General features: G+C 51.3%; 11 protein-coding genes across 15 annotated transcripts; 8 read left to right on the top strand and 3 right to left on the bottom strand.

The window, feature by feature from the left end:
- The first annotated feature begins 3,767 nt into the window (after positions 1 to 3,767).
- POLR1B (RNA polymerase I subunit B) lies at positions 3,768 to 39,425 on the top strand. Of its 2 annotated transcripts, XM_065400802.1 has the most exons (16): positions 3,768 to 3,785; positions 5,815 to 5,973; positions 9,091 to 9,258; positions 12,385 to 12,531; positions 14,266 to 14,398; positions 15,866 to 16,002; positions 19,322 to 19,545; positions 21,627 to 21,798; positions 27,019 to 27,190; positions 28,111 to 28,392; positions 28,972 to 29,105; positions 29,527 to 29,697; positions 30,102 to 30,258; positions 34,263 to 34,459; positions 35,380 to 35,633; positions 37,446 to 39,425. In XM_065400802.1, exons 1-16 carry the CDS (start codon positions 3,768 to 3,770, stop codon positions 38,326 to 38,328), a joined length of 3,408 nt encoding a protein of 1,135 aa, XP_065256874.1. In that variant the 3' UTR covers positions 38,329 to 39,425. The 2 variants fall into 2 exon arrangements, with proteins under 2 accessions (XP_065256874.1, XP_065256876.1); XM_065400804.1 differs by lacking the exon at positions 9,091 to 9,258.
- A 5,363-nt stretch (positions 39,426 to 44,788) lies between these two features.
- Positions 44,789 to 52,938, top strand: PTCRA (pre T cell antigen receptor alpha). The gene is made up of 5 exons (XM_065402140.1): positions 44,789 to 44,870; positions 45,379 to 45,696; positions 47,623 to 47,664; positions 51,253 to 51,358; positions 52,681 to 52,938. The coding sequence occupies exons 1-5, from the start codon at positions 44,789 to 44,791 to the stop codon at positions 52,886 to 52,888; spliced, it is 756 nt and encodes a 251-aa protein (XP_065258212.1). The 3' UTR covers positions 52,889 to 52,938.
- A 4,929-nt stretch (positions 52,939 to 57,867) lies between these two features.
- On the top strand, positions 57,868 to 65,865 carry CNPY3 (canopy FGF signaling regulator 3). The gene is made up of 6 exons (XM_065401067.1): positions 57,868 to 57,982; positions 59,665 to 59,788; positions 63,001 to 63,097; positions 64,885 to 65,007; positions 65,306 to 65,423; positions 65,627 to 65,865. Exons 1-6 carry the CDS (start codon positions 57,868 to 57,870, stop codon positions 65,863 to 65,865), a joined length of 816 nt encoding a protein of 271 aa, XP_065257139.1.
- Positions 65,866 to 74,213: 8,348 nt separating this feature from the next.
- Positions 74,214 to 78,787, top strand: GNMT (glycine N-methyltransferase). Of its 2 annotated transcripts, none has more exons than XM_065401066.1 (6): positions 74,214 to 74,419; positions 75,345 to 75,472; positions 76,322 to 76,433; positions 77,164 to 77,251; positions 77,847 to 77,968; positions 78,255 to 78,787. In XM_065401066.1, exons 1-6 carry the CDS (start codon positions 74,214 to 74,216, stop codon positions 78,424 to 78,426), a joined length of 828 nt encoding a protein of 275 aa, XP_065257138.1. In that variant the 3' UTR covers positions 78,427 to 78,787. The 2 variants fall into 2 exon arrangements, with proteins under 2 accessions (XP_065257138.1, XP_065257137.1); XM_065401065.1 differs by having other exon boundaries at positions 76,322 to 76,435; positions 77,109 to 77,251.
- Positions 78,788 to 80,655: 1,868 nt separating this feature from the next.
- Positions 80,656 to 115,806, bottom strand: PEX6 (peroxisomal biogenesis factor 6). Its single transcript, XM_065401507.1, has 17 exons — positions 114,931 to 115,806; positions 114,167 to 114,330; positions 105,375 to 105,458; positions 103,876 to 103,978; positions 103,209 to 103,345; positions 102,779 to 102,890; positions 99,543 to 99,751; positions 98,633 to 98,828; positions 97,868 to 97,944; positions 96,953 to 97,085; positions 94,304 to 94,509; positions 94,133 to 94,194; positions 90,039 to 90,147; positions 86,764 to 86,880; positions 85,027 to 85,104; positions 83,784 to 83,923; positions 80,656 to 81,791 (listed from the first exon to the last, which is right to left on the bottom strand). Exons 1-17 carry the CDS (start codon positions 115,804 to 115,806, stop codon positions 81,655 to 81,657), a joined length of 2,940 nt encoding a protein of 979 aa, XP_065257579.1. The 3' UTR covers positions 80,656 to 81,654.
- A 5,313-nt stretch (positions 115,807 to 121,119) lies between these two features.
- Positions 121,120 to 163,317, top strand: PPP2R5D (protein phosphatase 2 regulatory subunit B'delta). Of its 3 annotated transcripts, XM_065402066.1 has the most exons (16): positions 121,120 to 121,178; positions 123,789 to 123,875; positions 134,083 to 134,272; positions 136,041 to 136,240; positions 136,699 to 136,809; positions 138,047 to 138,139; positions 139,259 to 139,389; positions 139,792 to 139,851; positions 140,816 to 140,924; positions 142,119 to 142,172; positions 145,818 to 145,988; positions 149,804 to 149,931; positions 152,286 to 152,387; positions 159,928 to 160,000; positions 160,613 to 160,729; positions 162,176 to 163,317. In XM_065402066.1, exons 1-16 carry the CDS (start codon positions 121,152 to 121,154, stop codon positions 162,311 to 162,313), a joined length of 1,791 nt encoding a protein of 596 aa, XP_065258138.1. In that variant the 5' UTR covers positions 121,120 to 121,151; the 3' UTR covers positions 162,314 to 163,317. The 3 variants fall into 3 exon arrangements, with proteins under 3 accessions (XP_065258138.1, XP_065258140.1, XP_065258139.1); XM_065402067.1 differs by lacking the exons at positions 121,120 to 121,178; positions 123,789 to 123,875 and adding an exon at positions 125,932 to 125,996; XM_065402068.1 differs by lacking the exons at positions 159,928 to 160,000; positions 160,613 to 160,729; positions 162,176 to 163,317 and adding an exon at positions 156,203 to 156,334.
- Positions 163,318 to 163,325: 8 nt separating this feature from the next.
- On the bottom strand, positions 163,326 to 169,652 carry MEA1 (male-enhanced antigen 1). Its single transcript, XM_065402070.1, has 4 exons — positions 169,633 to 169,652; positions 168,216 to 168,519; positions 166,342 to 166,447; positions 163,326 to 166,122 (listed from the first exon to the last, which is right to left on the bottom strand). The coding sequence occupies exons 2-4, from the start codon at positions 168,501 to 168,503 to the stop codon at positions 165,959 to 165,961; spliced, it is 558 nt and encodes a 185-aa protein (XP_065258142.1). The 5' UTR covers positions 168,504 to 168,519; positions 169,633 to 169,652; the 3' UTR covers positions 163,326 to 165,958.
- A 2,456-nt stretch (positions 169,653 to 172,108) lies between these two features.
- On the top strand, positions 172,109 to 209,832 carry KLHDC3 (kelch domain containing 3). The gene is made up of 12 exons (XM_065400477.1): positions 172,109 to 172,176; positions 174,078 to 174,201; positions 186,843 to 187,090; positions 189,984 to 190,160; positions 192,693 to 192,808; positions 195,361 to 195,432; positions 195,673 to 195,886; positions 196,232 to 196,318; positions 198,118 to 198,226; positions 207,709 to 207,782; positions 208,317 to 208,395; positions 208,887 to 209,832. The coding sequence occupies exons 3-12, from the start codon at positions 186,937 to 186,939 to the stop codon at positions 208,951 to 208,953; spliced, it is 1,149 nt and encodes a 382-aa protein (XP_065256549.1). The 5' UTR covers positions 172,109 to 172,176; positions 174,078 to 174,201; positions 186,843 to 186,936; the 3' UTR covers positions 208,954 to 209,832.
- Positions 209,833 to 215,759: 5,927 nt separating this feature from the next.
- LOC135875491 (neuronal PAS domain-containing protein 4-like) lies at positions 215,760 to 225,113 on the top strand. Its single transcript, XM_065400342.1, has 8 exons — positions 215,760 to 215,872; positions 218,430 to 218,596; positions 219,538 to 219,677; positions 220,800 to 220,905; positions 221,874 to 222,120; positions 222,606 to 222,715; positions 223,310 to 223,451; positions 224,126 to 225,113. The coding sequence occupies exons 1-8, from the start codon at positions 215,760 to 215,762 to the stop codon at positions 225,111 to 225,113; spliced, it is 2,013 nt and encodes a 670-aa protein (XP_065256414.1).
- A 940-nt stretch (positions 225,114 to 226,053) lies between these two features.
- Positions 226,054 to 247,962, top strand: RRP36 (ribosomal RNA processing 36). The gene is made up of 8 exons (XM_065400478.1): positions 226,054 to 226,152; positions 228,309 to 228,808; positions 235,065 to 235,203; positions 239,678 to 239,744; positions 242,579 to 242,683; positions 242,823 to 242,897; positions 243,060 to 243,177; positions 247,576 to 247,962. Exons 2-8 carry the CDS (start codon positions 228,340 to 228,342, stop codon positions 247,713 to 247,715), a joined length of 1,113 nt encoding a protein of 370 aa, XP_065256550.1. The 5' UTR covers positions 226,054 to 226,152; positions 228,309 to 228,339; the 3' UTR covers positions 247,716 to 247,962.
- Positions 247,963 to 260,899: 12,937 nt separating this feature from the next.
- Positions 260,900 to 261,844, bottom strand: LOC135876844 (transmembrane protein 121-like). Its single transcript, XM_065402206.1, has one exon. The coding sequence runs from the start codon at positions 261,842 to 261,844 to the stop codon at positions 260,900 to 260,902; it is 945 nt and encodes a 314-aa protein (XP_065258278.1).
- Positions 261,845 to 274,063: the final 12,219 nt, after the last annotated feature.

Here is a 274,063-nt window from a genome sequence, read left to right as displayed (position 1 = left end):
ATAGCAGGAATGTCAGTTTGGTGTTGGAGGATGTGTACTGTGAGCTCTCATTCATCGAAGAGGGAAGGTGGTGTGGACAAAGGCTATGGCTACAGTAGAAAAAAGGTGGGGAGGTGGTAAGCCCATGTTAGATAACCTGTGTTAAAATCCTGGTGCAGACAAAGCAAGTTGGAGCTTTACCACATGTTAGCTGGTCAAAGTAACCCCCAGGTTACCCCCTAGAATTTGCCTTACCAGAATGTATTAAAACCACACATGCTTTGCCTGCACTCAGATTTTAATGTGTTAGCTAACCTGTTTCAACACTCTCATTTTTCCCAGTGAAGACAAGGGCTAACAGATGTCCTTTATCAAGAATGTTTATCAGACATGGAAGTAAAATAGGTATGAACTAAAAAAGAGTTTAAACGAAAACACTCCCCCCTCTCAGCTTTCACTCTTGGCTCTTGTGATACCATCATTTGACTAGCTGGTTAGCCAGTTAAGACTGGGCTGGAATGTATAAAATAACTTGGGGAAGGGGGATCTTAAAGGTCTTAGGCCTTTTGTACATCATAAAGAAGTGAAGAAAAGGCACAAGCCCTGAGGCAGTTGACATTTTCTTCCTTTTCAGGTCACCATTAAGAATTAGTAAAGTTCAGTAGCTGTGTTCCTATCGGGAACTTGTTTGTATAGGATGTATACATAGAGGAGAACAGCTGCTTAGGGTGAGTCCAGCTCGCTGGGGCAGTAGAACCCTTCTCCAAACATGCTCTTGTAAGCAAGATGTGTGCTGTGCTCCTAGGGGAGACTGCCAGAGCAAAGCCGCTGGCATAGTGTGAGCGATCCATCATGCTGCAGTGACTCCAGGCAGCCTCCTCCCACCCTGGTTTGATGGTCCCTGGATGAGCCGTGCAATCGGGTAACAGTAATCATGGGACTATTGTCGTTCAGGTGTGGGAAAGGCAGAGAGAGAGAGAGAGAGAGCTGACTTGCTGTCAGGATGTGCAGCTTCACTGGGGTTACCTGCTGAGCAGCTAGGGACTGTCCTCTGTGCCCATTATTTTACAGTGGGAGGAAAGCAGCACAGACTCCCCCGCTGTCTAGCTACCTGACAGAGCCATCCCAGTGCAGTTAGCTGGGATGAGATTGGGATAATCTTAATCCTTGACAGCCCCAGTGTTTATGGGAGAGATCAACTGAACGAACATAGCTCCCCCCTCCCCACAAATGAAGAACCACTCCCCCTCGTTATACAGTAATGGCCCAGTACTGCATTTACAGTGGCACTGTATGGCAGTGTTCTGGACCATTTCTGTATCAGTCTGTAGTCCTGTCATTTATAGGTACTGGGTGATGACTAGCTCCATAGTTTACATTCTCACTGCACAGATTCCCTGTCTTGGAAAGATGACCTGTTGATATTATTTGATGGTATTGTCAAACTTCAGTCTATCAGCCCATCTCACCGTGAACATTACTGTTGACTTTGTCCTGTTTTCAAGTTTAGGCTCCTTAGATTTCTTGAGTCTAGGAGGAAATAAAAGTTGGAACATACATTGCAGTGTATGTAATGCCCTGCCACCCTAGAGCACCTGCTTGCTGCCTTTGGGACAAATTCTGCCACTGTGGAGCCACAGTTAACTCTGGACATCAGAATGGGGAGCCCCGCGTTTACAGTAAAATCTGCACCAACCAGCTTCCTTTTGTTTTAAGCAACCAATTTAATGTATTCACGTGTAGTTTCAGGTACATATTTGTTTGACCTTGAGGTTGGTTATAATAGACTTCCAGTTGATGATCTCTTGCATCAATCAAAAGTCTTAAACTAAGGCTATGGCTACACTGGCGCTTTACAGCACTGCAACTTTCTCGCTCAGGGGTGTGAAAAAACACCCCCCTGAGCACAGCAAGTTACAGCGCTGTAAAGCGCCAGTGTAAACAGTGCCCCAGCGCTGTAGACTAATCCCCTCGGGGAGGTGGAGTACCTGCAGCGCTGGGAGAGCTCTCTCCCAGCGCTGGCATGTGACCACACTCGCACTTCAAAGCGCTGCCGCGGGAGCGCTCCCACGGCACCGCTTTGGAGTTTCGAGCTTCGCCACGGCCTAAGGGGTTTCACTGTACTCCAAACTAACTGAATTCTGTTTAGTGATGATCTGATTATTCACACCATACCTGTTTAACTTTTCTCACCCTTTTTAAAGATGATTATCAGGTTGTCAAATTGCTGGCTTGTTTGCCATATTCTTCAAAAGGCCTTTTCTCAGAATTCTGCAAGGTTCATTAACTGACAGTAATACTGGGGGGAGGGGAGGAGGCATTTGTTACAGCAGAAGAGCAGTGTGTAACCAATTTCCCCATCCTTTATACCCTACTTATATTTGAAATATAAAATATTTTTCTATCTTCCATGGTGGTAGTCATTGCCGAGAGAAAACAGCAGAAAGGTAACTGTGGTTTCTAAAATACTGGGTGCTCGCACTAAGGAAATGTATTTTGTCCAACTACCAAAATGTCTTTCTGTAAGGGACTTGTTTTTGATTGAAGAGTTAGAACATTGTATACTTGTGTGTAATTTTAAGTTAAGATCATGAACTTTTTAAAAGAAATTGCAAAAATTACATTTTCTAACTTAAGTCCTATAAAAGTTTATTTGAAAAGGCCGTACTTGTTAATGAGCTCTTGAAAGGAATGGGTGCTGCTTTTCAAGAAGACGCATACCATCCTACAGAATGTGATGGGTGTCTAGTCTGATGCATTGTATCCTTTTGTGTCAGTCATGAGAAGGATTTCAGCCATGGGCTCTCTGAATAAGGGCCTCATGGAACTGGAATCCTGGAAGTTTTCAGTTTGTCTGTGGCTTGTCTCATACAGGATAGGGGGAAATCCCGTTTTAAAATTCATTGTGATTGTGCTACAACTGTAATGTGCTCTCAATCCATTTCAGAGGCTGACCACAACAGCCAAACAATGATGAAAATGCTGATGCTGTCTAAGAAACCAGCTTCGTTAAGGAGGTCAAACTTCTGTATCGCATTGTAATCAAGCCCCTTCAGGACTGCATGCGTGTGTATGGTCACTGCATTTCTTGTTCTCTAAGCATTGTTCTCTGCTAAGAGGAAAACACTGTGCAATAAGTCAGAGTTAATAATAATGTTTCATTATCAATGTCAGCTAAAATAGTCTGTGGAAAACAATAACGTTGAAAGGATCTGAAATGATCACTGTAGCATACATAAAGAGCTCCTGAAGTTACATCATATAGATCTTTAGTTTGTGTTTTCAAATTACTATCATGATGTGTGTGTATGTATGTCTCTCACAGGATTTGTGAGCCATGCATGGTTCTCTGACATTTGTATTCAACTCTGTCCCGAATAACAATTAAAGAGAGAGAATCTTATTACCTGTTGTTTTTTTCTTTGTGAATAACTATACAAAGAGGCAACCACAGATGGGCGGGGAGTCTAGCTAAGCAAGCTGCTCGCTTGTACATTCATGAAGAAGCTTTTCAAGTCTGAGCGGTAAATAGAGGGGAAACACTTCAAAATAGATATGCTCACTACAGCTCTACTGCTGCTGGGAAATAGCCTAGCCAAGGGCACAAAGCCTTGAGGGGTGACATTTTCCAAAGGGGGGTGGGTGTGTGTGTGTGTGTGTGTGTGTGTGTGTGTGTGCGCGCGTGCCTCAATCTCTCCTGGTGAAGCTGTGCTGCTCTGTATAAATAAATGGAGCATGGTGAGGTGTGGCTGCTCTGAGAGCCCTGTGGGGGCAAGGGGGGGGGGTGGATGGAGGTGGGGAGCAGGGTAGTGCTGTGCTGAGGGCCCTGGGGGTGGGGTGGGGGGGTAGCGCTGAGAGCCCTGTTGGGGGGGGGGGTGTTGTGCTGAGGGTCCTGTGGATGGAGCGGGGGAGCGCTGTGGTAGGGAAGGGGGTAGCACTGAGGGCCCTGTGGGGGGTGGATGGGGTGGGGAGGGGGGGTTGCTCTGAGAGCCCTGGGGGTGGGGTGGGTAACGCTGAAGGCCTGGGGGGAGTGGATGGAGGTGGGGAGTGGATGGAGGTGGGGAGGGGGGCTGCTTTGGGGCCTGTGGCAGCTGGATGGGGGTGGGGAGCGGGTTGCTCTGAGAGCCCTGTCGGGGGGGGGGGGGTGGATGGAGGGGGGGGAGCGCTGTGCTGAGAGCTGTGGGGCGGGGAGGTAGCGCTGAGGGCCCTGTGGGGGTGTGACGAGGGGGGGTTGCGCTGAGGGCTCTGGGGGGGTGTGATGAGGGGGGGTTGCTCTGAGAGCCCGGGGAGGGGGGTAGCGCTGAGAGCCCTGTGGGGGTGTGACGAGGGGGGGTTGCGCTGAGAGCCTGGGGGTGGGGTGGGTAACGCTGAAGGCCTGGGTGGGGTTGCTCTGAGAGCCCGGGAGGGGGTTGCGCTGAGGGCCCTGTGGGGGTGTGACGAGGGGGGGTTGCGCTGAGAGCCTGGGGGTGGGGTGGGTAACGTTGAAGGCCTGGGGGGGTGGATGAGGGTGGGGGGGTTGCGCTGAGAGCCCGGGAGGGGGTTGCGCTGAGGGCCCTGTGGGGGTGTGACGAGGGGGGGTTGCGCTGAGAGCCTGGGGGTGGGGTGGGTAACGTTGAAGGCCTGGGGGGGTGGATGAGGGTGGGGGGTTGCTCTGAGAGCCCGGGGGGGTAGCGCTGAGGGCCCTGTGGGGGTGTGATGAGGGGGGGTTGCGCTGAGAGCCTGGGGGTGGGGTAGCGCTGAGGGCCCTGTGGGGGTGTGACGAGGGGGGGTTGCGCTGAGAGCCCGGGGGGGTAGCGCTGAGGGCCCTGTAGGGGTGTGACGAGGGGGGGTTGCGCTGAGAGCCCGGGGGGGGTAGCGCTGAGGGCCCTGTAGGGGTGTGACGAGGGGGGGTAGCGCTGAGAGCCTGGGGGTGGGGTGGGTAACGTTGAAGGCCTGGGGGGGTGGATGAGGGGGGAGGTTGCTCTGAGAGCCCGGGGGGGGTAGCGCTGAGGGCCCTGTGGGGGTGTGACGAGGGGGGGTTGCGCTGAGAGCCCGGGGGGGGGTAGCGCTGAGGGCCCTGTAGGGGTGTGACGAGGGGGGGTAGCGCTGAGAGCCTGGGGGTGGGGTGGGTAATGCTGAAGGCCTGGGGGGGTGGATGAGGGTGGGGGGGGCTTGCTCTGAGAGCCCGGGAGGGGGTGTGACGAGGGGGGGTTGCGCTGAGAGCCTGGGGGTGGGGTAGCGCTGAGGGCCCTGTGGGGGTGTGACGAGGGGGGGTTGCGCTGAGAGCCCGGGGGGGGGGTAGCGCTGAGGGCCCTGTAGGGGTGTGACAAGGGGGGGTAGCGCTGAGGGCCCTGTAGGGGTGTGACGAGGGGGGGTAGCGCTGAGAGCCTGGGGGTGGGGTGGGTAACGCTGAAGGCCTGGGGGGGTGGATGAGGGTGGGGGGGGGCTTGCTCTGAGAGCCCGGGAGGGGGTGTGACGAGGGGGGGTTGCGCTGAGAGCCTGGGGGTGGGGTAGCGCTGAGGGCCCTGTGGGGGTGTGACGAGGGGGGGTAGCGCTGAGAGCCCGGGGGGGGGTAGCGCTGAGGGCCCTGTGGGGGTGTGACGAGGGGGGGTTGCGCTGAGAGCCCGGGGGGGGTAGCGCTGAGGGCCCTGTGGGGGTGTGACGAGGGGGGGTAGCGCTGAGAGCCCGGGGAGGGGGGCGTTGCCCTGAAGCCCACGTGGCTGAGGCTGGGGGTTGGTTGCGCGGCGCGCGCGGCCCGGGGGGCGGGGCCGGATCCCGGAAGCGGCGCGTTGGGCCGCGCGGGGCACGCCGGGAGCTGTCGGGGCCGCGCGGCGCAGCATGGCGGCGGCGGAGAAGTGGCGGAGCCTCCCCGAGGGGCCCAGCCTCGCGCCCCTGACGGCGCCGGGCTACGGGCGGCCCCGCGAGCGGCAGCGCCCGGCCCTGCAGGAGCTGACCCGGGCCCACATCGAGTCCTTCAACCTGGCCGTGGGCGAGGGGCTGCACCGGGCCGTGCAGGTGGGGAGCGCGGGCGGTGCAGGGCGGGCGCTGGGGGGCAGGGAGGCGGTGCGGGGGACAGGGAGGACGCTGGGGGGCAGGTCAGGAGGGGGAGGGGATGTGGTGCAGGGATGTAGGGGAAACGGAGGGGACTGGGGGACAGGGCAGGAGGGAGTGGGAGGCAGTGCAGGTGACAGGGAGGGAGCTGGGGGGCAGGGCAGGAGGGGGACGGGAGGCCTTGCAGGGGGACAGGGAAGGCGCTGGGGGGCAGGACAGGAGGGGGTGGGAGGCAGTGCAGGTGACAGGGAGGGAGCTGGGGGGCAGGGCAGGAGGGGGAGGGGAGGCCTTGCAGGGGGGCAGGGATGTAGGGGGTCAGGGAGGGCGCTGGGGGGCAGGGCAGGAGGGGGAGGGGACAGAGAGGGCGCTGGGGGGGCATGTAGGAGGAGGCTGGATGGGGGCAGGAGAGAGCGGCGGGGGGTGGAGTGCAGCGGGCGGCGGGGTGTGAAGAGGGAGCAGGTCCGTGCACACGAGGGAAGGGCTGGTGCCTGGTAGCAGGGGACACGAAGGCAGCGCGCTTGCGGCTGGCTAATGCACCGTAGCTTTATACCCCAGCTCGCCAGGCGCTGGCTCTTTCTCTAGACAAGCCTTAAGTCGGTTTCTGGTCCATGCTGGCTGAGTGTCCTTGCAAGCAGCGTCTGGACAACCACCTTTTGAAATACACACGATGACGGGTTGATCTTGCGCTGCCATTGCACTGACGGGCCCAAAGAATAGGAATGGTTTAATGAGCCAGGATTTTCCTCTGCTGGTTATTTGCCATCATAGAGACCACGTGGGTGAGGGAATATCTGTTGTTGGACCAACTTCTGTTGGCGAGAGATACCTTGAGTTTACACGGCTTGGCTTCATTCTGGGAAGTGAGTGTCACAGCTAAATACAAGGTGGATCATATTGTTGAGCATCAGTAGTTCGCACATGTTTCAAGGGACCATTCAAGGTGAAGTGAGCCTGTTAACGCCTCTCCAGTCCTAAGGCCTGGGGAAAAGCTGGAGGTGAGGGGCGGTTAATGGGTTACAGATTGTTGTAATAAGCCATAAGTCCAGTGTTTCTGTTCAGTCCATTTTTAGTGTCTAGCAAAGTTGTGACTTTAAGCTCCCAGGCCTGTCGTTTGCAGGTGTTGTGCAGGTTTCCTTTGAGGATGGCGACTGAGAGGTCAGGTATAGAGTGACGGTTGTGAACAGTCTTCACCCACGGGTGATGCGGCGTTGTTGTCTTTTGTCCTTTTTCTGTGTAAGTTCATTTGAGAGACTAGTGATTCCTATTTCACCTGAGAGAACCTGATTTAATATCGAAATAACCTCCCTTGACTGCACACCCCTAGTTGTCACCTACCATCCCAGGGGAGTGGACTAGATGACCTCTCGAGGTCCCTTCCAGTTCTATGATCCCACACTGGTACCCGTACGGGCTATCATCAAACAGTTACAATCCATACTCGGGTTGTATGGGGACCCCATCCTGAAAGAAATCTTTCCTGAACCCCCTCTTCTAGCCTTCAAACAACCCCCCAACTCTCCAAGTTCATCAGAAGCAAGATCCACACAGACCAGGACACACTAGCTCAAAGTGGCACCAGATCCTGCCGGAACAACAGATGCAAAACCTGTGGACATATCTGCACTACCACGATGATCAACAACCCTCACAACACACCTTTCAAGGGCCATGATTCCTACACATACCTATCACAATATGTGGTGTACCTCATCCAGTGAACTAAATGCCCCAATAATAAATATGTGGGTGAAACACAGAACTGACCCCTGCAGGACCCTACCAAATATGCCCTCCCAGTTTGACAGTGAGCCATTTACTACGCTTGCCCTTCCACAGTTGTCTAGGACCTTATCTGTCCTCCATAAATGCTTGAATTGCTAACGGTTCTGAGATTGCTTCCACTAGTTCCTTAAACACCCTAGTATGAATTTCATCAGGCTCTGCTCGCTTGAATACATCTACCTTAGTTAAATATTCTTTAACCTGTTCTTTCCCTATTTTGGCTTGTATTCTTTGCTGTTAATTTGAATTGTGTTGAGTATCTGGCCACTATTAACCTTTTTAATGAAGACTGAAGCAAATTAGGCATTAAACACTGTCCTCTTGATGCCATCAGCTATTAGTTCTCCTTACCTGCTAAGTAGAAGACCTACACTTTGTCTTTCTTTTGCTCATAATGTATTTAAAGAACCTCTTTTTATTGCCTTTATATCCTTTGCTAGGTGTAACTCTTTTTGTATCTTAGCTTTTCTGACTTTTGTCCCTACATACTTGTGCTGTTCTTTTGTACTTCTTAGCAATTCATCCATGTTTCTGCTTTTTGTAGGATTCCTTTTTGATTTTCAGGTCATTAAAGAGCTGACGGAGCCATATTGGCCTCTTACTATTCTTCCTATCTTTCATTCATATCGGAATAGTTGGCAGTTGTGCATTTAATATTGTCTCCTTGAGAAATTGCCTCTTCTCCCGAATTCTTTTATCCCTTAGAGTTTCGTCCCATAAGACAAGTATCAGAGGGGTAGCCGTGTTCATCTGAATCTGTAAAAAGCAACAAAGAGTCCTGTGGCACCTTATAGACTAACAAATGTATTGGAGCATAAGCTTTTGTGGGTGAATATCCACTTTGTCAGATGCATGTGAGTATTCACCCACGAAAGCTTATGCTCCAATACATTTGTTAGTCTATAAGGTGCCACAGGACTCTGTTGCTTTTCCCATAAGACCTTACCTATCAGTTACCTGTGTTTGTTAAAGTGTGTTTCTTGAAATACATTGTCCTTATTCTGCTGCTCTCGCTCCTTCCTTGCCTTAGAATCATGAAATCTATCATCACTTTCACCCAAATTGCTTTCCACCTTTAGATTCTCAACCAATTCCTCCCTGTTGGTCAGAATCAAGTTTAAAATGGCTGCCCCAGGTTACTTCCTCCTCTTTCTGAAACAATACCTTGTCCTCAGTACATTCCAAGGACTTATTGGAAACGTATTTTGCCATATTACTTTTTCTGCTGATGTCTGGATAAAGTCTCCTGTTACTGTTGTTTGTATATGTTATACATACAGAGTTTCTTTTGGGTTTCAGGCTATTCCTGCTCTGGAGTTTGCTTTCAAAAATGAACGCATCACTCTGGCAGTTGTGGGCGCTGTCATCAATCCTCCTATGGTGCCAAAAGGGAGTATCTGTAAAGAGCTGAAAGTGTACCCAGCAGAATGTAGAGGACGCAGAAGCACCTATCGTGGGAAACTGACCGTAAGTAGTAATGGTTAGAATAGTACTTTCAGGGAATGAAAACTACACTTTTCCACTGTCTGGTATGTGCTATATTTGCTTATAAACCATTAGCTTGTAAATAAATACCTTTTCCCACATGTTCTCCGGCTGTTCTGTGGATCACCAGCAGTACTTCGAATGAAACATTTTGGGAACCATACTGTGGGGAACTGGGATGTTAGTAGAGGAGGTACATCCATGAGAAGATCTTTCTTTTACAAAATGGCCTACAGAATGAAAAAAGTTGGAGGACCATTGCCTTATGCCTCCAGAAAGTCATGAGTCTCAGCTTTGCAATGATGTCTGGCATTTGTTTCTACACCTGAAAACACCAGAGATATTGATAGCTATTAAAGAAATATTTGTATATGTCACCATTCAGGGCAACTGTACCCGTATTCCCCCTTCATTGTCCCTCAAGGGCACCCACCCTAGGCTCTTGGCTCTTCACCCATCACCTCTCTTTGGCAGAGACCCATGTCACTCTCCCTCCTGACCCGGGTTTTTCCAGGCTGCACAGATGCTTGCCTACCCTGTTATATCTCAGCAAGCCAGACCACCTAAATAGGTCAGTGTCTGAACTTTGCTATGAACAGCATAATCGCTGCTAAAAAACAAAAACCCTGCTGTTATAAGTTACCACACAGATCTTTGTAAGCAAGCACATTTAAGGTAAAAACGTATTAAAAACAATAAAAGAACCTATGAACACCCCGTGAGTAGTTCAGTCTTTCCTTTATACATCTTGGACCTTTGATCTTGGCCTCATGTAACAGGTGATCTGTAGACAGTGGCCCCCTTTTCAGGGTGTAGCTTCAAAAGACTGGGTTTTTGCATAACCGGAGGTGGGGAATTTGTATTCACCTCCTCCCAGATATTTCCCAGGAAAAACACTTAACACTTCTTGTTTCAAAAGTCTATTATTGTCTGGCACAATGATCAGTATAGTCCTTTGAAACCCGAGGCCTCACATCTCCTCCCTCAAGAGGTAACATTCAATCCCAGCCCACAATAATACATAACCCATTCATTTAATACAATTGAACCCAAAGATACTTAAATTTAGTTCAGTAAGATTTTCCCAAAGATATTGTAGCAAGTTGCCATATCTGTCACAGTATATGTTTAGTCATAGGTGTGCGTGGCTCTTTGCAGAGAGAATGAAGATGCTGTCCTTAACCCTAGAGTTTGCAATTTAGGTTGGGTGTGATACATAGGACATATCAGACAAGGAGAAAGTGGGGAGACTTGCACAAGATAAGACTGAGTTTGTTTTTGTCGAGTGCATCGGCTTCCCTTTCTCTGGATTTTTTTTTTTTTTTTAAATTAACATTTAGGTTGATGTGGGACTTTGGGCTATTGTTGGAGATGTGTACAGCAGTACTCCCTAGAGAGCAATATCACACCTCTCTCTCCCAGTAGCCACGTTGGAAAGAGCCCTGCGTGCTGTACGAGGAGAGCCATATTAGACCCTGAAACAACTTTCTTGCTTCTGCTCTCCCCCATTTCAGTTCCCATGTATATACAGAGATTGCTGACTTGAGAACATTCAGACACAGCAAAATCTGTATCTCATGAAAGACTGAAATCCCAGCTTTCAAATGGCACAAAATGTTAACTTTTAATTAATGGTTCATAAAATATTACTTACTAATATGATATCTGAATTGAAATTGAGGCGCGGGGGATGTGTTTTTTAAAAGGTGACATCTTGCAACCTAGAAACATTTAGTGGACCAGGAAGAAATTCTGAGCACTAATTCAGGACCAGTGACCAAAAGAGAATCATTAGCTTCCTGTTTTTTTAATCTATAAGGCAGTTTAGGAACATCAGTTAATTAACCCTGACAATGCCGTTTGAGGCAGGAGTAGATACTGTTCCTTTCTTACAGATAGAGATGTTATGACTTGCCCAAAAATACAATACAGAGTCAGTGACTTCGACCATGAGTTCCTGGTTCCCAGTCCTTTGCTGAGACTACTAAACCATGCACTTTTCTAACACTTCGTGAGATCATCTGTACTTCATAAACTCCTTGTGCTTAAGAAGATTAAGTGTCAGATTAACTTAAATTAATTTTTGACCCTGAACTACCTATATCAACAGAATAGATAAATCTAATAACAATTTTTGTCTTGTCTGGTTGCTCTAAATTCATTCCATCACCCCTCTGCTGAATTCCACTGTGATCATGTTTTTGATTTTCTCTGGTTTTGTAGCCTGTCTGAGTAATTGCAGTTAGACAGATTTCCAGATGTGTGTATATTTAAGGGAAGAAAAGTATTTATCTTTTCCCCTTACTGAAATCTGAGATTTTTTCCTCCAATTTATTGGTATGCTTTAGCTCCTATTCATTACAGGAACAGGAATTCCATTATGACTTCAGCAGCAGTAAGAGACTTGAACAGGCAGTCTGATTTTCCTGGGAGAGGGAGCCATACATTAATACAAAATAATTCTTCTTGGGTTTTTTTGTGAAACTGTTGTGACGTTTTACATAATGAACATTGCATACAGATTAAAAATACCAGCACACCGATGCTATGAAGTCTCTTATTCTGCCTCCTGCCCGGCTATAAACATTATAAGCACTAATACTTTGGGGGTTTGTAAATAACAGTAGGACCTTCCTAAGTTGTTATGTAGGGGGAAAAAAGTATTTTAATTCCACCATTGTAAGAGTTTTGTTTATCCTTGCATAACTTTTGTAATTTTGTTTAAACTTTGCAAAGAAAAACAACCCCAGAGCCATAATCCTCACTTCATGCAGACAAAACATGGGACATTTTTATTCACATTATAAATGAACAAAAATGGAATTATAAAGAAAGTTCCAACATAACCTGAACTATAGTAGACGTGACCATGCATCCACTGTAATATATAATTTGTATGTCTTTATTCTTATAGTTTATATATAATGCATTATAACTAATTACTGTTGTTTTCTTTGCAGACAGTATAATTTTTTTTGCTATTTATGGTTTTGTATTGAACATACAATGTTGTAATGTAGCTCATTCTCTAAAGACAGCTAGCTATATTTTATCATTATCTGTGTTGTTTTAACTTTCCTAATAATTTGATGTATTGTTTCTCTATAGGCTGACATCAGCTGGTCAGTGAATGGCATTCCTAAAGGGATTATTAAACAGTCCCTGGGATATGTTCCAATCATGGTGAAATCTAAACTTTGCAATCTGCATAGTCTTCCTCCCAGAGCTCTGATTGAACACCATGAAGAAGAGGAGGTAACAGTGGATTTTGGTGGGGCAGGAATATCTTCTTTACCATGTGGCAAGGGAAGTGGGTTTTATATTAGCTTGAAGGATTTTAGCATATCTATTTAGAAGCACAATCTGGCATATTTTCTGATTTTACACCATTCATAAAGATTCTGTGTAGTTTCTCTGGGGTCAGAAGTCTGAGACCTCAAGGTGGCTTCAGGTTATTTGCCCTTTGGGATACCTATAACCCTCATCTTGAGAAGGTAAAAGCTCATGGAGTACCTCAGGTTCATGCAGGCAGTGACCATTACTGGTACTAGATGTTACTTTCCAGATGTGCAGCTGCCTCCGGAAAACTATCTTCCCCTCCTCTGGAGGCACGCAGGGCTGCTTCTGTTCTCTGTGTTAGAATTTAAGGCTTGAGCGCACTCTGCCCCCTAGCTGCCAGCTACTGCTAAGCAGTGGTACTGGGGGCCCTGGCTGATGGTGAGACTCTTACAGTAGGGCTCTTTGGAGGTGATACATATCCCCTTCATAACCATAGACTTTACTTCTCCATTACTTTTGGGTTCCCTTTTGCTGTTGTGGCTTTTTTATCTGCTCTGTCTGATAAATTGAATATGTGGATACAGAATCCTATAGTGCTGTCATTTTGAATTAAAAGTGTAATATTTCTTTTCAGTTTACAATCAAAGTAAATAACCAAATGGATGATCAATTAGTCTGTTTGCAGTCCGTGTAATCTACAATGATACCCTGTTATTGCCAGGCCCAGAGCCACGTATCATGCATCTTTATAATTCACTTTGATTGTACATTCATTGTAATTTGAACAAACATGTAAAGGTGAAGAGAATTTTCTCTGGAATTAATTTTTATATTGGATGTTAGCGTCACGCACATGCTAAATTGCAAAGCCATGCAATAAATGTGCATGTATCGTGCATATTTGGCCACTTCTCCTGTACTTTGCACAGTCATGCATCTCACCTGAGGCTTTGTCTAATATTTCAGATGGCTTCAAAGAGTTGCCATTTTAAAAAAAAATCAGTTGGACACACAATCATGTTCTTTTCTCTAAATGTGGAATAGGGCTTTTCTTCCTCCCAGTTTGCTACCCAGAGACCTTGTGTGGGGAAAGGGAGTATTCCGTTCAGGGGAAAGTTTTAAATCCAATATTTTATATCCCTCAGAACAGAAACTTTACTCTTGGAAAGGGTAGCTTCTTAGTAGATAGTACTTGGTAGTAGCTCTGAAAGGGCCCAAGATATGGTATTTTAAAATTGTGATCTTTCCATGTATACTAAAGTAGTTATGGGTCATTTTAGAGGTGTCTTCTCATTTTCTCTGCATCCTCTACAGTTGGACTTAGTGTAACTAGTGCATCTGGCTTTACAGGTGGACGGATACAAGAAATAGTCCCAATAATTCTTTTAAACACCACTAAAATAGTTATTTTTGTAAAATACATGGAATATACAGAGCTTATAATAGTATGACAGGTTTATTGGCACTTGTTTGGGATGACCTCCGAAATGTGCTCTTACCTGTTATGTGTGAGTAATGCATGCATCCCAGGTGCATGCCAGTACAGCTTGCCATGTATTCCACACATATAAAAAAGTTGGTGTGTATTTTACAGTCCAATAAGAGCTAATTTTGTCTCACTTCCATTTTGTTTCTTGTATAACAGGTACTCTGTACTCAGATCTTTGAACTTTGGTGTGTTAATTTTTAAAGCACTTTCTCTCTTGTCAGGAAATGGGAGGCTATTTTATAGTTAACGGTATAGAAAAAGTTATCAGAATGCTGATTATGCCTAGACGAAACTTTCCCATTGCAATGATAAGACCCAAATGGAAAAGCCGAGGCCCTGGTTACACACAGTATGGTAAGTGTAGTGATTTTGTTAGGGGCATCACCTTAGTAAGACAGTCGCTTGAGAATAAACAAAAGAAAGAGCAGGTGACTTATTGTATTTAGTTATTGCTTTCTATTTTGTTCATGCACTTGTGCTGTACCATAAACATGGCGGCCTGCTCAGATGAGGGGAAATTCTATTCCTTGAAAAGGGAGAAGCCCAGTGCTGGAAAAAGCAATTATTTTAACGTCTGGATGAATGTTAGTGCTTGTGAAAATAAAAGGCTAATTACATTATATAAGGCATAAGCTAGGTTGGTGGCTTTTGACTGTTGTAATCTGAACCATCGATATCCAGTGATACTGGATTGTATTCTGTCTGATTGTGGGTGGTCCATCTTCCATTGTGAGCAGGATGTGATGGAAACGAACCTGAGAACTTCAATCCAGTGGACACAGAAGTCTGTTGGTTTTGTAGGCAACACTGAATTTCCTTTCCCTGCACTAAGTTAAGGTAGTAAAGAGATTTATCCACAGTTAAAATAGAATCTGCACTACCTCCATTGTGAGGCTCAGTGTCAGAATTTGTAATGGTTCCCCTTTGAATCCTGCTTGTTGTTTATATTAAAACTCACTATCAACGCGCCCTGTTTTTAATGAATTGTGTTCATTAAAAATGCACTGTTTATATTTATTCACAGAACAGGTACATTTTTGACAATGAGCTTGAAGCTACTTTGTAAGACACACAAATACAGTCCTTGCCCCAATGACTGTCTGATCTAGAAGGATGGTGGTACAGGATCTGTAGTTTGTTTCCCTACGTTCAGTGTGTCTGAACTCTTTTGCCATGCTGCTACATCTAGTAATAAAAGAGTAGTTTAGTCACCACGGGCCCGATTCTGCACTGCCTTACACATTGTAGAGTCATGTACATTGTACAGTGAGTATAAAATGATACCAGATCACAACAGTAGCATTTTGCACCCACTTTGCACTAGTGTAAAAGGTTATGGCCTGATTCAGCACGTGCTTAATTTTAAGATTGTGAATAGCCTGTGAAGTCAGTGGGACTACTCATGCTGAAATACCTTGCAAATCAGACCTAAAGTTGTGGAAGGCAGTGGAGAATCGGGCCCTATTTTTGATTAATCCTTGATCTCTCTCTTGAGACTGCCAGCAAGAGGGACAGCTATGATGTCAATACCCATCCTGTAGGAACTTAAGTGAGACCTCTAATTCATTTCAAGCAGAATACTGAAAATCAGCCTGTGGTAATGACTCGCATTAGCAATCGGGTTTGCATTTCTAAACAGTTCTCTACAAGTGTGACATACTGTCTCAGTACGATGCCTTTGAGCCAAACAGTGCCCCCACCCAAGGAAATCTAAACTATCCGGAGCAATTAAAGACCATGCTTGTTTTGTAGTCCCGATAGAATGCAGTCAATAGTTTCTATGTTGTATAAGTGAATCTTTGCTTTTGTTCATTTTGGCAGGTATATCGATGCACTGTGTTAGGGATGAGCACACTGCTATAAACATGAACCTTCACTACCTGGAAAATGGTACGGTGATGCTGAACTTCATTTTTCAGAAAGAGTTGTTCTTCCTCCCACTGGGATTTGCACTGAAGGTAACCCATAATCTAGTCTTAGGTTTTTTGGTGAATGAAAGGTTGATTGAAGAATTGCTGTGTAAAGTGTAGCAGCCTGTTTCTCGCTTGGAAAAAGGACTTATTCAATAATTAATTCCACATGAAGCATTTCATTAATTGGTACTTGTCATCTTGACTATCAAGGATTGTAGTCCAAACTAGACCTGCCTATGTCGGTAGTATAATATTCAGGCTGAAGTGTGAGAAGGTGTACACAGCTGAAGAAGGGGAAATAAGGTTTTGTATAAAAGTTTCTTGGCTTTTTGCTATAAGACAGTACTGATGAGACGTTTTTAAAAAGTAATGGTGGGGAGTTTTCCATCTGAAGTCAAGGATAAAGCTGTTTTAAAACAAAAACTATTGTGCAGAATAAATCCTCAAGCGCAATATTGGCAGAATGTTTTTAGTCCGTATCCCAGTTATTGGCAGTATCGTTCAGTGAAAGACTTTGGGAGCACATGAATCTTAGTTCTAATCAGATAAGTCACGTCATCCCAATTGAAAATCAAGCAAAATAGTATAAAAACAAAATGCTGCTTCTGTACAGAACTTTCCTGGATAAGCAATGTTAGAAATGGTTGCAAAAATACCTTTATTTCAAAAGTGATTGTGAAAGCACCAACGTGTTCAGTGTTGTACAGGCCACAAAGGAAGTCAGCCCTTTGCTGCATCAGGCTTAAAATATAAAGGCCCGATCCTGTAAACCTCCGTAGGTGTAATACTTATTACCATGACCTGTCCTGTTGCTCACCAGTCTTACAGAAGGGTCCTTCGAGCCTTTGGGATTTTGCTGTCTTTCAAGTCTTCCTTCCTAGTGGTTACCTTTGCTGCCAGGAGGATCTCAGAGATACAGACACCGATGCACTGTCTTCCGTGAGAAATGTCTGCTCATTTTCCTCCCTAGGTCACAGAGACATTTGGGGAAGAGGAGGCTACACATGTTGAGTTTGAGAGCTGCTAGTTGTTACGTAGACAGGACCAATTTCTTAGGAAATCTTATGGTGGTGAACTTTGGACAAAAAGTCCAAAGGCCCTGTCATCCTGTCTCAAAGGCATTTCAAATGAATTAGAGACTGTGCATCCAAACCTGATTTCACCTACCGGACAGGGAGGCTGATGCTTGAGCTCTTAATTCTGTGGGATTGCAACAGCACAAGATACCCCTACTCAGCAGCAGCTAATCCATTCATTCTGTGCTGCTAGTCAAATAACTCTGTGTAACTCTAGTGTTGTTTTGAAGTGTGGTTGCTCTCACTTGAGCTGGGCTAACTCCAGTGTGCTAACTCGAGCTAACTGGTGCAGTGAAGACAAGCCCAGTGCCTCTGTGGAGGCAATGAGTGTATCTAGAGCGCATGAGTTACGGAAGGCAAGCAACCATTGGATGATGAACTTTCATAAAAGCTCATAACTATAGAATACAATTTAGTAAGCACAATGCATTAATTTTGCTAAGCAAGGCAGTAAAAGTTTTCAAAATAGCTGTCTCTAGACAGAGTAGAATGATTTACTGTACCTATTTAAAGCACAATGTAATCCCTCACTTAACGTTGCATTTTTTCAGGATCATAATTACAACTTTAAGTGAAACGATGTTAAATGAATCCTATTTTCCCATAAGATTTAATGTAAATACAGGGGGTTAGGTTCCAAGGACATTTTTTGAGGGCAGACAAAAGGCATTATACTGTATACAGTACTGTACTGTACTGTGGTTGGGAAGTGCCCCTGGCTTACCCCACACCGGCACAGCCAGCTGCAGGCAAGGACGCTAGGAAGCACCTTCGCAGCAGCAGCGGCAGCTTCCCCGGGGAAGAACAGGCACCGACTTTGCTGGGGGATGCTCCAGGACCGCCTCTTCCCATCCCCGCTCCACTCCAGGCCCACCTCTTCCCACCCCCACTCCACCTCCTCTCTGGAGCACGCCACATCCCCGCTCCTTCCCCCGCCATGCCCCCAGAAAGTCCTAAGCGCTGCCAAACAGCTGTCTGGCGGTGGGGGAAGCACTGGGAGGGAGGGGGAGAAGGCGGAGAAGAGGAAGTTGTGCAATGCTCCCTTGTAAAGTCACTGCTCTTCCACAGAATCTTACAAGCAGTGGACAGAGCAGGCAGCCAAATGACGTTATAAGGGAGCATTGCACAACTTTAAACGAGCCTGTTCCCTAATGGAGTAGGGAACGTAACTTTGAAACAACGTTAAGCGGGAGGACGTTAAGTGGGGAGTTACTCTAATAGTAAAGACTTGGCTTCAATTAACTATTTTCATCTTTCTTTTCCTGAAAAGAAAGCACAGTCTCTCTGGTAGTAATGCCAGACTGCTTTTGTAATCTAGCTGATGTATTTGATTTATCAACCCACCGGGATTGTCCATTGTCAGACAACATGCACATGCTTTGTTGAAATGGCAGCTTAGTTTGACAGATTACATTTCTTCACCGGCTTTATTTTTGTTTTAGTAAACAAGTGAAAGTTATGTCTGATTTTCCTAGTTATAAAACCCCTGTCTGTGTGAGCAGTGTTGTTTAAATACAATCACTACCGCGTTTAGAATGTTGGATTTAAAGCTGGGGATTGCAAATGAGAGCATTGGGGCTGACCTCAGGCTATGTCTACCCTACAGCGGCACAGCGATGGCGCTGCATCTATGCTGCCAGAGCACCATATCGTAGCTGCTTCCTACAGCGATGGAAGGGCTTTTTCCATCCGTGTAGTTAAAGCACCTCTCGCGATGGATGAATTCTTCCGCTGATCTAGCTGCGTCTCTTCAGGGACTAGGTCAATCTAACTACGTCGCACAGGGTGTGAAATTTTTCACAGCCCTGTGGAACATAGCTACATCGATCTAATTTTTAAGCCATCCATTCATTCCATTATAAAAACCTCTTGTTTTCAATTTACTTAAATGTCAATAATTAGTGATTTGAGACAAATTGTGAATGAAATTTATATTGTAAGCAAGGTCAGTCTATATAAATATAAAAAATCTTATTTAAATGAAGAAAAACTAAATTAATTTTGATTCATCGTTGTCTGTATTAACCAGCATTTGCTTTTCCAGGGGCTTCGTTAGGGGTATTTGTGGTGCTCATAAGGTTGTGTATACCCAGGGTCTTTCTCCACAGCTAATTGAACCTCAGAAAACTGTTTTCATCTTAGGGGAAGGGTATTAGAAGGACAGAAGAGCATAAACCAGCATAAGTGACTGGAGTGACCTGGTCTCATTCTATAATTTAATTAGACATGGTGATTTATTACTCCTGACTTTTCTTTGTTCTCTGATCTGGTGCCTTTCTCTCCTCCAGGCACTAGTTGGTTTCTCAGATTACCAGATTTTTCAGGAGTTGATCAAAGGACGAGAAGACAACTCCTTCTATAAGAACTGCATCTCTCAGATGCTGAGAATGGTAATGGAGGAGGGCTGTACCACGCAGAAGCAGGTCCTTAACTACATTGGGAAATGCTTCCGAGTGAAACTCAACCTTCCTGAGTGGTACCCAAATGAGCAAGCTGCAGAATTCCTTTTGGAGTACGTATTCATGTAGCAATATATAACTAAATGATTGAACTACAGATGTAGTCACATTTCACTGTCTGACCTTACTGTATCATGACCAGCTTTTCAATAAGCTCAAGGACAAAAATTTAGAGAGACATCCACTCCCCCACCCCCCTCTAAATAATATTATGGGGCCAGTTTTCAGCCAGCTTCTGGAAACGTTGCATTTACCTTAATCTGTCTGCAAACACATATCCACCAGATACGTGAGCATGATTTCAGAGGATGGCTGCAGACTTGGTCCTTCGTGCATTTTGCCATGTGACGTTGTAGTGGGTTTTATAAAAGATCTAAATATCCTCAATACTGAGAGAGAGATGTTAGGAAATTGAACAGTGAGCTCAGCCTTAACTCTGAATCTACTGTACCACAGCCTCGGCATTTAACCCGTTGTTTGAAGTCCTTTGCAGCACTTGAGCACAACAGGGTGAGCGAAGTTTACCTTAAAATGTTTTTGGAGGTTATATCTTTAGGTAGAGGAGAGAAAATAAACACTTGCTCCATGGAATAACATAGGACACTGCATTCCATTCTAGTTTTAACTTCGAATATTCTTAAGGGGGGGAGGAGGAAGTGGTATTAGGGAATCCTTGGTTCAGAGTACAGGTGTTTTGAGTTGAGGAGCTCTTGCTTCCAGCCCTTGAAAGGAACTGATTGGAAGGTTCCAGAGTCCTTGAGATACCTGTAGTTAGAGCATGGTCAGTGCGGCAGAGACCTCAAGCCAGCCTACTGGTGACTCAAAGGGTTAAAAATGTTAAGAGTCAGAGTCATCTGGAAGGTCAAGAGTCGGGAGTAAGAATCCTTCATGATGGTCTTCAGAGGATCGGAATGTCAAGGTTAAACTCTCTCTTTTTCCTTTCAAAATATCCTGGGCTGTTTGTCAATGTGGACTAATCTGCACATTTTGTCCATCAGAAAGGGCTTTCAGTTGAAGTGTGAGGTGAGACAGGAGGAAGCTGAAGGCACTAGATAGGGTATGCACCTCGTTCGATTGGGCTTTGGTGATTATAACTTGCATATTTTGAAAGAGAAAATTTTCCTGCCAAGTTTTGGCCCAGAGAGGACCTTTATAGTTGAGTCATAAACACTTGAATACAAGGGAGTGCAGGGTGGAAACACTGATCGGGCCAATCATGGCAATACCTGATCATGGCACTTGCTTCTGGGAAAGTAAGCTTGTAGCTGATCTGCTCTGACAGGAATTTAGGAAGTCTGTACTTCGTCTTGCCCACGTTAAGCAGTATTCAGACCAAAATTTTATAACTGAGTGCTCTGCTGGGACATGATAGGAGGTTTGATTGTGATGTTGCATGGCAGTAACAGAGTTTTAGTGAGTACATTTTCTATTTACCATTTATTCTGGGGGAGACAAAGTAGGTGAGGTTATATCTTTTACTGAACCAGCTTCTGTTGGTGGAAGGGAAAAGTTAGAAAGCTGTGTCCCTTCCACCAGCAGAAGTTGATCCAGTAAAAGATATAACCTTGCCTACCTTGTCTCTCTCCTATCCTGGAAGCAACATGGCTACGGTAACACTGAAAACATGTATTTTGAGTGCATTTTGTGTTACTGTTTCTCTATGGAACAGAGTTAATGATGCACATATATGATTGCACCACATTTTATGTGAAATCCGTGTACAAAATTTAGCCTTCGTGTGGACCTGTCTCAAAATACTCCATGGCAACATGAATAATTTTGTGCTTAAGTCAATTTAGTGCTTAAAAAGGTGTAGAATTAACATTCCAGGAGTCTCTCTTCATCCAAATAACAGGCACAGTACTGGTGGCAGCAGTACGGGCTCACCTGCTGATGTGCCTCAGTCGCGTGCTGGAAGATTGCATCTCTAAGGATGATGAGAGGGAAGTCTCTAAATCCTTTAAGTCCATTGAAATTTCGGAAAACAGCCCAGACGTGTGGGGAAAACTGTTATGCAGCTTAACTTTTGAGTTAGTGAATAAGAGTTTGGTCAAGGGCTGTTCAGGCAGGAGCTTGGAACATAGATCCTGTTAGAGATGGAGTTAATTGGCCCCTTTTCTTCCTATTCCTACAGTCAGTGCATCTGTATCCACTTGAAAACCAAAACTGAGAAGTTCTACTTGCTTTGTCTGATGACCCGGAAGCTGTTTGCTTTTGCCAAAGAAGAGTGCATGGAGGAGAATCCAGACAGCCTTATGAATCAGGAGGTGCTTACCCCAGGGCAGCTTTACCTCATGTTCTTAAAGGTAATGCCTTCAAGTGTTTAAAGCTGTGAGTGGCAGGAGAACCTCTAGATACATAGAAAAGAGAGCAAATCTGTATCCAGCATGTGGGGTATTTGAATGACTCGTATAAGAGGAGTTTGTGAGGAGGCAGCTGGGCTCTGGTGGATCATGCCGAGGGCTGAGCTTCAAGAGATCTAGGTGTTGTTTCCAACTCTGCCCCTGGTTTGCTGTGTGACCTTGGATATGTCACTTAACCTTTCTGTGCCTGTTAGCCTGTCTGTGAAATAGGGATGATGCTCTTTGCTCATCCTCGTTTGTTAGAGCACTATAACATCTCCAGCGAGAGCGAAGTATTAGCCACTAAACACACCACACACAGGATTCTCACTCCTGAATTCGCATCTCAGCTTCCCAGCATAAAGCTGGCACCACTCCCTCAGTCAACACCTGTGCCGAATGCTGCCGGCAGATCCCGGTCTTACCGAGCTCAGGCCTACACTCTGAGGATTTCACTTTTGAGTCACTCCAGACCAACCTTGTGTCAGCTGTAGCACTGCAGGTATGTTCTTCATTTCCCAAGTGTTCAAGGAGACATCTGTAGGCAGATTTCACACCCACGTACATCACATGAGACACTCAGGCAGCACTGATGTTGGATATGACCATTTGTACAGGACATCTTTCTACCACAAGTCCACAAGCCTGCTTTGTCCTTCTTCAAAACCATCTCTAGAAAGGAAAGCTCAGAAACCCCTAAGTATGCTAAGATGCATGGAGGCACCAGGCATCATAAGACACTGAGTAGGATGTGCTGAGTTAAGTGCTTTGAGGTGGAGTAGCTAAGAGTGTATTTGGCTGCATCAATACAGGGGAGCTGATCCAATGCACCAAAGATAACAAGGAAAAGTTTGCATCAGGGCTGCAGTAAAGTGCACCGAATGATTGGAGAGCAAATGACTGCACCAGAGCCCCGAACTGCTGCCAGTTCTGGGGAGCAAGCACCAAAGGGTGCCGTGATATCTGAACATGTTGGGAGAGTGCTTTGAGATACTGTTCGAATCGAGTGACCAAAGCACCAGTGGATGGCGTTTTGGGACAGGAGTGTCAACACACACACTCACACTCGATTGGCATTGGTGCCTGAGCTGAAATGCTTTCAGAAACCATAACTGTAGGAGATGCAGGTGGCAGAAGCTATGGGTGCATTTGCTCAACACTAATAATCAGTGGGGATTACAAATTAGAATAACTGTAGCTGCAAATATTCATTTTGTGTCTTTCTCTTGTTGTATAGGACGTGGTTCTCAACCAGGGGTCCAGGCCCCCTGGGGGGCCATGAGCAGGTTTCAGGGGGGCCACCAGGCAGGGCCAGCATTAGATTTGCTGTGGCCCAGGACAGAAAGCTGAAGCCCCACTGCCTGGGGCTGAAGCCAAAGCCTGAGCAACTTAGCCTCACGGGGCCCTCTGTGGCGTGGGCCCCCAGGCAATTGCCCTGCTTGCTACCCCCTAACACTGGCCCTGGCTTTTATATGCAGAAAACCAGTTTCTGTGGCACAGATGGGCCATGGAATTTTTATAGCATGTTGGGGGGGGGGGCTCGGAAAGGAAACGGTTGAGAGCCCCTGGTATAGGAGACCTTTGTGCTATGTCTGTTCGGAGCCCTGTAGAACTGAGGCATTTGCAATACTGGTCTGTGTTCTGAAACAAAGACTATCCGTTTAACTGTTAATGAGCTCGTTCAGAAAGGAGTAGCGATGCAGGGCATCACAGCAAGGAGTAAGATTGTGATTGTGATCATTGGTCTCTTTTAAAAGACAAGGAAGGATGGGCTTGTAGTTAAAGCATTGGGCTGGGACTTGGGAGATCTGGGCTCCATTTCTGGCTTTGCCACTGATTTCCTGTGTGACTTGATTTGTCATTTAATATCTCTTCACCTTGATTTCTCCATCAGTAAAATATACCTCGCACCATGCAGCTCTGATGTCAGGTTTAGTGCCCCCCTCTATCTGACATAATTCATAAAATTGGTTAAACGGAAGATTCAAAGTAGTCTAGATTGGTATTTTATTTCTATAGTGCTTTTTATCTGATCTCAGAGCATTTTAGGGAGCAATTAAGTATGTGAAGAAGCGACAGCATTCTGGCAAATTTAGTAATTGTAATTTTAGAATCTTCACATGTGCTGTTGAATAACAGATGTAAATTAACGGAGATGGAAATGGATGTATGTCACCAGACTGGTGTGAGCTGGGAGCAAGATTTGCCTAGAACAGTAGTTGGTTCACTTATTCTTTAATATTTTTATGCCCTCCTTGCAATGATGATTCAGAAATAAAAAATGAATCTTGACTATCAGCATAGGAGTAAAATATCAACGGTAATTAAGGAAATCCAGTCAAAATAAAATGCATTAATTTTTGGAGCAGTTTACAGACTTAATAGGAATAAGCAAAATCAATTCAGGGTGGGGGAAATCCTCCGTTACCATAAATCATTTAGTTATCAAGGGCAGCAATTAAGTCAGGTAAGAGCCTTTTCAGACCCTTTAGGTAGGTTAGGCAAGGAGTTCTCTTGTGCTGCTGAATGCACTTGGAGACAGTCCTACAACCATACTGACATCCTTCACTTCAAGCTTAGTCTCTGGCTTCTTAGATATACCATCTTCCTTTCCAAAAAGCTTTACTTCTCAGTAATCCATTACAGTATACCATCAAACGCTGCAGACTTTTGTATCGTCAATTCTCTCCTGAAACCCTGCTTCACCACACTTATTTGTGCACAAGATCTGACTAACAGCTTCAGCAACAAAACTGACATTCTCCAGCAATACATGTCCTCAGTTTTTCCTACTTTTCCCTCTGTATATCTCATCCGTTTACATGCCTGTCATTCTTGGTGGCGCCTTTGATTCTCTCCCTCTTTGACAGCTCCCTGCCCTCTGACTCCTCTTCCTCTGTGTGGTCTTGCTCCCTTCACCTTGGGGGGGGAAATTCTGAATTCCCACCCCCCTCTCACTCTCGGTGTCTCCAGTGGGCTTCGCTCATGGTGACCTTCACTCCTATTCCTTCAGCTCACACCTGGATCCCATTTTAGTTCAGTTCCTGTCCTCCTCACTCCATCAAAACTGCCCCAACAAAGGTCACAAATGCCCTTCTCCTAGCTGAATCTTTTCACACCTATCTGTTGGTGTTCCTCAAAGTTCTGCCTTCAGGCCCCTCCTCTCTTCCTTGTGCATTCTCTTGGCAATCCCATCCATTCCCTTGTTTCAGATGTCCTTCGTGTCTTAGCCTTGCAGCTCCAGGGTGATCTTCTGACTCTTATCTACCCCCGCACTAGATTTTGTGAAGACTTGCTCTTTAATGTTACTTTCCCTTGCTTTATCCACCTGTGTGCTGCTCCTCTCCCCTTCTCTTCTCTGGTTTTCCTGCTTCTCACTTCTCCAACAACTATCCAAAATTTTACTACTGAAGTCATCTCCTCAAGGCTCCTCCTTGAATCACTGTTGGTTTACTGTGGAAAATTAAAACTCGTTGTTCCTACCTTCAAGCCCCAACCTAATGTCCACAACTACATCTTTGCTTTAATTTCTCCCTACTCCCCCTTGTGCTGCCTATGGGACTCCCCGGCCCTTGTCATACTATTCCTTCTATCCTTCATTCTGCTTTTCGCAGTTTGTTTTGTTGTCTCTTCACCTGGAATACTTATTTGGCAACACAGCTGTCTGCTGCCTTTTCACCAATAATTATTGTTTTAGGCCTCTTTTTGTCCTGTCTGTTTTAGACTGTAAGCTCTTTAGAACAGATTTGTCTTACTCTGCTTTGTAAAGTACCACATACTTTTATGGAGCTATGTGAGTAATCTATTAATAATAATAATAATAATAATTATTATTATTATTATTTTGTTTTATTATTATATTATGTCTTGCCCATTTCTGGGCCTTTCCTCATTGTAATATGGAAGTATTCCTGTTCTAAAAGTTCTCAGTGTAGATCTATAAAAATATGTCACTGTAAAGCATTTATAATGCACAGTAAGAGCATGCAACCCCCAAATATCCCCATCTGTGCTGTCCGACTCAGTGGGTAACCCATGCCTAACTAATTCTTTAGAGCACGTCTATTTGCCATAGCTTTAAAATCTGCTTTTAGCATCGTTTTTTAATAGAAGTTTGTGTTTGGAAGAACAGAACTCCCCTGCTACTGCAGTGGCTTGTGCCTTTGGAATTGAAGAAGAAAATCTAAATCCAAGGTGTTTAAAGGCTTATGATGTGTTGTGTTGAAGGAAGCCCCACCTTCATTCCAGGGAGTGGAAACCCTGGGGCCTGAGGTGGGTTGTCTGGACTCAGACGGAATAGCTAGCCCTGAACCAATAAGCCGTGCTTTACTAGCTGGCTGCAGCCCTGCTCTGGCCCACTTGTGGAGGAGTCAACCACCCCTTCCAGGCGTGTTTGAATGATAACCTATGATGTCTTTACCTTGAATTAGCTTGGCTGTATGCAGAGGATTTCTTTTAATAAAAAGTTGGAAGCAGTGGCAAATACCTTACTCTTCCCTGTTCTCAGAATGGTGAACATCTGAGCTCATTCAAGTACCAAAATTACAACCCAAACGAACCTCCAAAAGCAATCATCTAAAATGTTTATCACGTTGTCTGAGAAGCATCTCTCTTGGTGATATATATACGTTTCTAAAAACTTGAGCTTCCAAGTCAAATTATTCCTTTTTTGTAAGGCAGCTCTACCCTTCGCTGGTTGTCACTTCATCAGCGTGTTCAATGTCCAGTAAACCAAAAGGTCGAATGTACTTGCAATGATGACGACACATTTCGGGAGATGTTGAATTGTTGCAGAGTAATACACTTATGCTGCATATTGCATTAATAATCCACTTCACTTTTTATGGGTTTCTCCACATACTTAAGAAATTCATACCTGTAGTTGGTAAATCAGGAGATGATTGCAAAACTGGTGGATTGTGCCCTGCATTTCACTGACAGTGTGCCTTTCAGTGTTGAAATGGTATCATTAACATAATTTGGGGGAGGTGGGGATTAATCTAGAATGATAGAAATTAACGACGGGTAGTCTTAGCTAATCATCAAAAGATCATCTAGTTCATCCTTCTGTCAATGTGGGAGGGTCCGTACAGTATATTAATCAGTAACATCGCATGCTTCAGACACAGGGCTGTTTCATGTTTTTACTTTCCTAGTTTAACACATCTCATTTTTAAACCTTAGGAGAGGATGGAAGCTTGGTTGCTTTCTGTTAAAGTAGCCTTGGACAAAAGATCTCAAAAGACCAATATAACCATCAATTCAGAAAATATGATGAAGCTATTCAGCATGGGAATTGATGTTACAAGGCCATTTGAATATCTCCTTGCTACTGGTAACCTGCGCTCTAAAACAGGTACATTTTATCTTGAACTTCATTCCATTCCTGCGATACAATTTTAGCACTTCACAGAGCGATGCTGATGGAAATACTTTTTTTTCAAGCCTCTTCTCTTAAAGTTTCATTTTGTCTACTGAATATTTGCTCAAGTTGAATTCATGCAGCTCATTATGAACAAGAAGCTTTTTGACAAAAGGATTAGATTTTTCCTCAGACTTGGATCATATGTATATTAAAATATACACATTATTTATATTCAGATACAGGATTTTATAAATATCTTTACATTTAGCATTGCTAAAAGAAGCCGCATTGATTGCTTTGAAAATAATGTCCGTTCTCCATAGAAAAGGCACAGCATGGTGTATGGAAGTGCTAGCTACTTCTCTGTACTCCCTCCCCTCTGAGTTAGAAACTACGGCACTTGGATAGTTTATCACCAGAGCCCATTCAATCCTTGGTCTGTGCACTGAGGCTGCAAACATAATGTCTATTATGATACTGTTTTATGTCCACTAGAGACTGGGCTCAGACTACAATAGGCCAGAAAATTTCCAGTGAGGTGAAAAGTCAATGAAAAATAGGGAAACAAATTGATAAAATTTTTATGGAAAAAACTGAGTTTTGCAGTCAGCTTTGAGACAGTTAACTCACTTCACATAGCGCGCTGAACAGGTGTGAGTAACTTTTGGTTGCTACCAATTTGAGCTGGATTTGACCCAGTGACCTGGCGTGTAAAGGCTGTATAGCCCCCTGCCATCCACTGAACCCCTCAAATGTAGATATAGCTTAATGAGCTGAGAATCTCTCCTTTTATGTCAATCTTTTAGACTTCTATGCATGAGTCTAATGAAGATGATTTATAGAATTGTATTTTGCAAATGTCCTTCATTAGTATCAGCTCACACATTAAATCTGGCTTTTGTTTTTTAAAGGTCTGGGTATGCTACAAGATTCTGGTCTGTGTGTGGTGGCAGACAAGCTGAATTTTATTCGTTACCTGTCCCATTTTCGCTGCGTACACAGAGGTGCTGCGTTTGCCAAGATGAGAACCACCACAGTGCGCAAACTGCTCCCAGAATCCTGGGGCTTCCTGTGCCCTGTGCACACCCCCGACGGAGAGCCCTGTGGGTTGATGAACCATATTACGACTGTCTGTGAAATAGTGACGCAGTCAGCCTACACCTTGTCCCTGCCACCTTTGCTCTGCTCCTTAGGTAGGTTCCATTGAGTTAATAACTTAAGAAAACTTGGACCCCACAGACCCGTGTCTTCACTGGATATCATTACAACAAAAACACTTCAACATGGCTAAACCTGCATTTTGGTTAATGACAAAAATAATGTATTGCTTACACAGCACTGACATTTTTAAAATGTTGTTTGAATAGCAATACATTTACTTGGGGGTATTGAACTAATAAAAGCTGCATACTGTAGAATGAGCAGGTTCATGTGTACAGAAAGATAAATGCACAGAAATGTCTCCAAAAAGTGTCATTATTTGCACATTTATAAGGTCACCAATGACTATTTAGTAAAAGAACAACTCATCTAAGCATTTTATTTTTTTGTGATCATCAAACCACTTTTTATTGTTTTAAATCTGGATATAATTCAGGCAGCATCCTGGAAAAATAGCGTATACCTGATATTTAGATTCTTAATATATGTAGTGGGCAAAGCAAAATGTAAAGCATTTCTTATATGCCGGTCTAGAATGTTTCTAAGATCCTGAGGAGTGTTGGTGTGGATCACTACTTTCAGCATTAATGGTTTCCTTGGTTCTTTCCCAGGTGTCACTCCCGTTGATGGGACTCCAAGCCAACCCTATGCAGAGTGTTACCCAGTTACACTGGATGGCTCGTTAGTGGGCTGGGTAGAAAAAGATATGGCTCCTACGATTGCAGATACTCTCCGGCACTTTAAGGTTGCCTTGTTTGATGTGACTTGACTTAAAAGAAGCAGTTTTTTAACTTCTCCCAAATGTTTCCTTCCTTCATTTTTATGCCTGACTGATTCATTTGGTTTTATTTGAATTTTAAGAATTGAATTTTATCACGTTCTTATTTAATTTTATATTATGATTATTTTATACCTATTTATAAGGCATTGCCACCAAGGCATTGCAGCATCAAGGTATTTGTTGGTTAATGCAATTGTTTTTCTCCAGTTTTGTAGAGATTTTGATGCAAATATTTTTTAAAAAAATATATGAAACAGTGAATTTGTGTAGCTACTTGTGTGGCTAAAATTTTCATTTGGAGGGGAAAATAGGCTATTGGATGCAAAAAAATCTTCATTTATTACACATTTTCTAACTAGCTTTTTTTCTGTGCATGTGAGAACAGGTAATGCAAGAAAAGAAAATTCCAGCTTGGACTGAGGTAGTCCTTATTCCAATGACCGGAAAACCTAGTCTGTATCCAGGATTATTCATTTTTACTACCCCTTGCAGGATGGTTCGGCCTGTGAGAAATTTGGCCTTGGGAAAGGAAGAATTGATTGGTACTCTGGAACAGGTACTGTGCATGGGTCTGTCTAACGTGTTTGTTTATTACAAAGCAGTAGCCATTAGAGAAAAGTCTTTGATACAAAAATAAGACACCTTACAAAAATATCTGTGAAAGGAACAATAAAGGGGAGGTGGAAGCTGATCTTGTCAAAAGGGCTATTAAGTTTGCTTGGGTTTAGTGCGCTAGCGCAGATGAGAACTAGCATGAATATGTCTACACAAGCTGAGATCACATCCCTAGCTCAGGGTAGAAGTAGCCATAGTTATGTTGGTTTTTGCATAGCCCTTTTTACACACTAATACACTAAGTTATCAAATAGAGCAGCTGGAGCTATGAAGGTGATTGGAGACAACTTTATTTACCTTTAAAAAGATCAATTTGATAATTAAATTGGACTTTGCTTATCTCAGGTCTTCATGAACATTGCTGTCCTTGAGGATGAAATTGTGCCTGGCGTGACCACTCACCAGGAGCTCTTTCCTCATAGCATGTTGAGTGTGGTAGCCAACTTCATTCCATTCTCTGATCACAACCAGAGTCCCAGAAACATGTACCAATGCCAGATGGGTAAGTACTGTGCTAAATATTGCCATCAAACAATCCCCAAGTTTCCACATGCACAGGAGGAAGGAAAAGAATCAGATCCTTGACTCCTTCATTCCCCTTTCCTTTGTATCCTCCTTAGCTTTGCAGGAGGGGGAGAACCTCCAACAAACCTTAGGGGGACTATTGGTTCCCCTCACAACGTCATGGGACTTGGGAGGCTCATTAGTATCCCTTGCGAGCCTTGCAAAGGAAAGGGCTTAAGAGCCCTTGTTTCTTATGTGTAGTGCTGAGCTCTCTGGAGCTGATGTTCTCCAACTTGAATTTTTGGTAGGAGAAGTTACTGTTTCAAATTATGGTCAAAGGCACAAGAGGGAAATTGGGTTTCTTTCTTTCCTTTTTTTTTTTTGGCTATTAAGTGGCAAATGTGTTGAGAGTGTGTGTGTGTCTGCCTGCTATATTTTCAGGGATCCTAATTCAAGAACCCATCCTCCACTTCACTTCAAAATTTGAAGAAAATGTCTACAAAGAAATTTCTTAACCCCATCAGATAGATGTGACTCATGCCTGAAAGCATGAGAGTTTATATCATTTCTAAACATTGGGGGTTTATTACTGTCGGATGAAATTGTGTATGTTCTCATTAAACTATGTAAATTCCTAATCCTTTTTGACTCCTACGAAGTTCTTGGTCTCTGTGATATCTATTGGCAATGAGTTCTACAGCTCAGTTATTCTTGCGGGGGGCGTGTGTGTGTGTGTGAGAGAGAGAGAGAGATCTATCTCCAAGGGTAGTGGCTAAGCTCAGGGGATGGCACGTGAATGGCCTGGACTTGTGCCCCACAGCTGTCCTCGAGGGACAGTTCTTGCAGTATCTAGTGGCCTTAGAGTGGTATCCTTGCTGATGGTATTAACTGCCTTGGATACCATTGACCATGAGGTGTGTGGACTTGTTTCTGATCCATAGCAGCGATGGGTGGGATGCTCTAAATGGTCCTGGTCTTGCCTTGCTGAGTGCCCTCAGAGGGTGGTGTGGGGTAACTACTCCTCCCTGAGGCACTCTCTTGTTAAACAAGAGGGGTGATATGTATGTGAGGCCATTGGGAGGCTTAGTGATGAGGCGTGGGTTGCAGTATGCTGCTAACAGACCGCTCTACATCTCCATGTCCTCTGACCTGGCCAGAGCTGTCCATTGTAGTGCTCCATGTCTGGGGGAGACTGGCACAGCTATGAGGGCTAACTGGCTGAGACTCCATCCCAGACAAGATGGAGGTGTTGCAGATTGGTTGGGGGAAACAATCGGAAGATAGAACAGGAATAATACTGGCCATTTTGAGGTGTGTCTGCGCCATCAGTGGATCAGGTTTGCAGTCTGGGCTCCGGTAACACTCAGATGCTATTAGAAGAGCAGGTAGCTGCCACAGCAAGATCACCTCTTTCTCCCTCCCCGAAGCATCACATGGCTAAGAGATTGAGTCCATTTCCTTTGGATGCAGACCATGCAACTGTTATCCAGACCTTTGTCACTTTGCAAGGTGCTCTCTGGGAGGCTACATCTTAAATCTATCTGGAAACCGCATCTTGTACAGAACTTGGCAGCCTCTGTGTTAAGCAGTATGTATTTCATGGTCATATTAAACTGGATCTCTGATCTGCACTGAGGGCCTGTTGGTTTCTGGGTTGACTTTGTGTTGTTTTAGACATATCAAGCCCTAAAATGGCCTGGCTTTAGGCCCCTCCCCGTGACATACTACCACAGTTGTGGTTAGTGAAGGCACTTGAGCTAAAGTTTCAGTGGTATAAATGAGAGAGAGTACAGCTGGCAGGTGTTGAGAGAAGAGTGAGGTTGTGGACTCCAGGTTGGCTTTTGTTGGTGGAGTTTATTAAATGTTTGTTAAATCCCTGGTGCTGCTGGCATGGTGCTATTGATGGGTGATTGCCAGAGTCTGCATGGTTTGTATTTTAAGACAGGTTTCAGAGTAGCAGCCGTGTTAGTCTGTATCCGCAAAAAGAACAGGAGTACTTGTGGCACCTTAGAGACTAACAAATTTATTAGAGCATAAGCTTTCGTGGGCTACAGCCCACTTCTTCGGATGCATATAGAGTGAAACATATATTGAGGAGATATATATACACACCTACAGAGAGCATGAACAGGTGGGAGTTGTCTTACCAACTCTGAGAGGCCAATTAAGTAAGAGAGAAAAAACTTTTGAAGTGATAATCAAGATAGCTCAGTACAGACAGTTTGATAAGAAGCAAGTGTGAGAATACTTACAAGGGGAGATAGATTCAATGTTTGTAATGGCTCAGCCATTCCCAGTCCTTATTTAATCCTGAGTTGATTGTGTCTAGTTTGCATATCAATTCAAGCTCAGCAGTCTCTCGTTGGAGTCTGTTTTTGAAGTTTTTCTGTTTTAAGATAGCCACCCGCAGGTCTGTCATTGAATGGCCAGACAGGTTAAAGTGTTCTCCCACTGGTTTTTGAGTATTATGATTCCTGATGTCAGATTTGTGTCCATTAATTCTTTTGCGTAGAGACTGTCCGGTTTGGCCAATGTACATGGCAGAGAGGCATTGCTGGCACATGATGGCATATATCACATTGGTAGATGTGCAGGTGAACGAGCCCCTGATGGTATGGCTGATGTGATTAGGCCCTATGATGATGTCACTTGAATAGATATGTGGACAGAGTTGGCATCGGGCTTTGTTACAAGGATAGGTTCCTGGGTCAGTGTTTTTGTTCAGTGATGTGTGGTTGCTGGTGAGTATTTGCTTTAGGTTGGGGGGTTGTCTGTAAGCGAGGACAGGTTTGTCTCCCAAGATCTGTGAGAGTAAAGGATCATCTTTCAGGATAGGTTGTAGATCTCTGATAATGCGCTGGAGAGGTTTTAGTTGGGGGCTGAAGGTGACAGCTAGTGGTGTTCTGTTATTTTCTTTGTTGGCCCTGTCTTGTAGGAGGTGACTTCTGGGTACTCGTCTGGCTCTGTCAATCTGTTTTTTCACTTCAGCAGGTGGGTATTGTAGTTTTAAGAATGCTTGATAGAGATCTTGTAGGTGCTTGTCTCTATCTGAGGGATTGGAGCAAATGCGGTTATATCTTAGAGATTGGCTGTAGACAATGGATCGTGTGGTGTGTCCTGGATGGAAGCTGGAGGCATGTAGGTAAGTGTAGCGGTCAGTAGGTTTCCGGTATAGGGTGGTATTTATGTGACCATTGCTTATTAGCACAGTAGTGTCCAGGAAATGGACCGCTTGTGTGGATTGATCTAGGCTGAGGTTGATGGTGATGGTATTTTAAGAGTTTACCAAGGGAACTCACTGCTTGGGATTGGTGTTCTTTTCCATACATCCCTAAGTGAAACCCTAATACAACCCTAAATGAAAAAGTGCTTCAAGAGCTCAGAATTCCACCTTACGCCTGCTAGGCAGCGGAGACCAAGGAGTAGGGAATCCTATCGGAAAGGTTTTGAAGAAGCAGATTTGTAGCTCAGTCATTTTCCCATAGTCTTCTGAAAATAGTAAACTGAATAAAATAGCAACCCATTGTTCAGAAGTTGCATCGCTTATCAATATTCAGACCAGGAGTTAAAAGATATTTTATAGTATGAAAATGTAGGACAGAAGAGACATAAGTGAAATGTCACATGCAGAAAACCTTGATTTTAATTTTTTATGGTAAGTGTGAAATTGACATTCCATCTGGATATGTTAGAATTACTGTAAGAGGGAGAATGTTAAAAATAAACCTTATTAAATGATAGGAATGGAACTGAATTACTAAAGGAGTTTAAGTAGTAGTTTGCAATTTGTGATTCAGGAGCAGGAAGGGAAGTTCTTATCTGCATCAGTGCAGTCTTAAAATGAAAGCTTAGGAGGACTTTTTGGATTTGGGGAAAACATCAACTTTTTCTCCATACATAAGAAGAGACTCTGCAGGCTGGATCAGTTTTATCCCTACCAAAGCCATGACAGAACATTGTGATTTTTTGCTACTGGATTAATCCGGCTCTTTTTTGTTCTAGGCAAGCAAACTATGGGCTTTCCACTTCTGACTTACCAGGATCGCTCAGATAATAAACTGTACCGACTTCAGACCCCGCAAAGCCCCTTGGTGCGTCCGTCCATGTATGATTACTATGACATGGACAATTATCCAGTCGGTACCAATGCAATCGTTGCTGTCATCTCCTACACTGGCTATGACATGGAAGATGCAATGGTAAGTCATTGAAAAGGAAATGGAATATATTGCCTTGTCTGTGTCACCTGGGGACTGGAGTGTGAACATCAGTTCTACAACCCACTGGCTATGTTGATTCTCAGTTAAGTCATGAATTAAACATCTGTTTGTTTGAGGGTTTTTTTTTTGCCAATTACTCAATCTTAGTTTGCCACACAGTGGGTGCGCACACAAGAGCAAGGAAATGAAAAGCCACCTAATGAAAAGTCTGCTTCTCCACCGACAGGCTGCCCCCCACAGTTCAGACTCTGCTGTGGAGAGTCTGGGGAGCAGGTCTCCCCCATGATGTGCTTTTCTCTGCCGTTCCCCCCTGGCTCTGCTGCCCAGTCTGCCTTCCTACTGGTCTGGGGAATGCTGAGCGAGGCTGTGCAGCAGGGCCAGAAGGGCAACATCAGAAGGTGGAAGTAGCAGTTGGTAAGAGTTTACTTGCCTGCTTTTGCTGGCGCACAAATTTCCCCGTCTAGTAAAGAAGGGAAAATAAATGATTTTTTCACATTTATGATGTGGGAGCTGTGACTGGCATCGGCCCCATTGTGCTAGGCGCTGGCCTTGCACCATTTGAGAAGTGGGTCATGTCTGAGCGGTGGCGTGTGGGAAGTGTGTGTGGTGTTTATGGGACTGTGATTATTAATGGGGGGGGTGATTATTTAGCTAGAGGGATGTTTAAAAAAAAAAGTGGGTCACAGCAATATGTAAATGCTTCCTCTGCCGAGGTTCAGAAACATCTGTGGGCAGAGGAAGGGGAATATAGAAGCCTCGGGGGAGTGACTGTGTAAAATGGAGAGACTGAAATCAGACATGAAGTGTGTTCATCGTGTTTAAAACTGATTGTTTTTGGTAAGTCAGCTTTGAAGCAGCCTCGCTGAAGGGACTCTGGTTTCTTGGGGTGTTTTGTTCAGATTGTAAGTAAGGCTTCGTGGGAGAGAGGATTTGCCCACGGCAGCGTTTACAAGACAGAGAGCATAGATCTTGCTGAAAAAATCAAACAAGGAGATGACAGTCTGGTGTTTGGAGTCAAGCCTGGTGATCCAAGGGTTATACAGAATCTGGACGCTGACGGACTGCCGCACATTGGATCCATACTGCAGTATGGGGACCCTTACTACAGCTACCTGAACCTCAGTACTGGGGAGAGCTTCATAACCTATTACAAGTGAGTTCAGAGCTCAGCTGTCCTGGTTACCATCTCAAATGTAGAGTTCTGAGAACTGCTCTGATATGCAGACAGCCCTGTAGGGTTTAAGAGTCCTTTATTCGTTCCCTGATCATTCCAGAGAATGAAAGCATCTGTATCTCTTTTTATAAAACAACTCTCGCTGGATGCATGCACTGTAGGGAAGAGTAATTAATATTGCAGATGGATTTCACACCAGTATATTGGCTTTCCTCTGAGCCCTGCAAGTGTTGAAAAGCTGCAGATGCTTCTTCACAAAGCCAGGGAAAGACCCACACAAAAGGTGGGCTTATCACAAAGTAAAATTGGAGACAGTTCTGGTGAGGAGAGCTTGTGCATTTGAGATTCCTCCCACTCTCCACTACTCCTCCTGCAGCCATTCTGTGTGTAGTACTACACTGCTTTCCTACTCTGTGGCTTCTTTCACGAGAATTTCTTAAGGCACTCTGGGTAAGATTTTTACAGGTGCTTAAGCAACTGAGGAGCCTAAGTTCTGGTGACTTCCAATGAGAGGTGCGTAGGATCTAAGTCACTCTGGAAAATGGGAGCTAGGCTCCTACATCGCTCAGGCAGTTGTTTTCAGTTACCCCATTGCTGGGAGATAAGTGGTATCCCTGTCTTACTCGTGGAGAAACCAAGGCACAGAGTCTGTGGCAGAACTAGGAATAGAACCCACCTGTCATGACACCCTGTCAGTGCGCTAGCTAGACATGTAGGATCAGTGACCTTCCTCTGTGGGGGTGGGTGATGGCCTCCTCCAGCTGTTGATCTTCATGCCCAGAATGTTAAAGGTGACACAAAAAGGATATTTTAAAAATTGGGCTTATAAAAAAAGGCCTAAAAGATGGTGGTTTTGGGGGGGAGCGGGCTGGTTCTGCTGTTTGTATTATACCTTAGAAATATCAGGAATCTCAAGGTTTGTCTTCCTTTTTTCCCCTGGGGGATCCCAGAGATATTTGTGAGATTTGACACCTTAAACTAAGGGGACAAAGGTGTTGAATCTTTTAACAAGAACAACCTTCCCTTTACTAAAATATTAGTTGCTGACGTTAAACAGGCATTAACAAAAACAAACATTTTTGAATATTCTGACTAAAAATGGCCTACCCCTTTCAAATCATCAGCTCTCTCTCTCTGTGGGCGCTTGTGATCTCACTGTTTCACTAATTCTCTAGTCCTCTTAGTCTGCAGTCAAGACTAGACATGAATCTCTAATGGAAAGGGGAAGAGAGGGCAAAATGAAAAGCCTTTTAAAAAAAAAACAACAAAAAACACAACTTTCAGGTCTTTATAGTTCATGATGATGTAATAAAAATAAAGGGGCAAAAGTCCACTTTTTCTCATTTGCAGGTCACATTTAAAGTGTAAAGAAACTTACCAGGTATTGAAACTCAGCTTGACCATCAATTCCCACAGTGCAAAGATTAATTAGTTTTAATTGCTTCTTACTCTACATTGTTCATGGTGCATAAATCAAAAATCTTTTAGAAATCCTAGTTTTGATTATTGTATTAGAAATGACTTGAGCAGCCTTTGAGGAACCCGTTTCTCAAGTGTAATGCTTTCTAAAACCAACCCGAATGTAGCTTCGATCTCCATGCTTACAAAATGGCTTCTTCCTTGAGGAAATGCTGAGTTTCCCAAGACAGCCAGTTCATTTCACATAGCTTGGCTGTACTACTTATAAAGTCTCTTTCTAAAAGCAGTTTCCAGGCAAAAGTTCCTGGCACAGAGCTGCCAAGTTAACAACTTTGAAACTTTCATTGACTTTCTTTATTTTCCCCTTCCCAGGAGTAAGGAAAGTTGCATTGTGGATAACATCAAAGTGTGCAGCAATGACAGTGGAAATGGAAAATTTAAAAGTGTTTGCATCACTATGAGAATCCCTCGTAATCCAACTATTGGGGACAAATTTGCCAGCCGACATGGACAGAAGGGTATTTTGAGCAGACTCTGGCCAGTTGAGGACATGCCATTTACAGAGAGTGGAATGGTTCCAGATATTCTCTTCAATCCTCATGGCTTTCCATCCCGAATGACCATTGGAATGCTGATTGAGAGCATGGCAGGGAAGTCTGCAGCATTGCATGGCCTCTGTCACGATGCCACCCCCTTCACGTTTTCGGAGGAGAACTCTGCCTTGGAATACTTTGGCAAGATGTTGAAGGCTGCTGGCTATAACTACTATGGAACAGAGAGGATGTACAGTGGAATCAGTGGGGTGGAACTGGAGGCAGACATTTTTATTGGAGTTGTATACTATCAACGCCTGCGTCACATGGTTTCGGACAAGTTCCAAGTGAGGACGACAGGAGCTAGAGATAAAGTCACCAACCAGCCCATCGGTGGGAGGAATGTCCAGGGTGGGATTCGCTTCGGAGAGATGGAACGCGATGCCTTGTTGGCTCACGGCACGTCCTTCTTGCTGCATGACCGTCTCTTCAACTGTTCCGATCGTTCTGTGGCCCACGTCTGTGTCAAGTGTGGCAGTTTGCTTTCTCCTTTGTTGGAGAAGCCTCCGCCTTCCTGGTCCACAACACGCAATAGGAAATACTACTGTACTGTGTGCAATCAGAGCGACACAATCGACACTGTTTCTGTGCCTTATGTCTTCCGGTATTTTGTGGCTGAGTTGGCAGCCATGAACATAAAAGTGAAACTCGATGTGAATTAACTGTGGACGTGAATAGCAATTCAAGTACTCTAGAAAAACTAATTTTTAAATGTCCAGATTTTTCTGTCAGAGGATTTAAAAGGACTATTGACTCGTAGCTTGAAATCCTGCAACAGCTGTGGGATTAGTTTGATTTGTGTACTTAAACTGGGGAGATAATCTGCTAAATTACTTAGCAATCAAATGGAGAAGCGGTACAGATCCCTTAACAGTCACTGTTAGCTCTGTAACAGTCCTCTCTGCTTGTGTTTCATATTAGCCAAAAATCTCTTTATGAAAACTGAGCAGTGCCAATGCTTTATTGGACTAGTGGGTTGGGAATTAAAGCGTTAACTCCTTGTCCCAGATACTGCATCTTGTAACTGTGTGATGGCTGTTCCAGGTGGGGGTGTACCACAGTTGTGCTGAAGAGGTTAAATAAAGTGGAATGTCATTGAACACTGGAAGATCACCAAAAGCCTTTGTTAAAGGAGCAAACGTAATGCCTTAACAGTGTCCCTGTCATGTGCAGCCAGCCAGGAAAAATCATTTCTTTGCCTATTTGAGAAATACATCTGCAATGATTAAAGGGGAAAACACTTGTGATTTGAAGGCACGGCCCAAAGTCAGGGCATGGTAGAGTGGCACTGCTCTAGGAGAGAGCCTGCATCAGAGAGGCACGGTCTGTCATAGTGCCGAGAGTGCAGTCTGCTCCATTCACTGGGGGGAGGAGATTGCCCCATTCTGCCAGCCAGTGTGAAGGGGGCAGGCTCTTGCTAGCCCCAGGGCAGCAGCACAAGTTCTTGCTCACCCCTCAGCAGCCACTTGGGCCATTCACAATCTGGGCTTTAAGTCTGATGACTTCCTGCTATCTCTGCTTCTCTCAGTGTGTGAACAGTTAACACAGACTAGTTACCTTCACTTTGGTTACAGCCAGGTTCTAGTCAGTGTCTCTTCCTGGTTCTCAGTCCTAGCGTAATTTGGGCTGCAAACACTGCAGCAGCAACATTTAAGCCTTGTCCCTTGTTTAATTTTATTTTTTATTCCATGGAAACGTGACTCTGGTTTTGTAAAAGTTCATTTTTAACTAACCTAAACTTGTGGCAAAATAAATCTTTTTATATTACGGATGAGAGAAATAGTACTTTATTCAGATCTTGGAAAAATAGTAAAATACCCTGCGGTATTAAATATAAGTAATAACTAAAACAAATTAGGTGTTTTTACTAAATATTATTGAGTGGTGCTTCAAAAATGTTAGTCAGTTGCAAGTTCATAGTATATTTCTAGCAATTATTGTAAAACTAAAAATGGAAAAATCATTAGTTGTAGCTGCAGCATGGTTTCTGTTTACAGCTGAAATTTGCGACCTCTCGAAAATCCAAGTCCATCTTATGCCAATTCAGGGCCCAGGGTAGAATCTGCTGCACATTGGAGGACATCCTGAAACACTGGTTGCCTCCCCCCAATGATAGGTTTTCAAAATTTCACAATTTTTTACTCCCATCTCTGCACAAAAAAGGTTTTTTTTTAATGGGGGCAGGCTCCGCTGGACAGCAGAGATACCAGCCCTCCCTGATTTTCCATAATCCTCCCAGTGTTTAAATGTAATTATGACATTGCTTAAATCTACAAATTTTGCAATTACATTTAAAAACCAGAAGGATTGCGTGTGTTGTGTGTCACTCACCTCTCAGGATTGACAAACCCAGAGCTGCAGCATTGTTCTTCTCCTGTGCAGATCAGAGTCGTCTGCAGCCCAGCCCTATATTTTGTCGGCCAGCTGAGGGAGACTCGCAGGGTCATGCTGGTGACACCCCCTGATGGGGACCCCGTCCCAGGCCGGTGCTGAACACATGGCTGGCTGCCACAGACGAAATGAGCCAGATACACCAAAAAACCACGTGAAGTGGTTTCCAAAGTGTGTGCGAACAAGTGAGGATGTGGCCAATGTCATGGTCAGACCTGGTCATGGCTATTGATGTTACTAAATGTTACTTCAGCTTGTTACCACTGTTATTACTGTAACATGCACAGAAGTGAATCTGAAATGCACCACAAGCGTTCACGGCGCTACCCCAGGCCCTCTCTCTGTATTTGGCTTTGCACTTTTGCACTACTCCAAGCAGCCTCCAATAATAAACCAGAGCAGGGCCAGCATTAAACTCGCTGGGGCCCAGGGCAGAAAGGGGCTTGTGCAGGTCATCCGGCCAGCTGGCTGGTGGAGAGGCTAGGGCTGTGCAGGTTGGCCGTGACATCAATGAAAACAAAGTACCAAGCCAGGATTAACACTCACCATGACACGTGCGTGTGCTTGTCGAAGACACCCCCACGTCTAAACAGAATTGTTGATCAGCAACAAGTTTCACACTGAGTAAGTAAAACAAAAACAATCCGTTTATTTTTGTACCTATATTCTTTTCTTTTGTATACTACAGGTGTGTGTGTTTAGCTGTATATAGTTTAATATAGTTTTTCATCTACTGGATATGCAGAAAAACAGTTGTGGCACAAGTGGGCTGTGGCATTTTTATAGCATGTTGTGAGGGCTCCGAAAGAAAGGTTGAGAACCCCAGCTCTCATGCATTTATATTCTAACCCCCCTGTGAGGCAGGACAGGGCTGCTATGTCCCCATTGGACAGATGGGGGACAGGAACACCCCGGAAGCATCTCTGAATCATTGTCACTGTGGTTTGGTTTTGAGGAGGATTCTAGCTTTTAAGTGACTGGTAGAACGTAGGCCCCTGACGCTCCATCCCCCGTGGTGTTCCCTGCACACCTCGAGGAGAGTCTCTGGAGAGGGAGAAGCCTGTTTAGTTTGTGCTGGTTTGACCAAGAATCCTCTGCAGATGCTGCCAGTCGGTCATTTCACTTGGGTGTGAATGTCCCCATCTGCTGCAAGAGCCAGTTGAGACAGGTCCCGTTGTATCATTTCAGGTAATGAGCAGTATCTTACACGTCCTCTCTGCTCTAGCTGCCACCATCTCCCCAGTCAGAACAGGCTTTAGTCTGAGTGGGGGTCTGCCTTCCCCAGCCTGACACCCAGTGGCTTCTTATCAGGCACCTTCTACCCCAAGAAAGGAGGGTTGCTAGGGAGGCGGGGGGGGGAGAGAGGCCATTAGCCTGTCAGGTTTTTCCCTTAAAAAACAAACCCGAAAGTCCTGAGTGATAATGAGCGAGCGGCAGGGCCAGGTGCAGCAGCACCAGCGCCAAACAGCTGCTCCTTGTCTGTGGTTGCAGCCAAACCACGTTCAGCACCAGTTCAGCTACCCTGACCGCGGACACTGCAAGCAGTGGCTCTTTGCGGGGTACATCTGGCTGGAGTGTGAATGCTGCATGCTAGCAATGCCGGGTAGAGCTACCAACCTAGATCCAGTTATCCGCCGTTAAGGAGAGCAGGCTCGCTGTTCTTACTCGATATAGCCCAGAAATAGCTGTAACGGCCACTGCCACACCCCACTGTAACCGGGGCGCTGGGCATGTCGGACGGAGCGGCCTGGTCTCAGGACGGGGCACTGGGCGTGTCGGACGGAGCGGCCTGGTCTCAGGACGGGCGCTGGGCGTATTGGACAGAGCGGCCTGGTCTCAGGACGGGCGCTGGGCGTGTCGGACGGAGCGGCCCGGTCTCAGGACGGGGCATGTTGGACGGAGCAGCCTGGTCTCAGGACGGGGCGCCGGACGTGTCGGACGGAGCGGCCCGGTCTCAGGACGGGGCGCCGGACGGAGCGGCCCGGTCTCAGGACGGGGCGCCGGACGGAGCGGCCCGGTCTCAGGACCGGGCGCCGGGCGTGTCGGACGGAGCGGCCCGGTCTCAGGTCTGGGCGCTGGGCGCGTCGGACGGAGCGGCCCGGTCTCAGGACCGGGCGTGTCGGACGGAGCGGCCCGGTCTCAGGACGGGGCGCCGGGCGTGTCGGACGGAGCGGCCCGGTCTCAGGACGGGGCGCCGGGCGTGTCGGACGGAGCGGCCCGGTCTCAGGACGGGGCGCCGGGCGTGTTGGACGGAGCGGCCCGGTCTCAGGACGGGGCGCCGGGCGTGTCGGACGGAGCGGCCCGGTCTCAGGACGGGGCGCCGGGCGTGTCGGACGGAGCGGCCCGGTCTCAGGTCCGGGCGCCGGGCGTGTCGGACGGAGCGGCCCGGTCTCAGGTCCGGGCGCTGGACGTATTGGACGGAGCCGTGATGAATCTGAGCCCAGGGGCCAGAGAGAGGCTTCCACAGCTGGGCACACGCCTCTCCAGGTCCTTCAGCTGTGCCCAGCAAGGGGGGACTGACGGTTGCAGGCCGGTCCCATGCGGCCCTGTAACGCCCGCCGGAGTCCGCGTGCCCGAGCTCGCCCCTCCTGCAGCTTGAGCCCAGGCAGGCGCGGTTCCCGGGGCCGGGCGCAGAGCGGGGGCCCGGAGAGCTCGCGTCAGGGCTGCGGGGGCTCGGCCGGCCGGGCCCGCTCCCAGGGCTTGGGCCTGCGGGCCAGGCGCGAGGGGGTGGGGCTCGCCAGGCTCGCCGTGACGTTGGGCCTGTGGAGGCCGGGCACGTCCTGGCCGCTCCGCACCAGGCGGAGGATCTCGGAGAAGGAGGCCGGGGGCGCTGGGGCTGGGGCCGGGCCTGGGCCCGCCTGGCTCCGCGGCTCCGCGCCGGGCTCCATGGGCGGCGAGGGGCAGGATCGGGCCCCGCCCGGCAGCGGGGAGGGGGAGTGGCCGGTACCACTCCAGCCACATGGGGGGGGATGGGAGGTACCACTTTAGCCGGGGCGGGGGTGTGTGTGGAATGTACCAGGAGCTGCGCTGCTCTCCTGGCTCCGTGCAGTTCTGGCTGCAGTGACATTGGCCCGTAGGCTGTGACCAAAGCACTGCACGGGCCGTGGCACTGCCCTCGGCTACCCCCTTCACTGCACGTGCTGTGTCACTGCCCTCTGTTATCCCCCTGCACTGCACGGGCCGTGGCACTGCCCTCTGTTATCCCGCTGCACTGCACGGGCCGTGGCACTGCCCCCAGCGCTCCCCCCTGCACTGCACGGGCTGTGGCACTGCCCTCTGTTATCCCCCTGCACTGCACGGGCTGTGGCACTGCCCCCAGCGCTCCCCCCTGCACTGCACGGGCTGTGGCACTGCCCTCTGTTATCCCCCTGCACTGCACGGGCTGTGGCACTGCCCCCAGCTCCCCCCTGCACTGCACGGGCCATAGCACTGCACTCAGCTACCATACAGAGCCTGGAGCAAATGGGCTCCTTCCCACACGTCCCGCACCTTGGCCTCTGGTGTGCCCCAGTGATTGCCCCACATACACATCATGGCAGCAACTCTCCCCTACACACCCCACTAGCTGCAAGGGAACCTCACAGCAATTCCCCCCACACACACCGTGAGCCCTGGAGAGAGCCTCACAGTGACACACAAACACACCCCCACGCACAACACCCTCCCGAGAGGGCGCCTTGCAGTGACTCCCCCACCCAGGAGTGACCTTAGTCTGCACCCTGGATTCACAGCCACTGGTGCAGCTCCTGCTTGCTCCCATCGCTGAGACCCCTGCCCAGGCACACGCCGTGCCAAACCATCCAGCACCATCCATGGGACCCTGTGGCACACTGCATCGCCGTTTGTCATGTTCCCCTCCCCTTAGCTGGGTACTGGGTAAGAACAGCGAGTGGCTCTCCTGTCCTGTTCTCGCCTCCCCCCCCCAAGCCCTGGGCCTGAGTCTTCTTCAGGACCGATGTCAGCAGGGGGTACTCACCTCCTGGCTGCTTGGAGGGGCCGGCAGGAGTCATAGACTCCAGGCTGTAGGCACTGGCCGCCCAGCAGTGCAGGCAAGGGGAAATGGAGTTTACCCAGTTTATAGCATTTAGGTTAGATTAGCTGACCCAGTTCTTTGGTTACCACTATACCACTGGGGCTACCTGTGCATGGCCCCTCCCCAATGCCACACCCGTATGCCAGTGTTGGGGGCACTCCTCCCCTCAGCCCCATGCTCTCTGGGCCTGATCCCTGCAGCCTGCCCCCTTTGCACCAGGCAAATCCAGTGTGATGTGGTGTGCGGCACTGCCCAGGCCCAGCGGGTGTGTGTTTGAGACCTTCCAAGGAGCAGGGAATGGCTGACCCTGGCCTTGCTGTTGCCTTGGCTCATGGAAACCTGCTGGGGCATCTCCATGGGAGCCATCTGCTGTGCCCAGTGGAGCTGCGAAGTGGGGTCTCTGTACTCCCCTTTGCCTGTGGGATTTTGCAGTTGGGGGGACCCAGTCAGGTCAGCTCGTGCTCCCACAGGGCTGGGCTCAGGGCCATTAGGGTGGATTTAGGCTCTCACTGCCTATAGCGGTGTGAGCATGTAAAGGGTTAAAAGGTGCACGGGTTTGTTTGCCAGGGTGCACAGCAGCTGGTTAGGCAGCTGGCGAAAGACCGTTAGAAAGGGGCAGGGAAAGCGGAGGGGAGGGGAAGGTGCTGAGAGATGGGCTGGGGTCCCTCTGCCTGCTGCACTGTTCATGCCTGGCTCAGATGTTGCAGCCTCTCACCATGGACCTGCCCTCATGGCTGCTTGGACAGCTCCTGGCCACCACAGTACTTCAGCTTCTGAGCTGTGAGTATACCTGTCCCCTGGGGCAGGTGCCTCCTGCTTCACTCAGCTCCATGCTCTCCTCCTTGGCAGGACATTTGCCTGCTCCCCAGGGTGGGCTGCACACACACACCCCCAACACCCAGGAGAAACATTCTGGGCCGGGTGGGTTCTGCAGGCAGCGTGTAGCTAGAGGCCCAAGGCTGCAGGTACTGTGGGAGGGGAGGAAAGGAGTGGCCAGCGTGTACCCGTTAAGTGATTAGCTACACCCTGCAAAGGAGCAGCGAGGCCTGGGGTTTTTGTTCCAACAAATGGCAGTGGGGCTGGGGCAGCCAGACATGGACCCAACCCCCAATTGGGCACTAATAGCTGGCCAAACAGGGATACTCGCCTCACGAGGCAATCCTTCCTGAGAGGTTTGAAACCAGTTTTAGTTTCACTGCTCCCAGTCAAAGGGGCTCCAGGGTCAGGGAGGCCTTGTGGCTGAGACCTGCCATGTGCATTGCTAACTGGCTGGCTGTTCTCCCCCCAGGCAGCACCGCAGCCCCTTTTCCTACCTTGGCGCCCCCACTTACCATGGTCATTAACGGCGAGAGGAAGACCCTAGTGGTTTGTGTGGTGAACGACCTCTCCCAGGACACGGCAGATGCCATCTGGTTTTCGAATGAGAATGGAAGTGCCCTGGACTCCTTCACTTACGCGGTTTCCAGGGAGGAAGACGGCACATTCAGCACAGTCTCTCACCTCTCCGTCCACACCGTAGAACTGGAGTCCTGGGAATCCCTCACCTGCCATGTGAGACAGAACAGAACCGCCCAGGTGTGGAGTGCCAGGTCCCTGCTGATCTCTGGTAGGTACCAGGCGAAGAGAATATCCAACACCACAGACCCCATCTCTTTTCTGTCACTTCCCTGCCCCCACCTCCCTCCACCTCCAGTCCCCTGGGAGCCCCGCATTCCTCTCCATTTCCCTCGGTCACATTGTGTTATCCCTGAATGACCTGGGCGAGAAAGTGAGGGTCCAGTGGCGGATGCAGTGGCTCCCACTGCCCATTTGCAACAATGCAGACAAAGTGCAAATGTCAGACAATTAATTCAAACGCAGCACCCCAGGGAAAAATAATGTTATCCTGAAGGGTCCCCCCATGGGGACACTGTCACCCAAGGAGAGCTTGATTAATAGCAAATATGGCACAAAAGGGTCAAGAAGGCTCTAGACTCAACAGACCTGGCAGGGCTGACATTCCTTCCTGCAACAATAGAATAGAGATGTAGGAGAGTGGAGACTCATGTGAGAAGGAGACACACACACAGCTCTCTGCATTTAAGAGATCTCTACAGGGAAATGCACCATAGTCCGGTTGAAGCGAACCTTCCACTATAAGCCCAATTTCGACATATACACACCTTCTCTCAAAACTAAGCCAGCTGCATTTTCATAAGCATGGTCTCCAAATCTTTCTGGAGGGGTTGAGGGAAACTGGATCAAGTGTTTGAGAGCCAATACTTTGAAATAACATTTGCAAAAATCTGGATGAGGCAAAAAGCTGTGTTGAGCTAAGATTCTAAATATGCTTCGATTACATAAGGGGAAAACTTGAGAACACGGTAGTTGCTTTTCCTCAGGCATGTAACTATTAATTACTTAACTCTGGTTTGCTGATGCGTTTTGCCTGGATCTAACACAGTACATACGTAGCCATGACTCTTTAAAGCCTGGGCTTGCCACTTTTCTATACAAGGATGAGATCAGGTTCCTGGTGCGCCATATGTCTGGGAAATTGTTTTGTTCAGTGACGTTTTTATATGGTGGTTTTCAGTCTAATGAATATAAAGTGCACAGATGGATTGTGACAGCTGCACAGTTAAAAATCACAAAGGCGGGAAATGAACAAGTCAGTTGTAGCCACAACTTTAGTACCCATATTTTACCCATCCTGTAGGATTTGGGTATTGGGGGTAAGGGAACTTTCAAAGGCTCAAAGAGGGGTCAGGCACCTGACTCCCATGGAGAATCAATGTGAGTTGGGCAGCTACCTCCCAGCTCTTGTTTGGGCCTTGGAAAATCATCTCCGCAGTTGCTTAGTTCAATGTGTTACCCCCACCACAAAAAGCATTTGTGTTGCTTTTGCTTTGCCCAACTTTTAGTGACATGTCTGTGCAGCGATGTAATTTTCTGCATTTAATATCCTAGTGCAATGACTATTTTAAGAAAAAGCGTGAAGCTGGTGTGTGACCTTTCCAAGCTTTGTCCATTTCACCAGCAGAGCTTGTGAGCTAACTGATCCAGAGGCACTTGGTGCGTGCATCCCTTCTATCAGCTAGTTGGACATCTATAGGTATACCCCTAATGAAGTGTTTTCAGCTAATTACTTAAAATAAATTATTATGCATAATCAGTCCCACTTCTTCAAACACTCCTGTCTCATTTTAAAACTTGGCAAAGTAGAGAATCTTTATTAAGGGGCATTTACACATAAAATGTGAAGTTGTTTGCATTATCTGTGCAAAAAAGGGGGATGAGGGTTAAAGCAGGAAAAGTATGTATTATACATAATTATCTCAGAAAACCCTCAAGAGAATGCACTCAGGCTTTCCAAAACTCCACCCCTTTGAGCAAGAAAGATGTCATCCCAAAAGGTGAATGAATTGGAAAGTGACGAGAACAGTGTAAGCAGGAGGTTGGGTTGGGAACCGTTCTGAGCTTTAACCATGCAGTCGGTACTATTACAATTAGTATAATTCCTCTTACTAATAGTTACAACTCTGTCTTGTAGAAGACCACGTGGAAGAGCAATGTCTGGATGAAGACCGAAGTGGTAAGCAATAACTGTGCATTCCTCCCAGCACATTCACACTGCCTGTTTGAATCCAGCTGATTCTTTGATGGAAACAGAAGGGATGTGGAAAGAGGTGTGTGGACACCACCTCCAGTTTAAGCCTTTTCTGAAAATGAACATCTGAAGAAAGGGGGATAAATTCTGGCCTCACTTACACAGGTCCAAGTCTGGAGTAATAAAGTTAGTCTAGATTTGCAGCAGTGTAAATGAAAGCTGTGTTTTGCCCACTGTTTCCAAGAGCTTTAGTCGCTGGATGAAAGATGCAGGTTGTGAATTGACCAACCCTTGCCAAAGAAAGAAGCTGTCAGCAGAATTGCTCTTCGAGCCTTTCTGCCATGCAACCCTGGATCTGCATTGGCAGCAGCAGACATGCATGTCGGATCTCCCGATTGCCACTCCAAGGCAAATAGCCACACAGCTGGCTCTTCTGAATCTGACCTGGTCAGGAAGGGCAGTTGATCTCAGAGTTGAGAAGTCAGCTCCCCAATAGAGCAGGTCAGGAATTTTGCAATGAAACATTATTTCATCTAAAAATGTAGATTCCTCAAAATTAAAATCACTTGCAGACCGGGGCGGTTTTCACGAATCTCCTGACCTGAAACATTTTTGAAAAAAAAGTTTTGAAGTTGGCAAAACATTGTGTTCTGATGTTTTCTAAACACTAAATGTTGGTTGGTTGGTTTGAAACAGCTTTTCATTTTAAAATTTAAGTTAACTGGGGAAAAAAGTCAAGGAAAAAGGTTGAAATCGAAAGGAAATGTTTTGAAATTATTGCAACAAAATGTCTCAATTGAACTGAAAATGTTTTGGTTTGTGAATATTTTAGATTGACTTTTTGTCCTGATTCAGGACAGGAAAAAATTTTTAACTCTCAGAACTATTTGCAGGATGGGAAAACCATTTATGGATGTGGTCCCTGAGACTATAAAGTGCCACAAAACAAGAATAACTGGGATGCTAAACCCACATTTTACTTTGAGATGCTGTTCAGTGCAAGGGCTGGAGAGAGATCCTCCAATATTACCTGTGAACAATACAGACTTCCAGTGATGCTGTCCTGGCCCTAGTGTCAAGAAAGGAACAACTCCATAAACACTTATCACCTATACAGTGTAGCTTGCCAGGATCATCTGGGAATATCTCACTTAATCCATTTCCTTGCTATTGCAGGGCATTGGGGCACGCCAGTCCCTCAAAATAGTCTAGTCTCCTGTGAGCTGTAATACTTTGGTCTAATTTCGGTTGTTGGGTTTAACCTGCAGGTGCTGGGTGTGGTTAATGGCCTGTGATCTACAGGCAGTCAGGCTAGAATTCTGGTGGCTCCTTTTGGCCTTAAACTCTATCTCCTCTGCCTATTACACAGACATAAACAGGTGGGTGGGGTGAGGGGACAGGATAACAAATGGAATAGGAGGTGTGAGATTCTTAGCAGTGATCCCAGCACTCCACCTGCCCGGCCATTATCACTGTGTAGTTTGTGATGTACATCATGGCAGAAGTGAGTCTGGGGAAGGGACATGAAAGAGGTTAAAGTGGTGGCTTTATGGATTTCAACTGGGAGTTTTTCCCCTTGCTAAGAGGCAACGTAGGACAGATTGTGAGAATGCTTGTCAGAGATGTGGGCGATCGAGGCTGGCACTGGTGGAATGAAGGGGAGAATTGACTTTGCATAACGTAGCAGGCTGGATAGGTGGGGAGGGCTAATTTGTGGAGGGTTTGGGAAGTACGGACAAGAAGTATGTGTTTGTGATGGGAGAAGGCGAGCCAGTGGATGGACTTTAAAAGGGGAGTGAGGTAATCAGAGCGTGGAAGATGATCTTGGCAGCTGCATTTTGAATGGATTTGAGAAGGAGGGGGGCAGGCATTGAGGCCACAGAGGAGGAGGAAAGGGCAGTGGTCAATGCATGAGACGATCAAGGCTCAGACAACAGTTTCGGCTGTGTGGGCAGAGAGGGAAGGACAGAACTTGGGGATGTTGTACAGGAAGAAGTGGGAAGATTTAGGCACAGCTTGGATGTGGGGATGAAAAGAGACAGTGAAATCCAAGATGAAGCCACATCTACCATTTTACAGAAGAGGAAATTAAGGCACAGGATCAGCAACAAATGATTTAGATAATGGCACAGAGAGGACACTTATAAAGTTTACGGACGATACCAAGCTGGGAGGGGTTGCAAGTGCTTTGGAGGATAAGATTAAAATTCAAAATGATCTGGACAAACTGGAGAAATGGTCTGAAGTAAGTACTCCACTTAGGAAGAAACAATGAATTGCACATACTAAATGACTGCCTAGGAAGGAGTACTGTGGAAAGGTATCTGGTGGTCACAGTGGATCACAAGCTAAATACGGGTCAACAGTGTAACACTGTTGCAAAAAAAAGCAAACCACAAGAAGTAATTCTTCCACTCTAGTCCAGGCAGATTTAGGCCTTGGCTGGAGTACTGTGTCCAGTTCTGGGTGCCATATTTCAGGAAAGATGCGAACAAATTGAAGAAAGTCCAGAAGAGAAGACCCAAAAATGAAGAAAGGTCTAGAAAACATGACCTATGAAGGAAGACTGAAAAAACTGGGTTTGTTTAGTCTGGAAAAGAAAAGATGGGGTGGGGGGAACAGTTTTCAAATACATAAAAGGTTGCTACAAGGAGGAGGATGATACATTGTTCTCCTTAACCTCTGAGGATAGGACAGGGAGCTTTAGGCTGGACATTAGGAATAACTTCCTATCAGGGTAGTAAGCACTGGAACAAAACTGCCTAGGGAGGTTGTGGAATCTCCATCATTGGAGGTTTTTAAGAACAGGTTAGACAAACAACTGTAAGGAATGGTCCAGTTATTATGAGTCCTGCCTTGAGTGCAGGGGACTGGACTAGCTGACCTACTGAGGTCCCTTCCAGTCCTACACTTTTACGATTCTGTGACTTGCCCAAGGTCACACAGTGAGTGGGTAGCAGAGCTGACAAGTCACCAGAGTTCCAAGTGCCCAGCCCAGAGCTGCTTCCTCTAGGCCAATGGTTCTCGTACTATTGGACATAGGAGGGGTAGAAGTACAATAGCAGTAATATTTCATTATAACTACACTGATGAAAGCAATGAATATGCTACACTAAGTACCTGCATTCTAGAGGAGGTGAATTAGGTCTTTCAGACTGACTCCTATTGCTTAGACCAGGGGTGCCCAACCTCCAGCCCACCAGAGCATTTCATACGGCCCGTGGCCTGCTTCAACACAATATACTAACGGCTGCTTTATTAGCGTTTTGGCATCATGTTTACAGCTTTTTAGTTTACACAAGAGTGTAAACAGACAATACCGTACATAGAAACAACTATCTAAATACATATGAAACAAGAGAACTTAAAATGTAAATCAATACAGGTTACTTTAAATCTTATTAAAATATGTAGAAGCTGTTTGGCACACACAAGGTTGTGCTTAGGTTTATGTGACCCTCTTGTGTATAAGGTTGGGCAGTGCAGCCATACACAGTCCCAATAGGGACCATTGGTAATTCTTCTGCGTGGCACCCCAGGGCCTGATCAGGTACATGATCCCATCTGTTTCAGCTCTGCCCGTCTGTTCACAAATCCTGCTTCTCTTGGCTATCAGAGTGTTGTTGCTGAAGTTCCTCCTGTTTGACATACTGATCACCTGCAGCTTCCTCTTCAAAGGGTAAGACTCCATAACGCAGGGAAACTGTAGCGCACAAGGGGATTCTAGTCATGGCATCCAGTCGCTAGGAAGCTGAAATAACTTCAGAAGTTATTAATCTGTCAATGACAATTAACAAAATAATGAAGTGGCTTAGGAGGTCACCATTTTGCAGAACACAATTCTGGGAATGCAGCTCCCAGCTAAATGCAGGGATAAGGAAGAGACTTTCAGAGATGTGCTCTGGGTTCATTTAGAAACTGGTTTGATCTCTGCTAGGTCCTGGTTCCTATTCTGACTTTCCTTTAATCTTGGAATGTCTCCTTCCCCTGGAGTAGGAATTGCAATCTTCAGTCTTAGTCACTATCATCAGCCTGGGTCTCCAGGTGGGAAGTAGCAATAAAGTGGGCGAGACAAACAGGCAGAGGCAGAGCTGGTCAGGATGTGTGAATTGCCTCAGGGAGGCCAGTCCCTCCACAAGCTCTTCTGCAGCCTCAGTCACTGCACACCTCCATAACTACATGGACATGCTGGTCTGCACTAGTTAATTCCCCTTCCTCCTTCACCCCCTACTGTCTCCAGCTTCCCTTCACCTCAACCCAGCTCTCCTCCTCTCTCCATCTTCTGTCTCCTCTTCCCAATCTTTGCCTGCTCCTCCTCCTTGTATGCAGTGTATTGTAGCTGTGTAGGTCCTAGGATATTAGAGAGACAAGGTGAGTAAAGTAATATCTTTATATCTTTGTGGTGCTGTACCCTATTTGGTGGAACTTAATGCAGCATTGGAGGGGAGCTGCTGCCCCCTAGAAGTCAGAGGAGGGATGGTGGGCAGCCACTTCTCTCAGGAGACAGAGGGGATGCTGTTGTCAGAGCTGCTCACTAGCGGAACCAGGGGCTGCCACACGTGCCTGCAGCGTTGACTGCAGTTTGCACACTCCAGCACTAGCTCTGCACCCAGTGGTTATGAACACTCACTTATTAGCCAATCCCACAAACCACAGAGGGCCTGATTTGCAGAGGTGCTGAGCACCCGCAGTGCCCATTGACTTCAACAGGGTTTGTGGGTGCTCCGCACATCTAAAAGCCAAATCTTCCTGTGCATTACCCTTTTGCTGGGGTGAGAGCTCTTTGCTGAATGCTGTGGCTTGGCAAGACATCATCCATCCTGGGCAGTGATGATTTGCTGCTGCTCTCTGCAGCAAATTCCCAGGTCAGACAAAACAGGCAGCTTTATAAAGCAGCAGACCTGAGAAGAGCGAGTAAAGACTGGAAAGCAGAGACCTGATGGAAAATGTTCCCTGCCCTCTACTATCCTCACCTCGTCACACTGTTTCATCTTCTTTCAGGGGACGCCGAGCCCTACCGCTGAACTCTGTAAATAGTTCCTCTGCTCAGGCTTGGTTCAGCAACAGAGAATCAGCCTCACCTGACAGCATGGAGAGCAGACGGAGGCAGAGACTGAGTCGGACAGAGTTAGTGACTGGAGCTAGCCATCCCAGGGGTAGCAGAGACAGAGCTTCCCACACCAGTTCCTTACACCTTCCACCCATCTGAGCTAGAGCAAATCAAATGACCCACTAGCAGGTGTCCTCACAGTGGGACTTGGGGCAGTTTACAAGGTGTTGCACTTGGTTTGCTCAGCTCTCTGCCCGCTATGCTGATGTCAGCCAGGACACGACCCATGATGGGCATGTACCATGTGCAGAACAGATGGTCCCAAGCTGGACCGAAGTGTAGAACAGAAGACAACAAACCTAGGCTAATGGCGTACCAGCCCAAGTGCTGAGTTGGGCATGGGCCCAGGTTTCCCTCTTGGTCATCTGTTCTCATTTTTTTGTTTGTTTTTTATTGATGTCTTACTGGGTAAACTGCATAGTTTGCAGAAAGAACAGGAGTACTTGTGGCACCTTAGAGACTAACAAATTTATTAGTCTCTAAGGTGCCACAAGTACTCCTGTTCTTTTTGCGGACACAGACTAACACGGCTGCTACTCTGAAACCTGTCATAGTTTGCAGAGGAGTACGGAGTTCACAGGCTGCAGTAATGTACTCCATGTACTAGCAACAGTGATACAGGGCTCATCTCAAGCGCCAGGAAACACCTTGTTGGTAAAGAAAATCCTTTTCTGGGCAAAGAGATCAGTTTGTTCTCGGAGTCAGCACCCGGGGAAATTCGCTTCAGAAGAAGTCCTGTGGCTTTTTGGGTGTTCAATTAAAAAAAAAAAAAAAAAACTTATCAGCAACTTCTTCCTGCGCAGTTTACTTTTTTGAAGCCGAGTGCAGCTGCTCCAGTCCCAACACCTGAGGGAGCTGCTCAAAGGTTCCCCCTTCTCAGGTAGGCATTGCCTATTTTTATAAGGGAAACCAGAACTTGGGAAATTCCGCCTGTTGAAGGGGAATTTGCTCAGCATGTAGAGGAATGAGGAGAAAGAAAACCCCAGCCTATTTTATAAACAATTATAATAAATTCAAACCTGTACAGTATGCCCTCATGTATGTGCGTCCAAGTGTTTCTGTAGGTGTGCGTACAGACTGCAGTGACAGCACACCCCAGCCCAGCCCTCTTTGTCCATAGCTCTTGCAGCCAGCATTTCTGGCTCTCTCAGGCACTTTTGGGCACTGAAAAAAGAATAATACATTCACAGGCTCCAGCAGCCCCAGAGAAGGGTGGCTTGGGCATGGAATGAGATTAGGGATTGGACATGGAGAGGGCAAGGGCAAAAGGTGTGGAGAGGTGAATGAGATGGGGGGAAGAGGGGCAGATGGCTCAAGCACTCAGGCCACTCAGAAGCCACCTAAAACCTGTTAAGGTTGAATGGACAGAAAGCTAGAATTTTTATGCAAATGAAATAATTTGCATATTTAATTGGTATAATTTGCATACATGAGACCAAGCACTATATTTGCAAATAAAAACTGCACAGACTATCCCTAAAGTTACTTTATCCCCACTACCTCCTAGATCATTCTAGGGGAGAGGTGGATAGGAGCGGGGGCAGGGCAGATAGGAGAAGAGGTGTGGAAGTGGGGTATCTGGAGGCAGGATGGATGAGCAGAGGGGGCAGGGCTGGGCAAGGGAGCGGACTGGGGGAAGAGGGGGTTGTGCCCACACCAGACCTGCCCTAGGCTCCCTGAGTCCCAACTAGCTAGTCCGTGAATACCCTAGAGCAGTGGTTTATAAATGTTCTAGGCTGTGTACCCCTTTCCAAATAATGCAGTCTATCACATACCCCCATCTGAGATAGGGGCATAATATACCTATGAAAACAGAAAAAGTCTGTAAGGGATAACATGATGCAAAAATGCACAAGCCCTGGAGTATGTTGTCCTGGATAAAATTGTTCGTTACAATTATTATTATATCATATATACCTTCACTTTGGATAAAAGTAGTCCCTCAAACAAGTTTCTAGTTGTTCTAAACATTAAATTAGAAGCTTTCATGGTCATTTTATTGTAATCAATTCAAATTAATGAAGCCTCCATGCTGGTCTCAATCACTCAGACATAGCCTGTTCGTGACTAAGCATTTAAAAATGCCAATCATGTATTTTTGTTGATGATAAAAAAATACAGAAAAGGAAGCAAAGAAAAGTTCACTATCCATACATTTCTACAGCTGACCTCGATAATACAAAAATATATTATTGGCATTTTAAAATTCTTGGTGACTAATGTACAGTACTTATTGATGTTAACAAAATATATATATATAATGCTTACCTATCAGTGTGATGGATGTCCTTGCTTTTTATCACACAAATCACTGATGGCAGGGAAAATTGGAGAGAGCTTCAGTCGCAAGTCATTTTCAGCATTTAATCTCTGAGGGTACTGTGTCTCCATCGCCATGAGAGCAGAGAATCCAGTCTCACAAAGGTATGTTGTGGAGAAGGGCATCAGAAACTTGACAGCTAGTTTTGACAGGTATGGGTAATCTTCCATCCTTTGCACCCAGAAGTCTGCCAAAGGTTTGCATTCGAACTCTAATTTAAGCCCACTGTCACAAGAGAGATCTAAAAGTTTCTCCTGCTCACGCACTGGCAGAGGAGGGATTGGGAGAGACTGAGGCACTTTAAATGGATTGCGTATCCAGGAATTTGCATTGTCCATTTTGGGGAAATATTTTCTAAGTTGTTTGCTAAGTTGTTGCAAATGCTCCATAATGTCAGCTTTCACACTCTCATGTAACACCATATTGTCATTTGCTGCAAGAAACTCTTGCAATGTTGGAAAGGAGTCAATCTCATTTCTCTTTAAGCAGCTATCCCAAAACAGTAGTTTCTTAATCATGGATTCGATTTTGTCTTGTGTTTTGAAAATAGTGGTGCTCAAGCCTTGAAGGCCTAAACTGAGCTCGTTGAGGCAAGAAAAAACGTCTGCCAAGTAGGCTAATCGCTGAAGCCAGGCAGTATCTTCCAAGCAAGACGACTGTGCAAAGGGGAGGTGGTCAGTGAAAAAAACTTGAAGCTCGCTGTGCAGCTCAAAGAGTCGTGTCAGCACTTTGCCACGCGACAGCCAGCGAACCTCTGTGTGCATTAGTAGCGGCAAATGGTCATTTCCCATTTCATCACACAGGGTAGCAAAAATTCTTGAATTTTGACACTGACCCGTAATGAAGTTAACCATTTTGACAGCATCAGACAACACTGACATTAAGTTTTCAGGCATTTTTTGGGAAGCTAGGGCCTCTCTATCGAGGCTGCAGTACACCCATGTGGCTTCTGTTGCTACGGCCTTGATGCAAACCACAACTCCACTGTGCTTTCCCATCATCGATTTTGCCCCATCAGTAGAAATCCCTACACAGCGAGACCAGTCAATTCTATTCTCACTCATGAGGTTATCAAGCAACAAAAAAAACTCTTCTTCTGTTGTTTGGGTAGGCAGGGAATGACAAAAGAGAAAGTCTTCATGTATGGTACTTTCATACATATAACGAACCTAAACCAAAAGCTTAGCTAGGCTGTCTAAATCCGTGGACTTGTCTAATTGCAAAGAATAATAGTCACTGTTTCTAACGCGATTCACAAGCTGAGAAAGAACATTTTCAGCCATATCAGCAATGCAGCGTGACACAGTGTCATTGGAGAGGGGTATGGAATCAAGTTTTTCTTCTGCTTTTTCACCGAGCATGCACTTCACCACGGCCTTCATAGCAGGTATAAGGAAATCTTCTGTAATAGTGTGTGGTTCTCCTGTTTTAGCCACTCTGTAACTCATGAAATATGAAGCTCGAAGTGCATTTACATATTCCATGCAAGAATTCGATGGCAGAATTTTTTTACTGCTTTTTTAGCTCTTCCAGTTTGCGATTGAAAAACTGAGCCGGTTTGTCTTTAAATTGATTGTGTTCAGTCTCTAGATGCTGGCGAAGAAGGGACGGTTTAAGACTGTTGTTTGGTAAAACTTCACCGCATAGGACACACTGCGGCTGAGGATATCCAGCATCCCCAGTCCATGTAAATCCAAGTTCAATGTAGCTCTCATCATACTTTTTGACACCCTTTCTGGGTCCTGCTCTGTCACACGCTTCCCAGGTTGAACTTGTAAACCATGCGTGGCCTCCTCTGCATTGGCACTGCCACAGCCAACAGGAGTAGTTGAATCAGCTGAAACTGCCGTTGCACTGGGCTCCTGCTGATCCCTGTGTGGTCCACGTTTTGCTGATGTCCCAGTCCTGAGCCAACGCTCCATGTTTTCTACGGAACTGAAGACTAAAAATTCTCAGCTCTGATACCAGACGTCAGTCACCGCTTGTGAGGATGAGGCCAGTTAGACAGGACACATACACCAAGGTAGCTGCAGTTTGAACTGAAAGGAGAATAAAGGTGGATTAGATTGCCCAATCTTCTGTACCAAGGCGCCATTTAGGGAGGGGGGGGCATCCTGGAGCCCCCCTCCCTTCACAGGGCCCCCCCCCGCCCGCTTCCCTCACCGGCCCGACCCCCCCACTCGCTCCTCTCCCCCCTCCCCTCATCCGCCCAGAGCCCCCCCCTCCCTTCACAGGCCACGGGCGTCCCCTCACTGGCCCCCAGGCCGGCCCCCCTCACCGGCCCCCCCCAGCTTGCTCCTCGCCCCCCTCCCCTCACCCGCCCGGAGCCCCCCACTCGCTCCTCTCCCCCCTCCCTTCACAGGCCACGGGCGGCCCCCCCCCCCCGGCCGGATGTTGCCCCCCAACCTGGCGCGCTTTCCTGCGCGAACCCCCGCTCGAGACCGCTGCTCTGAGACACCAGGATTCCCGCCGCTCCTGGAGTCAGAGACGCCGAAGCAGTTAGAAGCCACCTCATTGGTTGAGCTTGCGGTAGAGCTTCCTGCCTCCCCCATTGGCTGGCAGAACCGAGGCGGTCGCTCCTCGCCTGGCCATTGGCCGGTCTTTGAGACGCTCGGCGCTGTGATTGGGCGCGCTGCTGTCGTTATAGTGACGCTGGGGGCGGGAAAGGAAGGTTCCCGGAAGTGAGTGTGGAGGAGCTGCCTGCCCAAAGCGCACGTTCCTCGCCGCCCCGAGCGCGGCTGCCCCCCGTCCCGCCGCCATGGCCGAGCCGGGCCCCGCCGCCTGTCTGCTGCTGCTCCCGCTGCTGCTGAGCCCGGCCCTGGCCGGCGGAGCTGACGACACCGAATGGGTCCGGCTGCCCAGCAAGTGCGAGGGTGAGGCTGGGGGTGGGGGAAGTCGGGGTCACTGTGGACCGAAAGATCGGGGGGGGGGGAGTCAGGGGGCTGAGGGGTGGGTGGAGGGGGGTGGGGAAAGTCGGGGATAATGAGGGGTCTGGGGAGGTCAGGGGCTGATGGATCTGGGGGAGGAGGGTGGGGAAAGTCAGGGGCAATGAGGGGTCTGGGGAGGTCACGGGGAGGAGGGGGGCTGAGAGATCTGGGGGAGGAGGGTGGGGAAAGTTGGGGGCAATGAGGGATCTGGGGGGTCTGGGGAGGAGGGGGGCTGAGGGATCTGGGGGAGTAGGGTGGGGAAAGTCAGGGGCAATGAGGGGTCTGGGGAGGTCACAGGGAGGAGGGGGGCTGAGGGATCTGGGGGAGGAGGGTGGGGAAAGTCAGGGGCAATGAGGGGTCTGGGGAGGTCACGGGGAGGAGGGGGGCTGAGAGATCTGGGGGGAGTAGGGTGGGGAAAGTTGGGGGCAATGAGGGATCTGGGGGGTCTGGGGAGGAGGGGGGCTGAGGGATCTGGGGGAGTAGGGTGGGGAAAGTCAGGGGCAATGAGGGGTCTGGGGAGGTCACAGGGAGGAGGGGGGCTGAGGGATCTGGGGGAGGAGGGTGGGGAAAGTCAGGGGCAATGAGGGGTCTGGGGAGGTCACGGGGAGGAGGGGGGCTGAGAGATCTGGGGGAGTAGGGTGGGGAAAGTTGGGGGCAATGAGGGATCTGGGGGAGGAGGGTGGGGAAAGTTGGGGGCAATGAGGGGTCTGGGGGAGGCCAGGGGGAGGAGGGTGGGGCTGGGGCAGGCAGGGGGAGTGATAGGAGGGAGAAGAGCACTGATCGTGGCCCCATGTGGATGCTCTAGAGGAGCGACAAGCAATCTGATAGGGTGAAGGGGTCCATGGTATCCCACGCAGCCCTGGAGGAAAGGAGGACAGCAGTTTCCGTGCTGACAGTTGTGGCTTCTGGCTCTTTCCCCAAGTTTCTCTCACTGTGGTTCATAGAGGCACGTTTCCTGTAGTGGGTGGGGAGAAGGCACAGTGAGAAAAGGGAACTGCTACTTCTTGCTCCAGTGGTCATGGCTCACACTGTCAGATGTTTGGGGGGGGGGAGGGTTTCTACAATGCAAGGCATTTAAGCAAGAAAGTAAAGGAGAGACCTAACTATTGGGGGAAATCCCATGCTAATAAAGAGGTGGTGATTGAGGAGAGGGACAAATAGGAATAATAGATTCTGGGGGGTAAGGGCGGAGGGGAGAAGCAGCCCAAAGTGTGTGGTGGGGGGGGGGGAAGCAGCGGAGGTTGTGGTGTGAAATATCTAGAGACAGGGTGAACTGCTTGCTCTGGGTGATGGTGCACCCACTGACTTGAGTGTCTTTAGCAGTTGCACAATAGTTCACTAATTTCTCAACCGAAAAACTCTGGAATAAAAACTCCCTCTCCCAAATACAGTAGCTGGGGTGTCTGGCTTTGTGTGTTGTCTTGTCTGTTAAATAATTATAGAGAGTGTTCCCTGAAAACAAGCTAGACGAGGACACTTTAGTTAGTCATGCTTAACTCCAAGCATCTGCTTCTAAAATAGCCCTGCTTGCTGAAAATGGCCTACCTGTACCTAAAACAGGCAAGATCTTTAGGAGGGCAGTACAGTTCAGTATGCCCACTAACCTGTTTGTGTTTTTTCTTCTCCAGTGTGTAAGTATGTGGCAGTAGAGCTGAAATCTGCCTTTGAGGAAACTGGGAAGACCAAGGAGGTGATTGACACAAAGTATGGCTTTCTAGACGGAAAGGGGTCTGGAATCAAGTACACGCAATCGTAAGTGAGTCAGTCAGTGACATCCACTCAGTGGCCCTCTTTGCTGCTCCTCTGGATTAATAAATACCTCCACGAAGAGCATTCACAAGCAGGGGGTGATCTGGCCACCTACCACACTTGGGGGCAAAGGTTGCTTCTCCCTTCTCTAGAGTTATTCGTGTTGGCAAGATATGATGGCTGTTGAGTCCCTAGCAGGGTTTGATGGCAGTGGTGCTGCTCCACATGTTACCAAGAATTGCAGATCCGAAGCGAAGTCACGGGGGTTTGTTTGAGCGTAGCAGTGCTGCACAGTTCGAACTCAGGACCTCTGTCATCTGCAGCAAGCTGGACTGAGATTCTGTTGCTAGCTTTCTGTAGCACTCTGGCAATTCTGTGGCAGCTTCACTTACATTTTGAAAGTAGGCTTTTAATTAATTTTAATAGGCGTATCAGTCCAATGGGCCTGGGTCACTGCTGCTAAATTCCATTTCTCTTATGCTTTCCCAACACACTCAACTGTCAACATGCGTTAGATATCTGCATTGTAGAAGTTGTCATACAAAGGTGGGGATTCTGTAAGCTGAGGAGTGGACACTTGGGGCTTTGGGTACCTGGGATTGTAGGATAACCATATTAGCTGGATTTTTCTGCTATAGTGGTCAGGGATGAAGTAGTAGCCTAAGTGATGATTATTTAAATTCCAATTCAACTCCAGAGTTAACAGGTCACTGGGAGAGCAGTGGTGCGCTTCCTTAGACCTGCTTCAGACTCTGCCCGCTTGGGCAAACCTCACTGCACCAGTTACATTCAGTTCACGTTTTCTAGCCCTCACAATTGAGAAGGGAAGAGAGCCTTGTAAAACAAGAACTGAGATTCCGAAGCACATTTCTGTGATGAACATTACTGCTGCAGAATACATGGCCCTGATCGGAGCCCTCAGGCAGTCTCTAGGCTAATAATCAAGGCTTGAAACAGCCACTTGCCAACACGAGACTTTTCTCAGCGAGGGGGAAGTTCAAGCCATCAGTTCCTGCAGAATTTCTGCTTCCATTGACCCTCTTCTGCCAGATGTAGGACGGTGCCAGTCGTCATTGCTGTTAATCTCAATTTTTGTCAAGGCAGTTAGCTCCTCTTGGGGCTGTGCATAGAGATCGTTTGAGCTGAGGTTTAAACAAGACATCTGCCTGCTTCTTAGGTGTTTTGCACAGGGAACCTACTATGCTGCTGCTCAGGGGTCTGCACTGGCTGGCAGTATGTTTCTGGGTGTGGTTCAAAGTAGTGACTCTAACCTACAGAACCCTGAATAGCAGGGGCCACCTGTCTCCCCCTCTGTGACAGCAGAGGTGGAGCCCTTGAAGTGTAAATGGGAAGGGGCTCCTAACAGGATGCTCTCTCAGGGCCTGTTGACTTTGGAAATAGCTTCCCCACCCTTGGTTTGCCACTGCCTGGCTTTGTGAGCTTCCAGTCATGCTGCAAAACCCGCCTCTTCTCAGAGGAAAGGGGTGTGCTGATAAACGGACCAGGTTTGTCCAGTGTGGGCAGTTACTGCTTCAGGATCACTCGGCAGCTTATGTTCCTGTCGGAGGAGGCAGTTCAATTCATGTGGGACAGTATTAATTTTCTATTTGAATGTAATTGTTTTTCAAGACATTGTTAGCTTGAAATCTAGTCACTTTCAGAACTCCAGGGATGTTACCTGCCCCTGAAGCATGTCTGCATTGGAGCTGAAGGGCTGATTTCCTGCACTAACTCTGATCAAGCTAGCATGCTAAAAACAGCTGCCCCAAAGATGATCCTGTCCGATACCCTAGGTATGTACTCAGGGCTGCTAGCCCGCCGGCGCCATCATGGCTACGCTTCTATTTTTAGTGTGCTAGCTCAGTCAGAGCTATCGAGAGTATGTCTACTCAAGCTTGACGTTACACTTCCAGCTGCAGTACAGACAGACCCTGAGTCCCCCTTGCCAACTTCTGTGGTTTTACAACCACACTCTTCTCTTCAAATGTTTTTCTCCTTGGCCACTGTGAGGAAATACAGATACAAAGAGAAGAAACTGGCTATGGTGAAACAGTAACCCTGGGGGGAGGGATAGCTCAGTGGTTTGAGCATTGGCCTGATAAACCCAGGGTTGTGAGTTCAATCCTTGAGGGATCTGGGGCAAAATCAGTACTTGGTCCTGCTAGTGAAGGCAGGGGGCTGGACTCGATGACATTTCAGGGTCCCTTCCAGTTCTATGAGAGAGGTATATCTCCATACTTTTTTTTTTTTTTAAATATATGGTTGCTGTGTACACATGGTGTGTACTGCACACAAAGTAAACACACTTTTCATTTGCCCTGGTTATAAGTGTTACAAGTAACAATAGTGGGTAAACAACTTCAGGCACCAGTGAGATATTGTAACTTGATGGGGGCCCTTTAATATGTGTCTGGTACCTAGGGTATAAGATTGGGGCTGTACATTATGTTTTGAGCCCTCAAGATTGCAAAGATCTGCCAAACATGAATTGCCTGAGTCTACAGCAGGCAGCTCCAGTCTGTTGCTCAGAGCTTTCCCGTGCAGTGGACGAGACACTGGTGGTTTCACAGCTACTATTCAGACCTTCGAGGGCAAAAATGCACCTTCTAATGTTAGTTCCATTCTGCTGCTGCTTGGCAAAGCTCTGGGCAGGAGCAGAGGCTGTCTCTGGCGCTAGCAACATGGGATAAGGACCAGAAAATGAAGGTTGTGATGGGGGTTATGCAGCAGAGACCTCTTCTCCCCACACCTCCCTTGCAGTAGCCAGGAGTCTCTGGGAGAGGAGTGAGGTTGCCAGGAAGCTGTGATGGAGGAGACCGTCCCTCTTTCAATAGCCAGATGGAGGTAGGGGGAGCACAGGGGTGGAGCCCCCACCCCTTTACGGTAGCCAGGGGCTGTGGAGGTAAGAAGAGGGAGCTTTTTCCCATTGGCACTTGGAGGGAGGAGGGTTTGCAGGCAGGCAGTGGCGTTCCAGTTGATTAGACACTTGCCATCAAGAGGCCGATACCTTCTGGAAGGTGGAGCCTTTAAGCCAGCCCAGGACCAGCAAGCTGCAGAGACTAGCCACTTCCCCAGCCCCCTCATCTTGTGTCCATCTCTAGCCAGTGGTCTTAGTCCTCGAGCTAGAATTTTTGTAGCCCTGTTAATGGACTGTAGCCTTTCTCGGGGAGCGGTACTAAATCCTTCCCCGTTTCACCAACTTTTCCTCGGGGCAGGGATATCCGACTGATCGAGGTGACAGAGACCATCTGCAAGAGACTGTTGGACTATAACCTGCACAAAGAGAGAACTGGCAGTAACAGATTTGCAAAGGTTTGTACCATTGCTTGTTCCCTCTCACTGGAGCTTTAGTCAGACGCCCCTAGGCCTTGCCTTGCCGAGAGCATCCACGTTTGTGTCCTTGGTCTGCATCTGCGAAACAGACTTCCCAGGTATAGAATTAGCTTCTAATGGAAGCTGCTCTGTTCTCTCCCTCCCTCAACTTGTTAGTGTAACCACCTCTCCATGGCCCTGCTGGTGGGTGGCATGCAGCCAAGAAGCCTGGTGGGGAGGTGTAGCAGACCTATTCTCATGGCTGGAGTGGGGGGTGCTCAGGAAGGTGTGTACTGAGTGGCTTCTCCCACCTCTGGTTTGGGATCAGGTGCCGATTAACAATTCCATTGTCAAAGTGTAGGTCGAGATTGCTAGCAGCCCAAGTTAACGCGCCACTCCAGTAATGTTAAAGCTAAGGATAGTCCCATCCTCTTGACTGTCCCGTGTCTGTTTGCGTTGTGGCTTTGCACCTGCCCAGGTTTCGAGGGAAACAGTGTGATCTGCTATCAGTGTGCAGAGAAAGCTGTGAAACCCTGAATCTTGCAAGGCCTGTGCACAAGGGGGCAGAGTGTCCCAGAGAACCGTTTGGGTTTGGTTGGGTTTGCCTTTCCCAAAGGCACTTCGTGCAGTCTCAGGGCTGGGCCCAGGGGTCATGCCTGTGATGGAAGAGGTAGGGTTCTGTAGAGACTACATCAGCCCAGAGAATGAGCTGGGGCTTTAGCAATGGGGAAGTAAGGCTTCCCTTTCCAAAGGACTGTGTGGTACTGCTGTGCCTTAGAGTCAATCCCCACGGTGACTTTATCCTTTTACAGTCAGGCCTGTCCCTTTAGCGGTCCCCTCTCCACTCACATCCAGGCCACGTCTGAGTCCTGCCACTGCTTCCTCTGGAACGCTGCTGGAATCCAGCCTTTTCTGCCTGTTCAGACAGCCAAGCCTCATCACGGGCTGCCAAGGACTGAATCCTCCTTGCTACCCATATTGCACCAGCCATTTGAAAGAGGGCTGCTAGGACCATCTTCCCTGGCCATCGCTCACACTGTCACCCTCCTATGAGTCCCTCCCCTGACTCCACACCAATAGCAAGCTGCTTGACCTTTTAGGCCCTCCCCAGCTCTGCCCCTCCCCTCTTATATCCTCTTCCCCCTTCACCAGGGATGCAGGCTCTTCCTCCGGCTTGTCTGCTCCTCATGTATGGAACGTCCTCCCCAAACTGAACCAGACAGCTACTACCCGCTCCTCCTTCAAACCCTGCATCTAGAACCAGGATGCTGACAAGGAATCAGCCACCGCGTTAGCCGCCTTGGGGGCAGATGAGGAAAGTCCGTGCTCATTCAGTCATGGAAGCACACACTTCAAATAAGTGTGATAGCCTTCTCCCCTGCCCTCCTCCTCAGGCTGGTCATCTTCGGTGGCATGTTCTTCATGTCTGTCAAGCAGCAAGCGTGTTAGGGTCCTAGTCCAGCTGGAGCTGCTGGGTGCCGTACAGAGGAGGGCGGGTAGCAGATAAGGCCCAGGCTTTCACACCCTCCTGAGAAGTGAACAGGCTGCTCAGCCACTTGCCCCTGAGGCTTCTCCCTTCATGCTGCACTGGTCCAACGACTCCTGGTGTGGGTGCTGGTGCTTCACCCCCTCTTCTGCAGGGCTCTGAGCTGGCTCCTGTGTAGGGGAGCTGTGTGTGAGTTCTCCTCTCTCCCTGAGTTCCTGGTGGGTGGCGCAAGCGTCGTGTGTGTGGAGCTGGGATTCTGCCTGTCCCCGAAGGTGGGGCACTCAGGTTACTGTCTCCTTAGGGAATGTCGGAGACGTTTGAAACCCTGCACAACCTGGTGCACAAGGGGGTGAAAGTGGTGATGGACATCCCCTATGAGCTGTGGAACGAGACCTCTGCCGAAGTGGCCGATCTCAAGAAGCAGGTACTGTCCACGCGGTAGCACAGTGTCACTGGGGGCGCTAGCGCGGAGTGCAGTAATGGCTGGGAGGCCTGTGCTGCAGTGTCTAGGACTCTTCCTGCTGGGCCGGGGGAGATCTGGGAAGATGGGCTCAGGCTGGGTGAGGGTGTCGTACTCCAAGAGTTCACTGCAGCGTATGAACGGTCCCTCTTTGGGAAGCTCGTCCTGGAGCTGCGCTTGCTCCCCACATTGTGAGGGGCCCAGGGAGTGGGGTTAGTAGGAAGGTCTCCTGGTGCTGGACTGTGCTTTCTGTCTGCACTAGTGTGATGTGCTGGTGGAGGAATTCGAAGATGTGATCGAGGACTGGTACAGGCATCACCAGAAGGAAGACCTGGCTCAGTTTCTCTGTGCGAACCATGTGCTGAAAGGGAAAGACACAAGTGAGTTTCACTTCAGCAAATACAAGGGGGCATTGGCCTCCAAGCAGAGGCAGCACGCGTGCTCCAGTGCCAGGGTGATGGGTGCAGCAGGGGAGTCCGAAGAGCATTGAAACACTCTGTGTGAGCAGGAAGGGGGCACAGGGTGGGGGGAGGAAACCTGACAGACTCACTCCTCCCTTTTCTCCATGATGTCATCCCTGCAGGCTGCCTGGCAGAGCAATGGGCCAGCAAGAAGGGAGATGTAGCGACCACGGGGGAGAAGAAGACAAAGAAAAAGGGTGGCAAGAACAAGAAAGCAGCAGAGAGGAAAAAGAAAAACAAGAAGGAGAAGGTTGAGGAAGCAAAAAGCCACCTGGACCCAAGTGCTGAAGGGAGCCCTGAGGAGGAGGGGGATATCCAGCCGAAGGCTCCCCTTGCGCACAGCCCAGCTGACGAGCTGTAGTCTCTCGGACGCTGCACGCCGATTTGCAGCCCCTGGTAGGGACAGCGAACGCTCTGGACACGTGGGATATTGGATGCGCTCTGGGCATCGCAACAGCCAGTTGCCTCACAAGACGGTGACCCCTTATTTACTGAAGGGAAATAAATTAGAGCCCTTCTAATTTATTGCTCCAAGGGCGGCTGGGTGGAGATCTCGCCGTAGCTAGTCAGCATTACCGTGAGCTGCGGTACCACATGGATCATAGATGTGGAGTACCAGCGGCTGGCAGAGACCCCTGCACACGCAGGGCAGCTGGGCCGGACAGTAGACAATACAGATCCTGCCTTTAGCAGGAGAGCCCTTCCACCCTCTGCTCTGCTCCCTGCCGCCTCTTGCCCAGCTTGATTGTATTGATGAGGGGGGTCTGGAAGTGGGAGAAAGGAGTCTGGTTTGCTCACGGCGGAGCCCCTGGCTTTTGTCTGCAGCTGCCCCCGGGGCAGGGAATTTGGCAGTGGCTTGGAGGGAGAGTGGCTTCTGCGTGGCCAGCCTGGCGGGTTTGGACAGAGTCTGTTCCACGAAGGCTGGACCCAGTCCTGCCCTCCCCTACGCCAGGCAGTCCCACTGAGCTTGCTGGGGTCCCACGATGAGCTATCCTCCCGCTCTGCAAGCTTGCTGCCCACCTCTCTCCTGTAGGACCATTCCATTCAGGAGCAGCCATTCCAGCTTCCTGGAAGCCTGTGGTTCCTGCTGTTGCTGCAGAGAGGGCCCTTCACCCCTCTGCTGATGTCCTGTTCCATTTGGTCTAGCTTTCACTCTCCCTGCACTAGCTTTCACTCTCCCATCTGCACCGTGGACAGCAGCTCCTGGCTTTGCAAGGAGGGGCTCCCTTGTATTTTATGCAGTTCTTTGCTACCTGTTGGCGGTTTCTCTTAAAGTGCCAGTAGATATTAACACCCTCCCTGTGGGGTGCGGGAGCAGGACCCACTATGGCCTGCAGTCTTAGTCCCTCTTGCATGTGCCCAGGAGCCTCCCATCAGCTCTTACCGCTCATCAAAGCACGTGGGGACCCCAGCCTGGGAGTGGGGTTAAGTCTGGTCCAGTCCAGCCAGGCTGACCTGTGATCTCGGCACTGCAGCTCACTGAGAGAGCTGTTCTGCTAGAAGTAGGTATGTTTCTGAGTGCTCTTGCGTCCCACCAGCTCAATCATGTGTCATGGAATATTCCCAGGTAGTGAGAGACTCATTGGTCTGACCGTTTTTCAGGCTAGTGAGCGACTGTTGGTTCCCTCCCCCAGGCACCAGCACTGCCAACTCTTGCCACTGTATCACAGGTCTCGTGGTATTTGGTGTTTTCTTTAAAACCTCAGCTCCTGGCGTCATGGGGTTATGTGAGAATCTCCGCTTTAGAATGAAGCTGTTTCTAGCCCTCGTGGCTGCAGGGGACAGCTTGAAAGTGTCACCAGTGTGACCTGAAAGGCTCAGAAGTCAAAGAGAACCCCAAATGTGTGGTGGCTTTTAATCCTCTTGTGGGGATTGTTGGGGGCTAGCCCCTGGGTTCTGAATGTGGGGGGTTGGCCCTGCCACGTAACTGCAGCCCAAAAGGCACACTTGGAACTCAGCTTAGAATTATTTTTAAGCAAGGCGGCTTTACACCACTTCCTGCTGTGGAGTAATCCTGTAATGCAATTGACTGACTGCAGCGGGAGTGGGGGTGGGTCGGTACGACTGGGCACGGGCGACGGGGAGGAATGAACGAGAATATCTGGTGTGACAAGAGTTTTTGTCCTTTCAGTTTCGTTCTGTGGCAACTCCAGCAGTTACTATAACTGTACACTGGAATCTGTTACCCAAAGCAAGGGACTTGGCATTCTAGTTAGCGAAACTGGCCTGAAGCAGCTGAGAGCCTCATGGCTACCAGCCCTCTCTCTTCTGGAAGGTTATCCTCTGATCACCTTTGTCCTTCTCTCTTCCCCATACAGTCCTCCCTTCCTCTTATTTTTCTCTTGACAAATAGCGTAGCTTCCCCTTGACCCACTCCTGATGTAGGATTGGCCTCTTCACCTGTGCGGGCTCCCAGCTACTGCTAGACATTGGCATCTGCTTCTCAGCACTAACACGTCTCCTGCTAAGAGCTGCTGCTGGGTTGCCCCTGGGCAGCCAGCAATGTGCCGGTGGGGTGACGGGCCCTTGTGCATTTGGGAGAGGCGCTCCATGCTCTGAGCAGGGCAGAAGCCCAGCTGCCTCCCCATAGCCACAGTTGTGAGGCACTGGGCAGGACCCAAATGAAGGGCCGGTCTTGGTGCGTTGCTTTGTAATGGCCAGGCAGGAAATCCTTCTGCTCTGAAGCTCCTGGGGGGAGCGGAGGCTTCTGGGGGTGCGCTTGGGGACGTTGAAGGATGACGCAATGGAGGTTGTAAAGTCACAATGGGAAACAGGCAGCTGCTGCTCCAGGAGAAGTGCTCCGCAGCCTTTGTAATAGCAAGCGAACAGGAGATGCCTCCTAAGTATGTGGAGCTTGTTAAACTCCTCTTAATGCTTCCTAGACAATACAGATCCTGCCTTTAGCGGGAGAGACCTTCCACCCTCTGCTCTGCTCCCTGCCGCCTCTTGCCCAGCTTGATTGTATTCATGAGGGGGTCTGGAAGTGGGAGAAAGGAGTCGGGTTTGCTCACGGCGGAGCCCCTGGCTTTTGTCTGCAGCTGCCCCCGGGGCAGGGAATGTGGCAGTGGCTTGGAAGGAGAGTGGCTTCTGCGTGGCCAGCCTGGCGGGTTTGGACAGAGTCTGTTCCACGAAGGCTGGGCCCAGTCCTGCCCTCCCCTACGCCAGGCAGTCCCACTGAGCTGGTATTAAGTATTAAGAGGAGTTTAACAAGCTCCACATAGGAGGCATCTCCTGTTCGCTTGCTATTACAAAGGCTGCAGAGCATCCCGGGTGGGATTCCCTTCTGCAGCTGCAGAACATGCCCCCCAGCCAGCACCTTGCACGGGGAAGGGGACAGGCTCTGGAGGGGCAGGGGAGACTTCCTGTATTCATTATGGTTCGAAGGCACCATCCGCCTCTGCTTCCTTATAGAGGAACAAATTCAGTTCAGAACAGAGCTCGCCTTATTACAAACCCTAAATGGCAATTGAGGCTCCCAGCTAGGCATCTGCTTCTCCCTTGGCTTCCAATGCAGACTGGCTACCTCTCCTCTTGGCCAGTTCCTGCCACGCTGCAGCAAATCAATCCAGACCCAGAGAAATGCTGCCACTTCCAGGGGCTCTCTGAACCAGCTGCACTTCAGGTTTCCCTCTTCCCCGTGAGGTCTCTGAAGAGAAGCTAGAGAGGCCAAGATGGGCTCACGCCCCAAGCACCATGGCAGGATTTCTGTACAATGGAGCTGCCACCGCTGCTCTTGATCCTCATATCTCACTGTTAGGAACCTTTTCCTGTTACACTCTGCATCTTCTCTTCTTACCACCTCCTCCTTGTCTGAGTTTTATCCCCGCCCGACAGATCTGTACCAAACACTGGCAGACTAGTACTGCTGTTTACTCACTGCCTCAGAAATCCCCCATTTTAGTCTTTTTTCCCCACATTCCCTCTGTTTTTGGGCTTCTCTTGAGGTGCCCACTGTGTTCTAGGTAGTGTCTTTTTCCAGAAACCCCCTGCTCTGAAACACACTACTCCTGCAAGCTGTAATTACACTGCTCTGTTTGTTGCCCTATCACATGGCACCCTCCTGGAGCCAGCTCCATGGGCTCAGGATCTTAGCTTTTGACTCTCTTGACTCTGGTGCATTTTAAGTTCTCAGCTTTAATGTTAGGGTGGGGTTAGGGTCACTTTTGGAGAGGGTTAAATTCACGCTGAAGCCTGTGCTGGGCTAGACAATTTGCTGGAGAGTGGGGGAGGGTTGTACAGTAGGGCTGGCACATTCAGGGAATCTTACTCTCTGCATTTCATCCTGAAGGACTTTCCAGATCTCTCTCCCGTATTCCTCTCTGGGCATTTCTAATTTGCCTATCCCCGTGGTGTCTGAGCCAAGCAGTTGTTTTACTCCCCACCCCAGCAATACCTCCTGTACATAATGCAGCATTGCATAACAGCACACGCCTACAGGCTGGCAGAGCATGCCCCCAAACCTGCCAGGGCCGCAGAATGTACCCCCCTCCCAGGTGCCTTAGAGGATCACTGCAGGTACAATTTGGCTAGCACAGGGGGGCTAACTGGCAGAAAGTACTACTGGCCCTTTTCAGGTAGTAATGAGCTCTGCAATCCATAACCTCCGCTTTTCATCTACCGGGACAGCTGCTATCCCAGCAGCACAGCACCTATTAGGGCTGTCCCTCCCTTGCCTACGCTAGAGACGCTTCCATCACTGACTTCAGCTCTGGTAGTGCTAGCAGAGGCTAGAGCCCTCCTGGAGATGGGCTAAAGGCTGCCAGTGGCCTTGATTAGACTTTCTGAGCAGGCTTAGACAGGGCATTATGTGACAGTGTTAAAAATGCCAGCGGGCTGTCAACATGAGGGCTCCTAACCCCCTGAGCATAAACGGCTCCTTGGAGACAGGCGCACCTCCCAGATCACCAGCACCATTCCCCAGTGCAGTGAGAGGGGCTGGGTATGCCATACAGACCCCCAGGCCCTGGCACATGCACAGTGGTGAGATGCTGCAATGCAACCTTTCCCTCTACACTTCCCAGCTCTTCCCCCACTCCATGGCGATGTGAGACAGCGAAGTGCAGCACCCACGCAGAGAGATCACAAGAAAATGCTCTGTGGGCCTTCAGCAGATACAACCCTCCAGTAAAGCTGCTGCTGGAACATCCTAACAAGAGACTCCAGCCCTACCACAGAGCCTGGCTTATTGCTTTGTTTTTGATCCATGCCTCTCACCCCTGTGTTCTAGGTGCTTGTCTGGCCTTGAGCCCAGTTCCAGGTGGGGTTGTTGAGCCCAAGGTGAGGCTCCTGGGGTTTGTTTGCACATTGTGTTTGATTCCCCTGGTGCTTTGCAGTGGGAGGAGTGTTTGCTGCTTTGGCCAAGATACAACAGATGTCCAGGGTGCTTAGCGGGGTGATCGGTTCTGCTCTGCTGCCACGTAGCTGTTTGCGTAATTGCAGCCGAAGCCATTCTGTCAGGGTTTGTGCCAGTAAGTGTGATGCAACTAGGGCAGGCCCTTGCCAGGTGCAGCTCGCTGACCATAAACACTGAGGGGGAGACAAAGCCCAGGTCCAAGCCAGAGTGACTGCAGCCATTGAGACGCCCAGAGATTGCCTGCAGACGTCTGGAATAGGAGCACGGGAGAGTTTCTCAAATGAACGGGAATCTTAAGACTTGTTATCAAGAGCACTGCAGCAAACTGGGCCTGCCCTGGGAACGATGCCGAGATAGCATCCAGCTGACTTCAGCCTGAACCCCAAGCTGTACAAACCCCTGTGCTGGACAGAAGGAACCTGTCTCTGATGGAGACCCAAATCCGTCTGTTGCACGGCAGCAGCCTTGAGATGGCTCAGAGAGGCTGCAGGGTTTCCATAGGTGGGCATGGCAGGGAGCTGGTGCATGCACAGGGCAGGGAGGGTGCAGGGGCTCTTTCTATGCCCGACCCAACACAGGACAGTCAGGCCCTGTTTGCAGTTTGGCTCAGCACCTCACTGTTCTCAACAGGCTCGTGGGTGATGGTACCATCCTAGTCCTCCCTGGGCTAGGCTGGATTACAGAACCCAGCCAGTGGTGACAGAGCAGTAGCTGATAGCCCTTCCCTATGGTGCTCCTATTAACCTCTCATTTTTCTTCCCCTGCCTCCCCAGATGGCTAAATTTTGGATGAGCAGTTGTATCTTAAATGTCTAGGGCGCTTTTGGCTCCATAGCCAGCTCTCTTGTGGTGATGTAGAGAGTGGCCTGTGATCCTATGTGAATCTGGTTAATGGTCACATAGTTTCAACCTGAATTCACTCTTGTGTGCTATTTGCGGTTATTTTTAAATAAACTCCAAGTCTGTTAATGGTTTGTTTGTCCTGTTTTCTAAGTATATTAACCCATCTCACCTCTTTCTCTTCCCAGCTGGAATTTAACCTTAATCCCATGTTTATCTCAAACATTAGGCAGCTGCAGTTGTGATGCCAAGAGAACAAAGGTCTGAACTTCAGGTCAGAAATGGGCACCTACTCTGAATTGTGGGGATGAGGAGGTGCTGTGGTGTAACCCAGAATCCTCTGCGTTTCTGCAGTCAAACCCCTTCTTTCTAGATCTGTGGACAGTAGCATTGTGTATAGGAACCTGACTCCTAGTCTCCTGTTGGGTGTATGAATTGACACTGATCTAGCAAATTGATTGTGGGGTCAGTGTGGGATACTTGCTAAATCTTCCCCTCATGCAACACAATGAAGAATGTTAATGTGAATTGGATGACTGGGAGATACGTGCAAACAGAAGCTTCCAAAAGTCCCAAGAATGGGACTCACTGAAGTGTAAGTCTGAGTTGGCTGAAAGCTGTAAACACAAAGTATGGCAAATTAAAGGGGAAAAGCAAAGTTTACCAGCCCTCCCCCTAATCTATATCTCAGGGGAGTAACCTGTGTGCACTTCACACCTCGCTACAGGTGGCCAAGAAATGGAAATCCCTTCCCATGGGAAATGTTATTTTTGGAGAAAAGTCCCAAATTGGGACAAAAAGCCAAACCCTGGCATTTTTCACTGGAAGGGAGTTCTGGAAAAAATCCATTCCAGAAGAACCCAAACAGAATTGTTCAGCTGATGGGACTGGCTGCCTGGAAGGCAGAGAATGAAATTGACAAGGAGCTTTCCAGGCTGGTGACTGGAGAAACTGGTCTGGGCGACTCTGAGCTGGGGCAGGAGCAACTCCTGGCAGTTTCATTTTCTGCCTTTTCACTTTCTGCTGCTTGCTATGGAGCAGGGAGCAGCTTTATTTCTGAAAGTTCCACCCGGAACCGCTGAGCCACTTCCAAGGAGGGAAAGTGAAACATTTCATTTCTCAGGCTTTTTTAAAACTCCAGAGTCTGAGTGAGTGATGGTGGAAATTTGACATGCAGCAGGGCCCTAGGACCCTGGTTCATAGATGTCTTCCTACCTTCTGGGGAGAAGAGTTGGATTTGGCCGTGTGATTTGCCAACATGTCCCTCATGTAGCACATACTGAGTGGAAAGCCCCGTTGGTCTCCGCATTTAGTTGGATTGGGTATAAAAACATGGGGTGCAGTCAAAGAATATGGATTCTCAGGTTAGCCTATGGCATGTTTAACACTCCTTTCCCTAGCTGGAGGGTCCTTGTGCAAGCGTGAATAGCCTAGAAGCAGACAGGATTGGCGTTGGGAGTTGCTGGAGGGAAGGAAATGCAGCAGAACCAAGGAGACTCCCAAAAGCAGGGAAAACTGAACGTAACAGGAAAGGAGGATGGGGAAGAATGAGCAGAACAGCAGTTTCCTATGGACGAGCACGTTTTCCCACTCACACCACTAAATGGGACCAAGGGCTGACCAGCTGATAATGGAAAGTTTGGTTCTTAGGGAAAGACTGTCTGGACAAACATTCTCCCCTCCTCCCCGCCCCTGTGGCGGTAGCTGGGTCAAGGGAAGGATTCTTCCATCGACCTAGCACTGTCTATCCTGGGGATTAGGTTGGTTTAACTATTTTGCTCAAGGGGATGGATTTTTCACACCCCTGAGCACCCTAGTTGGGTTGATTTTACTTTTTAGTGTAGACCTGGTCTTCGTGGTCGCTGTGTAGCATTTGAAACAAAAATCACACTGAGTGGAGGGGAACCTCCTGGACTACTGGGTAAGGCTGAGGGTTGTAGGGCACAGTTGCTGTTTGCTGTACTTAAACTCTCAGGGGTGGCAGCAGTGGGGGGCTCCCTGAGAACTGTTGTAGAAAATATGATGGCTGGAGGGTTTTTTTTTCCTGCTCAGCTGATTGGCTGCTGCTTGCAGGGTCCTGTCACTAGGGTTTTCTGAAGAGGTGAGAGGGAGCCAGTCCCCCACCCCACTGCCATGGCGACTGTCTCCCTTTCAGCAATGAGGAGTATGGGGTGCGGTGCTCCAAGAGCAACCCCAGGTCGCTCTGGAGCGACAGTCTGCAGGGGGGCCACCTTTGCCCCGCTGGGCTGGTCCGGGGGCTGATGCAGCCCTGGCGTTGATTGCTCCAGGAGCCACAGCCTGGAATAGCCGGAGAGCTGTGTGTCCCGGGGCTGGGAGCTGTGTGGCGGCTGGTCGGTGCGGCGCTCGTCCCGCCCTGTGCTGGGGGTGTGTCCCGGAGCGAGGGCGAGGCCGGGGGGCGGTGCAGGCTGGGGGCGGAGCGGAGCGGGGGTGCCCGGGCCCGGCTCCAGCGGGCGGGCGGGCGGCCGGCAGAGCGCGGCGGGCGGGCGGGCAGGCGGCATGGTGGACAGCATCTACCGGACGCGGTCGCTGGGGGTGGCGGCCGAGGGGCTGCCGGACCAGTACGCGGACGGGCGGGCGGCGCGGGTCTGGCAGCTCTACATCGGGGACACGCGGGGCCGCACGGCCGAGTACCGCAGCTGGCTCCTGGCGCTGCTCCGCCGCCACCGCTGCCGCGCCGTGCTCGACGTGGCCTGCGGCACCGGGTGAGCGGCCGGGCCGGGCCGGGCTCGGGGCGCGGCAGGGGGGCGAGGGAGCCCGGACCCGCCCACCCCCTGGGGTGTGGGTGTGGGTGTGTCACACCCCCTGTACAGCCCCCCCACTGTGTGTCTGTGTGTGTGTCACACCCCCTGTACAACCCCCCCCAGTGTGTGTGTGTCACACCCCCTGTACAGCCCCCCCAGTGTGTGTGTCACACCCCCTGTACAGCCCCCCCAGTGTGTGTGTGTCACACCCCGTACAGCCCCCTGTCTGTGAGATCCCCGTACAGCACCCTCATGTTTGAGACACCCCCCCCATGTGTGAGATCCCCGTACAGTCCAACCCCCCCATGTCTGAGACCCCCCCCCGTGAATGAGATCCTTCATACAGCCCTCCCCCCGTGTGTGGGACCCCCCATCCCTCTGTGTGTGAGAGTGCCGTACAGAGTGGGGACCCCCCCACACGTGGGTGTGTGTGAGATCGCTGTATAGCCCCGCCATGTGTGTGACCCCCCTATCCTGTAGGTGTGACCCCCCACCCCAGACCCTTCCCCTCACTGTGTGTTTGCAGGAACTCCCCTACCCTGTGTGTGTGAGATTCCCCATACATCCCCATCCCTGCGTGCGCCCCCCCACCCCGTACATCCCCATGGTGTGTGTGGGAACGAACCCCTCCATATGCAGGAACCCCTGGACTGCCCCATGTGTGTATGACCCCCTGTACAGCCCCACCCCATGTGTGTATGAGACAGAGGGGAGCCCCCCGCTCTGTGTATGTGAGACCCCTGTCCAACCCCCCCAGGGCCTGAGGGGGAACCCCTACCCCCATGGAGCCGGATGGGCTACCCCATCCCTGGCGCGCACACACAGGCACCCCACTCTGTGTGACGCCCCCTGCGGGTGTGTGTCACGCTTTCTCTGCCCTCGTCAGGGTGGACTCCATCATGCTGGTGGAGGACGGGTTCAGCGTGACCAGCGTTGATGCCAGTGACAAGATGCTCAAGTACGCCCTGAAGGAGCGTTGGAACCGGCGGAAGGAAGAAGCCTTTGACAAGTGGGGTAGGCACAGCACCCTGGGGCGCACGCTGCGGCAGTGTGCCTGGAGTGCTTTGGGGTGGGGAACAGGCGATAAGAGGCCCCAAGTCCTGTCTTTTATCCCCATGCGACACTTACTCCTTTGGTTTCCCCTCGGAAATGAGCAGCTCGGACTCTGAACCCTTCCTGGTTTGTCTCTGGCTGGCAAGGAGCGCGCTTGGGGCTGGACAGGAGAACAGCTTCCTGCTGGCACTGGGGGGTGATGCCTCTGTAGCGGGAGCCCAGAATGCCCTGGACTCCTGCTGCTGCTCATCCTGGCATTGAAACGCCTGACTAGCCTGCTGCCGGCTCTGCCAGGCTTCTCCCGCCCCGAGGGGATCAACGTCCAGTCCCCAGGTGCTGTAGGCTGCATTTCCAATGCAGAACGCCCTCATGGGACCCCGTCTCTCTGGGACCTGTTGGAACATTTCCCTGGCGTAGGATCATCAGCAAGTGTAACATGTTGCATGCGCCTCTTCCCTTGACGTCACTGATATCACACCCTGTTCTCCCCCCTCGCACGATGCAGCACTTGCTTCCCCTGGCTGGCTTTGAAATGGGAATAATGCCCCATCCCACCTCCCCAGGGTAGCGAGTGTCTCAGTGCTGCGGCTGTCGCCTTTGGCCATGGTAGTGCCTCTCCGAGCTGAGCTGTTCAGCGGTGTATGGAGGTGGGGGCGGTGCTTTCTGGGCTGCAGTGGAAATGGGTACTGCCCCTCCCCGCCCCGTCTCTGAGGCAGGAGCAGTGGGGATCTGTGTGCAGGAGGGAAGGCCCCCAGCCCAGGGAAGGCAAGGCCTTTGTTTGTGTGTGTAACCAGTTCTCGTGTGGTGCAGTCATTGAGGAGGCCAACTGGCTCACCCTGGACAAGGACGTGCAGAAGCCGGGAGATGGGTTTGATGCTGTCATCTGCCTGGGAAACTCCTTTGCGCATCTGCCTGATTTCAAAGGTGAGCCTGGTGAACAGAGTCTGCTTCCGGGGACCAGCCCTGCAGCCAGAGCCCTGAGGGCCGGGGGCAGGTGCGCATGCAGGGCTCTCATCTCCAAAGCAGCTGCCAGGCGAGGCGGGCCCACCGTCCCATTTACTGCTGAGACTTGCTCAAGCCCACGCTGGGATGGCAGCAGGATTCGATCTCCCAGCCCCTGCGCAGGCTGCGTCCAGAATACAACCAAGGTCCCGACTCCCCGTCTGGTGCAGGAATGAGGGACAGAAGAGAAGGTTGCGCGGCTCCACTTAGGAGGGTCCTGTATTCTGGGGCTGCTCTAACTTACCCTGTGCTGCAGCGGCCCTATATGGGCAGCGTGCCAGCTGCCCCGTCCTACCCTAGCCCCCCTCCCTGCCCCTATATGGGCTGTACCTGCTCCAGGGGCCCGCTTTTGCTAGGGCGTTCCTGGATGGCCAGTTTTGGCTGTGCTAGGGCCCGCCTATCTCCAGCCAGGAAATGGGGCTCGCGGGGAGGCGGACTAGCTTAGCTGAGGCACGCAGAGGCCCCAACATGTCCACTGCTCTCTGTTGGCACCACTGCAGGATAGAGCGAGATGCCGGGGGGCCATGGGCAGCTGGGGTGGGGGATGGGCTCTGGGCATTGCAGAGGGGTAGCTGAATCCCACCCCTTCGCCTAGGTGATCAGAGCGACCATAAACTGGCCCTTAAGAACATTGCGAGCATGGTGCGACCGGGCGGCCTCATGGTCATCGACCATCGCAACTACGACTACATCTTGGCCACGGGCTGCGCCCCACCTGGCAAGAACATCTACTACAAGGTCACTGCCCTCCAGGCCTGCCCGGTGGAGGGGGAGGTCACCAGGGGTCGGAGGGCTGCTCTGGTTGTTGTGCCCCATTGAGGGATAGGGACAGGGCTGACTGGCACTCAGTGATGTGGGGATAGAGGTTTCCCGCCACCCCACACGTCCTCCCCGGCCATACCACTCCTCACAGCTGGCCTGGTGGGAGGGAGCAGCTCTGGCTAACGGCGGACAGGGCGTAGGGAGGTAATGGGGGAGGCTGAACCTACAGGAGTCACAGGTGAGGACAGAGCGGAGGAGAGGCTGCAGGGCTGAGGCTATGGAAGGAGAGTGCAGCAGCTCCCTGTGTGCCCTCGGCTGTAGCTGCGGCCGGAGGCGTCACTGGGTGCGGTGCAGACCACACCAGGAGAGCAGGCTGCATTGGGGGTTGGGATTGGAGCATCACCACAGCTCCAGGCGGGCAGGCTCCATCCCAGAATTCCCAGAATGAGTATGCTGGGGTGACGTTAGCCTCCCCCCGCTGACCTGGGGCAACTCCCCGCGTTGTGCCTGGGGGCTGGCACACGGGAGGGGAGGAGGTAACAGAAAGCTTTTGGCCTTTTGCCCCTTCCAGAGTGACCTGACGAAGGACATCACCACATCCGTGCTGCTAGTGAACAACAAAGCCCATATGGTGACCCTGGATTACACGCTGCAGGTCCCGGCCCAGGAGCCAGAGGAAGCCCCGGAACTGAGGTATGTGCTGGCTGGCACAGTCACCTGTGGCGGGAGGAGGGGTGGGCCCCGATCCACGTGCACACGAGGTGTCTGGGCACAGGGCGCACGCGGCAGGGGCATGTCCTGCTTTGCACAGCTGGGGACTCCTGCAGGCTGAAGAGAAGCACCAGCCCTGGGTGGCGTAGCTGCCTCCCTGCTAGCCCGACTCCCCCGTGCACGGCAGGCTCACGCTGGCACATCCCAGAGCCCCCCGCAGGCGCCTGCCCCAGCCCCTCAGTGCGGTCTCTCTTCTCCTGTGTTCCAGCAAATTCCGTCTCTCCTACTACCCTCACTGCCTGGAGGCCTTCACGGAGCTGCTGAAGAATGCCTTCCAGGGGCAGTGCCAGCACAGCGTCCTGGGCGACTTCCAGCCCTACCAGCCCGGCCAGGCCTACACCCCCTGCTACTTCATCCACGTGGTGAAGAAGACAGGCTGAGGCGCTGCTTGGGGCTCCCTGGCGTTGCTGGTCGGACTGCGCCCCCGGCCGTGTGGCAACGGACGAGGAGATGGAACTCTTCGCCATCTTCCTGTCTGAATGGCTCTGCTTGGGCGGCTGGTGGGACTCTCCACCAGCCGGCCGCTTCAGGGGAAGGCCCCAGGAATTGCCTGTGAGGCCTGAGCAAGGCTCTGTGGCTGGCTAGACCGGCCCGTACTGCTGCTGCTTCTTGTCCCTCTCTGCTTCTCACATTTGTCAGGCTGCACCGGGGTGGGGGGCGTTTGTCCGAATCTCAGGGCTGTTGAGGGCTCTCCAGAAGGCTGTTGTGAGGAAAGTGAAAACGCTCATGGAGAGTTACCAGTGCACGTGGTCCTGGTGTCTGTTCTGCGGCTGGGCTGGGGATGAAAAGCTCAGAGGAGGCGGGAGTTGGTGTGAGCAGGATTCTGCTGGTGCCGGTCATGGGGATCTCTCCGTAGTGCCACTGTGCCCTTGGTATGGAGGAGTGACAGGGCCAGCTCACGCCTGGAGTCCGGAGCAGAGCCTGCGTCCAACTGCGTGCTCCAGCCACTGCACCATCTGCATGGCCATTGCTGCAGATTGGGGGGGAGGAGAGACCCCCCCCCCAGAGCTGCCACTCTGCACCTCTGCCCCCCCCGAGGGGCTGAAGGGCCCTGTGCAGGGCGTCCTGGAGATGTAGCTCCAGGCCCAAGTGCTGTGGGAGCAGGGTACCTGTGGGCCACCCAGCTCTCTGCACCCACTCACTGAGGGCCCGTTCCCTCCACATGCAGCCCAGAGGGCTGGGAGATGCTGGTTGCTGTGGGTAAGGCCCAGGCCATTGGCTCGGGCACTAGTAGCAGCAGCAGCTGGAGAACATACCCCCTGGCTCCAGTGTCAGCAGCCGTCAGGGGCCCGAGCGAGGGGTGCTGAGTGCTGCCCGGGAAGGGGAGGCTGCAGCTGGTGGCCGGCTGCGCGGTAGCAGCAGTGTGAGCCTGAACCGGGTGCTCGCTGAGGGCGAGGAAAGGAGTCGAGATAGAAAAGCAGGTGCCACAAGACTCACAGCAGGGAAAACCACAGCCAGCTGGTGCGGCCACTCAAGGCTGTGAGGAGGGGGCGGGGGAGTCTAGTCTTGCCTGCCAACAGCTAGTACCCGCCTCCCTCCCAGCGCAGGGCACGACCTGGCTGGGGAAGGTGGCTGCTGTCCAGCCCCAGGCTCCTGGCCCTGAGTTAGCTTCCTTTGGGTGTTGGCAGCAGTCAGCCCGGTGAGCTCCTAGCAGCACGTCCGGGGGGGGGGGGGGGGAGCGACGAAGGGGTAGACCAGCCAGGAGGGGGGCACTTGGCAGGGCTGGGTCAGCCCCAGGGCACTGCTGCTGAAAAGGGCAGCGAGGAGGTGCTCCGGGGGGCTGGTAAGGAGAGGTGGCTGCTAGAGGCAGGTAGCACTGGCCCCAGAGGGGAGATGGCAGCCTAACCCCTAAAGGGAGCAGGGCAGCTTCAGGGCCTGTGCTCTGAAGGGCTGTACCCAGCACTGGTGCCCATCCGGCTGCCTCAGGCCAGCTCCCGGGCAGCAGTCTACCCTGCACCTCCTCTCCCTGTGCCCAGGCTCACTGCAGCAGGTGCCCATTGCCGGGCTGCTCTCCCAGCAGCAGGGGAGGGTAAGTGGCCATGGGTGGCTGGAAAAAGGCATCGCTGCTGCTACAGCAGGCTCAGTCCCTCCCCGGGGTGCCAGGATCTCCAAGGGGGAGACTGCCAGGCCTGGCCACAGGCTGATGGGCTTCATGCTAATAGAATTGCTGCTAAATGTTGGCACCGCTGAGGATGGGCTGCTGAGATTCCCCTGGGAGGGGAAGCTGGGGCCAGACACAGAGAGAGAAAAGCTGAAACCAACGTCACTGCACACGTCTTACTGCACCACGGTGTCCTTGTCCTCAAAGAGCCAGCCACACTACGGCCCAGCCCTGCTGGGCACCGCTGCCTGTGCATAGACCCACACTCCCTGCCCGGCTCAGCCCTGCCCCTGCAAGCCCCTCCGCAGACGCTGGTAAGTGGGTACAATGACACTGAGCAGGGCTTGAGCAGAGTGCTGTCTGCTTCTTGCAACCCACGTGCGTGGTGAGTCAACACGCCCCGTGTGTGCTCAGAGCGTAACGCCCTCTCGCAGCTCTCTGTGAACGCCTGAAGCCAGAAGCTGCAGAGGGGGCAATAAATGCCCACACACAGCTGAGAACTAGACCAGGAACTCCCCCTTTATTTAGAAAGCCCGTGTACAGTATTTACAGTATGTACAGTGTGCTCACACAATACAGGTGCTCTGTGCCTCTGCCCTGTGTAGTGCCCAGGCCCGTGTGCTGGGAGCTGGCCAGGGGGGTTCAGAAACCCTGCAAAAACATCTCAGGGGACCCACGCTTCTTGGGAAGCTGCTCGGGAACCTACGCTTCCTCCCTGCCGTTCTGGCTCCCCCTCCTGTCTTGTTCGTGGCTGCCTGAGTGATCGGAAGCACCATCCCTGCCTGTAGTGCATGTGCCAGCAGGGAAAGCAGCAGGGGACCCTCCCACCTACCGGTGACTGAAGCTCCACAAGGAAGTTCTCTCTCATTCAGGATGAGATTCCCCTCCATGCCGAGGGCCAGCACGAGACCACCCGTCAGTGGTGCCAGGTTTTAGGCTGGCCCTGTAACCGGGGAGAGGAGTTGTGGGTGTGAATTCCCCCTCCCGCTGATCCTGAGCAGAAGGCGTCTGCTAATTCCCTCACCTCCCAGGGAGGCTGTGGGAGAGGGGAGGATTTTTCACTCTTGGGAGACAATCCACCCCCGAGCTCAGGATCTTTGCCTACGCCAGGGGGAGGGCACGGGGTCACGGGACAATCCATGACTAGTGCAGGGTCTCACAGGGGCTTTGGTCGCACTCCTTTCCCTTGAGATCCACAACTCAGCTCAAAGCCCCTTCCTCACACCCCAGATTACGGGGCGGGATGGTGGCTGTGGGGGTGAGGGCCAGGCTGAGAGGTTGGAGGAGGGGGACTGGGACAGAGGAGGAGGAGTATGAACCCCAGCTGTGCTGCCGACAGCCTCAGATCCATGGCTAAATGTGCACCCCGTCCAGGGTTGGCCAGGAGTCAGCAGGTGATGACGCCTCCCTCTCTCCACTTCACCAGCCCACACGCCTGTCCCGAATCCTCTTGGCCTTCTCCGTGTTAGGGCTGTGCGTGCTCCTTCCCTTCCCTTCTCACTGCAGGCTAGCAGGCAGCAAACTTCCGCTGGATCACTCTGTATGTGAGCAGCTCCTGCTCCGAAACCGACGGCTGCAGCCTTGTGGCAGCTTGTCCAAAATCCTCCATGGTCAGAACTAGAGCGGAACTCTCCGTGTCCAGCCCTGGGGAAAGAGTCACACAGGCACCTGAATGCAGACGGCACAGGGAGCTGGTCTTCCCCACCCCAGCCCAGGAATCTGCTCCCAGCCAGGCAAGACCTGACAGCCCCCACTCGAGACTCTGCACAAGTTGTTAAACAGCCACGTGAGGCTCTCACTTCACCCTGCCCCACCCCCTGCTGCCTGCCCACCTGCCTCTGACATTCTCTCACATTCAGAATCATGGCTTAACAAAAGCTGCCCAAGCCTAGGCAAATAAGAAACTGCCTTGTGGGAAGGCAGATGCGTGAACTCAATTCGGGCGGAACGGCTGGGCCTGGAGAACAGCTCCCCGCCAGCTCCCCAGAGGGCAAAGGGCACCCTGCCGCATCTCACAGTGGAGAATGTTCTTTAGCCCCATATTCTGGAATCCTGTGATTACGGGCGACTATCAGCTCTCGGTTTTGTAATGAAATTTCTAACCATCGTGGTTGCGAAGAAAAGCTTGAAACTGTGGCCCGGGTGCCACCTAAGAGCTCCGAAATCAGAAACGAAAGAGAACCCACAGTCTATTCTCTTCTTAAATCCCAGGACTTTGGGGGGCCTGCCTGGTGACTGTGGGCTGGCAAACCTCTGAACCCCGCTCTGCCTCGTGCACATGGGAGCTGTCTGCCTGCCAGTGACCAGAGGGGATAGCTCGTGCCTTTCTCCCCAGTCAATCCTTTCCACTTTAACCTTCCACAGAGAGAAGCTGCAGAGCAGCTGATGAGAAGAATAAAGAGGGGTGACAACAGAGAGCAGAGGAGACCTCCTTGCTCCAGCAGCAAGCGTGCCTGCAGACATTTCGGGGTTACATGGGGGGCTGTAGTCCCTGGGCCAAGCTGCGCGTACTCGGTGCTCACATCTCCCCACCAGCCTTTGGTCACCGTCGGGCCGTGAGGCACCCTGCTGGGATCAGACTGAACAAGCCCTGGTGGGACTGGTCTCAGAGCCTGGTGCCAAGCCCATCACTATGCAGCTGCCTTGTGCCGAGAGCCAGGGAACAAACAACCCAGGGGGAAGTGGCTGACCGCCAGGATGGCGGAGCAGAGTCCAGTTCAAGCCCATTTATATAATGTTTGTTTACCTAGCTTAAGGCACAGGCACAAGAGAGAAAAGGTTGCAACGCCACTTGGTGACCAAACACAGCCATTGACAAGTCCCCTTTCAGTCGCTGTCATGACCGCGGCTTCGGCCGGGCAGGAAGGCTGGTTCCCAGGGCTCTCCCTGCTGGCTGACATGCGGCTCACTCGTCCCTGGACAGAGCATTTTTTAAATCTGACTCTCGGTTTATTTTGCCTCGCTCGGCCCCTTTTTAATACTGCGAAATTAGACAGCATGCTTAGGAGCCAAACCCGGAGAGGGAAGCCAGGATCATGACCCTATTCTACAGCTGGGGAACTCGGTACAGAGACATACCCATGCCCATCCCGCAGGCTGACCCATGCAGACGGACCCCACTGTGCGGAGCCTCAGAGAGCCCCGTGACGGAGCTAGGATTTGGACAGTGGGGTTCCTAGCTCCCAGGCCACTGCTCTAACTAATGGACAATGCTGCCTCTCCATTGCTTCCATCTGCCTGTGTGTGCAAGTCTCCCAGTTTGTGAATGTCCCCAAAATGCCCAGATCACTGGTGAACAAGACCCGACCTAGCCCGGATCCCCATGGTAACCCCCAGAGGGGCCTCCTCCCGACTTGGCTTGGCCACTTGGCGTTCCCCTTTGTCCCAACCCCCAACCGAGTCAAGTCCAAGCCCAGTGTGAACCGATGAGGGGAGATTTCACAAGACACTGTATCAAATGCTTCACTAAAACCCAAAACACAGTTCGCTGCCCTTAAACCCTATCCGGGGAAGCCCCCGTGTCTGCCTGGAGTGATTTGTTCTGCATCATTCCCCTCCCAATGGCTGGGGGTCCAGCTAGTCTCTAGAGATTTTAACCTCCGCCCAGCGCACAAGAGGAAGGGGCTGGGCTCCTACCTTCCTCAATCCAATCCACCTTCCGTTTGACAGCACACAGCATGGCGTCTGCGCAGAGCGCGTACAGATCTGCTCCCGTCAGCTGTGCAGGGCACTGATCCAGGACACTGTTGAGACGCACTGAAGGGTCCAGTTTGAACCTGCCAGAACGCCCAGCAGTTAGAGCCACAGACAGCTGGAGACTGAATCCAGCCAGACGGCTGTGGGCAGGAGGACTCAGATCCCCAGGTCAGCTCCTCCCTGGGCTCTGCACTAGGTTCTCCATGATCACAGGCTCCACCACTTGATTAACCTGCTTGTTCATTTCCCTCCTACAAGAACACGGCTGGCCTGCATCACAAGTGGAGTCTCACTCCCGCAGGGCAGAGTCAAAGGCAATTCAGACCTGTCAATCAGGGAAGACCAGGCGTCTGCAGGTCTGGCTCCTGGCTGCAGACTCCTCCCAGAGGAGAACTTCCATAACTATCTACATCAAAGTGGTCTCAATATCAAAAATTCCTGTGCAAACCCCACACCCCAGAGGTTCGGTCTCCCCTAACAGGAAGGGCTCTGGCAGACGGGGCCGGCCACATGGCCAGACAGGAGATCAGACGACACAGATTTCAGCAATGCACATATTCGTTTCTCCAACCAGTAAATGCCTGGCCTGAGCAGAAAGAAACAGCAGTGATCGTCCGCAAGCCAGATGGGGAAACTAAAACAGCAGGGTAAAACCCTGCCAGATCACAACGGGACCTCTGGCACCACAACCTCCATAGTGCAGGGCAATGGGGAATCAGTCGCTCAGGCCAGCTCCTCAGCTAGTGTCAAGCGACACTGACTTCAACAAAGCAGCACATAACTCCCCTGCTGAGGATCTGGCCCCTGGTGTGCAGACGCAGCCCTGTTACAGCTCTCTGCGTCTCTTTGGCAGAGGCCAGGCCTCTTGCAGCCCAGGAGGGGGCTGTGGGTGTGAAGGGCGAGCCCGGAGCTGAAGAGGTGGTGTGAGCTCATCTAGGCCTGGATGGAGCTCGGTACAGCTCTGCTCCTGCCCCCAGTGGCCGGGCTTTCCTGCACAGGTCCCTCCAAGCTAGGGGGCAGCCCACAGAGCTCTGGGCACCATGACTGGCACCACTGAACTGCCTTCAACTCTGCCAGCCATCCCCCACCCCCCCACCGTGCTTCGCCACCCAGCTGCGCCGCGCATGCACAGCTAGGTTTAGAAGCGGCTTGGTTGGTGCTAGGCAGCTGGGCAAACACTCACTTCCTGGTGATGGCGCTCAGCACTCGCAGCTGAGACTCACGGTCCTCATTCATGCCGACATAGACCAGCTTGTCAAACCTGGCAGTGGAGGGAAAGAGCCAGTCAAGGACAGATCAAGAAAAACCTGCTTCAACAGCCAAGCCACGTGTTCCCAGCGTCAGCCCAACCCCCACCACCACCACCAGGGCAGTCAGCGGCTCCCTGGCACCCATGTTACCAGGCTCCACTCGCACGCTGAGCCCGGGGACTGGGGGAACAGAGGTGGCCTCACGTCACCCGATTCTCAGCCTGTCCCACCCCAGTGTAAATCAGAGGAGCATGAGGGCTGCTCTAGCTTATGCTCTGGTTGCAATGGCCCCACGGGCTGATGGCCAGCCCGGGCAGCCAGAATCCACATGTTTCAGCCCCGCCTCGCCCCTCCTCCAGCTTGTGCCCTGCGAGAGGCGCTGAGCGGGAGGCCAGCACAGACCCTTGGCAGGAGCTCTGCGGAGCCCCGTACACCAGGGCTAATGCCCAGGGCTGTTCTGCTCCCACTGCGCTGACAGACTGCAATAAAGAGGCTGGAGGGCCCCATGGTCGCCACTGTGGTAGCCTTCAAAGGCCGCGATCAGCACCGGGGCTGTGTGGTGCTGGGTCCTGCACGCAAACATAGGCAGAGATGGGCCCAGCCCAGAAAAGCCTGCAGTGTAAAAGGGACGAGCGAACGTACCATACCACAGGGGGAAAGGGGCTGAGGTGGGCACAGTGATAAGGTAACATGGTGATGCAGGCTGCAATGGGCACAACCTGATCCCTTTGAAGCCCCCTCCCCCGTGGGCCCAGAGGCCGAGGCATCGCCCAGGGAACGGCTCCCCCGAGAGCCACTCGCCCTGTGGGCCCAGAGGCCGAGGCATCGCCCTGGGAACGGCTCCCCCGAGAGCCACTCGCCCCGTGGGCCCAGAGGCTGAGGCATCGCCCAGGGAACGGCTCCCCCAACAGCCACTGGCCCATGGGCCCAGAGGCCGAGGCATCGCCCAGGGAACGGCTCCCCCGACAGCCACTGGCTCGTGGGCCCAGAGGCCGAGGCATCGCCCAGGGAACGGCTCCCCCGACAGCCACTGGCCCCGTGGGCCCCGAGGCCGAGGCATCGCCCAGGGAACGGCTCCCCCGACAGCCACTGGCCCCGTGGGCCCCGAGGCCGAGGCATCGCCCAGGGAACGGCTCCCCCGACAGCCACTGGCCCCGTGGGCCCAGAGGCCGAGGCATCGCCCTGGGAACGGCTCCCCCGACAGCCACTGGCCCCGTGGGCCCAGAGGCCGAGGCATCGCCCTGGGAACGGCTCCCCCGAGAGCCACTCGCCCCGTGGGCCCAGATGCCGAGGCATCGCCCTGGGAACGGCTCCCCCGACAGCCACTCGCCCCGTGGGCCCAGAGGCCGAGGCATCGCCCTGGGAACGGCTCCCCCGAGAGCCACTCGCCCCGTGGGCCCAGAGGCCTAGGCATCGCCCAGGGAACGGCTCCCCCGACAGCCACTGGCCCCGTGGGCCCAGAGGCCGAGGCATCGCCCTGGGAACGGCTCCCCCGACAGCCACTCGCCCCGTGGGCCCAGAGGCCGAGGCATCGCCCAGGGAACGGCTCCCCTGAGAGGCACTCGCCCCGTGGGCCCAGAGGCCAAGGCTCTGCCCGAGGAGCCTCTCCCCACATATGGACAGGAACAGTAGCCATGAGTGCAAGCAAACCCAGGGCAGCGAGCAGGTACCTGCCAGGCCGGAGCAGTGCTGGGTCCAGGAGGTCAGGTCTGTTGGTGGCGCCGATCACAAATACGTCTCTGGTGGAATGAAGTCCATCAAGCTCTGCTAGCAGCTGGGAGACAACTCTGCCAAGGGCAAGAGAGGAACGACAAAGGGACGGACACTCTGGAGTTACTGCTAAACCCACCTCAAGCTGTGAACAAACCCACTCCCCAGACCCCTAGACAATTAGCTGTATTGTTATCACCGGAGCACCCACAAGCCCCAGCTCAGACCAGCCCCATTGTACCGGGCACGGTGGAGACACCCCGTAAGGGACAGTCACTGCCCCAAGAAGCTTATAAGCTAAACAGACAAGACCAAGAGCTAGAGTGAGTGTGTGGAGCATCTTGGCTCACCCAGCAGGTCACTAGCAGAGCTGGTCACAGGACCCAAGTCTTTTGACTTCCCGTCCAGTCCCCAAGACCATGCCACCCACAGCACGCCTGCACACCCACCCCTGAAAAGCACCCCCCCTACACACACACACACAGCCCTTGAGACCCATAGGCCTCTCTAACACATGGCCACAGGCCAGGAACCCTGCCCTGGGGCAAGAACACAAATGGCCTTGTGGTTAAGGCAAGTTCCCAGATCTGCCAGACTCCCTGTGTGATCTCAGGCAAGCCCCTTAATCTCGCTGAGCCTCCGTTCCCAATGCTGCCCTGCCCCCTGGCACGTGGGGAGGATACACGCACTAATGTCTGTGAAGCGCTCCGATACTCTGGTGACAGGGACCATATATAGACAGACAGACACACATATCTGTGGATCATGTTCCCTACAGAGACTTTTGCTAATCACAGCTCAGACCTGGAAAAAAGCGAATGTTGTGCCAATATTTAAAAAGGGTAAACACGATGACCTGGGTAATTATAGTCCTGTCAGTCTGACATCGATCCTGGCCAAGACAGTGGAGCGGCTGATACGGGATTCAATTAATAAAGAATTAAAGCAGGGCAAGATAATTCATGCCAATCAACATGGCTTTATGGAAAATAGATCCTGTCAAACTAACTTGATATCTGTTTTTGATGAGATTATAAGTTTGATAAAGATAATAATGTAGATGTAATATACTTAGACTTCTGTAAGGGGTTTCACTTGGTACCACAGGACATTTTGATTAACAAGCTAGAATGATATAAAATTACCATGGCACACATTAAATGGATTAAAAACTGGCTAACTGATAGGTCTCACAATGCAATTGTAAATGGGGAATCATTATCGAATGGGTCTGTTTCCAGAGGGGTCCCGCAGGGATCTGTTCTTGGCCCTAGGCTATTTAACCTTTTTATCAATGACCTGGAAGAAAACATAAAATCATCCTGATAAAGTTTGCAGCCATAGAAATTGGGGGAGTGGTAAATAATGAAGAGGACAGATCACTGATACAGAGCGATCTGGATCACTCGGTAAACTGGGAGCAAGCGAACAATATACATTTTAAATTGGCTAAAGGTAAACGTGTACATCTGGGAACAAAGAAGGCAGGCCACACTTACAGGATGGGGAACTCTCTCCTGGGAAGCAGTGACTGGAAAAGATTTGGGGGTCGTGGTGGATAATCAGCTGAACACACTGCGACACGGTGACCAAAAGAGCTAATGTGATCCCTGTATGTATAAACAGGGGAAACTCAAGTAGGAGCAGAGAGGTTATTTTACCTCTGCATTGGGCACTGGCGTGACTGCTACTGGAATCCTCTATCCAGGTCTGCTGTCCAAAATTCAAGAAAGATGTTGATAAATTGGAGAGAGGTCAGAGAAGAGACACAAGAATGATTAAAGGATTAGAAAATCTGCCTTAGAGTGATAGACGCCAGGAGCTCCATCTATTTAGTTTAACAAAGGGAAAGTTAAAGGGTGAATTGATCACCGTCTATAAGTATTTGTCGAACAAATATGTAATAATGGGCTCTTCAACCTAGGAGACAAAGGTAGAACATGATCCAGTGGCTGGAAGTTGAAGCTGGACAAATCCAGACTGGAAATAAGGCATACATTTAACAGGGAGAGTAATTAACCATTGGAACAACTTGCCCAGGGCCGTGGTGGATTCTCCATCACTGACAATTTTTAAACCAAGACTGGACGTGTTTCTAAAAGCTCTGCTCCAGGAATTACTCTGGGACCGGTCTCTGGCCTGGGCGATACAAGAGGTCAGACTAGCCGATCACAATGGGCCCTTCTGGCCTTGGAAGCTAGGAACCTGCCCCTCAGTGTACTCTTGCGTAACGAGCTCACCTGCAAGGCACTGCTGGCAGTCCGACCTGTGTGCAGACTCTGCACCCCACAGGGGCTCAGGCGGGCGGTGAGTGGCAGACACTGCAGCGTAGGCCTCTGGATACCCTGCTGTGTCTATTCTAGCCAACAGACTCTATTCCTAGGCCCACAAATGCGAGAAGCTACCCTCAAGCCTGTGGATGCCTTGTCAGGCTCAGCCGAGCACAGCCACAACACCTTCATGACGCTTCAGGTTACACCTCCCTGTGCTCAGCTGAGCCTTGCACACATTCACCATGGGAGGCACGTGCTGCCCCAAAATCTCACCTACAGGCCTCTGGCCGCTGGGCTGTAGGAACTTGCAGTCAGGCCTGTGCTTGCCCTGCTGTGAGATTCTGCTGACACGTGAAAGGTGTGCGGTGCTTCACACAGTACTCCCTGCCCTGAGGCGCTTCCCAGCCGACAGAGGGAAAGGAACAAGACATGGGGTATGAGCTCAGCAGTGAGGGCTCTTCGTGGGCAAGGCCTGTGTCTTCATACACGTTCGCACAGCAGCCTGAATGCTGATCCTAACTGAGGCCTCTCCGGTCCTAGCCAAGGGCAAGTAAGTAACTAGAGGTGAGGAGGAAATGGGAGAACGGTTTGGCGGGGGACAGAGAAGCCCGTGGCAGACAGGAAGCTATTCCAGGCTGTAAGGGCTTGGAGCTGGCTCTGTCATTTTAATAAGTGTTTGCCCCACACCCAGTACCAGGAGGGCCTGATCTAAGCCAGAGGCTTACTTAGGGCTTACTACAATCAGTAACAGACAATGACAACGCCCCACGTGTGGGGCTGTGCGAAAGCAGGTGTCAAGCCCACTGCGGCGAAGGAGAGGACTGGGAGGAGCAGGGAGGCAAAGAGTGAGAGTCTCCCCCCAAGCTGCATGTGCCCGGCCATCTCACACGTGCCCGGCGTGTATCAAATCACCCAGAATCCTAATGTAGCTGCCAAAACAGAAGGGCGCAGCAAGCACTCACCTGTCCATAACTCCGCCTGAGTCTCCGCTCCGTCCCCGGTTGGGTGCCAAGGAATCCAGTTCATCAAAGAAGATAATGCAGGGGGCAGCTGCCCGGGCTCTGGCAAACACTGGGAGGAAAGACACACGCAGAGCATGGGCACCCGAGAAAGGCTACACAGAGAGAACTGGCACAGTGGAGAGCCCCCATCCAGCAAGCAGCCCAGAGTGGGAGGAAAAGAGAGTTACCTTTTCCGTAACTGGTGTTCTTCGAGATGTGTTGCTCACGTCCATTCAAGGGGGCACCGGAGCCGGTCCCCTATGGATACTGCTGAGGGAGAAACTTCCAGCACTGGTGCATGTGGCGAGCACACACACGTAAGCTGGATGGACATGAGCAATCAGTCGAAGAAGAACCATTACACCAGAAAATGGCTAGATCCTGCTTTGCAGACACACACTCCTCAGCTCAGAGCTCTGCCAGCTCTCCTGGGATGTGACAGAACACGCCCAAAGCTGTTTGGGCAGGAGGCTGCTTGGCAGACAGGAACAGGGCATCTACTCCAGGCACTGGGGTGCACGCGGCAAGTCAGAAAGCAAAAAGAGAAGAGGGCAGCTATGCAGGCGGCACCCTGGGACTGCTACCCACCATTACTGTTATTTATTAGGTGTATTACGGTAGCGTCTAGCAGCCCATCATGGACCAGGGCTACACTGTGCTAGGTGCTGTACAAACACAGGACAAAGAGACAGCCCCTGCCCCAAGGCGCTTACAGTCCAAGTATAAGACAGAAGACAAGAGACGGAGACAGACAGGGGCATGCAAGAAAACAATGAGGCACGATTGTGTAAATAGACCACACAGACACGGCGGGGGGGAGGGGAGCGGTAGCACCCACAGGCAGAGAGACCAATGGGATGGCAGCAGATGGCACATTAGCGCCATGATTTTTTGTTCTTTTCTCTTTTTTTGGTGCGTTTAGTTAGCAGGGGATCAGCTAAACGGAAAGAAATGGGAGGGGGCGAGGGCCAGGGAGGAGGAGCAGTGTGGTGTGAAGCCATGCCCCAGCCCTCCAGCACAGGGTGGAGAGAGTCAGAGAAATCTCAGCCCTTTTGCCTAGACCGTCCAGAGGCCCCTGCTTTGTCTGCTCCTGTCCCCACTGGCTGGAGTCACTAGCTGGCTCCTGGGGGGAAAGGAGGCACCATCTGTCTGCTAATGGCCCCACAGTGGGGGGGGTCTCTACAGCAAAAAGGCTCCTTTCACCACTCCCTCGGCCATCCCCGTTTGTCCGTTTCATCCATCTGTTGGGTCTTATCATAGAGCCAGTCTGTGAGCTCTGCAGCAGAAACTGGCTTCCTGTGACATGTCTGGACACACTCGGACACTGGGGCCCTGAGCCTTGTCTGCGGCCCCTGGGGACTGCCACAACACAAAGAGCAGCGATAACGGAGAGGGGCCTGGGAAGAGCATGGAGCACAGCTGGGTGTGCTTACAGAGGTGTGACAATCAGGGTCCAGCCATCCCACGGGGAGAACAGCAGGTCTGAACCCCCCAGAATGAGCAAGTGAAGCAACCGTTCGTATACGACGTGACTGTGTATAAAATATGGCAAGTCAGGTCTTTTTTGAAACCTTGTAATGTTCATAACTTGCTGGTCATTATGAGATATGGAGGCAGATGATGGTTATGAATCTATGTCTTTAAGTGTGTAAGAACTGTGCTCAAAACCTGTACTACAATTTCAAATACACCTCACAGCCGGGAGGGGTGCTGTCCAGGAAATGCTGGATCCCCTCTATGATGGGGGTACACATGGGAACTGTTCAGGAAATACCTTATCTTAGAAAAGGGAATTGAGCGAATATAGAAGTGTGAAACTTGCAGTGGCCTTTTTATCTTTATTTTCTGTGTGTCTGGCGTGTTTTTGCTTTCCCTATTTCACCTTCGAATCGGGGGCTTTCCCATTAAATCAACCTTGTTTATTTCTAGCCCACGCAGGTCTCTGGTGCGCAAACAGCATGGAATGTGCGTGCCAAAGTGAGCTGATAACTGGGGGCAGGTTTCACTCCTTCAGGGGTGACAAACCAGAGGGGGAAAGTCCGAGTGTCTAGTAGTTAAGAACTTGGGGGAGAGGGACTTCGGGAGACGGGACCAGAAGGGTTGTTGGGGTCACCCTGCCAGGAATAACGAGGCTGGTGGGATCTCAGGTGAGACCTTTGTGCTTGTGGGCTGGCTCCTGGTGCCCCCAGCATCACAGGGCAGGCGGCGACAGGACCCCTCCTTGGTCGGGGTGAGCCCCAAACATGCAGGAGAGCTCTGCAAGGGATGCTGTGATAATTGGGCCTACAAATTTACCCTATTGTGAGCTCAACTTGAAGTGAGTAAAAATTCACAGAGCATGATGATAACCTATAACAGTCAATATTGATGGGGAAAGGTGCCAAAAGGAGACAGAAAGAACACAAAGTCCTACTGATATAATTCAAGGACTGTGTTCAGAGCATGCCAGGTAAACAAGAGAAGTGTGGGACCCGCAATCGATTGGTGTGTTGGAAGTCTCTGGACACAAGCCAAAATTGGTGTGTTGGAAGTGAGACCCGATAAGTGGACAAAATGATGTGGGAGGGCTACTCCCTTTGGGGGGGCCTTAAAAAGAGACTTGGGGTGAAAATTAGCAGAGGCGAAGCAAACTCAACAAGTGCTGATGGGAAAAAAGCAGCACCTTTCTGCCAACAGCTGCCCCAGAGAGCTTCACCATCATGACTGCCATCCCAGACTGTCTCCTGGGACTCCAGGATCCAGCAGGACACCCTGGTGCCTCCTTCATCCTAATCCTGAGAGATGTCCTGATCGGACCAGGCTAGAGAGAGGGCGCCAGATGACATCACCATCTCCACCGGCTCTGACTAGATCTCAAACACCACCTGGGATGTGAGACTGTCAACTCCCCTCCCTCCCCCGTGTGTTCTTTTCCTTCCCCACCTTATTCCTTCTCTTTCCGATCTCTCTCCTTTGCCTTCTGCCTAAGGAGCGTCTGGCTTAGTTGGCCAAGACTGCATATTTTGCAACACTTCAGCAAGCCTGTGACCAGAAAGAGGCAGCTAAAAGCAATGCCCTAAACAGCGCAACGCTGATCAGACCAGGTGCTGGGCCTGAGTTTTTCCAGCAGCGAGGTTGCAAGTAAGAGTTAGCACCAGAGACAGAAGCTGCATTTTCTATATTTGCTGCTCTTTTCCCTCCCCTCTTGGGTGTGTGTCTTGTTTTTCCTTTTCGGAAACGGGATCAGACTTTAACCATTACAGCGCCAGTGCATCTCAGCGAACTGGTTCTGTTTTCCCCAAGGAGGTCAGTGAGACGGCCAAACAAGGGAGACAATCTCTCTCCAGCCAAAGGGAAAGGGAACAAGGGACGTCGTTAAAACGAGAGCCTGACTTAATACTTGACATTTCAAATGCTTGAACGTTTTCCCGTCTTTTCTGTCTCTTTACTAGATGGTCATAAGGCTGTTTGATGGTGTGTTTGCCATGGCTCTAAGCAGGCTGAGGTCTCTTTATGCCAAAGCCCGGACCTTGTTTAGTGCGGTTTAACGCTGGACAGTTTCAGGGTCACGTTAGCACCTTTGACTGGGTCCATTTAGTCCATGTGAATTAATACAGCAGGGACATCAGGCAGCTGGAAGCAGGAGCAGGCACGGAGCCAATGGAGGCACTCAAGGAAGAGATGTGATGACTGCAGGGGCAGATTAGAGGAGAGGCAAGGAGCAGGGAGGCCCAGACAAGAGCCATTATGGACATCAAGGCTAGAGATGGCCAAGGTATGGAGAGCTGGGACAATGGAGAGAGAGCAGACGGGAAGAGAGGGAGAAGTGGGGTGTCACACAGAGGATTTAGTAAACTTGATGCAGGTGGGATGAGGGATGCTGAGCCAGTTGGCCCAGGACACAGGCCAGATTGGTCCGCTGTCCCCAGCAGCCTCGCTGTGGGCAGAAGTTTGTTGGATGAGCAATAGGGCCAAATTCTATCCCCTTCCTCCTACACCAAGGAGAAGCAGGCTCCCGGAGCGCACAGCTGTCCTGCCAGCCACGTTCACAGCCACGAGCCGAGCCCGCCACTCACCTTCACGCACATTCCCTTCACTCTGCCCCACGTACATGTTAATGAGCTCCGGCCCTTTCACACTGCAAGGGAGAGAGCAGGGACCCAATTATACCGGCCCTGGGCAAAGGAGCCCCGGCCACACAGCACAGGACCAGCACCCCACCCCGGGAAAGGCCAACCCCTCCTCACCTGAGGAAAGTCATGGTGCACTCAGTGGCCACAGCTTTGGCAAGCAAGGTCTTTCCTGTCCCAGGAGGCCCGTAGAGCAGAAGGCCAGAGCGGCGCAGCCCCACGGACAGCAGCTCCGGGTGCTCCAGAGGCAGCTGGATGGTGTCCAGGATGTCCTTCTTCGCCTCCTGGAGCCCACCGATATCCTGCCAGGTGACCGCGGGGATCTGCAGCGAGACCAACAGCCCAGTCACCCGCTTCGTCCCCAGACCAGAGCCAGCTTGCTCCAGACCCCAGCTCCAGGACTCTGGCTGGCAGCTGTGCGAATAGGGCATACTGACACCCCCACGCCACGTGCTCCCTGCCTGGTGTGCATGGTGTACATCCCTGATCTGATTGCACCCCCTTCTCTCACCCCCTCACTGCCCCCAAACTCCAGCCCATCACTTCGGACTCCTCCACAGCTCTCAGCCCCCTCCTGCACTGCCTCAAAGGTCACACCACCCTCCGCTCCATGCCCTCCTTCACACGGAGCGCCTCTCCCTGCTGCTCTACCCTGTCCTCGAAAACCCAGCCTCCCGCACCAGCCCCATGGCCAAACCCTGGCCTGTGCTCACCCTGCTGCCTGGACCAGGTCACCCATTCTTCAGACCCTTTCACTGGCTTCTCTTGCCTTCCACATTGGATTCATGCCCCTGACCCTCCCTCGCCCCCCGACTCCCTCTTTCATTACACCAAGACTCCCTCCTCCCAGAGCTGTGCCCTGCCCCCAACTTCCCAGGTGGCCACTTCCACCTGGAACTCCTGCCCTCTCCCTGCTCAAATCCCAGCTGAAAACTGACGTCTCCTAAGGAGGAAATGATGGCTGTGTACGAGCTGCTGCTTGAGACACCCACTCCCCAGGGCGCTGGGTGTCTGAATGGCAAGCTCCCAGAGCCAGGGGCCGTTCTGCGCAGTGCCAAGCATGCTGCCTGCTTTCCAGACACACAGCTGGGACAGTAACTGGAGGGAGAGACCTTTGCTGATGGGACCAAAATGTTGCAGGTGCTCAGAGAGCCATCCGCATGACAAACACATCGATAGTGGGTCACTGGACTATTCCCATCATTGTCCGCAGTGTCCTTGTAGCTGCGTTGGTCCCAGGACATTAGAGAGACAAGGTCGGGGAAGGAATCTCTTCTATTGGACCAACTTCTGTCAGTGAGAGAGACAAGCTTTGCTCTTGTTCTGGTCTGGGAAACTAACTCAGAGTGTCACTGCTAAATTCAAGGTGGATCCGATTGTTTAGAATAAGCGGTTAACACAAATTTCAAGAGACCATTCAAGGTGAAGTGGCCTGTTAACACTCCTCCAGTCATTGGCCAGAAGTAGTGGGTTACAGATCGTTGTAATAAGCCGTAAGTCAGGGGTGGGCAAACTTTTTGGCCTGAGGGCCGCATCGGGTTTCTGAAATTGTATGGAGGGACTGTTAGGGGAGGCTGTGCCTCCCCAAACAGCCACGCATGGCCCGTCCCCAGCCCCCGCCCCCTATCCAACACCCCTGCTTCTCGCCCCCTGATGGCCCACCCGGGACTCCTGCCCCATACACCCCCCCCACTCTGTCCCCTGACCGCGCCCCCCCGGACCTTCTGCCCCTAACTGCCCCCCGCCACCCCATCCAACCCCCCCCTCCTTCCTGGCTTCCCCCCCGGGACCCCTGCCCCATCCAGCCCCCCTGCCCTCTGTCCCCTGACCGCCCCCGGAACCTCCACCCCGACTGCCCCCCGCCGCCCATCCAACCCCTCCTCTCCTTCCTGATTTCCCCCCCCAGGACCCCTGCCCCCATTCAACCCCCCTGTTCCCCGCCCTCTGACTGCCCCGATCCCTATCCACACCCCCGCCCTCTGACCACCACCCCAAACTCCCCTGCCCTCTATCCAACCCTCCCTGCCCCCTTACCGCGCTGCCTGGAGCACCGGTGGCTGGCAGTGCTACAGCTGTGCCGCCCGGCTGGAGCCAGCCACGCACTGCGCAGCACAGAGCACCGGGTCAGGCCCAGGCTCTGCAGCTGTGCTGCCCCAGGAGCTCGCTGCCCGGCTGCCCAGAGCATTGCATGAGGCTGCGGGGGAGGGGGAACAGCAGGGGAGGGGCCGAGGGCTAGCCCCCTCGGGCCAGGAGGTCAGGGGCTGGGCTGGAGGGGCCCATGGGCCAAATGTGGCTCGTAGTTTGCCCACCTCTACCATAAGTCCAGTGTCTCCGCTCAGTCCATGGTTTTTAGTCTCTAGCTCTCAGGCCCCTCTTCAGAGGTGTTGTGCAGGTTTCCTTTGAGGATGAGGACTGAGAGGTCGGGTATAGAGAGATCCCTCTGTGAAAAGTGTTCACCCACCAAGGATAGAGTGTTTTTGTCATTTTCCTGCGTGAGTTCATTTGAGAGCGGACACTCCGGGCAGTCCTGGAGTGGAAATCCCAGCCTGGCACCCAGCCTGCTGGTCTCTGAGTGGGGAGTGCAGTGCGGGAGAGACCCCCGCGTGGCTGTTGCTAATCAGGGCTCTGCGAGTGACCATCAGGTGCCTATCTACTGCAGCGTGGCTTTATGTCCCGAGGGAGGGGGTGAGGGCCATTCAAACTGACCTGGCAAGCTGCACAGATACCAGAGCCTTGTATCTTTCCCCCCTGCTCAGTGGTTCATACCTTTGGGGCTCCAACTGCCTGCGAATGAGTCTCATGCAGCTGATCCAATGCAACGTTCAAATCCTCCGCGAGAACAGGGAACCCAGCAGCACAAAAATCTCTCTCCTCGTCCTCACTCAGCCCCCCTGGGAAACTGGCACAGAGAAGGGGAAAAGTCTATGTCTGTTCTCTTCACACGCTCAAGTCACCACAAACAACACCTCTCCCCCTGCGCTGTCCCCACCACCCCTGCCCCTTCCGGCTAGTCCCTGCACGGTCCCCACAGCCCCAGACCTGGCACTGTCTCACCTCGCTCCTGCTAGTCACTGCATCTCCCTCACTGCGCTGTCTCAACCATGGCCACAATCACTGCACCAGCACTGTCACCGCACATAGTCACTGCACCTCCCTCACTGCGCTGTCTCAACCATGGCCACAATCACTGCACCAGCACTGTCACCGCACATAGTCACTGCATCTCCCTCACTGCACTGTCTCAACCATGGCCACAATCACTGCACCAGCACTGTCACCGCACATAGTCACTGCATCTCCCTCACTGCGCTGTCTCAACCATGGCCACAATCACTGCACCAGCACTGTCACCGCACATAGTCACTGCACCTCCCTCACTGCGCTGTCTCAACCATGGCCACAATCACTGCACCAGCACTGTCACCGCACATAGTCACTGCACCTCCCTCGCTGCACTTTGTCCCCACCGCCACATAGTCTTTGCCACGTCTCCACCACGGGTTTGTCTTGATCACAGCCACATTCACTGCATGTGCTCTCACCTCCCATAGGAAAGAGGATGCAACACGGTATCTTTCCACCAGCAGAAATGGAGCTTTTCATTCCCAATGATTAATGTTCTGGATACAAGCAGGCACGCTGCAAGTTCACGGATGATCACTCACAGGCCCATCTACTTACCTTGAGGTTAAGATCCTGGTGCAAGCTGCCCGGCCGCCTTGGGCCAGCAAAGCGCAGAAATCTCCCAGCACAAACCCCTGTGAACATAGAAACAAAACCCATGTCCAATAGTGAAGAGCATCCGTGCCACTGTGCACACTGGAACCAAGGTCAGCCTCCTTCTCCGACAGGGAGGCTGGAGGTACCTGCGCAGATGTGTGCGCGCACCTGGGTGCTTAGCCTGGCATAGGTAATCACCCCATTTCCACACCCAACAAGCCAGGCGAGCACACAGCAGTAACCACAAAGGCAAGTGTGGGTGCAGAATTCTGCACGCCGGTCTACAAACACCCCCTCTGAAAGTTCGCCCCAGTGAGATTTAATGCAAAAAACCCTAAATGACTGCAACACTGAAGCTGCCCGGTTAAAAACCACTAACATTAACGCCAGGCCAAGGACAGTCAGGCTCCAGGAGCAACACAAACCCAGCCATGCTGCACAGCCTGCTCCCACGATGCAGCCCCCCGACCCACAAGCCAGTGCATGGGGTGGGGCCTGCCTCCTCCCCAACTGTCTTCACCCGTGCGAGCGATTTGCTGCCTGCCGGGGGGACTCTATCGAGGCTCCCTGAGGACCATCACCTATGTCCGTTTTCAAGGCTCAAGCTGCCTTCATTTCTGCAGCGTGGTGACTGATGGACTAGTCAGAGGAGCTCAGAACAGCCTCCTTTGCCTAGTCACGTGCCAGGGCCGGCCTCCCCCCGTGCCACAGGCAGGCTGCACTCACCGCACTTCTCCGCGCTAGTTTTGCCAGGCTCACTTCCTTGCCCAACGGAAGGCTGGCAGTGAGCGTGCTCAGCATGGCCTTCCGCTGCTCTTCCGATGGGGCCTGGACCGTCACCTCGTGGAGGAAAGCTGTCTGCACGTCTGCCAGGACGTCCTGAGGCCGGCACGTGGTGGCAACCACCAGGACAGGGTAACCGCTGAGACACAAACACACCAGAGAAACAAGAGCCGTCAGGCACACAGCAGAGAACCTGCAAACAACAGCCACCATCCCCACACAAAGCTCCTCTGCCACGCACGGGCATGTTTGCATGTCAGCACAATCTGCTGCAAGAGGTGCCTCGTTGTGCCGGGCAGAGCTGCAGTTCTGAGTACAGCTTGGGAGACTACTTCTACTCCACCTGCCCAGGTCAACCCTACACCACTCTGCCCCCAGGCGCCTGCAAGGTCCCCCCACAAGCCACAGGGACCCCACCAGTGACATCACATCTTCCCTCCCCGCCCTCTGTCCTTGTGCCATGCCCCACAGCTCCTGTTATCTGCCGTCAATCTCACAAGTGTCCCATTGCTCCAGCTTTCCATCATATCCTGCAGCTCTGGCTTTGCCTCACCCCAGCTACGCTACATCTGCTTTAATGTCTCATCGGAGCCAACCCAGGGAACTAAAACAAGATCCTCTCGGCCCCAGAGGCCAAATCTTCTAATTCCCCACACAGCAGGGCTGCTCCGCTGGCAAACCCTGGAGGCTTTTTGAAATAAACTGAGCAAGCCTGGGAAATTACCCCAAAGCCCAGTGGGATGTTCTGGAAGCTAGTGCCTAGACACTGTAGTGGTTGTTGCCCAGGGATTCCCGAGGCAGAGAGGGGAAGGGCCTCAGGTGCAAGCTGGCAGTGTCCAGGGAGGGTCCATACCTAGATCCCGCATCTCTGTCCAGGAGGAGGTGCCTTAGTGTAGCAGTGACTCTGGAGTCCTCTCCCAGCCCGTCCCGGTCTCGTCCCAGCAGCTCGATGTCCTTCAGCAGGAGCACACACGGCCGGAAGAGCTCAGCCTGTGCAAAGGCAGATTGCAGCTTCATCTCCGTAGCTCCACTAGTGTCTCCACACAAACTAACGCAGTCCACCTGCAGGAAACCAACCGAGAACACAGAGATTGTAGGGGGCTGCTCTGCTGAGGTGAGGGGGCAGACCCTGCAGAGAGGAACAAAGGAGCAAACATGAGTTCTCCATAAGAAATTCACAGCGAGGAGCGGACAGAGCTGGATGCTGGCAGGGTAAGTCCAGGGCCAGCACCAGAGAGAAGAGGCAGCGCCTGGGACACAGAACGGCCACTGAGGCCAAGGCAGAAGGTGTGCGAAGGGGGTGCAGACAAATCACAGATGGGAGAGCTGTGGGGGAGGCCCAGGAGGGTGGAGGAACGTGGCAGCTGGGAGAGGCAGTACGAAGAGCAGGGGGAAAGGTATCTGGAGCCATTTGGCCAACACACCCACAACAGGTCTGGGGAAAGGAGAAGGAGCAGGCAGAAAAGACGAGAGGTAGACAGAGGCCCAGCCACTGACCAAACGGCAAACACTGAAAGGAGCCACCAGGGAGGGAGAGGAAACCAGTGACCTCGGTGGGTGACTCTCTAAGGTCTGAGGCCTTTTTCTGCAGCAAGCAGCAGCAGCCAGATTAGGGCAGCAGCAGCCAGGAGCTAAGAAGCATCCTCACATTCCATCTAAATTGCATCAAAACAATGTAATATCGGGCTGTTACGAAGGCTCCTGTCCTAATAGCACCCACCACCACCAGATAAAGAAACAGGTGTTAAGATGGTTAAAGAAAACTTAGTTTGACAGCGTTCTGTCTGACAAGGAATCACTTATCAACAGCTGTGATTGTGAAATCTCTACTTCTATTGTTTGGCCTTTACGGTCCCCACTTCTCTATGGTTTATCTTTAGGGTCGGTCTCGTTCTTTCATTGTTTCTGTTTGTTGCGTAACTAAATTTTTACAATATTTAAATCAACTAAGATGATGGGATGTGATTGGTTAAAGAATTGTTTTGTAATGGGCTAGGATTGGGGGGAAATACTGGTTTGTAGGACTTCAGTTTACAATGATTGGTTACGGGACAGCTAAGCAGGACCCAAGTTTAACTATATTAACTGGGGTCCAACAGGAACTCCAGGACACAGCTCCAAGATCAGAGCTGCCAGACCTCAACACGCTGCCAGCCACACTGCGCAGAAGCTGGAGGAGCCCAGGACGACCTGATCCTGACTGGCCACCAGGAAAGGTTCATCTGCCGTATTGGCAGTGGTGCGCATTGTATGCTTAGCGTGTGTATTCTGTCTGGTAACTGTTAATAAATAGAGGTTAAGGATATTACTGTGTAAGGCTCGTTCACTGGTAAAAGGCCCCGCAAACCCGCAGAAGATTACGCCCTGAGCCCTAAGAACTGGGTAAGAGTGGCCCTGAGCCCTAGGAGCTAGGAAAGGGTGGGGGTGTCTAAATTAACCGGGTTACGCCCTGAGCCCACGGAAGGGTAAAGGTGGGTGCCCTAGAGCGTGCGGGTAACAACTCCACAGTGGGAAACACAGCTTGAAGGTGCCAAGAGAAAGGGTCTGCAAGAAGGACCCAGCATGCCCTGAAGAACACTGGAAATTTCCACTAACTCTATTCACATAGGAACAAACGGTGTAAGGGAAGGGCCTGGGAGATCACCTGGGACCTGGGAAAAAGCTGAAGATGGAGGTTGATGCAGGCGATCCTCTCAGATGTCCTTCCCATGCCACGTGTGAGTGAACCCCAGCTGTTGGTGTTGGGAGCAGGGGGTCCAATTCATGGAGCATCAGAAGAAACTCAGCAGATCAGGCAGTCTCCACTTACAGAGACGGGGCTACACAAGTCTGGGGTCAGAGCTAACAGGCTGCAGTTCTGAGTGCTGGGCAGGCTTCCAGGGGGGGCGGGGGGGGGGGCGTTCCATTTAACACAAGTAACCTGGGATGTATTTCCCATTTAAAGAGAAAATGGAGCTGTTCTGCAAGAGAAGAGGCAGACCAGGTGTGGGGGTGGCAGAGAACAGAAATGCACTATGGACCATGGAGGAGAAGTTATTATTGCTAAATTATGTTGATTACGGCCAAGTGGGCGTAACTGAATCCCACTGGGGTGACTCAGAACTGGAGTGTCGGTGTAAAGGGGTGCATATGCTCTCTAGGAGAGAGAAGGGAGGAAAGGGGGGGGTAACTAAGCCGGTTTTGTACAATGGGGCAGTGTAGGAGGTGCTGGTGAAAACCTGGGTGACGAAGAGAGAGATCGAACCCTCCCTGCACCAGCTGTCTATGAAGGTGGAGTACTCCCGCAGCCTGGGGTTATGAATGTATGTTTGTGTATATCGAAAACTGTATTCAAATTGTGGTACGACTTCAGCATCACCTCACAACAGGGCGGTGAAGCGGACAGCAGGACGGGCTACCATACCAAGCAGGGGAGACTGGCTTTGAGCAAGCAGCCATTGTCCATGCCAGGAAAAAACAACGAGGAACCATCAAAACGATGGGAACAGCTTGAAACTGAAAAGAAAACCCCAGTCTTCGAAAACTAAGGAAGGAGGGAGTTTTCCCCATTTTGAGTATCTATTGTGACTGAAGAAAAAAACTGCAACCCCATTTAAAATGGAAGGGATTTGAACTTAAGTTTACCCAGAAGTAGTAGATGGTCTCGAGGCAGAGAGAGAGAGAGAGAGATTAATAAAATGTTCAGGCACCTAGAGTTTGGAACAGGAGCTTTTACTAATATAAAATCAAACACAGATTTTGGTGGAATACCAAACTCAGCCAAATTATAATGGAAACTTTGTTGCAATCTCAGTTCCGGAGAGGAAGCAGGGTGAGGGAGATGTGCACACATCCATGGAGTGGGGGGTAGGGCACCAAGGAAACCAGCTGCACAGGAAATAGAGAGACGGGAGAGAACATGGGGTGGAGTTGCTAGGACCAAGTGCAGAGGAGACAGCCTCTGGGGGAGAGGAAGTGGCTCTTTGGTGTTATTTCACTTGCTTATTCGTAGCTCAGCGCCTGTGTTGGAGAAAACTCCTGGAATTCTCTACACGTGGTAAGTCCCCCAACCAACTGATCCCCAACATGCAACTCAACTAAAAGAATTACCTTGAACAAGTGGAGATTGAGGCAGCTACATGCAGCTCTGACAGCCGTCAGTTTCCCCCCACCACTGGGTCCCGCCAGTAGAATGCTGCCTGTTCCACGTAGCGCGGTCCCCCTGGAACACAAAGGAACCTATCCTCGTCACCACAGAGCGTGTGGGCCCCCGCTCACTCACTGGCATGTTATTACCGCTACAGTGAGACTCCAGCACCAGAGAGACTCTGCGCCAAACCCCAGCACCTCTGCGAGCAAAGACCCCTCAGAAATCATGGGATCCAAACACCTGCAGCTCTTGCCACAGACAACCAGTGTCCTGGGTAATGCCGCGGAGCGAAAACCAACCCACAACACAAAACAGACCCATGCTGAGGAGCCCCTCCTCATAGCAGAGGGAACGCCCGAGTACAAGGGAGCTGTATTAGTGTGAGCTTACCTGCTGTTCAGATGAGGCCGGAGAGCATCACAGAGCTGCTTCACCACATCAGAGAGCCCGGCGGGAGACAGACTGCTCCAAAACCCATGGCCACCACGGCTTGGAGAAGATGGCACAGCGCTGTTTGTTGAACCCACCTGCAAGGCAGGAAATAACGCTTTCCAACCACACCTCAGAAGGGACGTCTTCTCAAGTCACCCAGCATCCCCTAAAGCAGCGGTTCTCACGCTTCATTGCACCGCGACCCCCTTCTGACAACAAAAATTACTGCCCGACCCCAGGAGGGGGGGGGGGCGAAGCCTGAGCCTGCCGAAGCCCCGCCGCCCCGGGTCGGGGGGCCAAAGTCGAAGTCCAAGGGCTTCAGTCCCAGCTAGGGGGCCTGTACCCTGAGCCCCGTTGCCCTGGGCAGAGGGGCTCGGGCTTCAGCTTCAGTCCTGGGCCACAGCAAGTCTAACGCCAGCCCTGGCAACCCCATTAAAACAGGGTCCCGACCCACTTTGGGGTCCTGACCCACAGTTTGAGAACTGCTTCCCTAAAGCACCTATCTGGGGAGTAGAGCCATGAACCCCTTCCATGGCTATTCAGTGTTCCTACATCATCCTGGCCGTGCGATCTTAGCCTCACACATCTCCTGTACACCCTCCTCGGCCTCCCGCTGATACCTTACCAGGTACAGCGACGTGTTCTGGATGTCAGCCAGGTACCCCACAGACTGCTCTCCTTCCACCACGCCTACAATCTTCTTCACCTTGAAGTACAGCTCCGGCCAGCTACAGGAAGAGAAGCAGCCTGAATCCCAGCAGCCGAGGCCTCAGAAGCAGGATGAGCTTTTCCTCACCAGGAGGCAATTGGGGCCTCTAGGCCCCCTGGTTACACACATCATAAACCAGAACAGGAGGGGGCACGACAAGACTGCCCCCCCCCCAGCGGGAAAGTATCTGTCCGTAAGTGTTCTGTATTATTTGAGCGTTTTGCACATTCTGTTGCTTAATAATCCCGCTGTCGACATGGGGGTTAGGTCGGTAAAACTACATTGCTGTGGGGTGTGGATATTTCACACCCCTGAGCGACACAGTTATACCGATACAGGTCTGCAGTGTAGACCAGACCTGAGAAACAAGTCTGCTCCGAGAATATGTATCCTTTGCATAAAAATACCCCACCAAAGACTTGTTTTGTTTTGTCCACCTTTAAAAAAAAAGTGTCTTGGCTGGTCTGAAAAGCACTTGACTGCACACACACAAACCATCAACTGTATCTGTAGTCGGAACCACCCCCTCTGCACAGAACTGTGTACGTGCTAAGGCAGTGGTAACCCAGGCACTCTCGACAGAGAGCGTGATGAACAAGATGATGACGATGTCGTCACCAACACTATTACATTTCAATTATATCGGTACACATTTATTACTAGATTTTGTTTTACTGGTTAGATAGTTGTGATGCTTTGAGGTAAAAAAAAAATCCACTTTTATGTCTTGCAATAATATACAGAGTCACTAAACTAACAGAAACTAATGCAAATATTTCCAAGTGGTCATTTTAACGTTTTGATGATGGCATTGTTTATCCCTGTTTCTATGGCAACGGAACCACTTGAGCGCTTCATATCAGACTTCATCTTAAAGTAGACACAATAAAGCTTTCAAATGAGGTATGATGGGCATATGTATAGAGAGGATACGTTTAGTCAACCAAATTGGTGGTATCTGCCACTCACTATATAAATTAAACCCCCCAAAAGACCCTCTTGCACCAGAATAAGACTATCCACATGGGGAAATATACCAGTGTAACTCCAGAGGTTTAAATTCACACCTTAGTTTATACCATTATAATATTCCCACTTAGACAAGCCCAAACATCTACTTCAATCTGCTTTTCTGTCACTTAACAGCTGCAGTGCACTCCTCCCTCTCCTTCGCTTCTCTCCCTCTTGCAGCCTCTTTTCCCCACCAGAGGGCCGCTTTGCTGAATTGATGTGTAACCACATACCCACCTAAAATCCAACACAAACTTTTAATCCAAAAAAACCCCAACAACAGACCAACTCTGAGCTCCAGGGACAGATCAGAAAAGACTCTATCACCTGGCTTCAACTGAGCCAGAAGGGAAAAGCAGTTCTTTAACAGCTGCCTGAAAAGGCATAGGGAGATCCCTGCATACCTAAGAAATTTCTCTGAATTTCCTTCCAAGAACTCAGGATGTCCAGCTGTCGGAATACACAGGATATCACCCGCCTGGACCAACCTGCAACAAAGCAACAGCCACGGTGAATGATCAACTGTCTTACGTTGTGCAGTCCTCCACATCCTCAGAATATTAAACCAGTGAGAAACAGTAAATCAATCCATCAGCAGCGCTATCTTTATCTGAGCAGGGGGGGGGAAAGCCATTCAACCCCATCAAGTGTGTCTCTCTACTCTAAAAACTCAGACAACTGGCTTAAAACACCAGATGTAGCACTCCCAGGTTCCTGAGGGGACGCATCTGGACTCCTGTATGGGGAATCCAGCTTTACCATGTTTGAAGAATTTGGTGTGGAAATAGAGATATTGTTGGTATTTTAAGAACAGGTTAGATAAACATACAACAGGGATGATCTAGGTAAACTTAGCAGGGGGCTGGACGAGATGACCTCCCGAGGTCCCTTCCAGCCTGACATTTCTATGATTCTCTTTTTTTTCTATTCAGCATCATAGGGTTGGTTGCACAGCACCTTACAGACAAAGGGAGAGCTCCTGCCCTCCTGAATTTACAGTCTAACGTAGACATCCTATAAGGGTATGCTGACAAAGTTAAGGATCAGGGTGGGTGGAGGGAAGTGTTACATGAGAGAGAGCACGAGAGATCATGAGAGCTAGTAAACAGGAGCAGCAAACAGGGAAGTGTTGTAAGGGAATTCTCCAGATGCAGAGAGAGACTACCGGGACCTGTAATGGTCAACATATTCATATATGATCTGAAAAAGGGAGTGAATAGTGAGGTGGCAAAATCTGCAGATGATACAAATTACTGAAGATAGTGAAGTCCAAAGCTGGTTGTGAAGAGTTACAAGGGGATCTCACTAAACTGGGTGACTGGGCAACAAAATAGCAGATGAAATTCAATGGTGATAAGTGAAAAGTAATGCACATTGGAAAACATAATCCCAACTATACATACAAAATGATGGGTCTAAATTAGCTGTTCCCACTCAAGAAAGAGAGCTTGGAGTCATTGTGGATAGTTCTCTGAAAACATCCACTCAATGTGCTGCGGCAGTCAAAAACACTAACAATGTTAGACACCAATAAGGGATAAATAATAAGACAGAAAATATCATAATGCCACTATACAAATCCATGGTACGTCCATAGCTTGAATACTGCATGCAGTGCTAGTCATCCCATCTCATAAAAGAAATATTAGAATTGGAAAAGGTTCAGAGAAGGGCAACAAAACTGATCCAGGGTATAGAACAGGGTCCATATGAGGAGAGATTACAGAGGCTGGGATTGTTCAGTCTTAGAAAAGAGACAACTAAGGGGGGATATGTTAGAGGTCTATAAAATCATGACTGGGGTGGAGAAAGTGAATAGAGAAGCATTATTTACCCTTTTGCATAACACAAGAACCAGAGGTCATGTGATTAAATTAACAGGCAGCAGGTTTAAAATAAACATAAGGAAGTACTTTTTCATACAATGCAGAGTCAACTTGTGGAACTTGTTGCCATAGGATGCTGTGAAGGCCAAAAGTATAACCAGGTTCAAAAAAGAATTCATGGAGGACAGGTCCATCAATGGCTATTAGTTAAAATGGTCAGGGACATAACCCCATGGTCTGGGTATCCCTAAACCTCTGACTGCCAGAAGCTCGGACTGGCCAAGAAGGGAGGAATCACTCTAGAATTGCCCTGTTCTATTCATTCCATCCAAAGCATCTGGCACAGGCCACAGTCAGAAGACAGAATATTGGGCTAGATGGACTATTGGTCTGACCCAGCATGGCCGTTCTTATAACAAACAACAGAGGGTCCTGTGGCACCTTTAAGACTAACAGAAGTATTGGGAGCATAAGCTTTCGTGGGTAAGAACCTCACTTCTTCAGATGCAAGTAATGGAAATCTCCAGAGGCAGGTATAAATCAGTGTGGAGATAACGAGGTTAGTTCAATCAGGGAGGGTGAGGTGCTCTGCTAGCAGTAGAGGTGTGAACACCAAGGGAGGAGAAACTGCTTCTGTAGTTGGATAGCCATTCACAGTCTTTGTTTAATCCTGATCTGATGGTGTCAAATTTGCAAATGAACTGGAGCTCAGCAGTTTCTCTTTGGAGTCTGGTCCTGAAGTTTTTTTGCTGTAAGATGGCTACCTTAACATCTGCTATTGTGTGGCCAGGGAGGTTAAAGTGTTCTCCTACAGGTTTTTGTATATTGCCATTCCTGATATCTGACTTGTGTCCATTTATCCTCTTGCGTAGTGACTGTCCAGTTTGGCCAATGTACATAGCAGAGGGGCATTGCTGGCACATGATGGCATATATAACATTGGTGGACGTGCAGGTGAATGAGCCGGTGATGTTGTAGCTGATCTGGTTAGGTCCTGTGATAGTGCTGCTGGTGTAGATATGTGGGCAGAGTTGGCATCGAGGTTTGTTGCATGGGTTGGTTCCTGAGTTAGAGTTGTTATGGTGCGGTGCGTGGTTGCTGGTGAGAATATGCTTAAGGTTGGCAGGTTGTCTGTGGGCGAGGACAGGCCTGCCTCCCAAGGTCTGTGAAAGTGAGGGGTCATTGTCCAGGATGGGTTGTAGATCACTGATGATGCGTTGGAGAGGTTTAAGCTGAGGGCTGTAGGTGATGGCCAGTGGAGTTCTGTTGGTTTCTTTTTTGGGCCTGTCTTGTAGCAGGAGGCTTCTGGGTACACGTCTGGCTCTGTTGATTTGTTCCTTTATTTCCTTGTGTGGGTATCGTAGTTTTGAGAATGCTTGGTGAAGATCTTGTAGGTGTTGGTCTCTGTCTGAGGGGTTGGAGCAGATGCGGTTGTACCTCAGTGCTTGGCTGTAAACGATGGATCGTGTGGTGTGTCCGGGGTGGAAGCTGGAGGCATGAAGGTCGGCATAGCGGTCGGTGGGTTTTCGGTATAGGGTGGTGTTAACGTGGCCATTGCTTATTTGTACGGTGGTGTCCAGGAAGTGGACCTCCCGTGTAGATTGGTCCAGGCTGAGGTTGATGGTGGGGTGGAAGCTGTTGAAATCATGGTGGAATTCTTCCAGGGTCTCCTTCCCATGGGTCCAGATGATGAAGATGTCATCAATGTAGCGTAGGTAGAGAAGGGGCGTGAGTGGACGAGAGCTGAGGAAGCGTTGTTCCAGGTCAGCCATAAAGATGTTGGCATATTGTGGGGCCATGCGGGTGCCCATAGCGGTGCCACTGGTCTGGAGGTATATATTGTCACCAAATTTGAAATAATTGTGCGTGAGGATAAAGTCACAGAGCTCGGCAATAAGTTGTGCTGTGTCATCATCAGGGATACTGTTCCTGACAGCTTGTATTCCATCTGTGTGTGGGATGTTTGTGTAGAGAGCCTCTACATCCATGGTGGCTAGGATGGTGTTTTCTGGGAGGTCACCAATGCATTGTAGTTTTCTCAGGAAATCTGTGGTGTCACGGAGATAGCTGGGAGTGCTGGTGGCGTAGGGTCTGAGTAGGGAGTCCACATATCCAGACAGTCCTTCAGTGAGAGTGCCAATGCCCGAGATGATGGGGCGTCCAGGATTTCCAGGTTTGTGGATCTTGGGTAGTAGATAGAATAACCCCGGTCGGGGCTCTAAGGGTATGTTGATTTGTTCCTGTGTTAGTGTAGGGAGTGTCCTGAGTAGATGGTGCAGTTTCTTAGTGTATTCCTCAGTGGGATCTGAGGAAAGTGGCCTGTAGAATTTGGTATTGGAGAGTTGTCTGGCGGCCTCCTTCTGGTAGTCAGACCTGTTCATGATGACAACAGCACCTCCTTTATCAGCCTCTTTGATGATAATGTCAGGGTGGTTTCTGAGGCTGTGGATGGCATTGCGTTCTGCACGACTTAGGTTATGAGGCAAGCGATGTTGTTTTTCCACAATTTCTGCCTGTGCACGTCGGCGGAAGCATTCTATGTATAGGTCCAGACTGTCATTTCGACCCTCAGGAGGAGTCCATGTGGAGTTCTCCAACGCATCATCAGTGATCTACAACCCATCCTGGACAATGACCCCTCACTTTCACAGACCTTGGGAGGCAGGCCTGTCCTCGCCCACAGACAACCTGCCAACCTTAAGCATATTCTCACCAGCAACCACGCACCGCACCATAACAACTCTAACTCAGGAACCAACCCATGCAACAAACCTCGATGCCAACTCTGCCCACATATCTACACCAGCAGCACTATCACAGGACCTAACCAGATCAGCTACAACATCACCGGCTCATTCACCTGCACGTCCACCAATGTTATATATGCCATCATGTGCCAGCAATGCCCCTCTGCTATGTACATTGGCCAAACTGGACAGTCACTACGCAAGAGGATAAATGGACACAAGTCAGATATCAGGAATGGCAATATACAAAAACCTGTAGGAGAACACTTTAACCTCCCTGGCCACACAATAGCAGATGTTAAGGTAGCCATCTTACAGCAAAAAAACTTCAGGACCAGACTCCAAAGAGAAACTGCTGAGCTCCAGTTCATTTGCAAATTTGACACCATCAGATCAGGATTAAACAAAGACTGTGAATGGCTATCCAACTACAGAAGCAGTTTCTCCTCCCTTGGTGTTCACACCTCTACTGCTAGCAGAGCACCTCACCCTCCCTGATTGAACTAACCTCGTTATCTCCACACTGATTTATACCTGCCTCTGGAGATTTCCATTACTTGCATCTGAAGAAGTGAGGTTCTTACCCACGAAAGCTTATGCTCCCAATACTTCTGTTAGTCTTAAAGGTGCCACAGGACCCTCTGTTGCTTTTTACAGATTCAGACTAACACGGCTACCCCTCTGATACTTGACACCATGCAAGGCACTGCATTTAGCCGTATGGAATGGAAATCTATCAACCTCATGAAGAAACTTGCACAAATACAGACAGATATCATCTTCCTTTCCAAATGCAAACGGATGGACATCATACCAAATGGACTGAAGGTGAAAAATCCATTGCTATCTACATACTGCACAGACCACAGTGAGAGATTATGCCATACACTATCAAAGAAACTGAGGAACCACCTGATCAGCATCCTATACAGCAAACAGATAAACATCAAGAAAGAGCTCTCCAACCTGGAGACTTTCATAAATAACCAACCCTCCACACAAATGGACTTTACTAAAATAAGACAGGAGATCTACATTACACACTTCACCTCTCTACAAAGGAAAAAGGACCGTAAGCTGTCTAAAATCCTACCTGGCACATGGGGCCACAACAGGGGTACCCCTAACTCACCCAGCAATATCGTCAATTTATCCAGCTACACACTCAACCCAGCAGAGGAGTCTGTCCTATCTCGGGGACTCTCTTTTTGCCCCAGCACCCCCACGAACATGATACAGTTCTGCGGTGATCTGGAAGCCTACTTTCGCCGCCTCCGACTCAGAGAATACTTTCAAGATAACACTGAACAGCGCACTGATACACAGATACCCTCCCACCAACAACACAGGAAGAAGAACTCCACATGGACTCCTCCTGAGGGTCGAAATGACAGTCTGGACCTATACATAGAATGCTTCCGCCGACGTGCACAGGCAGAAATTGTGGAAAAACAACATCGCTTGCCTCATAACCTAAGTCGTGCAGAACGCAATGCCATCCACAGCCTCAGAAACCACCCTGACATTATCATCAAAGAGGCTGATAAAGGAGGTGCTGTTGTCATCATGAACAGGTCTGACTACCAGAAGGAGGCCGCCAGACAACTCTCCAATACCAAATTCTACAGGCCACTTTCCTCAGATCCCACTGAGGAATACACTAAGAAACTGCACCATCTACTCAGGACACTCCCTACACTAACACAGGAACAAATCAACATACCCTTAGAGCCCCGACCGGGGTTATTCTATCTACTACCCAAGATCCACAAACCTGGAAATCCTGGACGCCCCATCATCTCGGGCATTGGCACTCTCACTGAAGGACTGTCTGGATATGTGGACTCCCTACTCAGACCCTACGCCACCAGCACTCCCAGCTATCTCCGTGACACCACAGATTTCCTGAGAAAACTACAATGCATTGGTGACCTCCCAGAAAACACCATCCTAGCCACCATGGATGTAGAGGCTCTCTACACAAACATCCCACACACAGATGGAATACAAGCTGTCAGGAACAGTATCCCTGATGATGACACAGCACAACTTATTGCCGAGCTCTGTGACTTTATCCTCACGCACAATTATTTCAAATTTGGTGACAATATATACCTCCAGACCAGTGGCACCGCTATGGGCACCCGCATGGCCCCACAATATGCCAACATCTTTATGGCTGACCTGGAACAACGCTTCCTCAGCTCTCGTCCACTCACGCCCCTTCTCTACCTACGCTACATTGATGACATCTTCATCATCTGGACCCATGGGAAGGAGACCCTGGAAGAATTCCACCATGATTTCAACAGCTTCCACCCCACCATCAACCTCAGCCTGGACCAATCTACACGGGAGGTCCACTTCCTGGACACCACCGTACAAATAAGCAATGGCCACGTTAACACCACCCTATACCGAAAACCCACCGACCGCTATGCCTACCTTCATGCCTCCAGCTTCCACCCCGGACACACCACACGATCCATCGTTTACAGCCAAGCACTGAGGTACAACCGCATCTGCTCCAACCCCTCAGACAGAGACCAACACCTACAAGATCTTCACCAAGCATTCTCAAAACTACGATACCCACACAAGGAAATAAAGGAACAAATCAACAGAGCCAGACGTGTACCCAGAAGCCTCCTGCTACAAGACAGGCCCAAAAAAGAAACCAACAGAACTCCACTGGCCATCACCTACAGCCCTCAGCTTAAACCTCTCCAACGCATCATCAGTGATCTACAACCCATCCTGGACAATGACCCCTCACTTTCACAGACCTTGGGAGGCAGGCCTGTCCTCGCCCACAGACAACCTGCCAACCTTAAGCATATTCTCACCAGCAACCACGCACCGCACCATAACAACTCTAACTCAGGAACCAACCCATGCAACAAACCTCGATGCCAACTCTGCCCACATATCTACACCAGCAGCACTATCACAGGACCTAACCAGATCAGCTACATCACCGGCTCATTCACCTGCACGTCCACCAATGTTATATATGCCATCATGTGCCAGCAATGCCCCTCTGCTATGTACATTGGCCAAACTGGACAGTCACTACGCAAGAGGATAAATGGACACAAGTCAGATATCAGGAATGGCAATATACAAAAACCTGTAGGAGAACACTTTAACCTCCCTGGCCACACAATAGCAGATGTTAAGGTAGCCATCTTACAGCAAAAAAACTTCAGGACCAGACTCCAAAGAGAAACTGCTGAGCTCCAGTTCATTTGCAAATTTGACACCATCAGATCAGGATTAAACAAAGACTGTGAATGGCTATCCAACTACAGAAGCAGTTTCTCCTCCCTTGGTGTTCACACCTCTACTGCTAGCAGAGCACCTCACCCTCCCTGATTGAACTAACCTCGTTATCTCCACACTGATTTATACCTGCCTCTGGAGATTTCCATTACTTGCATCTGAAGAAGTGAGGTTCTTACCCACGAAAGCTTATGCTCCCAATACTTCTGTTAGTCTTAAAGGTGCCACAGGACCCTCTGTTGCTTTTTACAGATTCAGACTAACACGGCTACCCCTCTGATTATAACAAACAGTTACTCATCGGATTTTTTTAAAATTAAGTTTAATACTGGTTTTACAAACAGTGCCCAGAATGAAGATGTTTGGAAAGGGCCAGCAGTGGAAGTTTCTATCTTCAATGGACATGGAGAACAATCGATCACTGTCCTCTGTATAGCAGCCCGTAGCATATTTGAAGACTGTTATCAGGTTCCCATTCAGTCTTCGTTTCTCAAGACCAGACATGCCCAGTTTTTTTTAAACCTTGCTTCATATCATTTTTGTTGCTCTCCTCTGGACTCTCTGCAGTATATCCACGTCTTTCCTGAAGCGTGGCGCCCAGAACTGGACACAGGCCTCACCAGTGCCAAGCAGAGCGGGACAATGACCTCCCATGTGTTACAGAAAACACTCCAGCAGAAGGGAGTACTGAGGAATGATTTGAAGGAGGAGATTGAGGAAGCTTAGCACAAGGTCGGGGGATATCCCAGGGAGAGGAAGTAGGGTGGATCGATAGTGGAAAACAGTTCTCAGTACGTGCCCTAGACTATTTTGCTGAGTTAAGCAGGCACCCCAGTGGGATGTTCCAAATATTCCCAGGTTAGTTTGTGATCATTCTCAGGCCAGGTCTACACTACCGCGGTAGTTCGACGGCTGGCAATCGAAGTTCCGGGTTCGATTTATCGCGTCTGGTCTGGACGCGATAAATCGATCCCGGAAGCGCTCGCCGTCGACTGCGGTACTCCAGCTCAGCGAGAGGAGTACCGCGGAGTCGACGGGGAGCCTGCCTGCCGCGTGTGGACCGCGTCTGAACCGCGGTAAGTTCGAACTAAGGTATGTCGACTTCAGCTACGTTATTCACGTAGCTGAAGTTGCGTACCTTAGTTCGAATTTGGGGGTTAGTGTAGACCAGGCCTCAGTGAGTATTAATGGGTTTAGTCAACTGTGCAATGGGTACTTTGGAGGTGCATTGCTCATTGTGTACTTAAGAAGCAGCGATGAAGCATGGCATTGAGATGCTCCCTTCTTCCTAGGGCGATTAAAGGGACAAAAATAACGTGTCATCTTTACCAAAAGGCTAACCTGGGAGTTTGGAAGTGTTGATGGAGAATACTATCATAGACTCCTCTGGTGCTGTAGGCTGGTGAGGAGACAATCTCTATGTGCAGTTCCTTCACAAAGGGCGGTATGGATAGCAAGGACCGACTTCCTTGTCTCTCTTCCATACCAGGAGCTTCCCCATACCTCTGCAAAGGAAATAATGGCCTGGTGGAGCCTTAATGGGGCTGTATCACCATTAGGAAGTTATGACCCACTTGTCCTCAACTTCCAGGTGGCAACAACCTACAGAGCAAGCCCTCTTCCCCCAAAACACTGCTGAAAACCTGCTCTACCTTCTCCATTGAAGGGGAGGAAGACAACAGCGGCTCCTCCCCAAGGCAAGCAGGGTGGTGCCACTGCAGAGCTCCCGCCAACTCTAGCTGAAGCATCAACTACACCTGGGACTTTAGCCACTCTCCACTGTCACTCCCATACCTGCCTTGCCAAGGGCTTCCCCTGCGAGCCAGCCGACAGCTCATTCCTTTCCCACAGAGGTACCTCACCTTCCTCCACCCACCCAGCCTCCCAAACGCTTCTCCATCAACACCATCCCTGGGAGATCACTGGCCACCCACCCACCGCAGCCCTGCCGGCCACCTGGCCAGCGCCCCTCCCAGCCGCCGGCCAGGCCCCTCCACCCCGCCGCGCCTGCACCCACCCCACACCCGGCTGGCCGCCTGGGGATCCCCCGGCCCCCCATCTCCGCGCTCTGCCAAGCCCTGGAGGGCCGAGGCCCAGCGCGGTACCTGGATGAGCAGGTGGCTCCCGCCCAGCGGGTCGCAGGCCAGGTTGAAGGCCAGCGCGGCCGGGATGACGGCCGAGCCCTCCGGGGGGTCCCGGGGCTCCTGCGGGAAGTCCCAGCGGGGATGCAGGGCCAGCACGGCCGCCAGGTGCGCCCCGCCGGGCCCGGCCTCGCCCTCCCGCCGCAGCCGCACCCACTCGCCCTGGAAGAGGCCGAGCCCGCGCAGGCAGCGCCGGGTCACCCACAGCGCCGCGCCCGCCCCGGCCCCGGCCTCGGCCGGCAGCCCCCAGGGCGCCGGGTCCCCGCGCAGCGCCCGCAGCCGGGCCGGGCCCTCCGCCCCCCGCGCGAACCGGGACACCAGCGGCGGCGGCCCCGGGCCCGGCGGGGGGGCCCCGCGCTCCGGCCGCAGCTCGGTCAGCGCCAGCCGCGTCCCCGCGCCCAGCAGCCCCTGCAGCGCCGGCCGCGCCTCCAGCAGCAGCGGCCCCGGGCCCGGCAGCGCCTCGCCCCGCCGCGCCAGCCCCGGCCCCGGCCCCGGCCCCGCCCGGCCCGGCCCCGCGCCCAGCAGCGCCCAGCCCAGCGCCGGCGGCCGCCGCACCGGCCACAGCGCCACGCGCCGCCCCGCCGCCAGCCCCAGCCGCCGCCGCCAGCCGCCGCGTAGCCACAGCTCGGCGCCGCCGCCCGGCCCGCCCGCCACCACCGCCGCGCTCAGCAGCGCCGGCTGGGCCCCGGGCCGGCCCGCGGGCCGCACCGCCAGCACCAGCGCCGGCCCGCCCGCCCCGCGCAGCCGCGCCGCCAGCGGGGCCGGGGCCCGCAGCACCGCCACCCCCGGGGGCAGCTCCGGGGGCAGGGCGTCCAGGGGCCGCACCACCGCCAGCGCCATAGAGCCCGCGGAGAGCGGCCTCTCTACCATCGAGAGCGAGCGCAGAGCGGCGCCTCGGCACCACGGAGAGTGAGCGCAGAGCGGCCCGTTCTCTACCATGGAGACCGAGCGCAGAGCGGCGCCTCGGCATCATGAGACCGAGCGCAGAGCGGCCCGTTCTGTACTATAGAGAGCAAGCGCAGAGCGGCCTCGGCACCACAGAGAGTGAGCGCAGAGCGGCCCTTCAGAGCCAGGACCATGGAGAGCGAGCGCAGAGCAGCGCCTTGGCACCATAGAGAGCGAACACAGAGCATTCCGCTGGAGCCAGGATCATGGAAAGCAAGCGCCGAGCGGTGCCTCTACCATAGAGAACAAGCACAGAGCAGCCCGCCAGACCCAGGACCATGGAGAGCGAGCACAGAGCGTCCCTTCGGTACCATAGAGAGCGAGCGCAGAGCGCTCTGCCGGAGCCAGGACCATAGAGAGCGAGTACAGAGCGCCCCCTCGGTAGCATAGAGAGCGAGCGCAGAGCAGCCCGCCAGTGCCAGTACCATGGAGAGTGGGCACAGAGCGGCCCCTTGGCACCACAGAGAGCGGGTGCAGAGCGCCCCCTCGGTATCATAGAGAGCGAACGGAGAGCAGCCCGCCAGAGCCAGGACCATGGAGAGCGAGCGAGGGAGCCCCTCTCTGTCATTGAGAGTATCGCAGAGCGGCCTGCCAGAACCAGGACCAGGGAGAGCAGGGGCAGAGCAGATCCTTGGCCAGGCCCGACCAGAACAGCCCCTGCTCCCCGCACAGCCAGGGCAAGCGGCAGCTGGAGCAGGCTCATTGCAGCCCCAGTGATCGCAGCTGCTGTGCCTAGGGCCGAGCTTCCCGCTCTTGCAGGCTGCCTGTAGCCTCAGCCCACATCAGCAGTGTCTGGCCATGGACCAGGGCTCCGTTGCGCCAGGCGCTGCACAAACACCGGACAAAGACACGGGCTCCGTTGCGCCAGGCGCTGCACAAACACCGGACAAAGACACGGGCTCCGTTGCGCCAGGCGCTGCACAAACACCGGACAAAGACACGGGCTCCGTTGCGCCAGGCGCTGCACAAACACCGGACAAAGACACGGGCTCCGTTGCGCCAGGCGCTGCACAAACACCGGACAAAGACACGGGCTCCGTTGCGCCAGGCGCTGCACCGACACCGGACAAAGACACGGGCTCCGTTGCGCCAGGCGCTGCACCGACACCGGACAAAGACACGGGCTCCGTTGCGCCAGGCGCTGCACCGACACCGGACAAAGACACGGGCTCCGTTGCGCCAGGCGCTGCACTGACACCGGACAAAGACACGGGCTCCGTTGCGCCAGGCGCTGCACCGACACCGGACAAAGACACGGGCTCCATTGCGCCAGGCGTTGCACTGACACCGGACAAAGACACGGGCTCCGTTGCGCCAGGCGCTGCACCGACACCGGACAAAGACACGGGCTCCGTTGCGCCAGGCGCTGCACCGACACCGGACAAAGACACGGGCTCCGTTGTGCTAGGCGCTGCACAGACACCGGACGAAGAAATAGCCCTAACACAGCTGCCAGTCTAGTGGGAATCAGGGTGACAGAGGGGTGTAATAGACACGTGGGGTGAGTCAGTGGAAGGAAACAGTGAGGCATAAGAAGCAGCTGTCCCAACTCACTAGCTGCCAAGCCATTGACCCCTTTGTCTGTAGCCCCAACTGCAGAAGATTTCATAGATCTCATAGACTTTAAGGTCAGAAGGGACCATTATGATCGTCTAGTCCGACCTCCTGTACAACGCAGGCCACAGAATCTCACCCACCCACTGCTGTAACAAACCCCTATCCTATGTCTGAGTTATTGAAGTCCTCAAATCGTGGTTTAAAGACTTCAAGGTGCAGAGAATCCTCCAGCAAGTGACCCGTGCCCCACGCTATAGAGGAAGGCGAAAAACCCCCAGGGCCTCTGCCAATCTGCCCTGGGGGAAAATTCCTTCCCGACCCCAAATATGGCAATCAGCTAAACCCTGAGCATGTGGGCAAGACTCACCAGCCAGACACCCAGGAAAGAATTCTCTGTAGTAATTCAGATCCCACCCCATCTAACATCCCATCACAAGCCATTGGGCATATTTACCGCTAATAGTCAAAGATCAATTAATTGCCCAAATTAGGCTATCCCATCATACCATCCCCTTCATAAACTTATCAAGCTTAGTCTTGAAGCCAGATATGTCTTTTGCCTCCACTATTCCCCTTGGCAGACTGTTCCAGAACTTCACTCCTCTGATGGTTAGAAACCTTTGTCTAATTTCAAGTCTAAACTTCCTGATGGCCAGTTTATATCCATTTATTCTTGTGTCCACATTGGTACTGAGCTTAAATAATTCCTCACTCTCCCTGGTATTTATCCCTCTGATGTATTTATAGAGAGCAATCAGATCTCCTCTCAGCCTTCTTTTGGTTAGGCTAAACAAGTTGAGCTCTTTGAGTCTCCTTTCATAAGACAGGTTTTCCATTCTTTGGATCATCCTAGTAGCCCTTCTCTGTACCCGTTCCAGTTTGAATTCACCCTTCTTAAACATGGGAGACCAGAACTGCACAGAGAGAGTTTGAAGGAGGACAATGAGGAGGCCTTGTGCAAGTGATAGGGATGCTAAGCCAGGCTTTATAATGGAAGCTAGTTGCTATCATATCTATGCTAAGTGCATGCAGAGAATCTTTCTCCTCTGCCAGCCATCCTTGTTGGGTGAGAAGTACTGGTTCTCTGACTCCTGCAGAGTGAGGCCCCATTTTCATGGGGTTCCTTCTCGGGCCTAGCACCTCCAACATCCCCAAATCTGTTTACTCATCATCACTACCTGCTCTTTCTGATTAAGTAGCTGCTTGGCTTCCCGATCTGGCCTCAAGCAGATGTGATGCAGCACTGGCCAGTGGTTGCTTGTGTCCAGGGGGAGAGATGTCTGTGGATCCCAAAGCATCTCTTCTTTGTTTTGGAGAAAGTAATCAGAGACTGATATGGTGGGGTCAGCAGTTTGCCTGAAACACCCGCCCAATTAGCAGATGTTGGTCCAATTGGGCATTGTTAAGTGGGTTCTGCTGATTCTCTGAGACAGGACTCATTAACTCACAAAGATATAAGGGGGGAGGGAGTGGCTCTGTTATCCCCCCCAATATTTTCCCTCCCTTCTCTTCAGTCAGCCAGCCTCATACTCTCCTTTTTTGCCCCCACATTCCCTCAGCCTCACAGTCTCCCTCTAAACCCATCCCAGACACTTCCATTCCCTCCCTGTTCAATGCATAGGACACATGTGAGAGAGACAAGGTGGGTGAGGCAATATCTTTGTGAAAAGTGTTCTCCCATGAGTGACAGGGTGTTTTTGTCTTTTATCACTTTCTCTGTTTGAGTTAATTCAGGGGCACACACTATGTGAGTGAAACCAGACAAGCACTACGCTCTCCAATTAACTCACACAGAAAATAGTTTTCTATTATAAAATATTTGAATGAATTGAGCAGTTGTTGTTGTGTCTTTAGTGCTGAACAGCAGCGAGTCGCGACACCTGAATTAAAGCATCCCTACAGATCTGCATGATCAGATGCTGTTTTGCATGCAATGGATGTTTCTTTATGGCCTAGAATTCCTGAATAATTTGGTGCTGCCTGCCTTTTCATCAGGAAGCTTATATGGTCGTTAATCCTGACAACCAACTCATATCCCAAATATTCCATGGGCATCAAACTCTCTCTCAAGACATAAAGATCCTATCTTCACTAGGAAAAAAAGTTAAGATTTTACTGCATGCTAGCTAACACATGGTAATTGACACATGGAAAAATCCTAGAGAATTCAAGCCAGTGGTAGGTTTTGTGGTTTGCTTGTTTTACTCTTTATTTATTTAGGAAATTTTAACCAATCTAAAAATGAACTTTTGTTTAGAGAAACATTATACTGTAATGTAATCATGAGCTCTCTCTGTTTAACAGGGTGTTACCATATTACAAAGTGAGCATCTTTACACTTCCCACAACATGTTGTTTCTGGCGATTTTATTAAATCAAGTGAAATCCCTGATTGCACTCATTTAACAAACCAGGCATGTCTATCAAATATTAATATTAAAAAAGATTGGACAGGTGTGGGGTTTTTTGGCAGGTGAATGTACTGGCAGTTGTAGCTTTAACATGTTAGCAGGTCAAAATTCCTAGTCTTTACCTCAATCTGCTAATGTGTGTTAAAGCCACAACTGCCTTGTCTTCACTAGGACTGTACTGGTATTAGTTAATACATGGTTTAAAAAAAACACTTTTCGTTCACGCCGCAGGACACTACCAGTGCGATCCTACTTGTGACAGACATTGATGGGCAGCTAAATGGACATGTAAAGGTGCCCTCTTACCGCAGTAAAAACAGGTCAAAATGTCTCTGATTCAGAATAAAGGTAGGTGAGGTTACCCAGCCTGTCTTGGGGGAGGCTCCCTGATGTGGATGACTATTCTAGGGAAAAGGTGAGTTTCGAACAAGTGTTGGCTAACGGACATGACAATCCTAGCGTGGACAAGGCCAGCTGTAGCTTTCACACATGAGCTGCTCAAGGTAAACACGGAGGCCTGTGATCCTGCAGCATCAAGGCATAAGTCACCTAAAGCTGCTGGCTCACGATCCCACGCTGGCGGCAGCTGCGCCCATCTGCACTACCAACATATGTGGGGATAACGGTGGGAAAATCCACCTCCCTGAGCGACGCCGTGGCAGTGACCTAGCCACGGGCATGGACAGCGCCAGGTGGACGGGAGGGCTTCCCCTGCGGACCCAGCCACGGGGAGGGGGAGCACCTAGTGTAGGTAGCGTGGTCACTCAGGCCTGTCAAGTGTCAGCAGGCATGTGGCGGGCAGACTAGGCCGGGGCTGTGCTGTGCTGGGGGGGCTGTGCTGTGCTCTGCCAGCGCCCCTTGCCGCCTGGAGGTCTGTCCCTGCCACCTGGGTGGAGCCAAGCCTGCTCTCCGGGGAGAGCCTTTCCCCTGCCCTGGGGTCCAGCCACAGATCTGTTCCCCTCCCGCCCGCTAGGCGGCGCGGCCGGGCGCCTCCTCCTATGGCGCCACGTGACCCTGCCTGGGAGGAGCGGCTGGCTGCCTTGGGCCCCTCTTCTTGCCACGGCCCCGCCCCTTCCGGCGCGCTCCAGCCAATCGGCCGCGGCGACTGCTGGCGTAGGTAGCGCGGTAGGTGGCCAATGAGGAAATTCCGTGCCGGCGGCCCTAGCCAGTGGCGTGCGGCCGGCGAGGCTGTTGCTAGGCAGGTTTGGGCCGGGGAGGCGGCTGGGCCCGGCTGAGGCGGCGGCGGCGGCGAGCGGGCCGAGCGGAGCCGGGATGCCCTACAAGCTGAAGAAGGAGAAGGTGGGGCCGGCGGGCAGCGCGGCTCCTTCCCCCCATGCCCCTCGCGGCCCGGCCTCCCCCCGGGACAGGGAAAGGGGCAGGCCGGGGCCGGGGCTGCAGCCCCCGGGGGCGGAGGGCAAAGGGGCACGGGGGCTGCAGCCCGGAGGGGACTAGAGGGAGCTATGGGTCTGGAGGCTGTGGGGGGTTATGGGGCAGGTGGGCGGAGGTGCTGGGGTGGAGGAGGCTGTGGGGAAGGGGGGCTGGAGGGGGCTATGGGTCTGGGAGTTGTGGGGCAGGTGGGCGGAGGTGCCGGGGTGGAGGGGGCTGTGGGTCTGGGGGTTGTGGGGGGCTATGGGGCAGGTTGGCGGAGGTGCCAGGGGTGGAGGGAGCTGTGGGGAAGGAGGGGTGGAGGGGGCTATGGGTCTGTGGGCTGGGGGGGGTTATGGGGCAGGTGGGCGGAGGTGCCAGGGGTGGAGGGGGCTATGGGTCTGGGGGCTGTGGGGGGCTATGGGGCAGGTTGGCGGAGGTGCCAGGGATGGAGGGGGCTATGGGGCAGGTGGGCGGAGGTGCTGGGGTGGAGGGGGCTGTGGGGAAGGGGGGGTGGAGGGGGCTATGGGTCTGGGGGCTGGGGGGGGTTATGAGGCAGGGGGGCGGAGGGAGCTATGGGGTAAAGAGGCCTGGAGGCTATAGTGCAGGGAGAAGAGGGTGGGAGGCAGTGGGTCCCGCAGTGCTGCCCCGGTAGGCGTCAGTAACAAGGTGCCGTGGTGCAGGGGGAAGGGCAGCAGTGCCCCAGGTAGGGGTACGTGTTCAATAGCATATCACTATGGTGTGGGCATGAGGGGCCACAGGGCTGCAGCGCAGGTATAAATCTGCACCTGCCTGTGAACTCTGACACAGTCCAGGCACGTTTGGCACAAAAAGACGTGACGGCTCCAGCGGCATGGTGCAATCCCTGCGTGGGGCAAACACACACGTGGCCTCGATGCTAGTGGTGACCAGGCTCAGGCACTTATCGGGCTGCAGCATTGCATGCGGTGCCATAGCAAGGACGTGTGTGGGCACGACATGTTTGGTGAACATGTTGCCACAACCCAGGCTCATATCACCCACACCGTGCTCTCTAGGTCATGGTGCGGAAACCCACCTGGAACATGCTGCCATGGCCTGTGCATACATGATGCATCTGGCACACATGTTGCCATGGACCACAGCACCGACTGGCCACACACAGTGAAAACACTGTCCATGCATGATGCACAGGTGTCTGCAGGCAGCAGGCTAGAGTGCTGCACCGTCCTCTGGGTGCACTAGCCTCGCTCACATTCCTGGCTGCTGCACGTCTGTTGTTCATCTGGCTCTGGCTTCTCTCTCCCCTACTTCCCTTTTCTCCCACTTCTCTCCAACCCCAGCTCTCCCACCTCTTTTCCTGTCGTTCTTCCCCCCACTATCTCCCCCCCCCGTGCTCTCTGTTTCTTCCCCCACAAGCACTCTTTAGTCCCTTCCCTTCCCATTGTACCTGGTGAGCTCATGGCTTAATTACAACCCCTTTGTGAGTCCTGTGTTGGCTAATTCTTTGCACCTTTTTTGCTGTCAGATGCCCTCTCGTGGGCCTGGTGTTTTAGCCACATGTTGCATCAGGAACGTTTGTGCTGTAACTAGCTAAACTAATTCCCCAGCTGCTGTCCTCTCCTGGCATTGCATTCCCCGTCACCCATCTGTGGTGGGCCATGGACAGGCCCCAGGTCCGCTGGGGGAATCTTTAGGAGTGTGAATGCATTCTTGTAGCCTGGTTCTGTTTGGGAGGTTAACAGCCAGCTTTCCACACTGCAGGGGGTGGGTTACCGAGTCAGATTGGCTGGGAAGAGGATATGACGTATGTAGTAGTTGGACAGTTGGGATGTTCCAGCCTTAGCTAGGTTGGGGGGGAGGGATAGCTCAGTGGTTTGAGCATTGGCCTGCTAAACCCAGGGCTGTGAGTTCAGTCCTTGGGGGGGCCACTTAGGGATCTGGGGCAAAATCAGTACTTGGTCCTGCTAGTGAAGGCAGGGGGCTGGACTTGATGACCTTTCAAGGTCCCTTCCAGTTCTAGGAGATAGGATATCTCCATTAATTTATTTTATTTATTTATTTAGGTGCAGAGTTCTCCATTGTGAAGGGGAGGAAGTATCTCTGGGAGCCCCCATTTTAAGAGACATGGATTATTGCTGGGGTGGTGTCTCCGTGACAGTCTGTGAAAGAGTGAAGCAGATATAGGCAATGTCTACACTATCCTGCGGTGCAGACTCTGGGGGTGTGAATAGCAGTGCCTGGTGCACCGAAGTACTGTGCTATAGCTCTTCTGTGTGGATGCAGCAGGTGCCAATTAAAAGGTTCCTAGTTCACATTAATGTAGCCCTGTTTGAAGAGGACTATGTTAACGTGAACTGGGAACCTTTTAGTTTGCGCCCGCAAAGTTCATGCAGGGGATTTATTGGGCAGCACTTTGGTGCACAAGACACTGCTGTCTTCACCCCTGTAGTCTGAACGGTGGGGCAGTGTAGCCAAGCCCACAGAAACCTGTGTCTAACTGAACAGAATTAAATCTTTTCCAAGCCCAGTGCAACTGAATATGCTCTCTCCTTGTTGTTCCAGGAGCCTCCAAAGTCTGCTAAAAGCACCACAAAGCCCAGCAGCGGCAGCAGTGGTGGGAAGGATGGTGGGGCAGAGAATTCAGAGGAGGTAAGGCATTCATCTTGCAGAGCATCACACCTGTACAACTCCTCTCTTTTGTATGGCATCTTTCTTTCAAATTGTCTCTTCAACAGCTTTACTGAATAAGGAACTTAATGCGCTTAAATGTGGTACTTAATGTCAAAGGTAGAGAGAGGCAGATTGAGGCAGGAAGGTAGTTGGAAAAGACAGAGGGTGACAACTGAACCCTGTGGCATTCCATAGACATAGAGACTTGAAGGGGAGCGCAGTTAGATATGCCAGAGCCGCCTATGCGGATGGGCTAGAATACAGTAGTGAAGCCTGCATTGAGAGCAAGGACAATGGAGAGGAGAAGCTATAACTAGCAGAAAGAAGGAATCCTGAATGGAACAGAAGTTTCCTTGGCATGGTCCAAAATGTTATTGAGAGGCGAACTGAGTGGTAGAAGAGAGCTTGCAGTTTGCTTGGGAGGGAGAGGCAAGTGCAGGGATAAATTGACATCGGAGTTCCATTAAGCATGGGGAGAAAAGTGGTGGATTTGAGCGATACGGAGAAGGTACTAGAGGAAGTTTGAGTTTCTCACTATTGTAACACCCTGACTGTCAGCAGAGGAAGAGCTGACATATGCAAACACACATTCTATATTAAAAGTGCTACCCAGAGCACCCTGGGCGCTGATGCTGCCAAGAAAGACACATCTGGAGTAGTGTCAATACAGAGTAACTTGCTATAACAAATGATGTCGCATATTAACACACAGTTTTTCTGGAATTAGCAGGAACTCAGGCATATATGAATGTTTTGGTAAGATTGAGCTCATTCAGTGTTCAAACAGTGTGGTTGTCTTGGGCTCTGGAGATAGAGACCCAGCCTCCAGAAAGCATTTTACTCGCCATCTAAGGAGGCATGCTTATTTTTTCCATTAATTTAGTTTTTCAGGCAAGACTCTCTCCACTTCCATCTCAATCTAGTACAGTCCGATTAGAAGGCTGTGTGCTTAAGTCTTCGCTATGTGCTGTTCTTGAGAAATTGGAACGTGTTGCACTATAGCTCTAGCCTGGGAATTAGAGGTTATTGACTTGTTTAAAGTTAGAGAGGGGAGGAAGGGTAAAAAGTCAGCAATTCAGTGGGGCTGTGTATCATCAAAACAGAGTATTCATTTATAACCCCCCATCCCCAAAGATAAACACATTAAATTTATAAACGGCCCAAGCAACATCTATACTGATAGTAGTTGCTCCTTCTGAAAACCCAGTGTTAGAGCTTATGCCTAAACGAAGGTGTAATTGAAACAGAGTCTGAAGCTGGAGTAGTTTGCCTTGGGGACTCCCGTTTAGTGATCCGTGGTCTCCGCTCCATTTTAGTCTCAGCCTCTTGGTCCCCACTCCTTTCCCATGCTGGATTTTCCCCTTTATTTGGTGTGTACGGTTTTAAAAACAATTTCCCACCTTAGTTCCTCCTGGCTAGACGGAAGCAAGGGGACACCACCACTAGCCACGTGAGTTAATCCTTTCCTCTTGTACGGCAGTCGTGATCCTTGGATCCCACAGCGCTGTACAGAAGAACCCAAGTCTCATGTCGTCAAACACAAAGGTGGCCAACAACAATCTGAAGCAACCAAATTAATATTGGGCAGTTCCCCAGTCAGGTTGGTGAGAAGCTGCCGTGCTGCATTCCAAGGACCAAGTGATGCAGTATGAGGGTATAAATAGCATCGCTCGCAAGCTTCCTTCAGTGACCCAAAATGGCAAATACCGTTGGTTGCTACGGCTGTAGAAGAAACCAAGAATGGTTTAAAAAAACCCCAACAAAACAAACCCCAAGCCATTTGAGGCAGAACGTCAGCTCTCCTTTGGCGATACGGCCAGGAGGAGGGAGAAGCCAGCCCTGCAATGTGCTCCCTACCGTGGGTTTCTTCTCCTCCTTTCCCATTAGGGTTACCTGTAAGGCTCTGTTAAAGACTGTTTTTCCTCTTGTGCTCTCTCACCCTTAGCGGCAGACCGCTCTCTTATGGAATGGATGAGTACGTCTCTTGACAAGTAACCTTTTTTTTTTTTCTTCTTAATTTGGATTAAATTCTTCCAGGAAACAAAGTGACTAATCGTAATGCTCAGAAACATTCATACAGAACTATCAGCAGACATACTTGTAAGTCAGCAGTCCGTCACATGTTGTTACTACCTGAATATTTGGAGGATGGATTAGTTGGTGAATGGAACAAGAGATGTGCATTGTGTGTCATCCTTTCTGTGGAAGGCAGAAGGGAGCTTGGGTCAGTGAAGCGTCCATGAATGTGTTTGAGGGGTAAGGTATGTGGGCTGAAGTTGGACTGGATTCGAATGTTGCCCTAACTGGGGATTTCATAGTTTGTCACTGATTGCTTTGAGAGAGCTGAGGTTGTTCAGGTGCATTTCTTAAGAGAAGTTTTGTTTCCTTTGGGGGTTTTTTGGTGTGTGTGTGGGGGGAGAATTTTCCTGTTTTGAAGTGATCAATAGACATTTAAATGAGTACTGTATAGAGCAAGAGGGCAACCCTGCTCCAGCACGTCTCCCTGTTCCCTCCCACCACATCGCAGGAAGACGCAGGCGTCTTTCAGCCAAACTTGCCTCTCAAACAGAGTTTCAGATTCTGCTTCCAGAACAAAGCATTTTCCCAACAGGCTAAGGCTCTCCGCAGAGAAGCCCTGCTCTGGCAGACTTTACAGGTGCAGCAGATTGGGACTTCCCCCTGTGAATTCTGGCAGGTCTACAGGAGGGTGAGGCAGGTGAGGGGCTGGCAGCAGGCTTGGGAACCTGCACTAAGCCCTTAGTTTCAGCACTTTGACGCCTGTGCTGTAAGCAAGTGGTGAATTCCGCTGTCGTGGACAAGCAAATAAAATACCATGCAAGCCAATCGTGGATCTGTACTGGAGAAGGGAAACCTTGAAATCCATATGCGAGTGCAAAGACCCGCCAGCCCTTCAAAACATTCAGCAATGCCAGTGATGAGGGAAAGCAAAAGGATGCAGGATTAGTTCCTATAAGATGTACATTCATTTCTACCTGGTCAAGAGGTCACTGAGCTAAGGTGAAAGTATCAACGGTCAAGTGGCAGCAGCACTTAGTAGCTAGGCACGGGGCTTGTAAGGTGCCTCCTTTGCTCCGAAAGAGAAGTTACCAGTGCTAGGACTCTCAGGAGTAAATCTGGGGAGATGGGGGAGAAAGGGACCTCTGGGGAAGTGGTTTCCTTTAGGGACTGGATGATGATGGGAGAAGGTGTCAGTGCAGATCTTGGGGGAGGAGATGCTGCTGCAAATCATTTCAGTATGAGCTGGGGGAATGAGGAGGAGGAGAGTTACTCATCTCTAGCCAGAGAGAGACTGGGAGGGGCAGGTGAGGTGGGTGGGTGGAAGAGAGTTAATGGCCTGGAAGAGGGAGGGAGGCAGGATGGAGAAGTTGCTCTGCAGCCCGGAAAGCGGCTCAGGAGAGGCAGGGATGAGATTCCCAACTCCTGGGGCTCAGGGACAGGCCTGTTGTTCTTTGAGCTGCTGTCTCATGCACTTCATAGGCATTTCTATGGGACTTGTCACTGCAGTACACTGGAAAGTCTGCAGCTGATTGAACTAGGGTTGCTTCAGGTGTGGGAGGTGGATTTTAATAGAGGCAGTTGGCTAAAGGCAGTAGAAGAGGCACTTGTATGTATCGGCTCCAGGGGTTGGAGAAGAAGAGTCAGCAAAGAAGGGGCTGACAGCAAATCTGGGCTGAAGAACTTGGTGAGTTTAGGAGCTTGAGAAAACTGTGAGGCAGGATTGCATACCAAGGGGTGAGGCAGCGGAGAGAGCATTCTGCCACAAATAGGAGTGGCTGGAGTATGTGAGAGCACGGAGAGGGGAGCCTGTGAGCTCAAGGGTGTGGCTGGGAGAATGACATGCAGGCTCTGGGAGTCCAGGATGAAGTGTAGTTCAAGAGCCTGGGGCTTATCTGTGGACACATGAAGGCCTCCCAGGGAGGAGGAGGAGAGGAGGGAGGGTCTGGCTATGGGGAGGAGGAGTGAGAGTGGAGAACCCGAACTTAGCTTTGGTGGTGGCTGGCATGTCCTCTGGGCCTGAGCAAGGGGGCTGTGCCGGGAGGAGGTAGCTTCCACACTCACTGAGTCAAACGTTGACGTTAGTTTTTAAAGCAGCCTTCAGAGGGGAATAGTGTAGCGTAGCAGCCTCCCTGAGCTGCCTTGCCTTGGTGTAGTGTGAAGGCATCTAAGTCTGTCTTATCCGGCTAGGAGATGAGTGCCCAGCCTCATTCTTCTCAGAGACCAGCCAGCGGCTGAGCAGTGTTAATCTGGAGAGAAGGGTTTTTAAGGTGGACATCTCTGTGCATTAAGTGACAAGCTTTCAGCTTCAGTGATCCATTTATGTCTGCTGCATTTTCAAGGCTAGAAACTCTTTAGAAGAAAATGCAGAATCGTCTTCTGAGTTTGCATTTCCCCCCGTCCCCTGGCCCAGTCAGGAGTGGGTGGGGGACCCCGATGGGCTGGCGCTGCTGGCAAACCTGGGGGACAACAAACCTACACGGGTAGTGCGTGATGAGAGTAAGAAGTCCGCCTGGTGCTGGTTTCCACTAAAATCTTTCAGAGCACAGCAGTGTGAAGGAATAACTATCAACCCCGCATCCCCAGCCTGAGCTGGGAGTGTACAGCGCCCCTCCCTGTGCAGAGAGGAGTTCTGTGTGTTATCAGGATGTCTCTGTTGGACTTTTCTCTAGCCAGCAAATCTTCGCTATTCTTTTGACTGCCCAGCTGTTGAAACCTTACGCAGTGCTTCCCTCCCTCTACAGCAGCTATTCAAGGCTCTTCAAAAGCAGGAGTAGTAAAGTAGCAAGGCCCTTCCCAGACTCCTAATGAAGTGACTACAGCCAGACCCTGTTCGTATGCAGCGTGCTCTCTGAGCTGGTAGAGTTCCCTGTCGCCTCTCCATGTGAGAAGGGGGGACCAGGAGACGGGAGAGCCCGTCAGTTTCAGATGTCTTTTGAAAGTACTGTATTGTTTCCTGCCCTGCTTCCCGCAGAGTGTTTCCAGGGTTAAGGCCATTTGGGTTCCTCCTTGTTTCTGGCTGTAACGTCTCTCCCTCAGGCTGGCCCGTCCTGTGGACTGTCTGCCTTTTCTTCTGCCCTGTGCGAAGGGCATAAACTAGCTTGGAGAGCTCCCTTCTTTGTAAGTTCCTTAGCGGTGTTTGAACAAACCTGTCGGTTGCTAAGGCTATTCCGAGGGCTGGATAGTCACGGGGAGAACTGAACTTTGGGACTCTAGGAAGTGTCCAGTGGGAATCCTGCCAAATGGACTCAGTGGCCTAAGGCATCAAATGAGAGATCAATATTCAGGAATAGCCTCGTACTAGAATAGCCTCACATCCCCAATAGCTTCATAGCACCTCTTGCTAGTGCCTCATCTCCGACCTTCATTACGTGGGCCAGCTCCCCCCCCCCCACAGGCAAACAAGCAGCTGCTGAGACAGCTACAGCAATGGCCTATGTGGAAATCTGTTAGGAAAGTAACATTTCTGCTGACTTGAAATGTGATTTAGCAGGTCGGAGTGACGGGGACGTGCTGGTGTCTTGTGAGCAGCCACTGGCCCAAATGAGCATCCTGCTCAGTAATTCTTTCCCTGCCCACTCACCCCGTGTGTCCGCTATGACGCTCCTGCACCACTGAGTGCCTGGGAAGGCCTCTTTGGCGAGACCTCTGTTCTGTGCCCTCTTCCTTGCTAAACGGCTCAGCCTTTCCTTGCTGATCACCTCCTGCGCCTTGCGTGGATCATCTCTTCTCCGCTGCTGGCTTACCTCTGCCCTGCAACACACTGGCATTGTCAGGAAGTCCAGCCAGCTTGTGCTGTGTGCCCGCCTGGCATCCTCAGGCTCAATCTTCAAGGGGCTCTCTAACCTTTAATCCTCTGGCATGTCCCCTGCACCCTTCCCTTCTGTTACTCCCACCGCCTCCCACACCCATTCCTCCCTCTCTCGTAGGATTTGTTTTCTTGAGCAGTCAGTTGTGCCCTGGTCTCCAAACCTTCCTTTGACCTGTTTACCTCTGTGCAAGCCAGCTGTACTCCCCCCTCCTGCACCTCACCTCCCTCCTCCCCTTTGCTCCAAGGTTCTGGAGGGTGCAGCTGGTTCCTGTCTCTGCAATTGTTCTTTCAGGGTCTCCTTTTGGCTACTTCTCCGCCATGTCTCTCTTCCTTCTACGTCTTATTCCTAGGACTTCATCTGCTATAGGGGAAGGGAGGTCAGTTACCGCCTTTGACCCGATGACTTTCAGATTTTCCTCGTTCAGCCTTGCATCCAAGTGCCTCCAAAATATCTCCCTTGTTGTCCCGCTGTTAGCTCTTCTTCGTTCCCCTTGTCCCTTCTCCAGCACTCAGCACTTCCTCTGTCACCCACCTCTCCTCTCCCTGTATCTAGGTTGCCAGCCCTCACTCAGGAATCTCTCCTAAAACCCATCCTTTCCAGCCTGGTTATAAGAGCCTTCATGCTCTGGTCATCTCCCACTCCTGTTACTACGCCTGCTTTCCACCTACATTGCTGACATCCCACTGCTCTGGTCACGTCAATCCCCCACCTCCCTCAGTTTCCTTTCTCCTTCCACGCAACTCGTGGTCCCTGTTCTGCACAACTCCGTCTAGTCCTGCGTCTGCTCTCATTTCCTCCTGCGTCATTGCTCCCCGCAAACTTCTTGGGTACCTGCCTCCTTTGTATCCTCCCTTCTCCTGGCTGAGCTGTGGAAATGGGGTATGCTCGCTCTTCTCTTTGCTCTTTCTTCCAGGCTAGCCCTCCCAGTGCCAAGTGCACCCCTCTAAAACTCACTCTTGAAAGGTCTTTTGACATTAATCCACCAAAGAAACAAGTCCGAAACAGCCTTGCCATGCCGTTTCTGAGCTGAGCCTTTCTCTGCATGGACATCTGCATGCTCTGCTGTGTGAGAGCTGCTTGGACAGTTGTGCTCCGGGCATCGCCAGACAGCCCTCAATGTACGAGAGTCCAGTGGCAAGTCACAGCAGGCCTGTGCTCATTGCGTAGCTGTCCCAGGCAGACCAGTCTCCAGGGTGGAGTTCCAAAGCCTGGTTTCCTGTTCTGTGTCGATTTCAGGAATCCCGTATTTTCCATCCCTTGCTCCCACGCACGCAGACTTTAACTTCAGTGTGGAAAGAGGTTAATGGTGGGGTGCCCCACATCCAGCCTGGCCTGCCTCACACCCTCTGCCCTTGAGTCCCCGTGCTGGGCAGCACCTCTGGGCATTAGGGAGGGGGTGGCTTACTAGGGGCTCGGGGGACAGGGACTCACAGGAGAGGCAGAAGTGGTGTGATGGAGGTGTGGTGGGGTGGAGGAGTGATGGGCTGAGGCTTGCATAGTAGCTCCTCATCCTGGCGCATCCTGTGGTGCTATTGCGTGTGATGGAGTGCTAGGTAAATACAATGACCTAGGGCCTCCCTAGGCGGGGAGCTGGAACAATGTGTATAGTGGGGGTGCTGAGAGCCATTGAACCAAACTGTAAACCCTGGATATGATGGAAACCGCTGCTCGCCAGGGGGTGCTGCAGCACCCCCACTTCCTGCAGTTATGTCCCTAGGCGCTTCCAGCAGGCCCTAGAGGAGTAGGGGGCGGAAGATGGAGAGGGGAGTACAGCTGGCTTGCACAGAGGAAGACTCTCAGCTGCAAGGCCGGCCGTGGAAGAAGGCACAACGAGCGAGGCTGCGGAAGAGAGCGGTGTCTGAGATGAGGCAGGGTCGGGCAGAGCGATGGAAGGGAGGCTGAGTAGGCAATGACCGCACAGCATGGAGGAATGGCTGCTGGAGGGGGGTGGGGGGCAGTTACTTGGCTCTCGCAACAAAGGAGCAGAGCAAAGCGGGTTTTAGACTGACCCAGTATCCATCCCTTTCTGTCTCTGGAGCATTCGCCTTGGTATCCAGGGCGCTCTGTGCCACCTTTGGGGCTCCTTCTCCAAGTCCCTTCACACAGTCTCCCCAGCTACCATCTCACGGTTCTCAGGAGTTCCCTGTGCTGTCACGCACACAGGACTCTGGCAGTGGCTGGGTGGTTGCTGCTGGTGGCACAGAAAGTTCTCATTCCCCCTCTCTGACAAGACACAAGCGACATAAACCTAGGCTGTGAGCTCTGCAGCAGAGACTGCTATCCCGTGGCATGTCTGGACACACCCAGCGAGTGAGTTTTACTTTGCACAGGTGCTGTAAGTACAACAGACTGGACGGGAGGGACGCAGGGGTTTGTAGGATGTGCTCAGGAGCAGGGGCAACAGAGAAAGCTCAGTGCTCGAATTACGGGGGGCCTGGTCTGGCTTTGCAATGTTTAGGGGCTACCTTACTTGTTTCTTATTCAAAGGCACAGGTGGCTGGGAGGTGTTTTGGCCACCCTCTCACAGGCGTTCCCAGTAAAGTGCTCAGCGGCACAGCCACACAGCCGTCTTCCATTTACCGCACGTCACGCCCTGTGCCTCTCCCTCCGGAGCGGGCGCTACCAGAGCCAGGCCGGTGACTCAGGCTGGGCAGGGCTGAGTGGCTGTTGTGGGTGGAGGTGGGAGTGGGACGCAGAGGAGCTGGAGTGGCCACTGCAGTGCCTGGGATTGGGCCAGGGAGAAAGTAGGAACTGCCGTGAACGGGCTGAGACTTGAGAGCAGCAGCATCTGGGGAGAGAGACACGAATGGCCAGGACCCCTCTTCCCAGCCTGGACCCGGCTGGTCCCGATCTCCCCCCACTCCCCATGCAGAGCACCCACCCCACCCCCCTCTATCCCTGACCCCCAACTGCCCCTGCTCCCTATGCAGAGCACCCACTCTGACGCCCCCTCCTCTCCCTGGGGTGGAATTGTTTGGCCCCCCTCGAGTGGAGCCCTGTCATCCTGCAGGGGTCCAATCCCTGTCTGTGCCCTCCCTCCTCCTGGCTCGCCTGGGCTGGGGTCAGTCTGGGAGGGTGTGGGGTGGCGAGCCCAGTGTTGGGAGCAAGGCAATGAGGGAAAGCACCCCACAAACAGCTGTAGGGGCTGCCAGACGGGTTGCTTTTATGCAGTTAGGACATCAGCATAAGAACCTGAGGTTAGGGTCGGAGTGAAATCAGAGGCATACAGAGGGCCTGATGCTGACACAAGTAGTCCTTACCCACCCAGTCCCCTCCCTGCAGTCAGTGGCAATACTCGGGTGAGGAAGAGTTTTTCAGGATTGGGCTCAGGAACAGGAAAATGGGGAAAACACATTCCAGGGTCAGGTGGGGGTAAATGAGGGCAGAATCTGGACCACAGTGGGACAGATTGTCCAAAAAGAAAAGCTCTTAAATGAAGTGGCCAGAGTCCCATTGAGAGCTCCTGGGTTCTGAGCTCTTTGGAAAAACTGGTCCCTTCCCTTAGGTGCTTCAATGGTAGGGGTTGGGCACTGGCTCTTGGAAAATCTGGGCCAGAGTGTGCATCAGGGTGGGAAACCCATTGCACTCATCGACGTTTGTTTTGTGACCTAAAAAATGTGGACGCTTCAGAACGGAAATAACCCACACCCTGCTGGATGGTGGGGGGATGAGTTACAGAAGTTTATGGAAGCAGGGAGAGGAGACAGAAGAAAGTTAGCTATTAATGACAAGTCAGGTTTGATAAAATGCAGGGGGTAGCATGATTTGGTTTCTGGCTCCTCCTCCCCCTGCAAATTACACTGCTAACTTGGATTTTACTGCTGGAAGTGTACAAAGGAATGTCAGAAAGAGGCATCCTCCAGATCGTGAATACTGCCGAAATTAATCACTGACTGTAGCTCTGCCTCCAGTTCAGTATGGGGCAGCTTTAACGCTTTATTTTCTAAATGAATTCAGAATAGATTAATTGGAAAAGTAGGACATGCTCCACTTTAAAATTAGACATGGAAATGTTAAGGGGAAAAGCAGCACGCCAAGATTAGAATTATCGACTGAATGCTCCCAGCGGCCGATAGCAAGAGGGACATTCAACGCAGATGGACACAAACTTGCTGTAGTTGCCAGGCATACGTGGCATGATTGCTGGACCCTGCTCTGAGTTATTGTCTAGGCCCCCCTGTTTTTTCCCCATAATTCGAGCTGCTAGATTTTCTTCAGCTCAAGAAGAGGCTGACAGTGTCTCGTCTTGGTAAACAACCTGTGAAACTATAGCCCACCACATGCTTGTGGATCAGGTTGCTAGAGCTGAGATCTGGGGCTCTGGGTTGTCCTATTCTCTTCTTGATCTCCCCTGTCAGGTCCAGCAGCAGCAGCCGCCACCACCGACTTCAAATAAGCGCCCCAGTAACAGCACCCCCCCGCCAACGCAGCTGAATAAGATCAAGTACTCCGGAGGACCCCAGATTGTAAAGAAGGAGCGACGGCACAGCTCCTCCCGCTTCAACCTGACCAAAAACAGGGAACTGCAAAAGCTCCCTGCGCTCAAAGGTAAGGACATGGCAGGTTTGGGGGTGCGTATGTCTAAGTCTCAGGTCTGCCTGGCTCACTGGAAACCTTCTCGAGGCAGAACAGCCGCAGTTCAGCGGTCACTTTGGAGACAGCCCAGCAATAGTCATGCTAGCCTTGATGCCTGCAGTGCCATAGTGAAAGCAGCTGCCACTTCCTCAGCCGTTGGGGGCTGAGAGCTTCCAGTGCGGCGCTACAACGGAGGATCCAGGGTTCCTTGCCCATTGCTGTCTGGCTGCAGCTGTGTCACAGTGTCCTTATGCTGCCCCAGTCACCCTCTGGTGATAGGGTAGCTTATTGTTTGTATTCCCATAGGCCCCTCCCTGTGCTAGGCGCTGCACAAACACAGAACAAAAAGACAGTCCCTGCCCCAGGACCAGAGACGACAAATGGGTGTAGACAGATGGGAAGTACAAGCAAACAATGAGACAATACTGGTTGGTGTGATAGGCAGTAGCTGAGCCCTGCAACCACAGTATGAGCCCTCCCCGTTCAGAGGAAGCAGAAGGAACCCCGTGAGTGTTCTGCCAGACAGATAGGGGCTCCAGCAGGTCCAGCCACAGCCCTCTCTTTAGCATCAGTGTGTGCCCTCAGGCTTCTCCCAGGAGTTTAGAGCACTTCCCCTTGCTACTAGGGGTTTACAGAGCTCCTCCCCTTGACTGTGGGGCTTAGCTACATTCCCCCTCCAAAGGTGGTGCAGCTGAGGAGTAGGAGAGTCTAGGTTCTACCTCTACCCTGGGGTCCAGACCTGGGCCCCTGTGCAGCAAAGGGGCCATTCACTCCAGCCTCCACATTCTACTTGATTGTTCCTCCAGAGCTGCTTCCCAGCCTGGCTCACCTGCTTTCTCAGCTCCCTCTCAACTGGGAACCCCAGTGTAGATCCCACCCAGACCACAGTGACTATCTCTTGCGCACCCCTCACCCTGCAGTGGGCTGTTGTACTCTCCAGATCTCCCTGCTTATTGGGGAGCAGGGACCTGCCTTCTATTTCCTGCTTGCTGCCTCGCTCGCAACCACTAGTCATATGTTCTGAGAAGAACACAGACGCAGGGAAGAGGGGAGTTCAGTTCACCCCGTGACATGGCACTATCACGGGCCGTGTCTATGTTGCAATCCCAGGGGGTGATTGTGGCTCGAGTGGACATACTGAGCTGGCTTTAATCTAGCTAGCTCGGGGACCGGAGCAGCGAAGTCGTGGCAGTACGTGCTTCAGCATAGGCTGGCCAAGCCTGCCAGAACCCTGGTAATTAGTCATGGGGATAGCCCGTGGCAGTCCTGCAGCTAGCTAGATTTAAAGCTAGCTCGGTGTGTCTACATGAGTTGCAGTCATGCCCCTTGATAGCCGTATAGGCATATCCTAAGAGGAGGTGAAAGCTACACAGACTGTAGTAGATGAGAGCCCGCATGTGGACACTCTTATTCCAGTGTAAGAGAGCCTTTTTTCAGTTTAAATTACGTTGCTTGGGAAGCCACTCATATACCAGAATATGTGTGTGTGTGTGTGTGTAACTAGATCTGTATAACTGGTAACACTTTCCAGTGTAGACCGAGCCTTAGTCTGTCTGCCTGCCTTAGTTCCCCATCTGTATAATGGGGATAACAGCACTTCCCTGCCTCCCATTAGGATAAATACAGTACATACTGAGGGTCTTGGTACTGCAGTAGTGGAGGCTGTGTAAGTACCATAGATAGATGTTCTGCCTGGGAGTTGTTAGCACAGAGGTGAAACGTGCTTTGCTGTCCCTGCCAGATGCTCCCGCTCATGAACGAGAAGAGCTCTTCATACAGAAGCTGCGACAATGCTGTGTTCTCTTCGACTTCATCTCCGACCCACTCAGTGACTTGAAGTTCAAGGAGGTGAAGCGAGCTGGTCTCAATGAGATGGTGGAGTACATCACGCATAACCGGGATGTCGTCACCGAGGCCATCTACCCTGAAGCTGTCATCATGGTAGGACTAGCAGGACTATGGCCGGTTTTCTGTGATCACCCCCCAGCAGGTGCCAGGGCAGTCAGGACTGGAAGAGGCTTCTGTCTGCATGCCTAGAAATTGGACGTAGTAAGAGACATAAATGGGGGCAGCTGGAGAGAGGAAGAATAACTTGCTCAGGAGGAACATGACCATGACATCTTTGGACCCTTATTAGCCATCCAGAGAATGACTGGGGTGTGTGGGTGGAGGGTGGGGGTATAGGAGGGGTATAGAGCCGCCAAAGGCGTTTGTCCGCAGCACAGACAGCACTGGAGGTGTTTGACCTCAGCATGGCGGCTGTAACCCTTTGGCCTCCAGAGCGAGAGGTGTTTGGGAACAGTTATAAAGAGCATCAGCTCTGGGCACTGCGAGAATGTCAGTGTCCGTGGGCCAAAGGGAAGGTGTGGAAAGGTCACTCATCCGCCTTCTCACTTCAGTTTTCAGTGAACCTCTTCCGGACCCTCCCCCCCTCATCCAATCCAACCGGAGCAGAGTTTGACCCCGAGGAGGATGAACCCACACTAGAAGCTGCCTGGCCACACCTCCAGGTGAGAGAGAGTCTGCCAGCCTCATTTCCAGGTGAGGGTGGGTGAATGGATTGCAAGGGGCCGCCTGGCTAGGTGACGGATGCCAAGAGGTAGGAGTGGGAGGGAAGGTACTGAGCTTTCCAAGCACAGATTTCAAATATCCTTCCCCTGCGGATACTTTTACCCTCCCTTTCCTTGGGGGTCAGCACAGGAAATGAGGCCTTGGATTCTGCAGCTTAGCCCCAGGGATGTTGGTGCGGGCTGGGAACGAACGGCTGTTCTAAGGAGCTTAGGGGGTCTTGCATTTTTGAAGTTAGGACCTTTGGGAATCCCCCCTTCATTTTTTCTCTCTCTCAGAAGCCCCAAGCCTCTGCTCCCCTCCCTCTGGCCCAGGAGGGTGAGAGACAGCTCCCGCGAGAGGAACCAGTGCTGCTGCTGCTTCCTCTTCTCCCCCCCCCCCACGCCTGCTGGCCAGGAACCTCAAGCCTCCTCAGTGGGTGGGGCCTATTTGGTCCCCATAAGAGCCGTGCTTGGACACCCAGACCATTTACTTAACATTTTAGCCGGCAAAAATAATTATAAGCAAAACTGATGGGGAGCAAACATTTCAGCAGAGACATGAGAGCACAAACTGGGAGGTGCTCACGGACTCTCTTCTAGATGCCCACAGAGCCACCGTTCCTCAGGCATGGACACGGATACGTATTGAAAACTGAGTAGTATTCTGGGGAAAAGGGGATGTGGTGGAAGCAGCAATAAAAAAAAAAAAATCAATCTAGCAACAGAGCTCGGAGAGAAGGTTAAGAGAACTTGATCAGATCAGGTTCTGCAAGTACCTACGCACAGCGATGGTATCTGTTAGCAGAGGGCTGTTTGATCTAGCAGACAAAGGCAGAAGACGAGCCAGTGGCTGGAAGCTGAAGTGAGAAATACTCACAGTGGAAAGGAGAGACAGTTTTATAACCATGTGGGGTAATTACCCATTGGTGCAGCGTACCTAGGGATGTGTGTTGTGTTGGTAAAGGGGGTGGGGCTTAGGCGTCAGATGCTAACAAAACTCTTCTCCACTGTTAGAACATTCAACTGTTAATTGTTTCCTGGCACATTAGCGCTGGTGACGCCTGCTGTAACAAGCCACCATTCAAAATCTTTAGCCTTTTACTGATCGGATGGGAAAAGGAACATAGTTGACGTGTAAAGCATGAAGAATTAAGTAAAGCTTTTCTTTTTTTAAAAAGCCTCCTCTTGCTCTCCTCAGCTAGTGTATGAATTCTTCCTGCGGTTCCTGGAGTCGCCCGACTTTCAGCCAAATATAGCCAAGAAATACATTGACCAGAAGTTTGTATTGTCAGTAAGTAGTTCCAGCTTCCCCCTCCACATGCTCTCGTGAAGGGGTGTTTAGCAGACATGCTGCGTATCGCTGCTCAAGCAGCCCCCATGGCCTCCTCCGAGGGGATGGGTAGTAGGCTTAGTTCAGAGAAGGGCAACAAAAATGATTAGGGGTATGGAAGAGCTTTCATATGAGGAGAGATTAACAAGGCTGGGACTTTTCAACTTGGAAAAGAAACTACTAAGGGGGGATATGATACAGGTCTATAAAATCATGACGGGTGTGGAGAAAGTAAATAAGGAAGTGTTATTTACTCCTTCTCATAACACAAGAACTAGGGGTCACCAAATGAAATTAATAGGCAGCAGGTTTAAAACAACAACAACAAAAAGGAAGTATTTCTTCACACAACACACAGTTAACCTGTGGAACTCTTTGCCAGAGGATGTTGTGAAAGCCAAGACTATAACAGGGTCCAAAAAAGAACTAGATAAGTTCATGGAGGATAGGTCCATCAATAGCTATTAGCCAGGGTGGGCAGGGAAGGTGTCCCTAGCCTCTGTTTGCCAGAAGCTGGGAATGAGCGACAGGAAATGGATCACTTGATGATAACCTGTTTTCTTCATTCCCTCTGGGGCACCTGGCATGGGCCACTGTCGGAAGACAGGATTCTGGGCTAGATGGACCGTTGGTCTGACCCAGTCTTGCGGCTCTTATGTTCTTATGCAGTGTCTGGGCAGCTCCACCTTCCTCCATGCCCTCACTGGAGGAGCTCTTGGGGAACCTGCATGGGTTGCTGCCATTGAAACTCACTCTAGAAGCTGCTTCCAAAGAGAAGGTCCCTGAGGGACTGGGAGAGCAGCAAGGGTTTCCCCTGCCCTAGAGCTGGGCTGCGTGAGGAGAGGCAAACTCAGGAGCCGGCACTGGTACAGCCTTTGCTCTGCTCCAGGAGTCTGAGCAGCTGCTAGCGACACTAGGCGTGGCTGACCGTGGGGAGGCACCAGCGTGCACTGCGTGCAGAGGGGTGCGCTCCAAACTGGAACCTACTTACGCTGATGAGCAGACGCTTTCCCCTGTGCGGTCGGCAGCCCATGTCCAGGGGAGAGCGCCTCAGGACTAACTGAATCCCTCTTTCCACAGCTGCTGGATTTGTTCGACAGTGAAGATCCCAGAGAGCGGGACTTCCTGAAGACCATCTTACACCGGATTTACGGGAAGTTCCTGGGCCTGCGAGCGTACGTGAGGCGGCAGATCAACAACATCTTTTACAGGTGAGCTGTTCTGCCAGGCCCAGCGATGCTGGGAACGGGCTTGGAGGACCTGGGGGAAGCAAAGCCGGAGCATTCCGTCTGTTCCCGGCCCCGCCAGTGACTGGGCGAGTTAGGTTGTGTCTCTGGACATGGGGATAGTATTTGCCTGTGCTACAAGGGTAGTGAGGATTCAGTCGTGCGGAATGCCTCTGACTGATGTGGGAAATGGTAGGGCTTTCTTCCCCCGGCCATGCCCCAAAGCAGCCCACTGCTGATCTGGGAGCCTGGGCTGATCCCTTACCCACTCTTGTGTAGCGTGGACAATCCTGTCCTCTTCCTGAATCCTGTCACCTCTTTCGGGGAGCTGTGTCCTGTGCTTGGCAATGACTCCTCTCCTCTCCCATCCCTCTCCCTTCTTCTCAGGTTTATCTATGAAACAGAGCATCACAATGGGATTGCAGAGCTGCTGGAGATCTTGGGCAGGTAAGGGCATTTCTCCCTTTCTGTGTTTCTTCTGCCACTGCTAGGAGCTCCAGGGCTTCTGAGCAGGGTGGGACCTCGCCTAGTGTATTGTGTGGTGTAGCAGGGACTTACCCAATCTGCCTTCAGGCCCATCTGCTGCCTCAGTTTCCTCTCACACATGTTGGTTCTCTCAGCCTTCCAGCACAGTTGGGTTGCTGAGCTGACTCAGCCCTCCAGCTAATTTACACAAGTCTGCTCCTTCCCGGGTATCAGAGTCCAAACACAGGCACAGGTAAAGAGTGCCCCTGTCCAGTCTGGGCACAGCCCTTCCATCCCCAGCCACTCTTCTGCCGGGCTCTGCCCAGTCTCTCCATATCCCTTCTGTTTAGAGGTCACTGCAACATCACGTCAAGTGGCAGCGCAGGAGGGACCCACACCTGCCCGCCTAGGTGGAATCCCAGCCCAGGGAACTCTGAACAGCTGGGCTTTCTGCCCCATAGCCTCAACCACGCTCCTGCGTCTCCTTCCCAGGGCCTCTTCCAACACTCCAGTCCTCCTGCTCTTCTGTAGAGCATTACTGCCAGGGATGCTCACCCCAGAGTCCATCTCAGTTCGGCTCCCCAGCCGGCCTGGCTTAATCCTGTGATCCTTGACACATTACTGCAGAGCTCATCTCCTCCTTGAGCTAAGTGTGGCATGGGGGCAGCTGAGCCCCAACCCTCTTAAAGGCCCAGCTCACGCTGTGGTGTGGGATTTCCCACTCTGCATGTGATTGGCCTTCACTGGAGGGAATGTGCTTTTCAGGACACATTTTCAGGGTCCCCTGGGGCTGGGGCCCTAGTGACTGCAGCCCTGAAGCCAGGTGCTTCCTGGAGATGTTAATGTGGTGTGGTAGGGCTGGGGCTGGGTTTATGCTGTGGTTGCTCTGGTACATAGTCAGTAATACCTGACCCTGTCATGTCTCTCTTCCCTTCCCCCTACTCAGTATAATCAATGGGTTCGCTTTGCCTCTGAAGGAAGAGCACAAGATGTTCCTCATCCGGGTCTTGCTACCTTTGCACAAGGTGAAATCGCTGAGCGTCTACCACCCACAGGTGAGAGGCTCTGTCAGTTACTGGAGAGGTCAAACACTCAGGCTTATTTACAACCACCACCAGGCTTCACTTATCAAAACCTGGCAGCGGGGGTTCTGGCCTCTGTACGTTCACCCCCTCTGACGCCTGACTGTTCCTCTCACCCCCCAGCATGTGCTTTGAGCTGTCCGGCCCTGGCCTCCTTCACCCGTGTCTGTTAACTTGCTGCCTCTTGCTCCTGGGCAGTGTCCTCTGCTGGCTTGAACGTCAGGCCTACTCATCCTCAACGGTTGGACGCTCATGGATGATTTTTTTACAGGTATTTAGGCCTTGCTGCGCTCAGCATTGCAATGCCTGACTGATTTAGCAGCCTAAATCCTATCGACCATCAATGGGATTTTGACTCCTAAGTGCCTAAATCACTTTAGATGTAGGCTCCTAAATCAGTCAGGCATTGCAGCGCTGAGTGCAGGAATGCCTAAATACCTTTAACTATCTGGGCCTTATCCTTAAATATCTGCTACTCGCTGCTACCCTTGTATTCAGAGAGTTGAAGGCCCCGAGTTCCATTCCCCAGCCCCTGTGTGTGTGTGTGCTGTGTACTTAGACAGATATGGAGGCAAGGTCCTTGCCGATCTAGGGAGAATACGGGACAAAAGCCCAGATCTGAATGGTGAAGCTCTCTTCCTTCCTGTTGCTTCCCTGACCATGTTTTTGAGAGGGGAGGGGAGGGCTTTTCAGTTGCTCAATTTGTCACTGGCAATTTTTAAATGGAGATGGGATGTTTTTCTAAGAAACCTGCTCGAGTTCACCCAGGAATTAATTCTGCGAAGTCCTGTGGGCTGTGTTATACAGGAGGTCAGACTAAATGATCACAGTGGTCCCTTCCAGCCTTAGAATCTATTCATCTACCTGTTTGTAGCCACAGATTTGTGAGTGTGCTGCTTGTGAACATGTGGGCACAAACTACACCTGGTGCAACATGAGGGACAGAACTCAGAGCTTCTGGCTCCCAAAGCCGCCCAGGGTTCTTCTGCTTGGCCTAACAGAGACAAGCTCACCATTCGCTATCAGTCACTTTGAGCTGCTGCAGGTTGCCAGGCACACACGCTGGAGCAGGTCTGACCTGGCATGCAGCCAAGGGCTGTGGTAAGTGCTGCTTGCCGTCTGCTTAGCCAAGAGAGGAGTTCCAAATGAGCTGTGTTTTCCTTGCAGTTGGCGTACTGTGTTGTGCAGTTCCTGGAGAAAGACAGCAGCTTGACCGAACCGGTGAGTGCCCTTGCTTGGCTTTGGCATGTCAGCCACGGCCCCAGTTCACATCACCTGATCATTTCTAGACATTTTAGCAGCTAAGTTACTCTGACCCCACTCCAAAGAGACCTGGCATAAGTTGGATTTGTTCGCTCACTGGAGCTGGCCTGCAGAGGGGTATCAGTCATTTGACATGTCACAAGCACAGAGCAGGACTAGATACTCTAGATACGCACAGCCAGGCAGGCTTTGGGGGCTGAGCAGTTTGGAAACAAGACATGAGCAAGCAGAGCACAGCTAGGAGTGAGTCTGTCTTGTATGATTCCAGTCCAGCTGTAGCAGAGTGCAAAGCATGCAAAGACCCTCTCATGGCAACTCCCCTTCTGGCTATACAGCTTCTGCCATGAGAAGATGCTTGGGAATCGGACAGCCGAAGAAACCAGCAAGAGTTTATAGGGAACTGCGGGTGTTTGAGATCCAGTCTAAACCACTAGAGCTGGTCAGAAGACCACGGGAGAGGGTGTAGAAACTGGAGACAGAAAGGTCTGTTTAGCCTGCGTGAGCTGTCCCTTATGGAGAGGTGGGCTTTGTTTTACTGAGCTGTTGGAGCCTCATTATCGTATCCCCTCCTGCCAGTTCACCTCCAGGACATTGAATCCTGACAGCTGAGTTTGCCTTCAAGTTGTAATGCTGCTGAAGACTAAATTTGTACAATGTGGTGCTCTGGCGCAAACAGGGCCCAGATGTGTGTCCTGCATTGTGGCTCTGCAGACCCACAATAACACTAAGCAGAGCAATGCTGACGGGACAGAGAGTGTGAGAGGAAGATCAAGGGCTCCGCTCCTCAGGGCAGAGTGCGGAGAAATGCCATACGTGGCTCTATTCTACACAGGCTCAGCTTTGGCAGACGGCTACTGGCTCGTGCATGGAAATGGCATTTTAATTACTCATATTTACAGCTTGGGTTGTGTTGCACCTGAGCTAGCAAAGCTGTGCACTGACAATTAGCCTGCCTGTGTTCAGCCATTTGCACATTCTAGCTCCAGCATTCCCACACTGCAGGTTCTGGAAATAGGCCTCCTCCTGCCCTCCCACTCACTCCCCCAAGTCATCCATATTCTCATTGTCAGGGGAAGCACATGTCTCCTGTGCCAGGTAATTCACCGCCCTGCTGATCCCAGGCTAGTGAGATCTAGCTGAGCCTGCCACTCAAAGTATTGGAGCTGCTGAGATGGGGGAGGGAAGCAGAGAATTTCTGGGGGGTTCTTACTGTGCATTCACACAGCAAAGCGTGGTAGATCCTTACTGACAACGCGAAGACTCATTACTGAATTTTGCAAATCAGTGAGCAAAGGCCTGATTCGGTGCCCATGGTAGGACTCCCACTCACTGCAAGGGGCATTGTATCAAGCTCCGACCAAACCGATTCTGTGAAGACAAGGCAGCGTCAGCACAGAACGCACTGTGTGTTTGTGTAAAGTATCCAAGCCTTAGTAACCAGGGACCTCATGTGGTGCTTGTGTGCTTGATCCCTGCCTTGTTTGTCCTTCATTCAGCCATAACACAAGAGCTGCCACACCGAATCTTGCTGAATCAACGTGCTCCAGAATGGCAGTATTCGTGATAACCAAACAAAGCAAAGACCAACTCCTGTGCATCTCACCCAACCTTAGCTCTAGGGAAAACTGCCTTGGGAGTCACTGAAGCTAGTTATTGATTGAATGGCAAAACTACCAGTGCTGTGGACACCAAGCTGTCCCTGCCTTGCAGAGCCCTTGGAATGGTCGAAACATCATGCAGGCAGCCTTCCTCTTGCTGCTGCGCCCTCTGCTGTTCCCTCAGGCTGCTTGCCGGGGCTAAGCTCGGCGTTTCAGGCTTCTCCTAGGAATTGGTGAAAGGCTGGCGTTTCCAAAATGTGTTCAGTTGTGCAGCACCAACCAGGCACTGCAGCCATGAGTGCTGTGTTCAGCTTTGACCAGTGCTAGCTGAACAGCGTGTAAGCTCTCTGAACGTCCACTGACACTACGGCTTCATAACCTCTGTTGTTGAACTACAAACAGTGTTAGTTAGGAGAACTGCTCTTGCAAACCGTTCTGTTTGAAGCCAGCGGGTGCAGTTTTCATGCACTGCATCTCTCCCAAATGAATGTTCAAACTGCAGACTCTGCAGCGTGTGACTGTATCTGTTTCAGAAAGAGATTTGATTTGGAAGTGAGTGGCTAAAACTTTCACTCAGTGCATTTGGATTCTGATCTAGAAGGCACCGAGCATTGGTATTTGGCGTTCAGTGGATTTGTCACATCCCTTTTGGGACAATAGGTTAGCCAGATCATGATACATTGAGTCCAGTATCCCTCCCCTGCCAGTACCTGATGCCTCAGGTGACAGTGGAACCCCCCCCCCCCAATTGCACTTGGTAAATGGTACGATCCTGCATTTGAACGAGAACTTCTGTTCTGACCCCTTGGTGATTAGTTTACACTCTGAAACATCAGTTTCAATCGTCTGAATCTCCGCATCCATACAACAAACACGACTGTTCGTAAAAGTCTCCAGTCCCTGTCCTGAGTCTCCTGCGGCCGTGAGCGCCACAGGGCAGCTGCATTTCCTGGGAAGCAGAATTTCTCTCCGTTGCTCTCTATTCACCAGCATGTCACTTTGAGTGGCCCCTTGTTCTCGTGGGGACAGAGTGAAAAGCAGGCGATGATCACTTTTCCCTGTGTAGTCTGAACCCTTAGGACATGGGCTAGTCCCAAAGTGGGTGAAGCCAAGGCTCAGAAGGAACTTTTTGGCCCAAATGCAGGGCTCCCCCTCTTCAACCTGCCTTCTCCAAGAACACCACCAAGCACATTAACTTATCGGAAAACCCATTCACTACCCGGGCAGCTTTCCTCTGCTTGGGAAGGAGCTGGGGTGGGGGGAAGTAGTCTCCTTGCTTAGTGCCCTAGCTTGAGAAGGCTGTCAGCCACCATGTTGATGGGAATGGTGAGAACCTGAGCAGAACAAGGAGGGTGTAGCCAGGGAAGAAGGAGCTATGTCTGCTGCTAGGTAGCGCTCCTAGGCAGAGCTAGCGTCTATGCACTCCACCTCTCTGTGCAGCCATATCCTGTCCAGGCTGCCTGCAGGGAAATGTGGGGGTAGGTGCCGGGTGATATAGGTGCCTTCAGCTTCCGGATCTGGAGCCAGAGGGTCCGTGTGCTGGACAGGTAGTCAGTGGCGTTGGCAAGGTAGGGAGAGGAGAGAGGAGCAGCAAGGGAAGCTGTGCCGCTTCAGAGTTGAGGAGGAGAGTCCAGAAGAGAGTTCACCCAGTGCCTGTCCTGCAACGTATAGTTCCAAGGACTGCCGCAGACACTGGGATTCTGAGGGCCAGATACCTTGATGGGGCCCTCTTTAGTCCCTCCTAAGGTCTGGGAGGACAGAGCGGTTCGTGGCCTCTGTGCTGGTGGAGGGTCTCTGGATGCAGAGCTATGGGGGAGGGGTGGGGTTCAGAGGCATGAAAGAGCTGGTGATTTGTATGCCTAACCCGACTGAGTCCATATGTACAGGCCCTGCGTCTGCTGATGTGCATGGGATGTGGCTGTGCTGGGGTTCTGTGGCTGAGGGGCTAGACAGCAGTGCCAATAGGTTTGCACTCTGCTCCCAAGCTCCTTTCTTTACCTCTCAGGTGATTGTGGGCTTGCTGAAGTTTTGGCCGAAAACGCACAGTCCCAAGGAGGTGATGTTTCTGAACGAGCTGGAGGAAATACTGGATGTGATCGAGCCCTCCGAGTTCGTGAAGGTCATGGAGCCCCTATTCAGGCAGCTGGCCAAGTGTGTTTCCAGCCCACACTTCCAGGTAGGTTCCAGGCTCAGCAAGACCACCTGGCATTGCTTTGCACCCGGGTCCTGTTTTTAGGGTGAAGCTGAGATTCTGGAGCGTGCTTCTGTGATCACTAGCGGAATCGATGGTAAATTTAGTGGCAGCAGTGATCAGGATGACTCCTGAGGATGGCACAAAAACAGGAGGCATTAGTGAGCCACCAGACCAATAGTCTAGGAGTAGGACGACTGTGAATGTCCTCCCAAGCTACTGATAGTGTTTTCCCCAGCCCTGAGTGTTACAACATTGAGGGGCTAGCGTGGGGATCTTGTGCTGCCTCTTGTAAGTGGCCGATCTGATACGTGGGGGAGATGGGCCCCATTCAGGTTCCTCCTGTCCCTGAGTACTGTGCCCAGGCCCTTTTGAGATCAAATTATCTACTTGTTTACTGCACTGGAGGATGATCAGCCAATGAGACTTTCTGTTCTTATGAGGATTCCCAGTGTTGCATGCCAGCAGAAAGGGTACCTTGCACTGGCCTGGCTCTGGGGCAGCAGATCATCCATTGTGGAGATTGAAGAGGGGGAGAGCAGGAAGTATGGAAGATCTTCAGGGTCACTTGATGGTTCCATTTGAGGGATACCAAGGGTAGCTGGGGAAGGTGGAAATGTTAACACCGTGATACAGTGCTGAGGGGCACGCCTGGTAGTTTTGGGATCGAGCCATTCAGCAGCTGCCCCTCTCCACACCCTTCCTCTGCATTGCCTCGTTTGCCATCAATGTGACGTGCGCTTCGCAGATACATGGTCTCTTCCCCACACAACTCACAGTGTAGGTAGATGCCACGCAAAAGCAGGCACGCATCAAGAAGGTCAGGAATTAAAGGATGGCAAAATAATTAATGCCAATCAACATGGGTTTTGTGGAAAATAGGTCTTGTTGAATTAATGTGATACAGGTTTTTTTATGATATTACAAGTTTAGTTGACAAAGGTAATGGTGTTGACATAAATTGCTTAGATGTCTGCGAGACATTTGATTTAGTCCCACGTGATAATCTGGAGAGTGACGCTGTACAAAGTCACTGTGGCCCATGTTAAATGGATTAAAAATTGGCTAACTGATAGATCTCAACAAGTAATTGTAAATGGAATCATCAGATGGGGCTCTCTGCCCAGTGCTATTCAATATCTTTATCAACAATCTGGAAGAAAATGTAAAATCATTTTTGGTAAAACTGGCTGGTGACATAAAAATTGATGGGATGGTAACTAAAGAAAAGGAGGGGTCAATTGTATAGAATGATCTGGACCTCTTGGTCACCTGGGTTCGGTTGAACAACATGCATTTTAATACAGCTGAATGCTAGGTACAAAGACTGTAGGCTACACTGACAGGATGGGGCCTGTATCCTGTAAAGCATGGACTCTGAAAACGACTTAGGCACATGATGGAAATTCTTGACTGTATAAGCAGGGGGATATTGAGTAGGGGTAAGAAGGTGGTTTTACCTCTGCATGTGGACAGAATTAGTGAGACCGTTACGGGATAGTGTCCCATTCTGGTGTCCAATAATGTTGATAAAACGAAGAGGGTTCAGAAAAGGGCTATGAAAATAAAGCTCTGTGAGGAAAACACTGTCTTACAGTGAGAGACTACCTTATCAGAGAGTTTGAGGGGACTTGGTCATAGTCTAGTGCAGGGGTAGGCAACCTATGGCACGCGTGCCAAAGGTGGCATGCGAGCTGATTTTCAGTGGCACTCACACTGCCCGGGTCCAGGGGGCTCTGCATTTTAATTTAATATTAAATGAAGCTTCTTAAACATTTTAAAAACCTTATTTACTTTACATACAACAATAGTTTAGTTATATATTATAGACTTATAGAAAGAGACCTTCTAAAAACATTAAAATGTATTACCGGCACGCGAAACCTTAAATTAGAGTGAATAAATGAAGACTCGGCACAGCACTTCTGAAAGGCTGCCTGACCCCTGGTCTAGTGCCTCAATGGGGAAGAGGTGTCTGAGAGCTGGCTTGTTAATCTACCAGACAAAGGCATAACAAGATATAACGGCTTAAACGTGAAGTTAGATAAATTCAGACTAGAAAGAAGGCTTTCTTTTCTTTTCTTTTCTTTTCTTTTCTTTTCTTTTCTTTTCTTTTCTTTTCTTTTCTTTTCTTTTCTTTTCTTTCTTTAACAGTGAGGGTAATTAACCATTGGAACAACTTACCTAAGGATGTGGTAGATTCCCCATCATTTGGCGTCTTAAGCTATATTCTAAAAGATATAGTCTAGAGCAGGAATTACAGGATGCTATGGCCTGTGTTATACAGGAGGTCAGGCCCAATGATCACAATGTTCTCTTTTGGTCTTAAATCTGACTCTGCAGCTGAGCAGGGACATGCAGGGACCTGGCGTGATAGAGCCACAGGCTTGTTTTGTTTTTTGTTTGGGGGGGGTTTGAGAGAGAAGGTTTCTTCTCTCTCCCCTGAAGGAAGGGTGAGGACTGTGGCTGAAGTGCCCTCATAGGATACATTTTTACTGCCCAGTTAACCCAGGCCCTTATGTGACTTTTAGCCCAGAGTCCCCTTGCAGCCACAGAGGGTTTGGAGGTGCTTTCACCCTGGGCTAGCTTACTCCACTGCAGGGGTGGGTTAGAACCTGAGTTCCGCTTTAACTCGAGCTGGAACATAGTCCTCCAATCCATTCCCACAATCCCACTGAAGGACCAACAGGCTCTCCCACAGTTGACAGAATCATAGAGTGTCTCTGATAAAAGGGATCTCTCCCCAGACACACACGGGCGTGTGCAGAAACAGTGAGGACGCAGTAACACAGATGGGCCTTTGCAGTGGGGATCCTCACACCCAGGGTAGGCTAACCCAGTGCTGAGACCTGAGTGCCAGTCACCCGGGTTAAGTGTGCAGTGAAGGCATAGTGTAAGGAGGAGAGGGTAAAGGAACTGTGGAGCAGGTCAGGGAGGAGTCTTAGCCTAGGGAGCTATATGGAAGGTGGTCCGGGGAGCAGAGAGAGACAAGAACATTAAGGTGGGATCCAATTTGTGCAAGAACCCAAAGGTGAGGACACGGGTCTTGAGTTTTGTACGGAAGGCAAAGGGGAGCCTTGGGAGAGATTTGCAGAGGGGTCTGATGTGGTCAGAGCAGCAGGCAGGGGAAATGGTTTTGACAGTATTTTTGGTCGGTTGAAGAGAGTGAGGTCGAACGGAAGGAAGTTGCTGTAACGGAGGTGAAAGATGGTTAGGACCTGGATGAGGGTCTTGAAGTTGGGGACAGACAGCAATGGAGAAAAACTGACCAGGCTTAGCAGTGATGTCAGTTTGGAGGGTCAGGAGGAAGAGAGAACACAGAGGGATGTCCCTGTTGGACAGGGAGGGGAGTGGAGATTTCAGGGAGGAAAGCTCCATTTTTAGCCCTTGTTGAGCTTTGGCTGGAGGCAGGACAATACGAGGAAGAGTTGTTGGAGATGTGACTGAATGGAGAGTCATCGATATAACAATAGCAGCTGAAGCCATGTGACCAAATGAGGCTACCCAAGGACATAGCCCTGAGGACCCGCCCTGCACAGGGAGAGGAGGAGCTCTTGGTGTAGATGCAGCAGAATGTAAACGCGGAGAGACCAGAAACCAAGGGATGGGTCTCTCCAGGCAGAGGACCATTGCCAGAGGTGGCAAAGACGGGCTCCTCAGCCGGAGCTCTGTCGAGTCTGATTTCTTGGCTGGGGAGTGCCAGAACTTTTGCCTGGTTGGTGACGAGTGGAATTCTCACATGCACCCTATGACCTGTCCGCAAGGAGCCTATACAGAGATGTGCTTCCCTCCTCCTGCAGGTGGCCGAGCGAGCGCTGTACTACTGGAACAACGAGTACATCATGAGCCTGATCAGCGACAATGCAGCCAAAATTCTCCCCATCATGTTCCCGGCACTCTACAAGAATTCCAAGAGTCACTGGAACAAGTAGGTCCTTTCTGTGGGTCCGGGGGCCATTAGGAATGAGTGAGTGAGCATCCAGGATCGCGCAGGCCTGCTGCTGGCTCCAGGGGAGTTCATTGTGGTGCTGCTGCTTGCTTTGGGGCACAGAGGAGGCATGGAGCTCAGATACCAAGGGGATGGGTGCACTAGATCTGAAAAACCCAAGTAGCCCACAGCAGCCGGGGCCTGAACGTGTCATTTTGGGTGGCTGTTCAGCCAACCCAGTCAGTTAGATGGCCGATATCTCTAGCCCTTGGAGTCTGACTGGTAGGTGTGTTGGGATTGTCTAGCCCAGTTTCACAAGCCGTGGAGCGCAGAGACCTCTGCGGCCTCCAGGGCTGAACAGAGGCACTGGTGAATGTGCTGATCTGGTGTCTCCAGCTGCCAGGTAACAGAGAGAGCTCTGAGACAGCACAACCCACAGCACAGTTGTGCTTCCCGCTGCTGCTTGGCACCAGATCCTCATGTGAACCGCCCACCACCCAGCTCTTCCTCTAACTGTTGTTAGCTGTTTCAGTTAAATAGGGGTTAAGAGTCCGAACCCCCGCTGCTTGGGTGAATGGCTTAGGAAGCTCACAGCACACATCCGAGACCCCTGGGGGTACATTTGCAGGGCCAGCAGAAACCCACGGCAGCAAGTCTTAGAGCTCGGGCTTGCACTACAGCGCTACAAATAGCTGTGTAAATGTTCAGGCTTGGGCTCTGAAGCCTGGCCGGGGGGGGCATTTCCTGATATTTCTGTGGGGGAGAAGGCAGGAAAGCCCCCACCCCCCCGCCGCCCTCGTCCTCAGGCCTTCCCTGTACACTGGAAAGAGGCAAAACTAGGGCACTTTTAATACAATTTAGGGGGAGCTTGCTGGAGCTGGGATTCAGTGTGTCTGTAATACAAAGAAATTGGCTGCCAAATAAAAACTGTTTGCAAACTATTGAACCATTGTCTGTTTCTGCTTTCGCTCGCCTCTTCGCCATAAAGAATCAGAAAGAGGCACAAACTGAACTGTTCCCTTTGCAGCTCCCCTTAAGGGGTGGGGTAAATGTTATGCTCACCACCAGGCAAGGAAATAGTAACTGTGGCCTTGGCTTTCACACCAGTACTTATCACGCACGCACTTCTTCATGTAGTTTGGGCCACCTTTCTACCATCATGATTCAGAAATGTGCTTTGCACCACTAGACAGAGCCATTTCCAGCGGTTCTGAGGTTTCTTTTCTCATTTGTCTAATCTTCCCCCCCATTTGTCCGCCTTTCTCTCTCTCCTTCCTGGGAGCAGTGCTTGTACTCTGTTCTGCCTCTTTCCAGTTTGTGATGGTATTTTTCTACTAGTCCTGCTTTCCCGGATATCTTTCTCGCTGCCACCCTTGCTTTCCCAGAATGGGCTGAGGGACCCAGAAATTCTCCCCTTCCTTCCCCCAACTCGGTCACTGTGTGTGTCAGAAAATAACATCTAGGAGCTATCCCTTTATTGCCAACTGTTCCCAAAGGCAATTAGTACCGTGAGTCCTCTTTCATGGCTGGGGAGGGAGCACAGAGAGGTAAGGTGACTTACAGGAGCCAGACTGCATGACTACTAGCCCATGCTGCTTCTGGGCACGAGTCCAATATGTGTTCTGATTTCCCAGCACCACAGACAGGCAGGGCACTTTCAGACAAGACACAGTCCCTGCCCCAGGGGCTTACAGTGTAGCGTGAATAAGGCGTGACGCAATGCAAGCATCCTTGACACCAGAGGAGGAGGCGGCTTGTTCTCTCAGTGCACGCAGTGCTAGTTCCTGGTTCCAAATTGCTATTAAGTGCCCCTCCTTCAGAGGTGGTGTACGTTCCAGTTTGCTGCAGCAGCTGTTGTACACTGGAACTGAGGGAATGGAGTGAAGCCATGTGGGGAAATCAAACAATCCGGCTGGTACATTGCAAACCTCCATCACATGCGGCTGTAAAACTGGGTTGAACAAAGCTCTATAGGGAAAATCCCCGAGCTGGCCCCCAGCTTCTTCCATCTCTAGCTTCTTTGACTATGTGATGCCCAATAGGAAAGGCCCTGGGGGCTTGAATGCTGATTTCCTGCTGACATCTGTGTTGGGAACCACCAACTCAGCAGCATTACTAGTTATGGCTCCATTGAACTGCAGCCCCAGTCACTGTGAAGAGAGCTGCTCCCCCCTGTGGAATAATCAAATGGATTCAGGTCTCAGTTCTTTTCACACTGAGTCCTGGGACCATAGGAAGGGCTCTGGTCAAGCTCCTACAAGCAGAAGTGATGTCTGTCTCCCTCCCAACAGGGTAAGGGACAGGCAACTTGATGCTACCTGTGACCCAGTGTCCCTCTTCTGCCTTCTTTGCAGGACGATCCATGGCCTGATCTACAACGCCCTGAAGCTGTTCATGGAGATGAACCAGAAGCTGTTTGATGACTGCACACAGCAATACAAGGCAGAGAAGCAGAAGTGAGTAGCTTGGGCAGGAGCCTCCCCTCAGCTGACTTAAACTAATATCTGAGTCTCCTTGACCGTGTGAGGAAAGTCCCAAGCCAGTACAGTTAGCAGTCAGGTTTAAGCGGTTGCTCCGGTCAAACAGGGACCCTTCAGAATGTAGGGAAGCCAAGGGGAAGGAGTATAAACAAAAGCAGGAAAAAAGCGAGAGGGAAATTAGGAAGGCAGAGGTGGACACCGAAAAGCAAAAAGCTAGAAACAACTGAGAAATCCTGTCAGTCTATCAGAAGCAAGAAGCCTGTTGCAGAACTGGTGGGTTTGCTGGACCACCAGGGAATAAAGGGAGAAGTGGAGGAGGAGGAGGACGCTGCAGAGAAACGAAGGCCCTGATTCGGCAGTGCATTTAAGCACCTTCTCGTCTCCCATTGACTTCAGTGGAACCTAAGCACATGCTTAAAAATTAAGTCTCTGCTTAAGGGTTTTGCTGAATTGGGGGCGTGATGGCGTTTGGGGAGGTATCTGCTGTTCTCAGATTATAAAGAATTGTCGGGGGTTGCGTTGTCAGAAGAGGAGGTGCTGGAATAAATTGATCAATTAAAGGGGCTCCGGCCCCCAGCCCCTAGTGATACATCCAAGCGCTGTGAAGGAACTTGGGAATGAAGTGGCTGAGCTACTAATACATACATGCTTGTTAAAGTCCGGGACTGTACCACGGACTGGAGGGTAGCAAATATTGTACCTATTTTTAAAACGTCTCTGGGGGTGGTTACAGCCCTGCGAGCCTTACTTTGGGACTTGGTAAGTAGGTTGAAACTAGAATAAAAAATACCTAGTAAAACAGGACAGGCTGGAGACAGGCCTGCATGGTGTCTGCCGAGGGAAGTTGTTCCTTGCTAACCTAGCAGAGCCCTTTGAAGGTATCAGAAGAACAATGGATAAAGAACAGGATGGCATAATTTATTTTGTATTTCAAGTCGCTCACAAGAGGCTAGTAAGGAAACCAAGTAGCCCTGGGGTGAGAGGTAAAGTTCCGCCATGGATCAGAAAGTGGATAAGAGACAGAAAACGAAGAGCTGAGATAAATGAACTTTGTCATGTTGAAAGCTGACGACAGCAAGGGTTTCCCAGGGGTCCATACTAGGGCTGTTGCTGTTTGGAAGGAATGTATGTATAATGTAGGCGGGGTTGCCCAACGCTTTGCATGAAGGGTATGTCTGCAGTGCAGCTGGGAGGTGCTTTCCAGCACAGATAGGCAGACTTGTTTGCTCTGCTCCAGCTAGTGAACTAAAAACAGCAGCGTGGGGCTCAGTCGAGCCGTCCAAGTTCAAACCCGCCCCGCCACCTGCATGGAGGTACTTGGGTGGCAGTTCCAGCTGCTGTGTAGACACACCCTTAAACACCTTGTTTTCATTAGCTTATGACTTTTCCACACTTCAGCCGTTCTGTCTGACATTTTCCATGCAGGGGGTCTGGCTCTGACTGAATGGTTTTAGAAAATGTCAGCCAAAATTGGTCAGCCATTTCTAAGAACATACAATGTATAGAAGCATGGAACTAGGTTGTTTTGCTCATGTTAAAAATTTCTGACAACCTTGTCTGTGAAAAGCTGTAGCCCCCCTGTGCTTTGGAGCAGCGATTTGAAATTTGGCAGGAGGTGACCTTTGTGGCAGGGATATGCCTCTTGAGATCCCATGTGAAAATCTGCCCAGATTTGACCCGGTTGCCGAGTAGAGATGTGCGAGAGTTTCGCCGCTAAATTCCCCAAAGATTCTATCTACATTGGGCATGCTTCAGCCCAGGGCTGAGCAGGACTTGCCCTGCAATTGCAGCTCTGGGCTGCCATGGGCCGTGCTGGGTTCAGGCACTGGATTGAGAGCAGGGAGATTCTTTCCTTTGCTCTTAATGACCCCCTGGCTGCTGGGCCCAAGCAGTGTGGAGGTGGAAGCTGGCTGACTCCAATGTAGAGGGGACAAGAGCCAGACCAGCAAAGTAGTGGGGAGAATAGATTGGGACAAGGAGACTGAGGGGGAGGCTGGGACTGGAGCCTGGCAGGGGTCGGGAGAGGAAAACTGGGCCTGGGAGTTAGGGTGGGGAAACTGGGGCTGGCTGGGCAAGGAGACTGGTACTTAGAGCCAGGGAGAGACTGGCATTGGGATTCTGGGAGCCAGTATCTGGGGGCTTGAGACTGGATGAGGAACGAGGGGGAGACGGGCTGAGAACCCATGGGGGAGTGGGAGGGGAGAGAGACCTGACAAAGAGCCGGGATGCAAGGGGAGAACTGGCACTAGCTAGGCAAAGAGATTGGGACAAAGAGCCAAGGCAACAGACGGGGGAGACACCTAGTTGCTTGGACAACTTCCTGTGCCTTTTGTGGGTTTAAGTGGTGCCTCCTAGCCAATGAATGGGGCTGGATGTTCCCCCCAGTTAGAAACTTTGTGGAGGGGACTTTGTGAACTAGAGCTTCGCTAGCCCCCTTCCCTACTGGTTTGGGTTTGCTGCTGGGTGGTAGCCAGGTCGGTGCATTGTCTAATTCAAGACCTGTGATTCTTCCCAAGGAGAGTGGGACTGGGAAGAAGAGCCGAGGTAGGGAAGAAACAGAACTGGGGGCAGGGCAGAAAGGGTCACACTTGTGGGCAGGAGCGGCGCCAGGGTTTTTGCCACCCTAGGCGGCAGCGCTCCTCCTCTGAGCATTCGGCGGCGGGGGTCCTTCCGCTCCGGGTCTTCGACGGAAATTCGGCGCCGGGTCCTTCACTCGCTCCGGGACCCGCCGCCAAAGTGCCCCGAAGACGCGGAGCGGAAGGACCCCCCGCCGCCGAATTTCCACCGAGGACGGCAAAATGCCGCCCCCCAAATCCTGGTGCCCTAGGCCTAGGGTCGCCTAGTGGAAGCGCCGGCCCTGCTTGTGGGAAACAGGCAGAAGAGTGTGTGCCCACTAGAAATACTCCCCGCCAGAGCCTGGAATGGAGTCCATGGTTCCTGAGTCTCGCAAATATCTGTGAAATCGACCGGGAAAGTGTGTGTCTCATTCTCCTCTAGTGCTGGCCCACATAGAGGATGATAATCTACTAATGCGATCAGTTATTCCGTTAGCTCAAGGTGCGGAGGTCAGGGGGGTGGAGCTAAAATTTCCAACCCGGCTGATGACCATGTGGGGGGGTCAAACAGATGTCACATGATGGAATTTCTGTGTTTTCAGCTTGCTTTTTTTCAGTTAGCAAGTTACATGCACAAACCTGTGTTCAAAGAACATTACAGTGATTCCTCACTTAAAGTCGTCCCAGTTAACGTTGTTATGTTGCTGATCAATTATGAAACATGCTCGTTTAAAGTTGCTCAATGCTCCCTTATAACGTCATTTGGCAGCCGCCTGCTTTGTCCACTGCTTGCAGGAAGAGCAGCCCATTGGATCTAGCTGGTGGGGGCTTGGAACCAGGGTGGGCTGGCAGCCCCCTATCAGCACCCCTAAGTTCCCTGTGCGGTAGCCACCCAGCAGGCTATCAATTGCTGGGCAGTTCAGGTGTCCCTCCCCCCACTGCCGTGTGCTGCTCCTGCCCTCTGCCTTGGAGCTGCTCTCCGGAGCCTCCTGGTTGCTGTGCAAGGGGAGAGAACGAGGGGGGCTAATGTCAGGGTGTCCCCATCCCCCCTGCTCCTGCACCCCACTTACCCCCTTTCCAAAGAGCAGGGGGGATACACAACAGCGCTCAGGACAGAGGGAGCTTCCTGGCAGGAGCTGCTGTCTCAACTTGCTAATTTATTTAAAATGGCAATGTACTTAGAGTGGGGTCAGCGTACTTAAAGGGGCAATGCGCGTCTCTCTCTCTCTCACACAGGGTGTGTGTCTCTGTCTCTGTCTGCCATGCTGTCTCCCCTCCCTCCATTCATGCTGCCTTGTAGAGTGTCTGGCTACATTAACAACAGTGTGTTAACCCTTGAGGGCTCAGCCGAGTGCTAGTTCATCATTTAGCAGCAAGGCATTCCCTGGGAAATATCCCACCCTCTGACGCCACCACCTCAACCAAGCTTCACAATCATCATTGCTGTGTACAGTATTAAACTGTTTGTTTAAAACTTTGTGTGTGTGTATGTATATATAGTCTTTTTGTCTGGTGAAAAAAATTTCCCTGGAATCTAACCCCCCCATTTACATTAATTCTTATGGGGAAATTGGATTTGCTTAACATCGTTTAGCTTAAAGTCGCATTTTTCAGGAACAGAACTACAACGTTCAGCGAGGAGTTACCGTATTAACATTGCAAAGTCAAGCTCTCAGAAGATAGGAAATGCCAGTATAAAGGTTGCCTGTGCAATATTAATTCGTCCCTCTTGTGCGTATGTATTATAATATTGGCTGTAATTACATGATCACATGCTGTTTTTTCCATAGGACCCTGCCCCATTCAGTGAGACTGAGGAGAGGAGAGATTGAGAAGGATGAGGACTGTTTAGGTTAGAAAGAAGAGGGCACATAGGAGGTATACAAAATAATTACAGGGTTAGGGAAGGTATGTTGGATGTTCCTGTTCACCTTGTGTCATAGCACAAGAACAAGGGGATGTTGCATAAGGCTGAAAGCCAACCAATGTGCAACTGATAAAAAGAAACATATTTTTACACAAGGCATAGTTAGCCTATGGAACTCACTGCCACAAGGTATCACTGAGGCCAAGAGCTTAGGAGGATTCAGAAAAGGATTAGACATTTCAATGGTTATTGGCCACCCACAGTACCTGCCTCTGCAGAACTGATCACTTCCTGCAGCAGCGCAGCCACACAACACCTTTGTGAGCCGTACTGGGCAGTTAGAGGCATGCCCATTTCCCAGGGCCATACACTGAGTGGGTTGCTGGCACTGCTGGTGTCTTTTTCTAGAGCCCCCAGCCCTCCGGGAGAAGTGAGGCCATGCACCTTGCTATCCAAAGAGCGATTAGTTACTTCTTAAACAGGGTTCAGCTGCTCAGAAAGTCAGACCCTTGGAGAAAAATCAGAGGCTCAAGCCCTATTAGTTATAAGATGGTGCATCTGGTCATGCTATGAACTAGCGGATTGTCTGTACCTCAGCAGTTTGGGCCTGGTGCAGCTATAGGGATGGCAGGCTCAGGAGCATGTGTCCACACTGCTTTGTGTGAAAGCTGAGGGGGCAGCTAGGTGGAGTTGTGGACACGCCTTCATGATCGCTGCCAGGCTGTCTGGAGCAGCTCTCAACTGTGAGTGCCAACCTCAGGGTAGATGGTCAGAAAACCGGGCTGACCCCCCAAGCTTGTGGTGTGTTCTGTAATTAGATTTCACCAAGCCAGTAGCAAAGGTGAACTCCTGGATCACTCTAGCAGTCTTACCACGGAGTCACAGACAGTTCCCTTAGACTCTCCATCTATCTTACCACCCAGACAAACTGAACTTAGTGATAATGGTCACCTAAACCAAAACTCTCCCATCAGATTGCTCCCAGTCCCAAGAGACCAGTCACTTACCCCAGATCATAGAATCCTAGAATACCAGGGTTGGAAGGGACCTCAGGAGGTCATCTAGTCCAACCCCCTGCTCAAAGCAGGACCAATCCCCAGACACATTTTTGCCCCAGATCCCTAAATGGCCCCCTCAAGGATTGAACTCACAACCCTGGGTTTAGCAGGCCAATGCTCAAACCACTGAGCTATCCCTCCCCCTCCCTTGGTACCCTAGATGTGTAAGGGTCAGTAAGAGGCCTCTTGTTACCATCAGGTGGGATTAAAAAATGTCCTGCTGCAGGGCATAAAACCAGTCTCTGATTGATGGGAATAGGAAGAAACTTCTCTTGTGGAATGGTGTTGCACATGTGTATCATAGGACTGTAATGCCAGTCAACATTGGTTTATGGGAAATAGGTCTTGGCAAACAATCCCGATTTCGTTCTTTGGTGAGATTACAAATTTGGTCAATAAAGGCACTTGCACAGATGTAACCTGCCGAGACTTTTGTCAGCATTTGACTTAGTTCCGCACTGTACGATATCAGCAAGAGTCCACCTTAAATGAATGAACTGGCTAACTGACAGGTGTCAGAAACTAGCCCTCAACGGGGAACCATCCTAGAATAGGTGTGTTTGTAGTGGGGTTCTGCAGGGATTGGTACTAGGCAGGCACTAGTCTGCATTTTCAACAGTGATGTGATAGTCAGTATGAAATCACCGCTGACACAAAGAAGGATGGAGTGGTAAATAACTCTGAGAAAAGGGCTCAGTGACACCCAGCGATCAGGATCTCTTGGTAAATGCAAGGTCATGCGTCTTGGAACAAGGAATGCTGGCAGTCCCTACAGAATGGGAGACTGTATCCTGGAAAGCAGAGACTGAAAAAAACACAGGGCTTCCATTCTGGATAACCAACTGAGCGTAAGCTCCTAATATGATGCTGTGGCAAAAAGGCTAATGCGGTCCTTGGCTGTATAAATAGGAGAATAGTGAGTAGGAGCAGGGAGGAGTGATTTTTACCTCTGCATACCGCATTGGTGAGCCCGATATTGGAATACTGCATCCACATGTTCAAAAGAATGTTATAAATTTGGAGAAGATGCAGAAAAGAGCCGTGGGCTGGAGAAAATGCCCTGGAGTGAGGGACTCAGAGCTCGATCTGTTCAGTTTATCAAAACGAAGATGCAGAGGTGACTTGATTAATGTGTACGTGCCTTCCTGGGGAGAAACGACAAGGCTCTTAGGGCTCTTTAGTCTAGCAGGGACGGGCAGAACAAGACCCAGCGGCTGGAAGCTGAAGCCAGACAAAACGTATTTAGAAATAAGGTGCAGATTTTTACCAGTGAGGGCGATTAGCCCTTGGAACAAACTCCCCAGGGCACTGGTGGAGTCTCCATCTCTTGATGCCTTCAGACCCAGACTGGAGCCTTTCGGGAAGATCTGCCAAACCCAAGTTGTTTGGCTCAATGCAGAGGTAACTGGGTGACATTCTCTGGCCTGTGTTATACAGGAGATCAGACTAGATGATCTGATGATCCCTTCTGGGCTTAAACTGTATGAAAAATCTGTGATTTGGCCACCTCAGGGCTTCTTGTGCCATCCTCTGAAGCTGCTGGTCCTGGCCAGTGTTGGAGAGGGACCTTGAGCTAGATGGACCCTCGCTCGGCTCTGGTAGGGCAGTTCCAATGTTCCTGTGCCTTGCCTGGGGAACGAGAATGGTAACTCCAAACTAGCCTCAGCACGTAGTGCTGGGGACAGGTCCACATGCTTCCCTCCTCCAAACTCAAACACATGAACTGATCATTCAGACAACCCACTTCCAGCTGCTTTACCCTCCAGCTAGCAATCTGATCCCCCCCCAAAGACAGACAGACACACTCTGTGCCCACCCAAAATCTTCCCAGGTGCACTGAATGGAATGCATTCTCCTCCAGCTGCCAGGTGCTCCCAATTTCCAGGTGTTACCCCCACCCAGAAATAGGTCTTTTGTAAGGGACAAAATTAGTGGACCCCCCCCCCCCCCATGTCTCCTGCTGTCGCCAGGCCCCCCAGCGGATTTCCATCTCTGCCACTTTTCCCTAGAGTTTAACTTCTTCCCTTTCTCGGCAGGGGGAGGTTCAAGCTGAGGGAGCGAGAAGAGATGTGGCACAAGGTTGAGGAGCTGGCCCGGCAGAACCCCCAGGTAATGATGTCACTCGGAATGGGATGGACGGGGGAGAGAGCGTTGGGGTTTCAAACGCCTGCTGGCTGGGCCCACAAAGAGCAGAACCCATCACTGGGCGGTTCCTTGCAGAAGGTCCTGGCCAGCCATGGAGCCCCAGTGGCAGCCTGTGTCTCAGTCCCCTATTGTTGTCATGAAGCGCAGTTACCTGAGGACGTTGCCAAGCTAGTGGAGATACTTCCAATCTCCCAGCTGGCCTCTTACTTCAGTGGCATTGACCATCTGATACCGGAGGAGCAACTGTCCCCTGGAAAGCCTGTGTGTGTTCCTGGTTATCGAGTAGGGAGTGTGCCAGTGGCTGGCACTCTCCTGCTCTGCCAGCCTAGGCATGGTGAATGGCACACCACCACTGCTCGGCAGGCAGAGTGGGAACAGCGAAGGGCAGGAGTCTCCCTGGCTGAGGAATACTGTCTAACCCCTCTGTGCTGGCTTGAGGTGTAGAGGGTGCTTTGGGAGCATGTGAAATTCCCCGGGGGCCCTGTCAGACATGGGGGTAGAGGAGGGATTCTGGTGCTGGTGTGCAGTGTGCCTGCGTGCTGAACTAACCTCCCTGATTGTTCGGATTGTCTGCAGTACCCCATGTATTACGCTCCCCCACCCTTGCCTCCGGTTTACTGCATGGAGACAGAGACCCCAACTGCAGAGGACATTCAGCTACTGAAGAAAACGGTGGAGACAGAGGCTGTGCAGGTGAGTCAGGGTCCAGCACCCTGGGCAGAGTTCCTCAGAGGAGGTCCCTCCACCATAGGTGGCTCCATTTGAACAGAGATATTGCCAGACTGGATCAGAGCTGAGTCCATCTAGTCCAGTATCCAGGGGCCAGCACCAGATGCTTCAGAGGAAATGTTAAAAACTCCACAGTAGGAAGCGGTGAGAGAGTTAGAGATTCTTAAACCCTGAAGGAGGAGGATTTATCACCCCTCAAACATGTAGTATTGGCTGTTCTACTTCTGCATAGTCTTGCACTCCGTATGAACGTCCAGCTCCTCTGAGTCGTGCTGAGGTCACATGTGAGCCCAGGAGTGTGTCTATAGTTAGGGCCCTACCAAATTCACACCCATGAAAAACGCGTCACGGACCATGAAATCTGGTGTTTTGTGGGCTTTTACCCGATACTATGCAGATTTCACAGGGCAGACCAGCGTTTCTCAAATTGGGGGTCCTGACCCAAAAGGGAGTTGCAGGGGGTCACAAGATTATTTTAGGGGGGGTCGTAGTATTGCCAACCTTACTTCTGCGCTGCCTTCAGAGCTGGGCGACCGGAGAGCAGCGGGTGTTGGCCGGGCACCCAGCTCTGAGGGCAGTGCCCTGCCAGCAGCAGCGCAGAAGTCAGGGTGGCAATTCCATACCAGGCCATCCTGCCTTCAGAGCGGGGCGGCCGGAGAGCAGCGGGTGTTGGCCGGGCACCCAGCTCTGAGGGCAGCGCCCTGCCAGCAGCAGCGCAGAAGTCAGGGTGGCAATTCCATACCAGGCCACCCTGACTTCTGCGCTGCTGCCTTCAGAGCGGGGCGGCCGGAGAGCGGCAGCTGCTGACTGAGGGCCCAGCTCTGCAGACAGCAGCGCAGAAGGGTGGCAATACCTTACCAGGCCATCCTTATCACTATGCTGCTGCTGGCGACAGCTCTCCAGCTGCCCAGCTCTGAAGGCAGCGCCGCCGCCAGCAGCCGCACTGAAGTAAGGGTAGCAGTACTGTGAAGCCCCCGTACAAGAACCTTGCGACCCCCCCACATCTCCTTTTTGGGTCAGGACCCTACAATTACAACACCGTGAAATTTCAGATTTAAATATGAATGAATGAAATTTATAATTTTCAATATCCTATGACCGTGAAATGGACCATGAATTTGGTAGAGCCGCATGTGGCTCTGGGTAGTAGGCAGAATCCCTCCCCAGCAAGCAGGGCTTCCTTAATCATAGGCAGCTGGGTGGAGCCTTGCTGTTACTGCTCACCGTTGTCTCTTCTCACAGGGAGAGCAAGGGGCACGTGAGCAAGAGCCCCCTCTGTTCCCTCTGGGCTGGGGAAAGGGGAGAAGCTCAAAGTTGATCTGGGTGAGAGTGAAGGGCCTGGGACTCTCGCTGGGTGGGCGGTTAGTTCAGCTCCTGAAGCTGAGCGCTGACCGTGGGCTTTGTCTCTAGATGCTGAAAGACATCAAGAAGGAGAAGGTTTTGCTGCGTCGGAAATCTGAGCTTCCTCAGGATGTCTACACTATAAAAGCCCTGGAGGCCCACAAGAGAGCAGAAGAATTCCTCACCTCAAGCCAAGAGGCGCTCTGACGGGCTAGGGAGCTGCCCTGGGAGGCCTGGCCCCCATTTCCCCCCCCCCGGGGTACCCAGAAATGCACTTGGTTCTAATGTATAACTAGGGAATGAACATGGTGAGCTGTGCCTGTCCACGCCATTCTCATTCTTTCAGGGTAGATTTGGTTTTACATTGTACCTCGTATCTCATTGCATTGTTACATCCTCCTGCTTTTTCCTTTAACGCTGTTTTGTGTGCGCGTTTGCAAAGGGAGCCCGGCCAGTCCATGTTCGCATCATTCCATTCCCTGCTACTTACTGACGCAGGACCAAAGCCTCCCCCAAACGCTCAGTGTCTGGGTGGGATTCCTCAGCCAGAGACTACATCACATGGTTCTGCACACAGCCCAAGGCCCTGTGCACGGACCATCCTCCACACCCACCCCTGCTCCATCTGTGCATCAGAGACCCGTAGCCATGACAGCGGAGAGAGGCTCGGTTGGTTGAATCAAGTCCATCCACAGGGCAGGTTTGTTCACTACAGTGAGTTCTCAAGGGCCTTTTCTAGTCGCATTGTAACTGTCCTCGATGGGAGGTGATTCCACTGGTTAATAATCTGGCTTGGCAAGAACAGTTATTTACCTTAACTTTTCCTTTACTTAACTGAATCTCCCCAGTCTGTTCTCTCCCCCTCCTCCCACCCCCACCATAAGGTGGGCTAATCCTTTTCTGGGTGAAGTGCTCTGCAGTCTCTGAATGTAAGCACATTATTACTCATATTCCTTTGTACCCCCCTCAAATAATTACCCTCTCCCTTCTTCGGTTAGCATGATTCCCCCACCCCCCAAAGGTTTTTATTGGCCAAACTCTGAGGAAAGATTGTCACTTCCTCCAACCATTGTTGCTCCCGTCTTAAGTTCCCTCAGACTTGTCACTGTATTTCCAGTAATGAAGTGCCCGAATTTAACATGCTATTCCAGGAGCACGTGACCAATGTGTCCCTGCTCTGTGATGTGTCTGCATACTCAACCCCAAGTTGTGCTAGCCTCGGTTCGTTGCCATATCACGGGGGCATCCGCTGCTCCATCGCTACGCCAGCCGTCGGGTCCAGGAAGCTTGTGCTGGTAGCCTCGCTCCTGTGAGCCGCCGGCAGTAAAGTTATAGGCGTGTCTTGGGCCACTTTAAGTTTGGAAGCATTCTGTTGCTCTGCATTTTGGAATCTGTAGCTGCTGCAGGTGTTGATCAAGGCTCACCTTACGCTGGCCATGTAGGAGGCTAGTTCTCGTCTGTTGTGCAGCTGTTTGTTCTCTTGTAGCATAGAAGGGACTAGTTATGCTATTTCATCCTTAGGAATGTATTTGCCAATAGCCCAGGTAGGTAATCTTCACCCTGGCAGGTAATCTATGGGTGCTATTGGCTGGGGTGCTGCAGTGTTTTGGTGGTTCTCTCCTGAGCACTCGATTTTTGTATCACAGCTCTCCCCATTGTCACCCTGGGGAGGCTAGTTTTTAAAGGGCGTGAGTGGGTTCGCTGAACCTTTAAACAAATACTGGCCTCACTCATAACAGATTGACAGCACCGGCCAACCCACTCAAGCCCTAACTGCATTTCCAAATGGAAAAACCCTAGAGTATCATATCTGCTCTGCCTGTCTAAGGGTATTCCCTGCTCCAGCTCTGGGGTGTCTGTCTGCTAGGGTTCCCCGTGGGAGACAGTGCTCTAGCCTCCTACTTCTCACTCCTGACCTTCAGCCTGTTTTTCCTTCCTTAACTTCACCCCACTGCTCCTACTTCATTCCCACCCCTAACTCATGTTAAATTCCTCTCGTTTAAACCCTTCACAGGTATCTCCTCTCCCCCGCGCCCTATTTAGCTTTCTCCTGAGTCATTCCTTCCACACCCTGGCTCATTCACATTCTTTTGAATTCCCTCATGCTAGATGTGCCCGTCTTCCCCCAGAAGCCCCCAGCAGAGGTGGAGGGGATGGTAATTTACATAGTAGGTTCTTTAATCCTTTGGAGATCTCTCTCTCTTCTCTCCCAGCCCCAAACAGAACGGCCTCTCCTGTCTGCTTCACACTGGGGGCTACTTCAAGTCTCTTCTGGATCCATGAATCAGATTTGGGAGGTTACTGCTTACTTTGAGTGTGAGTGTTAGCATGGAGCCAGGTGCTAACACTTACCACATACCTGGCCCAGCACCTCCACTGGCTATGTAGCAGCTGTTATACTGGAGTAGGGGCAAGGAAGGTAGGCAAGAGTCTGTGGGGATGGGTGGCTGAGCCCTTTATGACACTGGTGGAGCAGAAAGGGGCACTGGGCTGAGGGAATGGAAGGGGAAGAACTAAGAAGGCGGCTTGGCCTTGGTTGTAACACACATTAGCAAGCTGCCTGTCAGCCCACCCCTGAATTGCTCCAGAAGGTTCCAGGGAGCAGGCACTGCCCCACTGGAGAGTGCAGCGGGAGTAGATGGCCTGAACGCTGTAGAGAAGTGGTTTGGCTGTAGAAGAGATGGAGGCTGTAGCTGCATTTCAGGCTAGGATTTTCCTGGGGGTGGGCTCTGGTGCCTGTCCTGAAGTGAGCAGCAGTGAAACTTTCCATGTCTAACCAGGACAGCACCACTGCCTGGGTGGGTTGTACCTGCAGCACAGGAATGGAGCATTGTGTGCTGGATGACTTAGACGAATACATAGCCCTCTTCTTAATCTTCTTGGGGGCAGGGAAGTTTGTGTTCAGTACTTTAACATTAAATTTTGTTTGCTGCCTATTCATTCCCATGTCCTATATCTGTAAGGTGGGGCAGTGTGAGAAAGGGGTGAGTGCATGCAGCACCTCTGCAGAACTATCATCCGACAGAATTACAGCCAGGACACGGCCCTTGGTAACTGTCTGCCAGGCCCTTGTCTTTTGTACAACATTTATTTCCTAGTATTCTGCCTGTGCCCTCCCCACTCGCACAGACAGAGTTGGAGCTGCCTCTGCCACTTCTCACATAGCCCCTCCCTTCATGAGGGAAAAGCAAAACTAAACAATGCAGTCACCCCCTGGACACAAGTATTAAACTGCTTACAGGTCATATGTACATATGGTGTACTTTATTTTCAGTAGAGCATTATAGTATGAAAGTGTTGGATTTTGTACAGATGTCCCTGTATGTACAGAACTAAATAAAATGGATCTCTTGAAAAGACAACACGCTGGACTCGACCTCCTGTGACATGGTATAGCACAGCTGTTTGCCCTCTACAGCACTTGGGGGCAGCACATGCATGGGTGAGGAGGGAAATACCCTTTCCCTCACTGTGATCCACGGGCACCTAGTGCAGATCTGTTGTTCCTCACAGACAGACCTGGCTAGAGACAATAACGCTCTGCCCTGGGAAGTTACGAAGGCAGTCCAGTTCCTTGGGGGCAGAGAACTACTACTGGGCTAGCATGAGGACACCACAATAACTGACAAACTATCCAACGGCCGGGAGTGGGAAAGGAAGAGACAAGGAAACAGATTTCCTCAGTGGGAGACAAACTGAGCATCTTAGCGCTTCAGCGCCGGGGGAGGTCATTGACCCGTCCAGAGAAGGATGGTGGTGGTCTGCCTCCCATACATAACCCGAGGTTAAAGTGCACAGGGTAGCACTTTGTACTCAGCTCTCTTGATAGGGACCTGACCCTGGCTCTGCACTTCATTTCCATTCCGGCCTAGAGGTGCTGAGACTCTGCCTGGCCTGCAGCGTTCGCTGCACCATAGCCGTCCACTGATCATCCGAGATCTCGCTGGCCCATGCAGGGATCCCCAGGGTAGGGAGCTTCACGCCAGCCATCGTCCTTTTCACCAACTCCACGTGTGCTAGAGCCAAACAAAGTCAGAGCATGAGACCAGCAGCTGCTGCTAGAGATAGCGCCCCGGCCCAATGCCTTCAAACAGCCAGGCTTGGGGAGCTCTGCTCCACCTCCAAGCAGCCAGGTACTGGTGCTGATACAACGCCCAGCATGAGAGAGCTACCTCTTTCTCTATCCCCAACAAATGCCACTTCAGTCTAGAATAGAGGGAAGGGGATTCTCTTACCTGGATCCATGGGGATGGAACTTCGGCTGCTCTGAGCTGCAGCTCCGTCCTCCTCGTCCTCCTCCTCGCTATCCACAGGGGGGTCCGGCAGGTGCAGCCTCAGCATCTGCGGTGCATAACAAAATCCTCACAAGTTTCAGCAAAGCCTAGGGCAGAAACATGGTCTCCCTCTGCATCCATCCTCCTGTACAGACCCTCGCTATGCTCCCCAGGACTACCAACCCAAAGAATCGCAAGTCAGATCCCCAAAATCATGAGATTTAATAAAAGACTAAGTCAGGATTTTTGGTCTGTCTTGATTTAACATCCCCTCCTCCCTCCCTCCGTGTGCCACAATCCGTGCTGACAGGTTTAGAGTGAGTAATGCAGTTCTGGGCCCTGCTGAAAGAGCTGTCACTAAAGAACCCAACTGAGCTCAGGGCCCCATTGTGCAAGGAGCTGTACAACCATAGCAAGAGACAGGCCTGGCCCCGAAGAGACTGCAAACTAGTGCAAAGCATAACGCTGTGTCTGTAACCCGCCCCCCCCCCCCCATCTTATCTATACAATAGACAACCATTGGATGGGAACTTTTCACACTTGCTGAGCGGCTCAGGAGTCAAACGACACCTACAGGTGAAGGCTCTACAGCTCATTACCAATGCTCTGAGGCAGTCAGCCCACCCCACTAAGCTCTAATGTTGCACCTTTAGTTACGTGGCTTATTTTCTGGAAAGATGTTTATTAAATCAAGTTCTGTCCTTTCTGGAGTTTACAGGCAGGGTCTGCCACTCTGCACACACAGGCAGTCTCCCACATACCACTCTCAAAAACCTGCCACTCCCGCTTCATGAAGGGCCTGCTCCAATTAACCAAAATGCAAACACTACAGAAGTAACAAAGCCAATATTAACACAACATCCCAATTCACTTCTAAATACACTATTTTGCAATATACAATCAGCCCAATGGTTACTGCAGTGTATATTTTATCACCTCAAGTGTCATCAGCAGGTTTCAAACCAGAGCCACAGCACAGCCCTCTACCAGGCCAGCTACAGATCAGCTGATGAGAGACAAAGCACATGGTTACTCTATGGACCAGCCCTTACAAGGAGGCACCACACGGGTCACCAGCGGGTTACACAAGGATTTGAAAGGCTGCAGCAGTGGAACTACAGGCATCGTGATTCTTGGTTTCTGTGGTCTTGCAATTACATTTGACAACAACCGCCCTGTTAATATCACCTGCAGGGACTGAAGCCTGGCTCTGTACACGTAAATGCACAAGCCTCTACCACTCGAGCTAAGAACAAGCTCTCTTAGCATGGAGCCATCAACTTCTCTGAGGTCCAGCTGCTAAAAGGTGACCAAGCCGTACTGTGTTAGTGTGGGTCACAGACCATTATTTCGGAAAGCCTGGGGGGGAGAGGGGGGAGGAGAGACACAAAGTAGATAATGTAACAGAGCCAAGCTGCAGAGATCAGAGCTCTACTTCCAGCTTTGCCAGAAGTGACCTTGTGGACGCTCATTTATGCTGTCTGTGGAAAGGGGGATCGATATGTTAGCCCCGAGGCAGCAGTAGGAGTCCATGGTTCATACGGGATGTGAAGTGCAAGGAATAGTTACAGCAGCTAGTGGAAGAGCTGGGACTAGAACTCATGATTCCAGTGATGCAGTTTAGTGCTCCTAGGCTTACAGGGCATTGTGGGGGGAGCCGGGTGCTCTCAGATTCTGCTTCCCCAAAAACACGTGAGGGATAGAGCTCCTCATGTCATGGCAAGACAGCCCCCAGCAAGGGCCTGTATCACTTTACTCATACTAAGTTCACAAGATGGCAGCGGTGCCCCCCATCTGCCCTGCACACTCCCCCCCCACAGACATCCCCATGTGACCTGCAATCGCTCCTGGATGCCAGGGGCTGTCTCTGCAGGGCCCGGTATCCCCTCAGGGGCCAGCGAACCCTGGCCCCACGACCCCAGCTCTGGATCCTGGCTCAGGGGCTGGTAGAAGTAGCCATTGCCGCCCTCTTCCTCCTCCTCCTCCTCGGGCTCCTCGCTGCTCCAGTCTCCGGGGGGGTCCAGGGCTCCCTCAGGCACCTCCTGCGGGCCCAGCTCCTCGTGCTCATTGGGACAGATCCGCTCGGGGCCCATTGTCCGTGCAGCCACCAGCTCCGCGGCCATGCGCCAGCGCCTCAGCCTACAGGGGGACTGGGTCAAAGCAGCTCCAGCCCGACACAGACTTCCAGCACTGGGCCTCGCCCCCCCCCACACCCCCGTGCTGGGCCCCCCCAACTGCCCCCCCCACACACCCCCGTGCTGGGCCCCCCTACACCCCCGTGCTGGGCCCCCTCAACCGCCCCCCCCACAGCCCCGTGCTGGGCCCCCCCCCAACCGGCCCCCCCACACCCCCGTGCTGGGCCCCCTCAACCGCCCCCCCCCCACACCCCCATGCTGGGCCCCCTCAACCGGCCCCCCCCTACACCCCCGTGATGGGCCCCCTCAACCGGCCCCCCCCCACACCCCGTGCTGGGCCCCCCCAACTGCCCCCCCCACACCCCCGTGCTGGGCCCCCCTACACCCCCGTGCTGGGCCCCCTCAACCGCCCCCCCCACAGCCCCGTGCTGGGCCCCCCCCAACCGGCCCCCCACAGCCCCGTGCTGGGTCCCCCTACACCCCCGTGCTGGGCCCCCTCAACTGCCCCCCCCACAGCCCCGTGCTGGGCCCCCCCCACACCCCCATGCTGGGCCCCCCCCAACCGGCCCCCCCACAGCCCCGTGCTGGGCCCCCTCAACCGCCCCCCCCACAGCCCCGTGCTGGGCCCCCCCAACCGGCCCCCCCCACAGCCCCGTGCTGGGCCCCCCCCAACCGGCCCCCCCCACAGCCCCGTGCTGGGTCCCCCCAACCGGCCCCACACACACCCCCGTGCTGGGCCCCCCTACACCCCCGTGCTGGGCCCCCCCAACCGCCCCCACACACACACCCGTGCTGGGCCCCCCCAACCGGCCCCCCCACAGCCCCGTGCTGGGCCCCCTCAACCGCCCCCCCACAGCCCCGTGCTGGGCCCCCTCAACCGCCCCCCCCACAGCCCCGTGCTGGGCCCCCCCAACCGGCCCCCCCCTCCACACCCCCGTGCTGGGCCCCCCCAACCGGCCCCCCCACACACACACCCGTGCTGGGCCCCCCCAACCGGCCCCCCCTCCACGCCCCCGTGCTGGCCCCCCCCCCTCCACGCCCGGCCCCCCCCCCCCACACCCCCGTGCTGTCCCCCCAATACCCCCCCAGGCCCCCTTTGCCTGCAGGGGCAGCTCACCAAATCCGGGCCCGGGTCCCTCCCGGTCTCCAGGCAGGAGCGAGATTTCCTGCTTTAGCCACCGGACGCGGAAATCCGGATTTGTCCAATGGGGATGACGTCACAGATAGGACTTATGGGTATTGTAGTTACATTGTCACTCCCAGCCCCCTCCCCCATAGCCCCCTCAACCCCCCCATGGCCCCTCCCTCTCCCCCTGTCACTCCCTCAGAGCCCCCTGGATCTTCCTCCTCCCCAAATCACCCCGCTCAGAGCCCCCCATGGCCTCTCCCCATCACCCTCCTCCCCTCAGAGCCCCCATGGCCCTTTCTCTTCATCATCCCCTCAGAGTCCTCCATTGCCCTCCCTGCCCCCTGTGGCACCCCCACCAGAACCCATTCAATACACTGAGGGGTAGTTACGGAACAACTACCCCCAGTGAACGTTTCCTTCTGAAGTCAGAGGTTGGCGTGTACTCTGAAGCAGCAGTGTGTATGTATATTGCTTCCAAAACTCTTGTTTTTAATATTTACTGTGACAACTCTGCATATTCTTCTTCACAGGTTTGTGGATTTTAAGAATAGAAAGGGTCCAATATGATCAGTCTGGTCTGCACAGCACCATGTCACCCAGTGAGTCCTTTATTTTACTACATACAAGCATAACTGGGTTAAAAAAAAGAACTAGATAAGTTCCTGGAGGATAGGTCCATCAATTACTATCAGCCGAGACAGTCAGGGATGAAACCCCATGCTCCAGATGCCCATAAACCTCTGACTGCCAGAAGCTGGGATTGGGTGACGGGATGGGAAATTGTCCTGTTCTGTTCATTCCTGCTGAAGCATCCGGCGCTGGCCACTGTCAGAGACACAATACTGGGCTAGATGGACCATTGGTCTGATATAGTATGGGCATTCTTATGAGCCCATTCCTGCTGAATGGGAGTGTCTTTCTTAGAAACATGTCTAGTCTTGATATAAGCACTTCAAGTGACAGAGAATCCACCACGTCCTTAGATAAATTGTTCCAATGGTCCTTTGTTAAAAATGGTCTCCCTATCTCTAGTTTCACCTTCTAGCCATTGGATATTGCTGTGTTCTTGTCTGCTAGATTAAAGACCCCTTGGCTATCAGAAATCTTTCCCCACACTAGATACTTATGGACTGTGATAACTGATAAGCCACTTCTTAAACTGATCTTGTGGAAATAAAATAGATTGAGCTTCTTTGGTCTCTCCCCGTAAGGCAGGTTTTCCAGACTGTTAATCACTCTTGTGGTTCTTTTCTGAATCCTTCCCAATTTGTTAACATCTTTGCAAAGTGTGGACATATACAATGGACACAGTATTCCAGTAATGGTCTCTGTTTGCCATGTACAGTGGTAATAACACATCCCCTGCTTATATATACAAGGATCATATTTGCTCTCTTACCTACCACATCACACTAGAAGATCAGGTTCAGTTGATTTTCCACTCTGATCCCTGTGTCCTTTTCTTGAGTCACTCCAGGATACCGTCCCCACTCTGTAAGGATGGCCTACAGTCTTTGTTCCTAACTGTATGACCTTGTATGTAGCCGTACTAAATCTTGTGTTGTTCAAGTGAGCACAGTTCAGTAAGCTACCCAGATCACTCTGTAGAACCAACCTGTCCTTAACATTATTTACCTCTTCACCATTTTTGTGATATGTGCATACTTTGCCAGCAATGGTTTTATATTTGATTCTATATCATTGATACAGACATTGACTAGCACAGAGACAAGAACAGACCCCCCTGGGATTGCACTAGAAACACACCATTGGATGCTGATTCTCTGTTTACAATGACTGTTTTGAGATCTTTCAGTCTGCATTTAACCCATTGAATAGGTGCTACATTGAGTTGTGTAACCCTGTTTTTGTAATCAGAATATCATGTGGTATGAAGTCATATGCCTTACAGAAAAATAAGTATATTATGTCATCACAGTAAACCGTTGTCAACCACACTTGTAATCTCATCAGTAAAAAAGTATCCAGTCCTCTTTCTACCCCTGTGACATGTTGTGCCCGTCTAGGGGGAGGAATGGGAGGGCAGTGTGGTATAGGGGAGGGGAGTACCGGCGTATGGGGCGGTACGTTGGGAGATACCTGGGGTAAAGTCATGGGGAGGAAGGGGGCATTGGTGGCTTGATGCATTGGGCGGGGCGGGGCGGGGTGGGGGTCGGGGTGGGACTGGAGAAGTGAGGGCAGGGGCATTGGTCAGGGTGGGGGGCAGGGCTGAGGGGGCAGATGCATTGGCGGGGTCGGAGCAGTGGGGGGGCAGCCCGCACTGCACTGAGCCGGGCGGGGCAGGACCCCGTACCGAGCTCTCTCTCGCTCTCTCTGTCTTTCGCAGGGAGGGCGGCTCACGGGACTACAAGTCCCAGGCTGCCCCGCGGCGCGCTCTCTGCGCACGCGCACTAGTCCCGAGCCCCTGCGGGCGGTGCTGCTGGCTCTTGGCAGGTGGCGGCTCGGCCGTTAAACCGGAGCCGCGCGGAGCAGCCACGTCCCCGCCCGTCGCGGGCCGCGCCTGCCCGGCAGGTAGCGTGGGGGGCTGGTGCCTGCTGGGCGTGAGCACTGAGGGAGAGCCGGTGCCCTGCTGGGGAGGTGGGCGGGCGAGCCGGTGTCCTGGGGGGGTGGAGAGCCGGTGCCCTGTTGGGGGCCGGGAGGAGGGAGAGCCGGTGCCCTGCTGGTGGTGGTGGGGGAGAGCCGGTGTCCTACTGGGGGCCGGGAGGCGGGGTGGGCGGGCGGGAGAGCCGGTGCCCTGCTGGGGGTGGGCTGGGGGGGGGGGGGAGAGCCGATGCCCTGCTGGAGGTGGGGGGGGGGAGAGCCGGTGCCCTGCTGGGGGCCGGGAGGCGGGGTCGGCGGGCGGGCGGGAGAGCCGGTGCCCTGCTGGGGGCCGGGAGGCGGGGTCGGCGGGCGGGCGGGAGAGCCGGTGCCCTGCTGGGGGTGGGCTGGGGGGAGAGCCGGTGCCCTACTGGGGGCCGGGGGGCGGGCGGGAGAGCCGGTGCCCTGCTGGGGGTGGGCTGGGGGGGGGGGAGAGCCGGTGCCCTGCTGGGGGCCGGGAGGCGGGGTCGGCGGGCGGGCGGGAGAGCCGGTGCCCTGCTGGGGGTGGGCTGGGGGGGGGGGAGAGCCGATGCCCTGCTGGAGGTGGGGGGGGGAGAGCCGGTGCCCTACTGGGGGCCGGGGGGCGGGCGGGAGAGCCGGTGCCCTACTGGGGTGGGCTGGGGGGGGGGGAGCCGATGCCCTGCTGGAGGTGGGGGGGGGGAGAGCCGGTGCCCTGCTGGGGGCCGGGAGGCGGGGTCGGCGGGCGGGCGGGAGAGCCGGTGCCCTGCTGGGGTGGGCTGGGGGGGGGGGATAGCCGATGCCCTGCTGGAGGGGGGGGGGGAGAGCCGGTGCCCTACTGGGGGCCGGGGGCGGGCGGGAGAGCCGGTGCCCTGCTGGGGGTGGGCTGGGGGGGGGGGGAGAGCCGATGCCCTGCTGGAGGTGGGGGGGGGAGAGCCGGTGCCCTACTGGGGGCCGGGGGGCGGGCGGGAGAGCCGGTGCCCGGCTGGGGGGGGGGAGAGCCGATGCCCTGCTGGAGGTGGGGGGGGGGGAGCCGGTGCCCTACTGGGGGTGGGCTGGGGGGGGGAGAGCCGATGCCCTGCTGGGGGCCGGGGGGCGGGCGGGAGGGCCGGTGCCCTGCTGGGGGCCGGGGGGCGGGCAGGGAGCTGGTGTCCTGCTGCCGATGGAGCAGGGGTGGGACTCTGGGGGGACAGAGCCGGTGCCCTGCTGCAGGAGAGGGGCAGGCAGAGAGCCGGTGCCTCTGTGCCATGTGTCTGGTGCATTGCAATTCGGAGCAGAGCGAGTGTCTGTGGTGCCAGGCAGGCTGGATTGCTCTGGGGCAGCTTGCTGAGGCTCCATTCCGATGTAGCCGGTCACTGGGCTCTTGGTGATGGCAGCAGGCATTGGTATGCCTGGCCTTGGGACGTGGTAATGGCTGGTGGGGTGTGTGGCAGCGGTTATGGTGTGGCAGGGAATGAGTGGTGAGGGTGTCTGGTGGGCAGTAGGAGCTGGTCTGGGGAAGTGGCTGGTCTCATATGTGGTATCTAATCTGAGAAGGGGCCCATAGAGGTCTGGGTTGGAAAATTAAACACAAGTCTATGTAAATGAAGCCCTTAGGGAGGGACTTGTTTTCAAAAGCCCCTAAGTGATTGTGTTTAGTTTCAGGGGGCTTGTGCTCCTTGGTCATTCGGGTATTTCTGAAAATTGTATCCTTAGTTACTAGAATGGATAAACCTCTTCCTCCGGTTCGTGGGTTTTATTTATTTGATGACCCTCTGCAGGGTAAAGGTGTGTGTGGCCTGGGGTTTTGTTTCTTGAAAATGAATCCAATTTGACTTCCATGGCTGGCTTCAGCAAGAGCCCAGACCCTCTGACTTCGTCTCTCCTATTGGTTTCAGAGGGAAAATGGTCCCACTTCTGAAATCCATGGCGGTGATGGTGAGACTGGTGTTTCTGGTGGAGACATTCAAAATGCCCGTAACCCATGGGGATCGGCCTTTCGTTTCAGTTTCTATCACCAAGGTTTGTTGATCTTCAGTTCACCTCGGTCATTATTTATCTCCTGGATCATAAATTCTTGATATGTGCCTCAGTGGAGGTCAGTATCTCCTCGCTGTGTCCCCTGTCCTGAAATTAGAAGTGCATGTGCCTTGGCAAATGGATTGAAAGGTCATCTGATAGGTGCTTATGGACGCTCTTTTGTATGTTCTTGTAACAAAACTTAGTGGACCCCAGTAGCTGGGCCTCTTGTAGCAACAGGACCTGGGGGGTGGGGCAAGGTGGTTATCTTCCTCTTCCCTAATGGAAAACACACATTGCTGCCACACTGGAACATGATGTTCCTCTTCGCACCTTCTGGTGGAGCTTTATCTGAAAGGGCAGAGCCAAGAAATGACTAGTTTAACTGGACTTTCTGCTCTTAAAATCATAGGGTTAAAAGGGATCGCAAGGGTCATCTAGTCTAGTCTAGCCCCCTGCCAAGATACAGGATTTGTTGTGTCTAAACCTTCCAAGACAGATGGCTCCAGCCTCCTTTTGAAAACCTCCAGGGAAGAAGCTTCCACAATCTCCCTAGGCATCTGTTCGTACAGTTAGTGTTTCCTGAGATTTAATCTAAATCTGTTTGAACCCATTGCCTCTTGTCCTGCCCTCTGTGGCAAGAGAGAACAGCTTTTCTCCATCTTTTTTTTCCTATGGCAGCCTTTCAAATATTTAATGTATTCCCCCTTAATCTCCTCTCTTCCAAACTAAACATCTTTCTTCATCTTTGCTGGCTCCCAGTTTCAGATTTCAGAGTAGCAGCCGTGTTAGTCTGTATCCGCAAAAATAACAGGAGTACTTGTGGCACCTTAGAGACTAACAAATTTATTAGAGCATAAGCTTTCGTGGGCTACAACCCACTTCTTCGGATGCATATATGCATATATGCATCCGAAGAAGTGGGTTGTAGCCCACGAAAGCTTATGCTCTAATAAATTTGTTAGTCTCTAAGGTGCCACAAGTACTCCTGTTATTTTTTCCCAGTTTCAGAGGCATCCAGAAGGGTCCTTAGTCTGTTCGTACACAGACATCTCATAGGAGCCTATGACATATACTATCTGGCCTATCAGGTTGCTTGTTGGCAATGTGGATTGAAATCAAGAAACAAATGTGGGCTAAATCTCAGGAAAGACTTCTGGAAAGTGAGGATTGTTCTACACTACAGCTGTAAATCGACCTAAGTTACTCTACTTCAGTTACGTAAGTTACGTATCTGAAGTTGATGTAACTTAGGTCGACTTACAGCAGTGTCTGCTCCGTGCTGTGTGTATGGGAGACGCTCTCCCGCCAACTTACCTTACTCTTCTCAGGGAGCTGGAGTACAGGAGTTGATGGGAGCGCACTCTGCCATCGACTTAGTGGGTCTTCACCTGACCCGCTAAATCGACACCACTGCATCAGATGCAGCAGTGCCAATCTAGCTGTAAGTATAGACAAGTCTGAGATGTATCTGATTGGTGAAAGTCTCCTAAGGAAAGTGGAGGTAACCCCATCACTTAAAATTAGGACTAAGTACATACTTCCATAGGGACCAGTCCTGCACTGGCTCCCATGGGGTGGACTGACATAGGGCTTATATGGAAAACTCCATTAACATCTGATTCTAACCTTCTCAGAATAGCTTCCTGAGCTTGTGTGGCAGATGTATTAGTTACCATGCAGGGAGCTTGTGGGGGTTTCTCTTCATGGCAGGGCCCAGCCAATGCTGAGGGATTTACTTACCACTCTAAAAGCACATGGTTGCTGGTATCTTGCAGTATGACCCCACTCTGACCTTTGGCCTCTGCCAGGCTACTGATAGAAAACTTTCTGCAAAGGCTCTGTGGTAGCTGATAATTTCAGGTCTCTTTCCAGGTGATAGTCCAGCATTTGCACTAATAACATTTTAGCATAATCCGTTTGTGATCTGTTGTTCCTATAAACAACAGTTGAATTGCATTCCCCTTCTAATTCCCTATAGTTTCTAGCTCCTGAAACGCTTCCCCTTCTAGAAATATTCAGCATCCCAATACAGTTAAAATATCAGTGGTTAAAGATACACATGTATCACATGATGGTTATGTTTAAATAGCTTGGTGGTGAGGGGGAAGGGTAAGGGTGGTGATTAAAATGTATGGTCAATATACAATGTGATGTAAATGTTGTTAGGTGTAAGTATGTACCTTATTACGATCAGACACTCATTGAAATGTTTTAGTGTCAGTGACCTGAAACATCAAATAAAATCTCCCCCCCCCCCCCCCCTCCACAAAAAAATCAATTCGGATGAATCCCGAGGGATTAAGCGCAACTTCCCCTGCTCCCCACCTCACTGTTCCCCGGATGTCTTCACTGCAGTTCTGCGATTAATCTTTCCCATTGGATCTGCTTGCTCAGGCTGAGTGGGGAAGCCCCCGCAGTGAGACCTAGTGAACCTGTTTCTCTGTATGTTGCTAAGTACTAGTTGTGTGTAGGGGAGTGAGTTCTAATTATGGATTTAGTGAAGTTTTGGGAGGTGAATGGGGTGCATTGAGGTTGAACAGGTGTTTGGCAAACCCTCACTTCCAGTCATTCTGGTTAGACATGTCCGTGGTTTGAGAGAGGTGGGTTTTTTTCTCCTGAGCAGTTCAGTTGCCTTGTGTGGCTTCATGATGTCTGTTTATAGCAGGTTCCTGTGTGAGTCCTGAGCATTTTATGCATGTCACAGCTGCCCTCAGAGATTCCCTGAGAGCTTTGAACAAACAGCAAATAAGACTTCATGGAGTATCCTGGGAATCTGGGGGAGGGGACTTATGTCTTCTATGTGGTAACCTCTTCTGGTGAGTGCTAGAGATACTGGAAAAGGGAAGGAATTACATAGGGAAGTTTGTAATGGGATGGGCGGGAAAGCTGGCGTGTAGCCTGCGTTGTACAGGAGGTTCAGTATCTGTTCATGAGGCTGTAGAGATGGTGTAATGTCTGTGGTCATTATTCAGGGGATACTGGTATAACTGTAGCTTTAGTACTAATCCCAAAAGCACTTCATACCCATTAATTCTCTCAGCCCCCACTCCATGGGGAAGGTCAGTACTGTTCCATTTTATAGAAGGGCAAATGGATGCAGAGAAGGACACTCAGGGAATCACTGTCGGAGCTGTGATTTGGAACTCTGCATCTTCCTGCTCCCAGTACTTTGTCCAGATCACAAGATGATGCTGTCTGGAGATTCTTGGATGATCTGCCTGCAGAGGGCGTGGTGAGGTGTGTGCACAGTATTGGCTGCTGAAATCTTTCATCCAAGTTGAAATTAATCAGACTAAAATACTTGTTTTTTCAATCTCCTGCTGTCCCTTCTCTAGCCCAGGTGAGGTGACCCAATGGTTATATGGTGACCTTTGTTGTAGCAACATTTTTAGGCATGCATTGTGTCTTACAGGGAATAAGGAAATACTCTCTCCTGAAGATTTGACAATCTGGATGAAGTGTGACATGACATGATATAGAGAGAGAGGGCTTCAGGTGGGAGGAAGGGAGGGAGGTTTGCATAAAATGGCGGATGAGGCTGCTTGTTTTCCCAGGGTGCACCTTGTGTGCGTCCTCTGTTTGAGGTCTTCTTATGTAGATGTTAGGTTGGTGTGAGAGAGTGACTGTGCTGCAGAGACTGGGGAAGAACTGGGTTTTTGGGGAGAGGGAGTTTGTGTGATGTGGAAAGTGGGGAGATATTCTAGGCATAAGGGGACCCTGGAAGAAAGTGCAGATGTGTTTGTGGGACAAAGCAAAGAAAGAAGCATCATGGGAATTGAAATTAGCTGGCACAGAAGCTGAACAGAATAATGGCAGGAGATGGGAAATGAGATATAAACAGGGGCAGTGCTGGTATCTTCCTGAAGGGAAACCTGGGTGAGTTTCTGCTCTCTGAAGTGAGCTGCAAGAGGTACCTGGTGTCTTGAGCAAGCCTCAAGGCTTGTATTTGTGTTAGCAAATTTAGTGGCTGTTTAGCAGCACCATTGTAACCAAATCTAGTGTAACTGGGTTTGTGCTGAAAAAGCCGGTAAATACACTTATGTAGACACAGCCCCTGTATTGCCTGCTGCCTTGGAACAAATAGCCAAAGCAGTGAGTAAATGTCAGGAGTGAATGTAGAAGCTGGATTACTCTGAGGCTGGATCTAATGGTAAGTTGGATGTGCCTGAAATAGAACAGTCTATATGGACAGCTTCAAGCTGGCTGGGGCTATTTTAAGTGCTATTAAACCTTGTGGCTGGCACATCTCAGGACACAGAGCCCTGAGGACTAAGGCAGTAGCACGGTAGGGACTTTCTCTCCTCCATGCACTTTAACAGAGACAGTCGGTGCAGATTTCCCTGCTGCTTGGGGAGTCCTTAGCAGTGGCTGAGATAGCAGGGTGGGGCTTGGGAAATCCAGACTGCTTCTTGCTGGGTCTTCCTATCTGGTTTGGGGATTAAGCGGGAGAGAGCTGGATCTGTGCAATCAGACAAATCTGAGCACTTGCTAGAAATGGCTTTAGCGTCTGTTTCCTTGGCACACAGGTTGATGGGCCAGCCCAGCTGCATGCTCTCATTCCAGCATGGAATGGGTTCTGCTCCATCTGGGCTTGGGTATTATGGGTGTTTTTCTAAGGTTGCCGTCTTGGTCTCAATTTTAGACCACCTTTTATGTTTGTCAGCGAAACTTTTGGCCTGAAAATTCACATGCTTAATTTTAGGCCTGAAAATACATGTAGGGAGTCTGAAGTAAATTAGCCAAGAAATGAGTTGTAGGGCAATGAAAACGTGAAATTTCTTACTTTTGCAAAAAGTTCAGCCATTTTTGTTCACTCCTAATAACACCAGTTTTATAGAGTCAAACTTGAGAACTGGTGCATGGGCTAATTGGGACCAATTTGGTCAAATAGCTATTGCTGTTTCAGAACGTACTTTTCTGATGTAATTTATAGCTGTAATTGTAGCCCTGGGGAAGGACACACAACTTGGCGAGGCTGTCACAACTTGATTGAGGACTGGTTTGCTGAGTTCTCCATATGCTTTAAACAGCTTTGTAGTCAGGGATGGTAGAAATAGCCACACACCACCTGTATTCTAAGGATTAAAGACTCCTGTTTTCTACAGAATGTAGTTTTCCTTTTTTTTGGGGGGGGGGGGGGGGGAAGCTTGTAACCCTTCTAGTCACAAGTTACTATCTAAATGTTACTGGCTCTCAGGAGTGAGTTGCCCCATTCCTCTCAGTGATGAATATCCATCTAAAGACTATAGTTTGTCACTTCTCTGCTGATTGTCCTCAGGGAAACTTCCATCATGGCCGAGTGCCATGCTCACCTGCCGCCCTGGCGCTAATGCTGGGGAGGCTCTTTGCACACGGTCATTGAGCTGCCCCTTGCTACTCTTGCATCAAATAACGAACACTTGCAATTAAAGGAAAACCTATGTAGCCAGTGTGTCAGCTCCGAAGGCTTCTGTGGGGCAGAAGAAGGATTTTGTGCATTTGCATTAAATACCAGTGGTTCATTCTTACTAATCTTTTATTCACTCTTTGGAATTAATCTCCTTGTCCCTTACAAAGTACTAGGAACATGACCAAGGAGAGCTTAAATTACACAGAACATTTTAATTGCCATGCCGAACCAGATCATTGTCCCCCTGTGGTAGGACTCCACCAGTGATCAGTGCGAGGCGCTTCAGAGGAAGAGGAAAGGAGTGCTGCCGTAGCAGTTTACGGAATAACCTGCTCGTAGGGAAGTGTCTTAACTCCTGGCAGTGAGTGACTGGTTTAAGCCCTGATGCTCTAGGGGTGGTATCCCTTCCAAACTTTATCCTTGTTTAATCCTTAGTGTTGTAACTCCGGATAGTCTCATTATCTATACAAAAGTTAATCCATTTATGAATCCTCCTAAGCTTTTGGCCTCAGTGATAGCTAGCGGAGCTCACTGCCAGAAAATTAACTCGCAGTGTGTGGAAAAGTATTTCCTTTGATCAGTTTTGAATTTGCGACCTTTCAACTTCACAGTTGTATCAGAGTGGAAGAATAGGTCAGATAGAATAGCCTGATCTACCTTATCTATATCATTAATTGTTCTAGATCTTCTATGTACCCTCTTAGTTGTCTCATCTTTAAAGTAAATAGCTGTCAATATGTCCACGTGGAAGCAGTTTCATACTGCTAATTGTTTTGCTGCCAGTCTCTAACGAAAGTTCCCCGAGGATGTCTGTATACAATTCTGTACATTTTGGAAAACTTATGGGCAGGTGTTTTCGATATATGTCTCCTTAGCCAGGTATTTCCATAAAGAAACCAAGCATTCATAGCAATGTTATCCAGTCAATGTTTCTCCCTCCCAGAGACAGGGAATCTGTTAAACTGTGGAGTGGATGGTGTGCTGTGTCTAAGCAATTAAAATAACCAAAAAGTGATTCAACCCTAACAAAATATGAAAGAGGTGGTTTAGTGAAAGTTAGAAATTGTGACCTCTTAATGCTCCCTGAAAAATTCTTACACTTAAAAAAAAATCTCAGGCGAATAGCTTCATTAATATTAAGATTGTGAACTTATTCCTTCATGTGAAATATCTGCACAGGAACAGTGGAACATGCATGACTTAGAAAATCTCTGGAAAGATGGTATAAATATTATTCCTAATTAAAATATTAACTTGTAACTTAATACTAGAAACTAAAACTTGGAAATGGAACTTTACCTTGGCTCTTCTTTACTGTAATATTACCCATGAAGTAACATGTACCTGTGAAGTTTGCTGCTACATGTGCAAACCTATGAGAGGTCACGTGCCTGCTCCAAACCACTGAGTTTGATTCTCATGTGTAGGCTATATGGGGAGGAGAGCCAGCCAGATAAAAGATGGCGAGGGAGATCTGCATGGGAGGCAGCACACCAGAAGTGGGTTTGAAGGAGGCATATGAAGTGAAAGAGGATGCTTGGTGGATAAGAAATAGAAGTGATTCAAGCATAAAAGAAGGTAGGGAAGCAGAGAGTAGGTGAAGGAGATAGGGTTGGTAGGAGTGTGGGGCTCAAGGGAGGAGTAGGTAATGAGAGGAAGGGGTGAGGTTATGCCCAACCTGTAAGGGGAGGCCAAGCAGTTTGAATACAGTGTGGCAAAAGACAGGCAGTCACTGACTGGATCTGAGGGGAGTGATGGAGACAGTGGCAGAAAAGGAAGATGGGTTTGGCAACAGCTCTTTGGCTGGCCTGGAGGTGAGGTGAGAGTGGAGATAATCCCCCGGGTTCATTCCTTGCTCTTCATTGTACTTTGATTAATGTTGATTATGCAAATTAGAAGCCATGTTGTGTATTGCTAACAGTATCATTGTTTAATCTTCTATGTTGCGGTCTTGAAAAGATCTTGTATTTAATAGAAATGGACATGTAAAGAGGTGAGAGGCTTGAAAATGAATTAATACTTAACCATGATATGTACGCTTGGTTCTGTTTGTAAAGATGTAAAGTAAAGATAATGTTTAATCATTAGCACACAATATGAATGACAATTAGTTTTTATATGTTTGTTACAAACTTAGATGAACACTTTCAAATATGGGTGCCTAAAGTTAGTCATGCTTCAGAGTAGCAGCCGTGTTAGTCTGTATCCGCAAAAAGAACAGGAGTACTTGTGGCACCTTAGAGACTAACAAATTTATTTGAGCATAAGCTTTCGTGGCTACAGCCCACTTCTGGCTGTAGCCCACGAAAGCTTATGCTCACATAAATTTGTTAGTCTCTAAGGCAGTGTTTTTCAACCTTTTTTTGGGCAAAGGCACACTTGTTTCATGAAAAAAATCACGAGGCACACCACCATTAGAAAATGTTAAAAAATTTAACTCTGTGCCTATATTGACTATATATAAAGTAATTCTCTTGAATAGGAATCAAATAAACACAAAGAAAGTATTTTATAATTACTTTATTATGAAATAGTAAGTAAACAGAAATATGAAAAATTATAAAATACTTTATTCAGTGCGCAACCTGGGCCTGTTTGGCTGAACACAAAGCTGATATTCTGAGCTATTTATAGTCCTTAACATCAGTGGTGGGATTCAAAAATTTTAGTAACCAATTCCCGACATTCAAGCATGGTTTAATATTTTTTTCCCACGGCACACCAGGCAACATCTCGCGGCACACTAGTGTGCCGCGGAACAGTGGTTGAAAAACACTGCTCTAAGGTGCCACAAGTACTCCTGTTTTTTAAAGTTAGTCACGTAATCCAAATGGCCTGATTTCTTTTCAAAGGTGATGAACACCCAACTCTTATTGACTTTGCTTTGATGTACGTCTCTACTTTTTAGGGATGTGTTTGAAAACTTTGGCCTGTGTGACTTGTAACTTGCATCAGGGTGAGTTAGGGCTTCGGGTAAAAATAGTGAATGTGGGATTTTCAAAAGCAGTTTGTAGTAGCCTAATTCTACTCCCTGACTGGGTCTGTCAGGGACAGAATGCTCCCAAACATCACCCACTACGTAAACTTTTTTAAAAGACTGAAAATGTTCTTCTGCTGAAAGCTGCTGCATCCGCAATAGAACCAACTTTTAAAATGCCATAAATTTCATCGTGCTAAAAGGTTCAGAGTGCAACTGTGTGTTGAATGATTAACAAACCTGACAAAATATCAAACTTTACAGGCAAGAGCAAGACTTGCTATGGCCTTGTAAGGGATAAAGAATTAACAAATGCTGTAGATTGGTGCTTACTGCTAAATATGGCTTTAAGAATCCATTACCAATCAGCTGTGCTTAACAAAACAACAAGCTTTAGGACTGTGGGTGTATGGAGAACATATTGGGCTGTCAAATGCAGTTCCAGAAACCATCCTCTTTCTGCCTTTGCTACTGTACAACGTGCCAGGCAGGCTGAGGAGAGTTCAGTAGCTTCACTTGCAGCCTAATATGGTCTCTGTAAGGGCATACTTTTCATACATCCATTGGCTGCAGCACATGTGCTGTGGCAGGCTTGTGTGTCTAGGTTATCTACCTCTCTTGCATTTACCTTACTTTTTAGAGGGGAAAAAAGGAGAAATGTGTGAGGCGAAGCCTCTTTGTGCACAAGTACAACTAAGGTCCATCTACTCTGCCCCCCTCCCACCCAAAACCCCTTGGCACCAAGTCTCAGAACCTGGGTTCGCTGGTTTGTGCATTTGCTGAAGGGCTGAAAATAGCAGTGTAGACGTTCAGGCTCAGTCTGGAGCCCAGGTTTTGAAGCCTGGGCTGCAGCCTGAGTGGGAATGTCTACGCTGCAATTTGTAGCCCCGTCGTGCAAGTCCCCCAGTGAGTTGACAAGAGCTCTGACTCTCGCTGCCAGTGTGTGTGTGTGTGTGTTGGGGAGCTTAACTTAACTGTGCTTTTTCACTGAATCCTGCCTGCTGGCAAACCCTGGTTTAACTGTAGCGTTACATGTTCTGTGGAACGTGCTCTGCTCACAGTTGCTTTTTGAAGATTTTGGGCTGTGTGAAATCATTCACTGTGCTCTCCCATGAAATTATCACTAAATTACTGAAACCAGAGACGGTTGAGTTTGAGGCTCTTCTTTCTACAGCTCCAGACAGCATGTCTCTGCATAAGTGTGAACCCAGACTCTATGCTTTTAATACTAAACACTGTGACTCTTCCTCATTGAAAGGAGGCTACCAACTGACTGAGAAGCTTGAAACGGCTGCTTTGGTGGTGGGTCAGTGGGGGGGGGGGGGAGCCGAAGAGTTCTTAAAGCAGAAAGTGTGCTCCCCATCCCCATGTACTCGGCTAACTCGGATGGCTCCATGGAGTCTGTCGAACCTGTCCAACCTCAGCCCAACTCGAATCAAGTTGCAAGGAGAAGGTTCTGAAGTACCTCCGGAGAGGAGGTTTGCATGTTTGCTGCTAACAAGTGGGTCCCTGCCTTGCATGTCAACCAGGCTATGATATCCAATGGGAGAATTCAGATTTCCATGCTTTTGGAACTTCTTTTCCCACCTTTCTTCTGCTCAGCTGAGAGAGATGCAAAAGCCTGCTCCCAGCAGCAGGGAGACATGAGGTGTCCTCCCTTCAGCCAGGCACAACGTGGTTATGGGTGCGTGTCCTGCAGCAACTGACCTGTTAAATCCTTGGCTTCTAATAAGGTCAATCCAATTGTGATGTGGCTGTCAGTCCCCTAGGAAGTAGGGTAAGCCACTCTCAGCTCTGTGACTGTTGAACGGCTAGACTTGAAATTACCAACTAGTCTAACGGTGACCCTAGCAGTCACCATGGCAGCTTCCTGAGGGATGTTCTGTAGCTTTTGTGGGGAGCTTACACAACAGGAGTTGGCTGGTGAGAAGAAAAACTGTTCATGTAGCTGAAGTTTGGAATTGTTCCAGAAGTGGGTTGGAGTGTTGCCTACAGCTTGGAGTGCTGCCTACAGCTTGGGTTCGGGTGGAGAACTAGTTCTCTGACTTCTGCTCTGCTTAGAGTGACCAGGCAGCAATTGTGAAAAATCAGGACAGGGGATGGGGGGTAATAGGAGCCTATATAAGAAAAAGACCCAAAAATCGGGACTGTCCCTATAAAATCGGGACATCTGGTCACCCTAGCTCTGCTGGGGAAATACTCTGGAGTGAATTCTGTTGGCTCATTAACTTCTGGAGGTCAAAGATATCAGTGATCATGTTGGGAAGATAAAAATGGCTTAAGTCTCTAACTACTATTGGTGTTGTTTAATGGTGGTGGTTATTGCTCCTCTTGCTTTTCTTGTGTAGCGTTCTTGTGCCTTTGTGTAATAGTTGACTGGTAGCTCCCACTGTGCTTAAGGTTATGAAGCAGTTTCCAATGCAACTTACTGCTCAAACTTTCTGAAAACATCTTGTGGCTGAAACTTTCTGTGCTTTCTCTTGCCAAACTTCAAAAGTCACCCTCAAGCAGAGTCCCTTCTGCTTCGCTTGTGTTAAGACAGACTGGGGTGGAAGTAGGGTTTCTAGTCACTATTGAACAGGGCTACAAAAGTGGCTGAAGTTGGAAACCTAGCCTGTTTCAGTCCTCAAACTGCCACACAACACCTGTGACTTAAAAAGGTTAAATAGCTTGCCCAGAGCCTCCGTTCCCTGGTCGTAAAACGGGGATAGTTCCACTTTCCTATTTCACGGGGTGTTGAGAATAAACAATGCAATACTCGCTTATGATGGTGGTAGGGGCCATATAAATGCCTAGGTTAAGAGCTGGTGCGTTTGCTCAATTTGAAGAGGAAAAAATAAAGTGAATGGAAAAATTGCCTGTGTGCGCGCTTCTTGGGGGTTTGCCAAACACTTCTGACGTGTGCTGTACAAATGCATAGCATGCTCTGACTTGCCATAGAAGGACCATGAGCTGCTGCTTTAACTTATTGTGGTTCTCTTAGCTGGTCAGAAAATGGAAGCAAATGCTATCTGTAATCCCCTCTTTCTCCCCTGCCTTCCTTTCCCCCCTATCATAGCCTTGGGCTCAGTGTGAGTGAAAATATGAGCTAATCAAGATACCATCAGAAATTCCAAATGTTCACAGGTTGGGCAAGTCCTGCCATGGGGCTTCTCTGCTCCTTGAGTGTCTCCTGCTGCACTGTGATCAGGAGATGGAAGGGACTGCCAGTCTGGCAAATACATAACTTAAAACACCTTGTGAGCCCAAGAGATTATGAACAATACACAATGCATCGTGTGGTGGAGCATTTTCTGCCTCTTGGTGACTAATTTGTACATACTGTGCTACTCACTTTGTGTGCTGCGGGTAAGGGGAAGAAGGTGCTGTAGTGACAGAGGCATGTAGTCTGTTCTGGGCAGGCTTCAAGATGCACTGACTAAGAGGAGGAAGTTGGGGAAATAAATTTTGCCACCAGCATGCACTGTTACTTCCTTGGGCAATGTAATCTTTAGTGGAACCATCCAGCACATATTGTGGATTGGGCCCGGTACTTGTGGGATACCTCATGTTGGTTGGTATCCTGGTTTTGGACTAGGGACCACAGAGGAAAGGTTCTGCATCCCCTGAGCCATTTAGATCCCTGGTGTCACTGAGGCTGACGTGATGAACTTTCCTGCTTTTGCCACATTCTGTAGTGTCTGAAATGGCCCCATCCTGCCCCAGGTTCCTTCCTTCAGAAGCAGCTGGCCTGCAGGCTCCCTTTAAGATTATCTCATAGTAGATACAGGGGACATAGTTGCAAATACCCCCATACCAAACAAGGGTGGGAAGACCCTTTGTATGCATGTTCTAAACCAGGCGTCGGCAACCTTTCAGAAGTGCTGTGCCGAGTCTTCATTTAGTCACTCTCATTTAAGGTTTGGCGTGCCAGTCATACATTTTAATGTTTTTAGAAGGTCTTTTTATATAAGTCTATAATATATAACTAAACTATTGTTGTATGTAAAGTAAATAAGGTTTCAAAATGTTTAAGAAGCTTCATTTAAAATTAAATTAAAATGCAGAGCCCCCCGGACCGGTGGCCAGGACCTGGGCAGTGTGAGTGCCACTGAAAATCAGCTCGCGTGCCGCTTTCGGCACACGTGCCATAGGTTGCCTACCCCTGTTCTAAACAGATATTTAAAATCTTCTCCGGTGGGAAAGCTGTTGGCCTGAGAGCAGTGTTTCCTTGGTAGCTGGCATACAGGGAGTGGGGATCTCGCTTCTGAGCATTGCATTCTCTCTCTGTTGCAGAATTAAGTGGCTTCAGCCCAGCATGGTGGCAACCGTATGGGCATGAGGCTGTAGCGCCCTCTAGCTTTGGAGGATAGATCATTCACAGAAGGGAATGTTACGGTGGACTGTGCACTTGGAAGGTGGGCCTCGGAGAGTGAACCACGCTGCTGTGGCTGTTGGCCATAAAGTGTATTCCTTTGGCGGGTATTGTTCTGGTGAAGACTATGAGACTCTGCGGCAGATTGATGTCCACGTATTTAATGCAGGTAAGAGCGCTACATCCTTGCGGCTGCCATGGGCTGGCAGAGGCTGGAATTCCCATGCCTCAGTTGTCAGGTTACATTGTCAAACTCTCATTTCTCTTGAAGGTGGCTACAGTATGTAGGCCAAATGTGAGACAAATGCACCACTGCTCCTTAACGTGGAGAGCACTGATCCTTGTGAACTGCAATCTTCTCCCCTATAAAACACATCTGTAGGTGCAGGGCTTCATCTCCACCTTCAGGGGTAGCACAGGGTGATGCCTTTGTGAGCCCAAAGTGGCCAAAGCTGCAGTTGCCCACAGGACAGAGTTGTGGATGTATCAGGAACTCAAGGTTGAGGCATGTCAGGGCATTAGGGGCAATTGTACCTCTTGATTCAAGGATCTCAAAGCACTTCACAACATAGGTTCCCAAAGTGATCGGATTAATGAGGAGCTGACTGTTACCATGGTGCTGGCTCTTTCTTTTGCAGAAAAACTGAACTGAAGGGAGGGGATGACAAAATGAAGAGCAAAGGCAGAGACAAACGAGCAGTTTGAAAACAAACATTAAACGCTACTAAACATATCTAAATACATCCCTGAAGTTACTCTTCCATGAGGCAGTTATAGTTGCCTGTGTGACTGTAAAGGGGAGAAGTGGCCTGGGCAGCAGCAAATGGGAGGGGAAGTGTCTGCTAGGCAGTCTTTGAGGTCTCTGAACAACTTATAGTGCCCCTGCTTTACCCATCTATAAATCCTCATAGCACATCTTGCAGTTAGGGAAACCAAGTAGGCAGTAATTTGCTGGAGGTCCTACAGTGACCTGCAGACTGAGGAATGTATTTCAGGCTCCCACTTTACTACTTTAACAGTATTGCCTGCTTCTCCCTTATTTCTGGTTACTGGCAACTTGCTCTTCTCTCTGAAGTCTTACTTGTCTTCTGTACCATTCAACAGCTCAGAGGAGTTACCTGCCTTCATCTTGGGACAAGCATGGGGTGTATTAGCCAGCTGATGGTTTATTAGAAGCAGGAAACTTCCAGTCGCTGACCTAAGTGGGTTAGTGGCGAGAAGACCTTTTAGGTGAGGATGGGCACCCATAGAGATGTCCTCAAGCCTGTAAACAGAGTCTAATCAAGAGCATAGGAATTTCCAGACCAGTGGTGCATTGAGTCAATATGATGTCTCAGACATCGGCCAGTACCGGATGGTGCAAGAAACAATCTAATGAATGCTGATGGAATAACATGTATGTAGGGAAGCTGCTGCTAAGGCCATCTGCTAGTAGTTCGCTTATGCCCTGAAGCAAGAGGTTCTTAACTCTTTCTATATAAAAACCCAAACCCTTTTATCCTGTCTAATGGAATATGGATGTTCTCATTATTCATATACACCTCTACCTCGATAGAACGCTGTCCTCAGGAGCCAACAAATCTTACCGCGCTGTATCGAATTTGCTTTGATTCACCGGAGTGCGCAGCCCCGCCCTCCGCCCCCCGGAGTACTGCTTTACCACGTTATATCCGAATTCGCGTTCTAGCGGGTCGCGTTATATCGAGGTAGCGATGTACATGTCTGTTTTTTAACTCCTGCTCAGCTCTTGACCTCAGTGATCCCTTGTGGCAATGAGTGCCACAGGCTAAGTGGGTGTTATGTAAAAATATTTCCTTGTATCAATTTTCTAAATCCATTGCTTTGTTGTCTTTCAATTTCACTGAATGTCCCCTTGTTTTCCTCTTATTATGAAAAGGTAGATAGCAGCGCCTGGTTTCCTTTTTCCTATGCCATTGGTTGTTTAGGATGTCGTCACATCTTGCTCATTATTAGCCTCCTTTCTAAACAATCCCAATCTTAGGAATCTCTCTTCATGTGGAAGTGTTTGTGCCTCTAATCACTCTCCTTATCAGTGTCTAACCTCCCCGCCCCTCCACTGAGAACAGAACTGAAAACACTATGCCAGGAGACGGTAGGGTGTGCCATTGATTTATACAGTGGCATTATAATCTCCGTGTTACTTTCTGTTTCTTTCCTTATGCATCCTAACATCTTGTCTGCTCTTCTGGTTGCTGCACATAGCATAGAGATTTTGAGCGGCCCACAACTTAGAACCAGTAATGTCCATGAGTAGTTCGTATTATTCCTTCCAATGACTATTACCTTGCATTTACCTTCAGTGAATTTTATGCTGCCCATTCACCTAGCTTTGTTGGGTCCATCTGAGGTTCATTACAAATGTCTCTAGCCTTGACTTATCTAAAGAATCCATATGTTGCCATGTCACTCCTCTCCCCCCTTCCTGCTCATGGTAATTCTATATCTAATCATTTCACCTCATTTACCTGTTACTGAGGCTAGGTTCACTGGTCTAATTCCCAGGAACACCCCTAAACTTAAGTACAGTAACTTCATTCTTAAGTTCCTTCAGAATCCTTGTCTATACCATCTGATCCGAGAGTATGCTGTTCTTCAACTGATCAGTCTCTCCAGACCTTACTCTCTGACATCTGTCTGACAGTGCCACCCGCCTAGTACCTGAATAGAATTGGCTGGAGTAGTCTCCTCTGACACTCTGCGTGTTGAAATCTGATGCAGAGAAATCACTCCGCATCTGCAACGTCCTCGGTTGCTCCCTGTACTCCCTGGTGGGCCAGCAGACCCACCAATATCTACAGAGGATTTCATGTTAGTGTGATCTATAGCTACTGCTGTTCAAATTCAATTAAAGCTTTTTTACTTGCTTACCGGAGTACGCCCACAATGAGCTGCAGAATAACTGCAAGTGGTTCTGTCCACATATATGCATTCACTCAATGCACGTGCTGCACTCTCCATGTGTTCACCTGCGTGGCAGCTTGACATCTGGTGTGAACTGGGCAAGCCAACAAGGTAACAAAATCTGGGGCTTCTGCTTTCAGTGTCTCTGCGCTGGACCAAGCTGCCGCCAGTGTGGACAAACAGCCGGGACCACGTGAGGGAGGTACCCTATATGAGGTATGGGCACTCAGCAGTGCTGATTGACGATACCATCTACATATGGGGAGGCCGTAACGACACTGAGGGAGCCTGCAATGTACTCTACGCCTTTGATGTCAGTAAGTGCCAGTTTTCGCCCTTCCCCACCTTGAGTGCTGTCGGAGACGCCTTCTCCCTCCCCCATGGTTTCATGGCAGTAGTGTTGTGCTCCCCCACTAGGTGTCCCCATGAAGTGATGGCTGCAGTTTGCTCTCTAGAGAAACACTGCAAAGGGCTGAGAAACTGCCTTTTATTGGGAGCATGTGGCTAGCTTAGCAGCATTGGATATATTCGCATGTTTGACTCTGTTGCTTTTGAACTAGAAATGACAGCTATTTATCTCTTTTCTAATGGGAAATTAGAATTAATTAGAGTCTTGAATGCTTTGAGTTCCCTTTTGTCTTAACTAAAATCGCAGTTCTCCCTTCTTGTGACAAACAACTCTGCATAACTATGGCTGGGAAAAGTTTGAGGGCAAGTGAGCTCTTGAAGAGTGTGGATGCTCCAGGAGAGGGAAGCTGTTCTGTGCAGCCCTTAGTGCCATGGGGGAGCAAAGACAAACGCAGGAAGAGGATACAGACACTGTAGTGAGTGGGAGTGGCAGTAAGCAGGCCTGGTCAGAGCGGGGTGGAGCCTGGAAGGTAAGGAGGAGGCGCTTCAGCACAGTGAGGAAGCAATGAAGGGGTCTGAGTGGACTTGATGGGTGTGGGGTGACTGTCGCAGCTGGTGGGGCAGATCAGAACTAGAGCATCAGGGAATAGGTGAAGAGAGATTTCAGGAGAATGGCAAAGGGGATGTGGAGGCAAGTGGGATTCACGGACTGAAGAGAAATGGGCTCTCGGGGGTGAAGTTAGAGGGATATTAGTTGCCTACCCCTTTTGAAGTCTGGAGGGACTGGCTTGCTGCATGGGCTCTTTCCTCAGGCTGCTGTTGGAGCTCTCTCTCTTCTGACAAGTCCAGCTGGAGAGGACAGCCCTAGCAAACCATCACAGACACAAAGGGCCTGAGGCAGCTGGCCCTACGCAGCTGCCTGCTAAAGCAATTTAGCAGTAGTGTTAAGTGAAAACCAATGGAAAGGCCCCAGGCTTCTGCCCTAGTCCAAAACCCTGCCCAGCCTTCCATGCACATGTGCCAGTTCCTCTCCAAGCCTGGAAAGCAGGCGCTGCTAATCCTGCTTCATGCGAAGGAAGTGGTGGAAGCCCCATTGAGTGAGTCACTTCATATTGGACAAAGCCCTGGGGACTGCTGCAGGGTACAGGCCTGCTCTGACGAGTGGGGTGCAGGTGTGGACTAGATCAGGTGTCCTAGGTGTCTCTCTCTGATTTCTGATATTGCTCTTGGCTGGGCTTTTTATGATAGCGCATGACTGGCTTTGGAAGTGGCCCCAAGCATGGCAGGAATTCTGGTGGGAGCAGCGCTTGCTTTCCCTTTCTCCCTGGTGCTTACACTGACCTTCCAGCAGGCCCCTTCATTCAGCTCCAGATGGAGTCTGGGTAGATAACTGGCTGGAGGCCAAGTTCAGAGAAGTTCTTGTCTCTTGGAGAATGTTGAGCAGATCCCAATTTTGCCACTTCCTGAAATAAGCACTGCTGCTGGCTGCTAGCAGCACTGAGGGGATCTCCTGCTGCTCCAGGGCTTATCTGTGCTTGTCACTGGGGTCCCGGGACAGGTGCCCGCATGAGCTTGGCAGTGACTCTCACTGGCTCTATTTCACATTGTCCTGCATGGAGACTGCTTTTAACTGGGCATGGAAACACCCCTGAATGGAGTCCGTCCCCAAAGCTTGCAGACCAAGGAGCGCTTCACAGAGAGAGAGAGAGCTGAATATAATGACTGAGGCAGGTGGACTTGTGGGAAAGGAGAACAGAGGGGCAGGCAAGATGGAAACTCTGGAGGGATGGGAAAAGGTGCGGGTGAGGAAGGGTGAACAGGAGTGGGACAAGTACTGTAATGATAGAAAGAGCAGATAATTCAGAGAGAAGGGCTCCCTTGCTCTTGGGAAGTAAATCCACTGATGCAAGCAAGTGGGAAATGCCTTTGACCCTCTGAATAGGCTCTAGAGTGCTGCATACTTCAGCCATCGAAGGCAGCCAGCATCTCAAATGCTGCCCCCACGCTTACTGTCACTACAAAGTTCTGTGCAGGCTGGTGATTGAAAATATGCAACTGCACAATTGAGGAGCAGCTCAAATGAACTTTACGTGGATAGAAAATTAAAGCCCCCTAAGGAGTACTGTGCTGATTGGGGGTACTCAGGTTTGTTAAAAACACATTCGGAATGGCTGCAGAATTCAGCATCACTGTCACAGGAATCAGTAGGCCTTGCCACAGAATTTAGGTCCCACAAGGCCCCTGTTTGTGGGGGCCCTGGCAGGTGGCCTGGCCTTGGAGAGCTTCCCACCAGCACTCAAGGCAGATGGCCCATGTGCAATATCAACTTTTCCAGTCTTTGGCATGGACGTAGGGGGAAGGGGATGGCTTCCTCCTTTGGGAGGTGGTGGCCTTTATTTCCTTGGAAGAATGTCTTCTCAAGAACTATTCCCATTCAGTCTCCCATCCCCGAGCCTGCTGTTTGGTGTCTGCTCTTAACATCCATTGTCTCTGTATTTTAGACACTCACAAGTGGTTCACGCCCAAGGTCTCTGGAATGGTCCCAGGAGCAAGAGATGGGCACTCGGCTTGTGTCCTCGGAAAGACCATGTATATCTTCGGAGGCTATGAGCAGCTGGTAGGTGGTGTCTGTCTGTCTGTCGAAGTCTGACAACACCTGAGGAACCCTACTCTCTAACAGCTTGTCCTGGTAACCAGAATACTACTATCAGCACAAGAGAGGAACACCCGTATCTAAGACTGCTGAACCCATAGGCGCAGGAAGTAGGGGTGTGCTGCAGCACCCCCAAGTTTTATGCGGGGCTGCTGGCCCTGTGCCCCATTCCCCAGCCGCTGGCTCCGTGCGTAAACCCTGGGGGTGCTTCCCGTGCCTATGCCCTAGTCCCGGCCCTCCACCCGCACTCCTCTCCCCAACCCCTCACCTCACCTCACTGGGGCTCGGGTCCCAGCCGCTGGCCCCATGTCTGGGGCACGGTGCCTGGCCTCGCTCCTGGGGCCTGCCCCACTCATGGCCCTGCACCGGGGGCTCTGCTCCTGGGGCCCCGGCCGCCGGCCCTGCTCCCTAGCTGCTGGCCCAATGCCTGGCCCCCCACTCGGCAGTAGCCCCGCTCCCAGGGCTCCACTCCCGGGGCCTGGCCTCATGGCCGGGACTCTGCTCTTGGCCCCGCACATGGGGTCCCGGCTACTGGCCCCTGCCCAGGGCTCCGCTCCTGGCCTCATGCCTGCCCCCACCTGTGGCCTCGGCCCCCTTACCCCTGTCCAGGTCTCCCCCTCCCAGAGACACAGCCCTGCTCCCAGCCTCAGTGCGGGGGGGGAGGGAGAACAGGGGTAAGGGGGCTGGCTTTCAGCACCCCTGTGCTGAACACTTTCCAGCATAATCCCCTGGTTTTAGTTCCTGATAAGTATGCCAAATTTTAGAAGTTACAGCTGAAATGTTTTAGGCTTGGTCTGTGCGTCATATGGAATATTTCAGGGAAAAAATAAACAAAAACAAATAGCCTGTTCCTGAGAACAAATCTAGCACCTCAAAGGTTTGGAGCCAAGTCTCTAAATTCACATCTGCTCTAGGGTCAAAGGGAAAGATACTTTTGCTGACCCTGTGAAAATCCACCTAGATTTGGCCAAGATACGAGCCATGGAAAATTGCCATTTGTATTTGTGCAGTAGAACTTATTCTGTGCTGCTTAACTCTCTGACCGTTCCGTCTGCCCCAGACGTGCCCCAAGCCTTGCTGAGTTCCCCAGGAGAATACTGAAGTACTGTTAACCTAAGGGCAGTTGTGCTGGTCTAGGAGCCAGGAGACCTGCTCAATTGTATTCAAGTCTTGTTTTGGCTAACAGTAGTTCTGTCCTTGTTTAGCAAGTTCTCATACTTCTACCCTTGGAGGCAGGTAAGTGTGATTCTCCCCCTGGCCCCTCCCCCATTTTACAGATGCGATTGCACGAGCTCACTTCTGGCAGAATTGGAAATAGCAACCAGGTATTTCATGATAGACACAAGTCTTGGTTACTTCGACACGCTGCTGCTCAGAATGAGTATGCCAACTCTGTATGCTCGGCTATGTGTAATGCTAGCAAATGTGTTTTCTTCCCCCACTGTAAAGGCTGGCCAGCTAGATAACAGCTTACTACTGCTACTTGCTAGCAGAGTTAGTCCAGCCATTTGAGCTAGAGGATTATGCAGTGGATCTGATGATCCTGGATTCAAACTGGCTAATGACCTATGTGTAGGGGTCACTTCAGTTGCACATGGAACTTGTGGGTCTCTGTTTATAAAAATCCTAGGAAATTACATACAAAGCCCATTAGTGTCATGAAGTCAAGCACTTACATTCATGCTGGCAATTCCTAATGTTGCCTGGGCCACTTTGGTTCTGCCCCTTTGTGCATGTGCATTATGATGCAGTCTTTAGCTACGTGATCACTTACTGTCTCTTGTCTGCAGGACCTTTTCCTGACCATTGCACGGGATGAACAGTGAATGAGGCTATTGTCTTAAAACCCTTGCCTCACTTGTAGCAAAAGTTAGAACGTGTGATACCGAACGAGCTATGGCGTTGCAGGAAGAGCTAGGGTAGCCTTGTAGTTAAGGAACTGGTCTGGGACCCAGGAGAAACAGGCTTTGCCACACACTTCCCATGTGGCAATGGACATACCGCTCACACTAGGATTTTCACAGGCAGCGGGGACCTGACTTTCAGAAGTGCTGAGCACTCAGAACTGCCATTTGAACTGTGTGGGAGCTGTGGGTGCTCAGCAGCTCTGAAAAATCTAGCACTAGGCATTTCGAGCTGGGCACCCAAAAGTAGTGAATAGTTGTGCAACTATTGACTGGAGACGCTGGTTTGCAAAGCACTCTGCTATTACAGTGAGCACCAGAGAAAAGCCCAGGAGGCAATTAATAGTTATTCCAAATCCAGTGTGGGCTGTGGATGATGTCCAGTAAACAAGGCCTGGGTCCACCTGCTGAATGCCAGGGATAAGAAATCCTAGGCAGCTGCCTCATTCCCAGAGGCTGTCCATCCTGTGCATCGAATGAGTTTTACATCAGACGCGAGTCAGTGGACTTCCAGTTTCCAGAGGATATTTCGGGTCTCTAGGCCATGCTAGTGTCCTGAAGGCCACGAGGTCCTGGTCTGCCTAACAGTTGGGTAATTGGGCTCTCTTCCAGGCTGACTGCTTCTCAAATGACATCCACAAGTTGGATACCAGCAGCATGATGTGGACTCTAATCCCAGCGAAGGTCAGTGTCTGTTTATCCCTTTGGCCCATGTAGAACCCTTCACCTCCGTTACCCTTCAGGGATGTTGCATATACCTGCTGTGTAGCTTCTGTCTCACTTGGTTGGAACCTGCAGGAGCGTAAGTTCTCTGTGGGCTGGCTGCTCATCTCTGAACTCGGCCACCCAGACCCAGTTATATCCTCTCCCGGGGTAATCTGCATTTTCACTGGCTTTACTTACTAGCAGCTTGTGTTGTTCCAGGGCACACCAGCTCGCTGGAGAGACTTCCACTCAGCCACTATCATTGGGACAAAGATGTACGTATTTGGTGGCAGAGCAGATCGCTTTGGGCCCTTTCACTCCAACAACGAGATCTACTGTAACCGAATTAAAGTGTTTGACACTGAAACAAACTCTTGGCTGGACTCCCCTCCTACTCCATTGCTCCCTGAAGGCAGGAGGAGCCACTCGGCATGTGAGTTGTCTCACTCCGGGGAACAAGGGGAGTGGGAGGGCTTAGTGAGGACAAATGGGAAGGAGGAGAGGTGTGCGCAGCCTTCCTGGCCTGCTCGGAGAGTGAAAGGTGTGTCTAGTTCTCTGGGTAGAAGGGGGGATGGCAGGGGATGCACAATGACCCGTGTCCTGCAGGAAAGCAGATGCATGATGTAATCCCAACTGTGCATGCTGCCTCAAATGTGAAGAGGGCATGTTGGAAGAGAAGTAACTAGGACCTCTTTCCTTTGTATTTGTGGCTGTTGGGAGGCTGGTACAAGCTTGGTTCTGTCCTGCGTGTGCTGATGTTTCTCCTTGCTCCCTGCAGTTGGCTACAATGGGGAGTTATATATATTTGGTGGCTACAACGCACGTTTGAACAGACACTTCCATGATCTCTGGAAATTTGATCCAGGTATTTAGACTCAAACTTTTCTCACTTTATTTGTAATGTGGTAGTGCCCAAGGTCGTCGGTTGTGATCAGGGCCCCCTTATGCTGGATGTAATACGCCCATCCTGGACACTGTCCAGGCCCCAAAGAGCTTGTGAATACCCACACCCAAATACATAGATACACACCATCAACGATCTGGCAGTGAAATGCTGTGCTTTGACATTACTGGTGTAGATCAGCTTGTGACTTTTCCATAGTGCTGGCTTCAAATCTCTTTGCCAGAAACAAATGAGAGCCAACTAATGCAGACATGCACTTTTAGCCAGAAAAGAGGAGTCCGATTCACCCTCAGTGCAGCGTATTGCCACAATGTCCAGAAACGAGATTATCTAAAGCAGGAAACTTCAGCAAGGAGGCGAAGGAAAAATGGTGGGTAGGCTAGGGTTCCCCTGGAGAGTGTGGAACATGGGGGAGATCCTGGCTTCAGCAGGGGGAAGCCATTCACTTTGAACTCTAGCCTGACCCCTCCCAACACCCCAGCCCCCTGCTGCTTTGATACCAAAAGACTTAATTCTGCAGACCAAGAGGAAGGGCTCGTTTTTGCAAACCACTCTTCTAGTGGTCTGAGCACACAGCTGGGAGCCAGGAAGTAGAGTTCAGCCCATGACAATGGGCAAATCTCCACAGTGTCTCTCAGGTCCCCCGTCTGTAGAAAGGATGATGCTGTCCTACCTCCTGGGGTGTTGTGAGGCTGGATTAATATTTGCTAAGTGCTTGTAGCGCTTGAAGGCCTATAGAAGTACAAAGCGCTTGTCTGGGGAATAGTAATCTGCTTTCTTCAGAGACAGATCTGTGGGCTAATGGGTGTGCTGCTGAACAGGGTTAATACCTGCAATTTCCTGAATGGGTTTGACATTTTCAGGAGCCCCCCAGCAAAACATCCATTCAAAGCTGTTTGTCCTTGCTATCCTCCGTTAAATGGGGACTCTGCAGCCTTCAGTCTCCCGTTCAGCAGTCCTTTGTCACAGCTGCCCTCTCTTCAAATGGGCATACGCGTCACTCTTTGGGAACAGCTCTGCACTTAGTGCAGCTGTCAGCAGGTGGCACTGCATCCATGTGCACCCTTCAAGAGAAGACACTGAAGAGTTGTGTTTCAGGAGAATGACTGATGGGGAAGGGATGCTGGCTGGTCTCTTGCTCATGGTCATGTTCCCACTCCCATTTCTGTTCTCTGGCAAATCTGAACCAAGCTCATCCCTGCAGTTCTGAACCTAAACAGCTTGGGCCTGTGTAGAGAGACTGGCTTTGTTTCTGCTGGATATAGCATTCTGTTGCTTCACATGGGAGGGGGAAGGGGCTGAAAGTTGTTTTCCTGCCTGAATCACGAGAGATGAGTTTGGCAGGCTGGGTGGATGGGCTCAGATCTCCCTCGGGTCAATTACTGGTGGAGAGCATGTACGTGACCCTGATGGGGTAACCTCAAGAGACTCCACAATGCCTGTCACGCTGCGCTGACTCCCAAAAATTGTATTTGAGCTCAATGAGAACCTTCCCTCTGCACTTGGAATAAAGGCCTTCTGAATGCTGTGTCCCCAGAGGAATGCTCCTCTCTCCGTGGTGGGAGGGGGCATGGGGAGGCTGCTCTTTACATCTCGTAGAGTTCTGGGACCAGCCTGGCAGGTCCCTGTGTTTGATGCACTGTATTGTTTAACACTTGGTAGTCTGCCTAAGACTTGGGCTTGTAAATATCTGTAACTCGGGCTATTCGGGGTTTGCCTGGTCTCCTGTTCCAATGACAGACTTGTGGGTTTTTCCTCAGTATCCTTTTCCTGGAAGAAGATCGACCCCAAGGGGAAAGGGCCATGCCCTCGCCGCAGGCAGTGCTGCTGTAGAGTGGGGGACAAGATCATCCTCTTTGGGGGCACCAGGTGAGTACTGGGCCAGAGTTGTTTCCCCTGGATTCCCTTCACTCCCAGGCTGCAGTCAGCTCCTCTTTCTTCACATAAAAGGGATTAAATGAAGCCATCCTCCTTCCTAGCCCCATAGGGATTGCACATCTCAGCCAGATAACTCAGGACTTTTGAACACAGGCAAAAGGTTGGTTGTGTTCAGTCACTGTTGGTGTTTCGGTTCTGATGCCCTGAGCAGGCTGATGAGAGGTGGTTTATCAGACCAGGGTGGAGAAATACATCTGGATTCATAGGGCGTTGTCTGGGAGGAGACTGAATGAGGAGAATGTGAGTAGGGGTGGCATAGGTGGCCCTCCAAACCTCTCCTGTATCCCTGGACAACTGAGCGTCCCCTTCATTTCCACACCCTGCCTGCCTGTGACTGCTCCCCCATCTCAAGCAGGGGTTGTTAATGTGTGTGTTGTGGGGTTCTGGGCCTGGGCAGAGAAGATCTCTGCCCTGACACACATCTCTGGCTCATCACACCAAGATTCTGTTTGAACTTTGAGCCATAGATGGCTTATCAGAATGGAGATCTTCTCTACCTGCTAGGACCTGCCCTGTCTCCCCCTCATACGTTCCCTCCCTGCTCACCCCTCCTCCACATTATCACACTGCCCTATGACATAAACAAGGGCTCTTCTACCAACAAACTCTATTAAAGCAGTTTGATTGCGTACGTGCCAACCTGCCCAGTTAAACCCTTAAAAGCCAGGAACTGGCCAGTTAAGTGAACCACCTTTTTAACTTCTTATCCCGCACATGACTCTCGCTGACCAAGCACCTCTGCAAGGAGCTCCTTTGTATCTGCCAATGTTTAAAACCCACCCGATTCCTCTAACTCATACTAAGGCACCAGCACCATGCTATCCCCCACGGAACCCCTCAGCTAGCACTGTGCTATCCCCCATGGTATTTGGGTGCCCCCAAGGTAGGTCTGTCTGGCCAAAGCACTAAGAGGCTTTGTAGCCTTTAGTGGAAAGATGACTCTGAATCCTCATCGGTATGTGCCAAGCCCTGACTCCTCCCTCCCCATTAGTATCGGATCAGTTCACGTGAGACTTTCTGCCTCTGGTACCATGCAGATGATATCCCAGTACTGCATTCTTGCTGGGTCTGGCCTTGGCAACATGCACTTGGAACCAAGAAAAGCAGATCCCTTCCCATTCTGCTGCAGCTGCAAAGTTGAAATTGCCCCCAGGGTTTCCTCTCTGTGGGTACAGGGCACCTTGGCGCCCTGTGATCATTGTCTTTCTGTGTTAATGGCCTCTCAGACTTTAGGGCCAGAAGGTACCACCAGGATCATCTAGTCTGACCTCTCTGAGGAGTGGGGACAAGTTCTAGGTCATCTCCTTCTCCAAAGAGGGAAGAAAAAATTCCAAGCGTCTTTGTACATCACCCAGAAGTAAAAGGACACACTGTCTCCCTTCACTTCCTCTCAAAGCATGGTCTAGTGGTCAGCAGAATACTGGGAGTCACAACTTCTGGGTCCTACTCTCAGGCCTGTCACTGACTCACTCTTACCTCACCATGCCTCAGTTTCTTCAGTAAAATAGGAGTAATGAACTAACCTTCTGGGAAGGGGGGTGGTGTGCAGCACAGCTGTGCAGCACAGGAGAGCCCTGAGTGAAAGGGGTTATGGGGGGAAAGGTGATGTTGTAAACTGTTGCTGTGGATCCCAGTCTGTCCATCTGTAGTAAACCTCCAAGACCGAAGTATCCCTTGCTGGACACATCCCTTCTGCCCCTGCTGCTGAAGGTGGCTGCCCGTCTAGTAGCAGGGAATGAATATGGAACTCCTGCTCACTAGAGCTGCTTGTGAACCCCTCCATGTGATCACAATGGCTGTATGGCAGGGCAGTGAACTACAGCTGGGTGACAATTCCTGTGCAACCCTTGCAAAAGTGCATCTGGCTGAAGTTTTCATTTGCTAATGGGGGCCCTGGAGTTAGGGATTTAGTTGTCAAACATTGGCAGTGACCCCATCAGGATGCAGGGCAACTGGATGTGGCCAAGAGACTTAGCAGCTGCTAAAAGCAAGGAAATGCCCCAGCACCTCCTCAGACCCTCTGCTCTCTGAACTCTCAGCAGTGACAGATTATGGCTGTGTAGCCTGTTTGCAAATCTGCTCCAGGTGTCAACCACATGTTAGTTCAGATGCTCTCATCAGCCTGAAGTGGATCAAACACATCTGGGCAGGGGCTCTCCCAGGGCCCTTGGCATGGCTTGCTGAGAGCCCTCGGGCACTGATGAGTGCAGAGACCAGGCAAGGACTTCAGTGTCAGTCTGTACAGGCTTTGGTGTGGGGCTGGAGGATGGGTCACTTCTGCCTTAGCCTCAGGTGAAAGTTCCTGAAGGATTCCAGCTGAACTCTCCAAACTGCCACAGTTGGAGTGTGGGAAACAGTGACGCTGGGGGTGCTTTTCAAAGCAATGGTCCAGGATTAGCGAGTCCATTGAGAGCTGAATGAGCAGGTTGGGTGGGGGTAGAAAGGCTGCTTCGTGCCTCCTGTAGGCAGCGAGGCTCTTCTCTGAAAGCGCTTTGCTTCAGCAGAAGGGCCAGCCTAACAGAGCCTTCATTCCTGCACGCTTGTCTCCATTATCACAGTTTATGCTGAGCAGATAGGAAGCTGCTGCCTTAAAACACATTGAGAATCAACCATTTCACATTCTCCGAGTATGGGCTTGAATAGTATGCAAACAACACTGGTTCTTCAAACCGAACTTTGGTAGCTAGTAGGAGCTGCTGCAGATCAGGATTGCTGGGCCTCTCCCAGAGCTGGGGAGAGGGGCTAGCTAGCCGGGGAGGGGCTGGTTCACTTCCTGCAGGCAGTTATCAGGTGTGTTCTGGAGCTGGCTGGCTGGCTTGATAAGAAGTTTTCCAGGAAGTCCTTGTAAATGGAGAGCTCCCTATAGTCTGGATTGTCTGCTGGAGGCTGCAGGTCACCAGGAAGTGGGGAGAAAGGGCAGAGATAAAATTTCAGCACAGAGGAAGGGATTAAAGAGGAGAACTGAAACAATAACAGCAGGCAGCCCCTGGCCAGCTACGTGGCAAAAGCGGCTGGCTCCTGGTGAAGGGAAAGTGAGGCCCCTCTCTATTCTGCCTGTCCCATCCAAAGGAACTGTTGTCTCCCTGCTGTGATGGCTGCCTCATTGTCTACGTGCTAAATGACTCTTGGAGGAGTCCTTTAGAAGCTGGGCCAGGCAGTCGGCGTATCTGGTGCAATGTGGTCCAAATGCATTCCTACACTCCACCCAAAGACCCTCCGTCTGTGCCCTTTCCAGCCCAGCCTGCCCCAGACACTACATGGAAATGCAGTGTCCCCCCAGATCTCAGCCACGTCCCTCCCACACTGCAGCCGTCAGAGTCCTAGCCACAGCCTGCCTTGAGGCTTGTGGGGCTCGGGATCCGAGGGCAGAGAGGATGGACCAGGCTGTGAGTTTCTTCTCTGCATCTCCCAGCCCTGCCACTGGCAGATGCAGGGCTGGTGCAAGGATATTTTGCGCCCTAGGCGAAACTTCCATTCTTTCCTCCTCCCCCCCCGCAGCACATCGGTTCATTGATGGGCATATCCCAACAAGCCTTGATAGACCCCAGGGGCCAGCCATTCCCAGGGGCCAGCCATGCCCAGTGGCTGCTCCCCAGACCAGGTTCCCTGCCCCCTGAACTCCCCTGGAGGGTGCACAGCCCCCGCAAGCCCTCCTCACCCCACCCCGGCGGCCCCCGCTCAGAGTCCACTCGCTGGCTTTGCCGGGCTTGGGCCGCTGTAGCAGCTCGGCAGGGAGGAGCCGCCTTCCAGAGGCACTGGAGAGCCAGAGCCTCCCGCTTGCGGCGGCAGCGAGCCTCAGCCATGGAGGAGCCGGCGTGGCGCAGGGGGGGCAGCAACCCTGCAAAAGCGGCAGCGCCGATAGCGGGGAGCAGCTGCCCCCCCCGCCCCTCCTGCCCAGGCTACGGCCCAGCGCGCGCCCCCCCCCCCCGGGGGGCTCCTGCAGGCTGCAGCAGATGCATGCGGGCGGCGGCCCCCATGTGCCCCCCAGCTCCCCCCTCGCCGCGCTCGGTTCTGCGGCTCCCGGGAGTGTGAGCTGCCGCTGGGGCGCAGGGCCCTGAGCCTGCTCTGGGAGGGGCAGCGGCGGCTCACATGCCCGGGAGCTGCACAGCCCGAGTGCGGCGAGGGGGGAGCTGGGGGCTGCCGCCCTCATGCATCTGCTGCAGCCTGCAGGAGCCCCCCAGGGGGGGTGCCGGGCCACAGGAGGGGCGGGGGGCGCTGCTGCTCCCCGCTAGCAGCGCTGCCGCTTTTGCAGGGTTGCTGCCCCCCTGCGCCGCACTGGCTCCTCTATGGCTGGGGCTCGCCGCCGACGCTCTGGCTCTCCAGTGCCTCCGGAAGGCAGCTCCTCCCTGCCGAGCCAGGGCACCGCTTTTTGGCACCCCCACCCCCAGCTGACCGCCTAGTTCGCCTAGTGGTTGCACCGGCCCTGGGCAGATGTGAGGTGCCTAAGTCTGAACCAGCCTGAGAGTTTCTACCTACCCCAGTGCTGCTACACACAATCCCATGGCATTCCTGCCTGCAGCCAGCTCTGCACACTGCAGCCACAGCGCTAATATTTGTAACCAGGGACTTTCCAAGTAAAACATGTTGGTGTAGTATTGTGGCTACCCCATGAACAGTGCAGAGCTCAGGCAGAGTGCCCTGTTAGCTCTGCCTCTGGGTCACAGGGATTACAGTATGGCCAGATCAGACCCCCTCCAATATAATGTTACAGAGCCCAAGGACCTTGGAGGTGAGTGGGAGGGATGGTCTTCCGTAAATGTTCCATTACAGGGTGCTTGTGTACTTAAGGGGAGCAGGAAAACTCTGCCGGACCCTTTAAAGGGGAAGCATCCTTGTCTTAGGCTGTGTGTCTCCTGACTCTTGTGTGTTTAAGAGTGAGGTCTCTTTCGCATGGAATATACAATGTGTAACTTGAAAAGGAATCTGGTAAGGAACCCAGGGTTTCCAAATGAGCTCGGCTGCCCCTGTTTTTCCATCCAGGAGCCCCCTCTCAACCAGCTGCTGCTGCTGCCTCCGAGCCCTCCCTTTCTCCAGCCTCCACTCTCTGCCCAATCTGTCCAAGAGTGTTGGAAGCAGCTCAGAGTGCTGGCCACATGGGAGATGGGGCCTGAAGCAGGAAGCTTTGCTGGTGTCTGGCTGATAGTGGATGAGGATGTGTCCTGAGACTCCCTTTCCTGGGAGCTGTTCACACTGACATTTAATCCCTTAGCTGCTCTCCTGGCCTTGAACTCGGCTTCCCTTAACCCCCTCAGTGTGTGGTGATAATTCAGCAGACATGGGGGCTGCTGGCTGTCCCTCTGAAAGATAAGGGATGCATTAGGGTTTCCTGTGACGGGGATGTGAGATAAGATTAGATTATCCTGGCTATGAAACCGCCACACCGTGGTGGGATTAAAGGGCACTTTCCTGAGCTCAGACAGATGGGACCCATCAGCAACAGGTACTGTCTCTGCCAACATGGCCGCTGCACTGCTCACTCATGGCAGCAGGATGGTAAGGCAGCCCCTACGCTTGGTGCTGGGGTGGTTGGCTGCCTCCACATTCTGTGTCCCCTCTGCCTTGGGGCCCTTACCAGCTGATCCTCATGCACAAAGACTTGAGACGGGCAGAACCTGAGTGAGAAGTCACCACTGATGCTCGTCTGCCAGCTGAAATCTGAAAGTATCCATCTGTGTCACTTTAAACTTACCCCATCCCATGCTAGAGTGGAACTTGTGAACTCAGACTCTTACGTACCATTTTTAATATCTGATGATAGCTTTCCACCATGGAGATTGTGCTGTACTTATTCAGAGGACAGATTGGCAGGGACAGTGTGTCCTGCATTAATGTGCCTCTTGCCAGTCGGGAGAAGGGATTAAGTCACTCTGGCTCACGTAGGTCTTGGCTTCTCTACTGGGAATGCATCAGAGGGTGCCAGTCTGCTAGGAGCTAGCCTGAAATTGGAACTCCTTTCACAGGTCACAGAACAGCCATCAGATGGTAACAACTTCAGGTTCCCATTAGCTGGGACTGGCTTGAAAGGAGTGGTGCAGAGATCACTTGGTACCATTCCTTTAACCAGTCAAGCCTCTGAACTTGTTGAGCTGTGTCCGTTTTAGAATGGAGATGAAGTAGTTCTGACTGACGCTTACAATGACCCCCTGGTTAAGGCCGTATGAGCATTTCCAGCCTAATTACCTTTTGTCAGTTGCTTATAACTTTGTCCGGCTTCCCCCTTTTGGGATATGAATGGAGTGGCTGAAATGCATCTTGAAATAGCTTGTAACCAGGAAGAGAAGCTGTTTGAGACCCAGAAAGTGATAAAGGCCCTATACATATGACTTGCTAAGAGCGGCCAGGGAATCTTGGGAAGGGCAGTGTGGGCAGCAGGGCCCTGCTTATGCACGTTTCAGTATGCTGCAAACCTTCATCGCAAATGCGCCTTCGCATTTTCTGCTGAAGAACTTGGGGAGGTTCTGAGCTGGAGCCAAGCAATGCCGTTCCTGGGGAGGAGAGGGCCAGGCCCAGGGCTGATGTCTGCATGAGGAGCATTGGCACCTAGATACTTAAGCAGGGGTGTCGCACTTGGCCACGTTTCACTAGAGTCTGCAGAATCTAGCTTTTCATTTTTAAGCATTTTCCCTAAGATGATGGGCACTAGCAATTGGTAGCTACAGAATTGCAGTGTGAGGCTCTGGGGAAGTCCTGATAGCTACTAGCTCAGCAGCTGCTCTTTTCACTGGCCTGTCGCAATCTGGAGCCTTTGTCTTGCACCAAAAGCACCTTTCTTTGGGGAGAGTATTGGGGAGCTGTGTTTGAGAGGGCTACAAGAGCAGCTCTTCTACCTCTGCAATTGTCTGGCTCGCTGCATGCGCTGGTTTCATCCCCGGGAGGGTCAGTGCTCTCTGTCCTGTGACCGGCAGGAAAAGAAAACGTTGTTTACTTGTTACCCGCAAAGTCTCTGCAGCCCAAGGAACGGAAATGGAGACCCAGGGACTCAGCTGCACACCGCAAACAAGCAGCAAGCTTATGAAGTCTCCCAGAGTGTTCTGGGCTTCCAGTTCTCCACTTGATTGCATATGTTCCAAAAACGTGGCAGGCCCTCAAGACATCTAACAAGACAGGACCCTCCCTGAAGAGCATGTGAGGGTTGGGTACTAGCCCTTGTAGGTACGTGGGGATGGTGGAAGGATTCCCCGATGTTCTCCCTGAAAGGTGTTTATCAGCCTCTGTTAATTTTTCCTAGTCTAGGTCAGTTTTGACCTTGGCGCCTCCTTTTAAATTTTACTGTTACTGCTTTTTCTTCTTTCCCCAGCCCTTGCCTGTTTCCTCACTGCTGTAGCTGAGTGAGCAGCAGCTCCGCTATTGTTAAGGTTGGGTCTCTTTATAGGACCACTGTTCTAAGTACTTTAATGACGTGTACTTGGACTGTCTTGAGTGTGCTGTGCCTCATGGAAGGGGAGTAAATAATCCGTCCTAGAGCCAGTGTGCCCGGCACTCTTTTCTTGCTTCTCACTGCATTCCATTCCAGGACCCGTCCTGCTCCTTCCCTCTGCATCCGCTCACTTGACAGGGATGGGGGCAGGCCCTAGGTCTGTGAGGGGTGGCCTATGCAGCACCAACTACTCCCACCATTGTTCTGCGCTGGGGTTCAGCAGAGGCTGGCTGGTCTCCTCAGTGTGGCCTTTTTAAATTCCTGGCTGCTTGACGGTTCTTCCAGAGAAACCTGTGTTAGAGGCCTGCCTCCCACAGCAGCAACATCTCCTTAAAGCTGCCACTGCCCAGGTTTCCTAGCACACTCTGTCTGCAGAGAAGGCCCTAGAAATGTTGCTGCTCTTGAGTGACCTGACGACAGCCCCGGATTCCATTCTTTCGGTCTTGCTCTCGAGTCAGCTGCCTGCTAGGTGTCTCTGGCCTTCTGTGGTAACGAGTTCTCCAGCTGGTGCTGGAACATCCGGCCCCACCTGCTGTGGGGGCAGCACAAGGAGCATGGCTTGTTAGGGAAGGGGAGATGCTGGAGAAGGCTGGGCAGATGCTTGTGCAAACAAATCTGTATTCTGTGCCAGCCCAGTGTCCCCTTCCCAGCATGCTTGGGTTTCTCCTCCCTCAGGCGAGAGCTGCCTGGTCTCCAGCAGCTTGAAGGTGGCTCCTGCCCTGGGTCATTATGGGGCCCAGGCTTGTGTGTGTGCTCTGAGCTCTAGCGTGTGACAATTACCAGTCTGCAAAGGGCCAGCCATGTTCACAGCACTGTGTAAGAACAGGCTCCTGCCAGATCCTCTTGCACTTGAAATGAGAGAGGGGTCTGCATGTGGATGTCACAAGGCTGAGGCCTCTGATCTGGGGTTGGGGGGGAGGGGAGCAGGAGTGACTTTGGTACAGACGCATCTTTCTCATGCACCTTAAATCTCTGTTAGGAGTCCGGTTCTAACTGGAGGAAGCAAAGTGAAGGAGAGGTCCCTGCAATGGGGTGGGAGCAGGGTAGTGGGGGAGCTGTAGGCAGGAGCAGAGTTCTGAAGGCAGGAAATGAGGAGTCTGAATGATGCAAACTGAGGCCAGTGCAGGCCTGAGAGAGTGATAGGCTTGAAACAGCGAATGGAGATGATTCTCCCTGCAGCTCTTGGGCCGGACTTGAAAGGGAGCTGGGAGGCCAGGGAGGAGGAGGCTGCAGCAGATGACAGAGCCTGGGCAAGGGGGAAGCGGGCCAGATTTCCAAGAGGAGATGGAGGAAGAACCAGCAGGATTTGGCAGTCGGCCTGAATAACTGAGCAGTCTAATCTGAGCTGGAGGCTTCCAGCCTCCTCCTAACTGGGAGAGGTGGTGTTCTTGGCTGTGATTGGGGAGGGGAAGGACAGGTTTCCTAGGAAAGAGGTTTTGCTTTTTTTGCCTGGCTGATTGAGTTGGCGGCCAGCCAGCTAAGAGACAATTGCAGGTACAGGACTGAATGGAGCAGGGAAAGGCATAGGCTTCGTTGGCATAGAGGGGATGTGAATCCAGGTGGTCACCCGAAGAAGGTGGGAGGGAAGGGTTACTAAGGATGAGTCCTTCAGGGCCCCTAATATGGGAGAAGGAGGCAAAGCTGTCTTAGGGGAACCTCTGAGATAGCAGTGGGAAGGGAGCCAGTTGAGCCCTAGTCAGATGCCACAGGGAGGAATGACTGTTGAAGGCTGTGGAGGCAATCCAGGAGGCTGCGGGCAGAGAGATTGGTGCCAGGATATGGCTCCCCTCAGAGTGGCAGGGATGGAAGCTAAATGCCAAGGACTTGTGGGGGAGGCTGTAGGGGATGAGCCCAGGCCCCTGGTAGCTCAGCTCTGCTGTGCAGTCCCTCGTATCTTGGTAGGACCCAGGGTCCTTCCCTAACCCCTAGAATCAGAGCAACATCAAGCCCACAGGAGGAGCACTGCTGCAATGACTGTTCTGATTGGCTCCCACAGCCCGTCTCCGGAGGAGGGAATGGGGGACGAATTTGACCTGATGGATCACTCGGACCTCTACATCCTGGACTTCAGTACGTGAGCATCTCCTCACCATGGCTGTGGCCTCCTGTCCTAGGCTGCCCTCTAGCCAGCTCTCCCAACCCTGGGACCTGAAGGCCAGCTCCTATGGCCAGATCAAGGCCCCTAAATAAGTGGCCTGACTTCAAAAGCGCAGTGCTTCCTGCAGCTCCCGCTGGAGTCACAGGGGCCCCTGCACTCCAGAACCCTTCCTCCTACTTCTAGCAGCCTATATACAGACATAGGAGCTGACCTGCAGGTGCCCAGGCCCTGGAGCAAGGCTGCAGCTGCTCTGTCTCTAGCTAGACTGGTTCACACCAAGCAGGTCCTCCTCCACGCAGGTGCAGCCTCTGGTTTGCCCCCGTCAGGCTGCACAAGTAGCCTGAGAGAGCTTTGCCATCCCCACCCATGTGGCTGCTGCCCTTGGTAGTTTATCTGGACCCTGAACTGGTGCCTGCCCTTTTTCCCCGCTCCCCCAAGCAAGAGCAATTCCATCTCTCTCCTGGATGTTGGCAGCACTAACCCCTTGTGTGCCCTTCTCTCCATAGGCCCTAGTTTGAAGACCCTGTGTAAGCTGGCAGTGATTCAGCACAGCCTGGACCAGTCCTGCCTCCCACATGACATCAGGTAGGGACGCTGCTCCTCCAGCTCTCTGACAGCCAGCCTCTCAGCAAGCCTGCCCCAGGCTCCCAGACCCAAGCCAGCTGTAGGTGGAAGCTGGTCAGGGAGCCTCACCCATGGGGTCTGCTTAGCTGGGCAATAGCACCATTGGGAGGGCTCTGGGAAGGTGTCACACACACACTGATGGGAGCTGGGGGCTGTGCCCTCCGATCTTTGGGCAACACTCCCACCCAGGCCCCTAATGCCCCACCTCTCCTGTCTGCCCACTCCTTGGCTTGCCAAATAAACTCCTGATGGGGATTCTTTGGAGCCCCCCATGCCCAGCTCCCTCATCCAGGAGTTTGCACACAAACCCATGAACAACCCCAGCACACTAAGGTGTAATCCCCCAGCTGGTCACATCTGGGACACAGGCCTGGTGGGGATGAGGGCTGGCACCAGATGGGGAAGCTGGAAACCTCTGTCTGTCTCTTTCTAAGGCAACTTGTGTTTTGCAGATGGGAGCTTACAGCAATGACAACAAACAGCAACATCAGCCGCCCCATCCTTTCCTCCCACGGATAATCCTGCCGCCCAGTCCCCTCTCTGCCTGTCCTTGCCCTCTGCCCCACCGTGCAGACTGAGCTGCCATCTCAATGGGTCTGCATGGATCTTTAGCCTCTTCAGGGAAGGGCCCTGTGCTCAAGTTCTTCCCCAAAGGCTTTGTTGTTCCTCCTTGTGCCCTCACCGTACTGTTCTCATCTGTGTCCCTGGCAGGAACTTGGCACAGGTCAGTGTGCAGGCAGACGGGGGTAGCAGGCTCCAAGGAGGAAGAAGCCAATTGTTTCTACTCTCATTGCTGGCAACAGCAGCCTGTATCTCTCTGCTGCACCTCCCTGTGCAGCCCCACCGGATTAACAAATGCTCAGTACTAGCTGGCTGCAGGAGCAGCGTGTGCTTCACCTCTCCAGGATTACTAACTGGAGCAGCACAGACTCTGCATGGCTCTACTGTTCTCCTGCCCAGCCTCTCTCAGTGCCCTTATCACCAATCCCAGTGGCTGAACTGACTGTTTCTAGGCCAGCTTCTCTTACACAACCCTCTACGGCCGCTGCTGGCACATGGGCTTGGTCCTGCACACTCCAAACTTGGCAGGGTTCACCCTGCACAGGGAGTGTCCAGAGAGACTCCTGGGACCTACATCTGTTAGTCCAGCAATGCCTTATGGTGGCGTGGAATCCTACTGGTGTCAGGGTCTCAGCTGGAAGAGGGGTGCTGAGGCTGAAGATCCCAACCTGTCAGGGCAGGCAAGAGAGGGGCTTCTCTGCATTTTACATTTGCACACACGCCTGAGTGGAATAGACTGATCTGTGCCTGACGGGAGAGGGGCTGGCCCAGGGGCTGCGGTGCCACTGCCCAGCTCCAGGTGTAAAACAGCAGCTTTGATTTCTATAAATATTTAAAACCAGCCCAACCCTGCATTGTCTGGTATGTCTGGGCAGAACCACTGTTTGGGGAAGGGACTGCTGGGGCCATTGCAGTCCTGGGGAGACCGGGGGGGGGGGGGTAATTCTTGAGCTGGCATGATATGAGGTAGGAGACAGCACACTGTACACCAGAGAATCCTGGTGCAAAGGCCTTTGTGGCCAATAAAGACTGCCTTAATGAGGCAGCTAATCAGTGAAGAGAGGATTACAAGCAAGTGTAAGGTTTTCAGGTGAGACTTGAAGAGTGGGGAGGGACAAAGGAGCTGATCCACATGGCAGGAGCTGCAGAGAAAGGTCTCTCAGTGAGAAGGTGAGGGGCAGAGAAGAGGTCTGTGCTGGACAGGTTGGGGAAGGAGATAGGGGTTTTAAAAATTACTTTGCACTGTCTTCTGATATGAGAGGGGTGGGGGAAGGATTTGATGGGGGACGGGTGCTTCCACATCCACATGAGAAGGTAGCGGTAGTAGCATCCTTGGGCTGCCATAGAGAAGGGAGTTGTCATAGTGAAGGCAAGAGGACAGCAGCAGAGGTGAGGCTGAGGCCAGGCTAATGGGGGTTGTGTTAAGGATGAGAAGTCTGTAGACCCAGGAGGAGTATGAAGAAAGAGTTCAGGGTCAGGACTGGCGCAAGGATTGGGGTTGGCAAAGGCAAACAAGGGAATCCGAGAGAGCTGGCTGTCAAGATTCACCCAACGAGATCTGGCTGAGGTCAAAAGCTGACTTGGTCACCACAGGCAGAGGGGGCCAGGGAGGAGTCCCTGCGGTCCTGCTGATGCTAACAGCATGTGTGAACGTGGTGGTGAACGTTACAGGGGAAGAGAAGCTGCTCTTTCCTTCCCACCTTCTCTTGTCACTGCACTGAGGTCATCCAGTCCCTTAAGGAAACAACTTTCCAACACAAAGGAGAAAGCAGCCACAAAGAGGAGTGCCTCTCGGACCTGTGAGCGAAAGAAGGAAGCAGTCCCATTATCTGGGCTGGAGAAAGTGGGCAGGTGGAGAAGAGTGAATAGGCTGGAGAGGGAGTGAGGGAGAAGTCTGACTGCAGCCTGGAGGGCAGTGCAGGAGCGTCCCGGATGAGATTTCCAGCTCTGTGGGGAGGATATGTCCATAAGCCTAGACCGTGCTTGCTGTGTCCTGGGCAAGGACTCCCAGCAGCCCTCATCTGTGAGGGAGCACATGGTGAGCGACGGGACTGCTGCTATGACTTTAGCAGCTTGGAGCCAAAGCTGGAAGTGATGGTCAAGGTCATTAACCATTGGGGCAGCTGAGGAAGGCACCTCTACATCCTCCATCACTCAGGGCCGCCCAGAGGGGGGGGCAAGTGGGGCAATTTGCCCCGGCCCCGCAGGGGCCCCCATGAGAGTTTTTCGGGGCTCCTGGAGCGGGGTCCTTCACTCGCTTCAGGGGCCCCAGAGCTTCTTCCGCTCCGGGTATTCGGCGGCGGGAGGTCCTTCCGCCCCGGGACCCGCCGCCAAAGACCCCAGGCCCCCTGAATCCTCTGGGCGACCCTGCCATCACTTGCTGTCTTTAAAGGGAGATGGGATGTCTGGTTAAAAGACACACCAGACTCAACCATGCATTAGTGGGCTTGAGGCAGGTGTCACTGTGAGGTTTTCTGGCCTGTTATGTAGGCGAACAGACTAGATGACTAATGATCCCTTTGGGTACTGAAATCTGTAAAGATCCTGCCAGGCCAAGTGTGAGCAAAGCTGGATGCTGGAGCCCAGCTGCTGGTATAAGGAGGACAAGGCTGGAGCCAGGGTGCTCTGCAGGAAGAAATACCATGCTCCAGCAGTTCCCACTTATGGAGACACAGCTACCACCCAGCTGGGTTCAATGCTGACAGGACTTGGTGGGCAGATTTGGGGGAGGGAGGGGAGCTTTCATTCCAATAGTGGTGAAGCCTTACAATAGAAGGGGAGCAGTATTCAGTACTGAAGTAACTGAATACAAAACCTGGTGGGATGTCTCTCAGACGTAGAGGGTAGATGGGTGCATTTGCTATGGGAGAGGAGGATGGAGCCTGGTATCTCAAAGTATCTTGCCAATACAGTGTGTGGTGGTAACACTTTGGGTTTGGTTCGAAGGAAGGACCATGGGAGAAGCTAGCTTGGCTTCCTCACCAATAGCACAGTGGGTCCCAGTTGCTTTGTCAGAGTCCTTCCTTATGGACTGGCAAGCAGGTGCAGTTCTTTCCATCCTGTCTGCTGCTCACTCTGCCCTGGCACATCTGTTGCTGGCTCTTCTTTCCCTGTTCACTTCATTTCCCCTCATGTCTCCTCATTTGCCCTCTGGGCAGTTTGCTCCTCCTCCCCCACAGCTGCACTCTGTGTGACTCAGAGTGGGCATCTGTTGGGGGCTCCATCAGCCCGAGCCCCGCATGCTCTTGAGTTGGAGGCTGGAGCTGGCTGGCTGCAGCCTGGAGTTGCTCCTGCTGCCAGATGAATTGAAGCTATCTAGTCTGGGAGTGAGGAAGTGGGGCTGGCTTTCTAGCAGATGCTGACACTGAAGGGGGATGCAATAAGTCATCTAAAGGGTCTCGCTGCCAAAGAGAGGGAGAAACTGGTCAGGGGAGTGTTGGGGGAAGGAGGAGTAACTAGGAACAATGGCACAGAAGAGAGGGCATCCTTTAAACTGCACAGTAAGAGACGTGCTGCTAGTGAGCTGTGAAATCAACTGCAGGGAAGGAGGGACCTGTCCCAGGAGACCTTAACATTAAACTGCCTGGCCTCATAAAGCTCTAGACCCTAGACAGTAGGAGCAGTCCTGCTCTGCCCCCACTGCTCCCTTTAATCCCGCTCCAAGTAGCCTGAGGCGGGCACTAAAGGGTCTGTTCCTAATGGCCAGGTCTGGAATGCCACAGGGCTGGGGTGTTGCTGCAGTTTTGGACTCCAGAATCTGTGTCCATTTTAAACATAAGTTTCTGGCCCTTATGCTGTGAAGAGAACCTCATGAAAGTGACCTGTGTGTACCCAATGCAGCGCTGCCTGCCTGAGTCTGCAGAGAGCCTGAGACAGCAGCTCTGAGAGGTGTGAACTGGCACTTGCATGTCACTCAGGGCCCTGTCGGCTCAGACTCCATCTCTGGGGAATTGGGCATTTCCCCAAGATGCCCCAGAATTCAGCATTTCACCCTGGAATCTTTGGTTCTCTGCTTGAGGCACTGGCCCTTTGCTTCCCATTTTCTGTGCTCTGCTGGGACCTGCCCACACCCATTCCCCAGCTTCTCCCTGAGGAAAGTCAACTGAATTCCAGCACGTGCTCCCTGTGCTGCTCCATGGGGCTGGGGAGCCAGAGCTGGGGGCTGGCTTCAAGTCAGGGCACAGGGTGGCCCAGCTGTGATGGCTGCCTGGAGAACAGCAACTGCACTGTGCACAGCTGGGGAGATGAGCCCCTGGAGCTGGCCCCAGGGTCACTCTTCTCTGGGACACATGGGGGGGATGGAGGCCCAGAGCCAAGTACCTCAAGAATAGCAGGAAAGACGAGGTCTGGGGAGGGGAGCTGGCCTCCTCTAGGGCAGTGAAAACCCCCCAAATACATTTCCTCTCCCCCTGGCTGGCATTACAGGAACGGGGATTTTAAGTGCGGTAGTTCACGACAATAGATAATTGCTGTGGAAAGTAGTTCCACTGTACCATTGTGCCCTGCTAATAATCTTCCAGGCCTCCCCCGCCTATCTCCACTTCACCCTCCCCAGCTTACTCCAGAGGAGGTGAGTCAAGGTAGATCTCCACCTGTCTACGGCATGGTGGGTGCCATGGCAACAGGCACTTCAAAAATACCAGAGCCAGACTAAACTAAAACCAGCTGTTCATGCCCGCTTTCTAAGGGGCACATGGGCTAAGGCCCAATAAATGGCAGTTTCCCAAATGCACCCAGACCACTTTGGGCTCTGATCTGACCTGCTCTCCCCCGGGGTAGGACTGGTTCAGTACACGCATGGGAGACTGAGGGAAAATCCAGGGGCTGGTGACTCCAAGACTCTCCTGAAGCCAGTGCCGCAGAAGGCTGCAGGGGTGCTGTCTTTCCTATGAAATATAAAGCCAAGGCCCTGAGCATGCCTAGCTAGTAAAGATCCCATGGCACTTTGTAAGTGTTGAGAAGTTAATCTGGGTGTCCTGGCCAGATTTCAACTCAAGTCCATCCCCCTGTAATTACAACTGAATTTGGGCTCATCCTTCTCTTCATGTCCTAAGCCGTGGTGTGGTGCTGCTGTGTACTATTAATAACGTCTGGATGCCACGCTCGAGGTGGGCAAGGCAGTTCCAGCCTGTGAATTACATAAAGAGCAGTGGGATGACAGAGGCTGTCAATGGTTCTGGCAATTACTGTCTTTAACCCTCTCCGATAAGCCCCATATCATAAGCTCCTGTGCCATTGTCTCTGCAGCCAGGGATGTACTGTAGTGTCTCCATCATTGACTCGAACCTCCCAGTGTGCTGGAATATGGGTCAGTGCCCTTGGTGAGCGTCCTGCAGGAGCAGAGCTGGGTGTGGGCATGGGGCAGTGGGAGCTAAAAGTCGTATATTTTATCACCTTCATTCTCTGCCACAAACTGGTTTGGAGTGGTGCCTTCGTGTGTCACTGTCAGCCCCCTGCTTTCAGCTGGCACTAGCCACTGGGCACCCTGGGGCCTGTGCTGCAGTTGACAGGGTGTAGGAGCCTGATTCCTCTGCCCTGTGCTATGCCACAGAGCAAAGCTGTCATTCGGCATCCAGTGCTCTGGGAACATTTCTCAGCTGTTTTGGCTCTTAGTTCTCTGGGTGATTGGGGGGGCGGGAGGTGCATTTGCTACCAGTGGCAGATCTGTTCTCCACTGGGGAGATGGTGAGTGCCAACCCACAATGGGAGTAGGGACCAGCAGGAAAGCTCCAGTCACAGGTGCCAATTCTCCAGCAGGAGATGATGCAGCTGCTACTTGTTCCCCAGTGGGGGAGAGACTGGGAGAAAGGGGACAGCCTTGCACTGCAGACCAGCCTACCCCAAGCTGGGAACAGCAAGGGACAGACGGATTACACCCCAAGCAGGGGGCTGCAGCTGACACGCCAGAGTCTGCTCCCACAGCGATCCCCAGGCTTAGTGTGTGTCATACATTTTGCAAGAAAAAAAACACATTTCCTGGGATGCCAATGAAGTGTATTGGGCTGAACTGACTGGCTGGGCCCATCTTGGGCCTTATGTATGGTGAGTCCAGATGAGACAGATGATGGGAAGACAGCCAATGCCTTCATCACACCAGGACAGCAGGGGGTGGGGGGGCGACTGACTGACCTCTCTTTCCAATGCCCCTGCCCTCCCTCTCCTGCTGAGCTGACAGGTTTGTTTTAAAGAGCCAGGCTTCCTTTTATTGCTTCCCCTATCAGATTGCAGCCAGGCTATGGAGGGTTATTTTTAGAAGTCTGCTTTCTAAAAATAGCCCAGAGCTGTTTAGAATTGCGTCACAAGAGGTAATTTTATCCTGTTTGGCCTGGCTCAGGCCCCCATTCGCCCCAGGAGGGGGAATACAAAAGGAGGGTCAGTGCAGGAGAGGGGGTCAGCGGGTTCAGACTGAGCCAGAGGGGAAGGAGGTAAGAGGCACTTTGCCAGATTCGGACAGCCCATGAGTGGGGCTCTGAGCCCCAGTTATGTGTGCAGGGGTTCTGCCTCCCCTCATCCCATGGGGTCCTGCCAGAGCCCAGGCCTCTCCCTCCACCCAGTGGGGAGCTGGTGTGTCAGTGACCCCCTAAAAGCAGAGCCAGCTCTGGGGCAGCTTCCTGCTGCATGGGGGATGTCTCCTGCTGTTGGATCCTTCCATGCCATCTGGAGCCAGGCTTCAGGGAGAGACCAAGAATGGCTGCTCCTTCCCCCCAACAGCAACCCCTCAGCTTCTCTCCCCAGCCCTGCCCCTCTGATGTGACCATGTCTTCATGCAGGCCAGGACAATGACCATCTTCTGTGACCACTGCAGCAGGCCGCTGAGGAAGATGAGCCACCCCCGAGGGAGGAGTGGGATGGAGCCCAGCGCTTCAAAGCCATTCAGGTTAGAGACCATCCTGCTCCCTCTTCTCTCCTTTGCCCGGGTGGACATGCTGTCCCATTACACGCTGCGGGGCTGGATGTTGGCCCTCTTTACTGTACTCTCTGATTCTGTAGAATCAAAGGGCATCACCCTCCTGCCCTGCCCTGTTCCCTTAGCCCTACATGTGAGTCAGGGGGACGGGAGTGAAGGCTATGAAATTAGGCTCTGACTGTATCTGAGCTCGTGGGGCAGAGAACTAGGGTGTTAGCAGTTAGGCGAAGAGGGGCTTGGGGAGAGCAGTGAGGGGGCTGTGGAGGCAAGTAGGAGTCATGGACTGAAGACAGATTGGTTCTCTGTGGGCTAAGTTAAAGGGCTTTATTTCTTGTGCCAGGCCCCAGTGCCCTGCCCCTTTGGAGTCTCGCTGCTTGGGCTCTTTCCCCAGGTTGTAGATGGATCTTTCTCTTCTCTGTCACACCCAAATGGAGAGAGCAGAGCTACCAAACCATTCATGTATCAGAGGGGTAGCCGTGTTAGTCTTGATCTGTAAAAAGTGACAAAGAGTCCTGTGGCACCTTATAGACTAACAAATGTATTGGAGCATAAGCATGCGTCTGACGAAGTGGGTATTCACCCACGAAAGCTTATGCTCCAATACGTCTGTTAGTCTATAAGGTGCCACAGGACTCTTTGTCACTTTTTACAAACCATTCATGTCACAAAGGTCCTGTGGCAGCCTATGGCTCTATTTGTGTTCCTAGAACCAAAGCCAACCTCACTGTATCTAGGGAATTGTGTCCCCCTCTCCCCCGCAATCTCCTACTTGCTTCTTCAGGATATTCTGCCAAGTGTATTGTCCCTCTGTGCCCAGCTGTACCCAGGCAGGCTTGGCCTGGGAGCTCCTCCTCAGGCAGGCTTGCTCTGAGCCACACTCCTCTTAGGACAGGATGACACTAGAGGCTTTTGCTGGTGCAGCAGTGCTGGTTAGGGGTGGGATTTTTTGTGCCAACATTTCTATGCTGGGCAAAGCCCTGGTATAGATACAGTGGCATAAAACTCCTTTGACTGGGAGCTTGTCTACACTGGCACTTCACAGCGCTGCAACTTTCTCACTCGGGTGTGAAAAAACACACCCCTGAGCGCTGCTAGTTTCAGCGCTGTAAAGTGCCAGTGTAGACAGTGCACCAGCGCTGGGAGCTACGCCCCTCGTGGAGGTGCGACGACACAAGCCATGTTAAAACACTGCCGCGGCAGCGCTTTAACGTTGCCAGTGAAGACGTGCCCTGGGATAGCTCACTTTACTTGGCAAACCAGACTAAGCTATGTGGCAAAAGCCCTTTGCCATTAGAAGCTAGGACAGTTTGCCGGGAATAGCAATACCAGCAAACTTTCCAGTATCGATTAGGTTTAGCCCTTCTCTCCAAGGGCAGGGGTTGGTGTGGGGATCTGAATCATGAGGGGAACTGGCCTGTACTGAGCACCCCTCAATTGTTTGGGGGGAAGGTAATCACGGGGCATCCCAGTGAATGGGGGTCAGTGGTTCATAACAACATTCCAGGCTCAGACTGTTCCAATGCTTTTGTAAAGCGATTGCTTTATCTGCTGGGGCAGAGCTCCTCAGAGCTGAAACGCACAGCAAGGCAGAGCTGAAACATGCTGCATGCATGACTGCATCACTTGCCACGGGCTGGCCCATGAGTGATGTGGGGATATGGCTGAAGGCCAGCGCTCAGCAGGGAGATGAACCCATGCCTAGGGACATGCACTATGCCAGCTCTGCAGGCAGCATTGTGTCCCAAGAGAGCGGGGAACTTGCAGGAAGGCCCCACTGAGTGGCTGCTGCCTTTCCTGCTTGTACTGCTTCAGACCCCTTGCCTCTGAGCTCTCGTTTCCTCGGGTTGGTGATTCAAGCCATACCACAGCCTGGTATCCCCAATCTCCCTGCTCCTGTTCCCATCTGGAGCCTTCATGGGATTCTAGGGCTGCATGTGGCTGGGGTGCCACCTCGTGGCCACTTGCTGCAGTGCTCACCTTGGGGGAAGGCGGTGGGGCTAAGGGGGATGGATGTGCTTTGGGCAGGTCCGTGGTAGCTGCCTGCTGTAGTCCACACTTCTTGTCACTTGCTTTGCATTAAATGCAAAAATCAGAGTCAGTGCACCCTGAATTCTGAGTTGATAGAAGCCTGGATCCAGAGGGGACCTCTGGTTGCCACAGCAGTGATCCCTTGCACAACTTGGTGCTTTGTCACGTTATCTGCCCTGAGTGACTGCTCATGGTTGTCATGGGGACCATGGCTTAGAATTCCCTGACTTGTGTGCAGATCAGACACTCAGAATGGGGCATTGTGTGTTTTATCTGGGGATGGGAATGTCCAAGCCCAATGTGATGCAGATTTTCCCATCACCTGGTAGCTTTTTAATGGAAGTCATGGAGTGGAAACTGTTGCAATGTTTCTCTTCAGCTGGGGTCACATCTGCTTTGGGAAACAAATGAATTACCCCCTTTTCCCTTCCCCAGGGCACCTCCCCGGAGCAGGGACTCCCGCCTTCCTCACAATTTCTAACACTCTGCTTCTCTGCAGGTCGACAAAGGGAGCCTCGAAGGCTCGTCGGGATCAGATCAATGCTGAGCTACAGACCCTGCGCTCCCTGCTGCCCATCTCAGCACAGGAGAAGGAGCGGCTCTCGTATCTCCACACCATGGCTTTGGTCTGTCTCCAAATCCGTGGGGCACAGCTCTTTCCTCCAGGTAAATATCCAGCCCTGCAGCTATCCCATTCACAGCCAGGCTGTTGAGTTTCTGCACTCCCAGCAGGTTGCAGAGCTGATCGCTAGCTCCCAGAACCTCCCACTTCATTAGGTCTCATACCTGCTTCAGGTAGGCAGAGCCATACTGTGCATAACAGCTGTTCCCCATACCACGCTCTGGACATGGATATTGCTCCCACGAACCACGGCACACACCTTATCAAACTGCTTTCTGGTTCCCTTCTCTTCCTCCCCAAGGGCTGCATTTGCAGAGTCATCACATTGCAGAGCAAGTAAGATGACCGTGCCTCTTGCTCTGGCATGACTACACCAGGAATAGCCTGTTCAGTTCTGAGCCCCTCATTGCCAGAAAGGTTCCCTCCGTTTGAGGGTGGCTTTCTTCAGACAAGTGCAACAAAAGCCATGGTGTAACAGCCGCAGGTGTTTAAAGGCTGGAAATCTCAAGGAGGGGTGGGCTTCAAGGGGGTGCAACCAGGGTCAATGGAATAAAATGTTAGGAAAGGCAGATGGAATGTCAGGAAAGGCTTCTGCAGCCTGATGGGTCTGGCCACCTGGAACAGCCTCCCTTGGGAAGTGGGGAACCCTGGCACTCAGGACATTCACACCATCAGAGGTGCTTCCATCACTGTTACTCGGTACCTGCCCCTCCCTGTTTGCATTACACCCACTCTGTCTGTCTTCAGGGCAGGGACTGCGTCTAACTGTGTGTGCATGTGCAGCACCCAGCGCTACAAGGCCCTGATGCTGACTGGGGCCTCTGGGCACTACTATAATAGAAATAATGACACTGGCCTGGAAGGGAATGGAGTCCCCTTGGCGACCCAACAGGTGGCACCTCTCTCTTAGGAACATCAACTCGCCGCCCCTCCCACTCAGAAGGAACTGCTGTGGAAGCTCTATGCTGCTCTTTTGGTTTTGCAGGCTCATCTGGACGTGCTCCTGTCACGATGCCAGATCTGGAGCTGCTGTCCTCATTGCCGGGGTTCATCATTGCTCTCTCTGCAGATGGCAAACTGGCCTACATCTCTGAGAACGTGGCCCATCTCCTGGGCTTCTCTGTGGTAAGCTCAGATTGTTGCAGGTATAAGGCACCAGCCCACTCTGTTCCCACTCCCCAGTGGCAGGTCAGCAAGTCCTCTGCAGAGCTACAGACTGTTGGGGTGGCTGCTCCCACCACAAGGCTGTTGCTGTTCATGTGTCGTGCCACACCACATACAAGCACACAGCAGCTAGCTTGGCTTTTGTTCAGGGCTGGTTTAGGATAATGAGAACCTGGGCCAGCAGTGATCAACGCTAACTGGCTAACAGCACAGTTACCCTGACAGTGACAATCCACATGGTTACAGGTGCTAGGCACCCATTGCTCCACCTGGAATCTCTCCATCTGGGCTCTGTTGCCTGCCCCACCCTCCACCCCCATCGTCCTTGCCAGCTGTTAATGGCTGAAACCAAGGACTCTGGCAGCAGCTATTTTTGCTTATGAGCTGTATGCGTTGAAGTGGCAGCTCCATCTGCTGCATAGGTGTCGTGACTGCTCCTCTGCTTCAGCTTAGCTGCTGTCTGGCTTTCTTGATACATCCAGCTGATCGATTTGTGTTGGTCTCTGCAGGGTTCCCTGGTTTTAATACTGGGAGTGGGAGAGTGAGGGAGAGAAAGGTGAGGTAAGGAATGAATGAGTGAGGGAGCCTGTGCTTATGAACTCAGCAGTCATTCACTGCTCTCATTCACAAAGGGAATGTCAGACCCATCCCTTCTCCCTGTTCTGTTTCTCAAGGTCAGTTGTAGTTGTCTCCTACCTGTGTTGGTTGGAGGAACCTGTTTTTTTTGTTTTTTTTTTTAATGGAAACTTGCTTCCTAGGGACATTGTTAATATGAGACGTTGTCTGCTGGCTGCTGAAAGTCTGGCCCGTGCTCTGATCCTCTCTCACATGAAGTCCTGAAATTGCTTCCCGCTGAGATCTCTGCTCATCTGTCCACTTTTTTCAGGGCATTCAAACCCACTGTGTGCATGGTCTAGTGGCCCAAGGACAGGACTGGGAGACAGGAGCTCTAGAGTTCTAATCTTGGCTGTGACCGTGGTATTAGATGCTGTGATACATAAATAAGTACCCCAGCGGCACCAGGCCAGTGTGAGCCAGTTTGTGTCTGTACTAATAAAGTCTCTTTTTGCCCTCTCCTACCAGGTGGAGTTGCTAGCCCAAGGAGACTCAATCTTCGACCTACTAGATGGCTCAGCACATGAGGCCGTGCAGGAGAAGCTCCACTCCGCTCAGGAGCAGCCAGGCACTGGTAACCCCATGCAGGACTCAAAACAGGATATACATGGCATGGGGGACAGCTGGGTTATTCATGGGGCTCGAGGCAGGAGTATACACAGGGCTGTGTGATGGGGATTAGTCCATGTACCAGCCTGTGCTCTGGTGACCTATGCGAAAACCCCCTTCCAGAGGACAGTCTTTAAAAAGATAAACCAATCCAAATGATTGCCACCCAGACCTGCAGATGCTGGAGCGAAGGTCACAGATACCTATCAGGGGCCCAAATACATTTTATCTCCCAAGAATACTGGGGTAGGTCCACTCTTGAACCAGAATCTACATGGCTTAGTGTGTCCATGTTGAATCATGTTTAAAATCCGTGCACTTCCATTATGTACCCACATCAGGGCTGCTCTAAACCATTTCAGCTGCACTGCCTTCTGGCTGCTTATCCCACAATACAAATACAGCTCCATTAGCCGTGCCTTGTGGGTGATTTCAAAGGTCTTGTTGGGTACTTCATGGTTGCCTTGGAGAATTATGGAAGGAAAGATCAAACTCCCATAAGTCTCTGGGAAATGCCTAAGAGACTCCTATAAGATCCCTGGGGTCAGTGCCATTTCTAAACTGCTTCCACATGGAGGTCAGGCAGAATGCTTAGCTTACAGTCCTGCTTAAGGAGGGAGGACAGGAAGCATGTCTTACCCAGGGTTCATCCCATATGAGTACTGGCTGTGGCAGTACATCTAGACTGCACATCACTGAGAGATGTGCTACGGTTACTCTTGATTCAGTCTCTTGCTGCCAGGAGTAACTTCTCCCGGGTTGGGTAGGGCTTCCCCTCCAAGCGCCCCCCACAGCAAAGTCAGTGTGGTATATTGGGTAATTTCCTCACCAGAGATAGACTGGGATCAAGCAGTTTGTCCCATCAAACTAGCAGCTGCTCACTTCCTAGGAGAAGATGCTGACAATTTACACAATGACTTTTTGTTGCTGCAGAAATTGTGTTTGTCAGTGAAATGCGCACATCCAGATCCTTTCGAGTGAGATATGGAGGGAATCGGGCTGTGGCTGTGAGGGGCCGATTCCTCGCTCTGGATGGCACGACCTCCTCCTCCATCTTAACATTCCTTGGCTTCTGCACTCCCATCAAGCAATTGTCTGACTATGGGGATGGCATTTCTTATGATGCCCCATTCCAGAGCCAGCACACACTGGATATGAAGGTCACTGATGTCACAGAGAGGTAAGGGGTGGCTGCTCTTAGCATGGTCTTGACTGAGTCCCTGGGAGAGCAAGAGAGTTCAGATTACAGTTGCACTCCAGAGTACTAATGCCAGCCACAATCCATGCTCTGCAGTGCTGGAGCCAGGTCTCACTCACTGGGATGCACACTGCCAGCCCACCAAACAGATATGCAAGCATTGCAACTATAGACACCCCACATCCCTGCATGCCTCTTCCCCTAACCCAGTACCACTGGGGAGAGGGTCTGTTGCCACCTGCTTCTTCCTGCCCCCACCACCAACAAGGAAAGGACCAGATTATGCCTCTGTGTGCCCCAAAACTCTGAGGGTGGGCAAGTTTTCCCCACCTCTTTCCCTTTATCCTCACATCGGAGAGCCTGTCCTTTCCCCTAGCCAACACTCTCTACTCTAATCCTTCCACCGATGAGAAGCATCTCCAAGAAATGTGTTGACTGAGATGCTGTTCCTTTTTGTTCTTCCTCAGTGTCATTTATCATCTTGGCTATCGGAGGGAGGAGCTGATTGGTCAGTCTTGGTACAGCCTCCTACACCCTACAGATGTTGCATCAGCAGCTGCCCAACATGAGAGTCTGAGTGAGTGCCAAGCTCAGGCTGGGAATGCCTCTACGTATGGGGGGAATGAGAGAGATTCTTTAGCAGGTTCTGAAAAGCAGCAGAGTTCACTCTGTTTTATGTTACAACAAACATTGATCTAATCTTCCAAGCCCTAGCCCCTCCCCTTGTGTATGGAGCGCTCTCCCTGACCTTTTAGGAAGGCCACTGCTCTCTGCCATCCAATCCCTCTTCAAAATCCACTTCTTCTGTGATTCTTACCAGAAATGAGCTAAGGAAGGAGCAGCCATTGGGTTTGGGGCCAGCAGCTTGCTCTGCTCTCCTATAATGTGTGCATTTGTACTGTGCCTGTCATCACCGTACCTAGGCTCTTGAGGCCCTTGTGTGTTCCACTGCCATGAGTATAACATAATTTGACACACATGCTGTTAAGGGCTCTTCCTTTGGGCCAAACCAAGCTCCTTCTTAAGTAATCAGAAGTCCTGTTTTGGCTCTGTCCACAGCATTCCCACGCTGGGGGATGACATGGGGCCTGTGACCCTGCCAGGGGAACAGGACATGGTGCTGTGTACTGCCATCATGGAAGCCCTGATCATTCTGTGTTTGTGATTTCAGTGTGTGATACTGGGAGGTGCAATCAGCACTTAGTGGTTCGCCTGCTCTGCAAAGACCTGAGCTGGGCATGGGTGCAAATCATAGCATCAAAGGAGTATGAGAGAGGAAGAGAGACCATCACCTGCACCAACTTCAGCCTCAGGTACAACCCCTTGTCCTTCCTAAACTATTCCCTACGGAGCTACCACCTGCCCCCCACTTGTTTAAGGCTCAGTGTGCGGGGCACTTAATAGAACATAGAGCAGAACCAAACCCTGCCCTATAGAGCTGGCAGATTGAGCATGACGAGGGCAGTGGAAATCAGATTCATGTGACTGTGTCAGACAAAAGATGATCACCAGATACCATGAATTTAATCTTTGAAGTGAGTGTGAGATAATGGAGAGGGGCAGAGGTCTGGTGGGCAGAGGGGAGTTATAGATGGAGGGAAGAGTACGAGAATGTGACAGAAACAACAAGATTAAGCATGGTGACTGCTACAGGCCAAAATCAGTATCAGTAATGTTGTATTAGTATCATGGTCCTTACAGTGGTGGCTGCCAGCTGGAGGGGTCTCTGAGGGCAGGGGCCATTAGACTGCCCTGCAAGCTCCTCCTGTCTGGGTAAGCTGGTGGGAGGTTGATGCTGGGTCTCCAGAACCCTGCAGGAACAGACTGCATCCTCAGGGATTGGTGCTTCACCAAGAGGTGGGCGGTTGTTAGGACTCTTGACCCACATGGTCCTAAGCCCTTGTTGACCCCCTTCAGGCTGCTGGTGAATAGGGAGGTCTCTTTCAATGCTTACTTCAGTCCCTGACACATTTTTTGTTTTCTACAGTGAGGAAGAAGCTCAGTATCTCCAGGGCCAGAATCCATGGCATGGAGTCATCTCTGCAGATGCCCTGAGTCCAAGGCACTATGCCAGAGAAAAAGAGCACAAGACACTGCCAAGAACGCTAAACCCCTTTCCACAGGAGACAGCAATGCCTAACCAGGGGGTACCCAACTATAGTCCCTGCCAGCTCCCTAATGCCCATCAGGAGGAGATGCTGCCAACTTCCCTACAGCCTTCATTCACCACCTGCTTCCCTGCTGCCACTGTCGAAGCTGGGTTACCCTCCCAGGAGACTGGGTGCTCTATCCTACCTGCTGGGCAGAGGAATCTATCCTGCCCCTTCAGTGTTTACAAGTCACCCTACAGACAGCCCTTCTCCAGTCCTTGTGCACTCTATTCCCCAGAGGTTCCCCTTTCTCCTGGCAGCAGCCCTTCTATGGATGCTTGTCCAGTCCCTGTAGGAGGGCAGTCCCCAGGCATGTCCCCTGCAGTGTTCCACTCTCCCGAGACAGAGAGATGGGCAATCAGTGTGTTGGCTGAGCAGATCCACTCCCTGGCTGAAAGCCTGTCTCAGTACACAAAGCAAGTGCAACCAGAGACTCCTAATGTCCCCCTGTGTTCTGAGCGACCCATTGCTGACAGCCAGCTGGGGTCAGGACAGGGCTGGGGCAACTCTGGAACAGTGGCTTTCCTAGCAGAACCCTGTTTAGATGAAGACATCATTACCAGTATATTAAGCAATCTGCTGGAAAATGGGGGTCCAAACTCACCTACCACTGCATGGGGGTCATCACCCACTATCTTGCCTTCCGACTCTGACTCGCAGGGGGGCCCTCCATTCCGGATACCCATGTCTCCAACAGTCACCTGTCCAGATCAGTGCCTCTTTCTACAGCCTTTGCCTACCTCTGCATCATTTGACTCCTGTGCACCAGTGTCCCTATGGGATGGGGATCTTAATGAGACTCCATGGTGCACTGCAGCAGAGTAAGTAGGCCCTTGGCTGCGTTTCAATGCCAGAGGTGACAACCCATCTCCACACCCTCTTCTGCTCTCCAGGTGCTTTGCAGACTCGGCGGCTTCTGCACCTTCTCTCAGAAGTAGCACTAGAGGTGGGGGAGGGAAGATGGTGTTATCTGTCTTTTGCACTTCACTGTTATGTAGTTTCCTCCCTTCATTCTGTGGACGGGGAAAAGTGGAAGAAAAGCGATGACTTAACGAGGAAAAAAACCTCAGTTCTGTGACCCAAAGATGGCCCTTGTCGCTAAGCGGTGGAGACCAGTCAAGGGCTGGGTGTAGCACCATGTTCGCTGCCGCTATTCTCAGACACGGGGCCCAGGGAACCAGACTGGACGAGTGGCAGATGAGGGCTGTACATTCCTGCCCGAGGCTCCTCAGCTCCTGCTCTGCCCCGCGCAGTAAAGCTGCGCTGGCTCCACCACGAGGCCTTCAGCCGTCCCAGGAGCCGCCTCCGCGGCTGGCCATGGCAGCGAAGTGATGGACCCTCTCGGCCCTGGGGCTGGGCCTCATCCCCCCAAGGGCGGGAGCTCCCTGAAGGCTTCAGCCATCGCCCTCAGCCGTGGCCGGGTGGAAGGAGAATGCCTCGGCCTGGCCGCCCCCTGGCGCACAGGGGCGCCGTCCCCAAGGGGAGCAGCACCGAGCTGTGTACGCGGAGCCCAGAGCTGTGAATAAAGCCTGAGATCCCGGCCTGTGTGTGGCTGTGTGTGAGGGGGGAAGGGACGTGTCTGAGGGGACCGCTACGGGGGCCACACAACGCGCCTAGCGACGCGCGCCGCTCCCGCCCAAGCGTCGCGTCCCGTTCCGCCCTTCGGCGCATGCGCAATCCCCCCCCCGCGTCCCCCGGCCCTAGGCGCCTCGCTCTCCGCCCGCGCATGCGCCCAGCCGCCTCGCTCTCCGCCCTCTGTGACGCAATGCTGGGGCCGGTTGCCTGGAGGCGAGGCGGGGCCTGGTCCGGCCGCGTGGAGCCTGGCTAGCGTGCGGAGTTGCCGGGCGTCCGGGAGCCTCCTGGGGTGAGTTTGGGCTGGGGTCGCGGTCCCCGCGCGGGGCGGGTGGGAGGAGCCTCCGGGGAGCCGCGCCTCGAGGCCGGGCTGGGGCCACCGGGCTGAGAGCGAGCGCCCCCCCCCCCGCCCCGATGCTTGGACCGCTCGTGCCGCCCCTGAGCTCGCTCCGGGGGCGGGTGGGGTTCGGTCCCGCAGCAGAGCCCCAGCCGTCGGGCTTCTCCCGCACGCCACGGGCCGGCCACTGCAGCGTGCTCGGGGCCTGTGCTGCCGAGCCGGGGGGAGGGCGGCTGCTGGCTGGCCAGGGCCCTTGGTGGGCGGCCGCTCGCTGGCTTCGCCCCAGGGTGGGCCAGTCCCGAGCTGCAGGGATTTGCAGTGCCCCTTCTGCCCGTCCTAGGAGGCAGCCAGAGCCCCCACAGGGCTGCATGCGGGTGGGGGCCGATCAGTGACACTCGCTGTTTGCGAGACAAGGAGGGGTGGGGTGAGTTGTATTTAAGTTGGTCCAATAAAAGACAACAAGGAGTCTGGTGGCACCTTAAAGACGAACCGATTTATTTGGGCATAAGCTTTCGTGGGTAAAAACCTCACTTCTTATGCCCAAATAAATCGGTTCGTCTTTAAGGGGACTCCTTGTTGTTTTTGTGGATACCGACTAACACGGCTACCCCCTGATACTTGACAATAAAAGATATGATCTCACCTTGTTTGTCTAATGCCCTGGGATCAACATGGCTACAACAGCGCTATGATGAAAATAACTTGTTGGGGAAGAGTCAACGTGGTTTTTGTAAAGGGAAATCATGCCTCCCCCATCTACTAGAATTCTTTGAGGGGGTCAACAAGCACGTGTCCAAGGGGGATCCAGTGGATATAGTGTATTTAAATTTTCAGAAAGCTTTTGACAAGGTCCCTCACCAAAGGCTCTTAAGCAAAGTAAGCACTCATGGAAAGAGGGAAGGTCCTCTCATGGATCAGTAACTGGTTAAAAGATAGGAAACAAAGGATAGGAATAAATGGTCCATTTTCAGAATGGAGAGAGGTAAATAGTGGTGTACCTGAGGGGTCTGTACTGGGCCCAGTCCATTCAACATATTCATAAATGATCTGGAAAAAGGGGTAAACAGTGAGGTGGCAAAATTTGCAGATGATACAAAACTACTCAAGATAATTAAGCCCCAGGCAGACTGCGAAGAGCTACAAAAGGATCTCTCAGAACTGGGTGACAGGGCAACAAAATGTCAGATGAAATTCAATGTTGATAAATGCAAAGTAATGCACATTGGAAAATATCTCAACTATACATATAAAATGATGGGGTCTAAATTAGCTGTTACCACTCAAGAAAGAGATCTTGGAGTTATTGTGGATAGTTCTCTGAAAACATCCACTGAATGTGCAGCGGCAGTCAAAAAAGTGAACAGAATGTTGGGCATCATTAAGAAAGGGATAGATAATAAGACAGAAAATATTGGATTGCCTCTGTATAAATCCATGGTACACCCACATCTTGAATACTGCCTGCAGATGTGGTCACCCCATCTTAAAAAAGATCTATTGGAATTGGAAAAGGTTCAGAAAAGGACAACAAAAATGATTAGGGATATGGAATGGCTTCCGTATGAGGAGAGATTAATAAAACGGAGACTTTTCAGCTTAGAAAAGAGATGACTAAGGGGGGATATTATTGAAGACTATAAAATCATGATTGGTGTGGAGAAAGTAAATGAGGAAGTGTTATTTACTCCTCATAACGTAAGAACTAGTGGTCACCAAATGAAATTAATAGGCAGCAGATTTAAAACAAACAAAAGGAAGAATGTCTTCACACACCGCACAGTCAGTCTGTGGAACACACTGCCAGAGGATGTTGTGACGGCCAAGACTATAACAGGGTTCAAAAAAGAACTGATAAGTTCATGGAGGATAGGTCTCCAGCAATGGCTATTAGCCAGGATGGGCAGGGATTGTGTCCCTAGCTTCTGTTTGTCAGATGCTGGGATTAAGCGATGGGGGATTGATCACTTGATGATTCCCTGTTCTGTTCATTCCTTCTGGGGCACCTGGTATTGGCCACTGTCGGCAGACAGGATACTGGGCTAGATGGACCTTTGGTCTGACCCAGTATGGCTGCTCTTATGTTCTTATGTACAACTGATTGTTTATTGCAGTTGGAGTCTGTGTGGAAGCAGTGAAAGCCTCATGATGTGGCCACGCCAGGACAGGCCTGGGAACAGCCCCAGAAAGAATGTTTCCTCCTTTGGAAAAGGAGTGTCTAGGGGGATGCACGGCAAAAGGAAAGTACCAGCCACAGAGACTGTGGAAGAAAGTGCTCAAGACACCATCCTTGATGCTAAGCTTGTCACTGCTCAGAAGCAACCGCTGGAGAGTTCAAGTGGCATAGCAGGCATTTCTGGGGAGTGCAATCATGATGCTAAAAAGCCTCGGCTCCTGCAAGGAGAGAGTGCCACTGACCAGGGAGCTGTCAGTGAGGACTCCGAGGACAGCGGTGGCAATAGCGATTACAGTGATCTGGAGGACTTCTCAGGGGATGATGATGATGATGACAAGACAGGTAGCGGAACCGCTGGCAGCAGTGATGAAGAGCCATGTGCTGGGGGAAAAGACATCTCAAAATGCAAAACTACCCCAGAGAGTGATACGAAGAGAGGTAAACACTGATAATAGGAAGTGTTTAATAAACTGTGTTTCAGTGTGACCCATCAGCGGTTCTGAGATCTTCTTTCCATGCTGACTCCTGCTTTTCTCTTTGATGTGCTCCTATCTCACAAGTACTGCTACCATGGTTCAGGGCATTCACACAGCTATATTTTTGTTGGCATAATTTCATGTTAGCCTGTTGACACTTTGCACCCTGCCAGGTACATGCGTTTCATGCTGCCTCACCACTGGTGCCTGGGTAGAGGATGTGGATGTGTTTTCAGTTGCTGTGTGGTATAGTGAGATGTCCTTGGGAACAGAGACCTGGGAAATAGGATGACTGGCTAATCCAGTTGCACAGAGCTGGTCAGACCAGCCTGTCTGCAGTAGACACTTCTTGTTACAACCCAGTTATAGCCTGACAGGCACGTTACAGCTCTGTTCCCCAGCGGGGTCAAACCCACCTGGTTTGGAACCTTGTATGTGGAGTAAACTGTTACAACCTGGTTATAAACTTGTTAAAAATCTGTAGAATGGATAAACCCTTAGGCTGGATACCAGGACCTATGTCCTAATGGTGTAGAATCTTTAAGGATGTAGCCTAATGGAAACATTGGAAACTTATTATCTGAGTCACTTAAAACTGGACAAAACCTTGGAGCAGGGGTTCTCAAACTGGAGGTCGGGACCCCTTGGGGGGCTGCGAGGTTACTATATGGGGGGTCACGAGCTGTCAGCCTCCACCCCAAACCCTGCTTTGCCTCCAGCATTTATAATGGTGTTAAATATATAAAAAAGTTTTTTTAAATTTATAAGGGGGTCGCACTCAGAGACTTGCTATGTGAAAGGGAGTCACCAGTAAAAAAAAAGTTTGAGAGCCACTGCCTTGGAGAGTCTTTTGTAGAGAATGTTACCACGTTGACCTGAGGATGGATTGGAGCTGAACTAATAAGCAGTTTGATAGTCATGTGCAATGTGTGAGCTCTTAATTAACTATTCGGCTTTCCTCCCCACCCACACCAACCTCATGAATTGAATTTGGGATAGGGGGGATGGCTCATGATTTTATCTGAGCTCTTTAAGTAGAGCTCATAAATCTGTAGAATGAAAACCCCGAAGATTTCTGCATTTATTTAATTTCCGTGTGAAGAAAGTTAAGCATTCAGTTTGTCAAGGACATGGGACAGTAGCTGAGGTTCTGCCACCAAGTGCCTGAGAACCATAGTTGATGTCTGTGAAGTCTTCCGATGTGGATTAGCTAATGAACTGCGAAAACTAGGAAGGTTCCAAAGGATTGAGGTGGTGTATGCAAATATGATTTCAGCCTTCAAAAGGGCTCCTGGCAAATGCCACCCATATATCTAATTTAAGTCTTGAGTGAAATAATGGGACAAATAGTAAAGGAAAATAACCTGTAAAACATGTGGTTCAGTGGTGTCAAACACAGAGCCCCCTTGATGTACTTGGGGCTGCATGGTATATTTAGACAGTGAAGAATAAGTTTTAATTAAAAAAACAAAAGAAAGCTTGGAGCCTGCTCAGTTTTGATGATAACCTTCCAAATGTGAATCAAGGGGATGCAGATGCAGTTTTGTCTTCCTGAGCCTGAAACAGTAGCTTTGTGATTTGTGAACTTCTCTACTGCCCATTTATTTAATTGGAGTGTTAACACTAAAGCTTGATGATAGGACTCTCTAAGATCTGCTCTAGGAATTATTTTGGGGGAGTTCTATTGCTTGCGTTATACAGGAGATCAGACTGTATGATCCTGATGGTCCCTTCTGGCCTTGGAATCTACGAACCTATGAAATGTCAGCATTAACTGTTTTGTTACTGATCATTTTAGTAGATGCAGTGAAGAGAATAGGAGGGGAGCAAAGCCAGTGGGGTTGTGGAATTGTGAAGAATTGTGCTGCAGGGAAGAAGATGTAGAAGGGACATAAAGAAAGAGAAAAGAGGAATTAGGAAGGAAGGTGGGGCAGGCAGGAGTGTTGGTACTAAAAGATGAACATGTTTTCTTCCGAGTGATGCTGAATGCAACAATAAGAACCAAACAGGCAACAAATATAGATAACTAAGTCTACTTATGACAAAAGCCAAATTCTACTCTTCATGTCTGCACCAAGTTCTGCATCTTGGCAGGGAGTCACTAGATGACCATTGTGGTCCCTTCTAGCCCTATGAAGTTCCAGTTGACATTAGCAGAATTCTCACTGTGAAGTGAGGATAGTATTTAGTCTTAAATTTATACCCCTGCCAACAATTAAAAATGGAATTAGCCTTTCTCACAGAATGCTTGACACCCCTGATTCAGGGTATCATAGAGCTCTGAGCAAGAAGCAGCATGGAGGATTTATAAAGAAAAAATAATGCCTGACAAACTTTTTTTTATTTACTAAATTAGTGGGCAGTAGGAATGATACAGATGTGATATCTGATATTTGTAAAGCCTTTGATTCAGAACCAAATTTTCTAAACCAGCTGCTTAAATTTGCATTCCCATGCGTCTGAGTGTCTGCCTGAATGCACAATTATAGGATTTGCATCCTTATGAAATCAAACCCAAAAAATGACATTGGATAAGGTCCGACGCTATTGCATGGATTAAAACCTAGCTGATTCACCACAAACCAAGCTTAATTGTAAATAGTAACATGTTGAGTTAGGGAGGTGTTTAATGTTTAATTAAAACCTAGCTGATTCACCACAAACCAAGCTTAATTGTAAATAGTAACATGTTGAGTTAGGGAGGTGTTTAATGAGTTCTGCAGGGACAGGTGTTAGGTTTTATTAAACATATTTATTAATGGATCTCAAGGAGGGAATGGAGAGCACATAAATGAAATTCAGATGATATTGAACTAGGAGGTGGTATGAATATAATGAAGATAAATAATAGAGAGGGCTCTAGAGAGATTAGAAAGGTGGCCAAAATAAAAGAAATGTGAAACACAGATGTTCAGTGCAAGGCAGAAACCTGGAAACCAGTGATGCCAAGATATTTAGGGGTGTTAGTGAACAACAAGTAGCCAGAAATCAGAATGACCACTTCATCTCTCACCTTCCAACTGAAATGTAAAATCCACTTCTTTCACCTAACCTCCCAAAACCAAATCCACTGAAATACAACAAATACTGAAAACACCTTCTTGGCTGGGGGTGGGTGGGGGAGAGGCAGATTGTCAGGTGTCCTGGAATTTGTAAGGCACTCAAGTGATAGAAGAACTGGTGTGATAGAACTGTAATGAAGGTTAGATATGAGAAGTAGCAGCTTAAAAAGGCTTTGTGGTGCTTGAGTGCCCAGAACACAATAGAGTGTTTATGAACTTTATAGAGTTATGGCCATACTGGGTGAGACTTCCGACAGTGGCCGGTGGGAGTGAACAGAACAGGAAAATATATCGAGTGATCCATATAGTGTCATCCAGTCCCAGCTTTTAGAAGTCAGAGATTTAGGGACACCTGGAACATGGGATTGTATCCCTGACCATCTCGGCTAATAGCCACTGATGAACCTACCCGCCAGGAATGTGTATAATTCTTTTCTAAAAACCCAGTTATACCGTGCTAGGAGTCCCAGAACCTTCACCTTTCGCAGCAACTGGATCTGTGTGTTGTAGTTGGCTTCTAACTTGGGTATTGCTCTTGGATAATGAGGCCATTCCTTTGAGGACAGATTGCTAAGGGACATAGCGAAAAACAATTCAAGGTGGTGGTTGTCACAGAACAGCTGCAGATGATGGAGCGCTGCTTCTGGGCCCAAGGAAAAGCACTAACTGGTGAGGTTGCATTGTAATGCAGGATTGGGACGACGAGCAGTGGCTACAAAACCTTTGGATGCAAAAGGCCACATTCCTGGATCTGTGTGCCATGGTTGCCCCAACCATCCAGTGCAGTGACATCAGAATGAAAGCTATACTGACAGTTGAGAAGCAAGTGGTGATCACATTCTGGAAGCTTGCAAGGCCAGATTGCTTATTGGTCAGCAGGAAATCATTTTGGAGTTTGAAACCCACAGTGCGGGCCAGTGTCTTGCAGGTTTGTAGGGCCATTAATAACCTCTTGCTATGCAGGACAGTGACGCTGGGCAATGGACAGGACGTAGTGGATGGCTTTGTAGCAAGGGGGTTTCCAAACTGCAGTAGGATGAAAAACGGCATGCTCATTCCTATTTTGGCCCCAGCCCTCCTTGCCACAGAGTACGTCAACAGAAAGGCCTGCTTTCCTGTGGTTATGCAAATGGTGGCTCACTAGGGACACTTCACCGATATCCATATGGGCTGATCAGGGAAGGTGCATGCCCCTGACATCTTTAAGAACACAGGATTGTTCAGAAAGCTACAAGCAGCGGGATTCTTTCCCAACCATCAGACTACTATTGACAATATGGAAATGCAAGTAGTGATTTTGGGGTTCCCAGCCTACCACTTACTCCAGGGGTTGTGTCCTGCATAATATCTGTGATGCAACAGCGGAGAAGCTGCCAGCAGGGTGGAGGGCTGAGGTGGAGTGGCTGTCTAAGTTTGAACAGCCAGACACAAGTGCTGTTATGCAAGCTCAGTGTGGGAGTATGTTGTTGAGGGAGGCTTTGAAAGAGTACTTTAACGGTCAGCCACATTACCGTTCTGTACTGGACTGTTCTGTGGGGCTGAAGCGTTGGGTGCTGCTAGGAATTGTGTAGTGCTCGCTGGCCATCTGTAACTGTGTGTACTGAAGCTATGAATTAAGAGGTGCTCGTCGTACATTTATAAATGACTGCACATTTATAAGTACCATGTGCTTTAAGTACCACTGTGCATTCAGTGCTAGGTGTGGTGAACTAATAAAGATCATTATTTTATTTTAAAAAATATAAATGTATTGAGTGGCCTAATCAGGGCAGAAAAACTGTGCAAAAAAACAGGCAATGCAGTATAAACTTTAAACATAAATTAACAGAATGGGACTATGAAATTGGAAAGGCAGCAAACATTTCTATCCATTTCAGTGCACAAACTTAGTTAATTGTGGCTACTCATTCACCTGCCATGGTTCTCACAGTTCCCTGGATGTGAATCTGTGGTTTTTCTTGCAGCCTCCCGGCATGGAGTGGCAGGGGTATGGTGCGGCCCATGATGCCACGTGGAATGCTGGGGTGGGTGGGGGTAGCTGCTAGCAGGTTTGGACAAGTAGGTCAGACAGGGTCTGCAGCATGTGTTTGCTGTCTGAGAAGACCCATTATGTCCTGGTGTGCATCTCCCAGTCCCACTGCAGGGCTCTACTGCGTGGTACGTTATAACTGGGATATTACATTGTTTACAGCCTTTGAGGAGAAAGCAAAGCAGGAGGTCTGACTTCCTGGGGAACTCCTGTGCAACCTGGAAAACCCCTGTTTAGGAGAGGAAGAGATGTGGGTCTCTGCCCAAGGGAAGTGACTGCTGAGGGGCTGAGAGCCTGGAGTGGATGCCCTTGCTGGATTATGACGGGGGAATACATGAGCAGTTGCCCTAAACTATGACATAGGTAAAGAAATTCTACTTCAATAAAGACACTTAAAGTAATTGAATCTTCTGCTTCAGGACGTCCTCTGTTAATGGGGTCAGTCAGGAATTTGCATGCAGTTGACCAGCTTTGTTAGGTTTTTTTTCTTTTTCTTTCTGAAGCAGAAGATATTGGTGGTTGCCAAGGGCAGGATAACTGACTTGATGGACCAATGGTCTGATCCAATGTGACAATCTGAGCATGGAGTCTACTGTTTGGGCTGCATGTTCAGAGGCTTTGTGGCATGTGCAGGAAGATGATTGCACTGGCCAGATCACATCAGGAATATTGTGTTAGTTCCAGACACTTAATATCATGAAGAATTCAAGGGGGTGTATATGTCTAGCACTACTGTGGGGAGGGTAAATGTCTTGACTATTTTAAAGGTGTAAACAGGAGGAAGAGGAACTGTTTGGGGTGTAACTAGAAATGATGGGCTAACAGGCATACCATCTACTTTGTCTGTAGTTGCAAGTAACATGTAAAATCACTGCCACTGAAATCTCTCTCTAGTATCCTGGTGTTTCTCTTGGTTTTGTTTCCATACCATGTGCATTTGCCTGCACTCTAGTCTTGGGAGAAACCCAAGAAAGACAGTCTGACTTGCTGGCTGTCCCTGTGCTTGGGGGTGGAAGTGTTTTGTGAGTGGAGGCACTGCAGCTGCCCCTGTATCCCTTGTACAGAGGGTGTAAGGGCAGAAGTGTGTGTCTGGCTGTGAGAGTCCCTTTTTGTTTTCTCTTTCCCAGAACTATCCTTAATGTCTTTCGAGGAACTGCTGCAGCTGCGGAACAGTGTTGGAACCAAAGCGTATCAGCAGATGACTAGTGGGAAGAAGCCATTGAACCATACAAAACCTAGGACAAAGCAACGGCCCAGCAAACAGGGGTAAAGGTGTTCCAGAGCCCTTTCTCTGCAGACAGAAGTGTATGTATGTGCTGCCTGGGATCCTCAGAGTGTCTTCTGTGCCAGGCGGGTGGATCAGACCCTCTAGCATGGCACACAAAAGAGATCCTTTGTCATAATGTTTCCTTTGGGAATGGTCCATCCCTTTGCCACTTGCCAGCCATGACTTTGAACTCAGCAAAAGTGTTTGTCAAGATAGCTCTTAGTTCCTAACCAACACTTCCTGCTGAGACACTCGTCCTGCCTGTGTCTCTGCTATCCTTACTGCAGGTGCTTTGCAGCCCCTCAGATTGAGAGATGCTTTTAACACTTCCCATGCTCACCTTTTGTTGTCTCTTCTGAGCTGTCCATAGTTCTCTTTAAATCTTAACTTAGTCCCTCCAGTCACTGAACCATTCTTCTTACTGTTTTCTGAACTCCTTCCAGCTTGCCAATATCGTTCTGGTAACGAGGTGCCCACAGCTGAGCACATTATTCCAAGTACAGTTAGAGCTATCTAAAGAGGAGCTATCCCTCCTGCTCCGTGGCCGGATGTAGCCCCAAATTGCTTTTTCCCCTCTGCAGCCTCTCACAGCTGCATTTTTTCCAAGTTGAATTTCCTCTTGTTAATTTCTGTCCATATTTGTCAGCACTGGTGTTCACAGCTCCTCCCAGTTGAATATATTCTGGGGTGTCATCAATGTGATGATTAATGGAGATATGAAATAATACAAGACCTAAACAGATTGCTACCGTCCCTCAGCAGACACCTCCCCCCAGCTTTATACATTGCCATGTGGCATTACCCTTGATTTGTGGTCCTGAAGCCAGTTTTCAGTCCGAGTAAGTGTCATATCCAAGGTGATTCAAACAGAATGCCTCCCCACTCTGTTTCATCAGCATTCTTTCATCTAGTTCTTAACCTCAGAGGAAAACCTCTCTTCCCCCTTACAGGGATGATGAGAATGTTTTGTACTTCTGTTTTGCCTTCTACCTGAGGATCTTGGAGCTTTACAGAGAATCCAGTATGCCTCATAAAACATCTGTGCCTCTGCAATTATGGAGTATTTATCTCTAGGTATTGCTAATGCTCCAAAGCCTTTTGAGGAATGCTTCATACAAAAGCCGCCAGGCTGCTAAAGTCCTTTGGTATGTTTGTGTTCTGAAAGGAACCTTCCTAAAAGGTCTGCCAGGGAAATCCATCAGAGCTCTGTTGATTTCAGTGGAGCACTGTAGAATGAAGTGCTGCGCCCTTGTTCAAAGGGCAGCAGCCCCTGCCAAATCACCTGTCATGAAAATACAAAGAAATGCACTGAGCGGGGCTTGAAAAATGTGTAGTAGAAGAAAGGGTGGGGGTCTCCAGGGAGCTGCTGGGGCAACACTCTGGTGAGGAGCCAAGCTGCTGGATGTGGGGCTAGTGCTGGTGCTCCTAGCAGGGTACTATCATGGGACTGTGCTTGGGATTTCCTCTCTTGTATTGTCTATGGCTAGGAAATGTCTGAATTTGATAGATGCCAGATGGGGGATGTCCTTCTCTCTTCCAGCAGGGAGATCATTTACTCTCTCTCCTCTCCCCCCAGCCCCACATGCCTGTAAGCCTCCTGATTGTCCAGGGCTGCAGGGACTGTTACTCTTTCCTTCATGCAGCCCCCATTATTTGCATCCTCTTTTCTTGTGAATAGCTCCAAATCCTGCCTCTGCTTTTTGGGAGAAAGTACTGTCTGAGCTGCAGCAAAGCAAAATTGACCTGACTTGTTAGTTTCACTGCTGAACGTTGTCATATTTGGATTTCAGGAAAGCGTTGGATGCAGTGTCTCAAAATCTGACCTTCCTGTGGCACGCCCAGATTGTTTACACTCTTTCGGCTACCTGTCAAAGGATAATGGTACATGGCAATGTATGACATTGAGGGGAGGTGTCCAGTGAGAGATGCTGCTGGGATTGGGCTATGTCCAGTCTAATTTACAAACATCTTAAGAGAGACTAAACAGCACTCATGTCACTTGCTGATTATGCTGAATTGGGGGGAACCTCAAATACCATTGAGGACAGAAGTGATACAGAAGGAGCAAAGGTGATTTGAAAAACTGTCAGAAAACAACAAAATGTGATTGATTTTGGAGAAGATAATCCAAAATCCCTGGTAAGCAGTAATGAGGAAAATGTGTTGGGGCGATAGTGCATGGCTAATGAGACATGACCCTTTAACATGATATGGCAGCAAAATTAGCTAGTGTGGTTTTGGACTGCATACACAAAGGTGAGTAGCAGGGAGAATATAAGAATGGCCATAGTGGATCCTTGCAGCCCAGTATCCTGTAATCTGACATAGGTGCCAGATGTTTCAAAAGGAATGAACAGAATAAGGCAATTTATCGAGTGATCCGCCCGTTGTCCAGTCCCAGTTTCTGGCAGGCAGAGATTTATGGATACCCAGAGCATGGGGTTGCATCTCTGACCATCTTGACTAATAGCTATTGATCGAGCTATCCTCCGTGAACGTATCTAATTCTTTTTTGAATCCAGTTATACTGGGTGGGAGGCAGTGGTCCTCTTTGTACAGTTCTGGTGGGATTTAGAATATCTAATACAGTTCTAGGCACTTCATTATTAGCAAGATGGGAATTTAGAAAAAAAGCAGTAGAAATGATGAGGGTCTGGAGGAATGTATTAATGAACACTGATTATAATAGCTGTGTGTGCTTAAATTAATATCTGGTCAACTATGGCTAAGGGGGCGAGGGACCACGTCTACCAATACTTTCATAAATGCTAAGATGAAAAGGGACCATTATGATAATCTAGTCTGACGTGTATAGCACAGGGCAGAGAACCTCACCCAATGATTTCTGCATCAGGCCCATGACTTATGATTGAGCTAGAGCATGTTGTTTTAGAAAGACATTCCGTCTTGTTTGAAAGACTTCAAGTGATGAAGATACTATCACATCTCTTAGTAAGTTGTTCCAGTGGTGGCTTACCCTCATTGTTCAAAATGCACCTTATTTCTAGTCTGGATGTATCTAGTTCAGTTTCCAGCTATAGTCTCCAGAAGAGAAGAATGAGGGGGGATTTGATAGCTGCTTTCAACTACCTGAAGGGGGGTTCCAAAGAGGATGGAACTCGGCTGTTCTCAATGGTGGCAGATGACAGAACAAGGAGCAATGGTCTCAAGTTGCAGTGGGGGAGGTCTAGGTTGGATATTAGGAAACACTATTTCACTAGGAGGGTGGTGAAGCATTGAAATGCGTTACCTAGGGAGGTGGTGAAATCTCCTTCCTTGGAGGTTTTTAAGGCCCGGCTTGACAAAGCCCTGGCTGGGATGATTTAGTTGGGAATTGATCCTGCTTTGAGCAGGGGGTTGGACTAGATGACCTCCTGAGGTCCCTTCCAACCCTGATATTCTATGATCTTGTTCTGCCTTTGTCTGCTAGGTTAAAAAGCCCTATACCATCAAATCTTCTTTCCATATAGGTTCTTGCAGATTGTGATCAAGTCACCTCTTAATTAAATAGATTGAGCTCCTTTAGTTTCTAACTATAGGGCAGGTTTTCCAGACTTTGATGCATCCTTGTGGCTTTTTTCTGAACCCTCTCTGATTTGCGAGCATCTTTTTTAAGGTGTGGACTCCAGAACTGGACACAGTATCCAATAACAGTCTCATCAGTGGTAATACTACCACTCCCTGCTTCTACTCTGTATTCCCCTGTTTTCCATCCAAGGATTGTGATAGCACTTTTAGCCACGGCATCGCACTGGGAGTTCATGTTCCGTTTCCACCATGGCCCCTAAATCCTTTTCAGAGTCTCTTTGCAGGATACAGAGCTTCATCCTGTAAGTGTGACATATTCCCATGGTTCCTAGATGTCTGACCTTGCATTTGGCTGTATTAAAAAGGCAAGATCTAGTGAGCCCAGCTGCCCAAGCAATCCAGATAGCTTTGTAGAGCTGACCTATCTGTCTCTGTTATTTACCTCTCTGCCAGAGTGATTTTTGTAATCTTCTTCATTGATAGATATTGAATAGTATTGGGCCGAGAACACCAGGGAGGGAGCGGGATTATTTAATGTGTGTATAAGGGCCATGTTTACATAGGTATAATGGGATGAAATTAAGCAAAGGAGACTGTCAGGTGATTGAGCAATAAATTATTTCACATTGTTCCTAGGGAAGCTATAGAAACTCCATTCCTTAGGAAATATTTTAAAACTAGCCTGGACAAAGCCTTGGAAAACATACTGTGGGGAGTTCTCCTGCCCTGGCTCTGAGGATGGTGGTCTGAAGGCAGGTGTATGTGAGAGGTGCAGGTGGTGAATGGACTGCACAGAGCAAACCTCCCCAGTTTTCTTTGATTGTTCTGGGTGACTGGAGAAGCAGTGGTCTTTCTCTATGCTGAGTGGTAGCAAACTGTCAGCAATCAGAGTCTGACCTGGCCAGTCCTGTCTCCTCCTTTCTCTAACATATGTGTTTCTCTCAGGCCACTGGAGATTTCTGCCAAGAAACCGGTCCCCTTTCTACGACAAGTGGTCTCTGTTAAAAAGACGGTAAGTGCTCTTTCCCAGGTTAGCAGTCGGTTCTTTTGGGGGCTGATGAGGGACACAAGATGCGTGTGGAGAGACAGCATAAATGGACTGATGAAGGGAATGAGACCCAGGTGGTGGTCTGGGGGAAAGGTATGGACCCACAGACTTCTGAGGCAGTCAAGGAGCAGGCTGTGAGGCGCATCCCCTTGTGAGTACAGGAGAGTTTGGTGCTGCCAGCGGATATATGGAGGAAATGGTGCTTCCAGCTAGTCCTAGATTTTTAGATTCCAAGGCCAGAGGGACCACTGTGATCATCTAATCTAACCTCGTGCATTAGGCCATAGGATTGCCCTGGATGAGTTCCTGTTGGAACTAGAGCTGGTCATTTGGAAAAACCTCCAATCATGATTTTAAAATTGCCAGTGATGGAGACTCTAACTAACTGACTGATAGGTCTCAAAATGTAATTGTGAGCAGGGAATCATCAAGTGGCTGTGTTTCTAGTGGGGTCCCACAGTGATTGGTTCTTGGCCCTGGGCTATTTAAAATCTTTATTAATGACCTGGAAGAAAACATAAACTCACCACTGATAAAGTTTGCAGATGACACAGAAATTGGAGTTGTAAATAATAAAGAGGACAGGTCACTGATTCAGAGTGATCTGGATCACTGGTAAACTGGGCACAAGCAAACTATGCATGTTAATATGGCTAATGTATGCATCTAGGAACACAGTATGTAGGGCATACTTAGACACACACACACACACACCATCCTGTATCCTGGGAAGCTGCAACTCTGAAAAAGATCTGGGGATCCTGGTGGGTAATCAGCTGAATACGAGTTCCGTGTGATGCAGTGACCAAAAGGGCTAATGGGCTCCTGGGTTGCACAAATGGGACTCTCGAGTGGGAGCAGAGGTAATTTTATCTCTGTGTTTGGCACTGGTGCGACTGCTGCTGGGATGCTGTGTCCAGTTCCGGTGCCCACAGTTCAGGACGGATGTTGATAAATTGGAGAGGGGTCAGCGAAGAGCCACGAGGATGATTAAAGGGCTAGAAAACCTGCCTGATAGGATAGATTGAGCTTCTGGAGCCTATTTCGGTTAACAAAGAGAAACTTAATCCTTTAAACGTTCTCGTGGCTCTTCTCTGACCCCTCTCCAGTTTATCAACATTCTTCTTGATCTGTAGGCACCAGAACTGGACCCAGGATTCCAGCAGCGGTCGCACCAGTGCCAAACACAGAGGTAAAATAACCTCTCTGCTCCTACTCAAATTCTCCTGTTTATACATCTCAGGATCGCATTAGCCCCTTCGGCCACAGTGTTGCACTGGGAGCTCAGAGTTTAAGGCCAGAAGGGACCACCACATCATCTCATCTGATCTCCTGTCTATCACAGGCCTCCTACACCGTGAAGCACCCCCATGCTAAACCCAACAACTGAAATTAGACCAAAGTGTTTCAGCCCACAGGAGACTAGACTATTAGGTGCTACAGGCAGAGAACAGGAGGGTCTGAGGTACCCTAGTGCCTGAAGCCCCCGCAATGGTAGGAAAATGGTAAGTAAGATACACCTAGATAGTCCTGGCAAGTGACCCGCACCCTACGCTGCAGAGAGAGGTGAAAACCCCCAAAGGTCACTGTCAGTCTGTGCTGGGGGGAAATTCCTTCCTGACCACAGGTGTAGCAATCAGTTAGACCCTGAGGATGTGAGCAAGAACCAACCAGCCAAGCAACTGAGAGAGAGAATGCTTGGAGCCACCTCAGAGCACCAGCCCATTGCATCCAGTGTCCCATCTCCATCTGTGGCCTTCTCTGATGCTGCAGTGGAAGGAGACAAAAAGACCGAAAAAAAGTGAGAGTAGAGAAAAATCTCTTCCTGCCTCCTGCTGGTGACCAGCTGAAGCCCTGAAGCATGGGATTTTAGAAAAATCAGAAGGGACCCCCAGGGCTGCCGAGCCTTGGCCCCCCCCCCCCCCCAAATCACAAGCAACCCCCTTATACAATCACACTCCTAAATTTGTCTAGCTCTCTCAAATCTAACTAAGTAGTTTGCCCCGTCGGTTCTTATTGGGACGCTGTTCCAGAACCTCACTCTACTGATGGTTAGAAATCTTCTGATTTCTAGCCTGAACTTGTTCATGGGTAGTTTATCCCCATTTGTGTGTGTGCCTATACTTTTTTTTAGCTTAAATAGCTCTTCACCTTCCCTGACATATTTACAGAGGGTAATCCTATCCCGTCAGCCTTTGTTTTGTCTCCTTTCACATGTCTCCGATCATCCTAGTAGCTCTTCTCCTCACTTGCCGCAGTTTGAATTCATCTTTCTTGAATGTGGGTGACCAGAATTCCAAATGAAGTCTGACCAGTGCCTTGTACTATGACATTTAATACTTTTCTGTCTCTACGGGAAATGCCTCGCCTGATTCATCCTAGGATTGCGTTTGCCACAGCAGATTTTCTGTCCATGACCCCCAACTCATTTTCAGAGTCGCTACTTTAGAGGCCCCCATCCTGTAGGTATGGCCTGCATTCTTTGTTCCTAGATGTATGACTTTACATTTGGCCATATTAAAATACACGTTTGCTTGTTCCCAGCTTATAAAGTGATCCAGATTGCTTTGTAACAGTGATCTGCCAGCTTCCCTAATTTTTGTATCTGCAAACTTTATCATTGATTTTTATGTTTTCTTCCAGATCATTGATGAAAATGTTAAATAGTGTACGACAAGAGCCCTAGATACGGGAGCTAGGACTAGGCTGAGTTAGGGAGAACAACCAAGCTGCATTCAGGCATTAGTTCTGCTCTTGGTTCTAATCCTCTGCACCCCCCCTCCTTCCATTCTATGCAGGTGCAGAGAGACCCACGCTTTGATGACCTGTCTGGGGAGTACAACCCAGAGATATTTGAGAAGACGTACAGTTTCCTGAACGGTCTCAAGAAGAGGGAAAAAGAGGTGACACTATGTCCTTTGCTTGTGTTGGGGCAGAAAAGCCTGCTTCAGTGAGGCATCTGTTATAGGGCCCCATCATGCAGGCCTCAGAGGGAAAGAATGACCTGCAGCAGGACTCACTGGGTATTGCTCTCTCCTGTAGGTAGTTCAGAAGCAGCTGAAGAAAAGCCAGAATGTGGAGCAGCAGGAGAAACTGCAGCAGCTCCTAAAGCGTATGGTGAGTTAGTGTTTTGAGAACCAGCTTCAGCTCACTGCTCCCACGGGAGGGAGACCGCTGAGACTGGCCAACATGCCAGACTCCAGTGTGGCTAATGAGACAGGAGGTTTGCCCTGAGCACGGCCTGGACAGTCCATGACATGTTCCTGTTTTTCTTCCCAGACACAACAGGAGGAGGCTCAGAAGGAACGGCAGAGGCAGAGAGAGAAGGAGCTGGCCTTGAAGAGAGCACAGAGGGAGCAGGCCCAGCTGGGAAGGAAGCCCTTCTACCTAAAGAAATGTAAGTTCATGCTGCTGCTGCTCTGTTTACACTAGGAAATGGACCTGTTGCTGACAGTTTGCCATTAACGTGTGATCCCTGCACCTAGAGTACGAACGAGCAGATTGAAAAAAACTCATTCAATAAATAGCCATCACATCAGATCCCCCTACGCTGGTGGGGGCAATAGCGTAGGTGGGGCAAATCTGTCAGCAGCGCCATTAGAGAAGAGCAGAACAAGCATTCTCCTTCGAGTGATTGCTCATGTCCATTCAACTTAGGTGTGTGCGCTCGCCACATGCACTGGTGCTGGAAGTTTTTCCCTCAGCAGTATCCATAGGGGACCGGCTTTGGCGCCCCCTGGAGTGGTGCGCATATGCCGTGGCATATAGGGCGCTGCCAGCCCCCTCCACCCTCAGTTCCTTCTTGCCACCAGTGACGGTGCTGGAACTGTTGCTGCTTCAGCTAGCGCTGTTGCTTCTCGTTCGTTCAAATCCATTTACCTTTTGTATATTATTGTATATAGCTTCCCTCTAGTTTTAGTTTCCCTATTTGTTTGTTACAGACTTAGTAGGTCCCGAACGGGGCATGTCCCGGTCCCCACGCTTTAAGCCCTGTGGTTGCTGTAAAAGGCCCATGCCCATTAGCGATCCACATAACAGTTTTTTATGGTGGTTGGGCGAAGGTCACATTAGTGATAAATGCAGAATCTGCAAGTCCATCAAGCCTAGGACGAAGAAGGAGCATGACATTCACTTGAAAGTGCTCCTTATAAAGTCTGCCCTTTACCCCGATGCTGGAGCAGTGCTCCGATTCAGCACCAAGCACCATGACCTCGGTGCGCAGCGCCCCGCCAGTACCGTCTGCAAGTCAGCACCAGTCCCCTTCCGTGGCTCCAGCCAAGAAGCCCAGAAAGATAGGGCAAGGAAGGTCTCCAGCTTCCCCCAAGGGAAAGGACAAGTCTGGGGTGGACCATGGCCCTGTCTTGGCACCTCTTCACCCCCTTGGGGATCCTGGACCCCAGTTCAGGTTGAGCAGTGTAGCCCAGCCTGCTCCCTGCCGGCTACCCCGGATTGCGACAGAGGTCCTCATCAGCTCCGTTCATGCCAGAGGCCCTGCAAGCGGCACAAGAGATTATGTCCCTCCTGGTGCTGCCCACTTCGGCCCCTACAGGGTCCCAGTTCCGGGGTAAACCCGCGTCGGGACCACCACAGTCTCCACCTTTCCAGCAGCGCTCTCTGTCGCAGGCAACGGTCGCCCTCTCGCAGCCGACACACTTCTGACCGTGACAGGTAGAAGCTTTGCAGCCCCATCCGGACTTCAGACAAGGGCAGAGAGGCTCAAGGCACGGCTCGCGTAATCTCTGCGGCACCGGTACCTCTCCAGGGACAGGTCGAGGGACCGACGGTACCATTCTCCGGACCATCACCGATTTCCCCCAGGGTGCATCACCACGTGCGGCTGCATCTTTACGATGGCAAGCCCGCTCTAGTTCCCGATCCCGCTCCACATTCTGGTACCGCTCGTCAAGCGTGAGGTGTAGATCACCAGACCAGGGCAGCTGAGTGCCGCCGGTTGCTGAGGCCCCAATCCAGGCGCTCGTCGAGGTCAGCTAGATCCAGCTCCAGGAGGAGCGACCGGTACCGAAGGGGACAGATCCACCACTCAGCCCCGTCTTGGTCGCAGAGGAGAGACCGCTCGGGCTCTAGCTTGGGTTCAGAGCGAGGTTCCCTAGCTGCGGGACAAGCTCCGATACCTACGGTGCAGACTCTATTGACGGCACTGCAGCCCGCCCCATGGCCTCGGTCTCCATGGCCGGCAAGGTGGTACCCATGGGGGTTCACTCAGCCCTTGGTATCCAGAGCTTCGGAGAGATTGGCTACCTCCCTCTCCCGCCCCGCTCCAGTTCAAGAGGCCTTGGCTGCAGGCACCCCACAGGCAAAGGTGGGGATTTCCCCGAGTGGATCTGTTCGCCACCAGGCAGAACAGGAAGTGTCACCGCTTCTTCTCCAGACGGGGTCTGGGCAAGGGCTCCCTCTCCGATGCCTTCCTCCTGTCCTGGGCAGGAAGCCTGATGTTCCCCCCCCAATCCCGCTAGTCAGCAGGGTCCTGGTGAAAGTCAAGAGAGACAGGGCCCAAGTTATGATCGCCCCAGCGCGGCCATGCCAACATTGGTTCGGCACACTGTTGAGCTTGGCAGCGGTTCCCCCGTGGTCCCTGCCGGACCGACCAGACCTGCTGTCACAGGACCACGGTCGCCTCTTGCTCCCCAATCTCGCGTCTCTCCAGCTCATGGCGTGGATGCTGCGTGGTTGAAACCCGAAGAATGGACCTGTTTGGAAGGGATCCAGAAGGGTCCTGGGGAGTAGAAAACCCTCGACTAGACAGACCTACCTGGCAAAGTGGATGAGGTTCTCCTGCTGGGCAGCCAAGTGGAGCATCTTCCCCTCACATTCTTCGGTGCAGTCGATCTTAGACTACCTGCTTCATTTGAGGAATCAGGGCCTGGCACACTTCTCTATCAGGGTGCATCTGGCGGCCATCTCTGCCTTTCATCCGCTCGTCCGGGGGCAGACGGTGTTCTCCCATGACATGACGGTCAGGTTCCTCAGAGGTCTCGAGAGACTTTTTCCTCAAGTTCAGTCCCTGGTCCCTCAGTGGGATCTCAACTTGGTTCTGTCCAGGCTCACGGGCCTGCCCTTCGAGTCTTTGGTCTTGTGCTTCCCCGTCTCACCTATCATGGAAGGTAGCTTTCCTGGTGGCGGTGATGTTGGCGAGGCGAGTCTCCGAGCTGCATGCCCTGACCTCAGAACCACCATACACGGTCTTTTATAAGGACAAGGTCCAGCTCCAGCCCCACCCGCACTTTCTTCCCAAGGTGGTGTCCACTTTCCACATGTGCCAGGACATCTTCCTTCCGGTCTTCTGCCCTAAGCCCCATGAGACTAGTGAGGAGAGGCGCCTTCACACTTTGGACGTAAGAAGGGCCCTGGCTTTCTACCTAGATTGGACAAAGCCTTTCTGTAGGTCGACTCAGCTTTTCATCTCTACAGCGGATAGGACGAAGGGCCTCCTGGTGTCCACACAGAGAATTTCTAACTAGATTACCTCTTGCATAAGGGCTTGTTACCAGCTAGCAGGGGCCCCGCTGCCGCCGACTGTCAGAGCCCACTCAACCAAAGCGCAGGCATCTTCAACAGCGTTCCTGGCACACTTCCTGATCCAGGACATTTGTTGAGCTGCAACGTGGTCCTCAGTCCACACATTCACGGCCCATTTCGCCATCACTCAACAGGCCAGAGACAATGCCGGGTTCGGCAGAGCTGTATTGAAATCTACATGTCCATGAACTCCTTACCCGCCTCCATGGGTACTGCTTGAAGTCACCTAAGTTGAATGGACACGAGCAATCACTCGAAGAAGAAAAGACAGTTACCGTTTTCTGTAACTGGGTGTTCTTCGAGATGTGTTGTTCATGTCCATTCCACAACCCGCCGTCCTTCCCCACTGGCAAGTAGGAACTGAGGGTGGAGGGGGCCGGCGGTGCCCTATATGCCGGGCCACTCCAGGGGGCGCCAGAGCCGGTCCCCTACAGATACTGCTGAGGGAAAAATTTCTGACACCGGTGCATGTGGCGAGCACACACACCTAAGTTGAATTGACATGAGCAACACATCTCAAAGAACACCAGTTATGGAAAAAGGTAATTGTCTTTTGGTCTTCCCTAGCACTGCCATTGTGCTAAGCACATTAGACAGGGGAAGACCAATGGGTGAACCCTTCCAGAGTGACCTAGACACTTAAGAGCCTGAACTTCATTCCAAGTCAATAGGACATAAGGTGCTTTAAAAACGTTGTTCACGGTTCCTGCACCAGAGGCCTGAGAGAGGAAGGCAGAGCCCATAGATGAGGCACTTGACTGGGATTCAGGAGATCTGGCTCAGTTCCCTGCTCTGTCACTGACTGCTTGTGCCTTTTCATCTCGCTGTGCCTCAATTCCCCACCTGTACCGTGGGACTAGTAGCTCTTTGGGGAAGGGCCTGTCCTTTAGTTTGTGTATGTACAGTGCCTGGCACAATGGGGCCCTGGTGTCAGCTGGGGCCTCTGGGCATAATGGTAGTATTACTATGAACAGTGTAAGCCTAAACGGGTGGGAGGGGGGTGGTAGCCAAGTGGGGCAGCACCTTGCTCCTGGATTTTGCATGTGTCCAGCACTGTTGTGTATAGATGATGGGGCAGGAGGATCATGGGCTGTCTGGAAGAAACATGTCGTCACAAGGGACGTGAAAAACAAGAGGGTGGAGCCATCGGCCAGGGTTAGGGAATGGGCTGCAGGTGGATAGGGCAGAGCAGAAGCGGATCCTGAGAGGGTTGTGCTGGTTTGGAGTAAACACCACCTTGTCCTTTGGCATTCCACAGCTGAGAAGTGGAAATTGGAGCTGGCTGAGAAGTACAAAGTGCTGAAGGGGAGCGGGAAGCTAGAGAGCTTCCTAAGCAAGAAGAGGAAGAGGAACGCCATTAAGGACAAGCGCAGACTGCCCTTCCGGAAGAACATGTGACTTCTGGGTGGGTGGAGCCGGCAACCAGCTCTTTGAGTGATGGATATCGGATGGTGGGATTTTAGCCTCTTCTGATGGAGAGCTGGGCTTTGGATTGTGACTACAGCCAGCAGCCCCACTTCCTGACTGCCTCAAGTCTGTCCTGCATCTCTTTAGCATCGGAACCAAGGACTGTGTCCATCCATCTAGACAGAGTCTGAGCAGAATAAAGTTCTGACCCAGGCCTGCACAAGGCCACCTCGAATCTTCCATAAGGGTCAAACCTTATCTATAATTCTGTGTCCATACAGCAGGGGAGTCCAATAAGGGGAGCTTTGTGCTTCAGACAAGCACGCCTCCACTTTGCAGACAAATTCAGCAGAATTGGAGGGGGCTTTGCAGGGACACAAGGGGAAAAAACAGAATGAAGAATCATGCTGATTGTGCTCAATTGATCCTGCGTTACTTTTGCACCCCAGAGCTGGTGCTCTTTCCTGTGGTCATGGTTGACTTCTTGTAACACCACCACATTGTCTTAATGTAACTTCAGCCAGTAGGGGGAAAATGGTAAGTCACAAATCCTAATGGAACTCTTATTACAGGGTGGAAAAAATCAACTAGGCTACGGCAAAATTGCAAGTACTGTATAGTCTCACTCCACAGCAAGCTTATAAAATCATGACTAGAGTGGAGAAAGTGAATAAGGAAGTGTTGTTTACACATGAACCAGGGGTCACCTAATGAAATTAATAGGCAGCAGGTTTAAAACAAACATAAGGAAGTTCTTCACCCAGTGCACAGTCAACCTGTGGAACTCGTTTTCAGGGGATGTTGTGAAGACCAAAAGTATTACTGGGCTTAAAAAAAAAATAGATTAAGTTACAGAGGATAGGTCCATCAGTGGCTATTAGCCAAGATGATCAGAGATGCAACCCCATGCTCTGTGTCTCCCTAAACCTCTGACTGCCAGAAGCTGGGACTGGATGACAGGAGATGAATCAGTCGATAATTACCCTGTTCTGTTTATTGCCTCTGAAGCATTTGGCATGGGCCACAGCCAGAGACAGGATACTTGGTTAGATGGACCATTGGTTTGACCCTGTATGGCTGTTTTTATGGCCTGAATCCTGCAGCAAACTCCCCCTGCATTCCACAGTTACTTGAGTGCAGGATGGTGGAGATTCTATGGTAGCTTCAGCTACCTTCAGAACCCCTCCAGGTTTCTGTGCATCACTAGTGTTGCTGAAACTATGTACGTCACATAAGTTAAAAATTAGCTGCCACCTCCTACGGTTGTGCTGTAAGTCACGTGCCCTACATCCCAGAGCCCTGGATAGAACCTGGGTCCCAGGCCATTTCCTTAAGTATAGCACCATCCCTTCTCTATAGGCAGTGCCCTTCTGCATTTGCTACACAGAAATTCCATCGTAGGCCACTGCTTGCTTGGCCAGCCAGCTGGGTCTCCCCACTGGGTAGACATGGTGGTGCTGAAGCAGCCCTGTTGCACCGACAGCGCTGCCAAGCACAGACATGTGGCCCACTCTTTCAGCGTGGCGAAGGGTTGGTGGTGGTACGTGGCAGGAGCTGGGTTCTATTGCTGGCTTTGCCAGAGGTGATGTTAGCTCAGGCCCCTGGCCTAAGAAGTGCCAGTACAATCTGACTTTGGGGGGGGTCCAGTCTGGAGAGGATGCAGAATTCTACTTTAAACAAATTTCGCTTTAACTTCCAAAATACTGGTAAAACCAATGTTTTGTCTCATGGAACCATAACAGCCTGCCTACCTCCCTGCATCAGCAGTGGGGATATCACTCACTCACACGCACACGCCCTCTCCCCTTCGGGTGAACACACCTTTAACAATTGGGTGCACAGTGTTTTTCTAGACAGCAGGAGAATGGTGGGAATGGTGACTCCTGTGGTCTATTCCTGACATGGGGAGCTTAGTGTGGTCTAGTGGTTACAGACAGGCTGCCCAAGCACACTGTTTGCACATTCAGTCTGAAAAGTAGTGTGGGTAAGTGGATGAGTCTTGGATTTTAGTCCCTGCTGTGGTGATCTTGTGCAACCTCTCAGATAAGAGGAAGGGTAGTTGTCTCCCTCCGGGGTACGAGGCCTTGGTCAATAATAAGGACTGACAGGTACATAGAAGCACCAGCAGCCAGTGGAAGAGGCAAGTTAAATTCATGGTCACCTGGTTTACAGTCCAGTGCACTTTCCCCAAGGCTAAATGGCATTTTGTGTGTGTCCCACCCCACCCCCACTGGGAGCCATAGGAGAATGTACCACAGTGTAGACCCAAAAGCATGGCCTAGCCTGCACGTTTGAAATATTTGACTACTGCTGGACACGAAGGCACCAGGGCCCTCACAGTAATATCAGTTCTAAGGTAAGAAGCCTCAGGCTGTCCAGTAATCCAGCCTTCCACCCCTCCCTTCCAGCTGCGAGCAAAAGAGCATGAGAACACTCCCAGTTATAAAAACAGCCTCAAATTTCTAGTCTGAATTTGTCTGGCTGCAGCTCCCAGCCATTGATCGTGTGCTGCCTTTGCCACGGTAAAGAGCCCCCTGCTACCAGAAATCTTTCCCCAGGTGAATGCTTAGACTGTGATCAAATCATCTCAGCGTTCTCTTGGGCAAACAAAACTAGTCTCTTACTAGGAGGCAGGTTTTCCACATCTCAAATCATCCTTGTTGCTCTTATGAACTTAGTTCAGTTCCTCAATGCCCTTTTTGACGTATGGACCCTGAAACTGGGAATCTCAGTAACAATGATCTCCAATCTTATCCTCCCCTGCCCCACGCTCTTCCTCAGACCCTGTTTCTAGCCAGTGTGACTAGGTATGTAGATTTTAGAAAGAATGCAAACAAACCTTTTTGCCCCTTAGCAGTGGTGTGACTGCTTATTCACTGCCTTCCTGTTACCTCCAGTATCACCCAGTGAGAAAATACACTGGTCTTTGGGGATCACGGCTCTTTCTGGTGTTTCTCGCCCCTATCTCTGTCTTGGTTCTTCTCCCTAGTGTTTCCCTAGCTGCAGCCACTCCCAAGTTCCTCCACATGGCCTCCACTCCCAGCCCTTGGCCCTGTTCCTTTAGCTGAAATGATCAGGTAGTTCATGCTGATGTTTAAAGTCCCATTCTAAGGTTTTGAAGTTGCCACCCTAGAAGCTCAAGGGGGGAGACCAGAGTTCAGCCTGCTGACGTGTTTTCAGTGTGACCTTCGCAACCTTGAGAAGTGGAAGCTGAGAGTCTGTATGACCTGACAGCCCCCTGAAGGCAGGTGTGTAAACCTTTAATTACAAAGAGCCAGCCATGGCACCACTGCAGGAATGAAACACCCTGAGTGGTTCTCCTGCAGTGCCAGGGTGGGCATGGCCAGAGATCTGCCACCCCCTCTCCTCTCCATGGAGTCGGCAGTTCCTGTCCCCAGGAATGTCCCTAACCCTGAGCCCAGGGCCATTCCAGCTGCCACGTCCGTGCCTAATCTCCCTCCCCCACTGTTTTAATCCCCACTGCCCTGGCACTGCTTGATTACCACCCCACCCCCCCCCCACACACACACACACATGTTTAACCCTCACTTCCCTGGCGCCCTGCCCCTCTCCACAGGATTAAACTCCCACTGCCCAGGCCCTGTGTAACATCCCCACCCAACCCTGGCTGTTTAACCCCGGCTGCCCTGGCACTATCTGATACTCCCTCTGTGCTGGCACTGCTACTTCCTTCCCCAGATGTGTGTAACCCCCTGCTCTCCTGGCACAGCAGAACCCCCACATGCTCGGGCGCTTACCCTGCTGCCCTGGGGCTGCCCAACTCCCCCTTCCAGCTGTCTTTTCTCACAAGCCTTTCTGAATTTTACCGACCAAACCAACTTCCTGTCCTCGGGAGCTCCACTAGCTCTGCCCTGTCCCCTCCAGCTAATCATGTGTCCTGGGGACCCCAGCCTCCCTTCCCTCATCAGGAAGGTCTCCCCACGCCTATTGCTCCTGACATTTTGCCCATGTGTTTTGGGGCCAGGGAAGGGTTTGGAGGCAGGATAGGAGGGGACGTGAACAAGTGGCTTCTGAGATTTAACATTGTTCTAATACTCGGCTGGCAGGCCACAGCTGCGGGGAGCTGGCCTAGAAACCTCACAGGGGGTTCCTGGTATATTCTGCACAGGAACCTCCCTGGGCCGCTCTGCTTGTTTTAGGAGGCACTAGCTCTGCAGTGCAGAATATTTGGCTGCGTGGGCAGGTCACAGGGGATTGTCTGATGGTCGTGCAGGTCGGGGAGTGCTGGCCCAGTCATAAACTGCATTTGCTGGACTGCTCAGCTTCAGGGCCTACAACGCTTGCACCAGTGGGTTTGGGTTGCATCGGGCGTTGTCTTGTTTTCCACTAACGGACACAGCTGGAACTATAGCAGATAACAGCACAGCAACCCGAGCGTTAAATATTAGCAATTGGAGGCAGTTCAAACACAGGCATGTTTAATTGCTTCCTAACAAAACTCCTAGCCAAAAAACAACCTGCGGTTGTGCTTTTCCAAATGACACAACAAAGGTTTGGTGTTTGTGTCTCGCTCTCTCCAGAGCAAACCTGCTCAGCTTACAAGGAAAAGAGAGGGTTTGTCTAACCACCAGCAGCATAAACGCCACCTGAAATGTGACAGCACAGCTGGGTTGTTTTTGACCCAACCTGCCCCAGAGCAGAGAGGTTCTGCAATCTGGGGATGGTATGCCAGCTAGAAAATAGAATCAAAGCCTCTCTCGCAGAGCTAATGGTATCTTAGGTACAAGCAATCATGACTAGATCCCATTTATAATGTGCAGATAGAATAAAGGCCAAACCGGTAATATAGATACATGTGGTGCTTTAAAAGGGCAAGTTTCACCCACGCAGTCATGAGCCAAATCAGCTGGCAGGAACATCTAATACGTGTCACACCCGTCCTTCAGTCCCTACGGTAGCCTGAGCTAGCGACAAACCCAGCATAGTGCAAGCCTGGGAAGAAAGAAACTACCTCTCTGGGCTATGCTTTAGGGAAGGGCCAAGTCTGGCCCCTCGTGGGTGAAATCCAAGCCCTCACAGCATGCCTATACCCACTGTGAAGAAGCAAGTCAGACAGGTTTGGGGGCTTGCAGAAAGTGAAAGAACTCCTGGGTAAAGAGCTTGTCCTGTGCAGTCCCAGCGCCACAGGAGAATTCATTTTCCAGAGCAACGCTTCGGCCGTGGGACTGGGCGCTGTCTTGTCCCAGGAAGCAAACGGAGAGGAACACCCAGTACTCTCCTCGAGCCGCATGGGAACAGGCCTAGTCCATTATAAAAAAGGCGGGTCTCGCTGTGAAATGGGCCGTGGCCTCTCTGATATTACCTCCTGGGGAAGCCATTCAAGCTTCTTACCTACTGCACCCCCCTGAGGTGGTTGAACGCCATGAAGGACGCAACCTCCTGGCTTGTGCGCTGGTCCCTGTCTCTCCAGCCATACACCTTCAAAATTCAACATAGAGCCAGAAAAGCTCACCGAACTGCTGACCTTTGCTCCGGGGAGCAGTCCGATGGTCCTGGCTCCCTGGGTTCCATCTTGGGGGGGTGTGCATGATGGGGTATACAAGCCCCACTCTGGGCAACAAGGGGTGAAGTAGCTGCTCTGGGCTCAGTCCTGCCCTGCCGCACCTGCAGGAGATGCACTGGCTGGAGGAGGAGTTAAAAGGGAGCAGAACAGCTCCCCTGTGGGCAGGCCAGTGAAGAGAGGTGCTGCAGCTCTCAGCACCTGAGGGAAGGCAGGATCTCCCCCAGCCACAGCTGCCCAAAGGTCCCTCCTTGGGGGAAGGGAGGACCAACATCTGATGGACCCTGTGCAGGAGGCATTGCCCCCTTTCTCCTACTACCCCAGTCAGTGCTGATTCCCCGGCTGTGGTTAGGGACTGGCTCTGAAGGGGAGAGACTGGGAACTGACCTGGCCCAAGGCACGAGAGGAGGCAGCCACCACCCCAAGAGGGAGAGAGCTACCATGCCATACCTGGCCACGAAGAGGGGCCATGTGGTGAGCTGATGGCCCTCTGCTCTCTGCTGTTAGACTGGGAGCTTTGGGCAATAGCAGGGTGGTAGGCAGTGGCAGTCTCCACAACCAAAACTGCCCCTCACCCCACCCCCGCGTATTGAAGGGACTAAGCCCCTGACCACTAGGCAATGCTCCCTAGGGCCAAAGACCATCACAGGGCTACAGCCATAAAGGTAACGGTCCCAATACAGATCCCAGGGGCAGGGTGGAGGGACAAGCCCTGGACTGTCCCCGGGAGGCTAGTGCGTGAGCCTCACACGACTCCCTTCATGCACCACAGGCCTGACCTGCCCAACACTGCACTCTTCCACTCCTGCAGCCTTGATCCAGCCTCCTGCAGCCACTACTTAGTGACATGCACCCCAGCAGCCTTTGCCAGCTCAGCCAGTCATGCAGGGCCGGGGTGGGGAAGCAGGACAGGGTCAGGTGAGGGGCTGTCCTCTTTATTCCAGCTGAGGGAGAGCCCCTTCTTTCCTGCCCCAGCACCAGCTCCTTTCCCTGCTAACTGAGGCCTTGTTGCCTGACTAATTCAATCTGCCCCTATCTGTTTCCTTCCAGCCCTTGGGGGAATCCCTTCTGCAGCTGAAAGGTCCTACCCTGGCAGCTGGTGTGCCAGACACCTGTGGGCCTCTGCCTCCAGCGGAGTAGGCTGGGCCAGGCCTCTGGTCCAATGGCTGGTGCCGTGCTGGCTGCAGAGGGGATTTGGGTTTTGCTTTGCTCACATGCCGTTGGCATCCCTGAGTTCCAGACGCCTGAGTCGGGCCCCAGCCAGCTGGAGCTGGCCTTCAGTGTCAGGAGAGGCGAAAGCACAGTAAATTGGGGGCTGTGATTTGCCTTCTGGTTTGGAGCATGTTGGAGAGGCAGGAGCGGGAAGATGGTTTCAAGCTTTCCTTCCCAGCCAGGCGGGCTAGAAACGGCCTCCTCCTTGTAATGAAAGCTGCGGTTCTGAGGGTACCCCAGCACCCACAGTTGGCATGCATCACTGCCACCTGGGGGCGTGTCCATCGGCCAGGGCCTGGCCCAGCACCGCATCACCAGCAGCACTCGGCTGGAGCGGGGACAGCTCTGTGGGAGTTGGGCGCTCTGCCCAGGGGCAGGGGAATGGCGGCAGGGCTGGCTGAGCAGGGGAACGGCTGGGCTGAATGCTGCCCCTGCGCAGAGCAGCCGTGCGAGTCCCTTCCTAGCTCTTGGAAGGTCTGCTAGTGCGATGCGTGTGGAGATTCAGATGGGCCTGTTCTGCCCCAGCTGCAGAGCACCCCGTGTGAGGGCTGTGTGCACCCATTTCACTAGTGACTTACCAGTGGGCAGCCCCCTTGCATGCACCCTGCCACATGCCTCCCCTCTGCAGTGAGGACAGAGGTGGGCTGCTCCCCCTGTGCCAGGGATAGGGTTAACAGCACTGGGGCTGGGCTCCCCATCACTGTCAGTGTGCAGGCACTAACCACGTAGGGGGGCGGGCGCTGTGCTTTGTATTCCGCTCACGAGTGAGTGGCTAATTGGTGAGATGGATGAGTCTCGTGTGGCTCTGCCTTGGGCACCTGCTGCTGCCTCTCTCCGTTTGTGCTCCAGCCCTGCCAGCCTGGAAAGATGAGGGCTGTCCCGAGCTGCTGGCTGGCCTCCCCTGCTCCCAGGGGTGCAATTCCTCCTGCTCAGACTGGCGCTGAGCCTCCTGCAGTAGAGACCTAGAGATCTCAGGCTAGATGGCTGCATGAGAGAGAGAACTGGGTCTCCTGCTAACCAGACTGCATCTCCATGGAAACAAATAACCAGGGACCAAGCAGGGGGGTGAGAGCTCAGCTGTCCCAGGGGTCAGCAGAAGATGGGGATGGTGGGAGGGGGGAAGGCTCTGGGACTGAGCCATGGGCTGCAGGGAATGTGACAATTCATGTTACTGGGCATCTCCCCAAGGCCTGGCCCAGCTCGAAGCTGGAGCTGGAGTCCAGCAGGATCTTCCCAGGATGTGGCAGGGAGCCCATGGAAGAGCTGTAGAGGCTGTGTTTCCAGCTCCTGTGTCTCCAAGGCTTGGGACTTGCCCAGAGCCCTGGCCGGAGGCTGGGCGGCTATAGCAAAGCTGCTAATGAGATGACTTATGGATGTGCAAGTGCTGGACCCTGCACAAAGGGTTAAATGCTGACACCTGGCCCAAGGGGGCTTTGATAAAGTGGGAATATTTGTATGAGTCCTGTTTGTGCCCCAGTTTATCTTATATGCTGCACTGTTACCCAGTGGTGGGAAGGGTCATAGATTCATAGATTCTAGGACTGGAAGGGACCTCGAGAAGTCATCGAGTCCAGTCCCCTGCCCGCATGGCAGGACCAAATATTGTCTAGACCATCCCTGACAGACATTTATCTAACCTACTCTTAAATATCTCCAGAGATGGAGATTCCACAACCTCCCTAGGCAATTTATTCCAGTGTTTAACCACCCTGACAGTTAGGAACTTTTTCCTAATGTCCAACCTAGACCTCCCTTGCTGCAGTTTAAGCCCATTGCTTCTTGTTCTATCCTCAGAGGCTAAGGTGAACAAGTTTTCTCCCTCCTCCTTATGACACCCTTTTAGATACCTGAAAACTGCTATCATGTCCCCTCTCAGTCTTCTCTTTTCCAAACTAAACAAACCCAATTCTTTCAGCCTTCCTTCATAGGTCATGTTCTCAAGACCTTTAATCATTCTTGTTGCTCTTCTCTGGACCCTTTCCAATTTCTCCACATCTTTCTTGAAATGCGGTGCCCAGAACTGGACACAATACTCCAGCTGAGGCCTAACCAGAGCAGAGTAGAGCGGAAGAATGACTTCTCGTGTCTTGCTCACAACACACCTGTTAATACATCCCAGAATCATGTTTGCTTTTTTTGCAACAGCATCACACTGTTGACTCATATTTAGCTTGTGGTCCACTATAACCCCTAGATCCCTTTCTGCCGTACTCCTTCCTAGACAGTCTCTTCCCATTCTGTATGTGTGAAACTGATTTTTTCTTCCTAAGTGGAGCACTTTGCATTTGTCTTTGTTAAACTTTATCCTGTTTAACTCAGACCATTTCTCCAATTTGTCCAGATCATTTTGAATTATGACCCTGTCCTCCAAAGCAGTTGCAATCCCTCCCAGTTTGGTATCATCCGCAAACTTAATAAGCGTACTTTCTATGCCAATATCTAAGTCGTTAATGAAGATATTGAACAGAGCCGGTCCCAAAACAGACCCCTGCGGAACCCCACTCGTTATGCCTTTCCAGCAGGATTGGGAACCATTAATAACAACTCTCTGAGTACGGTTATCCAGCCAGTTATGCACCCACCTTATAGTAGCGCCATCTAAATTGTATTTGCCTAGTTTGTCGATAAGAATATCATGCGAGACCGTATCAAATGCCTTACTAAAGTCTAGGTATACCACATCCACAGCTTCTCCCTTATCCACAAGACTCGTTATCCTATTGAAGAAAGGGTCTGTTTGCTCCCAGCGCAGGCTAAGAGACACGGGGATACGTGGCGCTCAGCTCTCTGGGGCTTGGTGAGATGCATGAATCCCGGCAGAGAGGACACCTCTCCCTCAGGGTCTGTCTCAGCTGGACTCGCTGGACGGAGCTCACGCTGTGAAGCAGGGTGCCGTCGGCCCAGAGGTCCTGTCTAAGGAGGAGGTGAAGCCATGTGGCTCACCTGGAGGAAGAGCAAGACCCCTAGGGGGTCTGGCACACCACAGGGGTTCCTCCTAGAGACTGTTCCAAAGCTGGGGCCGTAGCACCGATGCTGGGGACGGTGGTTAATGGGATTTAGCAGGGAACTAGCAGAGGAGCTGCCTCCACTGGGCACTGGCTCTAGTCATGTCCACCTGAAGCCCCTTGGCTTGCAGTGCATCTGGCCCCGAGGAGGGTTAAGGGCCAGGCCAGGTGGAACTGGGCCAGGCCATCCGGGGCTGGTGGGCTAAGCAGTTCCCCCGGTGGAACGGACAGGGCCCAGCCAGCAGAGATGAATGGAGTGTGCTGAGCAGGTAGCAGACACCGAAGAGAGAGCTGGACTGGGATCGTAGCTGGGCTTCCTGCACGTCATACGGCTGAGGCCCCGGGCTGTGTGGGCATGCTGTGCCGACACTGAAAATACCCTGTGTGTGTGTGTCACACGGACACTGAACCACCTCAAACCTGCTACCACCCTGCAACCTCGGAGAGCAGCCCCCTCCCACAGCCAGCCCCCCGACAGATTCGCTGCCCCACCACCAACACCCCACACACCATCCCCTCCTAGATCCAGCTCCCCTGCCACACAACCAGTTCCCCACATGTTGCTGAAGACCCCACGGCTCTAGCCCGTGGAACTTTGATGAGCCGTGCCGTTTGAAGTCTCGGGAGTGGTTAATCACTCCCTGGTGGTGAGAGGCGGAGCTGAGCTCAGCTAAGCAGCGAAGACTGGGTATAAAAAGTCACTTGCGAGGTGAACTCAAGAGCCACAATCAGAGGCAGCTAACGGGAGATTCTGAGGGAGTTTGGCATGGGAGAGGCTTTCCTCCCAGGTTCAGCTCTGTGTAGGGTAACCAGACAGCAAATGTGAAAAATCAGGATGGGGGTGGGGGGTAATAGGAGCCTATATAAGAAAAAGACCCAAAAATTGGGACTGTCCCTATAAAATCAGGACATCTGGTCACTCTAGATCTGTGTATGATATCAAGATAGCCAGCAATGGAACAATGGTGGTGACCTGCAGCGGAAGTGCCACGCTCTCATTCCTGCCTGAAGCCAGGCGGGATTTCCTGGGCATGAAGTGACCGTGCCGGAGCAGAAGATGCTTGGACTGGAGGGGAAAGCTGAGACACTACTAAGAATCAGAGAAGCCGAGGAGCTTCTAGACAACCAGATTTGGGAAACACCAGTACCCCAAGTTCAATGAAGAATGGAGCTGAGAGTGGGAGTCAGACAGGAGACCTGGCAGTTCATAACTGCCAGACGAAGAGGTCACAACATCTTTCTGTACAGATGGAGAAAGATGAGGATGGGCAAACGGGGGCCAGCAGAGAGAAGAGAAGCAGGAGGAATTACACACAGCTAGGAGTTTAAAACAATATTGGTTCTTCAAAGTGGAAACTATGGAAGATGCCTCTCAAGATCCAGCAGTTCCCAGGGAACAAAGAGATGTACAGGTCACGCATGCAGAAGCCAGCTCAGCCCAACGTATAAGAAAAGTAAGTTTACCTGCAAAGAATTCTCCAACCATCCAAGGAAGACAGATGATCCTTGTTGGAGATTCAGTACTCAGAAGAATGGAAAGAATGTGCTTTATCTGTTAGGACTTTGATCCATAAGCATTCAAGGTCATTTTCTTTGGAGGGATCAGTGATTCGGAACAGGTAATGCCATTTTTGACAGAGTGCCACACCCGCTCCCCTTTTGCCCATTCAATCCTTCCTAACTAGGTTATAAACATTGATTTTAACATTCCAGTTGTGCGAAGCATCCCGCCAGGTTTCATTAATCCCAACTAGATTGAATTTATGCTCATAAATGAGCAATCCAATTCCTCATTTGTTACCCAGGCTCCTAGCATTAGTGTATAGGCAATTAAATAATTCCTTCTCTTCCTGTCCTTTGGTGTCTTGATTAATTTTCTTCTCAACATATCAGTTTTGTGCTAACTCAGTACTCATATCTTCCATCTTTCTACCCTCCCCTTTTGCTATTAGTTTAACCCCCTCCTGACTACTCTATCCAACCTGTCCCTGAGAAGATTGGTCCCCCTTCTACTGAGGTGGAGCCATCCAATCTATGCAACCCCTTTTCCCCATAGAAGGTGGACCAATGTTCCACAAAACCCAAACTCTCCACCCTACACCACTTACATAGACAGCAATTCGCTTCCAGAATATTCTGTCTTCTGTCTTCCTTTGTTCATTCTTCTTCAGCATGCTTCCAATTTCCCTGAAATCACTTGTTATCTGTGAGATATCCTGCGATGCAGTGGCATTAGTGCCAATATGAACCACCAGCAATGGATCCTTGCCCGTAGACTTCATGAGCCTATCCAATCTTAGAATGACAGCTTGTGTCTTGGCTCTGAGAAGAAGGCATACTGTCCTGTTGTCTGCCTGCCCCGTCTGTCCCTAAACTGCAACAAATGGGTTATAAGAAATTGAGGTCTTACACAACCAATCATGTTGGAGGACTTTATCTTGGGCACCCTTTGATCCAGTGACTCCAAAGGTGCCCCACACTCTCCCCTGCGGCCTGAACTAGCACTTTCCAAGCCCATCTGACTGGGGGTGCAGGCTTCAGAGAGGATTGAAAATTCAAACAGAAGCCGTGTTGCAACCTTAACAATGAGCCAGCTCTTGTTGTCCCATAATCCTACCCACCCCCCATGCCTTCTGTCAGCCCTCACAGAGAGCAGGACCCACGCTCATCCCAACTGGCCTCCACACAAGCAGCATTAGTCAGCAGCTGCACACAGACGCCAGGAGGCTGCAGGGCTTGGACTCTCATTTATTGGAAAAAGGAAGATGCTCATGAAGAAGGCCCACAAGCCAGTGAGTCCCATTGGGCGTCTGGGGGCTGGGCAGCTCCGGCACCAGCACTACTTCCCTGGGGGATCCTGCACTCCTGAGGAGGGAACAGGCAGCGGTGTATGTGTGTGTGTGTGTGTGGGGAGAACGTGTGGGTGTGCAGAGAGAGGGGCCCAGGAGACACAATCGAGGGCAGAACGGGTGCCCCCCGGCACTGTTAGACTCCTCGCCTGACTCTGACCTCACAGTGACTGTGCAGGGAGTCCATGGAGACTGTCCCCCCCCCGGGACATTCCCAGCAGGCCCACCACAGAGCCATCGCGCTGTGACACCCTTGCAATTGAAGGAATACAGGGGAGCAAGCAGGGATAGACCCTGTCGCCTGGCACTGCCTGTTCCCCTTCGATAGCCTCTCTACAGGGTCCGCCAGCTGGCCTCAGGTGCTGGCTACCATTGGCTGTTCTACGCCGTGCCGTTCCCCAGCCCCGTGCTCAGCTAGGATGTGGCTGGTCAGTTTGTCCGTGCAAAGCAAGGAAGGGTCGCTCACAGACTTCCTGGAGGAACCAGCATTGGGCAGGGGCTTGGCAGGCGACGGTACTCTGCCATCATTAGGGTCCAACCCCAAACACACGTGTTACTCCGTGCCCAGTCTGCGGTGCCCACCTCAGGTCACGTGTTCTCCCGGCCCAGGGCCTCGGGGCCAGGTGTCTGGTTCTGGGATTTCAGCAGCTGCAGGGCAGGCTGGGGCTGGGGCGCGGCGCTGTGCTGGGGTGCGGCGCTGAACTCCACCGGCCCGTGGCGCAGCTGCTTCCGGTACTGCACAAACATACAGAGCTTCAGCACAATGGCCAGCACGTTCTTGCCCATGAAGATGCCCGAGACCCGGGCGTCCCGGAAGAAGACCATGTTACTCCCCCTGATGAAGAGGGTGGCGATGTTGACGGTGAGCAGGCTCAGCATGGGGTAGAGCATCATCCGGTGCGGCACGATGCTGAACCCTTGCATGCTGATCTCGCACAGGGACACGCAAGGGAGAGTCAAGAGCAAAATGTAGCAGTAGAAGAACATCAGGCCCTCGGCCCAGAGGGGCAGCCCTTTCTTCTGGGGCTCCCACAGGTTGGCCTGGATGTCCAGCACGTCCAGCATGTCAATGACGACCCAGAAGAGGCGGTTGCGGAGGTCCTCCTTCTTCTTGAATGTCCGGACGTAGTCCATGTGCTCGGTGGCCACCAGCAGCACGTAGAGGGCAGGGATGCAGATGGACAGCAGCAGGGTCAGGGCTTTGCGTGCCAGAAGGTCCAGGCTCTTCCGGTCAGCCTTGTAGTTCTGGTAGACAAAGTAGACCTTGATCTCCAACACGAAGACGTAAAGGAACCAGAGGATCATGGCATAGCCGCGCTTGGCTGTCCTCACCTCGGCCCCGACCCAGACCGCCATGTACCGGAGCACCAGCAGGAAGCAGACGTCGCCCACCAAGACCATGATGCAGATGCCCAGTTTCCTGGAGCCCTGGTTCTGCTCCACCAGGTAGGCATCCATCAGCACCAAGCTGCTCATGATGAGGACGGTGGAGAGGCAGACATGGGGCTTGTTGACGGGCGGTGGGGGAACCATCCTGGAAAGAGGAACACACGGGTCAGTCAGGCAGCTCCTTTGCTGTAGGGCTCTCTCTGCTCTGGGTGGTGGTCAAATCTCCCCCGCCTTGGTGGGCAGCACATTCCTCCCTGCCACCTCTCTCCCAGTCAGCTGTGGGCAGCAGGGGGAGGGGTGCTGCTTTGCATTGTTAAGGTCATTCCCCCCAACAGCATCCCTGTGCCAGGTCCCCCTCTGCCCCCTCAACAGCATCCCTGTACCCCCCATCATACCCCTGCCAACAGCATCCCTGTGCCAGGTCCCCCTCTGCCCCCTCAACAGCATCCCTGTACCCCCCATCATACCCCTGCCCACAGCATCCCTGTGCCAGGTCCCCCTCTGCCCCCTCAACAGCATCCCTGTACCCCCCATCATACCCCTGCCAACAGCATCCCTGTGCCAGGTCCCCCTCTGCCCCCTCAACAGCATCCCTGTGCCCCCCATCATACCCCTGCCAACCCACCCTTTGCCCCCCCCACATCATCCCTGTGCCAGATCCCCCTCTGCCCCCCCTCATACTCCTGCCAACCCACCCTCCGCCCCACACAGCTTCCCTGTGCCAGGTCCCCTGTGCCCCCCCTCATACCCCTGCCAACCCACAGTGCAATTAAAATTGTGATTAATCATGACTATTCTTTAAAATCTAGTTAATTTGTTTTGCGTTAATCGCTTGCATTAACTGCAATTAATTGACAGCCCTAATTGCCAGTGACAGAGAATCCACCATGACCCTTGGTAAATTGCGCCAATGGTTAATTACCCTCATGGTTAAAATGTAATCTTATTTCCAGTCTGAATTTGTCTAGTTTCAATTTCCAGCCATTGCATCTTGTTAGACTTTCGTCTGCTACAACGAAGAGCCCGTCATCAAATTTTTGTTCAAGTCGAGACTGTGATCACAAAATAGCAAACCGGTTTTCAGTGTCTCTGTATGTGAACTTTGGAGATGGTGCAAAACTCTGCATTAAACAAACCCTGTGACACCCTTAGCGCCGATGCAGCTGTTACTGCTCCAGGTTTCTGTGTCCCCGCTGACCTTCGTAGGGGCACCTTATTTTGTTCTGAGGCCTTGAATGTGTCGGCACAATTCACTAGTCTTTAACACGCGTGAATGTGAAGGGGTGATATTTGATAAGTCTTGTAGTGTCACTTTGCCTTGTGACATCCAAGGGCCTTGATTTGATAAATTCCTCCCGTGCCCAGGCCTCTCACGCTGTGCACAGAGAAACCTAGAGCAAGGACTCAAACTGCCAGGGCACCAACCCTCACATCCAGCGTGTTGTGATCTGGGCCCTGTGTTTTAGCTTAGTGCTCTGGATTCCTCGACTGCTGGGGCATGGAAGCATTGCCTGATACGTCCCCCTCCTCCTCCGTCGTCCGTGCAGAGTAGTGTCCTCCTCAGGTACCAGGGAGGATGCCACCCCTCCCCCGGGTCCGTCTCTCTTTCTGGCCTGGGCACAGCGCTGCTGCGGCTTGCTGCATGGGGAAAAGAGGAGGAGCAGAGCCAGGATCCTGACTGCTGCTGCTTCGCAGCTGCTCTGGAGAGAAGCCAGCACCAGGGCTGAGACGGGAGGAGGAGGGGAGTGTGTTTGTCCCAGTGGAGGCACCAAAGCCCCCTGTGAACTGACATGGCCGGCGACTAAGCCTGGAGCAGTCTGAGGCTATGGATGTTACGGACACAGCATGCTGAGCCACACTCCGCCCTGGCAGAGGTCTCTGCTGGGCCCTGCCGAGCACCTGCACCCAGAGAAAAATAGCATGTGAGCATGCAGCTAAAGGCGGTGGCCTGATGCATATGCCCAAGGGGGCACAACCCAGATCGCAGAGGTAAACGAACGTCCTCCAGTGCATGGGCTGGGGGGAGGAATCCAGCAGGGGCCTTGGCTTGGTCCACACTCGTTAAGCGTTTTCACCTGTGATCTGGAAGTGAGCGGTGAGCAGCGGGTGACACTAAATGGGGAGCTGTGATCAACAGTGAAGACAGAAAAAATGAGCCTGAGGGACCCAGCAAGATAAACACCGTGGGCAGAAATGGCCAAGCTGAGACGCAGCTGGGATGGATGCAGCTACCCCAGCTGGGATGGATGCAGCTACCCCAGCTGGGGAGAACAAGCTAAGCCATCCCCCGTCAATGGGAGAAACCAACCTAGGAGCCAGTGCAGCTGAGAGCCGAAGCCCTTGTCTACACTAGCCTTTCCCCTTATACTTTCCCTTCGTTCCCACCACTGGGGCAGCCCCCGTGGCCTCCCGCATGGGGGCCACGGTGCCATGCAGGCTGCTCCCAGCCGGGTTAGCTGAGACATGGTTAAACACCAGCGGCTGCCACTGGAGGAGCTGAACCCGGCAGCAAAGGCAGAGCCCTGGGGGTGACAGTGGACGTCAGCACAGACACCACCCGGAAATGCAACGGGCAGTGAAAACGGGCAATGCGACTGAGGGCTGCAGGCCCAGAGGCAGCACCTTGCTGAGCAGGGGGCAGCCCCTGAATGCGCAGCCGGGCCAGGCCCAGTGTCCTCTATTGTGGGCACCACATTCCCAGAAAAATGCTGACCACTGGAGGGAATTGAGATCAGGGACTCAAGGGTTCAGGAGTTCAGTCGGTCCAGCTCAGCTAAGCAAGGGCGGACATGCTGTGGCTGTGAGAGGAGGAGAAATAGTCCCTGCCACAGAGAGCCTTTCTCCTGGGGAACTGACTTCCCAGGGACAGGGGCAGGGGCAGGAACCCCCCAGTGCCTGGGCACAGCCCTGGAGAACGGCCCCTAGGGCCTGTCCTACACTGTCCAGCTCGAATATACGTCACTTGATCCTATGCCTCTCCTCTGGCCATGGCCACACTGCCGTCCCCACCAAACCCCGGCTGCCCAGACGCACCAATACTCCGGCCCCCAGCGTGTCGACCAGTTCTTGCACCCAGAGCTCCTGGAGCACCAGCCTGCCTCTGTGGCCATGGCTCTGTGGTGCTCCACCAGCTCCTGAGCCCGCACTGCTGGCGCAAACTGGCCAGGGCACGAGCTCCGATTCCCTTGCAGACATTTGGCATCTCGCTAGCTGCTGCTAACACCATCAGAGCCGGGACTGCCCAGGCCAGGAGAGACACGGCTGTGCAGTGCCAAGTAGCCCAGATAGGACAAGACTTCATACAACCCCCTATTTCCCCACACACAGTGGGGCAGGGGCCAGTGCCCTCTGCTTCTCTGCCTGCCCTCCTCAGTGTCGCCACCCCAGCCGGGCAGTGCCAGCCGCCAGCCGGCCCCACCAAGGCAGCTGGCACCCTGGGGCATCAGCGGAGATGGCTGCCTATCCGCCAGGGCCCCCCCATCTCCATGGCCCCCCGACCCCCTGTCTCCATGGCCCCCCGACCCCCTGTCTCCATGGCCCCTGGTCTCCTGTCTCCATGGCCCCCTCAGCCCCCTGTCTCCATGGCCCCCTGTCTCTCCCCTCTGCAGGGGGCAGGCTAGGGGGGGTCTCTGCCCTGCCAGGCCACGGCAGCCGGTTCAGGGCTGCCCCAGCCCCGAGTCACTCGCTCTCCTGCATGGGGGGCGATTCCCAGCCGGGCCCGGCGTGTGCCGGCCGCTGGGAAGGGGGGAGCCGAGCGCGGAGCGGGGCTTTACCTAGCGCCAGTCTCCGCCGCGATGCTGCTTCCCCGAAGCGGCCACTGCCTGCTCCCGGGCTGGGTGGCCGGAGCCGGGCGCTCCCCGCTGTTGCGGGCCGCTCCGAGCCGGGGGAGGCCGGGCGCGGGTGGGCAGCTGCCTGCGGCTCCGGGGCTCTCCCTGCAGCGGGACCCCAGGGCGCGCAGCGAGCCGGGGCGGGGAGAGCGGCCGCGGCGCAGCCAGGTCCATGCCCGGCCCAGGGGCCCTGGTGCTGCAGCGCGGCCCGGCCCGGCTGCGCCCTCCCCGGCTGCCTGCGCGCCGGCCCCGCAGAGCTCAGCGCCCCGGCTCGGCACCGTCCCAGGCGCTGCCCCGCCGGGCGCTCATCGCTCGGCCAGCGCCTCCTGCAGCCCCGGCCCGGCCCCTGTCCGCCGGCTCGCGGGGCGCCCCGGGGAGGCCGCGCTGGGTGGGAAGCAGGGGGGCGGCGGCGTGGTCGCTCCTGCTGGGGAGGGGTCACAGCTGTTCCCGCGTGGGGCCGGGGGGTCTGGCTGCAGCTGAGCGGCCTGTCTCCCCATTAGCCGCCAGCACAGACCCATGCCCCGCCGGACACACACACTCCTGCAGGCAGGGACAACATAGCGGGAAGCCTGGGTCCCAGGATAGTGGCGAGACAAGGGGGGCGGTAATAGCTTCTGTTGGAAAGCGAGACGGGCTTTGGCGCTTGCCCAGAGCTCATCGTCAGGGCTGGGAGCGGTCACAGCTCAATACAAGGTGGGACAGATTGGGCATAAGTAGTTTGCACATGTTTCAAGGGACCTTTCAAGGGGAAGGGGCCGGTTAACGCCCCTCCTGCCATAGTGGTCAAGGAGAGAAAAAAAAACGCTGGGTGTTTAGTGGGTTACACATTGTTGTAAGCCAGTGAGTCTCAAACTTTTGTACTGGTGACCCCTTTCACGTAGCAAGCCCCTGAGTGCGACCCCCCCTTATACATTAAAGACACTTTTAAATATATTTAACACCATTATAAATGCTGGATGCAAAGCGGGGTCTGGGGTGGGGGCTGACAGATCATGACCCCCGTATAGTAACCTCATGACCCCCTGAGGGGTCCCGACCCCCAGTTTGAGAACCCCTGTTGTAAGCCATACGTCCAGTGTCTCTGTTCAGTCCATGATTTTTAGTGTCTAGCAAAGTAAGGAATTTAAGCTCCCAGGCTTGTCATTTGCAGGTGTTGTGCAGGTTTCCTTTTGAGGATGAGGCCTGAGAGGTCGGGTATAGAGGGATCCCTCTGTGAAAAGTGTTCACCCACCAGGGATAGAGTGTTTTTGTCTTTTTATCAATTTTCTGTGTGACTTCATTGGAGAGCACCGTGATTGTCTGGTTTCACCCACATAGTTGTTGCTGGGGCATTTAGTGCACTGGATGAAGTACACCACATGTTGTGATAGGCTTGTGTAGGGCCCCATGGATCACTGTCTCTGGTAGAAGCTTCTCTGATAATAGCGACAAAGAGTCCTGTGGCACCTTATAGACTAACAGACGTATTGGAGCATAAGCTTTCGTGGGTGAATACCCACTTCGTCAGACGCTACCCCTCTCATACTTCTCTGATAATGTTTCAACAAGATGATTGAGTAAAATATGAGCAAGGATTTACCATCTACAGATAGCAGGGAGATACACAGTCAGATTTGTTGCCTTTATTTTTGTATAGTGTAACTATGATTGCATCTTTGAAATCCAGAGGAATTTTCTCAGTTTCCCAGATATCTTAATAAGTTAATGCAGATAGTTAACAGTTTGGGGGCCTGCAAGTTGAAAAATTTCCGCTGGTATGTTGTCTTTGCCTGGCGATTTACCTTTGTTTGTTTGATAACTTTTTATACTTCCTCAATAGTAGGTGATGAGGCAATTTCTTTATGTGTGGGGTGCTGGGTTAGTTCCTCTAGCATCTGTGAGTTGACAATAGCGGGATGATGGAATAGCTCAGCAAAGTGCTGCACCCGTCTTTTCGAGATGCCTCTTTTGTTTTTGAATTAGGTGGATCCATATGAACGCTTTAGCGGAGCTGGTCCCGTGTTAGTAGCAGCGGAATGCTGTATTTCTTCTGCTTTCTTTCCTCACCAGTTATCAGGTAGAACATAAAGCTGTAACTGCCGAGCCTCAACCCTAGTCCATGACAATTGCTTGCAAGACTACTATTGGTCCTGGTCCACACTAACCCCCCACTTCGAACTAAGATACGCAACTTCAGCTACGTGAATAACGTAGCTGAAGTCGAAGTACCTTAGTTCGAACTTACCACGGGTCCAGACGCGGCAGGCAGGCTCCCCCGTCGACTCTGCGTACTCCTCTCGCGGAGCAGGAGTACTGGCGTCGACGGCGAGCACTTCCGGGATCTATCCAGGATCGATTTATCGCGTCTAGACAAGACGCGATAAATCGATCCCAGAAGATCGATTGCTTACCGCCAGACCCGGAGGTAAGTATAGACCTACCCGGTGTGTTCAGTGCCTGGCCTAAAACATTGGTTGTGTCTACAGTTGGTTAAAGAACTGTTGATTTTCTACTACTATGATTCTGGGTGAATTAATACATTGATTGGTTAAGAATAACAAAATGTCCTGGTTTAAGAAATGTTGTCTAAGATAAAAGTTGACCTGAAAAGAACCTGGCCAACTTTTTAAAGACTCTTGGGTGGAAGTTATCCAGGTCTTCTGATCATGGGCTGGAAAGAACTTCATCAGCCTCATGTGATAAGAGTACATTATCCTGCTTTTTTCCAGATACAGAACAGAAATATTTATTGAATACTTCTTCCTTTTCTGCATCGTTATTAACAATATTACCATCTCCATCTAGTAATGGGCCTGTACCATTGCTTGGAGTTCCGTTGTTCCTAAGATACTTTAAAAAATCCTTCTTATTGCCTTTAGCCCTGCAAGCCATGGATTTTTCCCTGATGGCTTTAGTTTCCCTTATCAATTTTCTACACTTCATAACTTCTAATTTATGCTGATTGCTACCTATTTCCCCCTTTTTGCATTTGTTATGTATTCCTTTGTCATTTCTAATTGCTGCCTTCACTTTTGCACTGACTCAGGATGGGCTTTTAGCCAGACTTATGCTTTTTCCTGGCTGTAGAATCATGGCTTTTTGGCCACCTAATGGTCTCCACTTCAAGAAGTCCCAATTTTCATTCACATTTTTCTGTCTGATGTTTCACTCATCATTTTCCTCAGCTTTGGGAAATTAGCCCTTTGAAGCACCAAGTATGTGTATTACTGGTTGGGACTGTCCTTTGTTTGGCATATTGAATGTAATCAGGTCATGATCACTGGTTCCTAGGCAATCACCAACTTCCAGCCCAGTGATTAATTCAACTTTATCTGTCATAATGAGGTCCACAATAGAGTAACCTTGTGTTGGGTGCAATACCTTTTGCGTCAAGAAATTATCATCCATACTTTTTAGAAAGTTGCATCCGATGAAGTGGGTTTTAGCTCACAAAAGCTTATGCCCAAATAAATTTTTTAGTCTCTAAGGTGCCACAAGTACTCCTGTTCTTTTTACTTTTTAGAAACTCACTGATGTTTTATTGAGACCTCCAGCATGTCTCCCAACTGAAATCCCCCATAACACGGTTTTTCTTTCCAGATATTAAAAACCATTGCTGAAGGAATAACTCATTCTGCTCTCTGGTGTGATTCAGAGGTCTGCAACAGATCCCCACCAGCACCCCTATCAGGACTTTGTACATTAGCACATTGACCCATGTAGCCTGTGGTTCTGAGTTATTAATAACTTTAAAGCAGGTAATATATCATAGAATGTTAGGGTTGGAAGGGACCTCAGGAGGTCATCAAATCTAATCTAATCTAATCTAATCTAACCCCCTGCTCAAAGCAGGACCAATCCCCAGACAGATTTTTGCTTCAGATCCCTAAATGGCCCCCTCAAGGATTGAACTCACAACCCTGGGTTTAACAGGCCAATGCTCAAACCACTGAGCTATCCCTCCCTCTGATGCCATCAGTGTAGAATGTCCCATCCCTCCCCTCCCCCGTCCTTCCTGAACAGTTTATACCCAGTCATTGTAACATTCCAATCATGCCAATTGTCCCAGTAGGTTTCAGTGTAGTTAGCTGTATCCGATTTCTTCTCATCAGTGAGAATTTCCAATTCCTCTTGCTTGTTACCCAGGTGCCCACCATTGGGATGGAAGCAATTGAAAAACTTCTCTTTGAATGAGTTTGTGGCGCCCTGAGTGTGAGTTTGTCCTGCCTTTGCCTCCGGAGCACTCTCCCAGTACGTTGGAGCTAGTGAAGAGGAGCAGCAAACGGCAGTTTACAAGGGAGGTTAGAGAGGGAGCAAGAGACCCAGATACACCTGATTAACATTCTCTAAGGCCAATAAACACCCCCTCCAAAAATCCCCCAAACAAACCAACCCAACAAAGAAAGCTGCAGGAGTGAAAGGAATGCAGGCAGAAGTCCAGCAGCAGAGTGGGGTTAGCCAGTCAATTGCACTGAATGCAGCAAATGCAGCATGGATGATTACCCACCTTGTGGGCAGGTGGCATATGTGTGCATTCGGTGCAAGGAGCTCATACCCTTCAGAGACTGTGTACGGGCTCTAGAGACCAGAGGGGCTGAACTGGAGGAGCACAGGGAGACAGAGAGAGGTACATAGAGGAGACTTCCCAGGACACAGTAGAACGGTCCCACCCCCGGTCTGACAGCCTCGGTGCTGTTGAGGAGAACATCAAGCTGGAGTGGTGGAGGGAAACAATCCCATATTTGGGACCCTCCTTCCAGATGATGTCATGGTATCTGCAAGCACAGAGGATACCTCTCCGGGGGAGGGAACCCCAGTTATTAGGAAGAGAGAGGTAATATTTATGGGGGGGTTCGATTATTAGAAATACAGATAACTGGGTTTGTGATGACTGGGAGAACCGCATTGTGAATTGCCTGCTGGGTGTAAAGGTTGTGGACCACTCAAGACAACGGGATTATGTGTAGTGTTGGGGAGGAGCCAGTGGTCGTGGTACGTGTAGGTACCAGTGACATAGAGAAAGGTAGGAGAGTTGCTGGAGGCCAAATTTCGGCTGCTAGGTAAGAGATTACAGTCCAGGACCTCCATGGTAGCATTGTCTGAAATTCATCCAATTCCACCCACAGGGCCAGTTAGACAGGCAGAACTGCAGGGTCTCAGTGCGTGGATGAGACAATGGTGTAGGGAGGAGGGGTTTAGGTTTAGTAGGAACCGGGGAACCTTTTTGGAAAGGAGGAGCCTATACAGGAGGGATGGGCTGGCTCCACCTAAATCAAAACGGGCCTTTGTCTCCCTGCTCCTGAGAGATGTGCAGGCCAGAGAGAGGGATCCAGACAATACTGCCACTTCCACTGGTGCCATCCAAATCCTGAACACCCAGGGCCGGCTCCAGGCACCAGCTCAGCAAGCAGGTGCTTGGGGCGGCCAAGGGGAAGGGGCGGCACGTCGGGCTTTTCGGCGGCAATGCGGCGGAGGGTCCCTGTCCCTCTCGGAGGGAAGGACCTGCCGCCAAAGAAGAAAGCGGCGCGGTGGAGCTGCTGCCGATCGCGATTGCGGCTTCCCCCCCCCCCCCCCCCCACCGCTTGGGGCGGCAAAAACCCTGGAGCCAGCCCTGTGAACACCACCTGGGATGTGAAACCGTGTCTCCCACCCCATGTGTCCTTTTCCTTCCCCACCTTATTTATTGTCTTTCCTATTTCTTTCTGTCCAATGAGAATCTCTCCTAGCCAGTTAAGCCTGTATATTTTGCATCACTGCTGTAAGCCTGGGACCAGAGAAAGGCAGCTGAATGCAATGCTGTAAAGAGCCCGACGCTGGTACCAGTTTGCCAGGTCTCACGGTGTGCTGGGCCTGTGGTTTGTTTTCCAGAAGCGAGGTTGCAAGTTAGCATCGACACCAGACACAGATGCTGCATTTTCTATCTTCGCTGTTCTTTTGTCCCCCCTTTTGTGTGCGTTTGCCTTGTTTTGTCTTCTAGGAAACAGGTTGAGACTCTCACAACAGCAGCTCCAGCCCATCTCAACCAACTTCTTCTCTTTTCCCCGAAAGGGACAGTTTTCCCATCTTCAATATGATCTAAGAGACTGTCAAACTGGGGGAGGGAGGTGGGTCCTTGTGGAACCTCTCTCCAGCCAAAGGGAGAGGGGACAAGGGACAGTGTGAAAATGAGAGCCTGACCTAATACTTGACATTTCAAAGGATTTAACTGCCTTTCCTTCTTTTCTGTATCTTCCATAAAAGGTTAACAGGATGTTTAATGGGAGTTTGCCCTGGCACTAAGCAGGCTGAGGTTTTTGTATGCCAAATGCCAAACTTCGTTTAACACTGTTTAATGTGGGACAGCCACAGGGTTGTGTTAAGACCTTCGGGCCACGTAGTCCATCAAACTTAATACAACAGCCCCCAGGTTGAAATCTCCCATGGTCACAGTTTTCCTTCCTCCACATTATGGACAAATGCCTAAGGAGCAGATCATCCTGTTCCCTAGCGAGGTGGTCTGTGGCAGACGCCTGCCAGCACGGGATTAGTGAGCCCATTACTGGACCGGTCTGTACAATTCTGGGATCAACACTTAAAAATTAATGTTGACCAACTGGAAAGAGACGCAAGTGCTGGAAAACCTCCTCTGCAGTGAGAGACTGAAGAAGCACAATTTAGGTAGCTTATTGGAGAGAGGATTAAGAAGTGATTCGATCACCTACTTGGGGAGAAGCCTTCTGATAGGAGAGGTCTCTTTAGCAGACAAGGCAGAATGAGATCTAGCAGCTGGAAGCTGAAACCAGAGCCAGTCAGACTAGAAATAAAGTACAAATTGTTAAGTGAGGGCAATTAATCACTGGAACAATTTCCCCCGGGGATGTGATGGATCATCCAACCCATGGAGACTTTACATCCAAATTGGGGGTACAATTTTCAGAAGTGTGGAGTGATTTAGGAGTTGTGCCTGCCGGGATCTATGTCATGAGACCTGACACGCTCACCCAGAGGTGCAGGGGCTGCCTGTGACCAAGGACACACAGAGAGAGACACGGAGCATTGCCCAAACCAGCCACTGGGTGTCACTGCAGCTCCACGGGGCAGCTGCTGCTCACTCTTCTCGGGATGGACAGGGAGATCAAGGCTGACTCAGGACCCTTCTTGCATGGATTCTACCCACCTTACTACCCACCTGGGGTCCAGAGCACCCCCAAATCCCTGGATCTCCACATGCAGCCCTGGGGTCCAGAGCACCCCCAAACCCCTGGGTGCACACCTGTCCCCCTGGTGTTTAGACCACCTGCAAATCAACAGGTCCCCTCCCCCCAGCAGAATCTGGGGCTTCCGCTGAATCCCTGTGTTGTCCCCCCAGGGCTTGTGGTGCCTGCCAGCGTTCTGGGCTGCATGGGCCCTGGAGTGCGGAGGAGCTTGGGCATCCTGTTGTGCCTCCTTCTGGCCAAAGCTCGTGGGGATTTTCCAGGGGAAAACTTGGAGAGAAACTGAAAGCGGGTTTGGTTGAATTTTTCCTGGAAGTGGCTGCGTGTCTCCGTTAAGCTGGGGCCGGAGCTGCAGTTCTCAGGGAACAGTCACTGGGAGTTTCCAGCTGCTCCGCTTCCAGGAGCCTGCCCTGAGCAGCCAGAGTGGGGCTGGTTCCCTACTGCTGGGGCCCCTGCAGGCAAGCCAAGCAGCTGGGTGACCTGCTTGGCGATTTGTACCTGCAGGGGGCAGGAAGCGGCTCTGCCCCAGGCCTGCCACCCCAGGCTGGGACTAGCGTTGCTTGTAAAGGATTGATTGGTGTGATCAGGGCCATGTGTCTGGAGAGTCAAGGTGTTGGCTGAGGCAGTGCTACCACGTGCAGGGCTGCAGGACGGTGCCCAAGTGGCTGCTGTTCCTGGGTGTACTGCAGGGGTAGCTGTGCTGGGGGTATATTAGGCAAATCCAGGCAGGTCAAGCTTGTCTGGAAGGAGGAAGCTGGCCCAGATCTTGCCAGGCCTGCCCAGAGAGACCCTGCTCAGGAAGCCTCTGGTGAGGGCAGGAGGGGCCTGCCTGCCAGCCAACACCAGGTACCCACCCACTTACTTCCCAGAAAGCGGTGAGCGCGAGCGCCGTCTGACGCCAAGGCGGGGAGCCTGGCAGGGAGCGCGAGCGCCCTCTGACGCCGAGGCGGAGAGCCTGGCGGCGGGCGCGAGCGCCGTCTGACGCCGAGGCGGAGAGCCTGGGGGTGAGCGTGAGCACCATCTGACACTGAGGCGGAGAGCCTGGCGGCGAGGGCGAGCGCCGTCTGACGCCGAGGCGGAGAGCCTGGCGGTGGGCGTGAGCGCCGTCTGACGCCGAGGCGGAGAGCCTGGCGGTGAGCGTGAGCACCGTCTGACGCTGAGGCGGAGAGCATTCTGGGGTCTCTGTTCCATGGACACTTGTGTGGATTGAGCAGGATTTCCACGGAGAGGAGAATGCTTCCCACTTCACTTAGAGCATCCTTCTGAAGGGGGTGTTCAGCAGGACTCCATTGTTTTACTAGAACTCGCCTGGCATGGAACTGCATACCCCGGAGTGCAGCATATGGCTCCGAGCCGGGGCGCGG

The sequence above is a fragment of the Emys orbicularis genome, chromosome 3 (genome assembly GCF_028017835.1).
Source record: "Emys orbicularis isolate rEmyOrb1 chromosome 3, rEmyOrb1.hap1, whole genome shotgun sequence".
NCBI classification, from domain to species: Eukaryota; Metazoa; Chordata; order Testudines; family Emydidae; genus Emys; species Emys orbicularis.
Note: the sequence above shows the minus strand (reverse complement) of the source record. Positions and strands in the feature narration are given on the sequence as shown.

Coding starts and splice junctions, on each gene's coding strand:
- POLR1B (XM_065400802.1), top strand. Junction 19,546..21,626: donor GCTGCAGAATTCCTTTTGGA/GTACGTATTCAT, acceptor CTATTCCTACAG/TCAGTGCATCTGTATCCACT. Junction 35,634..37,445: donor AGCTTCATAACCTATTACAA/GTGAGTTCAGAG, acceptor TCCCCTTCCCAG/GAGTAAGGAAAGTTGCATTG.
- PTCRA (XM_065402140.1), top strand. CDS start 44,789: ATGTTGCAGCCTCTCACCATGGACCTGCCCTCATGGCTGCTTGGACAG. Junction 44,871..45,378: donor AGTACTTCAGCTTCTGAGCT/GTGAGTATACCT, acceptor TTCTCCCCCCAG/GCAGCACCGCAGCCCCTTTT. Junction 45,697..47,622: donor CAGGTCCCTGCTGATCTCTG/GTAGGTACCAGG, acceptor TCTGTCTTGTAG/AAGACCACGTGGAAGAGCAA.
- CNPY3 (XM_065401067.1), top strand. CDS start 57,868: ATGGCCGAGCCGGGCCCCGCCGCCTGTCTGCTGCTGCTCCCGCTGCTG. Junction 57,983..59,664: donor GCTGCCCAGCAAGTGCGAGG/GTGAGGCTGGGG, acceptor TTTCTTCTCCAG/TGTGTAAGTATGTGGCAGTA. Junction 63,098..64,884: donor GCAGTAACAGATTTGCAAAG/GTTTGTACCATT, acceptor CTGTCTCCTTAG/GGAATGTCGGAGACGTTTGA.
- GNMT (XM_065401065.1), top strand. CDS start 74,214: ATGGTGGACAGCATCTACCGGACGCGGTCGCTGGGGGTGGCGGCCGAG. Junction 74,420..75,344: donor GACGTGGCCTGCGGCACCGG/GTGAGCGGCCGG, acceptor TGCCCTCGTCAG/GGTGGACTCCATCATGCTGG. Junction 77,969..78,254: donor GAGGAAGCCCCGGAACTGAG/GTATGTGCTGGC, acceptor CCTGTGTTCCAG/CAAATTCCGTCTCTCCTACT.
- PEX6 (XM_065401507.1), bottom strand. CDS start 115,806: ATGGCGCTGGCGGTGGTGCGGCCCCTGGACGCCCTGCCCCCGGAGCTG. Junction 97,945..98,632: donor AACTAGCGCGGAGAAGTGCG/GTGAGTGCAGCC, acceptor CTATGTTCACAG/GGGTTTGTGCTGGGAGATTT. Junction 97,086..97,867: donor ACCAGGATCTTAACCTCAAG/GTAAGTAGATGG, acceptor TCTCTGTGCCAG/TTTCCCAGGGGGGCTGAGTG.
- PPP2R5D (XM_065402066.1), top strand. CDS start 121,152: ATGCCCTACAAGCTGAAGAAGGAGAAG. Junction 139,852..140,815: donor CTGCTGGAGATCTTGGGCAG/GTAAGGGCATTT, acceptor CCCCCTACTCAG/TATAATCAATGGGTTCGCTT. Junction 152,388..159,927: donor TACAAGGCAGAGAAGCAGAA/GTGAGTAGCTTG, acceptor CTTTCTCGGCAG/GGGGAGGTTCAAGCTGAGGG.
- MEA1 (XM_065402070.1), bottom strand. CDS start 168,503: ATGGCCGCGGAGCTGGTGGCTGCACGGACAATGGGCCCCGAGCGGATC. Junction 166,448..168,215: donor GCATCCAGGAGCGATTGCAG/GTCACATGGGGA, acceptor TATGCACCGCAG/ATGCTGAGGCTGCACCTGCC. Junction 166,123..166,341: donor TTCCATCCCCATGGATCCAG/GTAAGAGAATCC, acceptor GTTTGGCTCTAG/CACACGTGGAGTTGGTGAAA.
- KLHDC3 (XM_065400477.1), top strand. CDS start 186,937: ATGTTACGGTGGACTGTGCACTTGGAAGGTGGGCCTCGGAGAGTGAAC. Junction 187,091..189,983: donor TGTCCACGTATTTAATGCAG/GTAAGAGCGCTA, acceptor TTCTGCTTTCAG/TGTCTCTGCGCTGGACCAAG. Junction 190,161..192,692: donor ACTCTACGCCTTTGATGTCA/GTAAGTGCCAGT, acceptor TCTGTATTTTAG/ACACTCACAAGTGGTTCACG.
- LOC135875491 (XM_065400342.1), top strand. CDS start 215,760: ATGCAGGCCAGGACAATGACCATCTTCTGTGACCACTGCAGCAGGCCG. Junction 218,597..219,537: donor GGCACAGCTCTTTCCTCCAG/GTAAATATCCAG, acceptor TTGGTTTTGCAG/GCTCATCTGGACGTGCTCCT. Junction 220,906..221,873: donor TCAGGAGCAGCCAGGCACTG/GTAACCCCATGC, acceptor TTGTTGCTGCAG/AAATTGTGTTTGTCAGTGAA.
- RRP36 (XM_065400478.1), top strand. CDS start 228,340: ATGATGTGGCCACGCCAGGACAGGCCTGGGAACAGCCCCAGAAAGAAT. Junction 228,809..235,064: donor AGAGAGTGATACGAAGAGAG/GTAAACACTGAT, acceptor TCTCTTTCCCAG/AACTATCCTTAATGTCTTTC. Junction 242,898..243,059: donor AGCAGCTCCTAAAGCGTATG/GTGAGTTAGTGT, acceptor TTTTCTTCCCAG/ACACAACAGGAGGAGGCTCA.
- LOC135876844 (XM_065402206.1), bottom strand. CDS start 261,844: ATGGTTCCCCCACCGCCCGTCAACAAGCCCCATGTCTGCCTCTCCACC.